This window comes from Pezoporus occidentalis, unplaced genomic scaffold (genome assembly GCF_034315485.1).
Source record: "Pezoporus occidentalis ecotype Australia unplaced genomic scaffold, CSIRO_AGI_Poc_V1 ctg14, whole genome shotgun sequence".
Classification (NCBI taxonomy): Eukaryota; Metazoa; Chordata; class Aves; order Psittaciformes; family Psittacidae; genus Pezoporus; species Pezoporus occidentalis.
The window spans coordinates 5,631,236-5,919,593 of NW_026913209.1; the positions used below are offsets into that span (position 1 = coordinate 5,631,236).

The following is a 288,358-nucleotide window of genomic DNA, read 5'->3' on the forward strand; positions in this document are numbered from 1 at the left end:
GTGGCTTAGATACTAAGTGCGTACGCTGGAGTATTTTTGCCTGCTCTCCTTTCTTTCCCTCTTTGACATCAGTAAGAAGTTTTATTTATACACTGCTACAAGATATTACATCTACTGTGGAAAATTACTGACAACTGCTTTGTCAGTGGCGCTTATGTCCAAGTAAATCTGCTTCCTTTTACAACATTTCTGATCATCTGGATAATAATATTGCAGGTGCTGCTCAGATTTCTGCTGGCTGCAAGATATTAATATTGTTTCAATTAGTCTGGTTGCTGTAACAGCAGATTTCTAAAAATTGCAGTGATGGTGGCTTGGAGGCATGCAGTGTGAGCAAGGACACCTCTTGTTCCCCATCCAGATCCCAGGCTGTGACTCCAAACCCTGTGCCTGCTTGGAGCAGAGCTAGTTTAGCCCCACCCTCTGAGAAGTCCAGCCTTTATTTATATGAAATCTGTGGTCCAACTGGCTTCAGATGGCGTGTGTATGTGCGTGTGCCTGCCTTCTGAGTGTGTGAGACGAGCTGGGATCATGAGCCAGGGTTGTTCCAAGTGGTTTTAATCAGCAGCCCATTAGAGGAGAACGGAAAACTTCCAACAGGATAAGAACCGAGTAAGTAAACGTAACTTTGAACTTGCAATCTGGACAGAGCAAATGCAAACTAAAATCTTCATAGTCTGTCAGTTTTCAGATAAATGATCACTTTTAGAGAGAAAGCGGTGTATGCCGACAGGAAGGAGGCAATTTAAAAGGACTGGAATGAAGGAAACTGTAAAAACAAAGTGGGAATTGAGAATGCAAGAGAGAAAAAAAAACAGCAAACGATTGTTCACAAAGTTGGTACACTCTCATACTCTTTTCAGCTGTGGACAGGATGTGTTTAGCTTTAACCTCTTGCTTTCTTGGATGCTATCGTGTGGCTGTGTAGTTCCTCCTGCAACGTGGGTGAAGATTCCTGCTCCTCACCTGTCTGCCAACAGGTCTGTTCTCCCGACAGCGCGGTGTGGAAGAGCTGGCTGTGGCTCCTTGCAGAACACCCCATGGCACGCTGCTCTTCGCTGCTGCTGACTTCTTGTTTTTTTCACAGGTTGTTCCTGTACCCCCATGGGACAGAATTTCCTGAGCCTCTGCTCCTCTGGAACCTGTAACTTCATGCCAGGCACCACGAAAGCGCTCAGCAGCAGAAATGGGCAAGACTCTTGCTAGTTTTGGGTAAAGTCTGCCTTTGATAAGTCGCAGCTACTTGGATTGCATCTGCAATGTGGCAAAGGGCGAAGTGAGGGCAGCGAAGAGGCCATGGTTTGTGGGCAAGTCCCCAGGTGCCGCAGGCTTTGTCGCCCTCGTCCCTTCCTTCTGGCCTTAGTGGTGGCCATCTGTCTGTTCTGCCAGACCCTGTCTCCTCTCATGACCAGCAGCATCCTTTCGACAGTTGTTAATGGGATCACACCCAACAAACTGACCAAATCACAGCAGGGAAGATACAAGGAGGTCTCCCCAAGCAACATTTACTGCTTCCTCCCTAGCACTAACTCACAGACAGTGAAAAAGGTAAGTCAGCTGGAGCATAGCGCTGAGCAATAATTAGCAAAGCAATGGATAGCGAGTCTGGCAGGATCATCTGAGTCCATCATCTAAAATTAGCCTAAGCTTGGAAGTCTGAGATCTGTATACAAACAAATGGGTGATATAATGACAGCAGCATATGCGCAAGCACATCGCTATTACCAGCTCCTTGGTCTGGTGTCATTAACACAGAAATCTTGAAATCTTCTACTGAAATATGGCATTGCTCTGTGACTCCCGGGGGATTGCAGTTTGCTGCACAGACCATATTTTATTTTGGCTTTAGGTATTGGTTCAGAGGCTTTACAGTACAGGCATGTAAATCAGGAGTCAGTGGGGTTTCATGAGAGTGACTGGGGCTGTTAGCTAGCACCAGGACTGCAGCTGCCCTGTGTTAAAGTTATCTCCTGGTCTGTTTTGAACTTCACTGGGATTCTCCTGAGAAGCTGCACTTGAGAAGTAGAAAAGACACTTTTCACATTTTCAAATCTCACTATTTACTTTGGAATCTTTGTCCCACAAATTTAACTTCGTCCTTAGGTTACCTGACCTCATGTTTATTTTATACAGGGTTCCTAGAATGAGTGTTAAAAGCCAACAAATGTAGACACTGTTATTTTAGTTGGAAAATGTGGTCTGTTAAATGGTCCAGACTGAGGTAGTTATTTTTACTCTGGAATCTGTGATCAGCACTAGCACAAATGTTTCGGGTTTTCTTCAATCCTGTAAGGAGCTGCTAATAGTGCAGGAGATAGCACACTGTGAAATTATCATTATACTGTCATTTTATATACAACTGTATGAGGACTGTAAACATTAATCTGATAACTTCACAGGTTATGGACAGCATCCACACGAAGCAGTTAAAATTTAAAAATATATTAGAAGACTGCTTCTTTGATAAGACAGGGTTCACAGCCTGGAAAGTCAGTAATATTGATTTTAGGAGACCAGTTGTAAAGTGCACCTTCTGCAAAGTCAAAAAGAGATATGTGAAATAACTATGGCATGAACTTTTTAAGCTTAAATCTTAAAAAATGGATTTTTTTTTCTAGCAAAGGTCAGAGAGATTTATCTTAGAGTTGCAGAAATCTACTCAATGCTGCATTTGTCATAATTTTACATTTTAATGACCTTTTAGTACACTAGGTACCAAGATTTGGATTTGTTCAACAATGTGACATGAAGAATTACAATTTAAAGGGCAGTAAGCACAGCTGACAGATGCAGGTCCTATTGTGTTACAGCTTTTGACACTTAGAGCCCATTTCTTTTTACTTGTTGCTATTGTAACAGCAAAGAACATTTCACATCTTTCCTTGGGCTACCTAAAGACTGTAAGAACTTGTGAAATAATAGCAAGTGTGCTGTTTGGCTGAAAGTATTTGTAATTTCTTCTTTCCCAATTTTCATGAGAAAAAATATGGATTAACACAGAACTTGGCATGCTCTCTGTTTGAAATGAGAAGGAAACTCCTGTTTTTACAACATGCAGTACTTTCTGCCCTCCAGCATACATGGTGGGATGTGACTATCACACGCACATGCTGAACCTATATTACAGATGTCAATGCATATGTTAACCCTTTATAGGTGTGTTTTCCAGGGCTGTGCTGCTCTAACACATTCCTCTTCAAGTTCTGAAGACCACCCATAGCTGGCTCCTTGTTTGTCTTGAAAGTTTCCCCTAGAGCATGATGTACAAAATGTCTTGCACATGTTGGGATGTTACTCTAAGTTTCCAGAGGATACTCTGCTGGTTGTGTGGGCTGAATAGTAGTCTCAGGGGACAGAAAAGACAAGTATCGCCGACAATCTCCACCGCTTTGCTTTGAAAGTGTGCTCTTGAGCTGTGTGTTTTCGCCCACTGCTCATTCAAATAGCTGAACTGTTGTTACCTTGCTTGATTGTATTGGGTACCTGATAACATCTAAGACAGATGTCATGGTCGAAACTTTACACTGCTTTATTTTACTGCCACGTGCCCAGCCACAGTAGCTAGTTTGGAAAACAAGTTTTCATTAAAGCTCTGGTTTAAATCTTTGTGTATGAACCTGGAAAAATACTTTTAAATATGGTCCAAATTATTCACATTTTTAAATAACTACTTATTCTGTAAATAGTCCAGCAAGCAAACTTGTTTTAACAGAAAAAATCATTTATGCAGTTAAACAGTGACTTAAAGCAAGCACTGCAGTGGGTCTTCTGAAATCAAAGTTCATGAATAATTTTAAGGAAAAGAAGACCCTGCTGGAGATAATATTCTTTAGATAACACTTGGTGTTTCTGGGTTCTGAGCCACAGTATCTGTCACACTGCAGAATGTCTTCTGACTGGGTAGGGGCAGGTTTAATTCTTACTTCCTTCAGAGAAACAGTCAGTATTGTGTTGAGCATGCTGCGAGGCTTTGGTTATGATATTGTTATTGCATGAGCAAAATCCCCTTCCAAAGTCTGATATTTTCTCTATAGCAGCTTTTATGAGCCATTGGGGAAGCAGAGGGAGAAATCTGAGGAAAAGTACAGCTTTGCCATTGCATCTCTGATCTCAAAATTCGTCTCATTTCGGTAAGGAAAGTTCCAGACAAATGTGGAAAAAGTATGGGGCTGGAAATTACCAGTTTGGTCTGTAAGTGTGTCTTTATATCCAAGATGCCCTGGGATGGAGCCATTGCAAGCCGTCTTTTTGAAATTGCAAAAATTGCAGATTTCATTCATAGCCTGGAAAACCTGACAGCTCATAGTACTTCTCTCAGGTACCACACATTACAGGAGTTTTAAAAGCTGCTGGAAAGCCAGTCCTGTAGCCTTGTTTTCATGTGAACAGAGGTCAACATTTTCTAGTATAAAATGAAATATTAACACCTGTAGCATGAAAAATAGAAGGCTTATTTTTGAATCTCCGACATTAAAGGCATTAGAGGGTGATATCACATCCAGCAGCAGGCTGTCTTCAGGTTCAGCCAGGCACGCTCACCTCCTGTATGATGAAATATTTGCAGACACATATAGTGAGCAGAAGAGCTGGTGCATCAAATTGAAATAGGTGTCAACAAAAAAGCTCCTTGAAAACCTTGCGTGTAGATTTGCCTAGCAGGGTATTGTGCCAAAAATACTTTTGGTACCAGCCAGATGTAAAAACATTCCATTCAAGTAATCTAGCTCTACTTCTCAGCCAGCTCTGAGGAGTAAATTAGCTGGTTACACTGTGTTTCCACTCTCTGAATTAATTCAACCAGAGCCAGCTTAGATGTCTCTGCCCAGCAGTGCATTTTGCCCAGGTAGAAGTAGGACCTCTGCTATGGGGAGAAAGAAGTAAGACAGTATTGCTCATGTGGTAGGCACTGTTTCAGCATACTAGCTTTCTAACCATAGGCAATGTATAAAAAAAAATCAGATTTTTAAATTTTAAGATGGGTCCTGAGAGAGATTATACCATGGATACTCACAAGGGCCTTGCTTCACATCCCCTGACTAAGGCCACTGAGAAAAGGAAAATAAACAGGACATGCAGCTGATTATATGAGAATTCAATGGGTGGGTGAGGCTGGCATCTTCATACATAAAATGTCACACGTATGGTGAAAGAAAGCAATCTTCACTTTCAAGACCCTCAAGCTGCCACTTATGTTTGGTATAAAAGATGTATCTCAAGAGGAGCTATAATGAGGTGAGCACACAGGAAAAATGAGAAAAGGTTTTTTTACAGCTTCCTTCTGAACAAATAGGATAGGATACCATTTACTGGGAGTGGACAGTATGGAAGATGCAAGATAATGACAGCTTGATGTGGCCATATCTCAGATATGCTATGTAGAAAAACGAAAAGAAGAAAAAGAGAGGGAGAAACATCATGCTTTAGTCCTAAACAAGACTTGGAGGAAGATGCAGCTGAACATCTTGCACAGGTTACAGGTCCAGGTACCTATATTTTGTAAATTGGGAGGGAAATTACTAAAAAGATGAGAAATTGTTACTAGGCAATTAGAACGCTGACCAGCCAGAGTGGAATTATCCTCTCTTTACTTGAGTGCTCCACTGTATCTTGTCAGACCCAGAAAGTTGGACTTCATAGTCAGTAGAAATAACCGCCTCTAATGCTAAATTCATCATGACTTGTATGCAGACATTTAAACCAAATGTGATTAACTTCACCCTCTAAACATATATGTTTGGAGTTTTTTTCTTTGATTTTTTTTTTTGATGAAATATGACTGTTTCAGTCAGTATAAGCAGGGAATGAAGGGGGCAAGAGAAGGCTGTCATGGAAGAAGGCACGGGGAAAGGAGGTGGTGTGGGAGGCAGAGTAGGGAACTATGACTGCAAGTAATCATAGAATCATAGAATAGTATCCTCAGAAGGCACAGAAGAGATTGTGCACAGAGGGGTCTGGACTTGTGCAGGGGAAGAGAAAGGGAGATGGGAATGGAAGTGGAAAGAAAAGAAGACAAAGCTAATGGGAACTTTTGAAATGTAAATATGTGAAAAAGGAGAAATGAAGCTGGATGATAGAATGACAAAGGGTGATTTTTGCTATTATGCAGAAATGCAGTGTGGTGAGAGTTCTGAATAGAAAAGAGTACTTCATGCATAATAACGTCTGATACATTTTTGAAGTAAATTAAATCTTTAAAGATTATTTATTTTATAGAATACAGTAGGGGAATGAGAACTCTTTTCTTACAAAACAAAGAACTTTGATAGTATGAAACCTTTGCTAATAGAAAGCAATTGTCAGATGGTATGGTATCAGCAACTGGTTTCCTTGGAATGAAACCCTACAAAAGCAAGACTTTTTTTTCTTACTTTTCAATGTAAAATGCAAAAGGCTCTGAGGAAACAGCTATTTTTATGAAGCAGATAGCTAAAGATGTTTTGGTGATAAAGGGCAGGGTTATTGTGGTAGCAGTCAGGAAAGAGGGACAGGGTGGAGACTTTCTGCAGGAAGGGAACTTTGAGAAGGATGCTTCGGCAGCAAATGGGAAATGAAGGCAGAATCTCACTCATGCACTTCATTGGAGCCCTTTCCTCAGAAGTGCCTGTTTTGATAAGATGGTAGGATTGGCTCATTGTCTGTTCTCAAGGCAGTCGGTACCATCAACTGCATGCAGTCATAAAGCAAAGGCATTTTGATAAAATAGCTCTGTACTTCCAGCTCAGAGTGCTGGTGATGACTATGCAAATAGTCTAGTTTTGCTCTTGGATTTATGAAGACGTCAGAAACCAGCCATCAGAGTAGTGCCAATAATCTAGTTGCTTGCTCTGTATTTATTCAGCAAACAATTGGAAGCAAAATTACATTCCAACCATCTAATTCTACAACCCGGTTCTTTCTGATTAGGAAATCTAACAGAACATAAAGCCAACATACTTAAATATCCTCCTGAAAGTGAAACGGGAAATAAACTTCTCTGTTACTTCTTGATACATGAGCTATGTGCACTTCAAATATAACGGTAGTATGAACAACTTACTATTTCTATGAACTTTTATGCAAACATGAAAAAGAATTTAAAAGTCACATCTGGAATTAATAAAGGCCTGCACAGTCCTGCAGATGAATGACTTCAGGCATTAGAACCACATGCTAAGGTTTTATTTTTGATTTTATTAATGCTGTTTAATATCAGTGCAGTATTTTCTAGGAGTCCCACTCATGGGTTTTCTGTAATGTTATGCTAGGTGGTATTTAGCAGTGAAGGTAGGTCCACACTTCCTCTGCTGGCTTAAATGGGAATTAGACAGTTCGCTGCCTGTGAACATTGCTGGTAGTGCCAAAGTTGTTTATATAAGGCTGGTTCTCTTTCATGGAATTGTTGTTTCACTCCCATTTCATGCAAAGGCCTTTTGGTTTGCACAGTGTCTCCTCCACCTGTTTTGCAGCAGCCCAGTACCTGCAGAAACCAGTGGGGTTAAAATAAACTGCAGTCAAGTTATTTGAAGCAGTTGGACAAGACTCTGACAGTCTTGGATAGCTTGGAGTAAAAGAGTGGCTGCCTGTAATCAACACAGGGACTAATGCCACCAGAACTGGGTGGCTGAAAAGATGATTCATAGTTTTTGAGTTCTTTCCTGAGAGGAGCTTAGGCAGACAGGAGTTGGGCCATTATGTTAGGAAAAAGCATTTTGTTTCTGCAGTTGAAGTGATGGTCAATGAAATTCTATGGCAACAATTCAAACTGTATATTTGTTTCCTTGCCAGGCAGAGACAATGCATCAATATTTATGGAATTATGCAGTCTTCTTGGAATCTGAAAAAAAAAAATTAAAAAAAATCCAAGGAACTGTTTTTCTCTCCTCAACTTGAAATATCTTTGCTATTTTCTTCTTGGCCAAACCAGCAACAGTAATAATATATTATCAGATTCAGTTACTGACAAAATTTTGGATTTTTAACAACCCAGAAATTCTCTACAATAGAGGAAAGCTTCAAGACTAAAACAATCTATTAGGTCTTTATACATTCATGACTTCAATAAAATAAAATGAAGTTTCAAGGAAAATGTCAAAACATTTTCTCTTTAACAGAGAACTTTGCAGCTATGTGGAACTTGCAGGCAGACAGAACTAAGAATTGCAACTCAGATAACAGAAGTCTATTTTCAGTCAGACAAGGATGGTTACGTAATTCTTGAGCATTCATATTATGTAAACTGGACTGTTTATCTCATTTGTTAAGATCTCAGAGGAATAGAAGTTTAATACTTTTTTAATTCATAATAAATTTTATGGAGCTAAATTTGTTTTCTTTTGCGTTTTTCATGTTCTTTCATAAACTGAAAACAAAATCATAGACTTCATTTTAATGCATTTTTAGCACTTTTCTGCCCATTGTGGTTTGTTTAGACCAGTTGTTAAGGCTGTGGGTCATCTGTAACAGCCTACTGCACTAAAATGAGGTCAGTGACTCAGAAACCTCAGCTAAGTGCAGTGGTTTTCAAGCTGTAAAAGCAGGTATGTCATGTCAAAACTGACACAGGCCTCATCCTAAATCACATGGGAAATCTTAGCTTTGCTGTAAAGCCTCATTAATGTCTGTGTAGACAGCCATACTATTGTCTAGGTAAGAGACATGGGCCACAGATGCTCTTGACTGATCCCTTTCACGTAAGATGTATTGAACCTGTAATAAACTGACCTCCTAACAAATAGCCTGGAAAAACTGGGGAAGAGCTAAAAAATGGTTGGGATATGAAAACATTGGACCATTCAACAATTATTCTCTAATATCCAAAATTTTATGGAGTCAGTTTTTTGGTCTAAGCCTGCTGCCCATTAAAGTTGCAGGAATGCCAAAAAAGTCAGAACCATAAAACATGGAAATATGTGACCAGCTTATTTTCATCTACTGCACTCTGCTTCTTTTATACCAGCTCTCTGCCCAGACTGCATTTTTATGATTGAGAAACATTTTATAAAAACCAGAAGACTCTTTTTAAGTGTATAAACATGACTGCCATTGCTATAACATTGGAAATTCTGAAAAACATCCAGTACTAACTAGATCAGCATGGCCAGTGATGTAAGGCATTTTATAGAGAGCTTTGGAAAAATATATGGAATCACTTGCTATAAGCATGCAGTTGGGCAGAATTATTTTAACTTCTATGTAGCTAATGGGTAGTTTAGAAGAAAAGAAGAAAATGTAAGGTGTTACAGTGCACTGGTTTGGCAAGAAAACAGAGGACACATTGCATCTTGTAACCTGGACTGCAAATAGCTCTGAAAGGGCAGAGGAAATAAATTTGGCAACACTACGCATGGATCTCAAGCAAACACCGTAAAAGGTGTTGAGCTACTTCATATTATTTAATAGTACCGGATTAGACATCAGGTCAAGCTGTTAAATTTAGGACCACAGTGTCCTAGAGATCTCTTCGTGGCTTTTGGGGAAGCTGTGGATAAAAGCATCTCGGGTCCAGCGCCTGGGTGGCGGGAGGGGAGGCTGGGGATGCAGGCCAGCATGTCCCCAGCCAGGCCTGCCCAGTCCCTCCCAGCCTTGAATCGGGATGCTTTGGGCACCAGCAGCCTGGGGGATTTTATGTGTCTCTGGACTGTGTGTTCTAAGCAGCTAGCCTGTGCTTGTCCTGCAAGGGCCACTGCAATCACCCACGAAAGGTGCCCGGAAGGAGCCAGCTGCTGTGTGGGCCACATGGAGCCGCCCGGGGCCTTTTGTGTTTTGTGGAAGTGACCCAGGTTACTGCTGCTGCTTGAACTGCTGTGGTTTTTGTGCTGCTATCAATGCTCTCTTGAATATTTGCTATGACCAAACTCGAGTGCTGTAAACATCTCTGCTGGTCCCCGGGGAGCTGGTGGAAATGCATCAGTGCTCACATGGAGGCGGGAGGGTGCACTCTGCTCCCTGGCAGATCCTGCTGCAGACAGGCTGATCCCAGGGGTCCTTGGGATGCCCCAAGGCCGCCTGGCTCCTGTCCCCTGTGCCTTAGCAGCCAAGCAGAAGGAGCGACATGGGTGCTGCTCAGCGCCAAGCCTGGCCAGCACCCTGGGTCTTGGTGGCCAGGCTGGGGTGAGCCCTGCGAGAGCCGTCTTTGGAGTATTGCCCACACTGGAAAATAGTCATTCCTGGGTGCTTGAGACAGAAGCTCTTAACGTCGGTTGAAGCAAAGCACTTAAGGTGTAACACTGCAGGAGGCTTTGCTTTCACAAAGAAAGCTGTATTTTTGTAGCACGATACAAGTGTGATATCTGTTAGTGAGGAGGGGTGGAGGCAAAGCATTACCAAGTCCAAGGCTGGACCCTCACAGCAGGCAGCAAAGCACCCCCAGCCACACCAGGAGGGATGGGAGCAGGATGAGCCGCAGCTGCAGGTTAAAACCAAACAGCAATGTGTCCTGGGCTGCAGCCCCTCTGTGCGCCTCGCATGTCCTCAGTTCACCCCACAACGCTGCCCCTTGCAGCACGTGGGATGCAAAACTGGATATGCATGCAAAATAAAGTGAGAGGTGTCCCGATCCTCTGAGCTTCTTCCGCAAGGCAAGTGAATAGAAAGTGGGAAGTGGCTGGCCGGACTGCCTGGAGGAGGAGCAAGAGGGAGCACAGGAGCGGGGCTGGGGCAAGGGCTGGATTTGGGAACAGGGACGGAGGACAGGAAATAGAGAGGAAAGGCTGCCAGCGGCTGCTGGCACTGCAGGAGAGCAGGAAAGAGAGAAGAGGAGAGGAGGGAGGTGCAAAGGCAGAAGTGGAAAGAATGGCAGGTGTTGTGGTCGAGAAGGGTGATCTGAGACACTTGCTGCCCAATTAATGTGTTTTAAAAACGCTGGTATGCCAGTGAGGACATCTGACAGAGTAACTAATGCAGTTCCTGTGACTTCACCCTGTGTTATTTGTGCTGCTTCCGGCCAGCATGTGATCAGCCTTGAATATCCCAGTGTCTAAAGTAGCTTGGGTTGCACATTTAGCAAATACTCGTGGAAGGCTCTGACAGTGTCATACTGATATTTTTCAGGGTCCCCTCAATGATGCTGACCCTTTCCAAAGGGCATATCAGCTCTGGAGCAACAGCAAATGTGGCGTCAGAGGCTCAGGGCTCTGAAATACTTCGTGCTCCTCACTGCCACAGAGGAGCTCACACATCAGCCAAACGTAACTTAAAACTGCATCTTGTACTTGGGGAACAGACTGCTGAGAGGAGTGAACTTATCATGAGATAAAATGTATTTATTTTACAGGCCTGGTCCTGTAAACAACTGGACGCATCTTGAATGACATACATTTATATCAAAACATCTGTCTTGTCAGTGGGGTGTACTGGGCACAAACTAGTGGTGTGTTGTTTGTGTAGCACTTTGTATGTCCAGTGATAAGCTTACTAAAATTAGAAGTTATGGAATATCATAGTTTTTAAAGGACATATTGCTAACTACTGGTAGGTTGAAATTCATGAACTTGCCAAGAACTAATTTCATGTCCTGAAGTTAATCGCTTAAATGCTACCATGTTTCAATGCTAAATCCAAAAAAAAAAAATTCACCGAAGGAAAATCTTGTCTGTTAATGGTGTTTTTATTGCAAAATAACAACTAGGCTATTCCAGATATTAGTAACCTGTCTCCACATGGCACATCCTATTTTTATGCCGTATTTTGTTGGGTTTGCAAGGATTTGGTAGCAGGGAGGGGCTACAGTGGTGGCTTGTGCAAGAAGCTGCTAGAGGCTTCCCCTGCGTCCAACAGAGCCAGTGCTAGCTGGCTTCAGGATGGACCTGCTGGGCCAAGGCTGAGCCCATCAGTGATGGTGGTAGCGCCTCTGGGATAACACAGATAAGAAGGGGGGGAAAAAACTCGTGAGACTTCAGCTGGAGAGAGGAGTAAGAATATGTGAGGGAAACATTAGAAAATTTAGGAGGAAAGTTGAACCCGAGAAGAAGGGAGGGGTTAGGGGGAAAGTGTTTTAAGATTTGGAGATTTTTTTGTCGTTACCCTACTCTGACTTGACTTGGAATAAATTAATCTCCCCAAGTTGAGTCTGTGTTGCCCATGACAGTAACTAATGAGTGATCTGTCCTTATCTTGACCCAAGAGCCTTTTGTTGTATTTTCTCTCCCCTGTCCACCTGAGGAGGAGAGTGATAGCGCAGCTTTGGTGGACACCTGGTGTCCAGCCAGGGTCAACCTACCACATTTATGTAAGACACAAGTTATTCCCCTTTCCTAGGGACCTGATGACAGTGGCCCACTAATTTGCTCTTTTCAGAACTTAGTATCAAGCTCACACTATCTCTGTGTGTTTGGGGTGGCTCTTTTTCCACTTTTTCTTGTAAGAAGCTCATATTCCAGGCTATTATACAGAGTAAGGGTTTCCTCTAGATGCCATTGTTCTTAGGCACTGTGTGGAAAGACAGTGAATGTGAGACAATCCCAATTTGGGATTCATTTGAGACCTCTCCATTTGCACCTATATACCAGTCTCTCTGCCAGTCCTCCTGGAGGATGTATTGTTTTGGACTAATAAGGCAATAAGGTACTGACAAGGTTACTTTTATTTTTCCATAGGCACAGCAATCTACAGTACTGTTTAGGATTATCCTCTGCATGCTTTTACCTCAGTACTCAATCATGCTGCACAGCAGAACTCAGAACCATGCATTTAGCATCTGCATAGGACCCATGTTCCTTGGAACACTTTACATGGGACCCACCAAGTCTTCTTTGCTAGGTGACCCACAGATCAGCCTGAGGCCACAGTCAAAGTTGGCTGGCAAGTACTGTTACTAGCTTACCAGAGCCACCCAGATTTCAGCCAAAGGTTTTTCTGTGAAGGGAAGATTAGGGTTTGAAGATCTTCTGTTGTTACCCTGAGCTTTCAAGCCCTTGAAATATTGGTCTAAAATGAGGTAGAAAAAAAATGGAGAGGCATACAAAATGTAATTTGTGGTCAGAAGTCCCTGATATAAAGAGAATTCTTTATTACAGTAGAAATAGTTCCTGGATTGTCACAGTAAATTACTAGTTTCTTTTTGTGAAAAGTATAACAACTGTGTATTATACTGCTGAGGAGTGTCCTGTCTTACAGCCACTGTCTTTGCATTGTATTTGCTGTAGATCGACACTGCCATTCTCCAGTACTTTGGAAGCCATAGGAGAAGAGCAGTTCTGTATGCACCTCCTGCCCACCGTGAAACCGACCGTCAGCTCTGTCAGCGCATCCTGGCAAAACATGGATACACAGTCACAGTCCTTGAAAACAGGAGGCTGATGAGAGAACCCAGGCATGAGGGCCCTTATCACAGTAAGAATAATTTGACTTAGTTAATTCGTTAGTTACTAAATGTTGGCTATTGATCCAGCATTCTTCCATAGAAACTCTCAATGTGAGTCAACATAGAAGCCAAATTCTAGCCCTTCTCAGTTGTGCAGCTAATTTTCCACAATTAGATGGTTCTTCCATTAGATACATCCTTCTGAAAAAAAAAAAAAAAAGAAATGCAGCAGAGTGATTCATCATAGTCTTGACAAATCAGATCCGTTTGGTTCCTGATGACTTCTCACATCAACTTCATCAGTGTAACTGAGAGATTTTCAATAGAACATTTAATAACAAAACAAATACCTGCTACATTTGGTTCCTTCTCATTTTCTCTCTTAAAGAAAAGCTGTATGCATTGAAGTATGCTTTTTCCATTGGTATTGTTTTGATTGTTCTGTAAGCTTGTTAAAGAGCATGATACAGAAGAACATTTTGCACTTGCTGCAGAAGCTGGGTTAAATTACAGTTGGTTCTTTGTTCCTTTTAAAATCTGAACCACAGTTAAAGCAGGCTACTGAAGAAGTTTGATCTCTTGCACAGGGAACTGCAGCTTTGTTGTGTAGAGTTCCACTGTGATTGGTAGAGGAGCCTTGAGCATCAGTTGTATATACACTGACCATGTTTAAATGCTCTTGATCACCTTAGGAGGTATGAAGTGAAACTCTGATCTCAGTTTGGTCTTCTATTGGAAGTCAATTTTGTAACTGGAAGGCTTTGAAAAAAATACGTAGGTCACCATTCTGTCAGTAGAAAAATGGTGTGGTTGATTATTTCTCAAGCTAAAGGGAGTGCTGCTTACATCATTCAGGCTTGTAATACATTCCTGGGGTTACTAGAGAGATCAGTTTTGCTTTGTGCTTTAACCAACCAGAGTAGTTTGACAGATAAAACCATAATTACTTAGCATGCTTGAGGCTGCTGAAAATTTCCACCACTAATTTCAAGTTCCTTTAAGAAACTTTCTTGAAAATGAGGTTCATATATTCTTCTTGGCAGGCTGTACCAGGACATAGTAGATTATCTTCACCTCACTCTTTTATTTTAATCTGGTTTCACAGGCACCTTTCAGCCATTCCTTTCCATCTCAGTGACAAAATACATCATGTCTGCAGGCTTTGCTAATGTCAGGTGGGCTGCAGAGGAAAGATGGCATCTCTGGGGACCATGTGCAACATGTCTGTGAAATACTTCTGTTTTCAATGGCCAAGGAAGTGGGTATGGCAAACTCAGCTGTGACCTGGAAAAAAATATAAATGACTGTGCTGGATATTGCTACAGTGATCTGTTCAGGATGAAGTTCTCCAGTACAGGTTTTTACACTCCAAATACTGCCTCTGCAGAAATCCACTTATCTGTGGGCATTTATATTTTGCAGGCTAGCACCAGTATTTCCTGTAGTACTTTTCCAGTAAAAGAAAAAAATAATATAAAGGTTTTTAAGTATTTTTCAGGAACATCCTGCAGCTTCCAGCAGATGCTGAAATACGTAAAAAAGACAAATGCTTGCCAGTTGAATTTAAAGAGCAAGACTCTACTAATTCTGCTTCATGGCAACGTAAATCTGCCTTTAATTGTGCCATGTGTTATGTAACTGCCTTGCTTTAAACTTGTGTTTTAAAAACAAGTAAGTAAAAGAGCATGACTGCATACCAAACCAATGATCTTTTCTTAGAACTAAATGCTAGGCTCAAAGTCATTTTTCTTTGCCAGTAGATGATGGGGTTTACTGTTCTGGATGGGACAGTACTCTTTATTTTGGAGAAGGGTATTTTGAGCTATTCTGTGTCATAATATTTTTCTAATAGGATTATTAAAGAATATGTTCCTTGAAGCCTCTATTAAAAAGATATACATAACTGACTGAGAAGCATAGATCATGAGTGATATGAAAAACCTAAAACCAGTGTCATTCCTTCTTACTTGGTGTTATTTAGGAGCTCTATCCCGTGCTTTTATGTTTCTGCAGTCTGTCTTACTCACGTATCTTTCAAAGTTCACTCTAATTTTGAAAGGATTTTTTGTTTAGAATGGCTGAGAGCCAAGAGTCTAGCTGAAGTCATATATGGAAAAAAATTCACCACAAAACATTCCTAACTTTTTTGTGCTGGTCCGCAATTAATTCTGGGGCCAGTTCTGTCCCCATTTGAAATCCAAATGTGACAGCTCTGGACACCCACATTCCAAAGAGATCCTCCACACCTGGGCTGCAGCACTGTTTTTTTTTGCTGTCAGAGAGAAACATCAAGAGAATAGTTTTCTCCAGTGGAAATTTTTCAGCTCTTGCAGACCAGCCACAACATTTTGGGTTTTGGTAAATGGAAAATAGTTGTCTAAAAAGGAAGGGCATACATTATATTTCTTTTTCATGGTGAAGAGACTGTGGTTTATGGGTTTCCTATGAAAAATCCATACAGATACATTCTGCAGTAAAACATAAATTATACAATCCCCTAATTTTTCACTGAAAAATAGCTTTGTCAGTAAATTCTTCAGCAGCTTTGCTTGAACAAAAAGTAGCTATGCTTTCACCATTCCTTAGCAATTAAACCCACATGGAGGGAAAAGCCCATGAACTGATGATATCTCTGCCTGCTCTGCTCTGAGCTCTTTAGTATTCCTTCTAGTGGCAGCCCAGTATGAGACAGGTTTGCTGTAAGGTTTAACACATCTCTTAGTCTGCTGCTGGGATGGAGGTAGAGTGGTGGAACTGTGTTAGTAGCAGAGGATGGCATAGTCATGTTTTGCAGAGAGATGCCTCTTTGGACATGCAGCTGCTGCTGGTGTAGATCTGTTTCAGCACGGTCAGTATCTCCGGTATCTGTGATAAGTCCATCATGAAGCAAGCAGTTCAACTGAAGTTGTATAACAGCTGATGAGAAAGATATCTAGTTGTACTGGCTAGCATATCTGTAACTGGTACACTTGTTTGTTTCCCAGTTAGGCAGAAGGTGTGCTTGGTGTACTGTTCCTTCCTCCCTCTTCCTTTTTAAAAGTGTGAGACTCCACTCACAGAGGCATAGCCTCTGCGACAAGTTCTGCCTTTACTGCAGCTTTGGAGGGTGTTGAAAATGGTATCATAGCCCCATGGACAGTAAAAAAAGCATCAGAAGAAGGAGTGAGAAAGCCCCACATCGCCAAGCTTTCTCCTGGAAGGTTTGCCATGCTGAGCCACACAAGTGTGCTTCCCTCCCTCAGCCTGGCACAAAGCTGTGCTGCTCTGTCAGAGGTCAGTGGGATGAGCTGCCTGGCTTCAGAGCACCCTTATGTCCTCCCAGAGTTGCAAACACCAGTGAAGGACTTGCCAAATATTTTCCAGAGTCTCCTGCTGCCTTCTCTGTCCTTCCAGTTGAGAAGCTCTTGTATGTGGGGCTACAGTAAAGTTTAACAGGATCTGCGGGTACCTATGGCTCTGTGACACCCTGCCAACATCTTTATAACATTTTTTAACAGGAATGTTTTATATCAGAAATTTGTTGCACTCAATGCACTTCTGCCCTCCAAAAATAATATTCTGTAGTTACTGTCTGCTTCCCGAACCTTTCATGAATTCCATACTTTCCCCAAGATGACATCCACTAAGACAGGGCTTCCAGTACCTAAAGGATCTACAAGAAAGCTGGAGAGAGACTTTTTACAAGGGCATGCAGGGACAGGACAAGGAGGAATGGCTTTAAACTAAAAGAGGGTAGATTCAGATTAAACATTAATAGAAGTCCTTTACTGTGAGGGTGGTGAGGCCCTGGCACAGGTTGCCAGAGAAGCTGTGGCTGCTCCATCCCTGGCAGTGTTCAAGGCCAGGTTGGATGGGGCTTTGAGCAACCTGGTCTAATTGAAGGTGTTCCTGCCTGTGGCAGGGGGTTTGGAATTAGATGATCCTTAAGATCCCTTCCAGCCCAAACATTTCTATGGTAAATAAAACTACTTATTAAACTACTTATTTCTGGAGCTATCAGTTTTCCTGTCCTTTGCTCAATGTTCGTGTCTCATTAGCCAATGGTGACCCTCCCTTAGTAGGCATTTCCTTCATTTCTCAATTCTTCACCTTTACTAATAGTTACACAAATCTCAGAAAAATGCAGGCTATGAAAAACATATGCAGTTATATGCTACAAATCTGACCATTCTGCAATAGCATGCAAAATCCTGTTGTTACCACTAGCTTTTAGTATGGAAAATATTCTGCATAAGCTTAACGATAGCCAGTCATTTTAGCCATGGGAAAAAGCACATCAATTCAGGCTGCTGCCAAACTGTGTGCAGCATAACATTATATGCTCCCTGCTGCCTTAATTTTTGATAATTTGGTGGAAGTTCTTTGCAATTGCAGTGAGTGACTTAAAAAAAAGAAAAGGAATCATAAACCATTTTCATAATATTGATTTTACATGATCATTCCTTATTCTTAGAATACTACAGTTAGATACTTAAACTTTCCTATGGCTTCTGTTTGTGGTTTGAGTGACATCCACTGAAGGTGAAATTTTAGTCATGCCTTTAGAAAGATTGTTACAGCACATATATTGATTCGAGGTTGTTTTTTTTGTGTGTGTGATTTATTGTTCCATAAGTACTGAACCCATCTTAGCTTTGGTCGATATTTACCTTTTGGCAATAAGTCTTTATATTTATTTCCCCTGAAATCCATGCTAGCTTCATGTCCTGTTCTCACCTGAGATTGTTAAGTGGAGATCATACACTATATATCTCCTTAAATTTACATATATTGAAAAAAATATTAGATCTGAGGTTATTTTCTCTTTGCTGACTTCATCCATATGCACGGAATTCTGTTCTCTTTTCTGCCATTTTAAGAGCACGCTGTGTTAAACTACTTGGCTGTGTAAATTAAGCCCTGGTTCCAGCAACTGACTGTGTGGATGATACGGCCTTTTGCAGATGTGGGAGTGGTGCTTGGGTGGAGCTGCTCCAAGAACAGGAAGGGATGTGTAAGACAGACTGTGGGAGCAAATCCAGGCTAATCTTTGCCCTTCTTGTTACATGATGGGTCAAGAGATCTGTATGGCATTTAAGGTGGCATCTCATGGCATTACTTAGGCATTACAGCAAGGAGTGAATAAGCCCTCATTGCTAAAGCAACCTAAACAATATTCAGACAACTCCTTTTGTTGTAAAATGCTGATTTGAGAATTATTGTATTAATAGATATAGCCTCTGCTGCCTCCCTCCTTGGGTCTCTATCAAGTGCTCTGTTGCTTCCTTGCACCCAGCAGTTCTACCTTATAAGAGCTGCTGCTTGGATAATGTCAGTGTAAACCTGTAGGAGCCAGCAGAGGTGTTCACAGATGTGGAGTGATGCTAGCTGCAGGTTTCTGTCTCTGGATGGTGCATGACTGAAGAAGCAGTTGGGGACAGATGAAAGGAAATTCTGCTGTGATTCTCCCAAAAAGCAATTTTCCAAATCAGTCATTGTCAGTTTTGCATTTTGGTTTGTTGGATATCTTTTGGAAAACTTGCTTTTAAAAGAAAATCTACATTTTCCAATGGAAAAAAAATGTGTCTCTTCACTTTCATTCACAGTAGTAGTAGGAGCAGAGGAGTGTTGCCACACCAGAGTCTGAGATGGAGAAATTAGGATAAAAATTATATGAGTTACTGTCAGAACTAGGATGAAATGCATGCTTCTTGCTGAATCTCTTTATATTATTCTTTCAGTACATTTAGTATGTTGTATCACCTCTAGTATTCATCACTATTCGTGCTTTTGGCCAGAGGCTAAATCAGCAAAGCAATCAGTTTAATTGCTGACATCTGAGCAGCAAGGTGGGAGCTTGCAGAAGTGCTACTTCACAAGTGCAACCAGTAATAGTTTCCCTGGGCCTGCTAATTAGTCTAGAGAATAAGCTACAACCATGGGTTTTGGAGGCCCCCGGGGCCATGTCTGGTGACTATCATTCACTTTTCATTTTCCAAAACATACTATAGCAGCAAAAGTAGTGAGAATGAGAGTAAGTGGTAGAGACAGGAGGACACAGTGATGCTCATTCTTCAATGAATGTGAATGGGGGAACAGAGGTACTTGTTAATGTCAATTATTAAAAAAGTCTGCTGCCAAGGAAAAAAAGAACAACTGTAGGCATGTTTTTCATGCCTACAGTGAATAGCACATGAAGCGCTCAACAACAACATTCTGTTAGATATCAGGAAAGCTGTTTTAGGGGAAAGGCTGCTGAAGTAATGGAATGGGTACCCTGGAGCAGTGGAGCATTCAGTCTTAGATGTCCTGAAATACTAGGTAAAGGGATTTTGTTGGGTGTAGTGTGTCCCCTTGTGAAGTAACAAGATAGACTCACAGACTTCTTGAAGTATATGACTAGCCTTGAGAGAATAAGGCAGACAAACTGAAGAGGGAAAACAGTGATTTCTAAAGCAGATGGAGAGATTTCAGGTATGAATCAGCTGTGGTGTCTCAGGGTTCTAACTGAAGAAGGAGCAATATATAGTTTACAGCATCTTCTTAAAATGCAAAATATTCTCAAAAGCCAAATCTCTGAGAATATTTTCCTCACAGGAAAGGAACATAAAATCAGTGGTGCTTAGACTACAGCCAGCTGAAGTCTGAGGTGGTAGAAAGCAAATAACATACTTAGAAATAGGGATGGTTTTCATGGTATGGCATGCAACAATCAGTACTAAAAGAACCAAATCTCCTCCCTTTGTTAGATGTTTTCTATGGAGTTTGAAATACATTAACAGGAGTAGACTGCATTAGTTCTAACTTTTATTTCATTTTTTTAATTATTTTTAATTGTTCAGAGTACAGTTAGAAAACCCTGCTTGCTATTTGTTACAGCCTCAGACAAGTTTCCATGAAATCCAACTAACTTTAGCAAATAATTATGAAGACTAAAGCCCTCAAGGAAAACTGCTGGTGTGTTCTATAAACATCTGGTTGCCATTTTCAATTACAAGGACCAACCCACTGAAGGAAGCAGTTTAGTTTTTTTGGAACAGAAATGGGACACTGGGGTTTTTGTTCTTTTTCATAGTGGAGAGTAAAGGAAATGTCAGGAATAGAGAGGTCACTAGATGCTCAGCTTTTATAAATACAAAAGTCTCTGAGAAAATTAAAGTAAATTGAAATCAGGTTCTGAAAGTGTAAACAACCCTGTGGAGATAAGGTTAAATAAGCAGGACTGGAGATCCTAGCATGCCAGCAAAAGCACAAGATCATTCTATCATAAGTAAGTCATTTAAAATATTGTGCAAAATAATAATAGTGAGGCTAGCCACAGAAATATCTTGTGGGTTACCGTACAAATACATGTATATCTTCAAACCCAGCAGATGTAACTTCTCTTCCAAAAGAAGTGGCACAAATGTATAGCTGCAGTATACAAAGCTGGTTGGTTTCCTAATACAAAATATGTGATATGTGAATCCTGGGCACGATTTTGACAAGTAAAAAATGCATTTGAGAAGCATTCTTTTTGTATGTTGTTAAGCAAGGAGCTTCCTAAACAAGCTAAATAGTTAGAAATGCAATCCTCAGAAGGTACTGATTTACAAGCATACTTAATGTTTAAGTTTGTTCTGCTTCCTCAAAATGGAAGTTCATATAGTTTCAGGAAGAAAATGTATACCAGAAATATATACACTGTCTTGATCACTTTCTAAATTTGCTTTTAGCAATTAAGCCTGGCTGTTTGCCAGCTAGCTGAAAGTGAATGCCTAATCTTGTGCCACAGACATCATCGGTTTCAGTACAAGACAGCTCAGTTTCCGACACAGCCAAATAAATACTGCTCTCTAATGTGATGATGTGGTTTCTTGTTAGAAAATCTAAATGCACCATATATTTTGCTGAACAATATGTATTCTCCCTCCTAATTATTAGCAGAACATATTCATGTTTTCTAGCTGAAGAGCACACATATTATCTCTTTGTGTCACTAAAATAAACCCTCTGTAGAACTGTACTAAAAACCCTGTTTCAAATGTACTCTTTTCCTTGAGAAAGGCAAATTTTTCCCTTTTTCATAACAAAGAATCCTTATAGGGCATTTAACTTTGTCAAATTAAAACCAAAATATAATATTTAGTCATAAAGTTACCAAACATAACTTTCTTTGAATGTTTTTAGTCATATGAACACAACATAGAGTCAGTGGAGAGTGTTATTTATTAGGCTCATTTAGAACTTACAATAATTAAAATATTACACACTTGATTGCACAGTGAGCTAAAATTAAAACTTTGCTGGAATAAATTATGTCATCTTAACAGAATCTGAAAAACACCAGTGTCCAGGCAGATACACACATCAGCCTAAGGAATGCAACAATGTATGAGTCCTCTGAAATCAGATAAATACAAGGGATTAAGGTGTAAGTATACAAGCTTTATAATACACTAGTAACATGCAAATCCTGTAAAAGAGTTTGAGGCAATGTTTTGTAACTGTGGCCTATGGATAAGAATGTAACAGCGCATAAATTGTTTATTCAAGTATTTTTAAAATGCTCCCCTTTAAGAAATAAATCCCCGCTCTGACAGGGTTCAGAGACTCTGGTTTATAAGTATGTATGTATGTTCCTAAGTGTCAGATGATTGTCTACTCATATAGGTACTGAGAGAATGACAGTAAGCCTAACCAGAAGCCTGCAGCAGTCCTGCCAGAACACTCTCTCTAAGGGATTGTTTCATTACTGCTGCCCAGCATTCTGGCTGCTGGAAGCTGTGTACCCTTTTTGATGCACTCACTGGCCCTGAGCCCTGGTCAGCTGTGAGGAGCGTGTTGTCTTTCATCACTGTGCTCCCATTTTAGGTAGAGGCACTATATACCACTGAAACAAAAACTTATTTTCTTTTTGACTTTAGCTACCATGCCTTCTATTGGTTCTGATAGCAAAAAGCTTATACACTGTGTGGGCATTCATTGTAATTTGCAGCCAGCCCACTCCATTCCTAGGTTCAGATTCCAACTTTCTCCAGCTGCAGCCACTTTCAGCTGACAGCTCTTTTGAATGCTACATCCCCAAAATGCCCCAGACTTCAAAACTGCAGTAGCCACCCATGGGTTAGAATGTGTTTCTGAAAATTTCATGCACCATATTGTTGTTACACTGGCTGGTTTACACCAAATAGGAAACTTTCTTTCATGAGAGGAATGGTTATTTTACCCTTCTGATGTTCATTGTTCTACCTCAAAGTTGACTTTTCAATGTAATAGTGAATATTCTTTTATTTGTCTCCTGAGGTCTTCCATTTGGAGGTAATCTGAGTTTGCACAGATGCTGAAGAGAAAGGAAGCTTCTCTGACATACTCAGAAATCAAAACTATTCCGCAGTTTCAAGTTGGTCATGAGAGCTTTCAGATTTCTAAAAAAAAACCCATATTTCTTACAGTAACTGTACTAAAAGTGACACCTACTCTTTGATTAGAAAGAAAAAACACCCCACATATAATCAATTTCTATCATTTTTTGGAAGATGTGTTTCCTTACAAAACAATGTCCATTTTTCACAACAGAAGGGCAAAATACAGCAAGGATTTGTATTAAAAAGTAACAAAGGAATAGGATTTGAGCAACCTTAACTGGTAGCAAGGTTAAAAAATACAGTTTTAACATATTTCCTCACTGGTGCCTCACGTAACTAAAATATATTCAGACTTCGATAGAGGGAAGGACAAAAGAGCTGAGTGGTATGCATTTTGGAAAGTTTGAAACAAATGATTCAAGGCATAAAGTGTTCCTATAACAAGCTCATTGTTGTAATGACTTTGTTTGACATGTGGGGCAATGCTTTCCAAAATAAATATTTAGCTATAAAAAGGAGTTTAATTTTTAATTTGTAGGAACTGTTAAAAGTGTGTATGTTCATAGAATGTACTGAGTTTTCTACACTGTGTAGATGGAAGATGAATCTGGCAGAACCACAGTTAATTTAGATCTGTCAGAATACAGCTCAGTTGATCAGTTTTGAAACAGGACTTTTAGTGTGAAATGGTACATTGCTGTTTGCTACAAGTTTGCTACAAGTTTGTTTTTTTTTTTTAAGAGATAAAACAGAAAACCTGTCAGCATACCAGGCTGATAATCAAAATAAGAACAAGACCTAGCTAGTTTTGACCAAATCAAGAGATATTTATCTGTCCAAAAGTGAATTGGGTATTAAGTTTTTTTTCCCCATCTTGCTTCAGCAACTCTATCAAAGTTCTCACTCCAGCTTTCACAGCCATAGTGAGGCTCAGTTTCACTGGAGTCTGCCTAGAAGTCAGCCTTCAACAAAAAATAATTGAGGCAATGTTCTGTAAAGAGTAAGCTGAAGACAAGGACATTAAGTACAAAAAAATTCGCACATGCTCACCCTATATTCATTTTGAAATGAAGTGCTCTGGCTTTAGGAAAATGGTTAGAGGACCTTTGGAGAAAGCTCTAAAGATGGAAAGAAAGAAGTATTCCAGAAAGTATAAGTTCAGAAGGTACCTGTAGACTAGTTAGTTTACCTTCTTAGTGACAGGATGATATGTGAGGTAGGAGAAAACAGCAGGTTTCTTTTCTGCCCATCTCCATGACACATCTCATTTGCATCCCAGATGTGGTACACACATTTTGCAAATCTAACCATATGGGTTGTCTCTTGACCTTCAAAAGTGAAAGGTCTGTCCCTATGTTTCTTTAAAACATTTGAAGAGATAATTTTAACATATACTTCAGAGTCCATGTTCCATGGACTACTATACTATACATAGTAGTCATGATGTATCACCTGCTCTCACTATCCCATGGCATTACCAGGTGAGTAGAATTGAAAGGCAGCATAGGGTGATACACAGAAAACAGTATGTGGGGTACAGCTGGATATCTCCCTTACATTAGCCATGACTTAATTACTGCATCACTGTCTTCTGTGGGTTTTGTCTAACTCATAAATAAAATGGGTCAATTCCCTAGTCCTGAGGACAAGTGATGCAGTATGGCTCAAGTCCATGTATCTAAACTGACTGAGGGTGGCCTGCTCTTTGCTGAGTTTTAGGAACCGTCACTGGCTTGAGCTGACTCCTGGGGCATTGCATGGCCACCCACGGAGAAGAAAACAAACACAGTGGATGATTCCAGGCTAGTGGTTGAGCCTGTTTAATTTAGCCATTGCCTCTATTCCCAAGCTTCTGCCTTTCAGTGTCCTGATTGTTTCCTGCCTCCTCAGTATTAAGGAATCTGACACATTAATTAGGGTTGGTGTGGGATAACCAAGTGCTGTAAATACAGTGATCAAGGACTGCCATTTGGACTTAAAAAGATCTGTCTTTATTTCTTGAGGAGGTGATCAAACTCCATAATTTTAACATTGTAATTATTATCCTTATTCACTGTAATTAGAATGAGACAGGACATTAAGATAAACCCATCTGCTCTGTAGCTGCTCATCCTGAAGCTCCTATATCCATAGAAGGGAAGAAGCTGTTTTCTCAACTCTAGCACAGTTTCTACCTTTAAAGTCAATGACGAATCCTCATTAGTGCCATCATTCAGAGGACTTCTCAGCTCATGTGCCTCATGTGCTGCTGCAGAGAGTGAGAGTGTTAGAAAGTCTGGGGTGAAGCACAGGATGAAAAATATATTCAAGCTGTCAGTTTGGTTTCCTTGGCAGAACTCTTCCTCTACAGGTGCCACTTTCCCACTGAATCTTCTTTCCAGCCTCCAGCTCGTTCCATTTGTTGCATATGCCTTTCTATAAACACCTAGACTCTTCCTCGTAAGGGTAGCAGGATCAGCAGGCTTTTTTATAGTCTGGTGGGGAAGATGCCTCAGTTCTTCTTGGTTTTATTGTAGCTCCTATGAACATCCTCATCCAAGTTAGAAACTGTCAAATCTGGCAGTCTCACAGAGGTGATGCTGGTGCAGCCCTGTGCCCTGCCTTCCAGTCAGCAGTGAGGCTGGGTGTGTGCTCACAGCCAGCACACACACCCCCCTGGTACAGCACATACACACATACACAAGGGTGGCTGCACAGATCAACACACTCAGCATTCACACAGACAGCACCCATGGTCTCATCCACTCACCATGTGTGTTTGTACACCTGCTTCAGCTGCTGCCCCATCATGGATGCACAGGTCTCTGAGCCCTGGTCCCCTTCCAGGGGCTGCACTTTGGGTCCCAGAAACACACATACACATCTACATGTGCAAGAGAGCCCTGCTGCCTGGAATGAGTTGGCAATGGAGTTTGATGAGAAGACAGGACAGACTGCCCTAACAGGACATGGCCACCCAAGAGTAGCAGCCAGCCCACTGCTTAGAGATAGCAAGCCCTTCTTATGCCTTTATTCCTTCTTTTTCTATGCTTGTTCCTCTTCAAACCATCCCGATAACCTTCTTTTTCCCACTATTGGCTCCTCTGCAAAACAGCCTATGTAAGTAAATTGGGAAATTCTTCAACTGTGCCCCATGTAATGGGTCCCAAACCCTTAGGCAATGGTCTTCCCCTCCTTCCCATGTCCACAGGGTGCTTTGGGGCCCTGCTTCACTCATCATGGTGGGCACTGGGGCTGAGTTTCCCCTGATCCAGCTCAGAGGGACCAGGGCAGGGGGTTTTGTCTTTCTGACAGAGTTACTGGACTTCCCCCACCCAGTATTTTGCCTTTGTGCTCCTTTGTGTGTCTGTGTACACATGTGTAAGAGAAGAGTGTTTTATGGGCAGATCCCTGTCCTTCTGTGTCCCTGGGACAAGCTGGAGGAGGGTGCTGTTTGGGTTCCTCCATCTGCTGCAGTTCCTCTGGGCTCCCCTGGACATGTCTGTAGATGAGCTTTTTATCACAGAACAAGTGATCACAGCATTCCTACTCTGCTTATTCAGTGACAAAGACATGGGTCTGAAAACTGTAACCCATGTTCGTTTGGATTCTCACAGCAAAATACCAGAGCTTTAGGCCTAAATTCCTTTCCTTTTCTTTATCTTCCTCCTCCACACTCACTCCCCCTATTAAGAATAATTGGAATGTTAGTAAAAGTTTCTGTAATAGAATTTTTGAATTCTGGTGATTTTACATCAATTGACTATTGGGTTTTCATTTTACATCTGTGTCCAGCCAAGAGCAATTTTTCCTGTTCCCAGTGTGTTCTTCATTGTTGTGTGTGTTTGTTTCCCTTCCTTTACCATTGTGCTGTGTCAGTGACGGAGGAACCTACCTCACACGTTTAAACTGCTGCTTTTCTTTATGTTACCTGAAGTTTAAATAAAATAACTTTATAATAAGCAGTAGGAGATATTGAAGAACATTGTGAATATCAGACCAGAGCAGGCATATATGCACACAGGCAGCTCACGGTTAGGTACTCAGCTGTGACATGCATTCTTTTCAACTTTGATTTGGCTCACTCGCTCATGATAGAATCACAGAATAGTTAGGGTTAGAAAGGACTGTAAGGTCATCTAGTTCCAACCCCCCTGCCATGGGCAGGGATGCCTCACATTAGACCATACTATCCAATGCTCTGTCCAGCCTGGCCTTGAACACTGCCAGGGATGGAGCATTTGCCACTTCTTCGTGAAAACCATTCCAATGCCTCACCACCCTCACAGTAAAGAATTTCTTCTTTATATCCAATCTAAACTTCCCCTGTTTAAGTTTGAACCCGTTACCCCTTGTTCTATCACTACAGTCCCTAATGAAGAGTCCCTCCCCAGCACCCCTATAGCCGCCTTTCAGATACTGGAAGGCTGCTATGAGGTCTCCACGCAGCCTTCTCTTCTCCAGGCTGAACAGCCCCAACTTTCTCAGCCTGTCTTCATACAGGAGGTGCTCGTGGCCCTCCTCTGGACTTGTTCGAACAGTTCCGTGTCCTTTTTATATTGAGGACACCAGAACTGCACACAATACTCCAGGTGAGGTCTCACAAGAGCAGAGTACAGGGGTAGGATCACCTCCTTCGACCTGCTGGTCACACTCCTTTTGATGCAGCCCAGGATACAGTTGGCTTTCTGGGCTGCAAGCACACACTGAAGCCGGCTCATGTTCGTTTTCTCATTGACCAACGCCTCCAAGTCTTTCTCCACAGGGCTGCTCTGAATCTCTTCTGTACCCAATATGTAGCTGTGCCTGGGATTGCCCCAATACATCCTTCTACTTCATGACTGCACGCTGCTTTTTCATGTGATTTTCCTCTGGGTTTGCAGAACAGGGATGTAGTGTTTCTTCCTGTGTATATTCTCAAGACTTATCAGTTAGAATAATTTGGACCATGTAGGAGGGAGGACTGTCCAAAGGCAATTGTGTCACAGAGTCTTCTTCCTTGGCACAGAGCAGGACAGAGCTATTCTTCTCATAATGTATTATCTACCTGAAAGGAGGATGGAGCGAGTGAGAAACATATCTAGCAGCTTTGATTATGGTGGCCTACCTTGTGTATAAAATGCAAATAAAGTAAGAATTCTGGCATTTCTTAGCAACTAGGGATGTAAACCTTTTGAGCTTGCATACAAGTAGAGCATACCTGTATTGGATTACTAGATGCTTTTGGTTTCACTGAGGTTAGCTATGCAGAAAGTGCCCATGTGTGGAGAGCATACCAGTTTAATCTGAATATTCATCTGAAGCACAGTGTGTAAGCAGAGAAATGGAATAACAGGCTTGAGTGTTTTAATTGCCCTGATGTGTTTGCCATTGAGTCAGAACTACATATTTTCATTTTGTTTGCTGTTGAACTCTACTGTAGCTCAGAATGTATTTTGACAACATATTTTCATAGCTTGAGTTGACAGATTATCCCATGATAAAAACTGTAGATTGTTAGAGTTGCAATCTATAATAAAATTCTGTGGAGAGCTACTCTTAGCCTGACACAGACTCTACCCAATAAAGTAAGAAACGTCTAACACACCTGTCTGTACTCTTTTCCCCATGTCAGACTAATATAATTTTTGAATGTACTTTATTTACTTTTGTTTCCACTTTTCTGCTCATTCTTTGGTTGCACAGAAAAAACACATGGATATATTTAATAATACTGCAAATTTTGTGCACTACCTTTGTTGCCTTACCAACAGTTATCTGCACATTGAAAAACACCACTTTAAACCATTTGCTGCAGGTCTGCAAATTCTTTTGTGGTTGCCTTTTATAGTACCATAGTTTACTGATAGAAGAAAGGATTGTTAATCTATTGCATGACTCAATGTGATATAAAAGATGAAAGGATTGTCTCCTTTCTTCTCAATTCTTGTATTTAAGCCTGCAATAGATTTCTTTTGTTTTTTTTAGAGAAAGTAATCTGCCTTGAATTGTCAGTTACTCCATCAAGAAAGGTGGTAACTGGTTGACTTGGTAGGTAGTTCCAAGGCAGTTCTGGAGTCTGAGAACAGGTGGAAAAAGGAAAACATCTTGCCAAATTTTAGAAGAGCTCTGGGAGAAGCAGGTAGCTCTTGGCTTGTGACCCTCATTTATTTTTGTACACTTAAAATCCTGCTTTGGATTGACAAGAAAAGCAGGCTTGCAGCCTGGACCTTCCTGGTATAAAGAAATCGTAATAAAAGAGCCTTTTTTTTTCAAACAACAGTGGAAGCATAATGCCTCCTCATATGGAGTTAGACCTAACATCTCCCCACAGTATTTGCAGAATGGATGCAGAGCAGTCAAGCATTAGGTGAGGCACTGTGATAGGACTTCAAAAGGCTGCTTCAGTCCCCAAATCCTGAACTCAGATGTGACTTGGCATTAATTCTTGAGCACAGGGCAGTGTTTTGTGTTACGCTGTAGAGACAGATGAGCTGTTCTTGGAATTAGACTGGTTCCACTTGATTCACACCAGCTTCTCCTCCACAGAGAATGCTTCTCTTGGCACTTCAGATCCTCTTAGTTAGGAGTTAGCTAAGCCAAATGAAATTCTGATCCTCCTCAAGGAGCATGAATAGTGACTGTCCTCAAGATTTCTGCAGCCTTTCCCTGGCAGCCATACAGCAACTGTACAAAGTATTCTGTGAATGAATCGACTGCGTCCAACAATGTCAGCCTCATACATAGGGTGGGGTTGGGTTTTTTTACACTTATAATGCTACACTGCAGTTAATGTGCCAAAAGATTTCAGTCTAATTTGTCTAGTTAAACAGGTGTGATTGGAGTGGACTGTGAATACAGTCAGTTTCAAGAAGTAGCATGGAGTTGTGTTAAACAGTGAAAGAGTTGAACATGGGCAGGTGAACAGTGGCTTTCCAGAGTAGTTCAGAAAATATCAGAAACCTTCCCATCTTTTCCTACACTATCTTCACTCAGTAGGGTGATCATTTCTTCGCTGTTGTCACGGTGAGTTCAAACTGGTGATAGCTCATGACTATCAAGAGCCATGCCAAATGAAAAATTTAAATCCTTCCAATTACTTCTTTAGGGGAAAATTCCTGCATACCAAGTTATGAGACATACCTTTAGGGAAAGCTCTACAAATGAAACAGTGATATCAAAAACTTGTAAAAGGCCGTATCATTAGCAAAGAGAAAGCATTCAGTCCAACAAGTGGCGTTCTGATCTCTGCACAAGTGAGACAACCGAGCTGCTGTAACCAGAAATAGTCTTCAAAGGATATTTTTCCCTGGGGTGTTATCAGTGAAGCTCAGATCTTCAGAGGTGTAGAATTCCCACATCCCCAGACCCCTTCACACAGCCTGCCTGATGCTGCAGCGCTCTGAGATGCTGAGGGACATAAAATCCAACCCAGAGTCCAGAGCCAGGCAGTGAGGAAGTAGTTCTGTCTTTCAGATATCTGGTAGTTCTTCCACTGTAAACTACTGACTTACAAACCATTGGCTCCTATAAACTGGCTACATTGCAGGGATGGAGCCTGCTCTGTAAAACATATTAATCTGTGTTGTTTAAAGTTGGATTTACTACTGGAAGGCTACTTCCATAACTACATGCCTCCTTATCAAACTTGGTTCAGTCTGTGCTCACTTCACTACCCTGCAGGAGCAGAGGATTTGGGTGTTTTTGTCCCTGTAGGCTATGATTCATGAAGATAAAACTTATGTTCATTGTATTTATGTTTATTTTACACATTGGGTTTACAACATGCTAAAAGTGTATTTGAATACAGTTTAATGTGTCAGTATCTAAATAATACCTTATTCTGAAAATCTCTTCACATCCATGCAGCTCAGAGGTGCCTGGAAATATATTTCAAACAGAGCTGAGGGGAATTTCTTTTAAAAAAGGTCATGTACAAATCTCAGGATCTCCTCTGCAGGAGTTCTATAGCTTCCTGAAAGTGATGTATTCCAGTAAGTCATCCTTGTGATCAGAAAGTTTGTATAATCTTTGATGTTTACTTCATATCCTGCCTCCGGTAATTAAAAAGGACAAATGATTTGGGATGGGTAAAAATTTGTTCTATGGTGTTGTGGTTTAACCCCAGGCAGTAGCTAAGTACCTCACTTGCTCACTTCCCCCGATGGGATGGGGGAGAGAATCAGAAGGATAAAAGTGAGAAAAGTTGTGGGTTGAGATAAAGACAGTTTAATAGGTAAACCAAAAGCTGCATGTGCAAGCAAAGCAAAACAAGGAATTCATTCACCACTTCTCATGGTTAGGCAGGTTTTCAGCTGTCTCCAAGGCAGTAGGGCTCCATCCCTGTTACTTGGGAAGAGAAATGCCATCACTCTGAACCTCTCCTCCTTTCTTCTTCTTCCCCAAGGTTTACATGCTGTGCATGACACCGTATGTTGTGGGATATCCTTTGAGTCAGTTGGGGTCAGCTGTCCTGGCTGTGACCCCTCCCATACTCTTGCCTACCCCAGCCTGCTCACTGCAGGCCACAGTGAGCCACAGAGGAGGTGTTGATGCTGTGGAAGCACTGCTCAGCAATAGCTAAAACATTATAAACACAGGTTAGGAAGAGGATTAACTCCATCCCAGTAAGACCCACCACAAGGCCTTCCAAAATCCACCTTCTTCTTGCAACCCTCTGTTGAAACTGTATTTTCCAGAACTGGGAAATGGTGTTACTGGTGCCGTATGACCAAGACCAACTGCACCAGAAGGATTATCCCTGTTCTTTGTATGCAATGCTCACAAACAGGTTGGTTACAATTCCTAATGTCCACAGGTTGATGATGATTATAATGAAATAGTCCCTGTTACTTAGAATTGTGCAGGGAATTGACATAGAATAATGTCAAACTGCAATTCTAAAGGGGAAGATTCCACTCTTTCAGCACAAATAAATCTTTGCCAACAACTCAAAAGTAATATAGATTTGTGTGTGTGTGTGTGTGTGTGTGTGTGTGTGTGTTAAGAGTATTATAATGTTATTTTTATGAATCTAGTCCTTTTCTGTAGTAGTGCTCTCTGGACAATTGTCATCTGATTTCTCCTGAATTATGGCACTTTTAACTTGTTCTGAATTTCCTCAGGTTGAATTTGGACCATTTATCAAAATTATTTTGAATTCTGCTTAGGTCTTCTGAAGTGCTTATACTCCCCATCAACTTGGTATCATTTGCTATTTAGAAGTGCATTTAACTGTTCCATCATTAAATTTGTTACTGAAAATTTTGATTAAAACTCAGTATACAGTGGGGTATCCTCTGAGGTTCTGCTCCAAAAAACATCCACTTTGATCTTGTAGACTTCATTTTTTCATATAGTTGTACACTCATCTTGTAAGTATGTTACCTGGAAAGTGTACAAAGACTTACCAAAGTAAAACTCTTTCATTGCTACTATTTCCTTTGTTCACTAAATCAGTTACTCTGTCAGAAGAAATTAGACTAGGTTTACAGATATGTTCTTGACAAAGAAACGTTGGCTGTTTCTTGTCATCTTCTTATCCTCCAGTGCTTATAAATTAATTAATTCTAGTGTGATGGTGCAAGAAAGTGCAAAATTTCAAATCGATTGGAAATTAAAAAAAAAATAAAGCTGACCAGCCTTTTTATTTCACAGAATGAATGAAGTACATCAAATGAGCATAAAAGATGGACACTGTATTTTATTTTCAAAGTTCTTTCAGGTCAAAATTCAGATTGGAAACCTTAACACTGTAAAATGAAATTTCAAGCTGTGTGTTCGAGATGAAGCTTACTCATTTGGTTAAATGAAATACTATTATTCTGTGTATACACGTAAGAACTTGAAACCTCCATGGGGTTGTATGCATATAACAGTTTTCCTGCAAAATCCAACCTCCAATGCTCATGGGGAGGCCATAATAATTTCATAGGTTGGAATAAGATCACTTCATTTAAGAAACCACCTTCAGGAATTCTTGAAGTTCATCTCTAAAATATATGTGCTGCAAGCTTAAACCCCCACTAAATCCTACGGTTCTCAGCACGTCATGCCCAGGAGGTAACTGGGAGTGAGCCGGAAGGGCTGGGAGACTGCAGGGTTGGAGGAGGTATTTTGTTTCTGTTCACTTTGATCTATTATATCAGAATACAAAAACTCTCTGCAGAATATTTTTATTGAAAGAGTTAAATGTTTTTATTGGTCTCTGCTTTGCTATTTCCACTGCTGCTAAAAACATGTTTGTTTTTCTCCATCATTTATTATCTTCTAAGTGATTTTTCCACATCAACTGTTCTAATTATTCCAAGTGACAAGTCAGAGTCAAAGCAAATGAAAACAGTGGTATCTTGTTGAAAATTGAAAGTTGTATATTCTATCAGTTGTCTGTTAAAACATATTGCCCTCTGAATTCAACAGCATGTACTTTGACGCATTGAGAATAAGACTTATTAAAGGTAGCCACAGCTGATTGGAATCAAAGTATGCTGAACTACTGATTCTTAGATTAGCAACTCAGGTTGATGTTCTTAGGTAAATCTAAGATATACATCTCCGGTACAGGAGTACTTTTTAAGATGGGACTGCAAAATGGATGAGAGGTGGGGGGAAAGAGCTGGCAAAAAATATAGATTAATAAAAGCATCATGATCCCAGCATAAGCTGTATTCCTATTAAACTCACTTCACCTGCATAAAATATAATTCTACAGATGAACATTCCTTGTGTAGGCAAGGCCATAATTAACAGGCTGAGATAAAAAATCTTGTTTTGAAAAGATGCTTAGAAGGGGGATGCGCATACAGTTGTAATTCTCATCTTAAGTTACCACTCTTGTGCTTGTACAAATGCAAAAGTAATACAAAGCAGTAGAGACTATCTTCATGAGGTGGGATTTCACATGACTTAACTGGTTGTCTGCTCCCACATGCTGAGCTCCACTGGTTTGTTGAATAAAGCAAACAAGATTTCCTTAACTGTAAATAAAGCCCTTTACATGGAAAAAGCTTCATGTAAATTGCTAGTAGTTAAATTTTTCAGGTGTGAAATATCCATTTTAACCTTCCACTTCAAAAGTCCTGTTAAAGCCTGCTTCTGGTTTGAAGTCTGCAGTAAACAACAGTGTGTACACTGATGATGGACATTCTTCTTTAAACATTCATCATTAAACACAGAATCACAGAATCGTTAGGGTTGGAAAGGACCTTAAGATCATCTAGTTCCACCCCCCCTACCATGGGCAGGGACTCCTCACACTAAACCATCTCACCCAAGGCTCTGTCCAACCTGGCCTTGAACACCACCAGGGATGGAGCATTCACAACCTCCCTGGGCAACCCATTCCAGTGCCTCACCACCCTTACAGTAAAGACTTCTTCCTGATATCCAATCTAAACTTCCCCTGTTTGAGTTTTAACCCATTACCCCTTGTCCTATTGCTACAGTCCCTAATGAATAGTCCATCCCCAGCATCCCTATAGCCCCCGTTCAGATGCTGGAACATCTCTAAAAACATTTTGAAACATGAGTTTTTCCATGCAGATGACTTGTGTTATTACTGTCAATTTTGTTCTTTTATCTTTTATTCTGGAGTGTTTTAGCTCACATGTTGTATCTTGCTTTACTTTAGAAATAATTTCTGTAAAGGAGATCTTCTATGTTAAAATACAGTGCCCAAAAGCTTGGGATCCTTTTCCTGGGCCATTTGGTGTTACTGGAATACTGATAGCACCAGCACTTTTTCGCTGAAATACAGTTTTGTAATCATTACATTTGCAGAAGGGGGACAGACTCATGGTCTCATGGTCATAGATGTTTATTTTCCACAAAAAGTTAAACTGTGAGAAGAATGAAACAGGCAGTTTCTAGGCTGTACCTATTCAAAGAGAAGTCTGTTCCAGAACTAAGTAACTGTTGTAACACATGCTTCTTCCATTTTTGTTTTCCAAGAACATTTTTTTTTTCAGGTGTAGTTGCTAAGGAATGTGTTGAAACATTTAAACAAGTCATTCTGCTCTGACAGCCTGAATATAAAAGACAGCACTAGGTGTACACTGGTTTTCTAATAGGAAGTTTCCTGTTTTCTATAAATAGGCATGTTTCAGTTCTGATTGTTCTGTTCTGAAATAATTGGCTAGATGTCTAATTACTCTCAATAGAAAACATAACTAATGGCAGGCATTCAACCCCTCCTGAAAATTATTGCTCCCAGCAGTTAACTGTTCTACTTCATTGGCACTGGCTCAGAAACATGCTGGGTCTGAGGGCCCTTTTTCCTTTTCTTCTCTTTGGTGCATATGTATCGATCACTCTGCTGTGTCCTAAAGGCAAATATATGATACACAGTGCAGCAGATATTTTGGAGTCAGAGATCAAATTCATCCCTGGCCAGGATGTTTAACAATAAACAGGGGAAGGAAATGAACTGCTTCTGAGAAATGGAGTTCCCTCCAATTTCCTTTTGGTTTGCTCACAGCTAGGTTTTGTGCTTTATATGTAATTATAATGATTTATTCAAATGTGCTTACTAGTCAAAGGCCCATCTTGCTTATCTGATAATTACATAGCTGGTGAGGCCATTGAATAGGTAACACTGCCAGTCTTTTGCACTGAAAAGAAGTCTTTCCTTGTATGTTTCTTTAATGTTTCATTTATTTTCTATCTATCTGTGCCTTTTTATCTACCTGCAGTTTGTTTGTTTGATTTTTTTTTCTTTTTCTTTCACAAAGGAACATGTAGTGAATCTATCTTGCTTAAATTTTACATGACTTAATTCTTTTTGTACTATAATACTGGTTCTCATAATGTAAAATGGAAGAATTCTTTATGGCAATGGATACAGCATAACTGAAAATTCATCTTTTCAGCTTTGTCACACTGCTTATAAACTTGAAGGTGATAGTTTCATAGTCCTGGACCCATTCTGCACAATCAATTCATTACTGTACTTAAGGTAATTTGAGTGTGTTAAATCTCCTTAGGTGAAATCTTCATCCTGCTTGGCATTTGTGATTGTGATTGGATAGCAAAAAATTTTGGAGAGGGAAATCAGCCAAAATAAATATCTCTGTGGGCCACCAGTGGGACCAAATTTAGAGGGTAATCTAATAGAATTAGGAAGCTATCACAGATGGATAGCACAAAATGGAATAAAATGCATGTAATCCTTCCAGCCTTGGGAAAAAGAAGCAACCAACCAGTCACTGAAACAGATGTCGTGCAGAGACCTTTGACCAAATGCTATACCCCACCTTGGATGCTGTACAGCTTCTCTCACTGCCCTTTCTGTTTGGAAGTTCTATATTTCTGTCATCTTGTCACTGAAATGGTTTACCCTTTACTGAACACATTCATGGTGTCCTCAACAGATATAGTGATTCGGTTAATCTTTTGAGAGATGACGCTACCTCCAACTAGTTCAGATTACGAAGGCCATATATACAGAAGAAAAAAATTAATCACTTGAGGGAGCTGACCAAGCTCCTTTGAAGCTACACTGGCATTTCTACACATCACATGCTGTGATATGGGCAGACTCCAAGGCCTATTTTTATCTTGTAATCCATAATGATATCTTAATTGGTGAAATGTAGTTTTGACTCTTTGTCAGCCAGCTGTCTCTGACTCCAGTGTTGCTTGTTTCCTGCTAATAGAACTCCATGGTCTCACAGGCTAGTTTTGCTCCAGAAAGGAAGCACCAAAACTAGCTCAGAAGCTAGCTGCTTGCTAAGTGTGACTTAATCCCCACTTGTACACCAGTTCCATATGTTGGAAAACTGTTGTCTAATATTTAAGAAGCCACTACAGAAAAATTCAGGCTAGAAAATCCTGCTGTTTGCAATAGCATGACTAGTATTGCTTCCTGTAAAATTTACTTCCCAATAACGAAAGACCTCAGAAGATCACACTGCAGGTAAAAAACTGTGGTAGTATGTCTTTTTTCCTTCTGCCACCTGTAGGTGTTCATGTACTCAGCATTGCAACGGTTGGCTATTTCTCAGGATTTGGATCTAAGTATTTTTTGTTCAAATGGGAATTGATGATATTTACTTTCTCAATATGCTTCTTTTCTTTCCTGGTAGGTGGCATCAGCCCTTGGGATCTTTTGATTTGCTTATCTTCCAGAAAAAATGATGGTACTGGCTGCTTTCAAATAGAAGACTTGCATCATCTAGAGCTATTCCAGAAGGTATGCGATTATCATGTTATTTTTTGTAGAAATGAGAGGGCAGGGCTAGCTCAGATTTTCAGCACTCACAAAAAGAGAAGCATCTAGTACTTGTTTTATATTGCAGCAGCATGACTTAACACCAATAGAAAAATTTTTTCAAGCTTTTTGTCTACTGAGGAATAGTTGTTAGATACCAACATTTCATTCTTCTTTATATCACACCCAGTGATCACAAACAACTTCTCATTCGGACATAGTATGTTACTTTGATTGTAAATGTTTCAGTGTAATACTGAAAATTGTTACAACGGAGCATCAAGTTTTTCTTTTCTTTGGCTTGAACCTTTTTTGTTGTTGGCCACTCTCAAGTAGCATGTCAGACAGAAAAAGCTTCTACAGAAGTCATGGGAAATTTAAGCAATTTACCCCGCTGGAAAAGAGAATTTAGAAATGGGAAGAAACAGCTAGCAAATGCATGAAATATTTCAGAATAATGGCATAGGCAGAAGATAAAGCTAAATTAATTTAGGCTTCGCATCCTGTATCACTACTGAGTTTCAGCTAATGTAATTGCTCCTTTCTAAACATCATTTAGGCATTTCTCCAAATAATGACAGTGCTTCTAAGATTGATAATGTGTGAGCTGGACCACTGCCCTCCTCCAGGGCCTTCATGGCAGTTCCTTGCTCTGCCCTGCAATCTGCTTATTCACAGTCCAAAGCATCAGTGCCAATATTTCTCGCTATTTTCAGGATTGGTTTGTTGGTTTGTTTTGTTTTTGTTTTTTTATTTTTTACTTGAGCATGTTGTGGGCACAGTTTAGGTTACTTAGACATGCAGATGTCTAATTAAGTACCTGACTTGTTCGTAAAAAATATGAGATTTGAACTGAGGTCTTTGTTTGAAAAAATGTGACCAGACTATGGGTACAGTTTGGCTTATATTTCACATGCATACACAGATAATGGCAAGACCCAAAAGTATAAACTCTGTCTTGAGGGACTGAAGAGATAGAACTGCTTTTATAAGGTATCATCTAGTTCATGTATGAAGCTCATAAGGATATAAAAAAACACCTGTGTCCGCAGCAGACCTAGAATCATATACACTGGGGTTCCCTGGGACAGGATGTCTTATCTAAGTGCATCCAAAGGGAAATTTTCATCATGGTTCCAGTTTGCTAGGAATGTACATGCGTTAGGTTCACATCCCAGATCATAAAACAACCCAGGCTTCTGCACACTGCTTCTTGCTCATTATACCTATAATAGCACATCTGAGCCTCTAATACTGTGCACTACAATAATCCTTACAGCACTCTCAAACGTCCAGAAGTTTCACACATGGATAACTGAGGCACAAGGTGATCAAAGGAATTATCCAAGTTCTCTCAGAAGTGTGCAGCACAGCAGGGACTTAATCCAGATGGCCCATATCACTGAATAACTTTAAATATTGGGCTTACTTGCTGCTGGTATGTCCATACCACAGTGCAACACAGTCCTTTGTTTCAGAGCCTGGATGTGGTTTAGCTGTGTTAGCTTACCACTATTTCCAAGCACAGCAATTCAAGTGGCATAGGCTATTTCCCTGCAGGGAGAGACAGTGATTGATAACTGGCAGAGAACAGAGAAGCTGCAGAAACTGAAAAGGGGCCAGGAAGGGGTGAAAACTCAGCAGCCAGGAGGAGAGCCATACGTCTAAAATTGTGTTTTATTATAGCCATGGAGGAAGAGCCCATCCTTGACTGCATTATCCTGTGTTGCATGGATGGCACTGTAATTCCCTTTTCACACTGACAGAAGTTTTGCGCATGAGGTGTCTCTGATAAATTAAATGCAAACCCATTGAAGGCTCTAGGCAAAAGAACACTTTTCTGAAAGGGATCATCAAAGCTTTTCTTTGTACTTATAGGTAAACCTGCTTCCAGAAATCCAGCATTTCCTTTGCAGAAAAGAGGGATTATGCCAGATAACAAAAGCCTTTTCAGGTAACCTTATTTCTTCAAATTTGCATATCTGATGATGCTCTTTTAATAGTTGTCACAGAAGTATCTGAAATAAAATTGTCAGGTTTACAATTCTTTTTATTTTTAGGCATAGGGAACTAAACGCATAGGGGGAAAAATGAAACAAGAATGATAATACATTTCAGATACCACTTAAATACAGATTACTGTTACTCAGTATTTTTTTTCAGGTGAAGGTATTGCATTATTTGGCTATTGCATACTGCAGAAATAATTTGGCTATAAATGTGTTATTTTTGGACTGTTTTGTGTTACTGTAGCATGTTGATGTTTACACTTCAAAGACCCAGGTTCAGTGTAACATATTTATTCAGCTTTACAAAAATGTTGTGGCATGGAGAAAGAGTAGGAGTCAGAGTTTGGTTCCAATCCAGACACAATTTACTGATAAAAAGCCTTTTTGTATTAAAATCATTAACTAGAAAAGTTTAAAGGTTATGGGCGAGTTGCCAGAGAATTCTAATTTACTGTGGGTGAAATTCAGCTTTGAATAGAAACTGGAAAAAAACGTTGTGCATCATATTTGGTCTATTTAAACTACAGAGGGACAAGTTATGACCTCAGTTATACTACTAAATATCCAGCATCAATGCTATTTTGGATTTATGATCTAACTTCACTACATAAATATTGCTGATAAGAAATTTAATCCTTTTTCTTTCTTAATCCAGTAACAATGAAGCCCACACCATTAGTATTTAGCCTTGTTTGCAGACAAATATACAAGATAGATCTGTCTTATCCTCCTTTCACCTTTTATATATAATTTATATTTAGCACTTAAGGAAAGGATTAATTACACCTCATTTAATCATTTAGAAGTTAAGTATCTTCTGCAGCAGTGTTCTAGTCTTCCCCTTAAATCAGTAGAGAGGGGCACCTACAAGCACTACTTCATTTTGTCCTAAATTATGTGTTTATAACAGGTGTGTTGAGTTACCCCTGCAGGTACTTACTACCCACTTACCTCTCAGCACTGACTGTAAATGGAATCTATGCAAGTAGCTTAGATTAAATATTTGACATTAGGATGCTTGACTAAAGTCGGCTTAGGTGGTTCCTATCCTAAGCATACTATAGTTTCCCTTTTAACTTTTGTACAGTTTCATTTAAAGGTTGATCAATACTTAAAACCTATGTGAAATGTTTCCCTTAACTGTATCTTAAGGGTCAGTTTAAATGAGCATTTCCATTTTCCAAGTGCAGTACATTGTCAAAACCTATCATAAGGAACATGCAGTATAACAAACATCTATCCAGGTCACAGAGTCACAGGATCAACAGAATGGTTTGGGTTGGAAAGGACCTTAAAGATCATTTAGTTCCAACTCCCTCCCATGGAACAACCTTCCAATAGATCAGGTTGCTCAAAGTCCTTTATCATGAAGTCATATTACACCAGGTAAGTGATATATTTTGTTTTGGCTGAGTTTTAAGTATGTAGTTAGTGATGCCTAGTGTGTTGGTTTCCTTGCACTGGAAAGTGGATTAGAAAGTATTCTGGTATAATGCCAGTTTAAGAAAAAAGGCTGAACAGGTTTCTGAAACTTTAAAGGGCTTCAGTAATTGGTACATCCTACTCAAGTTGTAACAGGCTGCCTCTAAAAAACATTGGTTTGCCCCTCCTAATCTAATTTACTATGAATGAAATTCACCCACAGAAGCTGAAATTAGAATCAGAAGGGTAAATCATTTGAGTTCACGTTACGAGGACAAAAAGTTAAAGCAAGTTTCTAGAGCCAAGGTTTCAGACACTTTGCTCTCCTTTTGTTCATCTTATAAAAGCCAGCTTTTTCCACTTCTTTCTTTTGCTTGCACCCTCTGACAAACCTTTCCTTCCAACAACAGCAAAACTGACAATTGTTAGGATTTTTTGATCCTCCATTTCAAAATTATTCATGAACATTTTTCATCAGTATTTCCTTCACAGAGGAGTTTGTTTCCTTTCAAACTGATCATTTACTTTCACTCTGGTGTGTTTGATTCAACGGTGCTTCTCTGCAATTCCTGTTGAAGTGAATCAGTTGTTTTGTTATTACTGTGTTTGTCATTTCGTCAGACCCCTGAGCAATTTCCTGTAAAAGTGAAAACACAAAGTTGCTGCTTTAAGAATTATGTGATCTCATTAAAGACACACCAAGTCACAGAAAGAAGTATCAGGCAGCAAGGCTGAGAGGATGGGATTACTGGATTTAGTGTGGGTATGACAATATTGGTATTGATAAGAGGTGGGTAAGGGTAAAGGATATTAAAAAAAAACCAAAAAGTTATCATGATTCCTGTTGTGGAATTCTTAAGCTGCTAGGTTTTGTATTTAAGAGAGTGTGCCCCTTCCCATACCCCTTTTGTATCAATATAGGAAAGAAAATGAGGTGTAGAAAATATCAGGTCAGTGCTTGTTTCTTTGCTTTGTCTTTTTAATGGAAAATCTTTCTGTCAGTCTGAACATTCATGTTGGTGTTACCTGTATTGGGGGGCTGGGAAATTATGCATATACCAGTGATGACTGCTTTTTAGGAGACAGGAGAGAAGCTGGAAAGAGAAAAAAGTTAGGAAAATAGGACTGGAAGAAGAGTTTAGAGCAGCAAAAAAGTGAAAAATGTGTGATGTGTGTGAATAAACTGGATTGAGTAAGAGGAGTTGCCAGAAGATGGCACATGTGGAAGTGGGTTTGTGAGGAATACTAATGGTAATGGATCTTAAATTTCAACATGGAAGACACTGGTAAGTGCTTACTGCTCAGTCTTAGAAGTTGGGTTTCACACCTGCTTTTGCAGGGCAGGTGGCCCAGTTTTTATTCAGGTGTATGATATCTGCTCGCTATATGGGATTTGAGCCATGAGGAGGTTCTGGTATGACTATTGAAAGACTAAGGCAGGCTCCTGGCATTTATTGCTCAGTTCAGCAAAGGCTGCAGCTGTTGCAGTGACATGTAAATGAAATCCTGCAAACAACCCAGACATAGAAAGCTCTCTGAGACTGAAGAATGACTGTCAAAGGGATTTCAGGTGTTCATACTTGGTATGCCACCGCAGGTGAGGTGAGAACTGGGCTTGCCTGACTCCTAGGACTACTCTCAGCTGAGAGATGGAGAGGATTTAGGTCCATAATGTGATCAGAAATACCCAGTATCACTTTAGGGCACAGGAAAGGCATCCTGGTGTATGCAAAACAAATACTGCCTATGACAGGTTTTGTCTGGGAAAGTAGTGGAAATGCTTATAGCATTGCTTCCTTGATTTTCTTGTTGCGTGGGCAATCCAGATTAGTCTGTCTTTCCACATAAGTGTTTGTCTTGTTTCACCACTTCCAGGGCCCAGCCTGTGCCATGCATAGCTGTTTACCATACGGATCACCAATTTTTTTTTAAAGTAATACTTCTGTTGTACACCTTCCTTTTGTGTTTCTTTTTATTAGTCACTAGTCCAAAGACTTTAAGAGTGTCTACCAGCCTTGCATGCTCCCTGCAGGGCTGGCAAACATCACTAATCACACAGAAGGTCTTGGATAGGCATGACCCTAATAAATCTAGGTGGAAGAACCAAGATAGTCCACCTGTGGCTGTGCTCTCACTATGTGATATGTTTACTGTCTGGTACTAGCCCTGTGCCGGCTTTTCTCTCCCCAGCCTAACAATTCTGCTCTGCCTGTTCCCAGCATCCTTGCTTACTCTGCAGTCAGTGGGAAGGGTGATGAAGCAAAGGGAGGAAGCAAGGTCCAATGGAGCTACCTATGTAAGAAAGAAATTATAGTTTAAATTTATTTTCTGTTGCAATAACTCAACATCTCTGTGACAGGAATGTAGTTCTTTATAGAGGGATGCATTTCTTTTGCCATCTGGCTGTTACAAATGTCTGTGCACCACTGTGATCAGTTCTGGGCCTATTACCTTTCTAAGTTACTAACAGCCTCAAGAATGGCCAATAAAATCAGCATCTGATTCTTTTGAGTTATTTTGATTATATACTATGTGGAGATTGACCTTTATTTTACCACAAGGTGAGATATTGGCTAGGACAAAGCCATACTTCTGTAATAACAACAAATATGAGGAGTCTTAAAAGAATTATAGCAGATTAAATTAATTACTTGGCCTATACTAGTCTATATTCTACCCTGTTACTAGTACAGAATTATAGCTGTGGCTCTAATCATGTAACAGCCAACATTTTCACTGAGTTGCTTTATCTAGAGCTCCATAACTTATCTGTAAATTTAAGTTCTAGTATGAACCTCTGTCTTTTGACTGTGAGGATGCTTTAGGAATGAAGAAGGAAACACTATATTTAATAAATACTTTTCCCATGTACCTGCTAAAATAGAAAAGCAAAAAAACATGCTAAGTGATTAATCTAAACTGAAGCTGTATTTGCTAATGTTTTTAAAGGGGAAAATAAACAACACATACATTTTAAAATTACATGCTGTCATTTTGTCTTTTTAACTCTGAAACTACACAGGTGTTTTTTAGCATGATTTCACCCCACAGTATAAATTCCTTTCCCTCTAGATCCACTTTACTGTAATGTTTTAGCTTTTTTTAATACTAAATATATTTTAAATAGTTTAAATTTCCAGAAATGACTAACAATTTGAAATTTCTCCATTCTAAATATGCAGAGTGGGTTGCTTTGAGATTAACTGTACTACAGAGGGAGGGGCTGCTGCATTTTTTGAATATGAAAACCTTTTAAGGACAGCTAGATCGATAGTCAGTAGTGGGTGGTGTATTAAACCTGCAGCAATGTGCATGTTGCAAATGCAACTTATAACACATTAAAACCATCACAGGAATGTTAAGTATCAAGCAAGTACTCATATTCCTGTGAAGTCAATGGAAATTTTTCAAGGACTTCACTGGGGGCCGGGATTGCCCTTGTCTTCCTAGCTTCCTTCAAATACACAGCATCTGCTTTGCGTTTCACAGCCACCCCTTTCTAAATGCATGGGCTATAAAACTGAGTGTTAAAGGTTCTCTCTCTTTCTTTAGCAACCTCAAGGCATAATGTGAAAGCCAGAGGAGAGTACTAGTCTTTGTTTCAGAGTCTTTTCTTCCAATAGGTCAAAGGATTACAGGAAGCAATTAATGGAATAGGTCTGCTTTCTGTGACAAGCCTCAAGGCATGTATGGCAATAGTTCATCTGAAATTATCCATCCTCCAAAATCAACACTGAAAAATGAAAACCATGCACTTTTAATGCAGCTGACAGAAGGTGGCTATAAATGACTGAGCAAAAGGTACTGGATAGTATGCTTTATTTTGATCAAAATTCCATAGGCCTGGAGATGCCTAAGAGTCTATGAAAGATTTTTAAGCATCTCCTGATGTAAAGCAATCTTTGCAGCTGCTTAACACACCTTTCCAACCTACAAATGCTGGAAAATTGCCCAGTTGTAAATACTAGAAAAGGACCAGGTTGTAGCAATGCAGCTTGCCAGGTCTGTATCAGAAATCAGCTCTTTGTGCTCCAGCAGCCCACACTGATCAGGCAGATGGATGGTCTCAGCACAGGGTGCAATATGAAGTTCCTCAAACTTGCTGAGATGGCTTGTCAGAGAGCAAACTTGTAAGGCTGACACAGAGGACCTGTTTCAGTCCTTCTTGAACACTGTGCTGCAGAAACTGCTAAGAAATGACATGAAGTGATTATTATTCTCCTTCTTTCCTCTGTGGGAGAATTCAAGCTACTGCTAGAGAAAGACTACCACTATGAGAACCCAGGAAGAGGTTCAGATGGCTTCTGTGCAGATGAAAAGTCTCCTGTTTTTCAGGAGATTAATGTGCTGATTTCAGGGTTAATATACTTTCATGTTCTAAAGTAATGTTTTTCCCACTAAAAAGACAAGCAATTTAATGAAGACTGCAAGAACAAGTGTGCTAAGCTTACACTGTCCTATATAAAAGTAATGAACAATGTGCTGGGCTCAGAACAAAGCACAGCACCTTAGTTGCGTTTGATCCTGTCTCAAGCTTTGGGCTTCATTAAGTAACCAGGAGCTCCCAAGGTAATTCAATCACTCTTGAAACATTCTAACAGATCTGACAGTTGATGGGCAGTCTAGAAGCAAAATGACCTTTTTCTGATAGACAATAGTTTTAACTGTTTCTTGCTCCATGTTTGAAGTCCATAAAATATAGCCTATTTGATCTTGAACAAAGTAAAATAAAATTAACAAATAAAATGTTATCATAACCCTCCTTGTAACATCAAAGGATACTATAAAGGGAAGAATAAAGAAGAGGACGCATTCTCATTCATATTCTGTTTCCTTTTCTTTCAGTTGAGTGTTACTAACTTAGTTTAACCAGTAGGGTCTTCTGCTGAATTCTTTACCTTTGCAATCACCAGATGTTCATGTTAACATAAGTGTTCCATTTACCAGCAGTCCACATGGCTGCAGCAGTGTCAACACTGACCTGGCTCTCCTCCAGGAAGTCTTAATTTGCCCAAATGTACTTCTAGTTGTTGGTAAGCCTTTTGCTCAGCCACATGTTGTAACTCTTAAATCAGCTATTCTTTATTGTGTATGTGTTTAGTCTCATGTTACACTTCAGAACTCTGAGCCAAAGTCAAGTAAATAACTTGGGAGCTGGAGATGGGGGGAGAGGGAGCAAGAAGTCATAGCTGTGTAAAATACTTGAAAGGCCTCATTAGATGCCAGTGTAGCTGCTGCATTAGATATCAGTTTTCACTGTCAACTGATTGTTTGACTCTGTGGTACTTTGAGAGATCGCAGTTGACAGAACAATATCTACCACCAGTTCATGTGACAAAGACGTGCTTATTTTGTTTTTTGAACTAGAGGTGTTGACTTGCTTTGGTGGACCTTATACCTCCTTTTTTACACATGGCCCCCAGATGTTCCTATGTCTAAGATCTGTGTTTTACCCATTGCTGTGGTTAGAGGGCTAATGTGTGAATTCAGCTGAGAGCTTGTAGCGGCTTCCTTACCCATCAAAATGGTGTCATAGAGAACACCCTATGCAGAGGGAAAGTGGTGGTGTTTGTCGGTGTTTTCAATGGTATCATTTCAGATGTCAGCATAAGAAACCTTCAAGCCAGAATTCTGAGGAAGTGAACTTTTCTTCTTTTTTTTACCTTAAGTGAAAGCAGGTATCCAGCTTTAGGTCTTTTGCTTTACTCTGGATTACCTCAAGTGACTGCAGCAGAAGGTACTTGTGGCAAAGCCTGTAGCTTGTCCTCATAAAAAAAACAGCATTTCAATTACTGCACAGCCACTTTGAAAGAAAAATATTCTTTTCTAATTTATGTCTTCTTTCTCTTTTGATCTTTAGAGTCTGCAACAAAAATTACTGATGTTAGGATTTGGATTTTTGAAAGAGAGGATGTAATCTGGACGTGCCAGTGGGATGCTGGGACTCTTTCTAACTTGATTTCCCAAGCTGCCTGACACATATCAACTGCTGAGCCTGCCTCACCTCTTCTGTTATAAAATGCTGATGTTATTTGTGTACTTCAAAAGGCTGGTTAATTAACAACAGCTTGTAGAGTGATTTCAAGATGGAAATACATGGCAATTACTGCAAACAGTGAAGGCAGTGCAGGCCTGTTTTTATTGATGATAACGTTGATTAACAAATTTACAGCTCTGTCGTGGTTTAAACCCGGTCAGGTAACTCGTTCGCTCACTTCCCCCCCTTTTCTTGCCCTCCCCCTGCTCTCGGAGGGACGGAGAGGAGAATCAAAAAGAATGCAACTCCCACGGGTTGAGATAAGAACAGTTTAGTAACTAAGGTATAACACAAATCACTACTGCTACCACCAATGATAATAATGATAAAGGAAATAACAAGGGAAGAGAATACATCATCTCACCACCAGCCGACCGATAACTCGCCCCCCCAGCCCAACCAAGCTCTGACCGATACCTCCTCCAACCCTGCAGACTCCCAGCCCTTCCGGCTAACTCCCAGTTACATCCTGGGCATGACGTGCTGTGGTATGGAATACCTCTTTGGTCAGTTTGGGTCAGGTGTCCTGTCTCTGCTTCCTCCTGGCTTCCCCTCCTCCCTGGCAGAGCATGAGGCTCACAAAGTCCTTGGCCAAACCAAAACATCGCTTGTTATCAGCTCCGTTCCCGAGCTGAAAGTCAAAACATTGCACTGCACCAGCTACCAAGAAGGGGAAAAATGACTGCTACTGCTGAACCCAGGACATTATCCACCCCTTATTCCATACCATTCACGTCATGCTCAGATCCCACATTTTCAATATACCATCACTCTTATCTCAGTGCACTCTTATCTTAGTGCATGGACCAGTCCCTATAAAGCTGCTGAGTCCATCTGGTCCATGATGTCAGGCTCCATCTCTTGTAACAGCCTTCCAGAGCAGGAGAGACTGTGTGCAGTGTTCACACTCGTGAATAACCTGGGCAATAGTGTCCATTGCTAAGTCCACCCCTCGATCATGAGTCCATATCTATGTTGCATCTTTGCTCTGATGGCCTGAAGTGCCATGGGCCCACCAGGCTTAAAATAATTCACTGTCCCCTTAAGCAGTTTCTGCAGCTTGTTGCTGGGGACTCCATACAGCTGCCTTCCATCTCCGACGCTTCCAAAGCACTGGAGGGGCCCAGTGGACTAGATACTTGCCCATACTGTCCCACACACCCTGCCACTCATGACTGTCCAGCCTTGGAGAAAACCTCTTGGTCCCCCCATATCGTCGTCTAACCCCAGACAAGACCCAAACCTGACTCTGCTTAACTTTTGAGATCAGACAAAATGGTTGTGGGTAGAACACAGCCTGTGTGTGTGCCAACATGCTGATCCCCATCACGATCAGCAGGCAGGTCCCAAGGACACCCAAAGGCCATTCAAAACCTTCAGAACTCTCACACGATGCTGCTGTACTGGTCACTGGGGCTGGTGTAGCTGCTGTGCTTGTCACTGGGGCTGGTGCAGCTGCTGTGCTTGCCGGCTCTCCCACCGCCAGCTTCTCTTTTCCTGAGTCCAGCTCTTCCTCCTCTGCCTTGCTGGGAAATGCTGCGTGGTCTCCTGCATCCTCCTGGGGCTCGGCGGGCGGCTTCCGGGGAATGCTCTCGGCCGTCGCGGGGCTGGGCTCTGCCGCGGGGCTCGGCTCCTCCGCCGCCTTCTCCCGCTGCTCGGCAGCCCCTTCCTTCTGTTCCTCGACCGCCCCGACCTCCTCCACCTGCAGCCGTCCCCTCGCGGCCTCCGGCCCCGCTCCCGCCGCCGCTTGGTCCCCGGGGCCGCTCTCCCGGGCCGGTTCGGCTGCCGCCGGCTCCCGGGGCCGCTCCCCCTCGGCTCCCCGCAGCCTCACGAAGATGGAGAGCAGGGTGAGGGCCAGGGCGGTGAAGAGCAGCCGGACGGCCAGGTACAAGTCCACGGCCACGTCCGTCCCGCCCTGCTGCTGGAGCCCACCCGTGTTACAAGCCATTGCCATAAAGCACAGTGAGACAAGAACCTTAGCCCAAGCCCCATACTTGATAAACACTATCACAGCAAATACCGGCTCTACGTAAGTTACAACGGTCTGAAGCTGTGAGATCAAGCGAAACAACTCTGAGACCCAATAAATCGTCATTGTGATGAGTGACTATTAATCCGGTCAGATCTGTCGTTATCTCAACCCTTCGTGCCCCACGTTGGGCGCCAAAAAGAACTGTCGTGGTTTAAACCCGGTCAGGTAACTCGTTCGCTCACTTCCCCCCCTTTTCTTGCCCTCCCCCTGCTCTCGGAGGGACGGAGAGGAGAATCAAAAAGAATGCAACTCCCACGGGTTGAGATAAGAACAGTTTAGTAACTAAGGTATAACACAAATCACTACTGCTACCACCAATGATAATAATGATAAAGGAAATAACAAGGGAAGAGAATACATCATCTCACCACCAGCCGACCGATAACTCGCCCCCCCAGCCCAACCAAGCTCTGACCGATACCTCCTCCAACCCTGCAGACTCCCAGCCCTTCCGGCTAACTCCCAGTTACATCCTGGGCATGACGTGCTGTGGTATGGAATACCTCTTTGGTCAGTTTGGGTCAGGTGTCCTGTCTCTGCTTCCTCCTGGCTTCCCCTCCTCCCTGGCAGAGCATGAGGCTCACAAAGTCCTTGGCCAAACCAAAACATCGCTTGTTATCAGCTCCGTTCCCGAGCTGAAAGTCAAAACATTGCACTGCACCAGCTACCAAGAAGGGGAAAAATGACTGCTACTGCTGAACCCAGGACAAGCTCTAATAACACTGTTACTGCTTTTGAGTACAAGAGCAGGTGAAAAGTTGCCATGAGAACTGATTCAGCTGAGTGTGCTGCAGCTCAGCACTACTAACTTCTCTATTATAATGATAATTGCATTCATTGATTACTGGGTGTAGATTTACCAAAGTGAAGGACTGGCACTCCCTGTTAACTCTGTCTGATGCTGTACATGCTGTGTGTCATTTCAAGGGAGCAAGCACCTCATGACAGTCTCGCTCACCCTCCACCTCCTTCCAGCCACCTTGCAATTCGCTCTCTCCAAGGTGGATGCTAACGCCAAATCAACAGAGCCATGTAAGGCACCATGCAAACATGATGCTCTATATAGCATGAGGAATAATTTACCAGCATCACCCCAATTTTAATTCTTCATGCTAATCACCAACACACTGAATTTGTTTAACCTTCTCGTCTTTAAGAGATCGCAGGTTCCCTTTTTTTCTTTAATATTGAGGCATTTTACAGTGACTTAGGCCAGTACTGAGGATCTTCTACCGAGTAGTTTCTGAATTTTATTACACTTCTGTTTTCATCTGCCCCTACCCATTTTTTTTTAATTTGTTATATCCAGCTCCAGTAAATGGTCCACTTGGTAGTGACAAATGAATTAATGTCTAAGTAATCTTTCCTATTTCTCTAGAACAGCTAAACCTCTCATTTAAGAGGGATAAATATAGGTACAAATCGCACCTCATTATTTTCAAATTCTGTCTTGTGACTTAATGCCATATTGGTTACTTGTTGCCTTAGCAACACCATTAAAACGATATTTTAAAAAGGAAAAGACAGTCTATTTTCTCTTAAGTAATGAGCTGAACAGCCCTTCTCTGCTGCCCTGTTCTTATTTTCAGTGAAACATTTGCTTTCTTTGAAATAAGAAAATTATGTTTTGCACATTTCCCTTTTCTCGACAAAGCAACTGCTGAAGAATGTGCACCTTTGATGTAATTTGGCTTTCAGATGATCAGCTGAGAAGAACTGTCATTCTTTTCCTTTGCATGGTTCTGTTAATGTCATCATGTAGGTGTGGCCTGATGTAAAAGGTGCATATGTTACAGGGAGCGTGGTCTGGAAGCACAGTTCTACCTCCTCTCAGTTGTGTGCTGTGTGGTACAACCTGCCTCTCTCTCTCGTCTGCCCTCATAAGCAGCATTGGCAGGGCATAACTTGGAGTGCTTTCCTGGGCTTCACTGCGTTTTATGTGACTTTGCTCCTACTCATGGTCAACAGATCAATATCTTGTGACTGAAGATCTAAGCCATGAAATTTGAAATCCAGAGTCTTGCAGTGCTGGGCTTTTCCCAGGATGTGCTGGGCACTGCAGGATATGTTACAGTACCAAGATACAGGGGAGCAGGGCTTGGCTCCATAACATCATAGAGAGCTGAGCACTGTGTCTTGCCTTTTTACCAATGTGAGGATAAATCAGAAAAAGAGCTCTGAAGTCACCTTTGCACTGTGGAAGGCCTTTATGCGTTTAATAATTCCCTTTTTTTCTGAACACGAAAGCTGTGTGATTAAAATTTACACTCTGGAAATTATTTGCAGCTGCAACTAACTAACTTAGTTTTCTGGCACAGTCGGTATAAAAACACCCTTTCAGAGAACAGTTCAGTATTTCTCTTAGTGCTCCAAGAACTGGTCTCTCTCTCCATTGCCTAAACACAAAGCCTACGAATACTATTTTGCTAATATCAGCACTTCAGTTAGGAAACTGAAATGATGCTGTGGGATCATTGCAGATTGGTGTGGTGAAATGCTGTTGTCTCTTTGCAGAGTGAAAATTGCCATAGTGGAAGGCTGTTGTGTGTCTTCATAAAGCAGATACGGGGAAAAAAGCACTTGATTTATCAGATCTGCTCCCTGTGCATATTCAGAAGGAAGTCTGTTAAATAAAAGACTTAATGGGACTTTTACTGGTTTATTCCTGGGATCACTGCACAGCCAAGTAGGCAGAAAGTAGCCTGTTCTGTCTCTGTACTAGCCACAAACAGCTAGTCACTTAAAGTCCAGATTGGCTATAATGCATAACTCAACACAAAGATGCCAGTGAGAGTATAATCTGAACATGAGGTGTTATATTAATGAGTGCCTGGTCTTTATTAGTAAAGCATTTAATCCTGCTAAACGGTGCATGTAAGGCAGAGGACCAGATTAATTTTAGATCCCAGTTGAGCTTGGAAGGCTGAACTGAGCTGGTCTGATGAACAGCTGATAAACATGGACAATCACAATGTCGTTTTAACAGGATCAGTATGAAAATGAATAGTTATTTTCCTTGAATGGCTGCTCACATCTTATCATCAACAATACAACTTCAGTTTTATTTTTTGTTTTATGTACCACAGTCTAGAGTGCACGCTTTGAAAGAGAAGCTATACGAATAAATTCGTAACATTAGCGCGATGCAGTATGTCATTAAAAAGATAAGTAACAAGGTTTGGGAATAATGTGAACAGCTTGACTCTTCCCTGACTATTACTTAAGAACTTGAAATGTGAGGTGTGTTAGAGTTAATGAAAACCATGCTACCTGAAATAATGACATAAGGGCTCTTTTTATCAGCACAGTAAAAGCAGAAAATACATACCACCCATTGCCTGATCTCACATCACAATATTTTGATTGCTATTAATAGTAACATGCCTCAGTAATCTTGAGGAATCTGGTACTTCATTCCTGCTCCCACTGCATTTGGTGGCAGAACTAAACCTTCCATAGATTTCAGCAGGTACAAAATGCAGCCTTTAAACAGTGAACTTGGAAACAAGGATGTGGTTATTTACTGAGCTGTCTGTGTGATCACAGTGGTAAAGCCCCTTGGTCCTTAGTCAAATTTCTTATCCCCATTATTGTAATTAGACCTACTTGAGAAACAAAGTTTTGGTATTTATATTCAGAAATTAAGAATTTCTGTGTGGAAGAAGGGGGAAGGGAACAGTTTTTGTATGCAGCACTCATGCACTCACATATAACGTGGGAGTTTCAGCTAAGCCTCTGGGCTAGCAGCTGGAAGGGTGTACTTGGTAGGTGTAAAGCTCTCTTCTAGCAGATCTAAAGGGATTATATTCTCAACATTTCTTACATTACAGTTTTGGCTGATGCTGGTACCTCCTCTCTACCTATTGTGTTCACACATTTTATCCTTCACAGTAGGAGTTGACTGCTGCTTTCAATGCTCTGCTGACTTTCTTTCTCATCTCCTCCATGCTTTTTCAGACCTGCAGCTCCCAGTTGTCACCCCAGAGTGTTTCGGCCAGCCTGGGATGTCATGGGCCAGCACCGCAAGCAACGTGTCCCAGGGGAGCAAAAGCACTGACAAGATACATGGTTCTCATCCAAGGTACTAATAGAAGCAGAGCAGGGGGGCACAGCTATAAGCTAATGATACCCCACCTGCAGAAACCATGAGTGCTGTGTCCTGCAGTTGTCTGGGAGTCAGGGACGCAGAATGTAGCAATAGAGGAGACCACAGCAGGCGGATGTATTGCATAGCCTATACTTGCATAATGTTTGTTTCTGTACTAGCCAAGCTTGCACGTTTTGTGTGTTAACAGCTAAGTGTGAAGGGCATTGAAACAGGCTAGGCAGATAAATACAGACTCAGAGACACCCCTGAATGTTTAGGTCTCATGGTGGCTGAGCTGTTTCCCGCTCCCATTCTTGCCTTGCCCCCATGACAGACATACAAATGTAGTCCTTTGCACAGAGACCCTTTCAATGAAGTACCAAGATGTTACTGGTTGGAGAACTGGCTGTCCATGTGCGGTTTCCTATGTTACAGTATCTCTCAAATTTTATGCTCTGAGAACCTACCATTCTGCCGAGGGGAGAGAAAGGTCTCTTTAAGATGATTATTATTAAACTTCCTTAACAGAAGATTACACAGAAATGGGAAAGGAGACCTGTCTTTTACCAGGAATCAGTCTCAGAGATCCATAATTTCTATAGTCATCTCCTCATTGCATTTGCTTTGCGTAGACTAATACTTGAAGATTTTAACAGTCAGAATAATAACCACATTTGTGAATAGGCCTAAATATAGCTCAGATTTCCTCCAGTAACAAGCATAGCTGATTCCTTTTGTGTGGACTATGGGAGCTTGTAGACCAGTATCTGGAGAGCCACGTCGCTTCCAAGACACAGTTAGCTTTCACAATTGTTTTATGATTAGCTGATTTATTATGGGGTTATTCCTTGGTGTCATAGTCTTTCATAATATTTGGAATCATAGTTTGTGGCTTTCATTAGGGAAAACATGTAGTACTGCATATTTCTGTCTCTTTATTACATTGAAGATAGTGCTAACAATAGTGCAATCTTTCTGTAGTTTTCTTTCTTTTTCTTTTTTCTTTTTTTTTCTGAATTTGCTGTAAATCAGTTTTAAACCTGTTTTAAATGCACTTCTGTTGTTTAAGCTGCTTGGATTTCTTTAATGTTTTTACCTTCACTCTGAATGTCCCAGGTTGTCTTGCAACAATTCCAATACGCCCGCAATGCATTTATCCCTATATACTCTCAAATGTAACTCCCTCCTAACATAGTTATTTTCTATGTATGGAAAATAGGATTTAAAAATACTAAAAGCAATACAAAGACTTGATGTAATGATTTGTTTCAGCCTGCTTGGTTTTATCTGCTGTATTGCTTAACTTGGAGGAAAAAAGGTTAATTTCCTATTTCTGATAATTTCACTATTTCATCGAATTCTTATAGTTCATTTTCCTCATTTGCAAAAGCACTTCATTAATGCTGTGCATTTTTATTACTTTCCAGGAATCATGTGTCAGGTTCACCCTACCACAAGGACATCCTTAAAGCTCAAGACCTTTCTGTCATCATCAAAGCATATGTGCTTGTGACATCTTTAACACCTCTGAGAGCATTCATTCATTCAACCACCACTGTCTGGCATCCACCCAAGAAGAAGCATTTTTCTGTAAAGGTAAAACATTTCATTTCCCATTTTTTCCAACTTTCAGGCAAATTACTGAGACAGAAAACCAGATAATACCTTTATTTTCTTTTACTCCCTCTTTATTTGCAGTCCACAGCTGATAGTGAATATTCTACTTGTATGCAGCTTTCATTTCTCAGAGTGAGCAGGGTTTGCTTCATGAAGAGCTGGGAAGGGCAGGGAAGAGTTTCCTGGGCAGTGGGGGCATGGTATTTGCTTGCCTCAGACCCCATTTTTATTGGTGACATTTGACAGCAGTTGCAAGGCTGGAGTTTTCTCTAAAGCACAGCAGTGGGGGTCCTGTCATGCAGTAACATTTTTTTCCCGGATATTGACAGTGTTGTAAAAAAGGAAAGTAAATATTTTAAGTAGTTTGTTTGGATTTTCTTTTTTAGGTGTAGTAAAACAGAATGAAGGAGGGTCAGGGTACTTCTAAATAAGGGGAAGGAAGTATTCAATGGAGAGGGTAGGCCTCCTGTGGTCTCAGTTTTATGAAGAAGGATGTTTCACATGGATTAACTCTGGACATCTTCACGTGCCTGGAGAGACACCCTCTCTCTCCACATCTAGTTTGCTCAGCAGTTCTATGGATTTCCAAGCATGCCTTCCCATTCCTTTGGTCCTTTAGCAAGAACTGTGCTTGCAACACAGCAATTCTTGAAGGAGCTATGGTTATGCAGCTGCTCCTTTCCTTTTGAAGGAATAAGGTCACAAAGTGGCAGTGATTTCTTGATGTTGCATAGATCAGCTCCTTCAGCAGCCACCTGAGGATGGGTGCACCTTGCCTGTGTAGCCCTCTTTGGGGTAGGAGCAGGTCTAGGCTTTGGATCAGTGTGAGTGTTGAGGTGTCACAGTCAGGACTCTCGATGGTGCCAGCCATTTGGTATGTTCTACAATTTTAGCTCTCTCAAAGTTAAGTGCCTAGTGTAAGCTCATTATCTAATTCTAGTTATTGGAGAAGAAGACATTCCTAGTGAGCAAATCATCCCACCCCATTTAGACACTAATTTTGGAATGAAATGAGTTTCCTGCTAAGAGTGACTGCTTCCTTTTGTGGGTTATGACATTCTTAGAGAACATACCAAATTCTAGATTGCCAAAATGAGGTGAGATGAACTTACTTCTTTTTCTTCCCCCCCTCAGAATCTATGGAAGCCCATGGAGATAGTCATTTATTTTCTTAAGATTAATGGTCACTCACTTTCAAAACTTGGAGTTCAGTTTTGTTTTATGTTTATTAAAATGGCACAATGTCCAGCAGCTTCACCATTGCTGCTGAAGAAGGGACTACTTTAAAGGCTAGTAGTCATTAGTAACTGTGATATGACTCTGTGAAATAATCCCCACTGAGTGAAGTCTGCTGAATGGGGCACCAGCCACCATTTATAGAGCACTTTGGCAGCTGAAGCAGCAATAAAAGTGATAGATAGAAAGAGCAGCACATCTGCAGGAGTTCCAATCTGGTTACTGCTGCTGTGGTGTTATATATTCCACAGCTTTACGCAGACTTGTCAAAATGGCAAGAAATAAACAAAAAGTAGGCACCACAGAAAGCACATTTGGAGTGATGTATAGATTGAAATGAAGATTAACAAAATGATGGAAAGTGGGGTGCATAAGGCTGTCTCTCAGCATGAACAGTGTGCCCTGTAAAGAACATGGGAGGAGTCAGGGAATCTTCTGGAGAAGTGGGACACTGAGAATTCATGGAGTGGCCAGGAAGCACTACTGGGAAAATCATAAAGAAGCCTCTGTGCTTGGTGCAGAGGCATCAGGCAGACCATCAGTCAGCAAACAGTACTTGAAAGAAGGCTTGATTTCAACCACTGATGTCCTTTGGGATGAGATTACATCAAGTTTCTCATCAACTTCATGTAGCTGTCACTTGTTGCCAGTGGCATTTACAGTGCCAGCAGGGTGATCTCCTCTCCCACAGTAGCCAGTGGAGATACGTACTTTTGTACCAGCTGAGGAACCTGGTCCTAAAAAACTCAAACTACTAAGAGCTTTCAGTTTCTGCCAGCAATATTGTGCAGGAAGGAAAACTGTTTGTTATGTTGTCAAGCTCCAACCTGTCAATAGTCAGTAAAGACAGAAAGTGTCTCTAAAGACCTGTTCTTCCACTGACTGACAGAATACCCATTGATGTCACTGGGGACTGAACACGCCTATAAAGGAGACTTTGGTCTGGAAAGATTTGCTAGTGTTCAACATGTTTTTCCCCAAAAGCAGCTGACTGTATTCTTCTTTTTAAATGAACATATGAGAATAATTTTAATCTGCTGCATTGCAATCATGGATGTGCTGCTTTCAGTAATATTGCACAATAATTTGGGACCTCCTCAGTGTATATAGGTTTCTAGTCAGCAAATTTTCTTACCGGTATAATTAAACTATAAGAAACTCATCCCCAGTTGTGGTTAACTTGGTTATAACATGACTATCACAAACTTATTATATTAAGTTTAAGTTTAATTTGATCCCATATATACAACAATCCTTTAGAGTTGCTAGAAATAACCAGAATGTGGTATATATGAAAGAGAAACTTTTAAGAAGACTGGAGATGGGGTACCAGATGATTTCAAATTATTAAGAGAAGCTGTGTAAAGAAAAAACAGGAGTTTAATGAATTAAATAACATTGCCTTCTCCGCTGCTTCCCTGTTAGTAAATTATTGTAAATGGTTTTTACAACTCGTATTTACTTGTCCTAATCATAGTGGCAAGGCTTCAGAATGACGCCTTCAATAAGCATTGGCCAAATGGCAGTTCAGGAAGAGTTCAAGTGTGTTTTGCTCACCAGCTGCCAGGTTTTCTCTGGATTATACATATTTTAGTATCTCAGTTCAGAAAGCAAAAAAAAAGGAATATTCTGAGCTGGCATGAGGATTTTGTGTGTAGTCAAGGGGTAGCAAAAATGCATCTCTAGATTTATGCCCTGGATGAAAAGATGCAAGAGGTACAGGGGAGAGAATGGCTTTCTGCCACATGAATGTTTTGAAGTGAGACTTGCGTAATAGCCTTATTTCCTTGAGGAAATTTGGAAACCCTTTATTTAGACCATCTGTGCTTTGAGAAATTAATAATGAAATGGAAGCTTTCTATTTTGCATAAGGTACCATTAAAGGGTGGGTCTCTGTCAACATATGCAATAATTCCATTTGTATTAATCGGCATTATGCATGTCTATTGAGCAGAAGACTGACCCTGCAATAATTTTCTGTTTTATAGAAGCTGGTGTGCAAAACAGTCATTTATGGTTAAGTATCTCAAGGTTTAACGCACTGTGAAGTGTTCCTTTTGCCCTGCTATTAACCTTTCACAACCTGGTCCCAGTTCTTAATGAAGAGACGCACTTTTGTCACCTCGGAAGGTTCTGTGCTGTTGGCCACTACCCACAGCCCCTGCTCTGTTTCACTGTCCCCTTACTCATCCAAAATAGTCAGGTACCTCCTGGATTTGAATTCTTTGACTGCTGCTCTTGCACGATCCTCGATATGCTCAGCTGAAACTGTGCTTTTAAGTGATTTTCCAGCTGTGCAGTGAAGTAAACTTAATTTATTAAAGCAGTTTGCTGTTAAGCTTGCTGTGATATAAGTCACTATAACTACCGCTGAAATTCTCTCACTGTGTATTAAGCATTTGGAAACTTGAGTAAAGAGAAATATATTTTTTTACTTAACATATATGCAAATAAAACGGACCCTCACCTATCCAGGCAATACGTCTTTTACTATGTTGTGCAGTTCTGGCTGAGAGCCGAACACTGTGACAATTCAGTTGCAGTATTGCCCTCAAGTGGCCAGTTTTGATACTACTTCAAGTAATAGCCACGGACATCAGGATGCAAACGTAGGGTCATAGAATCAGCTAGGTTGAAAAAGACATGCCGATAAAGAGCAAAATGCTTAGAAACAGCAGAAAGGCTCAGGATTTTTTCCCTTTATTTTCTCTTTGAATTGCATATGCTTGCCCTGCTACTTAGCAGGAGCAAATAAAGAAAATTGGCATCAACTCTTAATCCATTAAATTACAAGGTTATTTAGGAATAAAATTAAATTTGTTCTTTAAATTCTGTAAGAACTTAGCATACACATTTCACTTTTGTTGCAAGTAGCAAGAATCGATACTACAATGCTCGTCTCCTGAGCATAACGAAAATACTATCTCTGCTTTCTGCCTTTACAGTGTCTAGAGCTCTATCATTTCTCGTTTCACTGACATAAGAACAAAAGTCTGTCTGGACTGGGGGAGATCAAAGACATGCTTAGTCTAGCATTCTGTTTCTGGCAAAAGCTGGGCAAGAAAGCATCATGAATCTGTGTAACAGGACAAGCATAAAGTGTGAGTCCCTAGGCAGACTAGAGATATTTCTGGTAACCCACAAGGTTAGGAAGACAAAACTGGAAGTAGAATATATATATTTATGTTTAATAAGCTACAGTGGACTTTTATGCCATGCAATTCTTTAGTAGAATTTTTAACCCATTAATGCTTTTGTTATTCCCAATATCTTGCAGCCATGAGATGCCACAGATCATGTGTTGCTCAAGAAAGAATATTTGTTTTAAAATTTGACCTGATTACTTAATTTCATATCCTTAAATCTTTTCTTAAGAGAAAATAATGAATAATCCTTACTTCTTGACCTTTCCCATGTCCATGCCAATCTGTCATGCAGTGCCTAAATCAAGGTGAAATTCTTCCTAGCATTCTTTTCTGGTCTTGTCACTACGAACATCCGAGTTTAGATAGTAAGAGCTCTAGGCTGATTATTTTTTATAATGTGGATATGTCATAAGGAAGTCTTTACACTATTACTACCTAGGCCCTTAGCTCTCTGCTTTTCTCCTGGTCCATATATCCTCTTGCTCTGGCTGTACAATCCAGCCAGCTCTGTAAACACACCCATCTGTGGATCCCAGCTTTCTCAGACCCACCTCCCATTATCCTGATTCTTCTCATCTTTCCCTTTTTGCTTTCTAGCTTCCCTTAATGAAGCTAATACACTTTTGCTTCTCACAGAGAGCTGGGAAGTGCTGTTAGTAAATCACCTTTACTTTCCCACTAAGTCAATTCTGGGTTGGGAAACCATTCTTCAGCCATAGTCAAAGGACCTAATTTAGTGGTTGCTGAAGCTTATTAGGTGGCTTTTTGTCTTTAGGCTTAGTCTTACTAGCAAGGATCTTTAGAGAAAATCTTTCTCAGATGGCCTTTTTTCCTCCATGTAAGTTATAAGTGTTGAGGGATGAAGTTGTATTTTTTTTTGTTCTGAACTATTAAATGACATATCTGTAAAAAATCTTTTGTAAAGGAAAAAAACATACATAAGTGGGAAAATTACTGTGTGAAATAGCTGAATAATACTGTGGTTTGTCCTTTCATCAAGTGCCATGATAGAGCTGCAGAGAAATGGCATATCGTAACAATAAGTCAGGGGTGGAATAAACAATTACCTAAAGCTAACACTATAAACTTGTGATAAATTACTGCACTGTTTTCTCTGTAATGTATTCTAGAGTCATTGTTTTGATTATGGGTATGTTTTTCTCCCATTATATGACTTACAAGTTTTTCTATATGCTGTAATTGGTGGAGAGTTCTGCCTGTGCTAGCAGGCAATACGGGAAATGGCTTCATTGCAAAGTATGCTTTTTCCAACCTTCTATGTGGAATCATTCGGTATTCTTGCAGACATCCTTGTTATTTAGATAACTCTGTATGTAAAGTTAAAGAGATTCTTATTTGTGTGTTAAAGAGTATTTTTGCATCCATGGATCACTATTTATAACCAAAAGTATTTGGACTTCATGAAGAAAATTCATCAAATATAGATCCAGTAAGAAGAATTAATGTACAAAAATGAACTGAGAGTACAGAACCTATATTGAAAGTTAGCACAGATTGATTAAATTGATTCAAGTGAAAACATCCTCAGCTATTTTCAAGGAGAGGCAATTACCTTAGGTCTTTTGAGGCTCTGCTGACCCAGATTAGGAGAGCAACACCTCTGATGCATAGAGGAGAATCTGTAGAGGACATTCTTTGTTCCTTCAAAAAGCGTAATTTCTTTAAAGCAAAGGTTATGCTTTGGCTCCTCAGACATAAACCTTGCTTTCAGATATGATCCTGGTAACTTCATGTTCCATGTAGTTTTGAAGGCTACAACTGGAAACCAGCAAAGTCCTTTGAAAATCTAGTCATACAAATCCTGTAAAGTCTGATGTATCAAAGCCCAAAATGTAAGCCTCAAAATTACACTGAATTACTTGTTAGCCCCAATTGTCTCTTATCTTCTGTCTCCTTGCCCCTTCGGTAAGTTCAGAGCTCACCTACACCTCCAAAGGTGAGATACAGTTGCAGGTAAAATTGATGGATTCACAGTATTTAAGCAAAACCAGCATAGAAGTGGCTAATTAATGATATGCAATTAGCTGGCAATGAGAAATAATGATACACTTACTATCAATTTCAGTAGCAGAACAGGTAAACCACTATACCAGACACTTAAAAAGTGTTAATAAACATTCCACATTTCTAAACATCTTTTATAAATACCCTCTGAAACACCCACCCGCTTACCTACATTTACCCAGACCCTCTCTCACAGGCAGCACAGGTTACAAACATCCCCAACTCTCCTGGATGCAGTTTCCATTCTTGTGTGCACCTCTCCTTGGATAAGCGGGGGTTCCAACTCTGTGTGTGCCATTTCATGTGTACCCACATAGGACCTGTGCCCATCCCTTACACTAGTATTCCCTGCAGTGTAGGCAGAAGCTGTGATACTACTGGGCTGACTTCTGGCAGTGCCTGATCAGGTTTTCACTGCTACTGTTTCCACCCTAAAGTCCCCCCCTGCAAGTTTTCATGCTGCTTTTATATAATTTCTGAAGCTGACTCCTCTCTTGTTTCAAATGTCACTTTATAAATTCCTGGTTACTGTTTAACCTTCCTGATGATCACCTTCCTCTTTGTCATGATAAGATTGGGTCAAACATCCTCCCTGTCATGGTTTAAACCCAGCCAGACAGCTCGTTCGCTCACTTCCCCTCCTTCTTGCCCTCCCCCTACTCCCAGAGGGATGGAGAGGAGAATCTAAAAGAATGCAGCTCCCACGGGTTGAGATAAGAACAGTTTAGTAACTAAGGTATAACACAAATCACTACTGCTACCACCAATAAGAATAATGATAAAGGAAATAACAAGGGAAGAGAATACAACACCTCACCACCAGCCAACCGATAACTCACCCCCCCCCCCCAGCCTGACCAAGCACCGACCAATACCTCCTCCAACCCTGCAGTCCTCCCCTTCCGGGTAACTCTCAGTTACATCCTGGGCATGACGTGCTGTGGTATGGAATACCTCTTTGGTCAGTTTGGGTCAGGTGTCCTGGCTTTGCTTCCTCCCGGCCTCCTCTTCTCCCTGACAGAGCATGAAGCTCACAAAGTCCTTGGCCAAACCAAAACATCAGTGTTATCAGCTCTGTTCCCAGGCCGAAAGTCAAAACACAACGCTGCACCAGCTACCAAGAAGGGGAAAAATGACTGCTACTGCTGAACCCAGGACGCTCCCAGGCACACAGGTTTTGTTGTCCATGGGCAGGCTGTGTGAACACTCCTGCGGCATATTTCCTACCTGTCATCAGTGTCTCATTTAGATTCCCTGTACAACCACTGGAGGAACAGAGTAGTTTTAAATTGCAATTAATGTCACCCTTTTGAGGTGTCTGGCTTAGGATGGCATAAATCATGCTCTTCAAGTGTCTGTGTTCTGCACAGAGGTATATAAAGAACCTAGACATTTAGCTCTCTGTCGTGGTTTAAGCCCAGGCCGTAAATCAGAACCATGCAGCCCTCTTGCTCACTCCCCTCCTTTCTTCCCTTGCCCCCGCTCCCGGAGGGACGGGAAGGAGAAGGGAAAGAATGTAACTCCCACGGGTTGAGGTAAGAACAGCCCAGTAACTAAGGTATAACACAAACCACTGCTGCTACCACCAATAATAATGCTAAGGGAAATAACAACAGAAGGGAATACAATACCACCTGTCGATACCCAGCCCGACCAAGCAGGGAACCAGCCCTTCTGGGTAACTCCCAGTTACATCCTGGGCATGAAGTGCTGTGGTATGGAATACCTCTTTGGCTAGTTTGGGTCAGGTGTCCTGTCTCTGCTTCCTCACGGCTTCCCTTCCTCCCTGGCAGACCATGAGACTCAGAAAGTCCTTGGTCAGAGCAAACATTACTGAGCAGTAACTAAAAACATTGGTGTTATCAGCGCTGTTCCCAGGCTGAAAGTCAAAAACACAGCGCTGCACCAGCTACTAAGAAGGAGAAAAATGACTGCTACAGCTGAACCCAGGGCATTCTCATATACGTATAAGCAATGTAGTCTTATGTGGTGGGATTCCTCCATGGATTTTGACACCTGGGTGAATTGTCTTCATGTGAGTTGTGCCTGCAACAGTGAACAGAAAGCTAATCAATGCAGTCAGTGAAGGTAGTTTTTTTTTAAAGTGCCTTTCCTAACGTTAGTTGAAGAAAATATTTCTTGTCTCATCAGGAGGCAAGAATATGCTAGGACTGAGATAGAAGGTAATCTCAGAAAGATCCCTACAGTTTGGTTTTATACTCTTTCTCAGGGCAATCCCCAGTTTGCTGCTCCAGCATCTCTCCTAAGAAATTCATTTGCAGAAAAATTGCCAGAGGAAAATTCTCTCAAGGGAGTTACTACAGTCACTACAGCATTCAGCCCTGCAGGTGCCATGCTCTTCCACTCTTCTTGAGTCTTCATGACTCTGTGCATGAAGCTTTCAAATCAGAATTCTTTTTCCAATTAAATTGCATTTTTTTTTCAGTGTGTCAGGCCTTACACTGGTGGTTCAGTGTATTTTTGAGGAGCCAAAGAGATCCATGTTTCTGAGATCATAAACCTTACTTTAATGACTGCAGACTGTAGAAGGTGGATGCCAAAGCAGGTAGAGAAAAAGCATTGTAAAATTAACATTGATTAGTGGCTTATCCTAAAGCAGAAGTAGTTATCAGTGAGCAAAAGGTCAGTGAGTTAAAATTAATCTCAAGAATATTCCTAGTTCAGTCTGCCTTTACAGAAAATGTGTGCTCGACCCATGTAACTTGGCTGCATTTACACGCTTCTTTCAGGAATTACATAAATACGTGGAATGTACCTCCAACTATATGCATTCAGCATGTGGATGAACATCTTTCAGCTCCTGAGAAGTCCTGCAATTCTGTATACAATGGTGTCATTGTACATAATATATGTGCATATCAACATTAAGTTTTACAGCCTACTAAAATTTAATCCCTCTGTTTAAAAATTTGCCAACCAGAGGTCAGCTTTCTCCCAGACTGACTTCCTGTGACTGCCAACAGTTTTTCCAATTCTGTCTTCCTTCTACCATTCAATGCTGCTTTTAATCATGATCGATCAATGAGATTTATCCAATGAGATTGCATCTTGCTGGATAGGTAGTCTGTTTCTTCTGAAGGTGAGAGAACTAGTGTCAATAGTGATAATCTGAAGAAATCTTCAGTTCAGTGACTTTTGTATACTGCAGTTGAACATAGATATTTATATAACTTTGTTGGGCACGCTCAGAAGAACCGGAGGTTGTTGCAGGCTTTCAGACTTTGTCACCCCTAATCCATATAGTTTACATTTTCCCCACCAGTTGCTGAGAATCCTGTTGGATCTGTAGCAGTCAAAACTAATTGAACTTGTTTAAATAGCATTTTTTTCATGAATTGGAATTTAACCTGAAGTGTTCATCTCTTTTCTCCACTGGTCCTGAACCAGCCTGACTAAATATTTATTTTCAGTCATTAGCTTAGAATAAACATTGTCCTAAAACCTGATATCCCCTAATGAGAACCTGTTGAGCAATGTTTCTTTTCTAGTCTGGCTAAGGAGGGCTGTAGCTAAAAGACAGTTCCTTGGTGAAGCCAGTTTTATTTTAATGCCTGTTGTGTTGGAAACAGTTGGCTATTATGGCCAACAGCTCACTAGGGGTGCAAACAGGGCAAATCAGCCTGTCTAGTTCTTGCTAGAAAATATATGCATTGCCTATCCTTTTTGTTCAGGTGCTTAAGAATTTATTTACAGTGAGGAGAAAATGAATAATGGGGCTTTTTCTGTCCCTCTTGCCCTTCCTTCCAATAATCCCCATTTCTCCTTATAAAATTCTGTAACTTTTTGTGTTCCACATTTTTTCACTTAGCCCCTCAATGCCTACTGCACATCTAGGAAAACAGAGAAAAGGTGCAAGCCAGTTTAACAGGAATATGTATGGTATACAGGATCTGGCAGAGATGCTGAAAATAGTTGTTAAAGACAGCTGAAGAACCACCATGTAGTTCCCCCTTGGTGAAATGAGTCTTCATTTTATTTTTTTAATGTCAAATGAACAGTTTAATTAACTGTTTTTTGCCTGAAACAGGAACTGAAATGAGACAGTTTAACTTGGAGATTAATCTAAATCAGAAGTGATTTGGAAAGCATGTAGCTTTTTGTTCTTAATTGTTATACTGCTCTATGGGAGAAACTCAGCTTTGATGATCTTAGACTTTGAGAAACACAGACTCCCTTTCAGCCTGTTGTGCCAGGCAAATGAAGCATGACCTGAGGATTTGGATAATCTCTTTATAAATAGCAGTTCCGGGGCACTTTTGCCCTAGAGACTCATGGAATAGCAGTACATGTGGAAAACTTTCTATGGTATAAAAATACAGTGTGATGTCATTCAAGATTTCCACATCATGTGAATATCCAAAGGGCAGAGTTGGGGCTACATGTGCAACCTTCACTTTGCATCTTCCTGGCAATCCGAGGTTTAATTTTATGACTTTAGTCATGTATACTGTTGTAATTTTTTTCCTATTAGCATTTCAAATAGTTTTATCAGAAAGAGGGGAAAAAGTCCCAGGCACTGCAAACCTTCAGTCCAGGTATGTGCATGGGGGACTTTAATTCAGTAAAGCTTGGAAAGGGAACCACTTGTTAGGATGAAAACAGAGGTGATAAGAACAGGAAAACAGGCAGACCAACTTCCTACCGTCCAGTTATTTACCAGTACAACAGTATGAAGTTACTGGAACTGAAGAGAGCAGAAAGCAAAGGAGGATCACTGTTAGTGCATATTTGAGCATTTCCTGTGGCTGGCTGTAGGCAATAATACAGGATTTTTTGAAAAGGAAAAAGTACTTATTACATTTAACTGCAATATGCTGCTTGAAGAAACTGAAAACTGTTTATCCATGCCAGTGCAGACCAGTGTGCTTGGCAGTATTCGTGTTCACAAGGGGAGGCTCCAGCACTGTCTAGAAAATTCTGTGGACTAGACCGCACAGAAGTATAGTGTAAGATCTGGTGTCAGCATAGCAAATACATCATAACACATCACCAGTAACTACCTGTGTATCCCTGAGATCTATACTGGGTCCATTCATGTTCAATATTCATGTTAAATATTTGGATGATGGGGCAGAGTGTACCCTCTAATGACACAAAGCTAGGAGGAATGGCTGGTACATCAGAGAGTCATGCTGCCATCCAGAGTGACCTCACCAGGCTGGAGAAATGGTCCAACAGGAACCTCATGAAGTTTAACAAGCGGGAGCGTAAAGTTCAGTACCTGAGAAGGAACAGCCCCAGGCACCGGTACCTGCTGGAGACCAATATTCTGGAGAGCAGCTATGTGGAAAAGGGCTTAGGGGTCCTGGTGGACACCAGGTTGGCCAGCAGTCTGTCCCTGTGGCATACCTGGAGTACTGTGTCCAGTTCTGGACTCTCCAGTGCAAAAGTGATGTGCAGAGAGCCCAGAGGAGAGCCACTAAGATGATTAAGGTACTGGAACATTTCTTACATGAGGAAAGGCTGGAGAAGTTTCACAGGTCCTCAGGGAGGTCTCGCCAATATTTATGAAGGGAGGCCGTAAAGAAGGGCACAAACTAAAACAGATGAGATGCCTTCTGAACATCAGGAAATGCTTTTTCACTCTGAGAGTAACTGAGCACTGGCACAGGTTGCCCAGAGAGGTTGTGGAGTCTTCATCCTTGGACATATTCAAAAGATGTCTGGACGCAGTCCTGGGCAAAGTGCTGTAGATGACCCTGCTTAATCAGGGGGAAGGTCAAAATGACCTCCAGAGGGCCCTTCTGACCTCAATCCTTCTGTGGTTCTGTAATTCTGTCATCATGCTTTAGAGCCAAAATACCACATTAAACCTTGTGGACTTGCTAAAGGCAAGGCTTGGTTAACTCATCTACTGTGGCTTCTTGTTCATGACTGTAGTAGTCAAAGGCAGCTGGAGAGATGACAACCATATCAGACTCCAGTGGGGTGTCTACTGAAGCTGCATGCTTCCACCATGTTATCCCAGTGGAACATGTGTAAGTACGTGATAGAAAATATACAATGACATTTCTAAGTCCATTAAGTAGGGAAATTATTGGAAATAATCAGATATTTTTCTTTTCTGAATGTCAATACAGAACATATTCAATGTGTATTTTTTGTGCTTTATCTTTGGAGATGGTACTTTTTACTATAAAAATGTATCTTTTTCATAATATAGTACCAACCAAATTATCTAATAGTTTTACATACTTGATACACTAATTGTGTTATGTGCTATGTAATAACTATAATGGAAATATGATTTAAAGGCAGCCCCTTTTTTAGCACAAAGGGCTCTGATGCAACAAAACCTGGCAGTGTCCCACTCTTCACTGGAGCTCTGTGTTGCTCCTGTCATTTTCTTAAGTCTTATCTGAAGTGGTGAGGTGGGTGAATTCCCATAAGTGATGAAAACAGCTGAGGACAGTGTTGTGCAGGCCAGTGATTATGCCACTGGGAAGATTCACAAGTCCAGAAACCTCAGGATGTGCAAGAGTTCAGTCAAAACACAGGCTGCGGTGACTGGTTTTGTTCAACATCTTTCTTCTGTATTCTATTTAAAGCTTGTTAACCTGGAGTAAGGGTTTGTAGTCAAGGTCAAGTGGGATAGCCCTTGGCACGGTATGTTAACAGGAAAAAATGCTTTTGCTTTGAGTGTGCTATTACCTGCTGCTGAAGAAATAAGTGTCTGTGGTTTCCGTTGCCTAGAACCAGTGAGAGCAAAAGGTTTTTTCAAAGTCAGCTTAGTCTGTGAGCAAAATCTGAGTCTGTGAGTATTTTTTAAAACCATTAATACAGAGTTTCTTTGTGATATGCTTATTTTTATACAAGGAGTCATTCTGTATTAGTATGCAGTGTGGAGCTTTTCATGCCACTCTACTCTTCAAATGAATAAGATCTGACGCTGACATTCTAAAGCAATTTTTACTTCTACTAGCCTTTCAATGCATGATTTACTGTAAATGTTCAAAAATACATGTAATCTTTTTTATAGCTGCAAAAGTTTTTCGAGATGTTCTTCAGAAGCAGTTCTCCCCAACAAGCCTTCAACAACATGAAGGAAGCTATAAGCAAACTTCTACTTATGACTGAGGTCTTCAGTGAATCGTCTGCCTCAGGACCAAATTCTTTCAATCAGTAAGTGACTTGCAGCGGTCATTGGTATGCTATTGTCAAAATATCTCCTTAGAACAGAATAAAAATTGTAAAGGACTCTTAAAATGAGATACTCACCTCTATTTCATACTTCCTTTTAAAGTGACAACATGCTGCATATAGGAGTAAAACTCTTCGCAACATCCACAGTGCTTAGACTTTGTGAAAGGTTATGATGGATACTTAGGACCAGATACTGTGTCCTGATTAAGTGTTTCAGGCAGCACAAATGAACAGCAATCTCTCACAATTGGGCTAGTTCTAACATATATAAAGCTGTATTTCCCTTCAATGAGCTTTTTGTCTTCTGTCAAATATTTAATGTTAGAGTAGTCCAGACGGTTCAGAGCTGGCTGTGGGCTGGCAAGCTGAACAAGAGACACTGTAGGATCCTTTATGAAATATACAGCTGTAAATATACCTAGTCAGCAACAGTCACATTTGTGTGGGTTTTAAATCATTGTAATAATTTCTATTACAGTGTTAAAGTTCTTACACATAAATCAACTTTATGTAATATTTGTATTAATTAAAATTAATATTTGTTATATACATATATGTTATGTCACATTCCTGACATTTTAGCGATAAATGTGAAATAAGTCACTATTAATTAAATTTATATAGTTTATAAAGCTGTTTGAGAACCCAGGTGTTTTAGTAGCAATAATATAAAGCTCATTATTTGACTTATGCAAGTTGGAAATAAAGCTTACATTGTGAGTGGAGAGGGCAGCAAGGAGGGAAGCAGTGTAACAGGGATGGAGCTAGTTTGACAGTGGCCCAGTATTTTTTGCCAATGGGATGGATATCTCTGGTTTGTGTAGACCAAGACTTGCTTAGAGCTCCTGGCCCATGCCTTCAAACAACCCTGTAGCTGCCGCCAGTTCTTTGGCTTCAGTGAGTCAGAGAGTTTCACCAGCTATTGCCCTCCAGATGTCTTCAGAACTTTTGCAGGAGCTAATTCTCATCAAAAGGCATTTTCTCCTCCCGTGTATTTCACCTCCCTCACTGCTTTAAAAGTCAACCGTATGTAAATACACTTTAATATAGCACTGTTTTCATTGGCTCACAGTCTGACTCCATCTATCTTTAATACTGCTGTCTTTTCTTAGAAATCTTATTTAGTCTGTATTACATGCTGTCTCTTGACCTGTGTGTGTATGTTCTTGTGTGTGCTCTCTGGACCTGTGTGTGTTTGTCGTAGCATATATAGGGCCATGGTTTAGTGGTGGACTTGGCAGTGTTAAGTTACCATTTGAACTTAATGATCTGAAAGGTTTATTCCAGCTTAAATGATTATATGAGTCTCAATTTTATGAGTACCTATTTCATTGAATCTGATTCCCATTACATTGTATTTCAGATGCAGCCAATGTTTTCAAATGCTAACCTTTGACATTGGATTTGGCACCTCCATATACCCAGTTGTTCTCAAGGTGAGAAAATTACACAAGTTATTTCTTGACCCAAAAAACTTACATCAAAAAGAACCAGCAGGGAACCCTCTTTGATAGGTACCCTCAAATTTCTGAGAAATGTACAAATACATCAGTATTAATTTTGCCTAAAAGTGGGGTTCCTGTGATGAAGTTTGACACTCCACTAAAGCTTCCACTTTAGCTTTAAAAGACTATCACCCCAACTATCAGTGAAACAAAATCCACAGGAAGCATTGCATGAAGGTAGAGTCAAGTATAAACTGTGCCAGAACAGACACGAAGGGAGAAAGTTAAAATACCACAACTGGCTTTTAATAAAAATTGAATTGAACTGTACTTCTCCAGCTCATGACCTGCTTTTACCTCCACCATGCTGCCTTCTTTCTGCATGGTCCTCAGGGCCCTCAAAACCAGAGAAATATGACCTGGGCACAAACTCCCTGTGCCCGTTTTGTACCACTCCTACCTCAGAACAGCTGGGGTGGAAACAATAGTTGTACTGCTTTCCAGCTGCTTCTCATTGCCCCTGTATATACACACAAATATGTATAGACCTAGGTGCATAAAATCTTTGTTCATATTTATGATACACAAAGAAAAAAAACCAGTCAATATCCTAGGAAATTACAAGAGAACATTTTAAAAATGTATCCTCAATAAAAATCTGTTGAGGTTTCTAGTAACAAGAGTGCAGTCAGTCTCTCCATCCTTCACAAAAACAAAGATCCTTGAAACACAATGAAAAGATGCATATATGAAAGAAAATTTGCACAAGTTAAAAAAAAATCCATGAAGACAATATCCTTAATTAGTCTGACAAGACCTGTTTAGCTAGTATAAGAAACGTGACGTGTTATTAACTGTTTACCAGGCTGTAAAAAAAATTCTGCCAGGAGTTGCTTAAAAAACTAAACATAACACATAATGTTTACCTGCCTGTATAGCAGTCTCAACCATCAGCTATAATCCATGAATGTACAGTCAATCAGTTGAACAGTTTCTTATGAAAACACAAATTACTCTAAAAAATCCCAGTTGATAATTACTATGATTTTTGACTTTGAATAATATCTTTTGGAAGCCATATCATGCACACAGCCCATGCAGCTTGAAGTTACATGGTTTTATGTTTTTATGTTAAAATACTAATTTATTTGTATTTTATGAACATGAGTTTATTCATTGTGTTTATGTATTGTTGTAAAACTTATACTTTCATCTTTCACAAGTCCTAAATACCAGAGTTGTGCAAGAGTTGTCAGTATAAACTGACATTTTTATTTTTAATTAAATTTCAAATCAAGCACATGAAAAAAACCTTTCACGTGAGTATGCAATATTACACTCTATCCACTGGAGGTCAGCAAACATTGTGGTGTGTAGTTCTGATGGAAAATGTGGTACAGAATTTTAGATTATAATCCTGTCTGTTTTATTAATATTATGACCTGCTTTTTAAATAAATAATTACAGTTTGGTATATGTGGTTATGAGAAGACTGGACTTGATGTTCAGACTGTAAATTCTTACCTTGTTTTCCAACAGGTGCATGAAAACTTTGACTTTCAAGATGAGGATGAATCAAAAATTCAGGACCAAACTTTGAAAGAATTGCTTTTTGAAGATACTTTTAATTTTCTCCTGTCTAACGAATCCTCGACAACCAGTTTCATAGAAGCTTTACAAAAAATATATGCATCAGCTGTGAGTAAGGTAGTTCATTCCACCTTTTGCTTACTATTAACTATTTGAAAATATTTAATTCTAGACTGTATGCCTGTCTGAAATTTTGGTGCAAACTTATAGAATGAAGTATTTATTTAATCAAATGCAGGATTTATTTAATCAAAACCTGTTACTGAACTTTGGGGAATAAAACAGTAATTATATTGAACAAACACATTTTGTTTTAATAAAAAATTGTCTCTCAAATGATATCATTCCCCAACGTACAGTATTTTAAGGATAGATTTTAACCTTTAACAAAGTAATTTCTCCACCATTTTTAGATGGTCTTTTTAAATGCACGGGTTTGTGTCTTTTCGTAATCTGAGAAATGACTAACTCAGACAAGATTCATGAGCATCAGAATTCACTTATTTTCTACTACTCTGTGTCTTCCTCTGAATGAAAGTTCCAGTTACCTTTTTTTTTTTTGCGTTTATAAGATCTGCATAAAGTTTACATTACGATTTCTAACAAGTGGGGATCTCCTGTAGTAGCATTTATTTCAGTCTGGTCACTTTTAAGGATGCATTTCTGAGGAACCACCTGCTTGCAAGACTCACAAGGACGAAATTAGCCATGCAACTTCTGCCTCTCAGACAGGTGCGGCTAAAACAGGATCATGGGTGCTAAATTAACGGCAGGATAAAGTAGGAAGCTGCAGACACGGGCACATATATGATATGATAACCTAAATCTACATTCCATAGGAGACCAGACCACATTTCAGTGTCTACTTCATTGTCTATACTTTATGCAGTCTCTTCTCATGGTAGTTTCTAAGGGTACTTTTCTACACAAAGCTAATGCACAGTCTGCTTTACTCCATACCAAGAAATGGGAAGAGCTATCAAAGAGCTGCCTTGACATGACTTTGGATGAGGTTAGGGCAGGTTGAGAGCTGCTATAGCCTGTTCCTTTGATCACCAAAAAGATTGGGGTCTAAAGAAAGCATGTTGCTTTCCATGTGATTTGACCAGAATATGCTGCCCTTTCCTTCATAGGATGGAACTTACCACAGAGAAGATGAGCAATGTTTGTCTTTAGAAGAGATAAATTCAATGATAACTTTCATAAAGGAGCTGAAGAGTCTTGGACAATTTGAGCTGGTAAAATGACAGGGTTTTGTTGTATTGGATATGTATTTTTTTGTAAATCTCTTAATATTTCTCTTTCATTGCCATTCTTTGCTGTCTCTGGCACATATATTAGGCTGGATGGATAGGAAAGGATATAGAAGTTATACTGATTTTATTTTGGAGGATTTTTGGAATTTAAATTAAAATAAATAAAACTGATAATTTGACTTCAGGATTCCTTGGAAAGGACAGCTAAAGCAGAAACAGAGACCAGAAAATAGAATGAAAGGAAAAGGATGAGCATTATGTAAATTACTAATGAGCTGGTAAGAAAATAGAATGGTAATGCAGCAAAGTGGTTGTGAGTGGAAGAACTGGAGACAATACAGCACTGAAATCGTGACCAGAGAATAGATATAGATGAAAGAGTGACAAAAAAAAAAAAAGTGTAATATATCATCTTCTTCACACTTCAAGAGAGTTTCATTTTGGTGAAGAATAGAGGTAGAGGAGTAACTGTCAGTGTCTCTGAATAGGTATGGCAATTAATGGGGGAAATGAGTATTAGGGAAATAATAATCTGCAACTGGATCTATCATTCAGAAAGTCTGCATAATATCAGGATTTCTTCTAGACCTCCTGGATGAGTATCAGGGTTGGAGACAGTCTGGACAGGCAAAGGAGTAAGACCTCCATGTCAGTACTAGCAATCCTGATTTGCAAGGCTGAGCAAGACAATTACTTTCTACACATGTGGAGAGAGCATTAATGCATAATATATTAATATCCGCATACTCTATACACTGTCATCTGATGATTTCTCTCTTCTTTGCATTTTACAAATATAATATGTAGTCTCTAATCAGTGTCTCTCTTCTCAGCTTTTCCCTTCTGCTGCACCCCAGATTCAAACTTTACTGCGTGACCTCTATCACATGGTGGACCCAATGAGACAACTTGGTTCAGTCCTGACTGTGCATTGGTTGCTTTCCAGTTTACTTGAACAATTCCAGTCCATGACTAAAGAGGCACAAATGAATCCTTCAGAATGGTAAGATAGCTATAATATGAAATGTTGAGGGTAGTTTCTCAAATTATATTAACTGCAACAGATCCAGTGAGCATCATAAAACTTAATACTTCAGTAGATGTAGTGGATTTACAACACTTGAGATGAAGGTCCATCATCCCATTGTGCAGCAATGTCAGCCCTTCTGGCATTAGAGATGTAGTTAGGTTTTTACATAGGACAGGTTTTTTTCTTTGGTTCTGTTTCTAGGACATGTATGTCATACTTCTTTACTAACTACAATTGTATCTGATTTTGCAAACAACGGCTTGGGAGCAGAGGCTCATTAGACAATGTGTATGCTTCATTCCAGTAAGTCTAAAGTTAAATGTGTAAATGACATTATTTTGTATGTTTTGCTTGGAGAACACCATAGTGACTACATAAGGCATCTGTAAGATTTCTTAAATTTTAATTTTGATCCTCATTAAATTGGGTGTGGCTTTCGGCAAGTCAGTAGTCAGCTGTATCTTTGTTTGCTTAGCTATAAAGTGGAGCTTATACATTACCACCATGCTGGGTAACTGTTTATTGGTGTTTTGAACATACATAGTTCCATGAATGTGCTAAGTATTATTGTTGCTACTGCCAGCCACTCCATGAAAACTAACTCAAAGATGCAGCTGTTTGCATTCATGTGTAAGCCCTTGCCCTTTTGCCAAAATATTTAGGTTTGCATATCAAAGCATACCAGCCTTTAGCAGCTTTCTGTTCTAATCTAAGCAGTGCCACTCTCTCACTTTGAGCAAGGCCCTGGGCCTCTTTTGTTTTTCTTCAAGCTGAACACTATTGTGTATGTATAAATATGTAGAAATACCATGACCTTTCCCCAGCGCATAGGCCAATCTGCTTCTTTGCACTGTATTTTTCTGCAATGGCTAAGCTAATAATGCCATTCTGTCCATTCAGTGTGTAAAAGAACACTTGTTTTGACATTGCAAAATCATAATCTTCCACTCCTATAGCTACATGCATGTGATGGTGAAGCATATGTCAGATATGCATGTAATTATACTTAATTACAAGAAAGAGCTTAGTAGAGTTTACTCCCCAAATAGTTCAGGTAAGCATTCTCTCCAAGCTTTGATTCATCTTTTTTTGAGATTCCCAGATTTGATGAGTTTTCATATCAGAACAATTTTCCTGAATTTCTTCAGTTAGGGTCAGGTTGTTTTGTTGATGCATTTAACAGTTCCTATTTCTCTGACTATGCAAAATTGTTATTTCCATTTACAAAATTCAGTGATTTTTCACAGCTGACTGTCCAACCAGACAAGATACTTATGGGAAAAATAATGACTTCTGACTTTGGTCTTGTGCAGTTATTCTGTTCACTGATCATGAGTACACAGGGTGAAGAAAGAATTTAAAGGTCTAGTTTTCTTAACCCGTTTCATCTACATGGCTAGTATTGAAATCTTAAGTGGTATTAGTGATCTCTCTGAATTCCTTTCACAGGAGAAGCAAGAAGAACTCTAGAAACTCATCTCAAACTATAATGAAATGGTTACATCCTAGGTGAGAATGACCATCTCAGATGTATTGGTATGACATAAAAAGTTCTTTAAATATGAGGGAGTGGTACTACCTAATGTGCACTAAGATCAGTTTTCTGCATTGTTTGTGGACTGTTTTTCAACTTTGCACAGTTTCAACTTGTGATATGACTAAGATCATTACTGTCTTTTAGAATAGGGCCTATGAAGTATTGCAGCAAGTATGTTTGGACAGCAGGGTAGCATGGTAGGATCAGATTACTGAGAAAAGCTAACCCCTCTGTATTTGCAGAAGACAGAAGCCTAAGCACGTCAATAAAGTTGCAAATGCTTCAATGAAATCAACTGATATATTTGGGAAAGTGTTACTAGCCTCTTGTGTGTGGGGCCAAAATAGAAGCAGCAGCCTGGAAATTGAATTTGGGTTGGAAATACTTTCTTGGAGTTTAACGACGTCATGCTCTCGGGCAGTTTGAGAAACAAACATGGTTTGGCCTGTGGGGCAAACAACAGCAAGGAAGTCTGGATAAGATCTGCAATGGGAGAAATGAGAGACAGAGAAGGAGGAAAGTTGGGATTAAGTGCAAGGAAATCAATCCCATTCTTCAGTCTGCTCTTTTGTATTTCTTTGGAAGATCAGCACAAGATACTTCATTTGGTGAACTGTATGCCTAATGGAAACTCTGTAACTGAGGCCATGCAAACACTACAAAACAGAGAGCTCACATTGCTGGTTAATCAAATTGAAAAAAATTGCTAGTGATCATGTCTCACAAAATTACCTCCTGTGGCTTCTCATTTTCAAGAGACCTAGAAAACATTATCTAAAGAAATAAAATTCATAACTCTGCTGAATACTGAAATATCAATTTTTTTCTTTATGACCTATTAAGAATTGCACCATCCACAAGTAACACATGCACTGGAGACCACAAAAGTGACTACATTTTTTCCTTTTTTATCTACCTTTTGAAAAATCCCTGTGTAGATTCACAGGCATGTTGTCACCTAGGGTACCGGACATACAGTCATTAGTTTCATTAGCTCTAATAGGCAATGTGTATCTCTCTGCTTGATAGCTCCTCCAAGATAATAAATAAGAGGCCACTCATAAAGGTGAAGGTTCTTTCTTGGGTAACAGTGTATGAAGAAAAGGACTCTGCAGAGTCCAGGATCTCAGCCACTGCTTGCCTGAAGAAGAGCTTTTGTAACGGCATCGTCCCTCAGTCTGCTGACTACAAGGAGGTTGGACAAAGGAGTACTTGATGGTGATGATGATTAAAAAGCCCAGTTTTCAGCAGAGATAAATCATAGAACCATTTAGATTGGAAAAGACCTTTAAGATACTGAGTCCAGCAGTTAACCTAGCACTGCCAAGTCCACCACAAAACCATGGCCGTAAGTGCCACATCTACTCATCTTTTAAATATCTCCAGGGATGGTGACTCAACCACTTCCCTGAGCAGCCTGTTCCAGTGCTTGACAACCCTTTTGGTAAATATTTTTTTCTTAATACCCAATCTAAATTTCCCCTGGTGCAACTTGAGACTGTTTCCTCTTGTACTATCACTTGTTACCTGGGAGAAGAGACCAGCACCCACCTTGCTACAACTTCCCTTCAGGTATCTGTAGAGAGTGATGTCTCCTCTGAGCCTCCTTTTCTCCAGGTTAAAAAACCCCAGTTCCCTCAGCTGCTTCTCATAAAACTTGCTCTCCAGACCCTTCACCAGCTTCACTGCTCTTCTTTGAATATGCTTCAGCGCCTCAATGTCTTTCTTGTAGTGAGAGTCACTGAGCACAGGGTTTGAGGTGTGGCCTTACCTGCAGGGGGACAAGTTTCCTAGTCTTGCTGGCCACACTGTAATGTAAGTGTCTTTCTGTAAATATAGTAATCTGAGTATCTAGCTGTAATAACACTTCTAAATATTACAGTTCAATACCCTGCTGTAATTAGATAGAGCAGTTATATGGCTCTTAATGTTGCCTGATAATAATTGCAATCTCCTTACAAGTTGATACGTACAGGTCGTGCGATTTTCCCAATGACTGGAGAAAGGCTAATATAACCCCCATTTTCAAGAAAGGGAAAATGGATGACCCAGGGAACTACAGACCAGTCAGTCTCATCTCTCTGCCTGTCAAAATCTTGGAGCAGATTCTCCTGGAAGGCATGCTAAGGCACATGAAAAACAACAAGGTGCTTGGTGACAGCCAGCATGGCTTCACTAAGGGGAAATCCTGCCTGACCAGTTTGGTGGCCTTCTATGATGGGGCTACAGAACTGATGGACAGGGGTAGAGCAGTTGATGTCATCTACCTGGACTTGTGCAAAGCGTTCGACACTGTCCCACACGACATCCTTGTCTCTAAATTGGAGAGACATCAATTTGATGGATGGACCACTCGGTGGATAAAGAACTGGCTGGATGGCCGCATGCAAACAGATGTGGACAATGGCTCAATGTCCAGCTGGAGACCAGTAATGAGTGATATCCCTCAGGGATCAGTGTTGGGACCGGTCTTGTTCAACATCTTCGTCGCTGACATGGACAGTGGGATTGAGTGCGCCCTCAGCAAGTTTGCCGATGACACCAAGCTGTGTGGTTCAGTTGATACCCTGGAGGGAAGGAATGCCATCCAGAGGGACCTTGACACGCTTGTGAGGTGGGCTGATGCCAACCTCATGACGTTTAACCATGCCAAGTGCAAGGTCCTACACCTGGGTCGGAGCAATCCCAGGCAGAGCTACAGGTTGGGCAGAGAAGAGATTCAGAGCAGCCCTGCAGAGAAGGACTTGGGGGTGTTGGTCGATGAGAAAATGAACATGAGCCGGCTTCAGTGTATCCTGGGCTGCAATCAAAAGAAGTGTGACCAGCAGGTCGAAGGAGGTGATCCTGCCCCTCTATTCTGCTCTCATGAGACCTCACCTGGAGTGTTGTGTGCAGTTCTGGTGTCCTCAACATAAAAAGGACATGGAACTGTCAGAACATGTCCAGAGGAGGGCCACGAGGGTGATCAGGGGACTGGAGCACCTCCCATATGAAGACAGGCTAAGAAAGTTTGGGCTGTTCAGGCTGGAGAAGAGAAGGCTGCATGGAGACCTCATAGCAGCCTTCCAGTATCTGAAGGGGGCCTGTAGGGATGCTGGGGAGGGACTCTTTATTAGGGACTGTAGTGATAGGACAAGGGGTAATGCGTTAAAACTCAAAGAGGGGAAGTTTAGATTGGATATAAGGAAGAAGTTCTTTACTGTGAGTGGTGAGGCACTGGAACAGGTTGCCCAAACAGGTGTTAAATGCTCCACCCCTGGCGGTGTTCAAGGCCAGGTTGGACAGAGCCTTGGGTGGCATGGTTTAGTGTGAGGAGTCCCTGCCCATGGCAGGGGGGTTGGAACTAGATGGTCTTAAGGTCCTTTCTAACCCTAACTATTCCATGTTTCTGTGATTACTTTGGGATGCAGGACCTTGCAATGTGGTACGCACTGCTGCAGTCCTGAGATGTCCTCTGGCTAAACCAAAGTCTGGCATTTCATAGAATTAAGACATCTTGTTTTCACCTTAAAAGAGGGTTTGGGACTGGGCAAGCAAAAAGGAACAGCAGGGAGAAAACATATTTGACAGGTTTTAGCCATTACCCCCTTGGCAAGCAGAAAGAGGGGTGTAAAATGGCTTGTAACTTGAAAAAATACCCTCTTTAATAGCTTGTTAATTTTCTCCTTTGAAGTAGGTTATGAATGTGCATGAAATTAGGGTGGTGTCTAGATTCTGTAAGTTCAAAATTACATTTTCATGCACACACAGAGACACAGAGACACAGCTGCTTCTTTCCTTATTGAGATAATGCAGAAATCTCTGTTTTATTATTGGACAGTTTACCTTTTACCATGGTTGACCTCACTTTTGCTTTCAGCAGCTCCTGTTGAAACATTAGTGATGGCTGATTACAGAACAATATTGCCATCTCTTTCCTTGGCACAGTGACTTTCAAAATGCAAAATGTATGGGCAGTGGTATCCAGGAAGAAGCTGCTTTATGAGAACTTCTACACACTGAGAGGAAAACATGTGGAATCTTGAAGAAATACTAATGAACCTCTGAAAAGGTCTTATCAGCCAGAGGTCCAGTAGATGGATTGGAAAGAAGCCATTTTTTTTTTCACTGAGGAATTATATTTATACACTGGATGCTGATCATGTGATTTGTTTTGAATTAGTAAACAAATTAAAACACATAGATGTTCAATTATATGAATTCATGCTAACGTCGGTACAGGTATTCACCTTGACACAGGCCTTCCCTTCTGTTTAGTTCTTTTTGAACAAAGTTGAACTTTAAACTCAAATATATAAAAACCACCCCCATTCCAAACGTTATACAAACAGTTAAGAGATATGGCTTGGGTTATTTTATTCTTGGCTATATCTACTCTTTCTCCCCCTAGAAATTTGTGTTTTGTAATTTATTTCTGGTTTTCTTTTTTCATGTGATATGCTACCATTTATTATGGAATGTGTGTTTTCTATCATTCGGGTAATATAGCTAATGCTGAGAAATGACTCCAGGAGGTTCATCTTTCCATTGAGAATGTTAAAATATCATGGGACCTGGGATGCCATATAGAAATTTTTGAAAAATGTTCTATGGTTTATGTTAATTGTATTCATATAGAAGTATGTTTGCTATTGGCAGGAGTTCTCAAGAAAATGCAAGTCCTAAGCAGAATGTTCCTTCTGATTTCAGGAAGAATCATGATGGTAAGGGATCAGAGTAAGGTCTGTTATATATGGTATGTTCTTCCTATTTGTGCTACTTCTGATGATGTATTTGATTTAGATTACATTGTGTTGCATTTTAGATGAAAGTTCTTGGCTTACTACATATAGAAGACCAGTTTCTTCCTTACTGGTGTAAATTACTCTGCTGAGCCTATGAGCAATGTTCAAGTCTAAAATGGAGAAAAGAATAAAAGAAATAAAAAGTGTGAAAGTGCACTGTATTTTTTGTTATTAACACAATGAGAGTTCCTTCTCTGATAGGATTTTGAATCAGGCTCAGAGCAGAAAATTATTAATTGTTTCTGCTTCTATTTCAGCATTGCATTATTCCAGTAAGACTAAAGAAAGACAATGCAGTTATGGTAAGTCAGGGTCTTTCTAGACCACTAAGGGGGAAGAAGAGTGATTACTTGAACAAACTTCTTGGGGGAGGGGTTTCTGCATGAAAGGGGTGAGTGCAATGCCTGTGGGCTGTTATATATATATATATATAAAAAAAAAAGGATTCTTAAGTAGCAAGAATGTTTATGAAACACTCAATAATTGCACTATTATGTTAAATAAGCCTCAAGCATAAAATTAAACATTGTTATGTGTGCATGTTAATGTGAGTATTCCATCATTCATTGATCCCTTGCCTCACTTCAATAGACTTTTGCCCCCTTATTTCCAAGAATTTTAGCATGCATTTTTTTGTTGTGGCATGATCTTTAAACTTGTATGGAGTTTAATATCAGCCTTGTATAAGGTCAGTTTTCAGCTCAGTGGTGGAGTTTTAAAGAGCTGCTTAAGAGATGAAGACTTTTTCTAAAATACCTGCTTGTAGGAATATTTAAAGGGTATTTAAGGATGCTTAAAGCTTAAAAGTGTATTTGTCTTTGGTGGGAGCAATGTGTTCTTCTGCCTTCCTCACTGACACATGATCTGAGCGGTTGCTTTATAAATGCAAAACAACTGCTCTGTGGCAGAAAGACTTTTCTACCCATTGAGCCCTATTTCACCTCTGTTGCTCATCTCATGGTGCCTCCAGGAATTCCTCAGTGTCAGTCAGAGGCTGGAAATGCTCCTGGACAGGCTGACTGTCCTCACCATTCCAATTCCATGATATTTTGTTTTGAAAATGCCTCAATTAGTTTTATTTAGAAAATTCCTCCTATTTTTTAAGCTAGTAGTGAGACAACCTTTCTAGGAAAGGCATAGAGGATCTGGAGAACTCTTTATACTCACCTATAGAATTTTTTAAAACACCTTTTGTGTCAATTTATGAACCTCCATTCCCCTACAAGTCTAACCTTAATTCTGCTTTTCCACTGGAATAGCTTCCTTTACATTTTAATCCCTGCAAGAGAGTGCTGAAATTGCCCTGTTGCACTTCTCAAGGCAGATATTTCAAGGTAGAAAAGGCCCTCATAGAACTGCTTGCATCATTTATGCCCCTTCTAAGCTGTATTTTAAACCACAGGATTTTTTGGATGTTAAAGAGTTTCTTGGCTGGCAAGTACTGGCTGAAGTACTCAGCTTTAAACCTGTATTAGAGAATATATGTGAAAAGCAATTTTTGAATGTATAATTATGCTGTAAATCTGAATCCAATAGGTTGGATTAAAATATTTGTCATAAGTGGGTAGCTAGCAAATAATTATTCTCATGAGTCATTTGGCAAAGACTACAAAATAAAGGATACATTTGAGCAAATAGGATTTGATTGTGGAGGTTTCATACACAGGGAAGGAGCTGGAATTTGTTGATTTAGGAATTTTAATAAAACTTTCTTCCAGCTGTACTGCAAATGACCCCATGGGTCTAGATATCTCCATGTGACTTGTTCTCATGAGCATTAGGAATATGTCTAAGTTATTTTGATTATTATTGGCAATTGAACAGGTACATAAACCCTGTACGCAGGCTGGTACCTAAGTAGGTTATGAATTTTGGCCTGACTCTTCAAGTTTCAGTTAACCAACTGGAGCCAAGATCTCCCAGACTTAATCCTTGCATTTTCAAAGGCTTACTAAGACTTTGAGTTTTGTGACTTTGGCTGGAGTCATTGGGCTCTGAATTATTAAAATCCCTCCAAGCTCTAAAAGCTTCTATGAAATGCCAATAGAAAATCCATTAAGAACTTGCAGCAGGATTATCAGTATCAGAATGACCAGGCATTAAAAATCTTGTCACTGTATATGTTATCAATCTGCCAGAAGCTGCGTGTTACTTAAAAATGTTCATACATTTCACAGTTTTTTCTTTGATGCCTTCTTGGAACAGATAAAGATACCCTATCTCATATCAGGCAGATCTTCACCAGTCCACAGCTGGACCTGAATCCTCAATTTAACCCAAAGATCAAAGAATACTATGCAGAAGTCCCATTTGACATGATGACGGTGAAGATAGGAGCAGAACCTTCTAACTGTCAATGCAAAGTACATCTTGACGAGAAGAAAGGGCCAAGGTATGAGCAACAAAATATGAGTGTAAACAATAAAAGTGTCCTTAACCTTGGAAATACATCAAAATATTACAGAATTGTTTTATGTTTCTTTCATGAGCTTCATTGCCCTTCTCTAGACACACTCCGGCACCTCAGTGTCTTTCTTGTAGTGAGTGGCCCAGAACTTAACACGCTATTCAAGACACAGCCTCACCAGTACTGAGTGCAGGGGGCAGTCACTTCCCTAGTCCTGTTGGCCACACTACTTCTGGTACAAGACAGGACGTTATTGGCCTTTTTGGCCAACTGGGCACAAGCTGGCTCACATTCAGCTGGCTATCGACCAACACCCCCTGTCCTTTTCCAGCAGGCAGCTTTCTAGCCACTCTTCCCTAAGCCTATAGCATTGCATGGGGTTGTTGTGACCCAAGTGCAGGTTCTGGAACTGAGCCTTTTTGAAATTCATACAGTTGGCCTTGTCCCATTGATCCATCCTGTCCAGATCCCTCTCTAGGGCCTTTCTACCCTTAAGCAGATCAACACACCTGCCCAACTTGATGTCATCTACTAACTTACTGAGGGTGCACTCGACCCACTCATCCAAATCATTGGTAAAGATATTAAACAGAGCTGGCCCCAGTACTGAGCCCTGGGGAACACCACTTATGACTGGCATCAAGTGGATTTAACTCCATTCACCACCAGTCTTGGAGCCTGGCCATCCAGCCAGATTTTTACCCAACAAAGAGTACACCCATCTAATCCGTGTGCAGACAGTTTCTCCAGGAGAATGCTCTAGGAAAGAATCAAAGGCTTTACTAAAGTCCAGATAAACAACTTCAGTAGCCTTTCCCTCTTCTACTAAGTGGGTCATCTTGTCATCAGCAATAGTGCCAATTTATCTGATCTTTTAGAACAGTATAAAGCTAGAAGACAGGATAGAGAGCAAAGTCATCACTAAACATCAGGTTTGAGCACTGAAACACAATCATCCGTGATGTTTAATTGCTACTCTGATCCCTGGCACAGTTTTGTCTTTCCCAAACATCTCTCTCACAGACAGCATGTGCCAAGGACAATCCCAATAGGTATTTTGGGCATGACTTGGTTTTGGATGTTGGGAGGGACAAAGAGGGTTTATTTATCTGGGTCAGGTAACTCAGAACTAGACAACTGTCCTATTTACATACTAGCCATTAGTGAGTGGATGAAAGGGAGAGAAGGGACAATAATGCACTTGGGAGGAAGAATCCTTAACCATTACAGAGCTAGCTTTGCTTCATGGCATGAAGGGCTTATGCAATGCACTGTGTTTTGACTGACTATGAAGCAGATGCTTTGACCTAGAATGTCTGCTATTAACCAGACTGGATGGTTGTTACTGACCTAATGCCTAATATGCTTTCTGTATTTTCTAAAGGAAATGAGTCTTGATTTATCAATTCAAAAGAAGCTCCCATAAAATTCTTCCACCCAGCTTTAGTGTTTTAATGTTAACTGCCTTGGCAGTCAACATGGATACATGTGAAAAAAAACTTACTTCCTTGTAGAAGGAAAATAGAATAGCAATATGTCATTTACATTGAAAAGTAAATATGCAGGTTCTGTGTCTTTCAGCATTTCTTATTTTCCTTCATTCACAGATTCCATGTCAGAATTGTTGAACTTGACATCATTACCACTAAGTTTCACTATTGGTGTTTAGTTTTCCTGAAAGAAATGTAAATTGTGACAAATCTTATTTTACACTGTTTTTTGTTAAAAATCATATGTATTTTGAAAGAAAAAGAAAATGTTAGAAATAGAAACCTCAAGGAGCAAGTAAATTTTCTCTGCCATATAAAAAACAGTGTAAATCTTTGTATCTTTAGTGTTCTACTCCTTTCCTGTTTTGTCTTCCAGCATTGCTAACTACCCCCTTGGCCTTGGATTGAACAAAGTCATTGTTCTTGTAACAGATGATTCGCAGCCCAGCCCTCAGGTTGTGAGCAGCTACAAAATCACAATATATCGAGAGGACCGCCCTAGTCTGCCTTTGTTTGATGACTACATGATGTGTGGGTTTGTGCAGGTATTGACTCTATATTTTTTTGCTGTGCAAATTAATAGTGAATTTAACTGGTTTCTGTTCATCCAGTGGGATACATTAGCGTACATGGGCCAAAGTTGGTGTAGAGTAAGTTTCGGTGACATTAAAATCTGACTTCTAAATGCTATAAATTTATGAAATACAGCATTTACATAACATTCTGTATATAAAAAGTAAATCCGGCGTAAATACCTTATTAGTTACTATGTATTTGAGAGCTCCAGATTAATTAATCCTTACTTTGGTCAGCAAACCTTACTCATCAGAGAGCTGTTGTTTGCTTGTGAGAAAACAGTCCCCCTGTACCTTGCAGTGGGCAGAGTGCAGTTTTCTTAACTATCTATCTATGGCATTGGAGCCATCGAAATCCTTTTACCGGGAAAGTTATTTATTATGACAGTGTATTTATCAGTGTTCAAGACAAATGCTGCTAGATAATTTATGAATGAAATGTGTTTATTCTAGAAGACCAAAAAACAGTGGAAAAAAACCATTGATGATTCCTTAGGAAGGGATGGTTGTTGCTTACATCACATTTATCCAAATATAAGTTTGGGAATGCAAATAAATGACTCCTAACAAATAACAGTCCTTAGGAAACAGTGGGACTCTTGGATGAAAAAATGGGAGCCGAGTCTGAATTAGACACAGAATTGGAAGAAAGATAATGACAGAAAGGAACAGTGAAGCTTTCTGTTCATGAAACTATGGTGTCATTTTTTGTAAGACAGAAAACCTGGGACACACTGAAGCAGTGCTGTTTATATTACAGAGTTTGAGCACTAAACTTTGGTACTTGATATGGTGGGCAAAGATAAGCCAGTTGATTCAAAGAGGGAAGTGACATGGTAAATCATAATCAAAGGCTTTTGTCTATGGAATTTTAGGCAGATTAAAAGGTTTGGTGAATTAAGAGGCAGATTAAATGTGCTCCTATTATTAGAGCATCAGGATGAATATATTTCATCACAATTAATTCTGCAACCAGGAAGCGGATTTTTAAAACCATAGTGTTGAAACTGTCATTCATGTTCATGTCAAATGTCTAATTTACCTTCTTTGTGAGGATCTTTGTGTATCAATACATCCTTCTTGTAAACTTTATGTCCCTACTCTGTTTTCTTTCTGTAAACTACAAAAGAGGTTGGGAGACCAGGGCAGGAGAAGGCAGAGCATTTTATGTGTTGGGACAGCTCAAGAGGCATTTTTTTTCTTTAGGAGAAATAAGAACTGGGGCTTTAAAACAGGAGCCAAAGAGATTATAAATGTTGATAGGAAATTGTATGTTGACAATAATTATCTCAACCTGCAAATCAGAACTGTCAGATAAAATGCATGTAGTAGTCATGGCCTACTGACTGCTGATCCGCATATCTGATTATGGTGCTGTCTAGCTATTCTCTTACACTAATCTTACAAAAGGTCAAGGACTGTCTTCTTGCTCTTTGTACTGGTTCAGCACTAGATGTAGTAGTTGCTACAGTAAAACAAAAATAAACAAATTAATACCTAAGATTTCATTTCAGGTATTTCAATTAGTATGAAAAGGAGAGCAACAATAGGTTGAGCTGGAGCTACATTACTAGGAGAACACAGTGCCTGGAAAGATGTGAGGAAAGTTCCTCTTGTTGCCTCATTTGGAGCATGTGTCTGGGCGTAGGAACAGGAATTCAACCTCATACATATCCTCCCACACTAGAGTTTACACTGTTAATGTTTTATGATAGTATTTATGAGACTGAGTATGAATCTTTTGAAGCACTGCAAAGGCAAGGAGATCTAGAATGATAAAAATGAAAAGTGTTTTAGAAGTTTCTTTTGGTTGAGCTTAGTTTTCTGCCCATATGTGAATAACTGCTCCCTACTTAATATAATTGTTCAGAGCAAGGGAGGACTTCAGGAGTTTAGAGTAAAAATGAGATGAAAAGCATTCTTGTGGTATCTAATGAGGGCTGTGAAGATACAGTATGAGATTCTAAAACTTTTTTTTTAGATATATAAAGGCAAACTTATCAGAGTGCATTTAAAAAAACAAACAAAGGCTGGAGCTAGAGATAGCAATGGCATTCTAGCACATTCAAAAGCCTGCGTTTCCCCCACCCCCCCTTTTCCCTACTTGCTAGAACAGAATTTTGCTCATTATGATGTTTTTTATCAATACAAAACTCATGTCTTAAATACTTAAATAGCATCATTACATTCTGGTTTTCATACCAAAGAACATTATGCACTTTTGCAGGGTCAGTTAATACACCCTGATCAATAGCATGAAAGCTTATTCTCTTAACAACAAGACACCTGTTTTAGGAGCTAAAGGATAAATACAGCATGAACTGATTGAGTCTGCTTTGGGCACTTGACTAGGCACAACTGGGATCACACATGGGGAGAGAAAGGTCACTGACAGTGGTGTGGTCTTTCTCACAGAAGGCTTCAGTTAAAATTCTAATCGAGTGACTTTTTTCCTGACTTTCTTTCATGTTTAATCCCATTAGGATATTCAGGTTTCACTGCAAGATGATATTATAAGGAAGGTTACAATAAAAAGACAGAGTGCGGGATGTTGTTTCCAGTCTTCTAACAGTTCTCATGCAGTTGAATAATCCTGGATTAATTTCAAGGCTATGGAGTTAAGTAGTGTGTCATTCCAAACCTTGCAGCTTCTAAAAGGGGAAAAAATATTGTCTTCTCAGCTTTTTGATATCAGTTATAATATCCTCATTACAATCAAATTAGTAGGCATCACCTGTGTAGGCATCAAAAATTAGTAGGCATCAACTGTGGTGTAACCTTAGCACCTTCAGCAGCTTTGGCTGCTTTTTATTGTGTGTTCTGTATTTTGACAGTATTGCTTGGGCTGCAAATGGAGAGGTTATTGGTTTGTGCTTTAACTTGATTTTGCACAGTTGTTGACAATATTCAAATTAAATGTCCTTGAAAGAAGTGCATTTCATTATCACCTGTGAAGCTGTGATACCAAGATAGGCAGAACACAAAGCAAGCAGAAAAAACAATGGGCTCTTAAGACTGGGGTATCAGGACTGGGGTATCAGGATTACCATCACGTGAAAGATCCCAGACTATGTACACACTGTCATAAAGGAAAAAATATTTTATTAATCCTTGCACTGCCCATTATCTTAAAAATGCAAACATTTATCTATGTCTCACTTGAAATGTGTGGATGCTACCTCTTTGATTGTTAATCTTTGCAATCATGGAAAGCAACTGTGCTTAGAGAACCTTGTTTGGCACTATGAACTTTTGTACCCATACTGTCCTTGCTGCCACATGTTTTATGGTGTTTTTTTGTTGGAGTTTTGGTGTATTTTTTGTTGTTTTTTTTGTTTCTTTTTTGCTTTAGTAATAGAGTCATTTATTTGCTTTTGCACTTGCAATATGAGTGATGAGCTAGTATGAGCTAATATTATACTTTATAGCCATATCATTATCTTTGTGCATTTGCACAAAATGTGAAAAGGCTCTTTCCAGAATAATGCAGTGCAGTGGGCTGATGCTTTGGCTGTTCTACAGGTTTCTCGGCTCTGAGAGAACAGACTTACAGGAGAACAGCTTTAAAAACTTCCTTAATTTTTTTAGGACACCTTATTCTTAAGTCCTATTCTTCCTTATGTTTTTATTAACTGTTTCATCGTATTCATTTAATAGATAACATAAGAAGTCCAACAGAGCTGATAATGAGATATGATAATGAGATACTGGTATAGCATTGCTGACTGTGTAATGCAGCTGGCAACAAGATATCAGCAACAAGATGTTGATTTCTTTTTCTGTCTACTAAACTTCCATGGATGAAAAAACAAGATCTAGGCCTAATATCATAACTATATTTAACTTTATCTTAGTCTTTAAAATGTAAAGATAAAAAGCCCTTTAGAAAGGAAGAATTAAAAAAAAAAAAGTAATTTCTTTTGTTATGTAAGATATGAGAATACTTTTTTTTTCAGCTCAAGTTATGAGTTTCCCAAGGAAAATAAAATGTTCTTACTTAATTTTAAACTGTTTACTGTTACAGTTACACCTTTCAGACCAGACAGTACAAGTAAAACTTCTGAATTATAGAAACATGAATTAATACTTTGCCTAGTGCTTTCATGCAGAGATTGCGAAGAACCTTGCAATTATTAAATAATGTCCATAAAATAAAAGGAAATGAGAAAAGCTTAGGAGAGAAACAAAGAATTTGTCCTGTAGTAGGACAGGCTGGAAGCACATTAGTCTCTTCTGTATTTCCCACCCATCTCTTCTATCCTTAGGGCATTGCAGATGCCATGTACAGACTCTCAGGCTTTGCAGGGCTTGTTGTAGCAGCAGCTAATATTTTTGCAAGTTCTGGGTTTGACTTGCTTGAAAACACAGAGAAAGTGCATCTCTGGAACTGAATATACAACCTAATTATATCAGCAACCAGACTGTATCTTATTTGCAAAGTTAGCTCATATCCCTGTCAAAGAATAAAAGAATATCCATGTAGGAGCAATCATGCATTCTTTAGCCTTCTCAGATCTAGAACTGGCAAGAATTTTATTCAGTTGTTTTGAATTTTTCAGAAAGCAACAGAAAATGCCACAAACTCAAAGAAAAAAATAAAAAGTAGGTTGAGTCAAATTGTTGGAGTTCTTATTTTTTATTTTTTTTTAAGCTTTCTGATTATGGAAAAAAAAAAAAGATAAGCATATGCTTTCTTCAAAAGAAGATGTTTTGATTCAAAGAGTGTTACTTGATGAAAGAGATTAAAATTCAAAATTTATATTGGCACAGCTGTTAAGCTAAAGATTTTAGCTATTGTGCAGTGCAGAATACTAACTCTGTTTTCAAGGAGGGAGTGGCTGGGACAGGCAAAAAGCCCACTCATTGTTAGATCTGAAATACTCAACCCTATACTCTAAATTTTCTTCAGAAATACTGGTGACAGCATAATATGACAGTCATGTTTTCCAGGACCAGTGCCAACTTAAGCGTCCCTTTCCTTGCCCTCAGCTATGCATGAATTAGATGGAAAAACATTTTTTTTAAAGGGACTAGTTTCTAGGATAAAGTTCCTAGCTTCTCTGTGTGAGCACGAATGAAGGGGTAGGTGCAGGGGCAGGAGTGAGCAGCTGGGCACAGAATAGTGGCTGTGGATGCTGCTTAAGGCAACTTCTGCTTTCTTCATAAAATAAATTCACATTGAGATTTAAAGCTCCTGAAAGTGAATATATATAGCTGTGCAGGAAGAAACAAGAGACCTGGTTTCAAATGAGGAGGAGCTTCATGCAGAAATTTAGAAGTGAAAACACACAGAAGGTTAGAAGTACACTAGTACTAGAAGCACAGGCATATTATTTAACAGATTAAATATTAAATAGATTAAATAAATTATTAAATAAAGTGTTAACTATTTGGGTTTGCAACCCACTCCCCGGGACAGACAAAACAATGTTCACCTAACCTCGAGGAGCAATTACATAGCAAACTGAATACATTGTTAAATTGGAGGAATTTCAGATGAAAGCCACAAAATTATTAGAGAGCTAGTACAGCGAGACTGCCATTAAAAGGAAGGTGAGGGCTTATATATTCAGTTGCTGTATGTCAGCATGGTTCAATTTATTTCAGGTGAGCAATTTCAAATTACACTGGTGGAGTACCTGTCCTGACAGAAACTTACAGCTAAATTCTCCTCCATTATATATGCTAGACAAAGGTAGTGAGTGAATTCACTTGCGTAAAACTTCTGGTATTGTTCATATTTTTCCTAAATGTTCTTAGTCAAACAACAGCTCAGGAAAATCTAAAAACTATTTGAAAGGTTTTTAGAGTATTTAAAGATCAAGGGACCATGGGATAGTCATAATTCACTGTGAGGATAAAATTAATGAGCACCTAAATGACAGTAAAACTTGGTGCTTCAAAAAGTATAGGTATATGAAGATACAGAAATTAAAGGTGTAAATAATAAATGCATTGAGCTACTTTGCAAGTAGAAAGTCATGTTCTGTTTATATCTCAGAACAAAATATTTTGTAGAATCAGCATATTCTGTTTTGTCAACATCTCTACCACTGGAGGAAAAAGGCTTGCCATGTTTTAATTATAACAAGACTTTCATGATTATTTAAAGCATTGCTTTGTAGATGAATCAGAGGAACAATTAATCATTGTGATGGATCTTCTTTACATGTATGCTGTTCTGTGCTGAACTTCTTTTGGATCTCAGCATCAGAAATGTGGCTGTTAGGATTGATAATCATGATCAGCAGCCAGTATCTGCTACTTTAAGGAAAGGTCTCAAAAACTCAATAGAGCATAAATCTGTCCTTTGGGGTAATTGATGCAACACTGTTGGTTTTTTTCCTAGAAATCAAACACTGACTTCTTTCACCTACACAGTTGACCTCATACATAGTCTGCACTATGATCTGATAATCATGGATTCCCGTAATCACTGTTCAGTCAGATATCTGCCAAGCTCTACTGGGCCATGGAGACAAAATAGGCACAAGGTGGGAAGAACCAACAGAAGAATGAGTTTGGCTCTGCTTCTGCTTAGATATCTCTTTCTCTAAGCATGGAATGCAAATTTGCTTCATAGTTTTGTCCTATAGCTCCATTAGGCTGTGCCTGATTAAGACTATCATCATACTCCAGCATTTTGGGGATGCCACATTCCAGAGCTCAAACTTTGAGTCTCAACTCCACATTGGGTCCAGCTGCTTGGACAAAAGCATGTAGTCTTCTGGCTTACTGCATTTTGCTTACACTCCTGATTTTATATCAATTGTGCTTAGTCTTCTTTATATAGCTAGGTTTCCTGTTTAACATGTGATGGAAGATTAATACCAGATACCTTCCAGGAAATGCCTCCAGTAGTATTAGGCAGAAACTGAAGAGAGAGGATGTTTCCATGCAGTGGCTACATTTGTCATTATTATGATGCTTTGTACAGGGGAAATGGGGTGTGTTACAAAGATCACTGACAGATAACTTGCCACCAGTGCTTTGAGACAATCCATGTGATGCTGATTCAGCAATTCAACAATTTTAAGCCAATAATGATTGAGATTACACCAAAAAAAAAAAACAGTTTTGTTCATGATCTTTAGCCAGAGGAAGTATTAGGTTGCTATAATAATTAGACCCTGAAGAAAGAGAGAATGCTTTAGGCAGCTTTCTGGCTTAGCTTTTCCTCTGCTCCCTTTCCTTGGGCAGCACTCTTAGTTAACAAATTCTTAAACCAGGAATGATCTCTCTCTTCATCACCACTGGATTTACTGACACCAGCCAGTGTTGTCTGTAGCACCTCCTACCTCAGCAAAGGAAAATTTAGTATCTCCTCCCCTTCCTTTCCCTCTTTCATGTGTTTGCAGCTTAGCACAGTCTTATTAGGAACACAACACCATCTTAGACTCAGTTAGTTGACTCCTGACGTGAATGGTTATTTTGCTATTATCCTGCCACACAAAAATGCCGTTAGTCTATCATTACATGAGGAGCAAAACCATAAAAAACCTCAGTGAACTGAGTGATTCCATTCTTTTGTGTATTCAGGCTGTTCTCCCCCTTCATACAATTACTGATGTCATCCCATGAGTGTGCATGGCCCATTAAAGACACAGAAGATAAAGATCAACCTGGAAACTAGCCAAGCAGGAACTCACAGTTGCATGACTGAAATATGACAGCGAGTCAAATTCTGACCCATATGTTTGCAGCTAGTGAGCAAGATCCCACTAGTGGTGGTGGGGGCATATGACTGGACATTTCAGCCTGATAGATGCCTTGCTTCCTAGGATGGGGAGATGCTGAGACAGGTACAGTGCTGTGGATACAGATTCTGTAAAAACAGTGCTATCTCTGAGCCCATAAAGAACTGCTAGTACAGACTGGACCAGACCTATTTTTTTTCTGGTTCCTTGCCTTTAATTACAGGATTGAAATGCGGTTTTAAACAATAGCAATGAACCATTGTGGGTGGCTGTGAAAGGAGAGAGACACCAGTAAATGTTGGGTAGACAGTTCAGCTCTTGAGAGAACATTGTACTCTGGAAAAGCTTATCAGAGAAGCTGGTTTTAAATAATTTTTGTAAGCTAGGGAGTTTTGTTTGTGCTAAGTTATCAGGCAATTATCCCATACAATTAGAATAGATTTTCACTTATGCTCCTTTTTTGCTCTTATTTTGAATGATTTCAGTATAATACAAGCCCAGTAACATCACTGGAATCAATTACATTTTGCTAGGGAACTGGTAGTAGTATTTTCTGCAGAAGATTCCAAGTAGCACAGATATTTTTGTGCCTTTAGGGAAAAGGGAGAGTACATGCTGGAATTGTCTCAGCCTGAGGCCAGCTGAGAGGCTGAGTGCTTGGGGCTGCGTGCTGCTGACCCAGCATGACTAACCACAGAAAGGTTTCTTCCTTCTGACTGCCCCTGCCTGGGGGAGGGCACCACTGGAGCCAGAGCCTGGGCAGGCAGAGGCAGCTCCTACCGTGCAGCCCTGAGTTGGGTGCTCTTGAGGCATACCCTGTGTACGGTATTAATATCACTTCATGAAGGCCCCCGAGATCTTTGGAGAGGAACAGGTAATGTACTTGGTCACCTTCCAGCAGCTGTTGTTTCTTATTGATTCCACAGGGAACCTGTAGAATCAAGCTTAGCCATCTCAGTCACCATGATGGGCCAAGCTTTTGCTTTCAGGCTTTGGTTGCCGACATTAACTGTGATCAATTAGGGAGGCAGGATGTAGCCAATTATTATTCCCTGCTTCCATTTCCAACTGTGCAATATCAGGATATAAGAATTAGCCACCCAGCAAAGTGCAAAGCCTTATAAGTCTTTGGATGAGCCAAAGTATGAGAAGTGCAAAGTATGAGTTAATCTGTTCTCATTTATGAGCTCCAGGAAGTGCAATGACATGTTTAAAGGTGTAAATATAGAAGGGGGTGGAGAGGAAGAAAAGTTCATCTGAAGTTTCTAAAGCCTTGCTGAAATATTTAGCTTATGTTGTATGTAAATAGCTGTCAGTGTTTGCATTCTGTCAGTGTACCTGATTCATGGCAAGAAAGCTCATTAATTTGAAATAAGTTGTACTGTATGACAGCAAATGAAGTGTTACAACCATGGCCAGTTTATAAGTCACTGACAAATCAGTACATGCATATGGGCAAAGTATTTGCCACAGATATGTTGCACATGAATCTGTTTTGGTTTATAAATGGCCATTGCAGTTTGTACTGGCGCAAAAGTTACTGTTCTAAGGTTAAACTTCAGTAGCTTTGTGTGACACACCAGGTCTCCGTGGTGCCCCAGTTGCATTTTTTTGTGAATGGTAGAGCTGGTTAAATTGCTGACAATGACAGTAGAGGGCTGTGGAGCTACTTGTGCCGACTGTGAGTGAGCTGGTGCAAAACAAACACAGGGAACAAAGTGCCATTGCTGCCTGGCACCCAGCGCAGTCCAGCTCCATGCTGACGTGGTGTGTCATGGTTTCTATTACCTGAGCTTACTCTGCCTGCAAGAGGTTTTGTCATTCTCATAGACACATCATGACGGGTGCATGGTAAAGCTGTCTAGAGACAAGCTGAGGTCAAACAAAAGTTGTATGTTGCTTAGTTCACAGTTGTGCAAGTAAGCCTCGGATCTTCAGTTCTGAGACTCTCCAATCAGACTGTCATTTGGATTTAGTCACAGCTTCTGTCCCCATTTTTGTCATGTGTAAAAGAAGAGAAAAATACCCTTAATTCAAGACCTTTGAACAGGGAAAAGACTCCCATTGGCTTCCATGTACTTTCCATCTGACCTAACTAGACTTATTTTGTTAACATGTATTGTCAAAAATGAGTATACAGAAAAGAAAGTATGCCTACTATCACATCTCCAGAAATAATAATAGCTGTGTTTTGAACATCTCAGCTTTTGATTTTAGTGGAAATTTTGGTGACATTTTGCCATTAGAAAGCTGTATTGTGGAGTAGAAGGTATAGCTTGTTATGATGGTACAAGGGGAAGACTAATGAGTCATAGTTATGACTCCCCAACTCTTCATGGTAATTTGTCTGGTCTTTTAATGATAATCTTATAATTCTGATTTGGTAAAATAAAAGCAGAAAGGGTAGTTCTGCAAGTCAACCATATGGTACAATAGAACAATGGAGATTGAAGTGATTTATTGCTGCATTGCATAAAGGCTATCACCTCTTCCAGCTATATGCTCACAATGCATATTTGAAATTCAAATCATTCTCCCTGTGCATTATGTTGGTAAAGAGGATGTGACATGACTGAAATCCTATTGTGGGTTTCATGATCTGGCATAGAGGTTTGACCATTTTTGTTTTATAGTGAAAGAGCCAAAGATGCTGTGGCACCAAGAGTGAGTAACTTACTCAGGCTGCTATACTGAACCTGGGAAATGGAATAATCCCATGCCTCTGGGTATGCGAAACAAAATTGAGACCTGAAGGTGTTATGGCAAAGTCCTCGCACTCTGGGCCTGTCCCAGATAAAGTGGAAAATTTGGTCACCCTTATTTATAAGGTTGAGAAATGGTGTGCTTCGTGGACTGGAAAATTACAGAAAATATAGAGGCTAATTCATGTCTCTCTCTAACATCAGTCAGAAGTAGTTGCACCTAGATGACAGAGCAATAGATATTTTGTAGTTTCATCTATGAAAACCTGGAGAAAGTCAGAAAACAACTTCCTTTCTCAAAGTTCAAAAGGCAAATAAGGAAATCAGTGTTCTTGATTATTTTACTTTGTTTCTCAGTAGTTTCTTCTGGTAGAATGCTCTTAATTGAGATCCAAAACAGAAAGTTGTCTAACTTCTTAGCTAGTTAGTCAGATTCTTTTCTGTATACAGATATAAATACATGAAATGGTTTTTACTGTTTTAAGGAGTGCTAATATTGGCTGATGTTGGCCTAAGTAAGACACTGAAAGCTTATTGCATGACTAATCACAGTTTAATTGTTCTGATTTTGTGTTTATTTAACAACTTGATAAAGAGCAGTAAAATGAATCATCGAGAAGTATTTACTATGCAAGATGAGTCTAACACCTGAAAGCTGAAGGACAAGCTTCTGTCAAAGTCAGGAAGACAATCACCCACTGGTCTTGTTCCTTTTTGAATCAAGGTAGATATAAAACACAACCACCAATATAAAATAAAAAAGAGGCTCAGATTTTATGCACTTTGCTTTGAATCTTCACTAAGAAAAGCAGGTTCACAGTATATATCCATGGCTTTTTCTGTAGCTGTAAAACTGTATCCTACAGAGAACTGTTATTCTCTCTACAGTTTGTGTTTCATAGCTTAAATCCAGGGCATTTGCTATTGACATTTCAATTACTTTATTATTTTCAGTACCCCTCATACACTGCTCTCAAATTCATCAGAAAATGTGAAATAGCCTGTTGAATTTTCCCCTTGATGATACCACAATGGATGTGAAAGAAGAGCCTTCAGCCTGAGGCTTCCTAAGTGTTAACAGATCATGAAAATTGGCAACAACTGTTGTGCCGAGTATCATAATCTGTAAAAGGAGGGCCAGTAATTCCACACTGATGAGAAGAGAGTGCTTGGTGTTTGAGCTGTGGTCACATTTACCTTTCAAGTCGTTTGGGCCTCCATGACACACTTTGTGGGAGAAGAAAGCTAATGCAGCTGCCTTTGAAAATCAGTCAGTATGACCCAGCCCCTCAGGGAGGCAGGCAAAGGCAGATATGTACTGAGACACACAATCCTTGCTGATTAACAGTGAAAGCTGGTAAAGTTACTCTCTAAGCCTGTCTGGCCCATCAGCTCCAGAAATGTAATTTAGATGATTATCTGCATGCCCATTAAACCTTGTGACCCATCACTAGTCTGTTTGAAGTTTGCCTGCTTAAACTTGCTAATAGCAAGAATAGAAGGATTAACTCAGAGGTCATGAAATAAGAGAGCAGCAAAGAAGATGACAAAAGAGCAGAGGAAAACTTCCTACTGCATGTATTTGGTAAGGGGAAAGAACTACAGTACCATGATAATCTCAGCAGATACTGTTACTTTACCAAGCAAACATTCTGGAATTCAGGCCATTAAATACTTTATTTGTGTATGGGCTTTCAATATATTTTGTTTATCTTACAAATAAAATGTGCTACCCACATGATGAATGTTGTCAAGTTAAGTGTTTACAGAACATGATGCAACACATCGTAAAAGAGCATGGAACTGATGTGTAAGTGTTTCTGATTTTGCTCAGGGTTACTGTATGTAGATACAAACAAGGAAGCACTTAATTTAAATAAGTCACATCACAGTAGTCACAGTCAGGTCAGAATGAAGGCCAGCCTTGTTCCCTTTAGGGTAAGAACCTCCAGCCATTACAGGTGCTTGTGAATTTAAAGATTATCAATTAAAAGTTTACCCAGTGAATCTGGTTTTTTAGTTAGTCAAATTTAAACACATTTAAACATTTACAATGATCTTCATAAATTAGTCATAGGATATTGCAATAAAAATGGTGACTGGTTAAAATTAAGTTTGTAGAAAAAAGGTGGGATTCATTGCAGAAAACAGAATGGAGCACCTGAGTACCTCAGTAAGGGTATCCCAGGCATCTGACTAGTTACTGGAAGAAAATGACCTTGAACTTTAAATGTCTTTACCTACTTTTGCATTTAGTACCATCCTTGGAGTGAATCCTTGCCCTCTAGCTAGACACAGTCAACCTATTTGCTGAAAAACATTGCTTGGGGGCATATTTCACTCCATTGCAAAGAAATTGCAATAGTTTTAGTATATTTATTTATTTATGTGGTTTTCATTGATATAGTTATAATTAATAAATACAGTTCTGTTTCCCATTTTCTTATGTTGATTCAAGCATATTTTCCAGCTGGAGTCTCTATACATCTCAGACTCCTTTCATTTACATGCACAGCTCTGTATGAAAGAGACAACAATATGCTAATGGAGAAAAAAATAGAACAGTATTCAATACTGGGCCAGTTCATTTTAGAACATGAGACATTTAAGAGTTTTTTTCAGTGTTTTTAGTACTTCTTTTTTTTTTTATGGCTAATACTGGAAACTCAGATGCTTGCTACTCTGAAACTTATGGCTGTATTTGTAACAAAATGCATCAATTTTAAAATTTCACTGTAAGCATTACACTGAAGTTGCCTTGCACCTTAAAGTATTCAGCATTATTGTCACCCTTAGTTGGAATTTTCAGTCTGAAACTGTGAGCCTTCATGTGTTGAACCCACTGATAGTGGTTCTCACCTTGAAAAATAGATTTTTCCAGAAGATTTAGGAAGGAAACAGACTTGTGTTGCTGATCCTGAGTCTTCCATTCAGTGGCATGTGCTCAGCTGGTTGCAACCAGACTACTTCAGAGGACAGAAGTTATTCATAAATCTCATTCCATCGGTGTTGTCTGAAAAATAAAGTAGATGCCAGTATCTGCTGGGAAGCCTTGTAGAAAACAGATCAAAGGCTTCTGGAGTTTATTTAAGAAAGACCAGTTGTGAGTGGCTTAATGTCTGAGCATGGCATGAAAAGTGAAACAGCCATGACAGTGAGCCACTGTACACACGAGTCCTCTGGGCTTCAGTAAAGAATGTGAGTAATATGTGGTACAGGTGGGCTGATGTGTCACCCTGTCATTATGTTATTCCTTTGCTGCTAAATGAGTGTTGCCCTCTCTGTCTAACCTTCTAAAAAAAGGGGAAAATTCTTCTCAAAGAGACTGCAGAATAGACCATTCTTTACTGCCTGCTGAAGATCTGCTGTCATTTGATTTGAAGAGTCTGTGAATCTATGTAATTCACTTAACCTGTGGCCAGTGTTTTGGCTACACATTTTTAGTTTTGAGAGTTTCTCAAAATTAATCACACCCTTCAGTGTATTCCTGTTCCAGATGTGAGAAATTGGCTTATTTTTCATTAGAATCATCTGTTCTGTATATGCCTACCCCTCCTATGTCCTGCAGGATGCTTTGGTTTATAAAATGCTTGGAGACAGCTGCAACATCCCTCAAGTCTTACCAGTGATAGTTTGAAATACAAATAATGCCTATGTTTTCCTCTGGAGCCATGTGCTAGAGATTTCTTTTCTATTCATTTTTGTCCCATTATTTTCTTCTTCCTTCAGACATTCCTCAGTGTTACTGTATTTTCAGCATGGATAGCAAGTGTAAGAGAAAAAGAAGAACAACAAAGAAATAAACATTTAGAAAAAAACCCAAAGGTTTTAAAATTTTAAAGAAGTGGCTATCCTGGTATCTTAAGGTGGGCTTACTTCTTAGCTCCCTGTTTGTTGACCTCAATGGGATACAAAGGCACAAGCTCTTTTCTGGCTGTACCATGCTGTGCTGGTAGAAGAGTCTAGGACTGCTTCCAATCACTTAGACCTCTTAGCCTGAGTTCTTCCAAGGAAAGGAAGTGCTTCAGTGGGAAAGGTCCCAACTTTTGCTTCTTCAGCAATGAAAGCACTTTAGAAAAAAGATCAAGGAACCTACTAGGAGCTGCCATGTGAAAAGTATCTGAAAAGGAAGGGAACAGGGATCAATTGCCTCGATAAGCACTTCCTGTCTCATCAGAAACTCAGTATTGCAACTCACCCCAAGCTGCTGATCTCGAAGAGACTAGGACTGTTCACGCTTGCCAGTTCTGTGTAAGTGCATACGCTGAATATAGTTTTTACACCTTAATGCACCCAAGTGGCACCTAGATATTTATTTTTCAGTACCTGTACCAAATTGTGAATGTTTTTCACCTTATAGGTTAAGGTAATTCCCATGACCTTTTGTTGCTATATGATATCCTTCTGATATCTGTCTTCATTGAGCTATACCTTTTCTGGTCCAACAGCCTTATAGTCTAATATTTTTTATGGTATTAAGATGAGGAGGAAAATGAAAGAAAAAAAGGGATCGGAAAAAAAATTGCTTGAGGATTTTTCTCCTTTGAATTAAAATAAAAACATTCCTAAGTAAAATTATTATTATGCACTTTGCCATACTAGCATTATCAAGACGTGCAGGGCTTGACAGAAAGGTTGCACAATTTTTGTGTGGTGGTCACTGCTGATTTTTTTTTTTTTTTGAGACAGATGTTTGACACTTCAGAGTTTTATTGTGAGTGAGAGGATGTATGTGAGGGAAATTGGTCATGGTGTTACCAAAAACCTCTAAGATCTGCCAAGTAAATTCTAGGCAAAAGGGAACGCTAATAGAATGCAGGAGCTGAACAACAATATGGTGACAGCAAAAAGACCAGAGAATACTTGAGGAGAGCTCTAATCCCCATGGCTTAAGGAGGTTTCAGAGGGAGAACTTGAAGATTTAGTGTATTCTTCTGCTAAGAGCTGTGTGCGCTTAACTTCACACACTGCAGACATTTCCACTGAAATCAGTGGGATAACTTGTTCTGAATAATACCATATGTCTCCATCTTTGCAGGCCCAAAGTCTTAAGCAGAATTTATTAAGTCTGGGATGTGTATAATTGTATCCATGTTCACATTTGTCCTAAAACAGGACAGTCAGTACTTATTTATTCCTAAACCAAAACCATATTTGTAGTGCCTATCAAGGCTCGTGACTTTTTTCTTCTAATTCATTTTACTCTTTTTCACGATGACATGCTTTGATATTTTTGAAATGCACCCTGATCTTTAAATAGGAAAAAATAAATGCTCTATTCAAATTTTATGTGAATTATTACATTAGAAATTTGGAGAAGGAGGTTCTTTGATTACCCAGAGCCGTTGATAAATATCAGAGTTCCTTACATACGTATGGGCCTGGATCCTCTCTTCTGAACTAGTTTTACACTGGCATTTCCTGAAGTCTTTACAGATTGATGGAACATAATTATCTGCTAGAATGATCAGAACTACAAAGAAAGAATATATAATATTTTGTTTTGTTTTGCTGTCTTTCTGTCTATATGTCCATCAGTAATATTTGGTTGCTTTGTTTGGCAAATATTTGTGAAAAATGCCTGTTAGGTCCACCGCTGATGTTCCTTTCACAATGAAAAATATTCTAATCTTCATTAGCTGGTAAAGTAATAAAGTTTGAGCAAATGTTTTGGGAGAAAACAGGTCAAAGACGTGTCATTTAAGAAAGTACCTCTAGTGGATTTACAGTGTGTCTTTCCTCAATTCCATCAGCTCAGTGTCTTGGAACATTAGGACAAGTAGTCAATTTGTATGTTTTGCACTGGAGAGACTGAATTTTAATCTTGTAAGCACCATAGCTGGGTTGAGACCTCAGCTGATGAATATCTTTTCCACTCATTAATGAACAGAGTAACAAAATACTCAACTAGCTGTAGTTATCTTGTATGTACCTTTAAAACTCCTCCCTAAAAATATTTTACCAGCAGTAGTAAAATCAAATGCTTTCGAGTATTCTGTAGCTGTTTCACTCAAGACAAAGTATAGTCAACGAAAGCTCTACCTGGCCAAATGATGTTTGAAGCAATTTTATTTGTAATAGTAAAATTATGTAAAATATTACATGGTGCATATTACGAATTTTATGTCAAATATGTCAAATGTGATTTTATGTTCTTCCTTTTGTAAGTTAATCAAAACAGAGCTATCATTTAATAGAAATCTGAAGATACTAATTTTTGTTATCAAATCAACCACTCCTCTTACTGTTCTGCTTTGTTTGCAATTACTTTTGTTTTTTCCCTATGCCAAACTTTTGCCCTCTTTGCACTGCATAAGTTGCCAAGCCTAACTTAGGAGTAAACATAACACCTGGAATCCTCTAGCTGATTGTGCAATGAGAGCAAAGGCTAAACTGAGATCTACATGAGGATCTGGAAACCCCACAATAGAATTTGAGAAAACATATGCAGCAAGAATTCTGTATTTGTAGTTGATCTTAGGAAAACATCAAAACAAGTGCAGATACATGATGCAGGACTGTCTTTTAATCTTTGCATTAAAATCTTAGGACATGAGTTTTCCATTCCTTAAAGGGTGTGGAACAATTTCGAGGAGGTGGGTTTTGTTTGTTGGTTTGGTTTTTTTTTTGATGCTAAAATTCAAATCTTATGGCTGAAAACTTCAAATCTAAATGAAAGCTATAGGCAGGGCTGGCCATGGGCAGAGTCCCTGCCTACAGACGTACCAGGTAGATCTCTGTAGTATGCATACTATATACCACTAAACAAATGGCAGGAACATATGACGAAGAATTTATTTGTGTTTCAGTAACCTTAAGATCAAATACTGTAGATGGGTTATAGTGACTGAAGGAAAGTACTACAGTAGTCTCTACAAGTAGCAAATTCATTGAACAGAATAGCCAGGCGAGAAAGACATCTACAGCAGTAGATCTCAGTCCCTGGCAGGTGCACTTAACACTGGTATTTCTGTATTTTGTTTCTGCTATTCAAAGTTTCTTGCCTGTGATAATGCCTGCCACTTCTGCACCCTATTCATTTGTGCACTCACTCTTCCACTGTTATATTTTGACTGCCACAGCCGGTTGGAGAAATTAAAGCTCATGTTTAGAGCAAAACTAACAAAATACAATTAATAGCAGTGCAAAATTATGGTACTTGGTTCCTTCTGCCTGGGACTTAAATTTCATGGTATGTAAGGACATAGTCTCTGAATCCTTGCCTGGACAGATACATTAGTTGTCCAGTTCACTAGACTGTGCAGGAAGTACTCGAACAGAGGGAGCTGTTCTGCTTCCTCACACCTGAGCCCAGGAAGAGCTTCTTCACAGTTTGTTTGACAGGGTGCTAATAGCATATTGCCCCAGGCCCACTCTCTCCTGATAACGATAGAGAAAACATACCATAAGGTTTTAGAAATAAGCAACTCCCAATATTGCTTCCTCTCACATACAGAGTGTTGTAACACCAACAAGGCAATGCTACCCACCAAAAGAATCTCTAAGAGGAAAACATAAAACATGTCCATATTGAAGGCATCAGCTAAACAGCAAACAGAGCATTGTAGATGACAGTGGGAGAAACTTAAATTATGTATTGCTATTAGCAATTTTTGCTGTAGGCAGGATAAAATGCCCCTTTTTGTTTGGAAAGAGTTTGTGCTGGGGGCTTAGAAGGCACCTGGCTCGCAAAACCGCAACCCTCTTCAGTTCCTTTGCAAAATGCACTTTTGCATGTATCGATTTCAATTCTGCACTCAGCTTTGGCCACGCATTTCAAGATGGTTTCAGCACATGACTAGGATGCATTTTCAAAACCATTAATAAGCATCAAGGAGTCTTTTGGAAACATGTGTGATGCTTAGCACATATTCCAAACAACAGGAAGGCAAATTCAGACTGTGCGACATGGGGCCCTGAAAATTCCAGTAGAGAAGTTGACACTAAACTTCATGAAATTCTTGCGTGTCAAAGAAGGGAAAGTGTTGGGAGGGTGGCACCGCAGGAGGGGCTTAGCACAATTCTTTTTTTTTATTTTACTTATAATCACACATTTCTTTTCAGATATATTGCGTGTTTAATGTTGACATTAAGAAGCAGCTTAGTGAGTAATAAACTTTATTTTTTTTCCTTAGGCTGTTTTATATTTTTTTTATATTTTATTGTTCAAATGAGGACTGACCTTGCATTCAGCTGTACCAGTCTGGCATAACCCTAGGGAAGTAACTGAAGCTATTGTAACTGAGTACAGACTGTAGTTTTGTGCATTTTGCAAAGCATCTGGAAACTTTGATGGATCAGAGCCAAAACCATAACTCATTGTTATTGCTCTGATTATGTGATGATTTTATGACATATAATATCCCATTTTCTTAACAGCAGTCTTTTAAATGCAAGCCTCTGGGAACTGATATATTTCTGTATCCAGCTTTCATTTGCTGCTAGCTTGGTCAAGGGTGTTAAGTTGAAGACCAGGTAAAATGTATTTGTTAGACTTGGAATTTAGTGTTTTAATATGACGAACTTTTAACACATTACATAAGCAGTCCAAGCATTCAAGTCAGCTTCCAAAACAGGACTGAAGCCATCATAACACACCTGACCTTAAATCAGAAAACGTCACAGAGGACCAAACCATTCATTCATGGCCTGAAAGGCAGAGATACTCCCCTTAATAATTTGCCTAGGAACTTCAGAATTCCCATTTGAAGTGGGCACATCAGAAAAATGCAATAAACCAAGCTGAATAACTTTTTTTTTATACCTTTGGATGTCTTTAGGAGTATAAAGAAACTTAATTTTCTGCTTTGAATGTTTCAGTGTTAACCCTCTGTCTGAGACAGGATCTTTGTTTTTATTTGATAGGTATTTTTTTGGTACTTGGATTTTCAGAAATAGTGCCCCAAATTTCTTAATTGAATTATTGTATTCAATGAAATAGCCTATTAAAATGAACAGGGACTAAAGCAACATAAGGGTTCAATGGAAGGCATAGAAGACTTTTATTACCACCTTGGCAAGTTCTACAATAAAAAATAAGTAATACCTTTGGAAATTAGTTGATGCGTATGATAATTAAGTTCAGAAATACTGATTGTCAGTTCATGCTTTCAGTTTTTCTACCCCTACTTCAGCTTTCAGATGTCCAAAGAGACTTTTTTTTGAAGGCTGGTTCAGCAGATTGGAAGTTGAGCAAATTGGTATTTTTTTAATTAAATAAACCTTCAACCCAAAATTTCCTTCTGCTTCCTCCAGTCTTACCCCCCCCCCCAAAAAAAAAGAATAGCAGCTCCCAGCTTTGTCTTCTGCCTCCAACCCAGTGCTTTGCTATCTCTTTCATTTGAAATAACCTTCTTCAGAAGGAAAATTTTTCACAGTGAGAACAACAAGCCACTGGAATAATCTCTCCAATACTGGACACTTTTAAAATTCAGCTTGACTCAATTCTGGGTCATCTTGTCTAGACCATGCTTTTGCCAGGAAAGGTTGGACCAGGTGATCACTGAGGTCCTGGTATTTCACAATTCTATGGTTCTATTATTATATGTAATTTATTGCATATGGAGGCTTCGAGGCTTCGAGAAAGAATGTCAGACAAAAATGGATTTCTGAGAAGGTTCTGCAGCTTATTCATTCTGAAACAGGTTCAAATCTTTCACTAGGACACCTTTGATTAGAGGTGTGTTAACCAAACGGCGGGATCCACTAGCTCTCTGCTGTATCACTTTCAGTTTCTGCTGGTCAGGAGTTTGGCATTGACTCCTCAGCAGAGGTACAGTCACTTCTTATATAAATGCTTGTAGACTATTTTGAAACAAGATTGACCAGGTTTGCTAGACTGCAGTATCTGGAATTTAAAATACTTAGGACACTCAAAAAGTGATTCATCACATCTCTGTCTGCTTTGAGGCTCCTGAAGTCTGTTCCAACCTAAGTTACTCCCTGAGTTTGTGGGTCTAGAGTCCATGAAACTTAGCTGAGTGCAGAGGCTGTTGAGAATACCTTAGCTACCTGCATCACTCCACAGTTGAGTGAAGGACACTGGGCACTTTTCAGCCAGAATCCATCCCGTAATATATTTGTTTTTCTGTTACTCCTGTGAACTCAGCTTTTCTCACCTCCTTTTTATGTGTACCCCATGGAGCACAGCAGGGAGTTCTTCCACTTCATCTAGCAGCATTTCACCTGTCTTTGAAGGTCTGAGTTGACTGTAGCACTTCCACTTTAATAAATACCACAAATAATACTTTGTGCCTGACGGCTGGCAATCAGATGTGCAAGTGGATATAACCAATTAGCAGGGACCCTAGTTCTAGCTGGGGGTTGGACTTGTATGTATCCTACACATGACTGCAGCTAGGTTTCAACTTTTAGACCTTTGGCACTGCCAGGCAGGAGCATTGTCTGCTGAGCCAGACTGCAACTCCCCATTCACCAAGCTAGGATATGTGCAAAGTTTGTCTTAATGTGAAGCTAAATATGAGACAAGATACACTCAGGCAGCAGAGGGAGAACATTGACTAATTTTTTTTCTGTTCTTATACTTTTTATTTAATATACTTATTTACAGTTTTGTAAACCACTGCTTATTTCCATCACATTCAAATAAAAAACTCATCTTGTTCTCTGTGATTGCTCTGACATTTTGAAGGAGAGAGTTCATTAAGGTCCAGAGGATACCATATACATCTTTATGTTACATTTAATCAAAAATTCTACTCAGAAGAATTTGACTCTCAGTCATATTCATGTAAAAGTAACTGGGATTAGTAATCAGTAACTTATATGAATTCATATTTTTAATTTTTTTAATTGAAATGAGCATAAATAATCTGGACTTTCTGTTATCATGTGTTCTGTTAAATGTCCTTTTTGGTTTACAATTCTGGATAAACTTTTTTCTGAATCCTTCTTGTGCTTGAAGGAAATCTCATTCATGCCAGTGTCTCTCTTTTATTGCACTGTTTTCAATTAACTTTATAGTTGCAGATCTATAGAGAATTCCTTTTTGCCCTGCAAATTAATTCCTTTCTAATAATGGTTAGTTATAGATCCGTCTATGAAACAAAGGAAGGTCCTATAAAGAACTAATAAATGGGAAACAGATATTTGGCAAAGAACTTTATTGCTCGTTCCTTTCACCCATCACTGTTTCTAAGCGTTTCACATAGGTTATGTAGCTTCTCCCAGACATTTTAGCTACGTTTGCAGAATGCCCTTCACTGGAAGACTCTAAGTGAGATTAGTTAAGCTGCTGGTAAATTTGTATGGGAGGATGAACTACATGACCTCGTGTGTTTCTTTGCTCATGTTTTTCTTCCCTGCTTTGCGTGTCTAACACACCTCAAACACTTTGTTGTGGTGCATTTAGTTTAGCCTAAACTGAAAATAAAATAGGATTGTTGATGGTTTGCTCTATCCCTGTTTCACATATCTGATCTTAAGGACTTCTCTTCCTATTCAGTTTTAAAACAGTGAGACGAGAGAAGTATAATTTAGAGATATCTTATTGACAGAAATTTTGCTGACAAATACTTTGCTCTGTAAAGACAAAGGATTTTAAACCAGGATGTTCCTTGCCAACTGGGCAATTTGGGGAGCAATTATTTGTAGTCAATATGGGTTGGGATGGATGCCGTCATTAAAACAATGAGACGTTCCCCTTCTTTTTGATTGAGTAAACATTCTGTTATGGAACTATGTAATCATACATATGGACATTAGGGAAATGAAGGCAAAATGAAGAGAAAAAGGAAGTCAACTGAAGACAAACTCATGATACAGATTTTAACTCAAAATGAAGCTGAGCTCAAGAATAAAGGCTTCATTTATGATTGCTGAAGAATTATGAGGTTGTTGGAGGTCAACAGAACTGTGGTGTTAAGATCTACATGAATAAAAACAAAGAAAGCAATTACTTTAATCCATTGTACAAAGCAAGCTATTATGTCTACCTAGTTTAAATTAATGAATTGTGATGTAGTAGAGAAAAAGATATTTTCAGACAATATATTTTACTTGCTAGCAAAGTGATCTCCAACTATATATTGCTGCTCTAATACTTTTCCAGAAATTCAGACTAACTAATAATCATTACATTTTCCAGACACCTTTTTCTATATTGAGTTCATAATGCCAAATTGAGAAGATAGACAGAAGTATTTTGCTTGAAATGATCTTTTTTATCTGAAGATAATTGCTATGCACAAGTAAGAGAAGCTATATATTGTCACAAGTGGCAAAGTTCTAATATAACTTCTTTTTTTATAGCATAGTCATAGGAAGTATTTAACACCTTTTCTGCATTTCTGGTCATTTGTGCACAATGGTAGCAAATTATTAATATATTTCCTGTTCAGATAAAATCTTTCCTCTGATATTGGCAGTAATTCCAAAGGAAGATACATTTGCTGAACAAAACATGTTTTAGCCGCAAGGCTTCTCTAACAGTTCCATAGTTAGAGTCCCATGGAATGGCCAGTGTCCAAGGACACAAAAAGAGGTAAAACATCTGTTTCAAAGTAAATATGGAAAACTACATTGGGAAACATTTAAGTCTATTAACATCAGCTGTGTCACATATGTTAAACTTATACTAAGCTCTAGTGTGTCAAACAAAGCTAGAGTACGTAAAGCTCTGTTCTTTTGAAACAACAGAACAGTAATAAGACAGAAGTGAAACAGTAAAAAGCAGCTGCAAAAAGAGGACTTGTGAGTGCAGGCAAATACTGAAATGGTGACTTTTTAAAGTGTTAATGATGCTACATTCTTCATCTTGGAAACATATAGGTACCAGAAGAGCTGAAAGTATCTTATCAAGATGCTTGTTAATTTACTAAAAGCAGAATCTATCTGGTCATTTCTGAAGATGAAATTTGAACACTTGTGCATCATTAAGCAGGAGTATGTTAGGCTGCCTTTTTTCCTCTTGTAACACTTTGCTACAGGTTTTACCCACATACACTCCACTCTGCCATGCTGATGGCTTAATCCAGTAAAAGAAGGGTTAAGGCTTCCTTATTTGTAATAAGAAAAAGAAGAAACAGTCTCCATTATTGAGACTGTTTAGCCACCAAAAATATTGATTTTAATGATAAAAAATTATTGTGTATCCTATTTCAAGCCTAGATAAGACTTCAAGAATAACTACAGAAACCTAAAACTGTCAAGTCAGTTCTTTTGTGTGGGGAGATCCTACTGAGAAAAACGATGGAATGCCAAAACAGCAATAGGCTTTATTATGCAACTTTGATCCAGATAGATTAAGTGCAGTAGCAATGTCCTTAGTCAAGGGACATCTTCAGAGATGTCTTTCAGGCAGAAACCCAGAAAAGCAGAGTCAATACATCACCCACACCTTCCCTAATAACTCTTCCCACCAGGGCTCAGGTTGGGAAAGAAACTCTTTATTCCCTGTTCGACAGTGTTTGAATGCCCGACAGGCTAAATTAAGGTGAGGCATTATAGACCAGGCTGTGTCTGAAAGGCTCATTAATAAAAACAGAGACCTCTGTGAGAAAGAGCAGTGTTTCAGAAAAAGAAAATGGAGTGTTGTAGTTGTTTTGTTCTACTTCAATAACTCTGTATTTTCTGGCTGTTTTCAGCAAAGAACAGATGGAAAACTGAGTCATGGATTAAAGGCATACCACGCTCAATAGGAATTTAGTTCTTTTCTAGTTTACAATAAATTAAATTAATAATTGTCATCTTTAGACAGGAGCCCAGAAAAAGATGTAAATCCACTGAAAAAGAAATGCCAACAAATATCATCTCTTTAGAATGCATTTTGTTGTTCCCTTTGAAAGCAAGATATTGAAAGTAGTAGAGTTTTCTGTTTAGCCTCAAAGCTGTTTTTCATTATTTTGGCTTATTGCCTGCTATTAACTGTATCCAAAACCCATTCGAAGCTCATATGTTCTTTGACTGCTTCTGCTACAGATTGTGAAATAAATTGCTGTATGTTGTGGCCCATTAAGTTTTATATTTGGTTTGCTGTAGAAAAAAACATTAATAGCATCTTCTGCTGCCTACTCTTTTGACATCAGGAAAGATGAGGGCAGAAGTGTGGATTCCCTCTGTGCTTTGTAGAAGGTTTAAAAGAAATTTGTTTAACCATGAGTTGCCAGAGAGCTGACATAGCACCTGAAGAGCTACCGTGTGCATTTCTAAAGGGTGCTCTGGGAACTGGTGTGTTATGTTGACCCTCTGTACCAAATATTTTGCTCAGTCTCTACTTTCTGCAAAAATGAAAATATGGCAAGTGGATGGAAGGAAAAGCCTTCTGTGACCCAACTGGTTTTGTCAATGTGGTTGGGAGCCATCTTACCTGAATTCTGTTTTCAACAATGTAGAGCTCTACAGCTGGGCTTGTTCCTTTGGATGACTTTATAATCATCTGGGAAAAATTGACAGGTTTAAGGCACAGTTCAGCTGATCTGTTTTGAATATCTATTTTAGTTGTCTGAATGGCTTACCTATAAAGATGTAGTGTCTGTGTTTCAGCTGTTAATATTTGATCAGGTGAAACTTATCCTGTGTAACTTGCATCCTGAGCAGTCCTGATAAAATGTGTATGACAACTCATGCATGCAAAATTACATAAGTCTTGTGTTCACGGGAGGTAGGGAATGTAATGCAAGCTGCTTTAGCAGGATGTCGGTTGAATCCACTAGCACATAAGATACATGGAGCTCAAACCTGCTGTTATAACTGTGGTTCCACTTTGTGACTACTGAGTATCTAAAGATGGATATGATGTTCAGAAGTTCAAGACTTGTGGAGTGCTGGATATTCTGTGGACATACATTTCAGGAGAATGAAAGCATATGCTCCAAACTGATTTGACCTGTGTCAGGTCTGACTCTTTACCCACTGAAAATTCCTAAAGCTTTTACCGGTAAAGGGTCAAGTCATTATAGAGGTAATGTGATTTTTGCATAAAGGCTTGTTTTGGAAAAGGAAGTGAAAGAAGAGAAAAGAGGGGAAAAAAAAAAAAAAAAAAGAAGGCTGGTGATGAAGGAAATTGAACACTGAAACTACTTTCCCCATAATAATTTTATCTGGAAGTATAAATTTGTGGGTTTCTTCTATTTTTTCTTTATATGCCTTGAGGCTTTGCCCTTCATCCAGGGTTTTATCATCTGTTAGGAATGCACTTTATAATTTAAATAAACAATAGAGAAATAAACCCACTAGTGATAAGCCTGAAGGCTCTGTCTTTAGTTTCTATGAAATAAAAATTCAAAGTGTTCACCCCTCATCTTATGAAGCTATAAAGCTCTGCTCCAGTCACATAGTTTTGTGACTTTTCCCTACCTTTAGGTGTGAAGCATATTATTACTTTTTTTCTTTCAATAAAAAGCTGATCTGTAAATGCTATGCTTTGCTTTTATTATTTTGTGCTAGAATGATATGAACAGCATAGCAAATTAACACACAGTAGAGAGGCTCAAAAATGCTGGGTTATTTTTTTTCTTTTCCTTCTTTCTTGTTCTTAAGTCCAAGCATGACTGTCTAGGCTCCTTCAGAAGTGTTTCTTAACCTATAAATACCAAGCTTGAAAGGAGGTAAGAACCATCTGGAAAAGTCTTCTTCCTGGAGAGAAAAAAGAAATGGATGGTCTCTAAGTCTTAGGGGTAGGTGTCCATCAAGATGGAAAGAGCATATAATGCACTTAATTTTGGATATGATTTTGACCCTCTCACTTGCTGAGCAAGTGCTGGACTTAAAGAAGCTTGGAAGCTTTGCAGTGGTAAGGACATGGATTAATTCCATTCCTCTTGGTAGGAGCATTGTCTTTGATTTAACTCTTTATGGGAGTACTAGGGGATACTTGCAGTAAGTCCCCTCTGTGGCGATTGATCACTGTTCCAGTGCCCCCAGAAGGCTATTAACTTTGGCATGATCCAAATAAATTTCTGGAACTGCTACTCTTCGTTCTTTGACTAAAAATGGCTTCAGCTGCTGGATACAGGGATATGGGACAAAGCACCAGTTTACATGCCAAGTTATGAATGATACGATACTTATGCGTCAATAGCTAGTCTCTGTCATAAAATGTTACTGTGAAAAAATTTAAGACAACTTTGTATTTTACAGTCACTCTCAATATGTCCATATTTATCTCAGTTACCTATTTCCATAGTGTGTTTGAAGGTCCCCTGAACAAGACAGAGAGAGGTGTTCATCCCTATCCATATCTGAGTATCTGTCTCAGATGTCTAAGCTAAAGTATTAGTCCCTCAGGATCCTCAGTTAAATGAATGAAGAAAGGCTTCAGGGGCTGAGCTGGATAACCTAACCCATTAGAGAAAACAGCTCTTCTTGAAGCCAATAGCAGCCCTATTCTTCCCTGCTCAAGGATCAGAGATCACAGTGACTTTTAAAACCAGAAATATAATCTAGGTGATGATGAGCTTTTCTTGTCATCATCTCCACCTTTCAACAATTTTTGCAAACTGTCTTGCATGTTCAGAAAAGACCTGCAAGTTTCCTGGCTATTGCCTGTGGATAGGGGCTCTTCCAGTAAAGATAATACAGAAAGAAAGCTCTGTGCCTGTAACGCCAGCAATTGTGGGAATTGAAGAAGTTGTTCCTTTGCAATGATGATTATTTTTTTCTAAATTCAGCAAAGTCCCAATATGAGTGCTCAACCTTAAACATGCAAACCTAAAGCAGGAAGATGTGAAGTATGCATGTACTTAGAGTAAGATGTTACCTTGTGTGCTTGCTCCATCTCCTGCCACAGAACTGGCATTTTTTATCACATCTCATCTTCCATCCTGCTAAGGGAATCACATCTGCTAAACTATAGAAATACCGTTATTTAGTTTATCATCTTTCTAAGAAAGAGAATGTTGCCTGAAACAAGCAGTTGTAGGGAGTAAAAAAAACCCAAAGATCCTACCCATCTGTTATCTGCACAGCTATCATACATAACTTTCCATACACATGCTGTTGATTATTTTACTGGGCTATGTTATATGATGGAGAGAGATTTTTTTGTTGGTTGTAGAGACTGATTGCTAGGCCCTTTGCTGTAATTGCAGATATGTTTGCAATAGATTTTTTCTTAATTTGTGTTTTTGTAATGGTTCGTGCTATTGCTAGTCTCCAGTAAATTGCATTTTGTGTTGTACTAAACAACTCAGACAACTACTATGAAATATTTGTAAAGGTTGCTCTGCAGGTGAAGCTTCAATATCCATTCTGCTAATGAAGCAGGCAGAAGCTGCTGTAAATGAATACATATGCTGAGTTCTGTACTGGTAAAACTGTCTTGTCTTTATAGACTGACAGCTAGAGTTAATTGTAAACTCCAAGTTTACCACTAACTGAACTCCTATCAATCAGTACATGAAGGATTTGAATTTGCATCTCCTACAGCATCACTACTCATTAGGCTCTTGGAGATTAGGGCCTAATAGCTGTGTTTTCTACTGGGCTGTCTGGCATATACATTCCCAGAATATTTACTAATCAGCCTACACTGACAGAATTAGAGGAATACCTACTTCTAACTTGAATCTCAGCACTGTCAGGTCTCAGGTGGTTGTGTGCATGTCAAGCTACAGCAGATGTGCCCTATGCCCTGTAGTGCTCAGGGCACACTTGGCTTGCAGAACTTGCCTTCTGAGAAGAGGATGAAGGAGTTGGTCATTTTTAACCCAGAATGAAGAAGGTTTCAGGGAAAGTTAATAGCAGCCTTCCTAAGAGGAGGTTGCCAAGAAGAGGGAGCCAGGCTCTTCATGAAAGGTGCATGGCAGAACAAAAGTCGATGGTCATGAACTGAAACAGGACAGTTTCTGTCTGGGCACATGTAAGGGAACATTTCTCACTTTGAGGGCAGTCAAGTGATGCAGATTGCAGAAGGGGGTTGTGCAAGTTCCATCCTTTGAGGTTTTCAAGACCAGAATAGACAAAGCAACCTGAGCGACCTGGTCTGATCTCATAGCTGAGTCTGCATGGAACAAGAGGTTAGAGACCTCCTGAGGTTCTTTCCAATTGAAATGATTTTGTGACTCTGTGATTCTGTGAACTGTATGAAAGAACACTTTTTTGAGAGATATAAAATAAATCAGATGTGCTCTTTGACTGTGGCAAATCACTATGATGTGAACAATTCAAACCTACGTGTTAGTTTATATTAATAGTTTGAAGTGCCTTCCCATTTTGAAATTCTATCACTTGATGTCTGAACTAATATAATTTACAGGATATGAAGACTGTTGCAACTGTAACATATAAACCACAAATGAACATACCACAGTCTCAAGGTAACCCATTTCTCGCTTTATAAACCAGAAATACTTGTGGGAGTATCCTAATGTTCCAGACAGACTGTGCAAACATATCTCTGGTCTTAGTTGACAGATGTGGAGCAAAAGTATGTGGTCAGACAACCCCTTAAACACTGCACATGTGGATATGGCAAACAGCAAGTTATTCTAGTTAAAATCACTATAAAGTTCTGATCAGCATCCTTCCACTCCATTTGTCAGTTTTCTGACAGTACATCATGATTTGACATTGTATTTTTTTTTATACCATTATTGACTGTGTGAGAAAAGCTTCAGCTTATACTTCAGAAAGGAAGGACAAGCAGATCTGAAGAGTTGCTCTGTTGGAAAAAAAAACCTTATATATGTGGGCTGTATCTGGTAAGGTACAAAAATTAGTATTTAGGAAACTTAAACCTTGCATTATCTCCTGGCATTATCTCCTGGCATCACTATCAAGCATTGTGAAAAGATGAAGACTGCTCTTGAAGCTCACAGTATTTGCTGATGAAAGGTACTCATTAGGCTTGTGGACCTTTGAGATAATTTCACTCAACAGCTGACTCTGAGGTCAATCAGAAGACAGGAAAAAAATACCTTGGGAAGTGTCCAACTTCTTGTGAAAACTGGTCATGAACAGCACACTGCCAGTGGACCACCAGCACTCATAAATAACAATAGCACAGCTTTCGTTTGGCGTTAATTCAGAGCTAACTTCACAACTCCAGTCAGTTACTGGAGGCTCAGAAATGCAGAAGAGGACTGAGACAGCTTTTTTTGCTTTACAAAAAATGCCTTACAGAACATCCAAGCCTCATTTACGTGAAGCTTTCCTCTTGCACTTTTGCACTTCTTTGAAGTCATCAAACATGAATACTTTTCTAGAAGTATCCTCCCCTGATTCAGTCAGGCAGAAGTGATGGAAAAAGGGTATTAGCAGCTGAAGGGTAAAGATTGGTATGGTGGAATCAACACAGCAAAATTACTCCAGTTCTGTGTATTTCTGTAAAAAAAAAAAGAGTGTAAGGTTTATATATACTCTACTGTTATCAAGTGATTAAAAGGCTGTAGAAAGGATATGGAAGGTGGGAATTAACAAGAAGTAAAAGCAAGATGACAGCATCCTTGCACTAACATGTAATTTAACCTTTGTTAAATTACTCTCCTGTGTCTAATACAGATTACAGTATACAGTATATAATGGCATCTAATGTATGTTATATCATAATACACTGTAATCTAGTATTTTCTGGACTGGATCCTTTCCATTATCTCAGTTCTTCTATCTATAGTACATCATTTAAGTCTGATTTGAATTGGAAATGTTTTAGTTTTCTGCAGCAGCTAAGTCTGCCTATGCTAGGATCTCAGAGTAAATTCTGGAAGCCTTTTGCCACATGGAAGAAACCTTATGCTGGAGGGAATATGGGCTCTGTGTTTGGTTCAAAATTTGTAGGGGGCTTTGCTGAGTTACTACTGGGCAAACAGTAAAATTCCTCTTGTAAGATATCCAGTGTCTTACTGAGTAAGAGTGGGAAGATGAAAAATAACTGGTTAACTACTAGGAGTATTGGCAGGCCAAGAGCAACCCATCAGGTAAACTGTTCATCTGTCTGGGAAAAAATACTGAAACTATAAGATAATATTCAATCTATGGTTTTAGAGCTGCCTAGGGGGCACTGCCTGTAATCATATAATCCTATAAGTCAGAAAAACAATGTGAGTTATAACGTGGGAGAGTTTGCTGTGGGATGTGAATGTACCCATACCTACTTTGGAGAAGGAAAAACTCCGCATTTTCAGAAACCTGAATCTACAGCAATTCATTTTTCTAGTGGACACAAGAAAGTTAAACTGAAAACACCTCATAAGCTACCTCAAAATACGTACTAAAGGTGTAGGAGTCCTTAGGTCTGTACAGAGTTATTTCTTTGAAGTGATGAATCTTGGCAAGTGTAGGTTGGGTCACCACCTGGGCCTGGAACATTTCCCAGATCCAAATGTAGCCTCTGTCCTTGCAAGAAGAACTGTAGCTAGCATGTTTCTGACATTTGGAGGGGAACAATCTGAGTCACTTTGATTCAGTTATGTTTGTAGTGCTGCACTCGCTGCTTTATCTGCCTCCCCATCGCTCCTCAGACCTGAAGTGAATCACAGAAATCTTCTAGAGGTCTGTCTACTAGGGAAAGTAAATTGCTGTATAAAACTATTTGTCTAGGTCAGAGGAACTTAGGTGATTAATAAACTGTAATTAACTGTCTTAATACATTGTTGAGGGCCCCTAAATTTTGACTTTTAAGCTTTTTTTTTCTGCTCTCCTCCATCTCTGTGCTAATGTGATCTCAGTATTGACCAAAGCAAAGCATCAACTCAGCATCGCTTATCATGCCTTGTGCAGTAGAATAAGCATCGTCACTAAGCACATTATTTAGTTTTCAGAAGCAATTAGCTGTTTTTTGTAAGGCGGGCCTTGTTCAACTAGTGGCTCCTTCATTACTTTAGCTGAATGAAAAGGACATGCAATAGTAAATTACTGTGAGCAGGCTGTTGGAGAAAGCAGGACGAATTCTAACTTCAATCTGCTTGTTTGGCACTAACTGCATGCAATCTGTTTCTGTCCATGTGTGAAAGCTGCCTGCATGCAGTCTGCTGTTCAGTAAGCCATCAAGCTGTAAGGAAGCTGCATTCTCAGTCTGCTATGCACCAGAAGGCAAACCTTTAATCACTATCTTTTGAAAAAGATCATGATTAATAAAAATCCGTGAAATTCACTTCTTTGTTTATAGCAGAAAGTGTGTTGCAAATTCATTAGGGTCAATTCTGACCCCATTATGGTTTAGAAAATAAATTACTACATGGCCAGATTTGTAGGTGTTCTAGGAAAACAAATTTGCCTGTCTTACTCCTGTCTCCCAGCTGTGTATATTAAATGAGTATCTGGGGATATGTAAAATTTAGTGCTGGACATAGCTATTAGATAGCAAGTAAAGTATTCTAACTCAAAGGCTCTTTTGAATGAAATATGTATTGATTTTCAAAGGCAAATCGGTCCTTCATTATTTCATTCTTTTCATGCTAAGCCACAGTGTGGTAAAAGGGAAGTATAAATGATAACCAGATACTGTCTATAAATTCATTCATCTTTTCTGTTTTGATGCAGTCTTCATTCTCTGCATTGTCCAAGAAACTTTAGTCTTGAATGATTTTGATTGATTTCCTTTTAAGTATTGTATTTTTACTGAAGCTTTTAACTGAATGGGAAGAAAGGAGGAAAAAAACCCACCATTTCTTAAATCTTTACATTTCTCTCACTCACACATATAGAGTAAAAGTCATAGTTTTCCCTTCTGCACTACCATATGCTTACAAAGCGCCTTCTGAATGTAAGTAGCTCAGATTTGAGTTATGGGTGGTGCGGAATGGAGACCTATCCATGCACTTTCCTTGTGTCCTGAATATTTGCACAAGGACTTTCTCTAGTGTCCTTTACACATTCTTAGTTTTAGCCCTCACATTTCTTTGTGCATGCACCAAGGCTCTAACCTTTACATGAGTGATAGATTTTTAATAAAATATTTGCTGGTTACAGTTAGAACAATTTGTGTAAACGCTTTCTTTCTAAAAATATACCCTCTCAAGATCTTCGAACCTGTCTCTTGACTAACTAAACAAATATCCTAATGTCTTAATAAGAGAAGGGTCTGATATTTGGCCTGGAAAAGCTTCAGAGATGGACTCTTAGCAGAGCAAGGACCTTCATCAAAGGCCACTTCAAAACCAGAGTCAAATACAGAAGGGTCAGGCTGCTGCTTGTGGGGCTGCCAGTTATGACTTGCCTTCCACTGAGCTGCTGGGAAAGCACAAGGTGTTGGAGATCATCCCTGCCCAGAATGGGGACCTTGCAAACAGCACATATCTATTTCACATGCCTCTTTTCTCCTTGGCACCTTTCACATGAGGAGCAGTAGTTGCCTAGGTGGCCTTCCACAACATGGACATCCCCAGGCACAGGCCTGGCCCAATGGCACACCCCTATGTCCCTCTGACCATCTATAGCTGGCTGATATTTTTCAGTTCAGACTGGGTATTGAGCGTACAAGCCACTTGTACCACTTTCACTGAAGAGAAAGCTTGCAGCTTTTTGAAGAGCATGGTCAGCTCTTGGCAGTTGACTTGAATGACTTGGGTGTTCAGCACAACTGCTGTCAGGATCTGGCCCTGTGTGTTCCCTGGGACACCATTAAAGACAGCCAACAACAAAGGACATGGCTGCATGGAGCTGGTCGTGTGTTTGGCCTCTTCAAACGTGCATCAGTGCAGACTGTAAATATGCAAAGGGAAACACCTCCTGTTGTCCACCGGATACAAGCGTGCTTTCTATTTACAGTGGAGCCTCCACACATATGTAGGCTCTGTCCTTACATGAAAGGCAGGAACTTGCTGGGGTGTTTTGGCATTGTCTGGGAAAACTGTTTTAGAAGTCTTCTATTTAGTGTTTCTGAGCCTTTATTAGTGGCTTCCTCAATGTTCCCCAGACCATGCGTGGCTCTCATGTGTATTCCAAAGCCTAGTATGCCACTGTATAAAATAGCATGTGCACCAAGTCCTTAAACAAAACCCATCTGAATTCACTCTGCAGCCAACATAACAGAAATAAATTAATAAATTTTCAGGCTTTTTTTTTAAATTAATATATTTAGTCCATTTATTTATTATTAGCTTTGGTAACAAAGCTCTTGAAATCTTGTTGTCAGTCCACCCATGGCTTACATACCTTTTCAATCCTTTGGGCCAGTTTAAGCTCAATTTAGACAAAGAAAGGAAATCCCAATGTTCCAATTATTTATTTTAATTTTCTTTTAGAAAAATAAAAAGAATCAAAATCAGTGCTCTTATTGAACTGGACTTGTGGAACTTAGTTCATTTACATTTGGCTATCACCACCTTACTATTCATCATGAATATTTTGCTGAAAAAAGAAAAGTATCACATTCCTTTTCTCATGTTCAGGGGATGTGCAGGCCAATCCAGGGAAATTGGTTGGGAAGAGAGATTTAAGCATCTTAAGGCCTATGGAAATACACCATGTCCAAGCAGTGTAACTAGTCTCCTTATGCATTGCATAGAGAATGTTAGTGAGGTAAATCTTGCAGAGAAAGTTTTAGGACTTTTATTAAGTTGGACATCCGATACAACTTGGGGAAGAAAGCCCACACCAAATATCCTGTACAACCCTTTTTAAAATTTGAATTAGGAGAGTGCAGCTTGTAAAAATAAGATTCTACATGAATCAGCACAGTGATTAAGGAGCCAAATATATTGCCCTGCAAAAAATCATATGGAAAGGAATGTGTCTTAAGTGTACCTTTCTCTGGGAGTTACCCATCCAGTCTTGGGTACAAGGGAGACTGTCCTCCACTTTGAACTGCCTCATGCTCTCTCAGGGAGCCAAATGCCCACTTCAGTTGGTCTTTCTCACACAACAGTTAACAGTGAGCCTGATCGTGCTTCCTCTATCCAGTTTCACCCTCCATTCAGTTTCACACATCTAGCCTGTGGATGGGGCAGCTCCTAGTCTCTTTACAAGACAGTATTTGACTGTATGTACTAAGCAAATGCAAACAGCTTCTTTGGGAGAGGTCGAGAGAACACTGCCCAGAATAGCCTATAGCCCCCCCTATTGGAGGGAAGACACTGGGAGCTTGAACTGAAATCTTTCCTGCAAATCATTTAAAAGAAGGACTTTAAACTGTTTTATATCACAGGGAAATGTTCTACCAGGGAAATACCTTTGTGTATTGCATACTCCCAGTAGGATGTTCTGAGAACACCTATCAGATCAAGCACTGTTGGCAAAGGGATTTCTGAACAACTGTGAAAGTTACAAGGGCTGACTAACGTAGCTCTACTGACCTATGGGTGATTTTGCCTACGCTCACTAGACAAAGCTTAGGCCCTTAGGAGAATGGTAGCAAGGGTTTTGAAATGGTATAGTACGGGTGTGAGTAGTGTTTGATGGAGCTCCCAAGTCATCTGCAAGCCAATACAGAAACTAAGAAGTCGAGATGTGAACTGGACCCAATCATCCTAAATCTCTCTTCGGAATCTTAATCTCAGTATGCCCCAAACCATAAGTATAGTTAATAGGTGTTCTGGCAAGGTCTACAGGATTTTGTGTTAAAAATGAGAAAGAAATACTTTTGCCACAGTACTCAAACACTGAGTTCAAGTCTACAAGCCTTACTTATTAGAATCATAGGATCATAGAATGGTTTGGGTTGGAAAGGACCTTAAGATCATCTAGTTCCAACCCCCCTGCCATGGGCAGGGCACCTCACACTAAACCATGTCACCCAAGGCTCTGTCCAGCCTGGTCTTGAACACCGCCAGGGATGGAGCATTCACAACTTCCCTGGGCAACCCATTCCAGTGCCTCACCACCCTTAGAGTAAAGAACTTGTTCCTTATATCCAATCTAAACTTCCCCTGTTTACGTTTGAACCTGTTACCCCTTGTCCTGTCACTACAGTCTCTAATGAAGAGTCCATCCCCAGCATCCTTAAGGCCTCCTTCAGATACTGGAAGGCTGCTATGAGGTCTCCATGCAGCCTTCTCTTCTCCAAGCTGAACAGCCCCAACTTTCTCAGCTTGTCTTCATACAGGAGGCGCTCCAGGCCCCTGATCATCCTCGTGGCCCTTCTCTGGACTTGTTCCAACAGTTCCATGTCCTTTTTATGTTGAGGACACCAGAACTGCACACAATACTCCAAGGGAGGTCTCACAAGAGCAGAGTAGAGGGGCAGGATCACCTCCTTCGACCTGCTCGTCATGCTCCTTTTGATACAGCCCAGCACACAGTTGGCTTTCTGGGCTGCAAATGCACACTGAAGCTGGCTCATGTTCATTTTCTCATCGACCAACACCCCCAAGTCCTTCTCCACAGGGCTGCTCTGAATCTCTTCTTTGCCCAACCTGTAGCTCTGCCTGGGATTGCTCCGACCCAGGTGTAGGACCTTGCACTTGGCATGGTTAAACTTCATAAGGTTGGCATCAGCCCACCTCACAAGCGTGTCAAGGTCCCTCTGGATGGCATTCCTTCCCTCCAGCTTATCAACCGAAACACACAGCTTGGTGTCGTCAGCAAACTTGCTGAGGGCACACTCAATCCCACTGTCCATGTCACCAACAAAGATGTTGAACAAGACCGGTCCCAACACCGATCCCTGAGGGACACCACCCGTTACTGGTCTCCAGCTGGACATTGAGCCATTGACCACAGCTCTTTGCATGCGGCCATCCAGACAGTTCTTTATCCACTGAGTGGTCCATCTATCAAATTGTTGTCTCTCCAAGAAGCTTTTATTGTGAAAAGCAGCTTTAACAGTACCTTCAGTAGATGTATACCTGACTGGACCGCGTCCTTGGCTAACAGGTATTTTCAATGCATTGCATTCATAGTCAGAGTATTTCAATTTCAGAATTAATGAATGAACCGTAATGCTTTCCAATTCATTCTTTTGCTCTTACTTTTTAATACTTTTTGACTTTAGTGATAGTAGGATGCTGAGAAGTTCTGCTATGTTCATCATGACTGTAATATAAAGGTTTTAATCTAAAATAAAAGAAACAAGGCTAGAGCTCAGTCACCTCTTGCACATAGGTAGAGCATAGATCTCTCTGATGTGTGAACTGTGAATGCCATATACCCTGAGCATGGGGGGGTAGAAGAGAGTACTCCTTAAAAATAGCCACAAGGCTGTGGGATTTCCCAGCTAATGTAGTACGTTTATATACCCTATTACCAGGGAAAAGTCAGGGCCACATCAGCATTTTATGGAGATGGAACCGTAAATACCTAATAATTCCTTTGGTTATCACATAAAATATTTACTTCTTGCACTGTCAAAGTACTTGGTTTTCTCATGCTATTCCTTATTTTCAGATAGTGAACTTGACAGAATTCAGGTCAATTCACATTCAGAGCTTGCACTGGGAAAAGATGGGGGGAAGGAGAAGGACTAAGTGGAAATCCAAAACTGATGCAGCTCTTAAAGTGTCCAGGTCAACATTATCACCTTACTTTTTAAACCAAAAACCCACCAGTACCTAAAATAGCAAAATGCTTTTCTTTATCTGCTGTTCCTTTTTGCTGTTTTATCTTCGAGGGAGGAAGAAACACTAAATTCTTTTAATTCCTTTTTTTCTTGCATTGTGTTTTTATTTTATAAAGCACACAAGCTTGGAATCATCATTGTTCTTGCTTGGGAAAAAAATCATTAATTGTAAAGCATGTTTGCTAAGAAAGTGGTTGAAAAACCCATGTAGATGTTAGCTTCAAATATGGGGGGGGGGGGGGGGGGGTTGGGGAGAAGAAGAAAGAAACAAAAAAATAAACAAAACTAAAATTATCTCTAGGTACAGTTTGAAATATTGTCCAAAACTTATCTTTACAATATTTTATTTCTAATGAAGCTGGATTTCACATTCAACTACTTTGCTTCAAGTAATTCTGCCACATCTCTGAGCTGTTCAGAATCGTCATTCACAAGTCTCTGCTACAGTGAGTCAGACTTTTTAGTCCTCATGAATATTTTTGTCTATGGTTCACAAATGCAGAATTTTGAACTATTGACTATTTAGGAACAGGAAGGCAAGTACAGAGTGAGTCCAAGGGACATTGTATTATTAAACATGATGTGAAACACGATTGAATCCGAATCCTCCATAGATTGAAAAGATTCTTTTATATTCTCCGCACACATAAATAGTGGTATGAAACTTGTAATAGTTTATAGGTAGTGCTTATTTCTCAAAACAGTTTCTTAGCTCTCTGTGAGGTTAGCATTCTCAGTGCAGGGGAAACCACTTTGCATCTCCTCTAGTATCAAGATGAAATTTATTTGTCTGTATAATCTGTATGTGCTTTGAGGTATTGTCTTTGTAGAGAGGCACCTCCTGGGATTTTCAAAAGCTCCTTAGCAGGCAGTAAAGATATTGTGTAGATATGATGTTCCTCCATCAGTGGTTAAAATGTGACAAATTTTCTAGATAGAAGTTTGTGACTGAGAGAGAAAAGTCCTGCAATTCACTGTATGCTTGTATTCTTAAGACAAAAGAATTATAGTAACAACATGAATAGTACTAGTAAGAACTTGAAAGCAATTTAGACTGATGGCTGTACTTTGTACACATTTCAAACTGTTCTCTGATGTCTTCCCCTCTTCCCCATGCCTTGACAATATGGCCAGTATCTTAGCTTTTCATATCATTCCCAGTCTCCTACTGATGTCTGTGCACTGTGTGTTCCAACACTGTGAGTGCCGAGACTCCTTTTCTAAAGTGTTTTTATGGCCCCTACCAGATCTGTGTGGAACTGAGCATTTCATAGTCTTTTAATGTGTTTTTTTTTTTTGTGACAGTGCCTTTGGGGTCATTGGGGAAATATTATCCCATTTTGCAGATGGAACACATTAAGTTCCTTACAAAACACAGTGGTGACAATTTCTTTCCTTTAAAACATAGATGCAACACACGGACACATTACTCCACCATTTCAACCCATTAATCCTATATTCTCTGTTTAAATGATTTGTGTGTCTTTTGATGTAAGGCAATGTCTTTGTCTATGTCTTAGTGCTCAATGAATAATAATAATCGTTTCCTAGCCAAATGCAGGAGTGAACTAAAATTTCTTGGGAGACTGCCTTGCTCCTTGTTAGAGTTTTCTAGACCTATTTTGTAAACCCACAAGTTTCAGCTCAGTCTAGTTAATTTGGGTGCTGAACTGAACCAGCCTGAACCCCTGAATCTTTGGAGGTTCATCTATCACTGCAGCTGGACAGAGGGAGATGGTTGAATAGAATTCAATATGCCAACTGTTCCTTCATTTATTACTGCCATATTAATAAAGTTGATAGGGTGGAACTAATCCATCTGCTCATAATTTATTCCCTAGCAATAAGATACAATTTCACTATTTCATGAGCTCACACTTTGATTAATTTTATTAGAATTCCTTCCATAGCATCATTTTTAATCACTTTTCATCCAGTTTTGGTAATGTTTAAAATACTAGAAAAAGATGGACTTAAAGAGACATGAAAGGATTTAATGAGAAACTTGGGTCAGCTTAAATAGAAACAGATCAAATAAAGTTAAGCCTACAAAGGCCAACAGGAAAGCTTTCAAAATTACCTCCGTCACAGGAAAATTTGTTCTGTCATGTCTAAAATGTGAACAGTCAAAAGAAGTAAGGCAGTCCTGGCAGCAGCATAAGATGAGGCGGGGTTGTAGTGCCTTAAGGGAGGTGACTGGGTGACCTGCTGGTCTGATGCGCAACACTGGTTGAAGGACAGCAGGGGCACAGCTCAATGGATGAGGTCTCCTGCCTTCTTTGTTGAGAACTAGTGAGTGAGGTTTACCTCATCTACTAGTTCCCAGACACCTGGGGCTCTGGATGTTAAAACTATGCAGGATTTTGGCTATATGTTGGTTGTGTGTAATGCTAAAATGAATTTCTGTGAGTTTAGTTATGTTTCCCCTGCTGCTTAGTTTAAAAAATTCTGATATGTCGATCCTTTATTAGTCTGGTAGGGGTAGCCTTCAGTGATTTGGGCTGGGTGCTATTTCAGACATGAATAGCAAAGGAGAAATTACCTGGTTTTTGAAGTGTTGAGCCACCATTCCCATTGATTGCTGGGGAATTTAATACAAAAAAAAAACCAAAACAAACAGACTTTTACTGAGAAAGCTGAGTACAGATCTTTGATACAGGCCTCCTGGGTAGGAGTTTCCACAACATTCATTTCATTAACATAAATCTACATCCACTGAAGGTAATAGTTTTGGCATCAGCTTTGAGTAACAGTTTTGAGTTGTTCTGGAAAAATTCTGAAAACCCTACCTTCCTATTTTAAAGTGTCTTTTTGAGCTGACGGGTAGCAGCAGCCATAGATGATAAAAGTCTTTATTTTTGTTATGTCGCGCACTGTCACTGTTGCAGCACCAACCATTCAAACAAACGCAGACGGACAATTTGTCCCTATTCTATGTGACTTCTCCCAGGAAAGTCATGGACTTCTTATCTTCCCTCCTTTTAACTGCTTCCAGTTTACTTGAAGCTTATGGGGTTGATCTGTTGGCAGTTACTGCAATTTCAGAGTAATTATTCTTTCATTAGGGTGGAGGTGGTAAAAAGGTACAACAACAGTTAAAAATCCATTAATAGTTAAGTTAGATCTCTTAATCTAACGCATAACTGCGACTACAATGGTATTATCTATATGACATTCAAGCCATGATAATAGCTGCATGAGTGTGGATCTTCTTTATAAACGCATTGGTTATGTCTCTTACTCTATCACACATATCTGCATGATCTTAAACGAGGCATTTTTCTGAAATATTTATATACACTTAATGAATCTATGTTTTTTTATATGTATCCATATGCATAAGTACCTAACTGACAGGAAATAAGTGCGGTTATGGAAAGCTGAGTTAACAAACAAAATTCTCACTAAATTGGGTACCTAAACTATAAATAAATTAAATAACATATGCATTAATACCTCCAAATTAATAATTTGAGAGAACTGTAAAGCAGCAGGCTCAGACATCTGTGCGATCTCTTAAAGGCTAAAATTTTATGAAGAATTAAGTTCACTATAGTGTGGTCTGAACAGAAACAATTTTTTTTCCACACAGCAGATGGAAATGTTCACTCTAACTGTCAGCTAATGCTGACTGAAAGCTCTCTAGATGTACAGAGCAAAGTTTTATTCCTCTTTTATTTGCTGGCGTCCAGAAAATCTTCCGCAAGGATAAAAGAAAGTTTACTAGTAAAATGCCAAACCAGTCTTAGAAATGTCAGTTCTAACTGTGCCCTGAAGTACATAATGCAGGGGAATTTTTCTTTTGATTCTAGTCCAGACATCTCAAGGGGCTTTTTATGTCTGTCTTCTAAAAGTGAAGGTTCACAGGAAGAAGAGACAGAGAGCAAGAGCTATCATTTAAGTTTACATGTCTGGCTCTCATCTTTGCCATGAGTGATCCTTTGTAAACATACTTAAGATCAGAAGATGTTTCATCTTTGGGCAAGGCAAAAACAATATCACTGCAGCACCTGAAGAAAACTCTAAAAAGATCTTCAGGCAGCTAGAAAAGCCCTTAATGTGCCATGCATTGGTGGAGCTGCAGTAAATCTGTAGCTGCCATAGATTCATTTTGTGCATTATATTAAATATGTCAATAATGATGATAAAGTATTGGTCTCCTACAAAAGGAAAGATGAAGCAAATGAAGCTTGTTCAGTGATTCACAATCTCTCATGGCCATATAGTTTTAGATGTGAATTGCACATTAAACACATGCAGTGTCCTTTAAAATTCATGGTTTGCATACTGCAAAAACACAACGGAGTCAAAGGGAGTTGGTGATGTAGTTTGACCTGCATATTGATTTTGATTAGTAATAAACTAGACACATTAAACTGTTGTTAATAATATCATTCAGGGAATCAATTAAAATCAATTTTTGTTTGTTTAAACACATACCCTGAGCAGAGGTATGAACAAGAAAATCCCTGTTTAGTTATTTTATGGCACTATGTTGAGAGTGGTGGCAGCACATTTGGGAATTTCAGGCTTTCTTGTGAAGTCCTGTGCAAATTGTTTTACTTTCTAATGTTAAGGTTAGTTGGAGTAATACTGTCAAATAGCTGTACAGTGTGTTCAGACCCAGAGGCTCCAAGACAGCATCACAGTTTAACACGAAAAGATACTGTGCTGTTCATTTTGTCATAATAGTCAAATATTCCCTAGTTATAGAGCATTAAGCAGAGAACGGGACAACTGTACCAAGGAACCCACACATATCTAACACGTATCTGAATTTTTATGCATAAAAGTGACCTTCACCCTTCAAAGTCAGTGGGAAGATTTTTATTTTTATTTTTTTCTCCCACCATGGAATTTAATGAGATCAGAATAATTGTGAGACAACTATTTCACTTTGGGCTTGATTGCATATTCAAGACTTATCACTATTTACTGAATTTCAGGGTGGATTCGTATCTCCATCTGTGTAAGTGGTACATAGCCTACTAAACTAAGTTTCACCTTGATAATATTCCAACATTATTGTTAGTTACTCATTGGTCCAATTTAGTTTTAGCATCCTAGATGTAGCATATTTTCATGGAAACAGTGAATGATATCACATGGCGGTTGCCAAATTAATATATTTTCAGAAAATAATAATAGAAATCAGCACACTTTGGTGAAGGAGGTAAGTACCAATGAAATACTTTTTTTTTTCTTTTTGGAGAAATGACATCTTCTTCTAGGTTTCAAGAATGCTTCTACTCGAAATGAAAACACTCCAGTCAAAGAGTGTTTCCGTTTGTGTAGTTAGTTTGTAAATAATTAGTAGTTCTAAGCATGTGCAGTTCTTTAAAAGGGAACTTTTGAATTATTGAACATTATTATGACTAATATTCCATTTGACCAGAAAGGGCCGCAACTTCCATTTACAAAACATTTTACTAGCTCACATATTTTCCCCTTGAAATTTTTTTTTCTTTCTCTTTTCCTTTATGCATCTCTATCTCCTGACACTCATGTGGAACATTTTATCACAGAAATGTATTCCATATGACTGCAAATATGTGTACAAAATTACTGAGGTCAAATAGGTAAAGCTTGTGCACTAACTATAGACAACATGACATTAGATGAATATTATATATGTTTGACTTAATAAATTTTCTTGTACCTTTAGCAAATGTAGTATCTTATACATTTACTGTAGATTGTGATAATTTATTACAAAACCATTGTCTGAATGGAAAAAAGATTCAAAATTTCATATTGAAAATATATCTGTAAAATCAAAGGATTAATGAAATATATATATTATAAATATAACTTCTTTTCTCTTTAAATGTACTTGAAGAGGATTTCAAAGTCATATGGCTGGGTGCAGTACTGTCATTTTCACATATTTCCTTTTAATTCAGGACTGTGGTTCTCGAATTCGTCCAGAGGAGTCCTGTGGCTTGCAGCCTCTGTCTCGTGAATACCTCTCAGCAATTTCACAGACAATGTTTAAGACATGTGAAGCTGGAGACACAAAAGGTTTGCAGTTAATCCTGTTTCTTCTGAAAATTAATTCTTGCACCTCATCAAAGTAAAACTAGAAGCAATGTTTCCTCTTTTCTGTGGACATGCACTAACCTACATACAGTAAATTTAGCTAATTACTTGTAACAGGTACAGATTTTAAAAATCAAGTTAATTAGTTTGTTCACAATTAGGTAGATAACTAATCAGTTACCTACCACTGCTTGTATTATTATCATGTAGCCTTTAAAATGCGCTATGATGTCCAACAAAATCATTTAAAATAAAAATGCTTTATTCTAAATGGAAGGGATTATCTACTAAAAATAAAAATTAGCTTTACAAAAAGAATACAACATTGTGATCCATTTGAATTTTATATTTCCACTTCTATACAGGAAACTCAAAAATAGTCAAAAGGTAAAATATGTGGTTTTGCACATATTGATACCTTAAAAACAAGATGGACAAAACAAACATTATATAGTACCCAATCCAATCAAGATATCTCATTGGTTTAGTGAGACCCCAGCTTACAACAGATTGTCATGTTTAGGTCACAGCTGCATGAACGTTTATGCAAGTGTACTTTAACAAATCTGAGTATTCCACAGGACTACTCAGGTATGCAGTTTTATAGCTTAAGTTGTTGCTGGATTAGACAATAATAAATTGTATTTAATTCTTTGTTAGACAAATGAAAAACAGCCCCACACTCCTGAATGGTCTGCTAAACTCTATTTTTTATCTTGCCATAGATAGGAACAGCTCCTCACAGCAATAAATTTGCACAATCTCACAGAATAAGCAATACAAAGTAAAAGGGATATGGGAACTGCCTGAATGCATCACTTCATGTGAAACAGATGCATATATTAATTTTGTGTTATATGAACAGAATGCACAAAGGAGAAATTGTTGTGTATTATAATCACGAAGCAAATTGTCAATAATAAGAAGCACAACCCATCTTATGCTACTATATCAGGACATAAAGTTTCTGACTAGAAAACCCTAACCAAATCCACAACAGAGTCCTTCTTGGGCAGATAAACTATTTCTCCTGATACATAACATGTTTCTTTTGAATAATGCATCTAGCTAAGTAAAGCTGAATATAAAATATTCTTTTGCAGCCTTATTGTGAATAATATGGACAATTAAAATGGAAACAAACTTCAGGAGAAGTAGTCTCAAAGGGCGAGTATATTAAACAGGGAAGAATAATTTGTGCTTATAAAGCAAAGATTGCCAAGAGGTATCTAATGAGCCTAGAACTGGGGTTTGCAGTATCTGGTAACAAGTGGCTGTATAGTTTTAATGTACTTCACAACTTCCAACTGGAACTGGAAAGCATGGGGTTTTTGTGGAAAATCATTCCAAATTTGTAACAGCCAAGTGAGATCCCAATCCTGGCAGTGAGCATTTTCCTAACACATGTGGGAGCAATTGTAAATTCTCAGCTAAAGCAGCAACATCTCTTTTACTTAAATAAATGTTCAGAGAAGCCAAGCAATGTCATTTCCTCTCAGAAGAAAGCTCAAAACTTCTGCAGAAGTAAGGCAGTGTCATATACTGATCTTATGCCAGGGAACAGGTTAGTTGTATAGGGGTGCTGAGCTATTACCACTGCAAAATGTAGCTGTGCTGGCAAAAACTTGTATTTGTGCCCACAGAGGCTGAGGCACAGCAGCAGAGATAGAGATGAAGCTCTGCTTCCTCTGACATTAATGGTAAGATTAATGGTAAGACAGCAGTCTGCTTTGCAGTTCAGTACAACCAGGATTTCAAGCCTCATTTCTAGTCCTTTGATGCAGCACATAGACAGTAGTTCAGGGAACTGGCTTCCTCCTGTCTTAGTCACCATGGCACTATTGTTTTCAGGAAGCTCAGTATCTTGTCAAATATGCACTTAATTTACACCATATCTCTCTCTCTTTTTGACTATTCCACATGGGAAAGTTCTCTCCATCTTGTTCAGATGATGGAATGAAATTATGATTCTTGTAGCTATTAAAAACCTTTTTCCTTCAGAAAATTCCCTTTGATTCAACGGAACTTGAGTCAGGTTATCACAGGAACATTAGCTCTCTGTTCAGTATTGCTGTATTATCAATAATACGTAAGTCAGGAAGCATCAACTGTGTGTTTGGCTCCTCAGAGAGAGATAATTGGTAGATACCACAAGAACCCCAAGCTGTACTAAACCCCTGCAGGTGAATCATGCTGCTGCACTCTGGAAATCTGTTTTGCAGGTAATTACAAAATATGGTAAGAGATCACAGATTCACTTTGCTGCTGTGACATGCGTGTTTTAGTTGTATCCCACTTTCCACACTTACTGCATATCCAGTTTAACATAATTCTGCGTGAGCTCTCTCTTTGTGTTCAACAGCTATCTGGATTGGGGTCCAGCAGAGACATAAACTGATATTCAAGCGAGTGTCTCCTTTAGTTACAAGGAGTAAATTTCAATTTGAACATACGACTGTAGGCCTAAGGCCATTTACTCTGTAGCAACAAAATTGTCCTTTAAATGTAATTTCAGTTTTGTTTTTCATGAGGGCAGCTAAAAGCTAAAGAAAAAGAAATCTACAGCACATTCATGGAGAAAACATTTTTCAAAGTCTTAGTGTGCCAAATAGACATCAAATATAAAATTAAACTAGTCATAAATCATGAAACTATCTTTAGCATTAGTTTTGGTTGAGTATTTAAAATCTGAGTTGTCAGTTTAGAATATAATTTTTCCTTTTATATGAATAATTGTTTAGCACTATTGGAAAACTTTGATTTTGCTCTTGAAAGCATAAGATGTGTATTAGTGGCTATGTCAGTGGGAAAGGTTGAATAAAAACAAAAGAGGCTGAAAGGAGAAACAAAACTATCTTTATTGGTTAAAACTTTTAACTTTGGACTAATATATTTTAAAACAAGATAAACAGTCCAATAAATTATTTTAAGAGTATATTTCTTTTCATGCCTTTTTAAGAGAGCGTTTTTTGGAAGTACTGGCAATATTTAATCTCATATGTTGAGGAGAAGATTTATACATGAGATGATAAATTGCTCTGATGAGCCAAAAATCCAGTTTACTTTCACTCTTCCTGTGGAAAACTCACATTTACAGGTTTCCATAAAATTTTGCTTTTATCTGTGTTTAATTTGTGAATAAACTAACAGCAGCTCTCTCCTGCTCTCTTTCACTGAATTGTAAGTAAACTTTCCCTGGCCTGGTAGGGGCAATTACCAGAGCACCACAAAATTGATTGAAGTGGTTCTGAAAGCCACTTTGCATGCTGCTGCCTGATATAAATGGAGGAGAAGAAGGTTATAATTTCAATAGAAAATAAGCTTAATTTCCAAACTGATATTGTTTGCAATATTTCTTCTTCTTTTATATATGAGATTCATTTCATCTTTCAACACAATCTTATTTTTAAAGGTTAAGAATACATTGACTAACTGTTGTGAAGTTACTATAGGAAAAGTTCATAATGATTGGATAAAAAATGCATAAATTTACACACAATTAAAAAAAATCTATATAAATATAAAACCTGCAACTATTCTGTTAGCAGTAAATGTCAGTGCTTCCTATAAACTTGAGTTTATCTCCATATATACTTGTTCTATATTTTTTTTTACATTTCCCACTAACCTTTAGCGTATGCCAAAAACTGGCATATTTTTTTCTTAGTGTACCTAGAGAGCTATTCAATATAAACCAAAGTATTTGAAAGTTGTTTTTCAAAAGGCACTTATCATTTTCAGTTGCCAAAGTTGAAACTTTTATTGTTCAAATGTTTCAGCTTCTCAATATTCATTTTATATAGTTGTACTTTTCTAGTCTATTACCTAAAACCAGATCAGCTCATAAATGTATGGATGTTAAGAAAATTCAGTAAAATGAGGGATCTCAGATGTTGTAGACATTGCCAGAACTTTTATGTATTTGGCTTAAAAGAAAAATTACAATGTCAGGGAAAGAACTGCCCAGTTTTCATATAATTTTAAATATAAACCACTGCTGAAAACAACATTCAGCTCATTTCTGAAGAACTTTACAGTAGTCTGAGTCCAGACCTTAAACCAACCAACTATTCTGTCCATGCTCTGATACTGAAAAGGCACAAAACAGTAAAAGATACTTGCATACTATTACTGTTTGTCCTGAGGCCTTGCACTTTTCAGTCTCTTCATACGACTGCTATGGAGCTGGGAATGACCCTTTAGTCACGAGTTGCAAAGGAGGCGCAGAGGGAGCTAAGGGCAAGATCCACAAGTGGAGATAGAAATCTTACAGGATCAAAGCGTGCCTTATCCCAGTGGTGGCCAGGAGGCCACAACCTCTTCTCCCACAAAAAAATTGCTAGGTTACAGTGGTGTTATTTTCCTGTCCTAATGAATTCTGAAGTTTGAAGTGGTCCTCAGCTGGTAAGAACATTGGGGAACATTGTCCTTAAGGACAAACAACTAGGTGATTAGAACACAGGCAATGCAAGTTTGACACTCCTCTGGGCAAGGAGCTCTGGGCAGCTCCATCTCCCTTACCTACCGTCATGGTCCTGAGAGTCCCTCCTTCCGCTTCTTCAATGTTGAACTGGGCTGTTTGCCTGGCAGCAGCCTTCAGGAAGCACGCACACCTGTGAGAACCAGGGGAGCTGGTTTATGTTCACTGCCACACAGGGTAGTGAAGTCAGTGTTTAGGTTCAGTCTGCCGTTATTTGCTCCATGTTGTCTGCATGTGTAGCTGAGAGTGGGGTGAGCATGTTCTGCATAGAACAAAAGCTACACAGCAGATAAGGCTGGTTATACTCCCATATAGAAGCATAGAATAGTTAGGGTCGGAAAGGACCTAAGATCATGTAGTTCCAACCCCCCTTCCATGAGCAGGGACACCTCACACTAAACCATCTCACCCAAGGCTCTGTCCAACCTGGTCTTGAACACCGCCAGGGATGGAGCATTCACAACTTCCTTGGGCAACCCATTCCAGTGCCTCACCACCCTTAGAGTAAAGAATTTCTTCCTTATATCCAATCTAAACTTCCCCTGTTTAAGTTTTAACCCGTTACCTCTTGTCCTGTCACTACAGTCTCTACTGAAGAGTCCCTCCCCAGCACCCTTTTAGGCCCCCTTCAGATATTAGAAGGCTGCTATGAGGTCTCCATGCAGCCTTCTCTTCTCCAGGCTGAACAGCCCCAACTTTCTCAGCTTGTCTTAATATGGGAGGTGCTCCAGTCCCCTGATCATCCTTGTGGCCCTTCTCTGGACTTGTTCCAACAGTTCCATGTCCTTTTTATGTTGAGGACACCAGAACTGCACACAATACTCCAAGTGAGATCTCACAAGAGCAGAGTAGAGGGGCAGGATCACCTCCTTTGACCTGCTGGTCACACTCCTTTTGATGCAGCCCAGGATACGGTTGGCTTTCTGGGCCGCAAGTGCACACTGAAGCCGGCTCATGTTCATTTTCTCATCAACCAACACCCCCAAGTCCTTCTCTGTAGGGCTGCTCTGAATCTCTTCTCTGCCCAACCTGTAGCTGTGCCTGGTATTGCTCCGACCCAGGTGTAGGACCTTGCACTTGGCATGGTTAAACTTCATGAGGTTGGCATCAGCCCACCTCACAAGCGTGTCAAGGTCCCTCTGGATGGCATTCCTTCCCTCCGGCGTATCAACTGAACCACACAGCTTGGTGTCATCTGCAAACTTGCTGAGGGCTCACTCAATCCCACTGTCCATGTCAGCGACAAAGATGTTGAACAAGACCGGTCCCAACACCGATCCCTGAGGGACACCACTCGTTACTGGTCTCCAGCTGGACATTGAGCCATTGACCACAACTCTTTGTGTGTGGCCATCCCGCCAGTTCTTTATCCACTGAGTGGTCCATCCATCAAATTGATGTCTCTCCAATTCAGAGACAAGGATGTCGTGTGGGACAGTGTTGAACGCTTTGCACAAGTCCAGGTAGATGACATCAACTGTTCTACCCCTGTCCCTCAGTTCTGTAGTCCCATCATAGAAGGCCACCAAACTGGTCAGGCAGGATTTCCCCTTAGTGAAGCCATGCTGGCTGTCACCAAGCACCTTGTTGATTTTCATGTGCCTTAGCATGCCTTCCAGGAGAATCTGCTCCAAGATTTTGCCAGGCAGAGTGGTGAGACTGACTGGTCTGTAATTCCCTAAGTCATCCATTTTTCCCCTCTTGAAAATGGGGGTTATATTTCCCTTTTTCCAGTTGTTGTGAACTTCACCTGACTGCCATGATTTTTCAGATATGCTGGACAGTGGCTTAGCAACTTCATTTGCCAGCTCCTTCTGGACCCATGGATGGATTTCATCAGGTCCCATGGACTTGTGCACAAATATCTGAAATATATATATGGAATATATATATATATGGGTTATTTTCCTGTAGCATTGTGGGATATATTCTGCCCTTAGGTGTGCCAGTTCTTGATGTTTTTATTTAGATGGACTTCTTTATCTGCTGAGACAACTCACTCTACCACCTACCAAAACATACTCACATGGGGCTTGTGCTTGCCACAAACGCAGGCTTGCCTCCCTGGAAGTTCCCTTGCTCCCAGATTAGCCGCTGACTCCCCCAAGGCCACTAGGATCCGCAGGGTTGCTTCACTCTGCTTCCCACTCTGTCCCAGACTTGATAAGGCACAAGTTGATAGGCACTTATAGCCTAGGTTTTTTGCTGTGGCTTCTTGTGTAGCAGCAATGTATCACACACAGCAAAGCTCACCCATTTGCCTGGGGAGCTGCTGTCTGGTAGCAGTGATGGTCACAAACTCTAAGGCCAGGACTACTCTGCAAACGTTTGCTTTTAGAGCTGTTTGATGAGCTGCAGTGAGAAACTTGGCTGTGCTAGGGAGGCCTAATAGCATTGACACAGGGACTCTGCAGTCTTCCTTGTGTAATGCCTTTAATCAGAGTGAAAGCAGGTTTTGCTGACAGAGCTACATAGGCGCCTGGAGATATTGTTAGGAAGGTGCACTTGTATGTGCTAGAAAAAAGTGTTCCTTGTGTTGATTTGAAAATAAAAGGCAACTCAAAAGTTTTCTGTCTTCCTTCAGAAGTTAAATCCCTCAGACTTCCAGTAGGATTTTGTAAATTAATAGCTTTAGAAAACTAACATAACAAAACCAGTCAAATCAAGAGATGCCTAAACCCCACTGACTTCTGGTAATTCCACTTTATGCTCTGTCCTGGGTTCAGCAGTAGCAGTCATTTCTCTCCTCCTTGGTAGCTGGTGCAGTGCTGTGTTTTGACTTTCAGCCTGGGAACAGAGCTGATAGCGATGTTTTGGTTTGGCCAAGGACTTTGTGAGCCTCATGCTCTGCCAGGGAGGAGGGGAAGCCAGGAGGAAGCAGAGACAGGACACCTGACCCAAACTGACCAAAGAGGTATTCCATACCACAGCACGTCATGCCCAGGATGTAACGGGGAGTGAGCCGGAAGGGCTGGGAGTCTGCAGGGTTGGAGGAGGCATCGGTCGGAGCTTGGTTGGGCTGGGGGGGGCGGGTTATCGGTCAGCTGGTGATGAGGTGTTGTATTCTCTTCCCTTGTTATTTCCTTTATCATTATTATTATTGGTGGTAGCAGTAGTGTTGTGTGTTATACCTTAGTTACTAAACTGTTCTTATCTCAACCTGTGGGAGTTGCATTCTTTCGATTCTCCTCTCCGTCCCTCCAGGAGTAGGGGGAGGGCAAGAAGGAGGGGAGTGAGTGAACAAGTTGCCTGACTGGGTTTAAACCACGACATGCTCCTAATCTGAAAAGTGATTTTTGAAAATAGGAAAATCAGGCTCTAATAAATCACATAGGTTATTCACCTGACCTTACTTTCACCTTCTGAAATGTATATGTGTAGTCTGGGACAGTCCCCTGAATTCTCACAAATCAAAGAAATCAGTATTTTTGAGGGAACGTCATTGTCTCTCTTGTTTCATTTTTCTCTCAAGGGGCTATCAAAGTCTAGCTTCAACCAACAACCCAACTTTTAGATGTTTAATTGTAGATGAGAATGAATCTTGTCTTTAGGGCCTTCTGAATATGGATATTTTCTTTTTTGCCTTCAGTCTCCTCAACCCCTTTCCCTTTCTCATACCCCTTCTGTGGAGAAAGGACAAGCTGCTACGAGAAAGGCAACATGAACTGAGAAATGAACCCACGAGTAACTGTCAAATTTGAGCCTTCGCAGCTCTTTCAGGGAAAGGGAAACCTCCCACACTAGCTAAATGAACAGGGCATAACACAGAGGAAGGAAAGTCTCTTCAAAGGGTCGGGGGCATTTAATTTAGGGAAAACTCCCATGACAACATACTCAAAAATATCTTGCTTGCTGTATAATAAAGCCATTCACAAAAATGCAGAGGAGGTGTTGACATCCTGTTTCTGTTTTCCAGGGCAGTGGATTGTCCCTTGCCTCAGCTGCTCTGACAACAGGACCTGTGACTGGAGAGAAATAACGTGGCAGCCCCATGGTTGCCAATATGGTGTGCTAGCGAAGCCTGAGCTCCAGCGCTGCGTGGAGGGCAGAAGGGTATGTGACAGATTTTACATTTTAATTTGGTATTATTTAGTGTCCAGAAGCTTTAAAACCACTGTTATGATTGATGTGTAAGAAAATCCCTTTTTATTATAAATGGAAAATGGTACTGATGGAAAATCCACAGGATCAAAAAACAACCATTATCTATAGTTAAGACTCTTATGCAGACACAGTTTTCTGCCACCATTTCGCATAGGACCTTAGGTCACACCAGTGGAGCTTCAAGACCTAAGGTGTACACGGTTACCGGTTAGACCTGTAGTGAGTATGTAAGGACTGTAAATGGAGGATGGCTTTGCACTGTTGTCACAGTTTGTGTCACACTTGACGTGCAAGTTGGGTTTCTTCTGCTGCATACCTAATGCATGGCATTGCTTGTGCACACTAATCTTACCAAGTCTTCTTGCACATTCTTTTCTTGTAGTGAAGCTTCTAAGGTGATTGCTTGGAAATACAAGGTCTCCTTAATAAGCATGCTATGACTGTAAAACTGTTGAAACAGAACTCTGATCTGAGGCTCAGGTACCTTACTGAGGATACAAGTATCCAGAAAGTAAGTAATTAATTATTATAAAGATTTTTATAACTTATTGTCTAGGTAAGAAAATGGTATCTAAAAGTGGCATTTTTATAAAATCTGAGAGCATGTCCATATAGACAAATGCAAAAATAAGTCTTCAATTAACATATCCTCCTTCTTTTCTGGTAAATTCTTTTCTTGCACAAAGTCCTGCATTGCCATTTGGTTTTATTTCTGCCTGTGGTTTTCTCCATTACCATAGAGCTGTGGGCTTCTCCTAACATATTTTTCTAAAAAAAAAATAGGTTTATATGACAGAGGAGATGCTTGATCTGCTCCTTGTGTACAAAGCAACCACTTATGGATTGACCACAGCAACAAATATAGAAGAATTTGATAGCTTTGCTTTGGTTTTAATTTCCCTAGATGTCAGGCTGCTTCAATAGGCAATCACCCTTTGGTCAGGCAATTGAAGGATAGCAGAAGAGCAATACACCACTGTAGAAGCAGATTGGCAGTGTGTTGCAGGGAGGATTTTGCTGACATTCCCACTTCCTGAGTCTGACCGCTCACGCTCACCAGTGTGAAAACCAGAACAGTGTTTTTAAGGGTCCATTGAAACTAAGTATATTAAATGCATGTTTGTAAGCTTAATTTCTTGATTCAGATTCCAATTTCTAAGGTCACTGATCTAGTCTAGTGTCAGATGAGATCCAGATCCTATGTGACCTATATTAACAGAAAAATCTTCTTAAAACTTATTGCACTTGTTTTCCTTTCTCCATCTTTTGCAAAATCTTCCATCATTTTCTGATGTTCTGGTTTTGGCTGGGATAGAGTTAAATTTCTTCCTAGAACTTTCTAACCTTCCTAAACTTTCTAAACTTCACTGCTCTGTAGAAATCTGATGAATTTCTCCGGTTACCTTTGCACAGATGTCCATTTAACTCAATTATTCTTTTAAAGTCATCGCTCTAAAGCATGTTTCTCTTTTGGTATATTTTCCCTACATCTTTCCCTCTGGTGTAATTTCAGTTATCGTTTTGCAGTGGTTTTAACTTTGTGTGGCAGTTTTCAATGGGATTTTTGCTTCTGTCACCAAATAAATGTAGAGCCTGGAGCAACAACCTCATGTCAGTAGAGCTTAAGAACTAAGAGAGAATTTGTTTATGCCTAAGTCAGATGAGTAAAAATGGTCCTCTGCTTGGGTGATAAGGTCCTGATTCTGCCTGTGATTAAGGCAAACTTTAGAATTACTTTACACAGCCTAAGCTATGTAGTAGAGAAAGTATTTTCAGGTGCTCACTGAAAGACTTTTGCCTGTCAGTTGTTTTGAATGTATGATATATGTTTAAGCAAACTGGTCTTTGATAAGGGAGCTGTTGAGTGGACATCAAGATATAATTCTTGTGAACAAATAAATTTTTATTACACAAGAGATTTTGTTAACCATCTAGAAATATTTATATTTCTTAATTTGTGATATTAGTTTCTAACCATTGTATACCTTGTCTTTAAGCCCTACGGAGATCACTGATTTCTCAAACTAATAACATCACAGTTTCCATGATAAAACAAGCAGAAAGTTTCAATGTAAACGAATTGCAAAAAAAAACCCACTCACAAATTCTCAACTGAAGTGAAGAAGACTGAGATGATCTAGAATGAATGCTGTTTTACTTATATTGTCATTTGCTAAAGTTAGCTGAGAGCAACAGAACTCTCCCATGTGTCCACTTCCCAAAATGGGCTCAACTAACCTGTGAGCTTCTGTATTCTGGGTTTGTTTAGTATGGCACCATATTTTGAATATTCAACTTGTGTAACTGGTCTCTGGAGTTCAAAATTCTTTACAAAGGAGACATCTATATGATCTACGTCTGAATTCTTGCTCAAAGTCTATTCTGAATGAAGACAGTAAAACCTCCACATAATTGCCAATCCTTCCTCAGAAAAGCAGAAACATATATGTCTGTAGTATCTTTGAGTCAAATGACATCATACATTCCATCAGAACACTAACAGCCTTCTATGATGACTGAATTTCACTAGTGAGTACCTTCATAAAAAAATCAGGGTCCTGCAAGATTTCACCAGGAATCACAGGTAAAGCAAGTAGTGATATTTGAAATTCACTAGGCTGAAGTCTCTGTGGTTTTGTCCTGGAAAAAAAAAAAAATAATTTAGCTTCAGGATTTTGGTCTTACAGTTAAAAACATCATGGTAAGATATTATAAGCAACATAAGTATCTGTGATTATTTTATTTTAAATAGCAGGTGTTAATCTGTATGTCACTGTCAAATTCCGACTATGATAACAGCAGGCAGCTTTCTTGTGCTTCCTTATTAGATTTTTATTAAAATAGAAAAGGAAAGAAAAAAAGAGGCAAAAAGAAAAAAAAAACCAGCTTGCTTGAGCCTGCTTGTCTTTCTGCTTTCAAAGAAATGCAGTACATGTAGGATCAACTGTATCTTTAAGTTCAGTCTTTCTGTTTTTCTCATGTTACAACAGTAAAACGTAGCATTCAAATATGTCTGTTGCTCATTAATTTCTTCTATGCATTTGTCAAATTTTCTTAAATATGCTTATGGTCATAGAATCATAGAATAGTTAGGGTTGGAAAGGACCTTAAGATTATCTAGTTCCAACCCCACTGCCATGGGCAGGGACACCTCCCACTAGACCATGCCACCCAAGGACACCCAACAGAGCACTTCTTTCCTATCTGCATCATAAATAAGACCACAAAAATGCTGTCTAATTTGTTTTCTAGCTCCAGGCTGCTTTCAAGTCTAATATTAAAATTTATATGTTTTTCAGATCTTATCTCCAAAATTATCATCCTCTTTATAACAGAAATTCGTTTTCCCTGGCTATGACTTCCAATTGATTTCACATCATCATTAACTGCTATTTTAGTTTGTGTGCATATAAAACTGCGTTTGAGCTAAGTTGTTTCTGTGTGTTGTGGTTTAACCATCGGGCAGCCAAACACCATTCAGCCATTCACTCATTCCACCCCAGTGGGATGTGGGAGAGAATCAGAAAAATAATAAAATTCCTTTTTAAAATTGAGATAAAGAACTCAGCACCATGCCAGCTGCTAGGAAGTAAATTAATTCTGTCCCAGCTGAAACCAGGACACTATTTCACAAAAACATAAGACCACCTGTAGTGAAATAGTAACACCCAGATTGGTGGAGACATGACAAAGGATATACATCCATGAAAGCAGTTTATGAGGCCCTACTTTGCTTTATGATGTGTTGTCAAGACTAGTCAGTCATATGTTTGCATTTTAGACACAGCAAACAGGAAAATTGTCAAGTATTGAGGCTAAGGTGATTCTGGCTAAGTAGATTTTCATTTTCTACTGCTGGTATCTGGTCTTTTCCATTTTTAACTAAGGGTAATGAGATGCATGCTGTGTTGTTCTTAGGGAACTCCATGTGTATGTCCTAATTGAATTAAAGAAATTGGCAATCATAATAAAAATATCTGTATTATATTGTCTCAGCAAAATCCTCTGTAATTGTGGTTAATGAGTTTTTGCTGTAATATTTATGTAATTCTATTAAGATATAATAATTTTTTTATATAAGAACTTTAAAAATTGGGTCAGGAAAAAGGGGTTCTAGCAGGTAATTATTTATCTAATTAGCAGCGTATAGAAAGCTGGCTTCAATAGCAGGGAGAATATATATTTTGCTTATCACTGAGAAATACTACTCAGAGTTTAGTCTTATAATAAAGTACCATTGAGTCATGTGTAATTAAGAACAGGAAATATGAAAAGGCAATATTTGCTGAAGTACTTAAAATTCAGCTGTTAAAACAGGAATTTTAACTTCTAATTTCTTAATAATATTTTAGGGTTAAGTAGTGTTTTGGACTTACAGGTGTTTAAATTTCCTAAGTGTGGTTAATTTATAATGATAGGTCTGGTTAAGAAGTGAATTCCACTATGCTTACACAATCTTTTAAAGCCTTTAAGCTATAATGGAATTTTTCACACAAAACATTTGCAACACTGAAAACGTCTGTCTGTGTGCAAGTGTTGTTCTTTGGTAAAATTATAACTTGATGTATGTCTGATGCTTTAGTCATCCTGCAGACAAATGCCCCATCAACCTGAGCAGTACATGACTAAGCTTTGTGCCAGACGGTAAAGAGAATGAGATATGACATATTCAACACACCCGAGTCATTATTTTGCTCATTATTGTTACACAGCTAAATGCAGAATCTTCTCTAGAGCCCTTTGTTCAAAACATATTAAATACCACATGGCACACACAGCTACAGGAAGTTTATGCAACCATATAGAAATAAATGTGGCCATAGCTACCACACATTCAATTACACTGAATAATTATTCTAATTTATTGAAGCTCTTGGGTTAGTTGAAGGATCTAAGTTTTCTTCCTGAGGCTAATCACCACTTATTTTAGCCTTTGAGTCTTCCAAGCATTTTCTGAAAATGAAGCTGACTTGTAGAAGACGGACTTTGATAGATACTTTGGTAGATGCTTTCTTATGTCCTAAACAACAAAATGTGCTTGGTCAGTTCTACAGAAGGGCAGTTTGAAAAGCAGGGGGGATTACCTACAAATATCCTCTTTTCCACCTCATTTTTTTAGGGGGAAGAAAAAGAAGGATTTGTTTATTTTTCCAAGAATTGCATGTCTGTCTTACGGCATTTTTCAACAAATAGAAAGAAGCAGACTGCTGGATGTAGTCAAGGTCTTAAGGAATGGATGATCTGAGTGTGCAGACTTGCTGGTGATGTACCATCTTGGGGTGCATTGGATTACAAGTAATGCACACCTACCTTTCTACCTTCTTTAGACCTGTGACAGAGAATTCCCTCAAAATCCCAGACTCCAGAATGTGATTGGTGATACTCTCCTATGACAACTGAAAACAGACTTCAGAACTCTCCATCAGAGCTAGAGGGCAGAGACCATAGGTTTCACATACTGCAGTCCTAGTTTTAATTTGACGTATCTTTCAACAGTGCTGTTATTTCACTGTGAAAGGCATAGCTGGAATTAAATGGATTTGCTTGATTCCAGTGATACAGTCCCAGTATGGCTTAAACCTATTTGAACAAAGACTTACTGACTGAAATCTAACATGGCTGCAACAATTGACTGACATCTTTGAGCGTGACCTACAATTTTGATATGGATTTCTGTGCAATCACAAGTCCACTTTGCCTCATTTCTCTCTTCCCCACTTACTTGTCTTGAGTATTCTCTTATCAGGGCTGTTCCTGTGTGTTCAGGTTAATTTCCCTAGTGAAATAATCTGTATTCCTCACCAATGTGATGTTGCCATCTATCACATTCCTGACTCATCCTGCTCAGCCGCACCTACTTCTAGGAATAAGTATACATTCTCAGATGGACACTCAGGCACTCAAATGATAATAGCTGTCTGATCTAGTTTCCTGACCTCCTGCTTTACCTCCTCATAACAAGCTCACTTTAAGAGTGAAAATGAAGATGTTCTGAGACTCAGAGCTTACTCCTTCAAAGATGGGCTGTGTGAGGTCTCATCAGTCTTGTGATAATACTTGAAGAAGTATGTGTGGGCCCTAACAGTTATCTGTTTCCTGCAGTTATACTGACTGCTCTAAAGGAACCTGCTCTGACTCCTTTCACCCCCTTCATGTTCTCAGAATATCAGGACAACAACAATAGGACTATTCTAAGCCCCACCTGATATTTTCATGATGCCCAGCATCATGGCACCTACAGTCTAGATCTGCCACTTTAGGATGTGATCATAGCTAAGTTGTCTCTCCTGGAACTGTTTTTCTAAATGGTTGCACATAGTGACTTCTCATCTGCAGACCTGACCATCTAGGTATCCCAGGGCAGACTTGAAAACTCATTCATAGATCCATTGCTTATGTGTTTGGGCTGTGCAGATGCAGAAATTATAAAGCCCTACAGCACCAAAGTATTTAATAGTGTAAATTGAGTGTGTGTTGAAAGAGGGTTGTTTTGCTCTAATTTAAACATAATGAGAAAAATGGGAAAGAGACTGATGAATCAATCTCAGTCTTTGATGCTCTGCAATGTCTGAGACTTTGAAAATATTGAGTGTGACGCTTCATACTTAAATTGCTAGAGAATGCACAGTGTTGGCAAAACAAAACATCTGTGCATCATGTTCATTGGTCTTGGCCGTGATTCTTCTTTTTTCCCATGAAGGGTATCCTGTTATTTGAAATCTGTAGTAGATGAGATTAGACCAAATACAGTTAGAAGGAGAAAAGTATCTATCAGAATCTTAGTCATGGTAGAATGAAGAGTGAGATAAAAATGCCACATCTGCCAAATCAGTGCAATTAATAGCTGAAATGCTCCTTTGCAAAATCCTTATGTGCAATGATGATAACAAAATGGTATCATATGTTACTACAAGTCGAAGGGAAACAATTGAGCATGTTCTACCAACTGCTTTATGTGTATGAACTAGTAGAGCCTGTTTGTTATTCTGCTAATGCTGTGTTGTGTTATTACAGCAATGTTCTCACCCACATATTGCAAGTTAATGATATCCTTGCCTGCTAATATCTGAGAACTGCTTTTAAAATAGGTATACATTTAGATAATACAGTGATGGAATTACAAAATGGAGATTAAAAAGACATGGATATAGACAGACTGGAGAGATTAAGAGATTTTGCAAGTTAAAATAATTGTTTAAAACCTCAAGTTAACCTACTTTATAATTAGAACATATCATAACCGTGGACTATCTTCTTAATTGTAAACAATTGTGTGCATGTTCACATCTGTCAGAGAGGGAAAGAGTGAATATCCAACCAGTCCTTCCAAGGGTCCAAGGATCTCTGGCTTCTGTGAGTCATGTTGCGCTCGGTTTAAAAAGGTTTCATCTGAAATAACGGGAAAGATCTGGAAATCCCCTTGCGTGTAAGAGAAGTGCTTGTGCAACACAAGCATGAACAGCAGCTGTTTAAGAATTTACTTTGTGAAGCAGCTTTGATAGGTCCAGGACAGGAGGTAAAAGAACCTCTATGTGCCCAGTGCTTGTTTTAATTTGTTTGCTTTTCTGCAGCCCACAATGAGCAAGGCTTGGGAAGTTCAAGCCATTGTCATGCTGTCCTGGGTTCAGCAGTAGCACTCATTTTTCCCCTTCTTGGTAGCTGGTGCAGTGCAGTGTTTTGACTTTCAGCTTGGGAACAGAGCTGATAGTGATGTTTAGGTTTGGCCAAGGACTTTGTGAGCCTCATGCTCTGCCAGGGAGGAGGGGAGGCCAGGAGGAAGCAGAGACAGGACACCTGACCCAAACTGACCAAAGAGGTATTCCATACCACAGCACGTCATGCCCAGGAGGTAACTGGGAGTGAGCCGGAAGGGCTGGGAGACTGCAGGGTTGGAGGAGGTATCGGTCGGAGCTTGGTCGGGCTGGGGGGGGGCGAGTTATCGGTCGGCTGGTGGTGAGATGATGTATTCTCTTCCCTTGTTATTTCCTTTATCATTATTATCATTGGTGGTAGCAGTAGTGATTTGTGTTATACCTTAGTTACTAAACTGTTCTTATCTCAACCCGTGGGAGTTGCATTCTTTTCGATTCTCCTCTCCGTCCCTCCGAGAGCAGGGGGAGGGCAAGAAAAGGGGGGGAAGTGAGCGAACGAATTACCTGACTGGGTTTAAACCACGACAGTTCTTTTTGGCGCCCAACGTGGGGCACGAAGGGTTGAGATAAGAACAGATCTGACTGGATTGATAGTCACTCGTCACAATGCTGATTTATTGGCTCTCAAGGTTGTTCCTCTTGATCTCACAGTTTCAGTATATGATATCTTACGTCCATCCGGTACTTGCTGTATTAGTGTTTTTCAAGTGTGGGGCTTGGGCTAAGGTTTTTATCCCATTGTACTTTATGGTAATGACTTGTAATACAATAGAATCATTGATCATGAAACTGATCTGGCTTATGTTCCCAGTGTGGTCACCACCTTTATACTTTGGGAGGTATATGATGGAGGTGCTTAGCAATTACACATCTTTTTTCTCCTTCTCAGGTGCTCAACCTGGGAAGGAGACATCCTTTTACCCTCCTAGTCGTCCCCCCAGACCATTTACATTTGAGAGTTTTGAATTTTTTGAATGGCCTTTTAATGCTGTTGAGACTTGTTTGCTGATGGTGATGGGAATCACCATGCTAACACGCATACAGAGTGTGTTTTACCCACTACTGATTTCAAGAGTTAAGCAGATTCAGGTTTGGGTCTTGTCTGGGGTCAAACGACGATGTAGGAGGACCGAGAGATTTTCCCTGAGGCTGGACAGCCATGAGTGGCAGGGTGTGTGGGATAGTATGGGCAAGTATCTAGGTCAGTGGGCCCCTCCAGTACTTTGGAATTTCACTACCGAACAACTGCAAAATCCAGAAGAATTAGTAAAACACTTAAATGAGGTGTGTGGTCATTCTGGCCATACCAGAGATGGACAAATCACGGCAACGTGCTGGGGCTTGGCCTATGCTTACAGGGCCTTGTTCAACACTATCCAGCACCTTCAAAAGGAAAAGAATGTCGGCGGATCTGAGGGCAAAGCAACAGTCGCTACTCAAACTTTGGCTGCAATGAACAGCACAGCTGTCCCAGTGGCAAGTACAGCAGCTGCTCAAACTTCAACTGCAACAGACAGCGCGGTTACCCCAGCTCCAAGCACAGTAGCTACACCACCCCCAGTAACAAGTACAGTTGCTACTCAAACCACAGTGATAATCACTGCAGCCAAACCAGAGGACCAATTCGTACCAATATCAGTTGCCCCTGTACGCAAGCGAACAAGCAAAAAGGAGGCAAAAAGGGTGAAGCGAGATGAAGAACCAATGAATTCACCACCCGGTCCAGAATCTGATCAGGAGTCATCATCACATGACGAAGAAGAAGAAGAAGAGGTAACTTCTCGACCTCGGACCTCAACCGAGCTGCGGAATATGCGAAAAGATTTTACCCGTCAACCAGGGGAGCACATCATCACCTGGTTACTCCGATGCTGGGACAATGGGGCTGATGGTCACGAACTAGAAGGTACAGAAGCCAAGCAGCTGGGATCACTTGCTAGAGAAGGGGGAATTGATAAAGCAATTGCAAGAGAGAAAAAGTCCCTCAGCCTTTGGAGGAGGCTCTTGGCAGCTGTGAAAGAAAGGTTTCCGTACAAGGACGATGTTACGAGTCGTTCGGCCAAGTGGAATACTATAGACAAAGGCATCCAGTCTCTGAGGGAATCGGCCATCGTAGAGATGATCTATCACATCAAGCCGAATAACGGGGATACACCTATAGATCCAGATGAAGTTGAATGTACACGACCCATGTGGCGAAAACTTACACGGAATGCACCGTCATCATATGCCCATTCATTGGCAACAGTGACCTGGAATGACATAGTACCACTAACAGTGGATGAAATGGTTCATAAACTCCGAGAGTTCGAAGACAGTCTCACCCCTTCTATCATCTCAGCTGTGAAAAAACTGTCCCAGGACATCGAACAATTGAAGGACAATCTATCTGATTTATCCGGCTCCTCATGTGTACCAACACACGTCTCAGCTATTAACAAAAGGCGTCCTATTGTTCAAGAGAGGAGATACAGGAGGTATACGCCACGGGGTACCCTATGGTTTTACCTGCTGGATCACGGAGAAGACATGACAAAGTGGGATGGAAAACCTACTTCAGCTTTGGAGGAACGGGTGAGTGAACTGAAGAGGGGAGCAAGGGCCAAGACTGATCGTCCCATGAGAGCTACGGCTTCAGTCTCTGGTGATCAGTTTCCCAGATGGAGTGGAAGAGCTGATTTTACTCCAGCTCCTGTGATAACGAAGAATAATCCCTTTCAACACGACTTAGGTGTCCAATGCTGTGACGACTGTTAGAGGGGCCCTGCCTCCAGCCAGGTGGAGGTAGGGGACAATCGGATTTACTGGACTGTGTGGATCAGATGGCCTGGCACATCAGTCCCGCAGAAGTATAAGGCTCTAGTAGATACCGGTGCACAGTGTACCCTGATGCCATCAAGCTGTCAAGGGGTGGAACCCATCTATATTTCTGGAGTAACAGGAGGATCCCAAGAGTTGACTGTGCTGGAGGCTGAAATCAGCCTGACTGGGAGGGAATGGCAAAAGCACCCTATTGTGACTGGTCCAGAGGCTCCATGCATTCTCGGCATAGACTACCTCAAGAGAGGGTACTTCAAAGACCCAAAAGGGTACCGGTGGGCTTTTGGTATTGCTGCTTTGGAGACTGAGGAAATTGAGCAGCTGTCCACCTTGCCTGGTCTCTCAGAAGATCCCTCTGCTGTGGGGTTGCTGAAAGTTGAAGAACAACAAGTGCCAATTGCGACCACAACAGTGCACCGGCGGCAATATCGCACCAACCGAGACTCCCTGATTCCCATCCATCAGCTGATCCGTAGACTGGAGAGTCAGGGGGTGATCAGCAGGACCCGCTCACCCTTCAATAGCCCCATATGGCCAGTGCGAAAGTCTAATGGAGAATGGAGACTAACAGTAGACTATCGTGGCCTGAATGAAGTCACACCACCATTGAGTGCTGCCGTACCGGACATGCTAGAACTTCAGTATGAACTAGAGTCAAAGGCAGCAAAGTGGTATGCCACGATTGATATTGCCAATGCATTTTTCTCAATCCCTTTGGCAGCAGAGTGCAGGCCACAGTTTGCTTTTACTTGGAGGGGTGTCCAGTTCACTTGGAACCGACTGCCCCAGGGGTGGAAACACAGCCCTACCATTTGCCATGGACTGATCCAGAATGCGCTGGAACAGGGGCAAGCTCCAGAACACCTGCAATACATTGATGACATTATTGTGTGGGGCGATACAGCGGAAGAAGTCTTTGAGAAAGGGAGGAAAATAATCCAAATCCTGCTGAAAGCCGGTTTTGCCATAAAACGGAGTAAGGTCAAGGGACCTGCGCAGGAGATTCAATTTTTGGGAATAAAATGGCAAGATGGACGTAGACAGATCCCCACAGATGTGATCAACAAGATAACAGCAATGTCTCCACCAACTAATAAGAAAGAAACGCAAGCTTTCTTGGGTGCAGTGGGGTTCTGGAGAATGCACATCCCAAATTACAGTTCGATTGTAAGCCCCCTCTATCATGTGACCCGGAAGAAGAATGATTTTAAATGGGGCCCTGAGCAGCAACAAGCCTTTGAGCAAATTAAACGCGAGATAGTTCATGCAGTAGCCCTTGGACCAGTCCGGACCGGACCAGATGTAAAAAATGTATTGTACACTGCAGCTGGGGAGAACGGTCCTACCTGGAGCCTCTGGCAGAAAGCTCCAGGGGAGACTCGAGGTCGACCCCTCGGCTTTTGGAGTCGGGGATATAAAGGATCTGAGGCCAGCTATACCCCAACTGAGAAAGAGATACTGGCAGCCTATGAAGGGGTTCGAGCTGCTTCGGAAGTGATTGGCACTGAAGCACAGCTCCTTCTGGCACCCCGGCTGCCCGTGCTGGGCTGGATGTTCAAAGGCAGGGTCTCCTCTACACATCATGCAACCGATGCTACATGGAGTAAATGGGCTGCACTAATTACACAACGAACTCGAATAGGAAATCCCAGTCGTCCAGGCATTCTAGAAGTCATCATGGACTGGCCAGAGGGCAAAGATTTCGGAATGTCACCAGAGGAGGAGGTGATGCGCGCTGAAGAGGCCCCACCATATAATAAACTGTCAGAAAGTGAAAAGCAGTATGCCTTGTTTACTGATGGCTCTTGCCGTATTGTGGGAAAGCATCGGAGATGGAAGGCAGCTGTATGGAGTCCTGGACGACAAGTTGCAGAAACTGCTGAAGGAGAGGGTGAATCGAGTCAGTTTGCCGAGGTGAAAGCCATCCAGCTGGCCCTGGACATTGCTGAACGAGAAAAGTGGCCAGTACTTTATCTCTATACTGACTCATGGATGGTGGCAAATGCCCTGTGGGGGTGGTTGAAGCAGTGGAAGCAGAGCAACTGGCAACGCAGAGGTAAACCCATCTGGGCTGCTGCACTGTGGAAAGATATTGCTGCCAGGGTGCAGAACCTGGTGGTGAAGGTACGTCATGTAGATGCCCATGTACCCAAGAGTCGGGCCACTGAGGAACACCAGAACAACCAACAAGTGGATAAAGCGGCTAAGATTGAAGTGGCTCAGATGGACTTAGATTGGCAACGTAAAGGTGAATTATTTTAAGCCTGGTGGGCCCATGGCACTTCAGGCCATCAGAGCAGAGATGCAACACAGAGATGGACTCATGATCGAGGAGTGGACTTAGCAATGGACACTATTGCCCAGGTTATTCACGAGTGTGAACACTGCACACAGTCTCTCCTGCTCTGGAAGACTGTTACAAGAGATGGAGCCTGACATCATGGACCAGATGGATTCAGCAGCTTTATAGCTACTGGTCCATGCACTTAGATAAGAGTGATGGTATATTGAAAATGTGGGATCTGAGCATGACGTGAATGGTATGGAATAAGGGGTGGATAATGTCCTGGGTTCAGCAGTAGCACTCATTTTTCCCCTTCTTGGTAGCTGGTGCAGTGCAGTGTTTTGACTTTCAGCTTGGGAACAGAGCTGATAGTGATGTTTAGGTTTGGCCAAGGACTTTGTGAGCCTCATGCTCTGCCAGGGAGGAGGGGAGGCCAGGAGGAAGCAGAGACAGGACACCTGACCCAAACTGACCAAAGAGGTATTCCATACCACAGCACGTCATGCCCAGGAGGTAACTGGGAGTGAGCCGGAAGGGCTGGGAGACTGCAGGGTTGGAGGAGGTATCGGTCGGAGCTTGGTCGGGCTGGGGGGGGGCGAGTTATCGGTCGGCTGGTGGTGAGATGATGTATTCTCTTCCCTTGTTATTTCCTTTATCATTATTATCATTGGTGGTAGCAGTAGTGATTTGTGTTATACCTTAGTTACTAAACTGTTCTTATCTCAACCCGTGGGAGTTGCATTCTTTTCGATTCTCCTCTCCGTCCCTCCGAGAGCAGGGGGAGGGCAAGAAAAGGGGGGGAAGTGAGCGAACGAATTACCTGACTGGGTTTAAACCACGACACATGCCATTCTTGACCCTGCCACCAGATTGGAGTATGTTCATCTGAAACTGCTTCTGTTCTGTGGGAACCATCATTGATATACTGTAGTGGCTTATTTTTAATCAGAATAGGTTTATACTGGGAACTGGAATCAGTTCCTAAAACTGACATTCCTGAAGGTAATAGATAAATAGAGAGGTATTAGATAAGAGGAGTCCAAGATGCTTTCACCACATAAAATCTCTAAGAGAAGCTTTGGAAATGTACTCTTAAACACGTAATCTTGTGCAGTCTGAATTTTATTTGCATAACTAAATATTCAAGGTGGAAGTGGTAAAGCATCAAGTCCCAAATCAAATTAAGATACCAAACAATAAAACCCATCTTACAAGGTGCCAACTACTCTGAGTGCCAGAAGTAGGAGAAGTTGCATACTGCTGTGCAGAAAACAGGGCTGTTACTGTGTTATGGCTCTATGGGGTTTCTGACTCCCAGTTTTATATTTATGCTCCTCTGTGTGGATTTCTGGTTGAGGTGATAGTGGTAATAGCTGATTACACACACAGTTTCATTGGCAAACCACAGTGAACCTGGCTTCTCTTCCCCTTTGGATTCTTGACATTGCTTAAATATTCTCTTCAGCAGGAGGAAATGCTAGTTCTAGCCACTAAATATAGGAAAATTACATTAAAAAATCCCATACGCTAAGTTCTGCGGTCTCCACATACAGAGATGTTTGATTTCTCAGGGGAGTCTACAGAATGAGTAGGAGCAAGCCCCAATCTGACTTGTTCATTCACTTGCAGGTTCAGAGCTGCCCAGTGAAAACTGCTATACTTGAAGTACTTCTGTCTTTTTGACAGCACTTCTAACTCCCTTCAGGCCACAATGCTTCCTGGTGGTCACATCATACATGCCAGGACTCTGTTCATGTCTTCCACCAAAATAACCCTCTTCCTCCACCCCCTCTGAAATTGCAGAAAGGCCATCTCTCTACAAAAAAAGTCAACAGCTCTGTGTGTGTGTGTGTGTGTTTGTGTGTGTGTACGTGTTACTTTGGTGTAAATTCTGGTGAATCACATTTATGGAATACATTTTAATGAAGACATGCTGTGTAGGAACAAACCACATAAAAAAACTGGATGAAAGAAAGCAGGAAGCTGCAAGCAACCACAAGAGGCTCTATACTAGCAGCTGAAAGTAAACTTAAGCAATAGAAGTTATCAAGTATGAAAAATGCAGGGCTGTGCAGCTATAGCCATCCATAACCTGTACTTTTCACCTTTTGAAATGTAATTTTTTGTTAATCAGATCACACAGTTTTTGCTAAAGGGGAACTTTAATATTGAGATGTCACGGCTGAAGAGCTGGCAGCTCACAGTGATATTTCTTGAACCTTATGAGAAGGGTTTAAAAGACCTTCAGATTATCTGTGTTCTTTTCTTAGCTTTTGGGTTTTGGAGTGTATAACTTCTAAGTAAGTCCTATCCTTTTCCATCCAAAGATTCTCTTTATAGGTGACTCAACTAACAGAGGGATGATGTACTATCTTATAGAAAGAGTGAATAAGACTCTTCAGGAATGGCAAAAGACTCATGATGTTAAATGTTATCATAATATCAACAAGGGGAAAACATTCATCAGTTACTCCTACTACCCCCAGTTTTGGATAAGCTCAAACCAGAGACCAACTTTTGAAAAAGCCCTACAACAACTGCTGCAGAGGTACCGTACAAACTCTATTGCCAGCTTGCTTGTATTCTCATTCTAGTCACAAATGTGTTTAACAGATTTTACAATTAAAGTCAGTAAACAATTAAACATAACGTGTGCAGGCTGTATTGTGTGGTTGAAAAATAGTAGAAAATGACATCAGGCCTCTGATCCGGATGCCAGATACAGTTCATTGAAATGCAATGCAATGCAGTTAAAATGTTTGCCATCTGTTTTAAGGCAACGTGTTGTTTTTCCTTTCTGGGTTTCAGATCACGTCCCCTGGAGAACACAGACCAGACTGTATTAGTTGTAGGTGGTGTTCAGTGGCTTAATTCCAATCATCTGCAAATTATCCAAAAGGTGTTGAGCAGGTAATGCTATGTACTTGGTATTATTCCAAGTCTTGATATAATAAATTACAAAAACCAACTTAACAAACCACTTCATTTGTTTTCTCATGTGTGTGCACTTAAATGACTTTGAAAAACTCAGTGAAAAAGACACTAAAATGCAGTGTATTTTGATGTTTCTGTTAAGTAAAATCTGTGAACTTCTTTTTAATTTGCCAAACAGGGAAAATCTGTCAAATATCCTGGTAATTATCAAATCCATAGGGATGGGCTTTCACCTACCAGTGGATGGAATACATTCTCTATCACAGGTAAGCTACAGTACATTTAGAGTGCATTTTAGTGGAAGACTTGTCATTTCAGCAATAATTTTACTGTCTGGTCAAAATATGTTACAACCTCTGCTGAGCAAGCTTTAAATGGATCAAAGAAAGATTAATGTTTGTATTTTCTCATACTGCTTGCTAATATGGATTCAAACCAATTTGCCGTTATTTCACGGATTCCACCGCTGTTTGAACAGCCATGCTCAGTCAGCCATCCCAAGAACCAGAAGAAGCTCCAATATTATAAGATGCTGAAGATGAGGAATTGAGCCGGGGATAGGCAGATTTCTCCTCATACCACATTGAGAATAGGCCCTCCTCAGGCTTCCTTCGTTGTTACTACTGGATCAGATTCACTGGTCTGGCTGCATTGCACAGCTATCCATAAATCCATTTTAACCAGCCTGTGAAACCAGAACATTACAGAGCAGTTGGAATGTAGTGGTGAATCTAGTCTGTTATTTGTATGTCAATGGGGTGTTACAGTCAGTTTAAATCATATCCAAGACTCTCAGAGTAACAGATGGGCCCATTTCAATGCGCTGTGTAACTCATTCAATTCAATATTTTTATTTACAATTTGAAGGGTGGCTCTCCACTGAACCGTCCATAGAAAATATGTGGATGACACAGGGATGGGAAGAGCTGGAGGGCAAAAAGAAGTAAATGGTGCTTACTAGAGCTGTGCGTAATGTTCCAGCTATTCACAGGTGTTGAAAAGAGAAAATTATTTGCTTTCGTAGTTTAAGTACAGCACTCCTATCGCACTGGGGACTGGTGCCCACATCTTTTTTGCAACCGTAACACACTGTTGTAGGACCTACTGCTACTCTCACCCTTCCTTTTGCTATGGAGACTGCCCTGTCATATTTTCCCCATTCTTTCTGTCTAAGTTAGTATTATCTGCCTTGTCTCTACTGAATGTCTTATTGCTTCCAACCATTTCCTTAATTTATCTGGGTGATCAAATTAGGATGCATTAGGGAAATTGTTGGCATCAACATGAAGAAATGTCGTGGCTTCTCCCATGGCTTTCAGCAGAGTTCACTCCTAGGAAGAAGCAGCAGAACTTTGATCAAAGGAAGGTGAGGTAACGATAGAAGGAGTATTATGGTTTCGCAGGTTTACCTTTTTCTGTTTCTTATCCAGTAAATTTATGAAACTCCAGAAATCAACTACATTGACCAGCGTAACTTATGTTCTCTTCCCTTTCAATACTGGAATCACATGCCAAATTATCCATGTGGTTTTGGTGCTCTGGACTTCTGGATTATGCCAGCTACTCTCAAAGCTCTTCTGCCTGCAATGTCAAATCCACCACTTTGCCAAATTTATGGCTAACATTTTTGTATTCCTGGCCTTCCTGCATCATCTTTAGAAATAACAATCTGTTCTTCGGTGTAACCATTTCTAAGATGCCCATGGCCCTATACTCATTTTTAAGAAACAGTCTCAATGAGTTTGATTTGATTAATTTTAATTTACAGGAACAATTTCACCATTCACTACAGACAACTTTATAATAGGATTTTTTTTTTTATTTTTTTACACCTCACATTAGCTAAGTACATATTAAAACCAGTTATGCAATAATTATGAACAGCATTAAAATCTTCATATGAAAGAAGCTTCACAACTGCTGAAAAGTAATTATAATTCCTGCAAAAATCTACAACAGCCTTGGAGTAATAGCTGTTTTCAAGAGTGAATATATAGTAATTCATGTCTGGAGTATAACATAAAAAGGACATGGAGCTGTTGGAGAAAGTCTAGAGGAGGCCATGAGGATGATCAGGGGACTGGAGCACCTCCTGTATGAAGACAGGCTTTGAAAATTGAGTCTGTTCAGCTGGGAGAAGAGAAGGCTGTGTGGAGACCACATAGCAGCCTTCCAGTATCTGAAGGGGGCCTACAAGGATGCTGGAGAGGGACTCTTCATCGCTGTAGTGACAAGACAAGGGGTAATTGGTCTAAACTTATACAGGGCAGATTTTGGTTAGATATAAGAAAGAAGTTCTTTACTGTGAGAGTGGTGAGGCATTGGAACAGGCTGCCCAAGGACATTGCAAGCGCTCCATCCCTGGCAATGTTCAAGGCCAGGTTAGACAGAGCCTTGAGTGACCTGGTCTAATGTGAGGTGTCCCTGCCCATGGCAGGGGGGGTTGGAACTTGATGACCTTAAGGTCCTTTCCAACCCTAACTGTTCTATGATCCTATGATTCTATACTTGCTTTACTGAAAATGCAGTCTTGCTATTCACTTCCATGGCAGAATAAAGTTACTTTTAAACAGTCCTTCTGACAAGACACTACAATATTTTGTCTGGAATGCAGGCACAAATACAAAACCTGTGGAATGAAAACTTGGTTATTCTGGATACAGCAAAAAATTTTGGCTATGAAGTTGTTGACACCTTCGTCATCACCATGGGACGTTACAAAGAATTCCTGCAAGGGAAGTGCGGCTGCCATTTCCATGAGGTAATAGTTTACACCTATATCATTCCCAGATATTTAAGAGAGATTTTAACTGCCAGGTGCTTAGAAACAAAACTGTACACAATGAGGTTTGAATCTGTAAATCAAAGTTAGGCCTGAATTTAAACCTCAGGGATAGCAGTTTGTACAGCAGCACTTGTCCCTTGCTGCTCAGAGTTCAACGACACCCAGGGACAGGCTGAACTGCTGTAGTGGTGATTCCTTGAAATAAAATCAGGCATGCTCTTGTGCAAAGGATGTTGCATGGTTTCCAGGTTGTTGTATTATTTGCTGTGTGTTTTGTATTGATACTGCTTGTGTACGGACCCAGTTTATCTTTTTGCCACACCTCTGTCACACACTTCTTCACTGAGCAGCTCAGCAGACTCCCATCAAACCATAGGTACATCTAAAATGGAGTTTAAAATTGAAAGACCAGTCTTACTGCTGTAGATCTGTTTTCATATGTCTGAGAAAGATTTATCTGGGATAGTTATAGTGGTTGAGTATACAAATAGAAGTGTAAATGTCACTTGTTGTTGCTCAGACCCATAGTTCTCCTTTCTTCTTTGTCTGAAATCTACAGAAATTCTGTCTTCTGTTTTATAATTACTCAGCTGGTGAAACAAAGACATCAAAAATATATGAGTAGGGCAATTGAGAATATATTATTTTGTTCATTTGAAATTCTGGCAAGGAATGCTCACAATATATTACAAATGACAGGAGTCCATGGATTAAATCAAAAATGAATAAGCCAACACATTATTATACCTAGGCACAAAATCAGCCAAGAGGCTGCCAAACCAGTGAAAGCAAAGAGTTTGAAAAACCAAGATATTTAAAGTTTTACTGGTTTCCTTTAAGATGTATTTTGAGTGTGTGTTATGTCTTTTTATAGTGAATGCTCTTCCCCATCAGCAAAAGAAGGATCTGTTTCAGTTTGGAATTTCTTGTACCTTATGTATATATAGCAAATGAAGAAGTGCACCTCTGGCTTACTGTAGGTGACCCTGAATTAAAACAGGGTATAAATGTTGAGTAGCAAGTGATCAGATACCCTCTACCATTAGGCTGATAGTAATTTTTCCATATGATAGTTGAACTACCATAAGAACTGCCACCGACACCACCAGATTTTCCTACAGCTTCCAACCAAGCTCTTCCTCATATCCATGACACCAGTTTGTTGGTGTAAATGGCCAGTTCCCAGTTTCCTGGTATGAGCAGGAAATCCACCTGCTCATCTGCTGAGAATCCAAACACATCATTGATTCCCCAGAAAAGATCCATGAATCTTACATTACGTCCTTTGGAAACCTGAAAAAGCTTTGAGGAATAAAGGAGGCTCATATCTTTCCAGGTACTTAACTCCTGATTCACAGTAAAAATATTTCTTCAGTGAAAACTGGAATCATGCACTCAGACATTGTCAGTAGTCCCCTGCCTCAATTCATTGCTGGATATAAGGACAGAGAAGCCTTCTGCTAACTCTTTAGTTAAAGTCATGTTTCACAGAGTGGGAGATTGCCTGTGAAGCTACAAGGATCTTCATTTTTATTAATCGAATATGGGTTGTCTTTTTTACAAAAGACTAGGAAACTACCACAATTTATTCTGTTAAAACCTGTCTAGGGCAATAAAACTTGAACTGTTGTATCTTTCAGGAAGATTGCATTTCCTCTGAGTGATCAAACTAGGCATGGCAGGTGCAAGTTCTTTCATAGAATGAAATATAGAATGAGAAGAAATTGTTACCAAAAAGCTTGAAAGGAAAAAAGGATACAACAAAGGATGCCTCTTTGACATCAAGTTTTAATGAATTTATGGTGTTCCACAGTCAGCTGGGGGCTTTGAGCCTGTAAGAAGCTACTACTTAGAAGAAATCTCAGGATTTTGGTTAATGACTAAAAATGACACAAGCAAGTTGATGTGTCATTTAGAAGACAGAACTCCATAAGTTATGTCTTATGGAGAAAATTAGAGCTATCAAAATTGCATAAATATTAAAAAGACTATCACCAACACAAGTGAAAGGCTAGCATTTTTCCAGCATGAATTTAGAATTTGTTTTCCATCAAAACAAATTAATTCAAGTAAGAGATACCACCAAATGTTTTCTTAATCTCTCAAGAGAAGGATAAAATCCTTTTGCTTATTTTGCCAAGTCATGCCTATTTTTGTGTAAGCCTCACTCTTGGCCAAGCCTGTTCCCAGGACCTGGACTTGGGCAGGGTTAGCACAGAAGCTCCATAGAGCTTCACAGATACAAAGGTGGGCCATGAGACCAAGACTGAAGTGGAAGCACCAATTTTTGCTGTGAAGAAAGGTCAGGACAACTATGATATATTTTCCATAAAAAGCCAAAAAAAGCAAAAATATAAAAAAAAGGTTTCCTTCATCAGGCACCCACAGTATACACTGGAAAACAAAATATACTGTGGCTAATTAAACTTAGGAGTATTTTAAACAAAACAAACTGAAATTCAGTGGTGATGATAGTAAAATTCAAGCATAGGCTCCAGTGTGTCCTTGTGGTGTCTGCTGGCCAAGGACTAGCATAACAATCCTGGCTATTTTCTCTCAGCCGCAGCAGTCACCTTTACATAAAGCAGAATAAAAAAAGTTAATAACTATAAGGCTTCGCTTTTTCTCCTTAAGTATCACAGAGAGATAATATCAGAAGCAAAATACCAGGCAACAATGTATTTCCAAAAGAGAGTGCGGGGACAGTGAGCTGCCATTGGTTGGGACTGGGCTCCAGTGTGAGGCTCACTGGGACTAAGCACAGCTGTGGGAGCATTATCAGACCCATCTGACCTTATGTGCTGTGTGTCAGCCTCACAGCTGGTTTCCACCTCAGGCTCCTCAGCAGCTCACATGTTTTCAGCCTATTGCCGTGGCCTCTGTCCTGCTTTGGGACCAAACACAGCAGGCGTGGTTAACCAATCCTTTAATCTACACTGCTCAGTACATGAGAGAGGCACGAACACAGCTCAGTTCAAATGGAGCTGGAAAAGAGGAGCAAGTCACCGAGCAGATATTTATGCAATGGTTAAATAGTCCTGTGGAGTAAATGCCTCCTTCCGTTTTACTCAGACAGCTATGTTGACCCTTTTTTGCCTAGAACCCAGATGTTGATGTCTTCATGGGTCATTGCTGGTGCTCCCCATTTCCACAGAGCTTTCAAGTGAAACAGGGAGCTTCAAAGTAAAATATTTCAGTTGCTTTGTATGGAACTGGGTGGAAAACAGCAGGGCGTGATCAGTCATCAGCATTTTTCATGCACTCCTCCATCATTTAGTATGAGCTCATGTGCAGATTTGTCCTTGCTTCCCTGCCAGAGGAATCTCAACCGAGAGTATGTGTTTCTGGGGAGGATCAGGGGAGAATTTGGCTCCCAGAGCTGTTAATGAGGCTTGAGAGGTCATTGTGCCTGAAAGAAGCATAGATGTGCTTGAGAGAATCCATCAGCCACCAAAAAACCAGAATTGATCCTTGAGGAAAGCAGAAAGAAAGTCCTTGAATGCTTTTGATACCTCATTAGTTTTAACAGTTTTGTCATCAGTTTATTTCTGCATCCTGGCAAGTGGAGTTTCATCAGGTGCTAAAGCAGTTTGCACTAGGAAAATGGAATTTTGCCTTCGAGGACAGAGCCAAGAACACTGTAAAACCAGCACTTTTCATGTTTTAGGAAACCAGATGAAATAGATTAACTCTACTGCTTTGTACTTTCACTTTCTTTCTCTTAAAAAAGTTATTCCTAAGCTCGCAGAATGCAGCACCCCTCTTTAAATGCCATCTGAGCTAAAGCACAGCCATGTGGGAATGGAGGGCTGGCCATCCTGTGCAGTCAGAAAACAGGAATTGAAATGCATTCAGCTGTTCTCATTTAATTCTCACTAGCTGGCCAAACAGAAAACTACTTCTGCCGACTGTCCTGAGAAATTGAGTTCCCACCAACCCACTTCAGAGGGCCTTGGGTCACCCTGATAGCATAGAAATACACAGCTCTTTAGACCCTACGATCTTCACTCAGATTACCAAGGGATTATATCAATCTAGGACAAAAGATCTTTCATATGTCTGTCACTTTCTGCCCAAACATCCTTCTCGGTCTATGCACACATGCAAACCTGACTTTTTAATTACCTCATTCTTCACAAATGCTTATGGAGAAGTACATTGGCCAGCAATTGTAAAGACCTTTATGGAACCTATATTTCGATTCAAATTTATTTCCTAATTTAATGGCAATGAATTCATGGTCACAGTATAAAAACTAGCAACCTTGAGATTTTGGTATCTCAATCACTGCCTGGCTGCTGGATGAATATTAGATTACATTCCTGGGAGATTATGCCTAACAGGAATGCAGTTTGGGTGATTGGTTCAAGGTGGCATCGTTCTGAAGTAGTTGTAAAATCTAAGGCACTAATTTAGAAAAATGAACCTGCAGTAATTGCATGAAAACAAATAACAGCGCTTGGCTTACCTGTGTCAAATTGATCAGAGGATATATTAATTTTCTATGTGGATAATTTTTGGTCTTTTTTAGTTCAGCCAGCTCCCTCATAGCCTTTTTGCCCAGTCATTCAAGCCTTTGAACATGTTAATCCTTCACATTTAATTTTGTTCGAATTGTTTCATTAATTATGAGCTTCATTACATATGAACATTGGTTTCGATTGTTCAGTAACCCTAAATATACATGATCTTTTTAAAAAGTTAATATGCTTCTGCATAAAAATGTGCATTAATAAATAAAATCTGCTTTTTCAAATGTCTGCTGTGATTGATCAAGTCAGAAAATTGATGGGCATAAGAGCTACCAAGTCAACATGCTATTTTGAAAATAGCTTAACCACTTGGCCCCTTTTCTGCTTTCTCTGCATTTGCCAATGCCAGGGTCAGGGTCCTTTGTCCTGCATCTGTGCTAGGTCCTGAAGTTTTGTCTCTCTTGATGTTGCTTCATTATTCATCAATGACTGTGTTTTCACTGAGATGAGACCTTCAGCATTTCACAGGAGATCACCCCCCAGTCATTAGCCTACTGACAACCCTACCTTTCACTTTCTCTCTCATTAGTCCCACAGCTGTTTGTTTATACCATACAGATTGAACATGATAAACCCCAAAATATATGCATATTTGGGAGACAAGGAGGAGCATTCTTCTGTAGTAAGTCACTGAACCACATTGTGGTTATGTGAGGGTGATTCCCTGGGGAAAAGGATGTTAAACCGCACTGTAACTCCCTTCTTGGAGAAACATGACACGAGTGTTTTCATCTTAACATGGAGCTGGGCTGGGTTTGCAGCAAGATCTGAGAGTGACACATTCTCACAGGAATCACAGCTGAAACACAGCATGTGTTCCTCAGGTGCTTGGGATCAGAGCAGGATTTAAACCTTCCTCAAGTCGGGTGTCTTAAGTTTATTTTTTTCCCATGGTAAATACACGGACAAGTTATCTCTGAATTTTGTTGTTCAGATAAATTTTCCCTAATGAAGAGAACGGTCTAGTATATAAAGGCATTACGGAATCAACCAATTGAGTATAATGGGCCTATACATTTAGATTTCAAGGCTCAAGTGAATAAAATTTTGCACTTTAGTTAGTATGTAACATAAAAAGCTGGCCCACTAAAATACTGTTTGTGAGCAAATTGCAACGCAAGGTAAGAGTGTCAGGATCTGCTTTGTGGAGAACTGTCTGAGCATTTCTGTGCACACAGCTGTGTATCTATCCTTCTAGGTGCAGGCAGAAAGCACTCACATATGTCACTTCTTTTGCAGGTGGTGAAATCCAATCCCTCTGAAGAAAGTCCACACATAACAATGACGTTATCAAGGCACTACACACTGGGGAAATATTTCGGCAGTCAAAGCAAGCCATCACAACTGCAGGACTATGCAACAAATTCACAGTCCCCATATCATGTCCGAGGTCCAATAAATCAAGTTTATTCTGAAATCCTTCTCAGCAGGCTCTGTGCGAGTAGGAGGGAGATTGTCAGCACATAGCCTCTGCTGAATATAGTACTGGGACTCGAGATGTGCCACTACATAAGTGATAGTAGTGAAAGACCATGGTGAATTTCTGACATGCTTCTTTGATTGGCTGTACAGACACCAACAGTTTGGGACACATGGCATTTTCCCTAAAACTTTATGAAATCAAGGTATGCCTGGCAACTCTGTGGTGTCAAAATGGAAGATGGAGGTTTGCAAAGGAGAGAAGAGGGGAAGTTACTTGAACTGTTGCCAAAGGCTAGAACAGCTGCAACTCAAGCAACTGTGTATTAATGACAGTAAAGAGAAAGAAATATATACACTTGAACTATTTGGAAAGGACTGCTTTAGCTTTTCAGCACTATCTAGTTTTCTATTTATAGAGACACTGTAATATTTGAATGTATTTGGAAACTGGCTACATTCCATTTTAAAGAGTTTTATTTTATGTGGATGAGTTCCCCTTCGATGTCAAAACTTTTCTGTTTAGACACTTGGTTTATACAATTTGAAAATGCCTATTAGCCTTTTACTGAGGATGACAAGTTTTGAACTCCAGTGTTTTTAGTGAAAACACACCCCTTCTTTGTATCTTAGGTGGAATAGATGTCTACTCTATTTTTTGCATGTTCTAAAGCTAATCTAGAGATAGATTACTTAGACTCGAGACTGATTACAATTGTCTTGATATAACATGTAAATATAGTGAATATGTTAACATAACCCTTACTTATGGTGTCACTTTAGGAGAGTGGCCATATGCAGGAATACTGCTTAGATATGTGCTTCAGTGTCTACCTTGGCTAGTAAGCCAAGCAAGTATTCTCCCAGCATGGAAGTGCCATTTCTTTAATGATTTATTATAAAACACTGCCAATGTGTGAAGCCAGAACAACAAACGGAAGCACACATAAGAAGTTCAGGATATGGTTTTTAATCTGTCATGAGGAATGCATGATATGATGGGAGCATGATGTACTGCCTTGTGTCTCATGCATAGCAGGGACAAGACCTTTTCTGAATGCCAGTTTCATGCTGTAGCCCAGCTACATCACTCATGTTTGCAGACCTACTCTGGGTGAAACCCCAAGGAAAGGTTTTACCACTGCAGGGGGGAGCTGTCTGCTGATCTGCCACAACATTGGCAGCACAGTCATTCACAGTTGTGTTGCCCTGATGGGAAACCAAGTATGATCGAGGCTTAGCAGCTGGGTGATGAGTTAATGGCACCCATAAGACTGTTCTGCCTTCAAATTATCCAGTTAATATCCAGTATCTTTATGAATCCAGTCATGGAGCAGGGAATCAAGACACCTCTTTCTCCCATCATACACTAGAGAGGGGAGTCAGAACCAGGTAAGTACAAGTCTAATGAAGGATCCACCAAGCTCTGAGGCATGCTTCCTCCTTTACAATTTTACATATACTCCTCCACTAGCTTCTGCTGTCTTTGGGAAAGGAAGCTGCAAGCAATGTCAGTGAACAAACAAATAAGCACAGAACTAATCACCATTTTACAGGCCTTAGTAGCCCACAGTGTATAGTCCTGCTCCTATATAGAAGTAGGGCTAGAAATTCATGACACCATATTTGGGATTTGCCAAAGATCCTTACACTCACCACAGTCTGTATCCCTAGCTATAGTTTTGTACATTCTTGCTTCAGATAATATATGTGAAGATATAATGGGAAATTGTCATGCAATATGGAGTTTGGCTTCCCTAGATGATACAAAGATCCTCCAAAAGAGGATTTGACATATCTAACTTAGGAGACTTTCTTCTATACTGACAAAGCTCCTAATTCTACTTCTGTTAAGGTTTTTTTGTGTAGCTCGTTTAAATCCACATGCTGTTATTATTATTGTTCTGTACACAGTTGTTTTTAAAGCATAAACTGGGGGTTTATGTTTTTGGTTTTTTTTTATCAAAGCCTATTTCTGAAACATCAGCTATAATGATGAAAAGGAACAAGCTGACTTTGTTATACTGCAGCTGATATCAGCAAATGTGCAAATCATCACTTCTGTTTTCACCACAATATGGTTTATATGTGCTGTACACCCAGATGTCTTAATGTTTTCCAAATCTTAATGTTTTCCAAATCTTAATGTTTTCCAATTGTATCAAGTGGATAGTTCCTGTGTGTTTTCTATTTTTTACATGTCTATGTACATATATATGTCTGTAAAAAGCCATTGGCAAATTGATCTTTATTTAAAGGAGTTCTTTGGATGAGTTTTTCCAACACTATATATGATCCATGTAATATTAGGAATAAACAAAGGGAAAACTAAAACAGGCAGACTAAAACAGGTGCCAATGTACATTTTTCATTATTTAACTTGTTTAAAATACATCTAGCATTTGTAGGTATGCAAAAAAGGAGAGCTGAGATCGAAGTGGAAGCATTGCTTGCTAATACACATTAAAATTCACAGATTAAGACAATAAAAAAATTTACCATGTTTGAATTCCAGTGAATGTGTTGCTATCAATGGTTTACTCTAGATTTATCACGTCTGCTGTGACATTTTGCCTGAATAACCATTAAAGTGTTCCTGCTATTTTAAGACTGATTGATAATGCAGAATTTTTCACTCCATATATTTACCTTAGCCCCATTACTTACCATAAAAATAGCAAAGGACCTAATTGTCAAGATGAGTTCCACCTCCTAATACAGGCATGAATGGCCCTGGAACTGGTACTAGGATTGAAATAATCAAGTTGGGGAACAAGTACACCAGGAAGTGGTGTTCCCTGATCGATATCTGCCCAGTAACGCACAGAGTTTGGCCTGTAACCAGAGTATTCTTTCAGCTACAAGTAGAGAGACTGAAAGTGTGCTGGAAATACATAGATAGATAGATAGATAGATAGATAGATAGATAGATAGATAGATAGATAGATAGATAATTCCAACATGCACAGCATCGATCTCAGCTATTATTATTGTTGCATTCCTTTAAACTTCAGCTGAAGCTACAGTATGATGTGCCAGTGTCCAATGAGTTATAACTCCTTATCTCCACGTAACTGCATAGGTGTTGAACAGTGATTTGGGTTTGAGCCTTGCAGGACAGATGGCCCCCATGATCAAGTTCATCTCAGTGAGTGTCTTTGGAATAACTGGCTGTAATAAAACATATTTTCCTATTTGTAGGAAAATGCCTTGACAAGTCAGCTCTGTCATTGGAGACCGTATATTTCAAATATAGCAAGCTGCTGAAAGAATGGACTACAAATACCAATTTACACTTAGTATTAATTTGAAAATGTTAATCTTTAGAATAATCACTTTCACACTGTTAAATATAAGGCCTTTGTTTTTCTGTTCTGTGACATATTAAAGGGACATCAAAGTCAATTTATTTGCTTGGTGGGTGGGGTAGTGGGGCATCCAATTACCTCAAGGTTGAAATAACCACTTGTAGTTGCTTCTGCTACTATGCTGAGCCAAAGAGAATGCTTTGAAGATGCAAATATGTGTGATATTAAGTTGACTGCAGTCCAGGGATCTTTCAGATTACTTTTTAGAGTAAAGCAATTTTTTAGAGGCGCAGTGAGCTATTTGGCACAGAGTCAAACTGCTAAACAAGCCTCTGTAGGCTCACATCAAAAATATAATCTTACCTTTTTGTTTGCCTTCTAGCCTTGCAGCTGGCTTGTTTTACCTCACTGTTATGACTATCTGTACCTGCTCTACTCCACATCAGCCTTTCTTTCAGCTGACACAAGAAGTTTTAGTTTCATAGTTGAAGCAGCTCTTGAAAATCTGAGAGACGATGGTTGCAAGTTCAGGCTGACTCTTCAAAATACCAGTGCTATTATCTTGATGTTTTTGTCAGTTTAACAGCAAAGATTTACCAAATGCAGCAAGGGTAGAGCAAGCCTCTTTTTCAGGGCAGTGATTTTCTCTGATGAATTTTAAACAGCTGTGGTAAGTGCTTAGTTTGCACCAGCACTTAGTTCTTCTTGTAGCTTGCCTTTGCCAAGTCAAAATCCATCTTTCAAGATCCACTGCCATCTTTACCTGTGTAAATCCTAAAAAAAAAATCCTCAGAACAGTCAATGTATAAGGCAGGCATACCAATGTATTGATGCTGGTGCAGTATTTATTGGTACCTTCACGATACCCACTGAAGAGAAAAACCCTAACTACACAGTAAAAACATTTTAGCCTTGCCAGCCTGTGGTTTGGTGGTGCTAAACAACGTTACCTGTGTCAGTCTAGGCCAGTACCTAGAATCAAGTGTTCAGAAATCTACCCAAGTCTTTAACTTAAATGGGCAGGATGGACCCACAGGGTCACAACAAGGGCTTCTGCAGCACTGGTTTCTATTCAAATGGACTTGAACCTTTTCTAGGTTCATTCATCTGGCTACTTGGCCAGCTCCTTGGCAGCTGTGGGCAGCCCTTCCATGTTCAACAGCCTTGGCAAGGTACACTATTAAGCAGCCCTGAACTGAAGATAAAGAGTATGTTTAACTGAAATCTGAACTGAGGTCTTTGTGAAACACAGCACCTACTCAGCATCCCCTCGATTTCCTCTAGAACTGAGCTGCTGTAATGAGAAGCAGAATTCAGTCCCTTTCAGCTGACTCTCAGGTAATGAGGTCTTTTTTCTCCACTGCTTGTTTGCATGAAATAAAGGGAGGGATTTTCTCTGCATGCTCCTGCGAAACACAGTGAGATGAGTTGTGTTTTCATGCAGTCACTGCAGTAGGCACTCCCTCACACACCTCATTACAGGGACAAAATTCCCATGGCAGGTGGTGTTTTCAGTATTACATCTCGAGCTGGGTCAGGCAATGCAGTGTCTGCCTGCACCACCTGTCCTGGTGCTGCTCTCAGGATGATGGACAGGTTCTGAGTGAATACTGCAGAACTAAAACCCTTAAGTAAGGAATCAAAATGCCTCAGACACATTTTGGTGAAGTCAGACCAGTTACAAACAGCTCACTGCAGATCAAGTGTGAGAAACTAAAGTCGGACTTTGAAATCAGTAAATGCCATGGAATATTGCCAAGGTTTGGAGACCAGATCTGTGTTTGGCAGTTTCTCACTCGCCATGTTCTGAAAATGTTTTTTTATCTTTCTTTTTTTTTTTTTTTTCCCACTTACCATTATCAACTTCCATATTTCTGTTATGATTCTCTGGGATTAAGGAGCTGCCCTGCCTGATAATGACTGTGCAGCCTCCCCAGATGGTAGTCAAATTTTCTTATACATCAGAGGAGTTTTATTATTTCTGCAGGTTTTTTGTTTTTCCTTTACTTCCACATGCCAGCTCTAAAGATTTTGTATATTTACAGTTAATCATCAATGGCTTTAGTTATAATAGCTTTAATGCTTTAGTTACAATAGCTTTAATGACTCCAACATATTCAAAGAAACCTGATAATCCCTATTTAAACTAATAGAAAAACAATCCTTAAAAACTTGACCTTGTAAACAATTAGACAACGCAACACCCAGCATGATCTAGCCCACAACTGGCTTCCTTTAAAATAGAGAATCAGTCACATCTTCATGTGTAATAATGTGACGTCTCTTACTGAAGTTTTTACTAGAGTCATTACAATTTGAACATGATTGTGTGGACTGATAGGCAGGTTGGTTTTTAAATCTCAGGGCCTTTGTTGAGCTCTCTTGACAACAAATGGTATCTATCAGCTACTGTAAAATCCTGTTTCAACATCCTTTTTGTATTGTGTCCTGCCCTGTTATTAGAAAATATATACATAGAAGGGGATTTTCTGCTGGTGGTAAAAGGTTAAATCATAACAGGTCCTACTGCTCCACCAGTTGCTGGTCCTAAATTCCACATTGCGTCATTTCTTGTAGTAACAAGGAGTTAGGGTCTAGTAACCCTGTAATGCTGGCTGCCTGCATGGCTCCCCTGCCTCTAGAACATTTCAGTACTGAAGCCCTCTTGGAGCCATCAAAATAACACACCTTCAGCTATGAAATGCATAGAACAGAGCCTGCAGACTTAAAACATGCCTGCTGGGTTAAATTCAGCCTGGAAGTCAAGGATGACATCTTCTAGAGACTATTTTCAGGCACCAGAACCTGGATTCCTCCTTAACTCTAGATATTTAACTGAGGCATTTTAATTGTGACTAGACTTCTCTGTACTCATCACAGAAAGACCAAGATCTAAATTATTCTCTAGAGGTGTCTATTACTTCTACAATATTGCTTACCATACAGGGAACATAAAGTAACTCTCAGAATTGTGAGATAGGTGCCTAAAGTTTTGAGACATGCATGTCAGCTCAAGAGAGGAGTGGCTGTGGGATTCACTGTGCAGGTAGAAGATGCTTTTGCATCTCCTCTTTGCTCATTTAAACCTGGAACTTGGTCACAAGCCCATGGCCACCCCCACCAGAACATGCTCCCCAGCGTGGCCTAGGGTGGTGTATTCTCAGCATCTGCTCAATTGTACAACACTGCACTGAGTCAGAGGGAAGCCAGCCCTGTAGGTAACCTGGTGAGCAAAATGGTAATATGGGATATGCAGGTTCACGACCCTTCATTTGGAAAAATGAACAAATCTCTGTCTATTGCATTACAAGGGGACTAGGTAAATCTCTCTCTTACCATGAGAAAAGCCAAGTTGACAGACGTTTAACTCCAGAAGGTTCCTTTTCGGGTTTAGTGGTAGGTACCTGGTTGGTATCTGATTGCTCCAGCTTCTAGCACTTACACCTGTACTAGAATTGAATGGTAAGCCTAAGTAATTTAGGAGATGGTGACTACTAAGAAGTAAAGCATCTTGTAGGTATTAAAAACCTGAGCCAAACACCTTGCTCACATACATCATTTTGGCTCTGTGAAGGATTTATTGCACTGATCATCTCTTCACAGAAACACAAACACACCGCAGCACTACTGCCCTGTTACTTTGTGTTTTATAGCTGTTCATGTAATTGCTAACTCACTTCATTCAAAACAATACAGGCCAGAAGAGACCTCTGTGAATCAGAGTGTAAACTAAACTGAGCAGTTTCAGAGGGTTTGGTGTGGGCAGCTGTTAAATAGCAGCTATGCCAGGAGGTGAATGGTAGCATCCCTGAAGACATGAAGGGGGCAAATAGTGAGCTGGAGGCAGGATGGAGCTGACAATCTCTCCACAAGTTAGCTGCAGACAGAAACAGCATCCTTCCCCTCTGAAGTCCTGCTGATGGACTTGTGCTGCAGCTCCCGGGGTTTGAATGCCTGGCTTCAAAGCATTATTCTTTAATATGAATAAATACCCAATACGAATACAAGTCTGTAAATAAGACAAAAAGTTTCAAAATCAGGAAAATCTAAATGTTAGGTAACTATATCTAACTGTGCCTAGATAGTCCTGAGAGACTATAATGAGTCTATAAAACATATAAAACAAGTTAACACCTGCTCCTCACACTTTTGTTAATTAAGATTCAGTAGAGATGTAAGTCATTTCAATGAATGATCTGCCACTCCACAGGAGCCAGTCTGGAGTGGAGGCTGTCTCAACAACGCCGCAGTTACCACACGTTGTATCTGGCTTACCATCTTCAGTGCTGCTCTAGCCCAGGCAGTTGGGTTTTTTCCTAGGGTCTGAGGGACAGACTGTCAACCCATTAGTTATTATTTGTCCCTCAGGCTAACAGTTTTTCTAGTTTGGACTGATACCCTACAGAAAACCCGTGTTTTGACTGTGGAAATGTCAATTCAGGTGTGCTGACCTTCCTGTAAGGTATCAACACCAAAACTACAGTAACACCATTGCAACACTATGGAGCGCAGTCCTACCACTACTAGGAGAGAGTTGGTACAGTAGCACAACCCAATCTTGCACAAGCAAAGTGACAGAACTGTACACCAGCCAAGGGCAGCACTTGCACTTCTACCAAGACTTTTCTTGCTCCCTGCCGTGGGCTTGCTTCAGTTTCTTCCATTTGGGAACATAAGACCTAGCCTTGCTCTCTGCACCATAACCAGGCATCTGCTTCCTGAGGCTTGGGGAAGCTGGGATGATCCTGCCCCTTACTATTGTCCCAGACACACATTTCCTGGGATGTTTGTAAGTGAAAATACCACACTGACTGTTACCTGGTTCAAGGTTGTCCTTGACTTTGCTGGGCAAAGGCTTTCTACACAGAGTATAGAAGATCTGGGTAAGGAAAACTAATGGAGAGAAAAGTCCTTTGGAGAATTTTTTTGACAGTAATTCAGTGCAGACAAGTTGCTGAAGTGAAAAGCATGGCTAATGTCCAAGTGGCAGCACACTTCGATATAAACTGAAAGAAAAATCAAGGGTTGATTTACAAGGGCTCTGGTAAAACTTCTATGACACAACACTGGCAGTTTTCTCCTATTTGTGTCTTAAAATCTTTCACCAAGCACTATTGAGAACCTAGCCTTTTGGGGGGTTGTTTGTTTGTTTGTTTGTTTCAGATGGAATATTTGCAGGTTTTTTTCTCACCACACAATAATATTGATGGTAATGCAAGCTATGCTCAATAGGCAGAAATCTAAGATCCAGTTGTACCTTGTTCATGCATGATATCTTATTGCTTTTGAAGGAAAAGAAGATGCCCAGCATAAGTACTCAGTATCTTTCCAGGTTATTCTTCACAGATGTAGACAACTATGAAAGTGTCTAAGCAAATGGTCTTCACAGCCACACATTCAACTGCTATTAGTGGACCTGCTCCCTGGATCCAGAAATATTTTATGGCCTAGTCTAAGAATGCAGATCAATCTAGTCAAGAATGCAGATAATACTGTTTGGTATTATTTTCTTGCACATAGTTCCAACATGTGGACCTGCTACCTGAGTCCTTCTCCTCATGTATAGACTCCTTCCTCCAACTGTTCACATTTTTATTTGAAAGAATCCCCCAAAAGGGCTTCCAGAGGGCCAGAAAATGACAAACCTCAGAAACCCAAAGTTCTTCAGATTTGCTCATGTTTTACTTGGATGCACACACTGTGCTGTGTGAGCATGACTGCATGCAACCAGTTCACGGGCTTTTATGGCCCACACTGACAAGTCCTGCAAACAAATAGTTCCCGTTCTATTACAGAAGCAGTCCCAGTTTCTTCTTCTCCTACCTTTCATTGAATATTCCTTTGTAAAATCTTTCAGACTTTTTTCCACTTCCTTTCTTCTTGTGAGGTTGCACACTTTCCATCTCCTCATGCCCCTGTCTGTGAACAGTTGATTGACTTCATTTTGCAATCTCCACACATCACCTTACCCTGCCAACTAGCATTCAGTTCTCAGCTGGTGAAACTTCGCTGTCCATCAGCTTTCTTTTGGTTGACAAGTGGTGAAGGCTTTGTGACCAGCTGGTGTGCTGTCATGCTATAGCCACATTCATAAGGATGACAGGCTACCTTGCCAGCAAAGCCAACAGACAAGTTGCATGGTTTGTTTCCTCAGAAGTTCAGAGACAGCTGTACAGCCAACTCATAACAACCTTCACATCTCAGCAAGCTGCTGGACCCAGCATGCCTTCCCTGAGCTAAGACTCCTTGTGTTGATAACTGGGGTCCACTGCGTGACTAAAATCTCTTCAAAATAAAATTTGTGAGAAGATGAAAATTAAAGTAAGGTGGGAATGAATTTCAGTTTTCCGTGTTCCCTTACAACAGCCACTTCCTCGTCTCCCTTGTTTTGTTTGCCTGTAAGTCAATTTCATCAAATCTCTGTTTTCATAGAAATATGTCCTACCTACCCTTTAATCTTCCATCACATGCGCCTGTTTAGGTGAAATTACACAGTGTATTTACACAGGCATCTCTTCCTTTTTAACTGGTCCTAATATAATGACAGTGTACTAAAGGAAGGAAAGTTTTGTCTTGTTGAGGTGAAGACCCCTGATTTAAATAGGTGGAGCTGTACTCCTGTAACATAGCAGATTCATGACTTTGGTGAATAAAGTGCACCAACTCTCACACTCACACGTGTGTAAGTGGTCTCAGGAGTCATATTGTAAAGCAGTCTACCTTGTAACACATCACCTCAGCATACAGCTTTAAGTGTCTTAAAGCTTACTTCTATAAAAAAGTTGTTTCCATAGCTCCTGGCCACTTTCTGAAACTCACAGATTCTGAAGCTAGGGAGTAGTTTTACATCTGATTATTTTTTTAAAAAACAGTTTGCTTATTTTTGTAGGGCAGGTAAATTTAAAGTCAATATACAGCCCCTCTGCAGCCACAAATACCACAATGAAACTTTGTCCTCTGATATTGCTGTAGGGATCTGATCCACTAGGCACTTACTGTTGAGTTTATATGACGTAAATTTCATCTGATATACTTTGATTCAGCAGACATTTATTTTTCTGCTTTACTTATACTGTACAGATAGTGCCATTTATTTCTTGAGAGTAGTCACAGATATAAAATAGAAACCATGCGGAATATTTGCAAGCTCTGTTTTTTTTATAACCAGATCTGAGAATATGCTCCTCTCCATTTTGAATACATATGATTCAGTTAATATTTTGTATTTAGGCTTCCCTGCTGCATCAGGCTTTGCCATTGACAGTTTTTATAACGGTACACGTCATTTTTATTGGTAAAGATAATTTACCCTCTGTTGTTCAAATTCAGTTAATATTTTTGTTTTGACTTTGTCAGTATATTTTTACCTCTCTATTTCTACATTTACCAGAAGAAGGGCATTAATGGAGACATGATTTTTGGCATTGCTAACAGCAGCATTTTCAACCTCAAATGTAAAAATAAAAACAATACATCAGTGCTTCAAAACCATGATAATATAACAGTTGTGACAGCTACAATAAAACAAAATACATTGAGCTCTTTCATATATTTTTGCACCTGAATCACACACTCAAACTTCCTCTACAATCATAAAAACTTTTAATGACATGTGTCTATTAAGTTGTACTTCAAAACATAAGCCAGGTATCACCAAGTGAATCTGCAAATCTTTCCAGTTGAATCCCCTATGTTATTGGCCAGCATACTGTGACGTCCTGGATAGCCTCAGGGCTAGAGAGACAAGAAGTGCACAGAGATACTGGAATTGCATGCTAGGCAGGTCACTTTTCTGATAATAAAAATAGAAATCCCTTATTGCCTTCCTCCCCTTTGCTCCAACAGATATTGAAGAGCTATAACAAGCGTTGGAAAACACAAGATGAGGTGCAGACAGCAGCAGTCATTTCCAGAAAACAGGCTCACTTTCCTTTCTTTTTTTGATTTTGGACCAGGCCTGTAGTGTATCATTGTGGTGTTTGTCCAGGAATGAATGGACTCTCCTGGGACCCTTGCAGATAACACTCCGCAGGGTGCAGCTGAAGAGGGTGTATGTTCCATTCAAACACAGATAAGAGGAATTCCATTACCCAAACATATTTCTTAATCACTTCTGTAAAAATAGCCATAAAGAAAATCAGAAATGAAGCACCTGTTGGGCTCTCACACATGGAAATACAAGCACAGCTGGGGCAGAGTGATGAGATGGAGTAAATTCTACTGCAGCTGCTGAGGATACTCAGGAAATAAAATAGATTAATATTTACACAAATGAGAAATTAAAGGACTTGATGGACCTGCCTGCTGTCCTTCACTGCCTGAAGGGCAGAAAAATTCTGAACTATAAGATAATTGAATTTTCTGAGCAATAACAAGGGTTGAAAGTGTTTGCTGTGACCATATTGAAACTGTATAAATGTGCCTAATTTCTAGGCAGAGAAATTAACCTGGTGTTAAGGTTGTAAATAAATTGTTCATTCAAGAGGGAAACTTAATACTGTGTATGCAATTAAAATGAGATATTTATGGCACCATGGCACTTAATTTTACAGCTGTGTTTGTGAGGTCCTTTGCACTTCATCTGGAGATTCTTTCACATTGTGAAAAGCTCCTCACAAAGTGCAGGAGCTGCAACCGGCAAGAGATTTCTGCCCTGTCTCTTCAGGATGGGCAAGGAAAGGCAGAGGGGGTGACAAATTTCCCAGATCCACTGTCGGGGTCAGGAATAACTGCTGCACTTCAAAGGGGCTGAGACTCTTCCTTCAGAGGTGTTTATGGAGTCCTGACATCACCCAGACTCTCCAAGGCAACACTGGACCACGTGCCTCCTTCTTGCCTCTCCTAGCAATGACTATCTGTAGTGCCTCCTGCACGGGGATGGTGTAGAGGGTGCCTTGCCCTACTCTCCAGGATGACACCCAAGGCACGTTTACTATTGCCTTTGCCATGCTAAGGGATACTCCCCTCTGCTCACATGAGTAGGGAAATTGTAGATGATCAGGCTGCACACTGACCCCATTTTCACTGGCGGCCACTGAAGATTCCCACAGCAGTTGAACCCCTCAAACATCTCAAAAGACAAGAGTTGAAGTAAGTTTTAAAATAAAGACAATAAGAAACTACCTGTGGGAAAGGCATAAAAAAACCCCAAAACCATCCCCAAACAACCCAAACTATTCCCTTTTATACCCACAGGCCTTAACTTTCTCATTATTTCTGTCTTTGCTATTACAAGGTTGTTGAGATGTCAAACCCCAGCTACTTTGGTAACTGGCCAGTTTAGCAGAGTTCAATTAGTTGGGGACAGACTGAACCCTGTAGACTTTGGCATCTTGCCTGTGGCTACACACATTTTAAACCACAACCACCCTGCCTTATGCAACAGGGGATAAATATCACAGCTGCAGGGATATAGCACAGGTAAGATTTCCAAAGCTGAAAGACTGAAAAGACTGTCTGTGACAAGAGTGCTGAGAGGTTTAAGTGGGTTCAAATACATCAGTGCCAGGCCCAGCCAAAAAAAAAAATACACATTAGAAGGAGAAGAGGGGATCACTAAGGAGAGGAAATAGAGGGTGGCTCAGGAAGCAGGTAACTTGTAACACTGATTTAGCAAGATTAAGTAGGCTCAAGGAAGGATTTTATGTTTATCATCTAATCCAATCAAAATTTTGGAAGTCATGTAAAACCTTCTAGTTCAACGCAACCTGTAACCATTTGACATTAAAATGAATCTTTACAAAGAGACAGATTACACTCTTACTAGAGTTTCTTGCACCTTGATTTTGAAAATCTGCTGTGCTTATTATCCGTGAAGAGATTTAATTTTACATGGACCGGTTACATTCTGGCCCAGAATGTAACTGTATGATTTTTTAAATTTTATTTTATTTTTATTGGTAAAACGTGCTAAGTGGGAATGGTGAAAGATGTGAAGCAAGGAGTGTGGAGGGTCTAAAGGAAAAATGCTGAGACAGAAAAGATGAGGTTAATGTACTGAAATGGGTAAGATCATTGAAATTGGGAGAAAGAGTGGGTAATGAATGGAGTTTTGTGATTTTTTAAATGTTGTCTTATAACTTGAAAAATTAGGCCATTCATTCTTTCCTCTCACCACCACATTGCAGTAGAAAGTGACCGCATGCAACCTGTGATTCCAACACAATACCATTCACTCCCATTTCTTCCTAAGCTTTACCCTTTTGAAACTGGCCTTGTAGGTAAATTCCCACACACATACAAGTAGTTTGATTACTTGACCAAATGCTTTATGGACTAGGCACACATCTGTGCCTTGATGAGAATATAATAAAATGAGTGCCAGCATTGCATTACGACAGTTACAGTGTAGATTCTTTTGTTTCCATTATTATCCTCATTCAAAGGTTAAGTACCTCATTAGAAATGGAAAAACTAGGTCCTAATCATGGGTTTCATGGTCATCTGCCACCTGACACCAGCAAATGAAATCTGTCTCTCAAACCCAGTTCTCTCGTCACAGGATGGCAAGGATTCTGTACACATGAAACATGTCACTATGATGAGATATAACGAAATTATTGTTATAAGAGATGTGTGTGAGGTGTTAAGGCAAATTAGCAAATTAGCAGTTGGGGCAGGAATATGAACAGAGTTGCCCCTAGGGGAACAGCTCCCCCTCCTTCCTCTACCTGTTGTATACCTAAAGTACAGCAAACTCCTTGTGAGCATGCTGCTTCTGTGCACACAACCTATGTGCATGTATGCACATACGTGTTCACACAGAAAGAGTATCTCATCCTGCTTATCTCAGGAACTTCTGCATAAAGCTTCCACTTAGAGAAGCAAAATAGTAGTTTAAACCCTCAGAGGAGTCTGATTTAAAATCTAAATTAGAAATACTTCTAGACTTCCCCTCTCCACTAAGGTGACTTGGGTTTTTCCATACACGTGAGTTACTGTTTTCATCAAACTGTGTAATTACCTCCTAGAAGCTCTGCCACAACAGCCAGCAGCACCAACCCTCCTCTCATCTCATACACTTTATCTACAAAAGAAAAAAGCTTAAATAATGCTGCTTTAAGTATAAAAAAGGAGCAAATTTTCTGTCAATGAAAGGTTTCATTTTGCATAATATCTCCTAGAGCATTTCTTGTCCTCCTCAAAACAACCAGGGAAATTAATTGGTGGCATAAAGGTGCACTGTTATCAAATACAATTTTACTACTCATTTTAATTTTTAGTAGTAATTACGATGTGGGTGAAATCAGAATTAAAATTTTTTGTTCCACATTCTTCACACCCCTCTTAGTTATGCTTTGAAGCCTTATCAGCATTCCCTTGAAACCTTTTATTTAATCCTGGTATGCCAAAATTGATATGTAAAAACTCCAGAGTAAGTCTAGAAAATACCTACTTTTATACTGTCCATATCAGAGAACAGAATTTGCCTGCAATATTTTAGAAGAAACCTGTATCTACCCCCAGGATCCCCCAAAACACAAGCAGATCTCAAGCACTCATAAATATTGCTTGATCCAGGACACTGTTTCCAAATTTGTGACCACACGGAACAACAGACTCCAAAATCAAACTGAGTTCCCTCTTCCTAAGCCCTAGCTTCCTGGCAGCACATCACCAACAGACATAGATTGCCAGGAGATCTGCTCAGCAGTTGATTCAGCACCTGTCTGGAGTTACAGGCTTCAGAAAACTTATTTGGAGGCCACACTAGATTTCTTCTGGATTTTTTGGTAAGGATGGAAGGAATTGTGAGAAGCTGCCTTTTCCTTGCCTTTCAGGTCCTACTTTGCCATTTTCTATATATCCATGCACATAACAAATGCAGTTCTGTGTACTGTGTTGTGCAGCTATTATAAAGATAATATTAAGGGGTAGCTCTGGAATCACCACGTGTTTGTGAGGTCTGTTTGTGAGTTCTCCATCTGCCATCATGTCATTACTAGATGCACTTTAATTGCTGTCCCAGTCACTTGTGAACTCAGCATGCCAGATCTAAATTAGCAGCAGATGTGTGCATTTTCAGGCTATAAGTACCAAAATGCAAAATAGCACTGATAGCAAAAATAGTGTAAAACCTCTGGACAAAATGCAGAGGGACTCAAGGAACTATTTATGGGAGAGGGGGCATCTCTGTTTTCCTCCTAACTTCCCTCTACTACTAGCCTGACCTTATTGAGGGCCTGAGACTTACCTGTTGAGACATCATCTTTTAGAAATGCTGCAATGTAAGGAGGCATTGTACCAAGAGTGTAAGGACCCCTGGCCTAAAGGTTGGGGTCTCACTGCACTGCTCTCCTCATATCCCTTCTTGCTAAGGGTACAGAGCTCTCACAGCCCTCATAGTGCAACAGCTCTGCTTGGATGCCACTATTTTGCTGATACTGTTCCAGTTTCTTCACTGCAAAGACTCATTACATCTGTGATTCCCAGGGCTGCGGGATGACACTGTGCAGCCAGACACTGAAGTGAATTGAAAGCGCACTACAGAATTTGTGCTTGGTCACCAAACATGATAGATTTCATAACTGAAGGGATAATCTGATTTAGAGAATATGGGAGATTTTCCTGTTTGGATGGCAGGTTTACTTCTGCTCAGTATTTTAAGATAATGGGATAATGCCCATGTTGGTTAGTAGTAGAGCCCATATGTATCGGTGGGATAATTAAGTCTGTAGTGTTGTTTTTATGCCTGTGCTGGGCATCAGAAGCTCCAGGAGAGCAAAGAAAATGTAAAGGAAGCTTTCAAAAGTGGCAACTTGTATAGGAGAATTTAACTTTGTATGTATTTGCACCTACTAAATAAGATGGCAGACCTTGGTTATGGTGAGAGCACTGGCCACTAACTTTTCAGAGATAATTGGTCTATCTGTGAAGCATACTATTTTTCAAGTGATCTGCTTATTCCCACAGATTCTGTACAACAGAGCATTTTTCCTTATCTAACAGTAAATCATATGTGTGTATATATATATATATGGAACTGATTCTGTCCAGACCACATTAATCATCATTAAATAACTTACTGCTTACTTACTGCTAAATCAGTAAATTAGTAAATGCCCATTCAAGAAACACCAGTAAGCTTAGACACATTTCCTTCCTTTTTTTTCTTGTAACAACAGTTTATTGTCTTCTTTTTAATGTAGAATATTATGGGCATTTTATTATGAATAGCCAGAGATAGCCCCACCTTGGCCAGGGAAAGTTATATGAGCAGTACATCTAATTTATCTTCCCTGATTTACAGTAAATTTTGATCTCTGTGGCTTGGCACTTGACCTTGGCTTGGATTCTGGTTCATTGTCTCTGCATCACACCTTGGTTCTGTCTTTCATGGACTGAATGGTCTTCCAGCACAGAGGGCTGTGAAGCATCAGTGAATTAGAATTACAGACTTTAAAAACATTTGGCAAATTTCAATCCATTTTAGTAGATCAGCAAGATATTTCCAAATTGTGCTCCTTTGTAGGTCTGCAAAGTGCAAAACTTGCAAAGTAATTTGTTTGCCCTTCCATTTCTGATAGCCAACCAACCTATATGCAGTCACATAGCTCTGGTCTAATAGGAATACTCCTGTATGTGCTGCTTCTGCCTGGAGAGAAGAGTATTGCTGGATGAAACAAAGAGAGGTGGTGTAAATGGCAGGCAGGAAGCTGAGAGGCAGGAGAAGGGCAAGGGCAACCAGGATCTGGTGGGCAACCAGGCTGCAACAGCCAGAGAGGAGATGCAGGGGCTGTGTGTAATGGGGGAGTGGTTGTAAGAGAAAGAAGTGGGAAGAGACGCAGATGGGGGCTAGGACACAGATATATAATAATTCAAACTTCTTTAAATCAGATGGTCGTGAGAAAATGTGGTTTGCTTCCAGTCACTGCTAACTATTGAATTGGATGACCTCAAGAAGTCCCTTACAGTTTATACTGGGATATTTTTTTTAGTATCAGATCTCCAAATTGCAACTGTTTAACCTTATACAAGTGTATAGGATCAAAGAGTTTTCCTAAAAACTTAGCGATTTCTGTACCTAAAACGTGTAGACAAAATCAGATCACAGCATATGGAAACTCAACAGAGAACTAATTTATTTATGGTATCATATATAAAATATGCTACAAATACGACCAGATTTTTTGAATTGATATTTTTCTAATTTAAATCTTACATTGCTATTACATATAAGATTCTGCAGGTTCTAGAAAAAAATAAATAACATAAGAATTTAGGACTGAAAGCTCCATACTAATTAAAATTTAACGACCAACAATACAAAAATCCTAAACAAGCAAGCAAACAAACAAACCCCCAAATCACAGTGACCCCTGTTAAATAAAAGAACTGGCAGGAAAACGAACCATTTCAGAGTGGTTGATAAATGCATATAGCAGATAAAGAAGCACATAAGAAATACACAGCTGCTAGACCAGGGCTTTGAATTAACTTTGGTAGGTGGAGCCAGGAAGCAGCAGTGAGGATAAAATGAACCATTTGTCCTGAAATAATTAGATAATTCTCTGACACAGCCCACACAGTTTTGGCTGGTCCAGGACTGTTTCACAGCCCATTCCCTGTGTTCCTATGTCGTCCTCCATCCATTTCCGTCACTCTGAACTAAGTTCCTCTGCAACCACAAGCAGATGCTCTCCAGACTAAAATTCGAAACAGAGAAGCCAAGCCATATCCAAAGGTTTAAATAGTTCATGGGGTCATGTGGCATCTAGCCAGAACTGGCGATGCTTTTGGAGACCCTTTTAAGAGCAGGCAAATGAGCGCAGAGTAGGAAGGAGACATAATTTGCCTAAATGTACCACAGCCTGTTCTCTTAAAATATCTCAGCACATCCAAGGGGAAAAAGTGATGGGGAACATCACATTTACGTGGTTATTTCTCAATATGTTGTACTCTTAAAAATGTACATCTATTATTTGAAATGATTTGTTGTGCTCTTCACTTGGAGATGTTGTCAGTCAACAACAGCTATTTAGCTGATTTACAACTGTGTCAAATCAAAGTCTTTACAGTGCTGCCGTCTCATCCAGATTATGTTTAGTGCAGGTGTTTCACTTACACAGAAGGAAGCAGCAATATAGCATGATCAAATTGGACTTTAAAGTCCAGAGTGCCACCACCAGCTCTTCACCGGGTGCTAGCTGACTCATTGGCTGTTAATGTGTAAAATGAGTAACTAACTATTATTGAGGCAGTAGCAGTAGCTGATAAGAGCGTCTCACTGAAGTTAACAGGAGTGGACAAATTTTGTCCTAATGGCTACTGATGCTGACTGTGGAGCCAGGCAGTTAATACTGCTAAAGCACTAGAAAATTTGAATTAAAAGTGTAGTGGATGTTATGATTAACGTCAGCATTTTGTGCCTTCTCTTCGGCAGAAATGTGATGAAATCACTGCAGACGTACCGGTTCCCCCTCCTGCAGCCCCGCTCTGTCTCGCCGGCCATCCGCCAGCGCCCTTCGCAGCCGCTCGCAGCGTTTCCCCGAGGGGAGGGGCAGCCCGGCAGCGGGGCTGGCGAGCAGCGGCACCGGGCCTGGCGGGCCACAGCGGTGCGGTGCGGAGCCGCTGAGGTCCTCCGCGCCCCGCCCCGCCCCGGCCCGCCCCGGTCTCGGGCGGCCAATGCGCGTTCGGGGGAGGCAGAGCCGGGGACAACATCGAACCCAACTTTCTCACCTTGAAGGGCATCACGAGCTCCCAATGCTTTCCCTCCAGCTGCCCTCCCCTCCAGCCCGTTCTCTCTGTCAGGGCCCTCCGACGGCCCGGGCTTCCCCCGACGGCTGCAGCCTGCCCCCCGTGGAGAAGTGCTCCGAGTAGGGGTACTCCACCGGCAACGGTCCTGCTCGGTCCCTGCTGCCCGGGGAGCCGGCGGCGGGCAGCGGCAGCGCAGCGGGGCTCGATGCGGCGGTCATGGGGCGAGGGGCAGATATCGGAGCGCGGCTGCTCCTGGCAGCGATGCTGATCTCCCTCTGCCCTGCCGCCGCCGGCGGCACCTGGATGTGAGTAGCTGGGCGCGGGATGGGGTGGCTGCGCGGAGCCCGTCCGTCCCTTCGGGGCCCGAAGCTGACGAGGGGGCTGCTTCTGCAGGTGGCTGGGCATCGCCGCCGCCGGCGGGCAGGAGAAGCCGGGCTGCGCCAGCCCGCCGCTGAGCCTCCGACAGCAGGAGCTGTGCAAGCAGAAGCCGGAGCTGGTGCCCGCCATCCGGGAGGGAGCGCGCCTGGGCCTCCAGGAGTGCCGCAGCCAGTTCCGACACGAGCGCTGGGACTGCCGTCCACCACCCAACGCCCGCCGAGGACCCGCCGCCACCGCTGCCGCCTTCGGGCACCAGCTCAGCAGCGGTGAGTGTCTGCCCTGTCGAGGCCGCGGGGCCGCAGGTGCCGGCGGGGACCGGGCTCCGGCGGGGCGGACGCAGGGACCGGGCGTGGTAGTGAGAGGTTACCGCATCCTCCCCGGGAACCTGACACAGGTACACGAAGCGCAGGGAGCAGACACAGCCTACCATCGCATTTCCAAAATCGTTGTTCCTCATTGCAATTTTGCTTAATAGGTCCGAGGATGACAGCGCCTTTAACTAGATCTACTTAACTGTGTTGAAATGTTATTCTTAGACTGATGTCGGCTTTATCCCCTTATGTCATAATTACTCAATGAGTGGGGTAATGACACATAGTATTTCGAAAAAGTCACTTCATTGCAGGTAAAAATCTGCTCACAGCGCTGTATGCAATGTGAATTACTTTAAAATGTGCTCAATTAGGTGGTATTGCTCAGCATAGCAAGACCAGAGCTGCTCGAAAGCACTGGAGCTAATGATGGAATTGCTGAAACTTAGACTGAAATTGGGACACTTTGTATCAGGTGGCAGGTCTTGATCCTGCAAGTTTGTTTTGAGCACTCTGCTTGATGATTTTGGTGCAGGCATTGATGTGAACTGAACTATTTTACTACTTCATTTTGAATTTGTACAGTCTTCACTTTATGCTGCAACAGTGGAAAAAATCAAACATTAACTACAAAAATGTAAAATGTGCAATAAAAAATGATGCATACTCCAAAAAATAAGTAAATAAAAAAAATAAACAAAACAACAACCAAAAAAAAAAGCAGGGAGCAGTTTACCCTACTGCATGTAGTCATACATGCTGTATGTCAGTCCTTATGTCCAGTGGGAAAGACTATTCCTGCAGACCCATAAATAAGCAGTACTACTAACCCACAAAGTGTCACTAGTATGTCCTGTTGAAGCATTTTATGAGGTTGCCAGCACCACCGATTAATATGAACAGGAGAAACAAAGAGGAACTTTTCTGCCTGTGAGCAGAAACTTGGGAGACTGGAAATAGCGCATTGTTTTTACAGCAGTGAAAATCAGTACAGTGAAATTTCAGTTACATTTAATGGCCAGTCATTGATTTTCAGGTTGCTTAGACAGTATACATCTTGCTTAACACGTTTACAGAGCTGTGCTACAGTATCTCAGAAGTCTCAGAGCTTAAGAGGCCCAGGCAGGTCCCTCCATGATTCTTCTGAGATATAGCCTAACAGTTAAAGGTTTTTTAAACTGCTGTCTTTCCCATGGAAAAGCACATGGCCTAATTATCCTTGTGCCATTCTGATTTCTGTCTTGTTTAAGGTTTTTAGTGCTGTTTGCAACCTTTATAAATTAGAACCTCGATATTTACTAAACTTAGCATGAGGTAAGTTCTGGCCCTATACCAAAGTAACCTGGGATTGTGACAGCTTCAAGCTCCTCCTCTGAGGTCTGAACTAACTTTTTCTTCTTCAAATGAATGTGAATAGTGAAAAGCAGTTTGGAGAGTAATGGGGTTGGGGGTATGGTTCGTTTGGGGGTTGATATTTTTTTATTATCATTATTAAAAGCAAATTGGCTTGAAATTTTCTGTGGTGAATAAAGTTCCAAACCAGATTTAGAGAGGAGTTACCAAAAATTGCATGGTGCAAGCAGCCAGAAACAGCATCATTAATAGCACGGTCATGCTAAGAGGCCTTAAAGTCTTTTTTGGATGTGAATATCCACTGCTTTAAAGAAGTTAACTCTACAGACCAAGCTGTGATGGCTTTAAACTTGTAACTGTTCCCTTTTAATAACAGTCTGGCTTGTAAAATGGCTTTCTAGAGCTCTGCTATGGAGGTAATCAAAGGGAGCGATGAAGTAACATGCCCGCACGTTGGTTTGTAGGCACGAAGGAGACCGCGTTCATATCAGCAGTGACATCGGCGGGCCTCGTGCATTCGGTGACGCGGTCGTGCAGCGCAGGAAACGTGACTGAGTGTTCCTGTGACACGAGCCTGCGGCACGGCGGCTCGGCCATCGAGGGCTGGCACTGGGGCGGCTGCTCCGACGACATCCACTATGGAATGTCATTCAGCAGAAAGTTCCTGGACATGCCCATCAAAAACATAACGGGCAGGAGCGGGCTGGTGGCGATGAACCTGCACAACAACGAGGCTGGGAGGCAGGTATGTGTCACTGTTCAGAAATGGCAGCAATTCCTTTTTCACCTTCATTGACAAAATGGCATCAATCAAAAAAAACTTGTCCCTGACTCCAGGTACAAATGGGGCCAGTGGCAAGAACAGCACTAAAGTCACCAATGCAAACATGTACAAAGTTGGAATCAGAGCTGGTTTTAACCAGATAACTAAACTCCACAAGTTAAAATTAAATCCACGAAGTAAGAACCGCATCCAGAGTGCTAATCAGAGTTATCTTAAGTAGATATTTGATATTCTGTAACAAACTTGAAATGTTATCAGCATAATACATTAGGAGCTTTGTCACTGATTATTCCATTATTATCATGGCCTGCATTTTTAATTCAGTATTTAATTTAATACTGAATGAGCAGGCAGACTGGACATGAGGCATCATTACCCATCCACAGTCTCGGGACTGTGCCTGAGAGTAGAAGTCTAAAACCATTCAGAAGAAATCAAGAGTTAACCTTTTCTTTTAAAAGGTTGGATGGAAATGACATCTCTGTTTTAAAAAAGCCCATTGGTTAGGGCACTTATCAGAGAAGTGAGAGGAGACTGGCTTCAGATAGCTCTTCTTCAGCTCAAAGGACTTCAAAACCATGCTTCCAGAGGAAATGTGTATGTATGTGTGTGACACTGGGTTCTTCTGTCCTGGTTTGCAAACAGCAATGAATGGGAGCAGAAACAGCCAGTATATGAGTCTGTAAACTGGTGCCTGGGGCTTACATCTGAAATAGCAGAGACTTGGATGCTGGTTCTTGCTTTAAAACCACTTTCTCTGCTTTACCTTGGAGTTTTTAACTTCATGTTTAATGGGTCTCTCTGGCCCCATTATACTTTAAATCTGTTCTGCTCAGTGACACAGCTGTAATGAAAGAAAAGACACCCTCTGGTTTTGACTACATATATTGATGGACTCCATTGTAACTCAGTAATTTCCTGTAGCCAAAAGCAGCATCAGTGGGTTTTACTGAAAATAACTGCTCTATCTGCCATAGATGGGGAAGAACCATGGTGATATTGTTGCAAAGTATTCTAATTTAAACTAATTTTTACAGTTTATAAGGTTATATATGTTATTTAATATAATTAAGTTGGAAAACCAGAAAATCTGTCAGGGACATAGGCCTTTTTTAAGACTGAAATACAAGAAGCAAACTTTGAACCTAAGTAAACTGAGAACAGTTACTGTGAGTCTAATTTGATGTCAGTAAGCTAAATCATTTCCAAGGAAAGGTGGTTGATATTGTGTTCTAGAGAATGTTGATAAGAGGCAGAAGATTAAGCAGTTATTCTTTAGGGAAAGAGCAAAGGGTAATTAATCACATTTGTAGAGAGAGTTAGGCTGTGTGGAGACCTCATAGAACTCTTCCAATATCTGAAGGGGGCCTACAGGGATACCGGAGAGGGACTTTTCATCAGGGACTGTAGCGACAGGACAAGGGGGAATGGGTTTAAACTTAAACAGGGGAAGTTCAGGTTAGATATAAGGAAGAAGTTCTTTACTGTGAGGGTGGTGAGGCACTGGAATGGGTTGTCCAAAGAAGTGGCAGTGTTCAAGACCAGGTTGGAGGGAGCCTTGGGCAGCACGGTCTAGTTTGAGGCATCCCTGCCCATGGCAGGGGTGTTGGAACTTGATGATCTCAAAGTCTTTTCCAACCATAACTAGTCTATGATTCTATAGTTAACCCAGCACCTCCTGCAAGCCTGAAAGGCCAGAAGACACTTATTTCACTGATTTTGCTTCAATGGTGTATTTGTTGCTCGTTACCTTGGAAGAAAATACACAGAGTATTTAGTCAGCTTCCATGCATAAATATTTTGTAACTTAATGGCAAACTGTAGGATAAAGCAAATATTTTTGACTGCTGTCCAGAGTGAAAGAGAATGTTTATTGTTGGTACTTGGAATTTCTAACAGCAATATCAGCTGAAGTAAGTTTAGAGAACTCTTCTGTATCTCCAAAATCCTTAACTAGGAGATATTGGAAAATGCTGACCTTCACGTTTGAGAGCTTACAAGAAGGATGTTTTGCAATATATTTTGGTACGTTATGACCTTTTGTAATAAATACTATCATGTTCCTGGTTCTGTGTCTTGCAAGAGCAGTCTTCCATGCAAAATACTTCCCTGTTTGTTTGGAGTTACTAATGGAACTAGTATGTGCAGAATTCTCTTGCTACTTTCCCATTTCTGTACAAAATGCTATTTCTACATCTCTTAGTTAAATCCAAAATATATACACTTTGAAACAGTAAGAATCCTTTTACTGAGTTATCCACTGTTTAGGATGCTAACCTGAACCTCAGAAGGTTCCAGTTTCAGTTGTTATTCTGCCACAAGATAAATGTTCATCTTTTAGCACTGCAATGTTCAGTGTACTTTGATGTGCATATGTGAGTTGTGCAACCCTGCTCCTTACATAAAGGTATAAAGGTGAGTCAGGCACTATGGTTTGACTTTTATTGTAGTAGTATTTTTTTACTGATGGAAGAATTCTGCTTAGTTTTCCAGTTGTGGAAACCTATTTGATCTGCAGGGCTTGTGTTCTCACACTGACATAGATTGGTTCATCAGAGAGTTTTACTTATGGGTTGGTAACAGACCTACCAGCGGTCTGCAACCATTTCTTAAGTGCTGTACCTCCAGCAGGACATGTGCTTGTCTTCATGAATAGTCCTATTAGTTCTGCCAGTGGGTTAAATTAGGCTGTTTCATTATAGGCATTGGCTCCCATTGCAAAACAAGTACTATCAATCAGCCCCTGTCTCACAGCTGAGTACACTGCCTACAAACAGAGAGCTTGGCTTGAAGATACTAAGCATTAATTGGCATTAAGGGGTATACAAACTGTAATCCTAGTGACCCTCCTTCACCGCAGACCACTCTCAGTTCCACACTGGTCATTTCTCACAAGCAGTCAGTTTCAGGATCCACCCGAGAGAACCGAAAACCTGTCCCATCTTGCACAGGACACATCTATCCACCACGTTTCTGTGAGTAACAGTACTCCTTTGAAATTCTCTATGAAATTCTATTCCTTAGGGAGAATCCTCTCACAATTTCATAAATAACTGAAAAGATTTATCATGTCAATCTAAAGGTGTGACACTGAGCACTGTTTGTGGAGTCAGTCTGGAAGTCACACTCCCAGTAATTCTGTGCATCCCAGTAACTGTGCATCGCTGTAACTGCACTGCTGAGACACAGGTGTGTGCTCAGCCATGTCCCACCAGAAGGCTGCCTTGACTCTGTAGGCACCATCTTAGGTTTGCTTGCAAGAAAACAGTAAGAGAAGATTCCTAGTACCTGAATTTTGCTAGATGTTCAACTATAGGGGTTTGTTCATTAAAGCTTTCATGGCAGCCTGAGATCCAGTGGCATGTTTTTTCATCAGTCAAAGCAAGATGTCAGCTCCCTGTGCTGGCAGTAGAGGCAACCCAAAATATGTTGGAGTCCAATCAGAAAACTTGCCTATCCTAGCAGCCGGGAAGCAGCAGGCTGGGGTCATGCACAATTCTGATGACACCACAAATCATTCTGAAACAGTGCATCAAAGCAGTCATCTGATCACCCATCACTGCTAATATATGCTGTGTTTTTAATGATATATTTTGATATCAACCTGAGACTCCAACATCCGTTTCTGCTCCTGTTTATAAACTGCTGGACTACTTGCCTACATGGAAGTAACTCACCCTTAGCACCTAGCAGGCATGTCCAGGGCTTCCCAGACAATTTGTGGATCGTTCTGCCTCATCCATATTTTACTATGCGTGATTCTATCAGACTTGGAATTACACTTCTTTTCTCAAACCAAACTGTATATTCTTCCCCTGTTGTTTCTTCCCTAATTAGAACCATCATACTGCAGTGAAAGCAAGGATTATAACTGTAATCTTATAAATCCTATAGTACAATGTGATTTCAGATGAAGAGATTCTAGTTAGTTGCCTTTGTATAAATAAGTAATTGTTAGAAATTGGAAAATACTATTAAATCCCTTCTGGTTTTAGATCATGTGTAAAATTTATGGTTAGGTATCATGTTTGTCTTTTCCTTGACATTTTATTAGATTATCTGTGTTCTAACAAAGACTTTCTATCCTTGGATCTCAAATTCTTGTCTGCCTCAGTCACTGTCAGTCTTAGTGACATATTCTGACTACCCAGTGATTTCCTTATTGATAGATTTGTGAGATTATTGATAGATACTTGAGATACAAGCACAAGGTCAAGTCTGTCCATTAAACAGTAACTAACCTGGGAAAGAGAGAAGATAGGTATCTAAAAGAATTACTGCCAGTTGATTCGCCACTGAAAAAATCTGTGTGTGCTCTGAGGTGAGGGTCTGCTTTTTTTCAATGTTCTTATGTTTCTTCCAGGATAGGGAAAAATCTCCAATCCCAAAGGCAATCTACAGCATCTGGAAATATCATCTCCTGTACTGGTGTATCACTTCACCAGGCTGAGTTTGCAAAGGCTAGTGGCTGTTCTAGGTCAGGGCATACACCTGTTCTTTGTTGATAATGGTTCTTTGAGTACCTTGTTTGCCTTCTGTAGTAACCTCTACCAACAAATAGGTCCTATTCACTCACCAAAGAAAGATGTGACTCTAAGCACTTTGGTCATGTGCGGTTTTAATAACGTTTGTAGAGTTATATGCAAATACCAACTTGGGCTTGTGTCAATATCTTTGGGGCAGAACATGTCAGGAGGCCTTGACTACCACTGAAATCAATGGATTTGACCACATTGGACTCATCCCAAACTTCAGAGACCACATTCCCAGTGATGAAAAGTGACAGTTTAACACACAAGGTAGAAACTGCTCATTTTATGTGCTCCATGCCCTGACTAGCTCTGAAACTTTTGCATTTGTGCTGCCTGAGCTACAAATAAGCAGCCTGGCTTGAGTTTATTTCTGGTCCTAAATAAGGTCAGTAGAACTCAGTAGGATTTCAGGGTTCTGATCTCACTGCAGAATCAAGACTTAGGAACAGGCAAATGAAACTACTTTCTCAGGGGAAAACAGAGGAAGGTCTTAGGTAGATTCGTCTTCTGCTCTTTTCCTTCCCTAAGACAGTTTGTCAAAGACAGAGATTGACCTCAGTTAATATTTGTGGGGACTGTGGGGTAATGAAGGTTTAGGGTGAAGTTTAATAAACATCATGAAGTTGGAGGGGAAGGGGTGGTGTCTTCCCCATTTTGTGGGAAATACTTGCTCCTCCACAGAAGAATAATTTTAATCTGCATTGGCCTTTCTGCATGAAGAGTTTCAAGATAGAATTATTATAAGTTAATTTAAAATTCACACTTTCTATTACATTTCCCAATTGCCTCAATTGTGGAGATTAAATATGGGTTGGGGGGATGGGGAGAGTTGGAAATGTTAGTAAAATGGAAGATGATAACACAGGCTTTCCACACCGTTAACCAATGGCTCATTTGAGTCTATAGGATGGCTCCAGAGAGTATGTTAATGGAAAGGTAAAACAAAGCGAAAATTATGATACCTTGTCCTTGTGCTGTATCTGTGCAAGCAACAGTTTTTCTGTGTTCTTTTACAAACTCTAATGTGAGATGTGTCACAAGCCTAATTGAATAATGTTATGACTATTAGATATCCTATAAGGAAGTATACTGATTGTCTGCTGACTGTTTGAGTTGCAGTTCCAGATAAAGAAAGTTACTGCTTGTTTACAGATTCCAGTTCTTTGAGGCTGGGTCTTCTATAAACTGAGCCAAAATTCTTCTGTGTAGCAAAAGCTCAACACAAGCTGCAGATTCCCGGTTACTGTTCAGTCCAGTGTTTACTTTTGCTTGGGCATAGAAAAATAGCCCATGTCAGGGTATTTTAATGTTGGTAATAACCGTGGATATCTTGCTAAAACACTGGAAGTTATGAAAGTAGTATGAATGAATAATAGTATTATGATACTATGATATTATGACTACTATTGTCTACTTATGATATTATGACTACTATTATGATAGTAGTATGAATATCAAATGGTGTTAAATACAGCTATTATTCAACTGGAAACACTAGAAACCCATGATAGTACTAGTATGCTTATATTACAAGATCAGGACTTCATCCTGTAAGCGAGAAGCATCTGAGATTTACTCCAGAATACCGAGTTCAGGACACCTCTGCCGCACTATAGTGGCTCCTTTGACACACTTCCTATGGAGCTCAGAGATGTGGGCATTCTCCTGCTATTCCAACACAGGTCTGCCCTGAGGAGCCTGCAGCCTGTATGCTGCACTGCTTTGGATGCTGAGCCACACTGGTTACACACTTGTGCAACCTCAAGACATTCCCCTGACCTTAGTTGCATACTGTGCTGTGAATGTTTAGTGATCTTGATTGTAGCTTCAAGGCACCCTTAAGAGATGGCATAGAAGTGCCAGTAAATGTTTTCCAACATAGGAACAGTGCTGTTACCTGCCCTATCCCTGCACCCCCTCCTACTATTCCCTGTAAGGGCTGTTTGCATTCCAGCAGTGGGAGGAGTGACACAGGATGTGTCGCTTCAGGTATTTTGGAGCCTCCAGAATGAAAAGCCAGCCAGAAATACAAGCTTTTCTTATTATGATTTGGTATTGCTATGTAATTGCCATTGCAAAGTGCAAATGTAGATCACTTCTGAAGACCAGGCTTCTCATAGTGGGGGTTTGGAGTTGGAAACCTGATTTCTAACATGTATCCTCCTGTGCTCTGGCTTCTCCACTACTGAAATGGCAATGGCAGCTGTAATACTTTGAGACCTCTGTGTTACTGATGTCAGGCAGTATTCCTAATGAACAAAGGACCACATCCAAATGTTGTTCTCTGCTTTGCTTTCAGGCTGTAGCGAAGCTGATGTCAGTGGATTGCCGTTGTCATGGTGTTTCTGGGTCCTGTGCTGTGAAAACTTGTTGGAAAACAATGTCCTCCTTTGAAAAGATTGGCCGTTTTTTAAAGGATAAGTATGAAAACAGCATACAAATATCAGACAGACTGAAAAAAAAGCTACGCAGGAAAGAGAAAAGCCAACGAAAAATACCAATTGGGAAAGAAGACCTGCTGTATGTGAACAAATCACCCAACTATTGTGTTGAAGACCAAAAACTGGGGATCCCTGGAACTCAGGGAAGGGAATGTAACCGCACCTCAGAGGGACCTGACGGCTGCAACCTCCTCTGCTGTGGGCGCGGGTACAACACCCATGTTGTCAGGCATGTGGAGAGGTGTGAGTGCAAGTTTGTGTGGTGCTGCTACGTGCGCTGCCGGAGATGTGAGACCATGACCGATGTACACACCTGCAAATAAGTACAGAGTACACACCAACCATCCTGCACTGCTTGGTACACACAGCTGCCACACGGGCAGTAATTACTCTTGCCATGTGGAATTGCAGGAGGATCAGCCTCAGGGGGAATGGGTATTATCAAACAACGGGTAGCCCAAGCATTTGGTGTATGCAGAGCAACAAAGCGAACAGCAGCCTGCACACAGGTACAGCTAAAACAACAAAAAAGGACTCCTGATGACACATTTGAACATGTAACTCCATAAACAGGGACAGACACTGAACTTTCCAAGTTTTTAATAGCCACTATGTCCTGAAGATCCATGTAGTCAGTAGGGACAGTGGAGAAAACTCAAGACCTCATTAGTCAGAAACTGAAGAGTAGGAGGGTGTGTAAGATACATGTGTACGTCAGATATGAACATTAGATATAATCCTTATGTCTGTATTTTTAAAACTGGGGCTAGATGGACCCACTAGATGGTTCATTTCTGCAGGCTTTAGAGAGAAAAAGCAAAGATAGGGCAAATGTTCTGCTGTTGACCATAAAACCTTTGCTTTGCAACTGTTCAGAAAGCTGTCTTCTGCATAATATGCAGGAAACCATCTGGCATTGGGAAACATGCATGACTGCCAAGAGCCAGGCACTGCCTGGGTAGAGGAGGAGGGTCCACCGGTGTGGGGCAAGCTGCGTCCAGAGTAGACAGGCTGGAGCAGAGCTTGAGGAACATTGATGGTGTGCCTTGGGATTTTTCATAGGTTGTCTTTCAAACGGACAAAGGACAGGTCTGAGGAGGGCCAGAAATGCAGTTTGGTATTTAAAGGAAATAAAATCCTTTGCAGGCATTTCCTCAGTATCTGAACACACCATTTGCAAGTCAGTTGGTCGATGCCCACTGTTGGACTGTATGCAACAACCTGCCATGTTCAACCATCTCACTGGTGGTTCGCCGTCATCTTCATAAATAACCATGTGAGATTCAGCCCAAAGAAATCTGCCATAAAGTGGAATAGTTTTCTAAGCATTACTTTCTGTTATAGGGCTCAATGCTAGAGCTTCTTGTTAGTCTGGCACCCTAAGTAAGTTCAATGCACAATGTATTTCACGGATTGACTCACACCACTAAAATACTTAAACTGTCATTGATAACATTTTCTCCACTTCCATATGTTGTCTCAACTTCATTTTACAGCTGTGAAAGGTTGTTTATGTTTATACAGTGATTTAATGCCAGGTTTAAAAAGCACCATGTGAAAGGGTTTCTGTTGTTTAAATGTGCAAAGACCTATTTTTGATAAGACAAGAAAGTTTATATTTTGTAAATATTTAAATTATGCAAGTTATGTAAAAGGTTTCCAAAACTAATGTGATAAGACTACAGCCTTTGACATTTGTTGGTTAGATATTTGTTACTATTATAGTAGCCTTTAAGTGATTTTTAATTGCATGTGCAAGGGGGAAATTAGTCAGCAAATTACGAAAATGTTCTCTTTTCTTACCATCAGGGTGGTTATAATTATTGTAGTTAATGCACACTGATGAGAAACACTTACTATGACTTTCTAAATGATCAGTTAATACTCTGTATACTGTTTTTATTCATTTAAATCCATTTTACAAACAGTGAAATCCCAACTCTAGTGGTAAGTGCAGAACTCCCACTGACATCAGGGGGACTTGCAAGGGTCTACAGTCCCTGAGCTTTTTCTACACTAACAGTTCTTAGAAAGAAATCATCTCAGACGTCTTAGTTGAGGCTTTCAAAGTTGCTTTGGGGAATTAATTTCCTAATTGTCAATTATTTTCCTATGAAAGATGGTGACCAGATTCCCTGTCACTCTTTAATGGATGTGTAGGTCAGGAAGAAGCAAACAAAATCTTCAGCGTTGTGATAACTTCATTGCCTTATGTGGAGTGCCTTAGGAATATCAGGTCAGCAACCAAAAGTTCTTTATTTGCTCATTCTCTTTGGACCTTTCTGCCACCACATTTGGCCAGTCTGTCTCCATTGACCTAGCCTGATAGATAATTATGCTGAAGACACAAAACCTGCTCTCTGTGAGAAGGGTGCTCAGTGTGCCAGTTGTTGTCACAGGAAGATTTAACACCCTCCCTGTGAAAACTTAGATGGGGAGGACACACCCTGGCAGAAGACCTTGAAGAAATTTATGAGCGGAGGCTGTTCCCATCTCCCATCAATGAAAATAAGCCCAGAGGCTGTGCCACAGCTCCTCTTGGCAGTATGGATGGGACATGTTCCTGGTCACTAGTCATATGGAGGTGTTGTAGAGACCACCTTTCACTCTTTCTGAATCTGCCTTACATCAAATTGCTGGCAGAGGTAAGTGCCTCCCTGCCCTATGTGAGACTGCTCCTAGAAGTACGTCCATTGCGTTCAGCGTGGAGGTCTCCACCATTTTGTTGTACGGAGCTCCAGCAGGAACCAGCCACTAGGAGTTAAGTGTGGAGACCAAGATCTTCTCTTGAACCTGCCTCAATGTGTATCTCAATACAACCTTAGGTTTTACCAGATCTAAAGGTTCTCCCATGCCTCACCTGTAAAGTAAGGAAAATTGCCAGTGAACTTCTTAGTATGCCTTAACTTCTGGCAGGGTAAGAAATGGGGAGAAAATGGTCCTGGACTCCTGGGCCTAAGGTCAGCTTCAGGGATTCGCCCAGAAGGAAAAACTCAGCAGGCTGTTTCTGTGGGTTTGAAGGGGAGACACGGGAGCTGCGAAGCAGCCAATGAAGTCAGGATGTCCCTTGCCTACTTGGCTATCCAGTTTTTTGGTGCTGCATTATTTTTGAGATGTCATCTACTTAAAAAAAGAAAATCTTTTTGTTCATGAATGTTGTAAATAAAAGACTTTTTTCCTGGTTTGTGGGGGGAAGAGTTTATTTTTTTAAAGGATGACAAAAGACAATGAAGAGAAGTGGCAACCCACCAAGTTTATGAAAGCTACTATGACTGAGGAACAAGGTAATGGGTTAGACCTTCACTGGCAGCAGCAGGAGGAGCTGAAGAAAGCTATTTCATGGGAGGTGGCATTACCCTTTCTGCACTGAAGGCAGAGCACTGGTGAGAGCAAATGCATGTGGTGTGAGAGGGTGGTGGTAGCTCTTCTGCTGCACTAATGTCAAGGGTTTGCAGGGGGAAGAAGAAGCAAAGCTGAGTGCACTGGGGAGACTGGAGCATGAGCCCCTCTCTTTACCTGTCACAGCTGAAATTGATGCTTGCTCTAAGTCACATCCATACATACTAGTTCTGGATAGGCAGCATCTGTAAAAGCAATTCTGGATGGGATCAGGATATGAACATATTTTTGTAGTAGCATCACAAGGATAAAGAAATTAGCTGATGTCTATTGCAGTATTTATTCCACTCTGGAAAAGCTTTCCTTGGGTGAGAAAGAGATGGAGAACCATCTGTAAGACAGCATGCGTCTGCTTTCAAAAAGGAGCCTACATATGACATACGTGGTTCAGCTACTTTCGTGGGCATATGGCACTAGGATGAATTTCAATCAGTTTAATAGGGTGGATCTTTTTTCACCCTTTTAAAACAGCCTTATAATACTCTTGTATAGCTTTGCAATAAAACATCCTTTCTGTTTAAACATAGCCATGTGTGTGCTTATTTGAGCAAGTGAGACTAGAAAAAAATGGAAAGAAATCCACAGTTTGAGTGGGAGAGAGGTCTTGTCCCAGTCCCGTGCCCTCACACTGCCCTTTTATGCACAAAGCAGCAGTTTGTGAAAAGTAGCAAACCTATGAAAAATGCCACAAGTTTACTTTTTGAAGAAAGGATAATTGTAACCTCTTCTGAAAGTGAAAATGATGTATGTTATTTTGAAAACAGAAATATATGTGCACTGGCTGCATTTTTTAAGAGCAAAGCTGTGTTGTTGACCGAAGTGCTGACATACTGAGAGGAGTTACTGCAGAAATACAGCTGGTCAGTTTATCAACATGCCAGTTTATCTGTGCATGCATCAGCCCCTGAAGAACACCATTTTGTCCCTGCCTGTTGGAGATCCCTTGTCAAAGGATGTGTACTAAACGGATGTGTAGCCTCCAGTACTGTCAAAATGCCTCAGTGCTGGGCAGCACTTTTTGATGAATGACAACTATGTGAAACGTATGTGTAAGGTAAACAGCAACAATTAGCACTGGTCACTCAGAGGAAATGATGTTAAAAGGATATCCCTGGCTGAGGTTTCTGACAGAGCTGAGGCGCCTGATTTCAGTGAAGGATGAGGTTTCACAAGACAAAAATCTTGACTTTAGGGCAGTTCCTCGTAGGTCAAAACCATCAAGGCTGAGTTACGTACAGTGCTGAACCTACGCCAACTCATACTGCCCCAAAGTTATTAAAAACATATAAAAGGATCATCTCACTGTGGCAGTGTCATGCCAAATGAGGCACTGTTTGTCTCAGCCCTCTAACTTATGGTAGCTATCACACAGGGTGGAATATCAGCAAGTATTAAAATGGAAAAAACGTTATTATTTGCTCTAGATGGCCTGTCAAAAATGCTAACTGTGAATCCTCTCCTGACGGGGTCCCATCTCTGCTGCCAGGTGACCTGGAATGCCCGGATCCAGCTGCAATAGTAATGGTGAATGAGGTATCATGTCTTTATTTTTCCTTTCATGCAAGCATTTGCAATAGCAGTTTTTAGGAATTTACACACTTTCACAATTTTTACCGTTAGTGGATCAGCACAGGCACAGGCAGACAATAGCTAACAGTACCTCACTGAGAATCAGGGCTTCACACCCATACGTCCAATGAGCATTCCCAAGGAGGGCGGCAGTATTAGCAGTATTCTGACTATAAATGGGAAGCTGGGAAGAAATGACTTGCTCAAAGGCACTTGCAAAAGCAGTGGCAGACCTAGGCTGAAATAAAATTATAACAGCCAGGTCTCCTGATGGTCAGCCTAGTGCTTTGGCTACCTGGTCACCTGCATTTGTTTCTCAGCACATAGATTTGAAAACTGTGATTGACTAGTTAGGACAATCCAAGTCGTGACTACTGGGCAAGTCCTGCTGTGGAGCCCATCAGAGTTTTTCAAGGACAGGCAAAGACTAAAATAATCAGTTGACTACAGTTCAATTTCCTAAACATGGGATCCTGTTGTCTCTATTTCTGGGAGTCAAACATGCTTTTTTTACCACACACACCAATGATAAATTCATCCTGAAGGGTATATACTGCCTGTGAACTCCACATTAATGCTGCAGGTAATTACTGCTAAAATACCCGTGCCCATCCCAGAGTCTGCTGTTACACTGAATTGACAATTGTGTAATTCCACAGGCAGGTCTGTTAAATAACTAATGGTTTACTCAGTGGAGAATCAATTGGGAATTAATCCTCTATGGCTGCTGTATTGACTCTGTACCAGTGCTAAAAGTACAATGGCAGATAGGAACACGAGACCGCAACTTTTTTCCCAGCTAGCAAATAACACTGACTGGTGATCCCTCTGGCTGAGGCTGGAATTTGGATGACAGGGCTGACTGTAAATGGATGACCTTCAGTGGAGGTGAGCTATCACTTCGTTTGCACAGCAAAGAGATGTAACAAATAAAGTGTCTAGGAGAGTTAAGGCAGACACACACATGGAGTTCAGATGCACTAACTGAACTGAAGAAAGAGAGGGTCAGTACAACATAGGGCCACATGCCTTGTGAATCCTTCTGCTGAACCTGAGCCTGTGGGTGTGAGTACAGTTCATCACAGGCTAGAAGATGAGAACCCATCTCAGGGTTTGGCCATTTCATTTTCCTCTCAGCCTGGCTGTTTATGACTAAGCAGTGTAATTTTAAATGAGATGCTCTTTTTCCTTGCTACTTCAGGGAAATCCTGTTGGTTTTTTTTTCTTTTTTTCTTTTATTTTTTATCTTTATGTGTGCATCAGGCAGGATGAGCAATTAAAATGCTGAAATTTCTGATTGGGTAAGATTTCTACAGTCATTTTCCCCTAAGCCCTGACAATCTGCGTTTGTGGAACAGAGTGAAACCCATTTCACAAGCATTTGTTTTCTATAGGAAAAACCTTGACACTCTACTAGAGGTTAAAACCAGACTGCAGTGTTACTTATGTGGATGATGATTTATTCCCTGTGCTGAAAGGTACATTGCGCCTCGTGTCATTAGCACAAAAGCAGCTAACAGCTGAAACAATGTCCCATTCTTTCGCATGGACCAATCTGCCCTATAATCTAAGAAATTAATTTGACACTCTATTGTGTCTCAGTATGTACTAAATAATATTTTGATGTTAAACATAATGAGGCTTTGGAGGACCTATATATCATTAGGAGAATCAGTGTGCAGAGGAACACACAGCAAGATACTATTCAATTCCAGTTTCAGATGGGCTATTTGGGTTTTTAAATACAATTCTGGCTAGTCATTGCTGATTATGCCACTGGGACAAACCCAGAACTTACCTGAAACTTAGAGACATAAGTAAGTGCTTAAGTTCTATACTTGCTTATTCTGGAGCTCTAGACAGCAGTGTCAGGCTGGCGGAGCGTGGGATGAGGCTCTCTACCCCCTGCCCTGAGAGCACAGGATTGACAGCAATCCTGACAGGACTGGTTTAACAACATGGTTCACAGACACACTCCTCAAACTAATAGATTTGGCTCAGTTTGGAGCAGCAAACTGGCAATGGCAATAAGAACTCAGGGAGGTGACCAGGGGTAGAAACTCTGAGCTGTTTGTGCTGCCAGGGCCATACTATTATCCAACTATGGTTTCACACTTCATGTGCATTGAAAACTCCAGGTTTTCAACATAAACCAACAAAACCAGAACCCAAGCAGCATGAATGGACACTGTTTGACAGAAGTTCTGAAAACAAAGCAGCTAGTGAAATAAACCCATTTTAGTGATTTCCATGCAAGAGAACCAGGCAGAACCCAACTTTTGGGATTATTCAATACTACAATCACCTCCTGTAGAAGTTTTATGATTCCTCAAAATGTGCTAACATAGGAGCCTTCTCAGGAAAATAAGCAGGCCACGTACAAAAGGAAAGATTGATACTGCAGGGCAGGCACCTTTTCCGTTGATCAGTGATTTTATGGCAGTACAACTGAAAGTAATATCTTTAAAAAGCCCTCCTTGCTTCTGGTCACTGAGGACTAAACTGCAATAAGGAAAGATAGAACAGTATTCTGCTAACACTGTATTTGGGATAATACAAGTTTAAGCACTTCAGTAACCATGTTGGGTTATTTGGGTTCAGTGGGTTTTGTTTTGCTTTTTTATTAGCTGATTGTCCGATAATTGCAATACTAAGAAATCACTCTGAACCTCTTGCATTGTAGTGCAAGATCAACAAGAGGAACAGAATTAACCAGCTACTTTGGGCTCCTCCAGCGATCAGAAAATTCCCAGAGGATGGAGAGATTTCTGTGCATTTTACACAGCAGACAATGTAGCTGGACTATTACAGTGCTCTATACTGATCCCTACCTCTCTCCATATATAATCTAAAGCCCTGAAAGTTTTCATTTGTACATACTTTAAAGGATAACAAACATACAATGTTCATTTTATCTACTAATACACTACAAAACTTAACACAAGGTGTAGTTATATACACTGTATGTTAGGGCTAAGATATAAAAGCCAGAGATCAAGATATTATCCACCAAGTTTTCCAATGGGAAGGATGATTCAGCTGCCAACATCTGGAAACATGAGGCTGTGCTGATAAAGACAATGCTGAAATATTTAAGGCTGAGAAAGATAATTAGTCAGAGAGGATTGCTGTGGGATTTGATAGGAAAAAACATTTACAGACTACATTCCACAGAAGACAGCACTCCCTTCCACTGCCATCCATCAAGCTCAATGGGGAGACATGATTCTTTCTCATCTGGGAGTGCCTTTTTTCATGTCAGTGAGGTTGTAGCCATATCCTGCTACAGACACCACCCTAAGGAAGGAATAGAACTTTTTGAGGGAATGGGTGGTTACACATTATAGCTACTTAAAAGGGATATATGCAAGATTAAAGGCACTGTGTTGCATATTCGAGAAAGGAAAAGGGCAGAAAGAAGGCAAAAAACACCTGAGGAAAATCATCAATTTTTAACTTGAAAAAAAAAGTGATCCATCAGCAAAGAAGATTTGGATGGTACATGAGACAACCTATCTAGATGAGTAGTTAAGCACAGGAAGAGATATTTGAGGAACCTGGTTTAACCTGAGACTGTGAGGGACACATTAGGTCTTGTTTGTAAGGCTGAAAGTGCTGACTACAGGAGCAGCAAGGAGGAACTGAAAGTGGGTTTAAGCTAATACTAAGATAATGAGAATGTAATGAAACATCTCAAGTAGAGCACATTCTCATTTGCTATAGTTCACTTTTTCCCCTCCAAGGAGGTAGCAGCAGGAGATGGCTGAGACAAGATACTTGTGCTCTTTTGGCACATTGCTCAGAGGGCGAGAAGCAGAGTCCCTCATGTCCCTAGTTCAGCCTCAGGAACCACTGACACCTCATAGTAGCACTGGAACAGGCTGAGAGCTGTTCACGTACCTTCCTACTTTGGCTTCAAAGTTCCCATCCAGTCTTCCAGGTTTCTTATTCAATTTTCTTAGCCAGGCCCCTTGTATTAAGCTACAGAATAGCCTTAGCCTGGCCTTACAGACATAATGCTAAGCTGGATTTCATCAATAAAAAGTCCCATGCTTGGTATCCACCTTAGCTGTGACCCATCAGTTGAGGGAGGAAATAAAGCCCTTCCTACCCTTAACACAGGTTAAGTCAGTCAACACTTAATGGTGGCAGTATTATTTTATTTCCCCTCCTGAAGCTATCCACCTGGCCTCTATTTATTAATACACTCATTCCTGAAAAACAGACTGCAGAAAATCCAAACAGTTTAGGAGACATTACATACACATCAAGCATTTAGTAGCCACACCAACATTAGAGGGAATTAAGTGCCGCAGTAAGATATCTGGAAAGCAAAACATGCTGAGAAAAAAGGAAGCCTTTTGCAAACTAGCAGTTGGTAAACTAAAGCTGTAAAAGGCTCTGCTGTTTCCAGAGGAACACAAAATACAAAGTTTGATCATGAAAGATACTAGAAAAGATGCAGAGGGTATGAGGTAGAGGCTTCCGTCACCTTCTTTCTTAAAACTCCTTTTATCTATATAAAGCAACACTAGTGGAGCAATCGAGAGCTGTGGTTTACAATGAAATTGTTTTCAGGTGGCTTGCATCCCAGCTAGGTGCTCCTTGGTGAAAATGAAGTTATACCCTTCTTGTGCCTTTCCCCCATTCTCACAACCACGTTTTTTGAGGTAAGCATCCCCCCGTCTTTATCTTTCATTCTCTCATTGCTCTGTTCTCAACAATCCTGCAGGACACTGCAAATGCTCTCATCGTCTTGCATGGGAAAATACACATCCTGGAACCTTGTCACACATGGGTACTTCCACATAAAGCTAACTACAAAATGCCTTCCATCTTTTCAACTGACTGCTTCCTAGGACCAGCTGTGGGAGAGATCAAGGAAGTCTGAAGAGTCAAATTAAATGCAGATAATCAGCAAGTCTCACTTCTGAAGAGTAAAGTTTACTTCAGCAGGGGGATATTGTGACTAGCCTGCTCAAGGCATAAGAGAAGAGTTGGCATGACCGAATGCTGTGGCAAGTCAACAGATCATGATGATGAACTGGAGCAAGAAGAGCACATTGCATGCCCACTTCAGTGGCAGTTTTTTATTTTACTTGGAAAGTCTTATTAAATGTGACATGATAAAGCTGTGAGGACATGGGTTTGAGAATAAGAGGAAGATTTCCATCAAAAACAACAAAAAAAAAAACAAAAACAAAAAAAACCCACAAGAATCAAATTATCTAAGAAGTCATGAAAATAATCCTACCAATTTATTGCTTAAAAATCTGTGTAAGTTTTGTGACTGTATACCTGTCACCTTCCAAGGGGGTGATAGGCATAATATATTTATTTTACACTGGAGAAAAAAAAAAAAAGGCACAAATTTAAAAGCTACAAGGGCTAAAAGAGGTCTGCCTTTAGTCTTATTCCCTCTCCATTTAATTTTGCAGAGGAAATGCAAAACTTTTGATGAAAGATGAAATGTTCACTGGCACACAAAACTGGAAGAATGAAGGCAAGAACAGTCCACAGAAACTGGTAATGCAGACAAATGTGGGTTTTTCTCCCTTAAGTCTCTGCCAAGTAACTTCAAAATCTTGATACTATTCTGGATAGCAGCATAACCAATACTGGCATATACACCAAGCAAAACTGTATTTCTGTGACAATTCCAGGACTTGCACTGTTTTCCATAATAGCCTAACATTATGAAATAGAAGTTATTTTCCAATTGATAACAAGAGGGGTTTACTGACAAAAGCAGATACATTGTTTTGACATGTCCACCTACACAAAAAACATCTGAGATTTAACAAAAGGAGTTTCACTGTATAAGGTGCAGTTTATTGCTGTTCTACATTAAATTTGAGGGAAAACCACACTATTTAACAAGCTAAACATACAGAACTCTGAATCCAGTATTATTCAGGTATAACAGGTCATTTACTTGACTCACAAAGTAATTCCCAATATTGCTTGAAATTTTTAGTGCACAGCATTGTCTTGGAAGACCATCAACAACAACAGTATTTTGAAAGTCACTGGTCAACTTACACTGTAGGTTCCTCAAAAAATCTTTTGTGCCTTTTGCCCCACAGTACTAGCTAGAAATTTGTGTAGATTAAACCAGAACTTACGACATAATGCTCCAAGAGAGTACACCTAATTCTCTGCCAGCCCCTATTTCGTAACCGACACCATCAGTTGCATCACACTAACTGAGTTTCAGGAAAAGTTCAAGCTGGCCCTACTTAAAACACAAATTTCCAAAGCAAGCAGTATTCCCTCACAGCTGTGGTACAAGCTAAAGAATAAGGCCACTTCAACTTGGTCCGTATTTTCCATTAAAGAAAAGAACAAAAAGGATGAAGGAAACATTGCCAGTTAAGTTGAAATGTCATACAACCCAAGACACAATGCTTTCTCAAACATCTCACTGTAAGAACAAATTGCCTCAGATCACATTAAGTGTAACATAGATGGTGAAGAGGCACATAATTGCATACCCTGAAACAACACCTACTAGAAGCAAACATTTTCAAGTAAAGTACAGATCCTTCCAAGCTGCTATCATGACCACTATTTACATATTTACTTCTGTTCTTCCCCTAATAAAAATATTTTAAATGTGCTTCTCAAGGCATATCTGTGTTACACTATCATGTATTCTTCCTTTGCTGATTATTCAGGTTTTGACAGGGGTCTATAAAATAAGTTTCTGGAGCGCTTGGTATTAGAATAACCAAACAGCTTTAATAGAAAGCGATGCTGCCATTAAAAAGGCAGAGGATAAAAAAAAAAATAAAGCTCTTTATTAACTTATCACTAAAATCTACAATATTCCACAAAGCTTATATACTCACAGCAACATTGTTAAGAGGACAGTACAGCATTTGGCAGGATCTGTTTATTATCTGCATATGCCATTTTAGCCAGTTGATTTACAAGATATTATTTACCACAGGAAAACTAAATACTGTGCTTTTAAGAAACCTGCATAGAAATGATTTGATGTTTCTTTTATTTTGGACATATTTACAAAAAAGAGTTCTATGTGTGTTAGCAATAAATAATCCAAATAGTCAAAATGTCAGTGCTCATGCACACACCGACAAGATGGTTGCATGCTTTAAAAATATTATTTACAGTACAGTCTCCTTCATAGCCCTCTCCCTAATAGTAGCAGAAAGTGCATTTTCTTCCAGATTCTCTCCCCCTTCCTTTGTTTTCATTCAGTCTTGCTTCTGAGGGATACAGCCTTCCATCTCAACAACTTCTGGCCAGCCTTCATATTTATTTGTGTCCTTGTTGTTCTTTATATGCTATAAATAGAAAACATCAATCTACCATTAATGTAAACTCATTTATTCTTCTGCTTTAATTTACAGTTTTAAAAGACATTTTATTTACTTATTGTCAAGCCATGGACAAAAAGAAGACATCTCTATTAGACTCTTGCGCTTTGCATCAAATATAACAATCTCTCAGTATTCACCACTTCATGTAACTTGCTCAGCCGGGTGTATACTAAAAACAGTGAAGCCATACCGGGAAAACATGTCCTAGATTTATTATGGATGTTTATTTAGGAAGAGAAACAAGCAAGGAAAGGACCACCTGCATTGAAACATGAAACACTAGGGAAAAAATAAATACGGATATAAATGTACAAGGCATTCAAAAAAATAGTTTTTAAAGAACATTATCTAACTTTGAATGTTTGCCTTTTTTGAAAGTTAGGGGTTTATTTTTCCACCACGCAACCATCTGCAGTCAGGTAACACACTGCTGCCTCCAAGAGTTTGCCACTGCTCCTGCACTAGTTCCCACTCCCTTGTAAAGCTGGCAAGAAAATGTGCCTTCCTTACTCTCCCAGTGCAAAGTTATCTTACCAGTAATTAAAGAGAACAATGGCACATCTTCAGCTGTAACAGCTGAAGTGTGGAAACACATTCTATTTCATAAATTTCACTCTGGCAGCACTAATTTTTGACAGAAGAGCAAAGCAAACAGGTGCGAACACCAACACTTTAACTCCCACTTAATCTGTTGGAGGTCTACCATTGTTAGTGCATCTAAAACACAAGCATTAGGCAGTAAGTTTTGAATTCTTCAATTTAATTGGATTCATTAAAGAGATAAAATGATCTAGTTATTGGGATAATAAGATTGACTCTGTATAACATTTTTTTCTTATTTGTGAATCACCAAAGAATCTATGTACATTTAAAAGGAGGAGGCTAGTCAAAGAATAAATTTGAAAATAATCCAGTGTGTCACTAGCGCAATATTAGACACCCATCCTGAAAAAAATGCAGGGTATTTATAAAACATGCTAAAACTTTATTAACATAAGCTGTTAAATTCTGGTAAGTTGAATCACAGACCTGTTCAAATGGACTTTTAGTCTTAATTCCTTTTCCACCACAGAAGACCCAGTTGTCTCTAAACCCAAGGTTAGCAATAGACGTGCTTCCTAATTCAGCAATTAGTTTTCGTGCTTCATCATTAAGCCTTGAACAGAATAGAGAAGTTCATTAGATGAATAAAATATATTCCCTTAGAGCTTTTGTTGTTCTATGGACCATTCAGCTTTAATCCAATTAAATATAGTTTAAATCAGTCAATATTGAGCAAGATTTATCTTTCAAAATCAGATAACTCTAGCTCTGAAATCACCTGATCTAATGAGCACTGCCCCCAATATTATAATCTCAAGGAAACAGCATACAAACCTACCAGTAACCAACATAAGCCAGGAACACTCTTGTGAGAAATTATACATACCTCTCAAGTCATGTTAGCAATTCTCCAAGCAACTAAAAAAAAAGTCAGCCTTTAAAGTAAACACTGTTTGCAGGCTCAAGCTGAAGTCTAGATAAAGTAAAAGTTATTTTAGATCAGAAGAATGACCTAAATATGTGAAAGAAGTTCTTGTCTGCTTGAGCCAATTAATTCAAAATTCAGCATGCCGCCCCACAACACAACACAGTTCAGTGCCTGTAGGTCTGGGCTGGATAATTTTAGTATGGAAGAGAAAATGATTCTGTAGGATTATAAATTATCATTCCAAAACCTCCAAACAAGTGCTCTTTATTTCTTCCTTTCAGTTACTATATTTGCCTGATTATTAAACAACACACACAACATCTGATTATTACTAGTGAGATAGTTGTATTAGTCAGCTAAAATTATGAAATTAAGTAATTTGGAGGTAATTTGCACAGCTCATATGCCAAGTTTCTAGAGCATGTGGACAGTTTATATATATACATCTAAAAAACACCCCAACCCCAAAACTTTTAAAAACGTTGGTTCTTCACAATTTAAATTGTTTTCAAGAACTAGCATTTATGTTTACTATCAAAAGCCAGAAGCACAGTTTTGGCTAGTTATGTAACATCCCTACTACACAGTAGTTCCTGGATGTCAGCACAAATGGGACAAATTCACCTTCTTGCTTAGCTGATATTATGTCTACATGCAAGCTTTCAAAAACATCAGCTGTGATAGATTACTGAAACATACTAACTGTATTTATCAAAAAAAAAGGAAAAAGAAAAATGTAACAAAACAAGTTAATGGAATGACAGACAGAAGATCCAGCCTTGGCATAAAGAAACATTACTTTCTTCTCCTTTTAGCAGTGAACATACAGACAACACTGCACCCTGCAGAGTCAGAACTTTGTCATTGGCAAGATGCTTCTATATAAAAATACAGATGAGTTGTGGATAACAAATTGAACCAAAAGATTAAAAAAAAAAAAAAAAGAAATACAGAACACATTAAAAAAAGGTTAAATATTATTAAAACAATGGAGGAGTAGTGGGGGAAAGAAAAAAGCCTTAATTTTTACTGTGAAAAGCAATTCTTTGGACAGGATGACTTAAGTGAGAAGTAGATTACAATAAAAATTCTACAGTAATTTTTATCATCTATTAAAACTGACCAAGGGAAGGTTGGAAGACAATGCTTAAAGAGAACCAAAACCTCTTAGGCTATGTCTACGTTAATAAATTAAACAGCTTTAGGGTGGAACAGTACAAACACTGAGGCCAAAATGTATAAGGTACACACATAGTAACCTCTCAGACTTCAAAAGAAAGGATACAGGCAAGGACTATTGGGAATGGTTTCTGCACCCAAATAACCACTGAGCTCAGTCTTGGGAGTCAATGTGATAGAAGTACTGGATGGAACAGACCAGTTTCCACCAGATTATGTCCTCAAAATCTTGTTTCTCTATCTCAACATATCTGAATTTACTAGCATGAGACAGGATGAGATATCACCAATAGAAGACTCAGCGCATACCCAAAAGACATACATACCCTTGGCAGCATACATTCAAAAAAAAGAGGTGGAGACAAATTCTAGGAGATCAGCTAGAAACCTACAGGGTCTTCAGAAACCAGGGAGGATAAGGGAGTGATTTAAATGTACAGTGCCTAACATAAATATATTCTTCACAGCTATAAGTAAGCAGTATGTTATTCTGACCGTATGCCCCACATTGTATTGTTGCATTAAGAACTTTTCTCAGAGGAGCAAAACACAGTTACATATACTGATATAGCGCTTGCTGACTATTAACCTCTGTCCTTTTCAGATTTTCAAATGATTGTGGCATTTCCACTCAAGGGTCTGGTTTAGTATCTAATTTATTGTTTCCTCTGCTGTTGGGATCACAAAAGTATACACCTAACAGTCCTTTATGTAAATACTATTGCACCTGGTTAGTTTTTAATTTGATCCTTGTTGTCCCCAAATCACATCAGCATTATAAAACTAATAAACTGAAAGCATAGTTTCAAACCCATCATCCTGGAAGATGGTCTAGTGGGAGGTGCCCCCACCCATGGTTGGAGGGTTGGAACTAGATGATCTTAAGGTCCTTTCCAACCCTAACCATTCTATGATTCTAACAAAACTTTATCAAGTGATTATATGATAAAGAATACTTTTTCAGCATAAAATGGCATTTAAAAGTTTAAGTGATATTTACTCTATAAACCAGTGACATACTTGGTTGCACCATCATCATATGTTCCCATTAACACTATTGTTCCATCCTGGATAGACTTCAGAAATTCAATGAATGGAGCCACATCTGAAGAGAGAACACAAAACTGCTTAACAACAAGCAACCATTCAATATTTAAACACCTGCAATGTCTTCCTTAAAAGACTATTTGGAGAATATTCGTAAATGTACTTAGAAATTTATAAGAGAGAAAGTGGGAGAAAGATAAAATGCATCAGAGAACTCCATTTTGTACAAAGAGTTTCATCCATATTGTGTACAGACATAACAACTAGTGGGAACCACTTGGGAGAACAAGTGTGTTTGATTAACCATAACATTCCCTCTGACCTCAACTATTTGTGTTTCTTTAAAGTTTCATTCTCCTCACAATTACAAAGGTAGAGGTGAAGGACTCCATCAAGCTATCACCTTAACCCACCACAGCAAATGGAGCCTGGGGGGAGTAGGAAGGAGAGAAGTTTAAAAAAAAAAAAAAACAAACCCAGAAGAGACATTTGCCTCTCTCTAACCAGCTCAGGTAACTGCACTTACCTCCTCCCCACATGTCAAAGAATTTAGTGTCCAACGTTTCTCCTGTTTTACCTGGAGAAAAAGAAATAATGTCATTAAATATAGCTAAAATTATTTTAAAAGACAACATGCCAAACTCCTCTTAATGACTTGGAGAAACAGCTGCAGAAGGCACCATGTAACTCAATTATACAGAACTCTTTTATTAAGATTGCTCTTTAAAGAGCATAATAATCCCTGAGAAGGCGCAGGAAGACATAAGAGGAAACGAGAGAAGATGCAAACTTCTAATTTTGCTTCAAGTGGGACACAAAAAGCCCCCAGTCTCTAAAACCAATGAAGAGAATTTGCTTCATACAGTGGCCTTTTTTCAAGTTTTTTTTTGGAAATAGCATAACTACAGGTTGCCTTTAGTGCCACATAGAAAGTAAGAAAGATTAAAATTACACTGCATGTTTTGCCATAGGCTGGAAATTCCTAGTTGATTTAAACATCCAAAACAAAAGTGGACAATATTGTAATCTTACAGTAGTTTTTTTTGTTTGTTTTTTTTTTTTACTATGCTGTTCACAAAGGCAGTAATTGACAGAAGACAGTTTAATACATACACTCAAAGTTTGGAAGACTGAGAGAAAGACTGGCAGCTATGTAACATGAAGGTAGTTATTTTTATTTTGAACAGACTGAGACAATTCAGAAAGGCAAAATAGGATTAGGCAAATATTGTTCAAGTCATGCTTTAGATGATGTAAACCTGAGCACGATCCAGAAATAACATGAATTTATAGTGCAGTGAAATGTCAAAGTGCTATCTCAGTGCTGTAAGAAATTGCTTCCTACACAGGAAGGACAAAGCTGCCAGGACTGACGTTCAGCTCAGCTTTCAAGGTGGCACGCAGGTAAAGTTGTGTGGTTTTAATGAAAGAGAAGAATCCTGAACACAATTATATAACATGATGTTCCTGAAGAACAAGACCTACATGCGTGGACTAATCAAATATACTGATTTCAAGCTAGGGAAAAAATGAGCTGGTCTTTCCAGTTAGTAACAGAATTGTTAAATCAGTTTCACTGCAAAGAAAGCAACAGAAGAATTTAGTCTACAGTTTTATTAGTGTTGGCAATACACAAAGTCAAAAGTAGCTGCATGCATGCATCTTGTGTCTTTTTCCCTTTTATAAGTGCATTAGGAATTTATCTGACGTACCACTGAGACAGCAAAAATAGTCACCACAGCACTCCACATTACTAAAATGTGCTGTTTTTCTAAAAAGAAAAAAGGTACAAGTGCCAAAACCTGACATTCTTTCAGTATGAATATGCTGACTACTTCCTTTTCTCCTCCTGCTTGACCTTCACCATCCCTTAATATTTCACCTCAATGAAAACAATATGCTCACCTAAAATGTCACTTACCATTGACCAAGGCCACATTTATTCCTCTGCCAACATTATTTTTCACTCCACTCATTAAACTGAAACAAAAAAATTATTTTTAGTAGGGCAATTTTGTGATGTGAAATACTTCTGATTTCTAAATTGGACCAATCAGACTGTAGGAGATGAGTAGTTGAAAAAACACATGTTCACACAAATGAAGCCAAGTCTCCTTGAACTGTGTGCTCTCATGGCACCCCTGAATTGAAAATAACAGATTAGATATCCCCAGTTGTATCCATTTCATTTGATTGCTTAATCATCTTGGTTTCAAACTATGTGTGTATATTAAATGTGTCACAATAAATAAAGTGCTAATTATGTATTTTAAAAGCTTCCTTGCAGTTAAAGAGCCTGAAATAAATAATAACTTCAGCTTAGCACAGACACATAACCAACAATTTAACCTTTTCTGTAAGCACATGATGAACAAGAATTAAGTTTCACAAGAAAGCTAACCTAACAGAGGCATTTAGAATCAATACTGCAGCGTTACAAAAAGAAACAATAAAGTCAAAGGAGTTAGCTACTTATACCTGTAATAGGAAACCTAAATCCAAGAAAACTATATAATACACCGATGGGACTTCAAGCTAAAGTTGAGTATCATCTTGGAGTACAGTCACACATCCCCAAAAAACTGTCACAGTCTGTAACAGCAGTTACTTGGCCAAACTGAGAGTTGCAAAGAAGCTGGAAAGAAGAGATGCAGTGTGAAATGGAAGCTCTTCAGAGCTGCAAAGGGCTAATGGGAACATCAAGACTGTTAGCTAGGATGTTGTACTGCCTTAGGCCATGGTGGGTATACCACTTCAGTGAAAGAAAGCTTCTAGACCCCCTCATCCCTTTCACTGGTACTGTGCAAAGATCTCCATTCTGCCTCCAGGCCAGAATTAATATTTTGAAACTAGGAGAAAGAGTAAATATAGGAGAGTTGAAGCAATTACATAAAATTAAGTCCTATGCCAAGATTCAAAAAAGCACCTCAGTGCAAGCACACAGGTGCACACCTAATTAATGACACATACACACTTGAACTCCATCCTTATAAGGATTTCTTTAAACCTCCCTCTCTGGCTCTCAGAAGGAGCTGCAGATGTGTGCAACCCTGTTATGTCCAGAACTTTTTTCACAGTTGTTCTGCAACCATACGATTTTCAGGCAATGTATGAACATCCATTCTAAGCAATGTTTCGGAAGGACCACGTCCTTACCCACAAAACTGCAACACCAGCCTTCTTATGCTAGCTTATTAGTGATAGGCTAGAAACAAGAAATGGTCTATCACAGAAATATGACAAAAATCTTCATCTCTGACATTATCTTTTGCACCCATGATGAAGACTGAAGCCAAAAATGTAGAGGAATGTTAAATTCAATAGACAACTATCAGGAAAAGACTCAGTTATTAGCTAGTTCAGATGCCATGAAAGACTACAGGTTAATGGTAACTCTTGGCACAGCAACTTAGGTTTTAAAGAACTAGTAATAAGAGATGAAAGAGTCCACAATTCTCCTTTTAGTCCTCAAAGTCATACCATCTGCCAAAAATTCTGATTAAAACTCTAATTTGTAACTTCTGAAACAAAAGACTTAATTTTCTGCTGAAATGCAGAATTCAGTTCTAGTTAGTAGGGAATTCCAGAAGTACTTTAGCCACTGGAGCATCATTTCTTCTCTGATCACATGATTTTCACATTGTATCTCAGTATCCATTCTGAACAATAAAGACATGGCAAATAAAGAATGAAAATATAAATGAAAAAAGGCAGTGAAGTCCTGAATGCATTCCTTTGCTCGTATAAAATTTAGTGGACATTTAACTTGCCAAAAAGAATTAAGAACTTCCTTTTAATTACAAAATTCTCTGGAAGTAAATACCAGTCAAAAAATACCTAGTACTGGGGTGACTAAATGCTGAAAATTTACACATATGTAACAAAAGTTGTAATGGATTTCAGTCAACAAAAAAACTGCAAATATCAATATAAGTATTACAAGTTATTAAAGGAACGTAGTGCAAAATTGTCCCTGCTTCCTTGACATGGAATCACGAAGAATACAAAGTAATCAGAAGAAAAAAAAAAAAAAGGCATTTTTCAGGAGTGACTTCACAAAATATCACTCAAAAAAGAGCTACTGAAGAGGAAGCAAGTTGTTTCAGAGCTCTGAGATGCTACCTTATACACATGAGATAGCTTGTGCATCAAGACAAACACAGCAAGCTGTAATGTGACAGTTTTCTCACAGGGGGGCAGCCGTTCATCAGTTCTAGAATTCTTCCAACAATTTACAATCAAGTTATGGAAGGTTTTGAAAGACAAATTCATTGTCTTGCAAGCACAGTAATGAAATTAAATTTAATCAAATTTTCTGGTGAACATTTAATAGGCAAGTTCTATGAAGGAATTCAGAAAGATTTTTGCCAAGGGTTACTGGATTTAAGACTCCTATAACTGTGCACTAAGGTGCACACTAGTATTAAAAGAATGGATTTCTTGCCAGCAACAACTTTCTTTTCATCACTTTCTCCAGTGGAACATCCAGTAGAGGTTTTTTTCTTTTTTTTTTTTTTTTGACAGGAACAACAAATCTCTTCTTAGTTAACCAGTGAGACACTTGGAAAAAACAACGACGACCAAACAACTTTCATCTGCATAGATACTAATCGTCCTAGCAACCAGAATGAGAAAGTAGCAACCTTTATAACACCACCAAGAATACCATGCAGCGAGACTGAATAAGGCTGTCCAAGGTTATGAAGAAAATCAATGATAAGAATGGGAAGCAGAACCTAGCAGCTTTTAGCTAGCATGTGCAAAAAGTGAGCTCATGCTCACCTTACGTGTGCTCTCCAACTACACTGTGATGCTCCGTTGCAAACTTACCTCTGCACCAAGCTTGAGCTATATCAGCTTTACAGAGAATAGCCTGAAATCTGAAGGGTGCTCATGTTTCTACTAGTAACAAAGCAAAGTGAAACAGCTGCATGTGTGTAGTTGCAGGGAAAGTAGCTATTTCGACCTCACTACATCTTAACTGCTAGAGTCAGTGATACAAATAGTCTTGTCTAAGATCATGTAAGACTAATCTTACAGAATTACTTTACAGAGTAAAGTGATGGAAAATCTGAACCAATACTTTACATTCTTTTATAGATTAATTATGCTATTTACTCTATTACATGGGGTTATATTCACAGTGAAGTTGCCATTTGCTCTAGAATTCATTAGCACCAACTGCAGTATGTGCAATCTGAACCTCTCTGTATTAACATAGCAAAGTCCCAGAAACAGCTGAACTGGAGTAGTTTAAATGCAAATGCAAGGCAAAGGCTCCTAAGTGTGATTGATGGTAAAACAAAAAATCTCCTTCTGACAATGCTAACATCCCGTCTTTTCTGACATGTGCCATGCAAAACTGAGAGGATAGACTATGTTACCACAAAGCTACACACTCTGAGTGACAACGAGCAGGAACAACCTAAGTGCAAAGAAACAAAGCATCTAAAAATAAATATTAATATTCCTATTTTGGGGATTAATGAAAAGTATTCAGTTAAATTCTCTATGCACAGTATTATAATACTGTGTTAACAGTTATTAGAAATACACGATTTAAACTCAAAAATTAAACTGTGTTTCAAGCAGTTTCTTTCATTTCAAAATTAAGATTATTACACTTTGTTACCATCACCACAACTAAGTAACTACTAATCATTAAAATATTATTTTTCCCTTTTGAAATGATTCTTTAAAACAAGGTGGAAAATATGTTCTAATACTGATACTATGATACTATGAAACGATACTGTTTAAAAGATGACTTGCAAAAGACAATGCCATTGCAGTTTTAGTTGACAACAGTTACAAATATCAAGAGTAACCCAATAAAAAAATAATCACTCACTGAAATGTTTTGAACAAGAGCCTGTTACCTGGAGGCAAGTTTGCATCTGACTCAAAGTCTAATTAATTCTTAAGTCTGTAAACCTGAAATAGTGTAAGCTACCTTGATTGTATTAAAGTAGCTTACATCTCTGCATTTACTGCAGAGTATTAAGCATGCTTCAGAAATTAATTTATAACACAATATAATTTTTTCATGTGGTCAAACTGTTGGCAACACAAAGAATCATTTAAATTACTGATTTTGTGGGCAAAGTGATCCAAGACAGTATTTGAGATACCTATAGACAATACGCAAAAATACTTACACGTTATCTTCTACACAAATTTTAGGTCCAACTACATTCGCTGCTCCACTTGCCATTTTGAATGCAAAATGTTTTTCAGGACAAGCTTTAGAGATCCCACATTTGTATCTTGGAGGTTTTGTAGCTTTGAAAATGAAATAAAACAGGGTTTTAGAGACAATATCACAGGTAGGCTAACGGAAAAATATCAGTGTTCTGAAGAAATTCAAGGAAAAGAGCAAAGAAGCTATATCTTATCTGCAGTTTCACAGAAGCTTAAAATAATATAGGCTCCTGCAGTACATCCTTACCCTGCTTCTTGTTCTCATAGTGCTGCTTGCTCTGGCACGTAATTAAAAGCCATGAAACAAAACTACAAGTGAAATGCTGGCAAAAAAACCCCAGACTTCAACAGAAATTTAGGAAAATCAGGGAAAGAGAAAAATTAGTTCTTGATTGCACTTAAAGTATAATTAAGACTTTCTTAACTATGAAAATTCAATCTTTCTGTTATTAGCAAAAGCAAGTCACAGTGGTAACACATGCATATGAATACTCACAACGCACAGCTGCATCCAATGCTGATCTAGCTAAAGTACAAAAAAAAAGTTACAAGATATTATTACTAAAATGTCATTTGCTATAAAATATCCTATAAATTAAAACCTTTTTGTAGCCCTACAAAAATAGGTTGGTTGACATGAAATATGAAATACATCTGAACATTATGTTCCAATATAAAACATTAAGCTTTACATGGCAGAAACACAAAAGTGATCAGGAAACACATTTAGAAGCACTGCCTTAATTTATGGCTCTCCAATTAACACAAAGATCCATGGAGATGCAAAGCCAGCAGGGATTCCTGGAGGTGTGGGTACTAGAGTGAAATGAATTCCTTTCTTACAGCTTCACCAGGATAGGGTTCCTTTCACCTGACACTAGAAGCCTGCAGTTCAGGTCCCTCTGAACCCAACCATTCATGACTCCCCTTCTTGGGACAGAAAGGGTCGCAAGCAACCGCAACCACATCATGGACTTACGTATAATACATCTGTCATACTTAACGACACCTGTGTCTTTCCAACAATTATTCAAGATGCCTCCTGGGGACTGGTTCAGATGTGAGCTCACAGTGGGGTTAGATAACAAACACCTATATCATGTACCTGAAACTAGTGTTTTCTAATGAAAAACCCCTTAAAGCTGATTGAAAAAAGACTCTGAATTTTAAGGCACTTCAGCAGCTAATCCTTTTTTGTGTAGGACCTGGGCACATCTGAAATGTTCTGATTAGTGCACATGGCAAGCAAAAAAGCCCATGCAAAACAAATTGTGAATTGTCTGAGCAGCAGAAAGGCAGATTGGAAACTTCTACAAGCATCACTTAAGTTGCCTAGTTTACAACTCCAGATTAAGACTGTAAGTAGCAGTAAACAGAAAATGCAGACAAAATTATGCATATTTGGCCAGCAAAAGAATCAAACTGATTAAGAGTAGGTTAAATATTTCATACAGAAAGAAACTTAATACACACATTCTATATGTATAATACAGATATAAAAAACAACAAGTACACACAATAAGAACACATAACTTTTAACTGGGAGAGCCTAAAAGAAGCTTAAAGCAATCTGAATATGATATTCTTGACTTTGGCTCAACTGAATATTTATGAATGTTCAGAGAAAACGAAGTCATCACTTTACTTACCAAATATGTGTCCTAAGTTTGCATCCATTTTTATTTCAAACACTTGAGATATGACATAAAACGTCAGTAAAAATATTGCTACGACTACTACCAACTTTGCAGCACCTATTCAGAAGCAGAGAAAGTTTCAGAACGTTATTTGCAAATGGTAACATTAAGTCTACCAAAATTAATGACATGAGAAATGTGTATGAGATTACACATAGGGGAACTCAGGAACAGGATGACCATTTGTGACTCATTAAACAGAAGTAATCTGTAAGAGAATGGACGTTGTAACATAGGAAGCAACTGAACCAGTCCATCAGGTTACTATACCAAATATATACACCCTTCCCTCAGCTTCCTCCAGCTTCATGCTTGTTTGACACTACAGTATGCCACCTCAGCCCAGCAGCCAGGAGAAACCAAGGATCTTTCTGTGGATATCCATCTTGACAGGATGAACTAAGCCGATTTAACTGTCTACTGGTCAAAGGGGAAATTTCCATCTCCCTCCCATTTCACTGCCCTGTTCTTAACTATGTGTACCTGTTTCCTCCCTGTTCACAACGACTCCTCTTTTTTCTGCCTCCCCTCAAACCGAGCTTCCTCTATTTTAACGCATGGCCAAGATTGAGTGATTATGGATCTCTTCATGCACTGCAGCTTGGGTGCTTTGGTCAGTCAGGTCTGAGCACTACATTAAAAAAGCCAAACCACACCCCCCCAACAACCAAACATACACCAAAATAGCCTCCTCACCTCCTTTTCATCAAATTAAAATTACTGACCTTCAAAAAAAAGAGCTTGAAGACTCGAAAGAAGTATTATCAAAAGTAATAAAAAGCCCTCCCCTTCCTTCTTTAATATGTTGAAGCTTCAGGTAGGTTGAAGTTTTACATGCCTAATTTTCACCAGTGCTGAGTGGTCAAACTGCCTCCTAGGAGAAGAGCTGGAATCATACAACCACAGTAATTTATATCTGAAACTTGGGTCTATGTGGTACTGCCATGAGGACCACCATTTTTTAGCATAATTTAATAGATTTTTTTCAGAATCTACTCTCAGTTTATTGTAAAATACTGACTGAGAGTAGAAATTAGGTAAGGAGGCATCTGATCGACATCCTGCCTCCCTGCCTCACCCCAGTATGTCCAGCTGCTTTGGAAGAAGCAATTCTAAATCATACTTCTGTTTCTCAGATTGCCAGCTAAATAAATCCTTCAGAAAAAAAAAACTTCTGAACTCCAGCAGATCTCAGATGGCTGATGTGATGGGCTGTTCAGAAAACCTTGAAATAGACCAATTACTCAGCCTTCAGAAGGATAAGAGATGTTAATCCTTCTAAAAGCCTAAATAAAGATATGGGGATGAAAAAGAAAAGCAACATGAAGAGATACAATTTTTTTTCTTTGTTTGTAGTTCAACCTTCCTCTCCCACTTTCCCTTTTCATGCGTGCAAGCACATACGTACTAAGAAAGCACAGGTGCAAACTCAACTGAAAAATGTCAAGCTGGAACTTCAGAGATTATTGCAATTGAAGGGAAGTGAACCACATGTAAGCACTAGAGAAAACGTATGATCTGAACATACGTTAAGTGAAGAAAAGGTTTTCAAAGCAACACTGCTGAAAAAGATGGTACCAGACTTTGGAATGTGTCACATAGCAAGTGGCACTTGGAAAGCATGGTATTTCAGTAGACAGTAGGCGACATGAACAAGAACTCAATCTGAGCACTAACCATCTCCTCCCCTCTATATCCGGAGGCTTTCAACTGAACTGCAAGCCCTCCCTCCTAAGAGAGAGGTAAGAAATCTCCCAGAAAATTCTTTTAGCACTTGAACCAAACCCAGCCTGCCTGCCACAGGTTAAACATTCTCTAGAAACTGCTGTTATCTTTATTGTCTGTGGGTTTTAGCAAAAAACTGAGAGAGAAGAAAAAAGGAGGCTTGGAAAAGTAATTTTCCAGGTGATTTAGCTATCTTCTAAAAATCGATGCATTTTCCAGGTCTTTATCAGATCTACTTTAGCAGGTTGCTCCCAGTTATACATACTGTAGTGATGAAAATTAGGACTAATTTCATGCATTAAGAAGGTTAATGTGCAGCTCTCTTGGAAAAGAACGTATCATTCTCTCCTAGAAGTGCCAACAGTTGCTTCTTCTGCAACATAACACTACAATTCCTGATAAAATGCAATGCATTAGAAACTCAAAACTGTTCAATTGCCACACAAGCTATTCTACTGCAAGGAAATGTCTAAAATAGTACTTTCTTGTAGTGTTATATCGGAAAAGATCTTATTTTTACAACCACTACACCTTCTGTCAAGTTCAGTCTGTTTTGCTACCCTGTACTACAGTAAACTACCTCTATGAAAAGGCTTTTATAGCTTTCAGTCTCCCAGTAATCATTTAGGAAGTTTCAGACACTATAACAGTGCATAGCATTTTTGGTTGGGGTGTGAGGCAGTTGAGAAATTGCTTAAGACATCAACTGGCCATTTCCTTATTCTTTTAACACCTTACAGCATTAGCAGGCAGGCATATCAAGTTATGGCACCTTAAACAGTCCCTACAGATCAGCTGAAGTATTTTAACCATATGCTTCCGCTTAGACCATCCCAAATGCCAAAATGAACTTCATTAAACATCAGGTAAATTGAACAGCAATGCCTGTATGCCAGTTAAAATTATTTTAAACCTCTATTGTTACTACTTGTTAATGCTGTATATAGAGACTTATTTCATAAATGGCAGAAGTCTGCTTTTACCAAGCGTGCTTACCTGCTATTCTCATGTTTAGTCTTCAGCCAGCTAATGACACTATTGCATTAAAAACAGCCACCTGGGGGAAAAGCACATCATTGTAATGACAGCTAAATGAGTACTTTCATGATGAGTTACCAGTAAAAAAAAAACCACCCTACAGATTTCCTAGCCAATAACCCTAATTGTCCTGAATACCTAATTCTTAATGCTTACAGTAAAGGGAAGAAGATTTAAGATGGATTTCTGATGCATTACTTTCATGTGTTATTCCACTAAAAATACGTCCCAAAAAAACATAAATTTAATTTCATCAAATCTACTACAAATTCTGTTGAGCTTTCAACCTTCAGTCTGTGAAACAAGTGTTTGTCAGTGCTGTATCTAAGCAGCCTTTGATTTCCTAAAGTTATGTGGTAAAAGTCAACAACTCTATCTGCATTGCTTCAAAGTCCTAGCAACTTTCAGATGCAAGTTGTTATTTGGCAACATAACAAAGCAAACTGTGCTTTGAAGAGAAAGATTTAAGCATTTTAGCCTTTAGGATAGTGTATAAATTGCATTTAGTGGAACTGAAAAAAGGTTATACTAATATTTTAATCTATGCACTACAGAAACATAGTAACACACTTGTTACTCACAGCAGCATTCAGAAGATTTATGTTGGTCAGTAGTGACAGAGGTAGCAACCCTAGAACTATTTCAGAATAAACTGAAAATCACTGCCTATGAGCAAATATCACATAACATCCAAAAGTTTCCTCTTCAGAGGTTTACCACCATGTAAAGTCAGAAGGGGCCACAACCTACACAGGCTCTGCTCAAAGGCAACCACCTTCTCTTCAAGCCTCCCCTTGTCCCTGGCCTGCACCAAATCCCTTAATCTCTGCCTGCAGGGACACAGCAGATGCTGGCTCTGCACCCTGGTCATGTTCAGCCACAGTGGACCCATGCTGCAGTGAGCCTGGACATATCCAGGCTAAAGCTTCCCCCCACTCCCGATTCAAGAAGCACAAGAGCAGACGGCCATGTACAGCAACACAGAACTCACAGCATTGACATGGTATCTATGCAGATCAGGACCCTTCTTCTGGATTAAAAAAAAAAAAAAGATAAAAAATAAAAATAAAAAGGAATTCTGAATTAGCATTTTGCTGCATAACTACTTACGTCTAATATGGCAAAAGAAAAAAAATTACTGGCATTCAGGGATCTTGCTGGATCATCTATATGAAGGCCAAATTTGAAAACATGTAATAAACTACCATCCTAACTCAAGTAGCCATCCCACACCCCCACCACAAAAGGTACAGCATCCCTAACACACTGCAGTCCTATGCCACGGTTTCAAAAACTGTCAAAAATATTATCTTGAGAAATTATTTTAAAACTACTGTTACCACAAGACCAGAAATGCAAATCATTTAGAGAAGATCACTGAACACCCCACAAGGTAATCATAGCCTATTCTAGGGAGGAAAAATTGGTACTACACAACCTTTTGCCCTCACTTAACTCAGTATTTTCAAGTTCGGTGATTTGCATCCAGATCCTTTTTGCCAATACAGACACTGTGCTCTGCTGCTACAGTTTCCAAGAAAATGGTTAGTAGAGAAATAAACAGGAAAAAACAAATATAAGTATAGAAATACTTCTACTTGCTAAGAATTTGAAAATAAGTATCAAAGTTTGAAAAGCAAACCTGTGTTTTTGAATGCCAAGACTGTACTACAAGGGAAATCTCATAGCACAGTATGGAAATAATATATCCATTATATTTATAGCCACATATAATATATCCATACATAATACCTTCTTTCAGTGAGCAACTAGTATTTTTCTGTCTTGTAAAAAGGCAGAAAGATTCTGGCAGGGCAGATAAAGCCATTTTATTTCAAAGTCTGTGAAGAGAATTATTCTAAGCTCCTTTCTCTCCTCTCCCTACCCCCAGAAATACATCAACATTAAAATAAACACTGCCTTAGTCTGAACAACCATGAGCTTGTTTTAAAGCAGCACTAAAAAGAGTTTCTTTTTTGTTTTACTATAAAAAAACCACATATTTCAAAGCATCAAATGAAGGATATGTAGCAAAACAAAAAGCATAAAGTGAAACCATCACATGATTCAGCCTTGACTGCAAGAATGCTTTTATCCCAACACTCACCATCAGTGGGCTCAGCGACTATTTGTTGCAACTAACAAATACACAAGATGCATTATTAAGTGTTAAATATTTTTGATTTAGAAAAAGTAAAAATGAGTATGTTATGCCTCAACTTCAAGGAATTTTAAAAGCGATTTAGAGATTCTTTTCCTAAATTACAACATACCAAGAAATTGTGTGTTTTGATCATCCAGAGAATAAAAACAGGAATCCTACAGCACAGAAACTTTGAAGAGTATTATCTAACTGCAGGAGAATAATTCATGAACAGCAAGTCCTTCTCTAATACTGCATTATTTTATAATTTTTTTGGGGGGGGAGTTTTGTTTTTTTTTTATTCAAGACATAACAGGAACAAAAAAGGACAGTCCATAACAAAAAAGGACAGTCCATGAACCCTTATGACTGCTTATAGACCATTACTCCATGTCCTTAGTATTAAACCTCATAACTAGAGCTACAGAAGTGATATAAAAATGGATTTAGAATTTCTAATAGTGTGTATTTTAGGATCATTTAAAAACAAAGTTCACAATGGCCCCCAACTGAGCTTACTCAGATACACAAAACTAGTAGCAACAACATTCCTTTGACTGCTGTGAAATACCAAATAGTAGAAAACAAAGAACACTAGAACAGTTTAGGCTGGAAGGGACCTTAATATCATCCACTTCCAACCCCCCCTGCCACAGGCAGGGACCCCTTCCACTGAACCAGGATGCTGAAAGCCTTGTCTAACCTGGCCTTGAACACTGCTAGGGACAGGACAACCATAGCTTCTTTGGGCAACCTGTGCCAGTACATCTCCACCCTCACAGCGAAGAACTTCCTCCTAATATCAAATCTAAATCTACTCTATTTCAGTTTAAGGCCATTACCCCTCATCTCACGCCTACATGACATCTTGTCAAATGTCCCTCTCCACATTTCTTGTAGACCTCCTTTAGGTATGGAAAGCTGCTCAAAGGTCTCCCTGGAGCCTTCTCCAGGCCGAACAACCCCAGGTCTCACAGCCTGTCTTTGTAAAAAAGAAGGGAAACTGATGTAGCAAGTTCTCTCTGAATCAGCAGAACATGATGGACTGAACGACAGAGGTAAAAGAAAACCAGCAGTCAGGCAGGAAGCTGGTGCTGCCATACTGGCGAGTTCTTTTTCAGCCCAGCGCATGGGTTGCTCAATCCTTCAACAGTAGGAGTGAAAAGGTAGACAGTTCTCTGAACCAGAGAAGACAAGATGTTACAGGTTATAAATAATTTCTGAATGCTGGCATGTCACTGTCCAGTTCCCTGCATGGAACTGCACATCTATCCATGCAGAAAAAAGAATTATTTATTCTGGATGCGAACAACTAAGGAGGGGATATGTGGAAAGACAGTTGGGAGCTGTGGTTACTGGTTGTTTTTGTTCTACTCCACCCATCCTTGTGCACTGTACTTTGTCCCAAGGCCAGGGCAATTTCCAGATGCTGCAAATTTCCACTGCCAAAGCCATTCCAAGCAACCCCCATGAGAGCCCAAAATGCTATACACAGGGCAACACAAAAGTAGAAGAAAAACAGAAAACAGCAGCTTAAAATAAAAAAAAAAGGGAAGAGAGTAAACAGCTTCCCCCCATCTCTGCTCAACTTAATAACTTGTGTGGGGATAACAAACTCAACACAAATCTGAGGAATTTAGTATACAAGTCCACACAGCTACTGCACATTTAACCAGTAAAGCAGCAGATGCTTTTAAAAGTGACCCGTCTCGCAAGAGAACCGTGTCAGGTACTTCACACAGGGACCTTATAACTTCATTTAGAAAAAAATATGAGCCTATAATTCTGCCAAGCAAATCATCATCATGTTTTATTAGATAATATAATGTTTCCAGCACACCAAGATTGAGTTCTTTCCAAGTCTGTGTATAAGATGTGATGGGTCATCAAGCAAGTTCTCCCATAATCAAGGTGCAAGACAAAATTGTATTGAGGTGTGTAATCAACAAAATACACACAAACAGTTCTTACTAGTGTTGCCATACTGACAACCCTGAATGAAGTCAGATTTCATGATTTTGGGCATGTATCCCTTGCGCACAGCCTCAGCCCTACTTACCGAGCACGAAAGCTTTGGCCGCTTGAAATCTATTTCTGTTCGTAAGGCTTTTGCAAATATGAATGTAATGCTTTTATGGATAATAATGAAACATGCAGATCAGTTTACTTAATTCCCAGGACAATGGTGTTTCCATGAGCAATTTGATAACGTGTGTAGGTTATATTTATGAAATGAGCACACAAAAACAAGCATAGATGAGAGGCAACAACTTAGAAGGTTGTGATATTTTTGAATTCTGACTATAGCTGATTAGAAAAAGGTCCCAAAATGAACAATGTTTAATAAACCAGAAAGTAATACACTTCAGAATGGACATCAAGTGCAGCAAAACAGGCAGCAAGAATGAAAAAAAAGGATCCAAGAGATTAGAGCAACTCTCTAATATTGGGGTCAACATTGAGGTGCTGCTGCAAAAGTGTAACTGCTCACTGTGAACTGTACCAACAGCACTGCAGTGTGTGAAACAAAAAGCAACTATTCTGCTCTGCCTAAACAAACAAAAAATACTCTATGGGCTATCTAGACTTTTGACAGAGACCCATATGTAGTGTTTTCTAAATCTATTTTTAGAGCATAATCCCCAAATGGAAGAATCTAGATAACAATTACATGACCTAAATAAAACAACTAAGGGCTAAAAGAATTTGGTTTGCTTTGCAAAGAACTGTAAAAGCAAAAAGAGGAGTAGGGAATGGACACCTTTGCCTCTTACCTCCAAGGTGTAATTTAAACATATTTTTATGCTGAGATGGACTGGATGCTGCTTATCTACTTGTAGCTATAATGTTAAAGAACAATTTTCCAGCTACAAGGACAAACAAGGAACACAAAAGGTGGCTGTACATCATCATAAAAGTCAAAAAAAATACAAGAAATGGTTTTTTTTAACCTAGGTAGTCTACAGGATAAGCATGTCACCTTCAGTATTAACCCCATATTTTTACACTACTATATGCACATCTGTACCCAGATTTGTCACACTACATCTGTATCAGCCTGAGATGCCACGAATTAAATTTGGAGGGAAATTTTTCCTCCTAAACAGGATTTAAATGTTTGTATACTTTCAAAAATGGTCAAATAATGTTATACCTAGTTTTATCTACATGTATGGTTAATATGAATAGCATACAAAGTACACTATACTAGAATCAGATAAGCATTCAAAATTACTTAGTACAAAAGAAGAGGTGAAAAAAAATGCTTGAGCTTTTATTTTTATTTCTGAGTCATGAGTAGATTAGGACAGCGTTCATTTTTTGCAGCACAAACTGCCTTCCTCAGTGATTAGCAGATGCTTTTTCCTGGGAAGAAAAACAAAAGACACTTCACCTTTTCATACCTGTTAAACCACATTCAGTGAAACAATACGCTATTTGAACCAGACCTGCTAATAGATATTCCAGTCTGTTTTCAAGCAGTTCAGAGGAGTGGTGGTCTTCTCAAAAATTACACAATGAATTAGATGTGCGAGAGACAGCATTAGCTATTCTTATGCGAGCTCTAGTTTTAAACCAGCAGTTGTGCCAATCTCAATTATATGGCATTGTCTCAGCTGTTTGGTCTATCAAAAATCTTTTCAAGTCTAAATCTGAGTAAGAATCTGGGCTTCTAATATGATCATTTTATTCAAATACAAGATGCATTTCCTTACCAAGATGATTGCTTACCCTTCTGGTAGACTAGACAGTTTTTCCACCACGTTTACAAAATCTATTTTATTTGAAACTGGTGAAGGGCACATATAAAAAAGAATAATATCTTCAGAAAAGTAACTGCTGTAGTTCAATTGTACTGCATAGTCATGCACCACTGGTGTCTTCTGATAACACAGACTGCCACCCAATACAGGCACTTCTACATTCATGTGAATTCCTTGTGGTTATGGCAGAACTCCACACAAGCTAAAGGTCTGTGCACACCGAACACCTTAGAGAATCCCGTATGTGTATTTTTTCCACCTTTGAGGCAAATAGTACCATGAATTATAACGATTAACTTCTTACAAAAATGATACCACCTGAATTGTATTCTTCCGTATATTGTGCAAGACTCAGCTTGGTATTCTGACAACACTGAACTAGACCCAAAGTGTTTGCTTGTTCAAATGAGACATTATTCTACTTCTATTAACTGCAAATGAAACCCACATAAATTCAGCAAATGAAACCAAAATTAAAACCAGGTTAATTCAGCTACCACTGCATGTCCTATGTTGCAAATGCTGCTGTGTAGTTTCACTCCTATGAAAGGAAACCTACACAAGAAGCATCATTATGGCTGAGTGTTTTGATACCTGCTGTGCATAATAAACTTTCCCAAGTCACCTGTCAGATCACTGACCATGCAGGCTTTTGCTGGTGGCATTAATCCAGTACTTTCACCTTAGGCAACACACAAAGTAGTCAGCCTCAACCACAGAAAAATTTTCCTGAATCCTGGGAAGCCTGAAATAGAAGCACTAAGGCATTCTTCCCACTGAGAATGAAACCCAATCCACATTTCTTTTGCAATTGAAAAAGAAAAAAACCCACACACCAAATGAAGTACCTAATCCATACTTTGAAGACTCTTCCCAAATATTTACCCATAAAATTTACTGGTCCATATATTTAAAAACAGGATTTTACTGTCCCTACAATCCACACAATGTGATGAAGTAAACTGTACCACTGGTGCTGACATTCCTATTGAAGAGAATCTTTAACCCTGCATTTTACAGGGTTGGATAAAATCACGTAGAGAAATTCAGTTTGTAAAATCCTCAAGGACAACCTGCTGAACTTCATTCACCTACCTCTTTTACAACATCATCACAGGGAAGTACATAAACCTCACAACGGGTTTAAGATAGTGAAATTTAACATTTTCTTCTGTCAAATGATGAACAAGCTATCACGGAATTGAAGCACCAATGCAATTTCTACCTGTTCAAAAGTTCAAGCCGATTTGTTTTGTCTTGTATTTTTTTTTTTTTTTTAAGAAAAAAATTACCACCTTGACTTCCTAGGACAGCAAAGTCTGTTCAGTCTTTCCACAACAGGGAGGAGTACATAAAGCTTTGCAATGTGTTTATCTGCAAGATCACCAGGTCTCACTTGAAACAAGGTATTGTGAAAATCCAGTAAACATTGCAAATGTGCAACAGCTCTCACATCTTTGTATCAATACAGAAATACCAAGCTTGTTATCACAATAATGCATCACTACCATGGATTGTATCCTGCCCCATACAGTAATTCTCAATAGAACTACCATAAAAAGAGGTTATGGGTCTGAAAAACAAGTAACATACAAGTAATTACTATGAGTTGATATAAACACACACGACCACCGCAGAAATTTACCTGAGGCTATGGTTACAGTCCTGCAGTTCACACTGGGGCCCATTTTAAATAATGTTATCAAGTAAGCAGAACAGGAAAGCAGCATTATAAATACTTTGCCTATAGGTCCAAGTTTACTGCAGGAATACCAATCTGCTTCTCTGCACTATTCACCCCAAGCACAGCCAGACTCTACATAGCAGCTGTAAGATGTCAGAAATAAGATCATCACCCTATGAGTGAGATTCATTTTCTGCACAGACCCCCACATGGACCTCATCAGAGCTGCACACCGAGACCACAGACACAGCGAGGCACAGAACTCCTGTACACTTTGCAAAGCAGAAAGGATCAAGGGTACTGATAATAGCAAGGGACACCACCACACACTGCTGCCAAAAAAATGCTATGATACTACCAAGCATTTAAGCTTCTTCAACAGAAGTTCAGCATGGTCTGAGGCTGCATGTTGAGGAGGTGTTTTAACCTTTGCTCAGGAGCAGCTGATCTTGGGAAGCTGAGGTGTACCTCTGGGGAAAGTACTGTGGTGACAGCTCAGAGTACTGCTGGTATCTCCTCCTCCTCTTGGTCCATGGGAGACACAAACTCCTGCTCCATCACAGAGCCTCTTCTCATCCATTCAATCTCCTTTGTGAGTCAGTACAGGACAGAAAGAGTGTGCCACCAGCTGAGCGGAGCACCCATGAGAGACATCATCGTGCATCGGCTCTGGGGAGAACTGGCAGCAGCAGCCCAACTGTCCTGGGTTCAGCAGTAGCAGTCATTTTTCCCCTTCTTGGTAGCTGGTGCAGTGCAGTGTTTTGACTTTCAGCTTGGGAACAGAGCTGATAACAAGGATGTTTTGGTTTGGCCAAGGACTTTGTGAGCCTCATGCTCTGCCAGGGAGGAGGGGAAGCCAGGAGGAAGCAGAGACAGGACACCTGACCCAAACTGACCAAAGAGGTATTCCATACCACAGCACGTCATGCCCAGGATGTAACTGGGAGTTAGCCGGAAGGGCTGGGAGACTGCAGGGTTGGAGGAGGTATGGGTCGGTGCTTGGTTGGGCTTGAGGGGGGCAAGTTATCGGTCGGCTGGTGCTGAGGTGTTGTATTCTCTTCCCTTGTTATTTCCTTTATCATTATTATCATTGGTGGTAGCAGTAGTGATTTGTGTTATACCTTAGTTACTAAACTGTTCTTATCTCAACCCGTGGGAGTTGCATTCTTTTCGATTCTCCTCTCCGTCCCTCCGGAAGCAGGGGGAGGGCAAGAAAGGGGGGGAAGTGAGAGAACAAGTTACCTGACTGGGTTTAAACCACGACACCAACACACAGAGGGGCCATGCTATGCCTACTGGACACTGCAGAGTGGGATCAGGTTGCAGAGACGAGAGTGATGTATATGACTAATAACCTCCGCCCTTCATGATGCACTCAGAACCGCAGTGCTACTGTGGTACAGCCAAGTCATAGCTACTGGTCCACATTAGCACTGTACAGGACATCATCTGAAAGCAACAAGGACGAAGATGCTCAAAAGTGGAAAGGAAATCAGTCAGTCACATGATCCTTAACAGCTCTAGAGTGATTCACTTCTTTCTACTGAAGACATAGAGACACAACAAAAATTGCAGTCTCTGCATTGGCTTCTGAACGTGAAGGGATTAGAATAAAAATCTGTAACCTAACTCCTGGCTGTGTTCAGTCTTCCAGAAGCCAGTACCAAACACAAGCCATATGTGAGAAAATTAATTTCACAGAAAAATAAAATCACGGGCAGTGTATTTTTTATGTGTATATACTTAGTATACTTGAATGTTTAGTTAACAATTGGTACACACCCCACTAACTAAAATCCAACACAGCCCCCTGCTATCCTTTGAGGTTTTAAAATCCAACAATTATCATAGGTGGGAAAAAATACGTGGGACAGCAAGTTACTGGATGTCAACACCGATGGATAAATTTGCCACATTAAGTACACAAACTAATTTGAGGAACAGCATCCCTCAGTAACAGAAGGGTGCTTACCACAGTGAGCTTACTACTGAGACACAGCTGACATGAAGACACTGATGTGCAACCACTGTGTATCACAACTCCTGATACCATGCCTCTCTGGATCATGCTGTTTTAAGAGAAATCTGCTGATTATTACAGACGTTCCAGTAATAAACTTCTGCCTGAACCAACTCAAGTGCAGTTTCAAAATCACTGAGGTGTCACTGATGTCCAGCTGATCAGCAAGCAAACAAACAGCCATGGCAATTCCCTCAATCACCTCTCCACATACTTTCAAGAATATCTGGGCTTATCCAAAAGCAGAAATAAGTGTCTGGGAGCAAGTCAGCAGCTTTCTACCTTATACCAGCTTAATTTTTTGTGAAATGATAACTAACTGGTGATAGCAAAACAGATCAAGAAAATAAGTCTTTGCTACTAGGAGATAGTTACTTTTTCCTCAGATAAAACTAGAGAGGGTGGGAGAAGGGAAGTCAGCCAGTCACAAGAAGAAAGCAAGTCTTGCGAATAGAGGGGAGACTAAGTGCGATACATTTTGATGTTAATTAAGATTTTAACTGGACACTCATGAGAACTACCATGCTTTTGTACATATGAACACATTGCACCATTTTCTGCCATTAAAACTGGCTCAATAGCAAAGTAGGGCTTACTCCATCAGCTCCCTCTGTCCTTATAAGTCTATCAGAGCTTCCCCCTCAACCACAAAGTTTCTTCCATATCCTCTTGGCACCGAGCTCCAAAGATGAAAAAAAATATATAAAAAAATAATAAGTTGTAGCTCTGCCTGAAAGTGAAGATACAAACTATTTTTGTATCACAGAAATATGGTACTGTATATGGGGAGCAAAAATAACTGAAGAATTCCAGAAGAGTAACTTTTAAGAAAAGAAAAAGAAAAAATCCTAAAGTCCTCTTGTGACACATATAGCATTAAGAAAAGCATGAGGAGGTTGTGCTTGGCATCTATTCATAGGTTACAGATGTGTTAACATAGAATCATAGAATCGTTAGGGTTGGAAAGGACCTTAAGATCATCTAGTTCCAACCCCCTGCCATGGGCAGGGACACCTTACGCTAAATCATACCACCCAAGGCCTCATCCAACCTGGCCTTGAACACTGCCAGGGATGGAGCATTCACAACCTCCCTGGGCAATATGAATTGAAAATTCTGGTGCTAAATGGGGTTTCAAGCAGCAATACCAGTTTAAAGTTATTCCTCATCACCACTCTTCTCTGTTCTCAAGTCACTGGGCCTCAGGCCTGGCCAGTTCTAGGAAGCATGGAAATTTATGAGATAGGTGAGCTCATGTGCCAGGCTGCTCCAGCCCACTCACCATTTCTTCAGCCCAGGCCACATGATTTTGCTCACCAAAGAAAGTTAACCCAGTACAAGAGAATTAATATAATTTCTGACAGATTAGCAGACAACTTTTAGGAGCGTTGGGAGGCAAAGCACAGCAGCACCATGCTGTTAAGATTTGTTCAGTCATCTCATGAATTCCCACTGTAGGACACTTAAGACTTCTTGCACTACTGCAGATTGCATTTTTCCTAAACCAGTCCTGAGAATTTATGAACAGGGTTTTAGATCAATGTGAGAATTCCCAGAGGGATCCTTCTAAACTGTAAAACAATTACAATAACTCCATGCAGTTGACAGCAAAATGACTGTCACAGGGTAGTGCAGCTGGCCACTGGCAGAGAAAACATGCAGGTTTACTATAATTATGCCTTACGTCCTAGACTTTCTCATCAGATTTTAGTGAATAAAATCAAAACTGAACATATGCATCACTTACATTAGGGTTCACAGCGACTCCGATCGCCTATATAAGTGGTAAGACTTGCAGCCCTTACACTCACATGTTAACCCTTCAACTTTGCTTGGACTCCAGGTTTTAAAACCAGAACCTAAATTCTATTTGAATACCAACTTCTCCCAGAACAATTTAAATCTTAATGAACAAGCTCTTTGTGCTGCAGATTCATCTTATGGACATCTAATGTTTAAGCTACAAACCAATCAGTAAGTAAACTGGTATTTTCATAGATTACATAGTACTGATCTACCTTATCTTACAGGAAAAAAAGCACAAAAAACCAAAAAACAACACCTTCTTTCGTGCATAGTGTTCTAACATTCCAAACAAAACTGGAAACTAAATATTCAGGAGCTCACTTTTAAATGTTAGCTTGCCAAAGTGCCACTAAATTTTCAAGCTCTATATTATCATTTTTTTTTTAGAACACTAAGAATTCTCAATAAATGTGGATGGTCACACTCAAAGAATTGTTATAAATAAGTCGATGTCCAAGTGGAGATCAGTGATGAGTAGCGTTCCTCAGCGGCTGGTACTAACATCCCTTTAACATCTTTGTAAGCAACATGGACAGTGGGATGGAGTGCACCCTCAGCAAGGCTGCCTACCACACCAGGCTGTGCAGTATGCTTAACATGCTGGATGGAAAGGATGCCATCCAGAGGGACCTGGCCAGGCCTGAGATGTGGGTCAAAGCCAACTTCATTAAGTTCAACAAGGCCAAGCACAAGGTCCTGCACCTGTGTCAGGGCAATCCTAAGCACAAACACAGGCAGACTGAGAGCAGCCCTGAGGAGAAGGATTTGGGGGTGTTGTTTGATGAGAAGCTCAAGATGAGCCAGCAGTGTGCGCCTGCAGCCCAGAAACCAAATGTACGCTGGGCTGCATCAAAAACAGTGTAACCAGCAGGTCAAAGGAGGTTACTCTCCCGAGAACCCACCTGCAGTACTGCATTCAGCTGTGGCACCCCCAACAGAAGAGGGACGTGGGCCTGCTTGAGCAAGTTCACAGGAGGCCACAGAGGTGCTCAGGGAGCTGGCCAGACAGAGAGTTAGGCTTGTTCAGTCTGTAGAAGGCTCAGGGAGACCTTAGAGAAGCCTTTCAGTACATAAAGGGAGACTACAAGAAAGTTGAAGGACTTGTTACAAGGACATGTAGCACAAGGTTGGAATGGCTTTAAACTGAGAAAGGGTAGATTTGGATTAGACATAAGGAAAAAATTATTTACTGTAAGGGTGGTGAGGCACTGGCACAGACTGCCCAGAGAAGCTGTGGCTGCCCCATCCCTGGCAGTGGGCACGGTTAGTTTGGACGGAGCTTGGAGCAACCTGGTCTAGTGGAAGGAAGGTGTCCCTGCAGGTTAGAACTAGATGATGATTAAGGTCCCTTCCAACCCAAACCATTCCATGATTTTATGTAGAGCCCATGTGCCCTGAAGCACTCAGGCTGCACCTGGAGAGGCTAGGCAGCAGCTTGAGGGTACCCTGAGTTGACTTGTAACTATTTGCACTCTTACATGGTGAAATGGTCAGGACTGCTAGAAAGAGGAAGCAATGGCCTGCTCCATCCCGAAATGATTAGATATTATTAGAGAACAATGCCAAGTTATTAGCTTGTGAAGAGCCTACCTGAAGGCTTAAAGCAAGTTACAAAACCTGTTCTGCCACACAGACAACTATGCAAACCAACAGACAAATAGATTTCTTCATAGTTAAAAGAATCCCCGGGGGGGGGGGGAATATGTGCTAATGAAGACATTCATACCTTGACTACCTTTTCAGTCTTAACCCCCACTCCCAAAAAAGCCCAACAAACAAACAAAGGAGCACACAGACACAGAACTGGTTTAGACAGTCCTAAGCCAGCCATTTCTAAGTTGGATTTGTTTGTTGTTCATTCCCCCCCCCCCCCTTCCCTAAGTAACTCTCCTGTTAGTATTAACTAAATACTTTTAAAAAAGAGGACCAGTTAGCTGCCTTCACCAGCAAAGAATCACCATGGCATCTAAGCCTGTGAGCATTACGGGACACACAGAATACTACAAAGCATACCTGGTACAGGCAGAAATCTTTACAGAAGTCTGGAGTTATGCTATTACATTACCATTTAACTTCTTTAAAAAGTGAAAAAATGGAAGAATAAATTGACTAAGTTATACAGCTCTTCAGCAGCTCATACAAAAACATTAGATACAGTATCACTTACCTACAAAAGAAAAAATATAGAATTATTATATTTTTCCCCTTCAGGAACTCAGAAGCTAGAAACTAAAGGGACACAGACTGCTTCGAAAAGTATACCCCTGCAAACCTGGATGCACAGCACATTTCTCCTTCCTGCTCAGTTCACGACCGCTCTCTGTAACGGTGTTATTTCGGGTTTTTAAGTCGAGGCTTATAACCCGCGACCCGGCACCCAACGGACTAAGCGAAGAGATCAAACCCACTTAAGAGCAGCACGATGCATTCTGCAGAGCTAAGGCTTTGACTCGGCACCCAGTGGCTGCCCACACTTCACTCACTCAACCGGACCGAGGCGTTCAGCTCCGCCGAACCGGAACCACACGATGCCCCCCCTCCGCCGCCTCCAGGGCACCGGCAGCACCGGGACTGGAACGGGAACAGCTGCTGACGCCGTATCTCCGCCTGGCCGTGAGCCCCGCCGACGGAGAGGAGGGAAGGAACGGAGAGGAGGGAAGGAACGGAGAGGAGGGGATGAGAAGGAAGACCCCCTCCCGGCTCCCTGCCCCGAGGAGTGCCGGAGGACAGGGGTGCCACCCGGCTCTGACCCGCGCCCGGTGCTCCGGCCCACCTCACCCCTCATGGCGGCGGCTCCGGGCGGGAAGGGCCGGGGGAAGGGTGAGACTGCCCGCAGAAGCTGCAGGGCCGGCAGCGGAGGCAAGGGCGTGGGGCCGGAGCCAGCGCCAGCCTGGCCGGGGCTGCCCCATGGAGGGGAGCAATGCGCGCCCGCGTGGCAGGAACCCCGACAGGAAGGGCCGGTGCCGCGCCCCCCCCCCCCAACCCGGGAAGGATGCGAGCCCCTACCTGGGCTGTACGGCCGCGCCGCGCCGTGCCGTGCCGTGCCGTGCCGTGCCGCGCCGTGCCGCGCCGCGCCGTGCCGCGCAGGCTGCCCGGGCCGCCCGCCGGCCACAGAGCAGGAAGCGGAGCTGAGCCGGCTCACAAGCAGAGAAAGGCGCGGAGGCGGCACACCCGCCCCCTACCGGTGGCGGACCGGGGTGACTCCACCCCTCAGCTCTGAGCGCGTGCGTGGGTAACGTCCGGGGGGCGGATGCTGCAACAGCCCCGCACGTGTGCGCATCGCCGGCCGGCGTCCCGAGTGCGCGGCTGAGGGTGCCGTAGGTGCCCTAAAGTCAGCCTGGTGCCCCGGGGCGGTGGGTTGTGTGACATGTTCACGCTTGATTTCGTTCATATTTTATACAAATCTCCCCAACACACCAGGAGTTACCTGTTACCCAAAGGAAAAGGTATTTTCTGCTTAAGAAAACAACCAACCAACCAACCAACCCCAAAACCCCACCAACAAAAAAAAAAAAAAAAACCAAACAAAACCTCTTAAACCTCCCCATCTTTTTGATGAGTAGGACAGAACTGATGTGTTATCATGTAAGAAGAAAAGGTAATCTCTTCTTTATCCTTGGCTGTGCTCTGCCACTGCTTTGTCTTTTCCCCTTTTTTTCTCCATTTTTTTATTATTTAATTATTTGATTATTTATTAAGTTATTTATTTTTATTGGCACTGGTATGCCTCTAGCCCCGCAAGAAGCTGGCTTAGGTAGGGAGACAGGCTGGAAGGACAATGTTTTTTTGTGTGTAAGATCTCTGCTGGTGGTACTCCCTTGGCTGAGCTATCGCTGGGGTGTGTATGGGAAGTGCTGGGACGGCAGATTCAGTCCATTCCACTATTGTCACACCACAAAGAGCATTCTCCCCAAAACAGCGTGGCACTTCTGTTAGCAGAGAACAAAGCCACAGCTAAAATACAGGACATATTGCACATCATCAAAGTCAGGTAGACAAAGGGAAGTTTCCATGTCTTATTTTTACCACATCTGGTCAACAGATCTTTCTTTTAATGGGTTTAAAATAGTATACTTTAATGCCAGCTGTTGCTTGGTATCGGATAGTTATTTGAACATTAGTCAAGTAATTTCTTTAGTAAATTCTCACAACACATTGATGTTTCAGACATACTGTAATCTCAAAATGAACAAAGAAATAACCAGTAGCATTGCTCAAGAAAAGAATGGCTCTGTAGCTTTTCATTCTAAGTGGTAATATAGCTTAGCTTGACAATAATTTCAGTGCTTAATATACGAAATTTCACCATGTTCCCCTGATTACTTATTAGGTGATACTGTCTACATAACAAACTAATAAGGTCAGTATGCGAAAGGAGGCTGGCTCCTTTGATAAACAACTGTTTTCAATAGAAATATTTTGAAGATATTACAGAAATAGCAGTATCAAAAAAGAAATATTACCTGCACAATAGCCAGCATTTCAGAATACATCTGTATCAAAGTCAAAAAAATAACTAAGACCTGAGAATGGCTGTGATTAAATCCTTTGATTATTTACCTTTCTGAAAGGGTGCCACAATACGTGCCAGGTGGAGAGTTACAGTTCTCTGCAAATGAGGTATCTGGCAGGAGCCCAAAAAAAGAGGGAGTATGCCACCATCCCCAGTGTCTCAGGGAGCCTCCAAGTTCTTCTTTTCCCTTTTTTTCCTAATTTTCCTTATAACTTTCCCTTTCTCAAATTTCCTGTTTTTTTGTAATTTGCCTTATAATGCCATGGCTATGGCCACTAAGTAGAAGTCTTCCATAAGAAGTACAAATTATACCTACAGGAGTTTATTTTGCTTCTTATTATTGTCTGTGGTGAACTGGCCATTTTTGCTTCTGTAGATTAAGAAATTCAGTATGAAACAGAAGGTGTTTCATAAGCACATACACTCTAAATGTTTTATCATGACATAATGTTTTCTAAATTTACAATAGTAAAATCTAAAATGCTTATATTTATTAAATCAATAAAACAATGAATTACCTTGAGTTTATCATTAAACTGTTAAACTCTAAGAAAAACACATACTGTTAATTCTTTATATTTCAAACATCAGAAACGAAAGTATCTTAATAATTCGGGTATATTGGGCCTGAACAAAGATGACCTTGTTGGCCTCACATCTTTGACAAGTTTCTGAACTTTCTTATCTTTCTTATAGCTACTAATTTTTACTAAATGAAATTATAGTACTGCACTACGTTTTTTGTTGGGTTCTTTTTTGTTTTTGTTTTTGTTTTTTAATTGATAATGAAAACATCTCCTTCATGTAATTACTGGAAAACTAAATGTAATGCATACCTTATTTAGCATCCTAAGGCTGATGGGGATAAATGAGAACAAAGTAAAATACAAAAGCAAACCTTTTCAGGTGATTTATCTTTAGGCTGTTGATTATTACCTTTGGCAATGGATGTTCTACTAATAGTCATCAGTCTTGATTATCAGTTCTGGCATCAAAGCAATTCCTGATGTCTTTTAAAAGGACTTTTTTTCCTGTATGCCTAAATTTCATGTTTGTGTACTATGAACTAATACTTCTGCCCTAGCAGGTCTTTCCATGGTGTTGTGAATGAGCCAGCCTCAGACTGGTGGCAGAGACCCAGCTCTCCAACAGCTGGAGTATCTGTGGCATACAAGGTTTTCTTCTCAACACAGAAGCACAATCATAGGAAACAGTTCTCATCTTTGCATTTGGTAGGACTCTGGTTACAGTGCTGTGTTAAGTAAGATGCCAACCCTAGACCATCTTTTAATTATTATACAGAAAAAAAATGGAAAGAAGAGAGGAAAGTTACTTAGAGAATGCTGCAGGCAGTTTGCCTTGGAGCAATTGGAAAATGTGGTTTTCACCAAGTTGTGAGTCGTGTAACTATAAATAGAATCGAACATGTACAAGCACAACATGAAGCCCACTCCTCTCTCCTCTCCTTCCTCTTACAAACACATGAGAACATGCATGAAAGAATCTTCCTTAAATGACATTTTATTAGCTTTCTGGCTGGTGTTATCAAGTTTTATGTCGTCAGTATGGATGCATGCCTGAAACAGAATGTATCATTTAGTGTTTGCCTTATGATGTGGTAGATATATATACTAGATACCTTCTCATTTTGGTGACTTCACCTGTTGCTATCAGAAGTTTATTTGCAAGCAGCCAAAATATCAGGTCGCTGATATAAGAAGTCTGAGTAACAATATACAGAAAGGATGGGTAGGAAGTAATTAAAAAAATCCAAGTCCAGGGGATGGATTTGAGCACCTCCAGACCTTTCTTGTCACTGATGCACTGAATCTGATCAATGTTTCACAGATATCTCTTTTTTTTCTTTAATATCAAAATAAGCTCATTTTTCTTTCTTTCTTTTGGCTTATTTTTATTTCAAGGTAAGTGCATATGATTATAAAAGGAAATCTGTATGTAAGTGAGCAAAATTCCACTGGAGTCATTATAATTGCAATTGCTAAAATAATGTCACATTTTGAGCACAAGGTTTCTTGTTTCATTTTCTTCACTGTGAGTGCATCTAGTACTGTTTAACTCATAGACTGGCAGTACTAGTGATCAGAGTCTTCTGTAATGTATGCAGGATATGTTAGAGGAAGCTTTCTTATCTTCTTTGTTAAAGTTCCTTAAATGCTACAAGGGCTGTTCCTTGTATATGATGTTTTATTAATTTCCCTATGATTATTTTTTCTTTAATAAAATCAGGCAATTTGATGCCAATGAGGGGAGGATATTCTGTCATTTAGACAGAATTGGAAGGTGATAGTTTTGCCATATGGGACTCATAAATATTTGTCTTAGCATCTGGTACATAGATATTAATGCAGATGCAGTGAAATGTTGGAAATATTGCTGGCTAGAGTTCTTATAAGCAATGTGTAATGAGCTAGAGACCCACACTAAATCTGCTCACCATGATGAAGATCAAAATGTCAATTTTTTTGCAAAACCTCTAATTTGTGGATGTGGATATCTTAGAGTAATAATTTATGATGTTACTGAATCTAAGCAGTCTCCCAAATTGCTTTAGAAGTCCTAAAAATCATTGTTCCAGTTTTAGATGAGGAGGATCTGAGAAACACTTGCAGCTGAGATTCAGGTCAAGAACAAGCATCACCAACTGGAAACTGTAGATGCCCTGAGACAGACGCGCTACAGATAGTATTGTTCACGAGTTGCAGCTGCATGAGAGCTCTTCTCTTTCGCACGATGAAGCTCCTCCAACTACAGCTCTTCCTCACAGGAAGCATATAGAGCTTGCTTCCAAGTTTATTAATGTTTCATTTCAACAAGATATAGTTCCTGACCCATAAACTCGCAACTAGCTCACACCTTTACCAAGGCAGAGCTCCATGCATCCCTGCTGCTCTTTCACAAAAAAGGGCAATTCCTCCCCTCCCTTATAACCTGTCCTTGCTAAATTGCCCATATCCATCCATTAAACAGCCCCCTTGTGTGAGCTATCCCCTGAAGTCACTGTGATCCCAATGAGATACTATAGCCCTGTAATGAATGCTCTGTAGAGTATCAGACCTCTAATTTCTCCTGTTGGTTCTCCATCCTATGGACATTAATGTACAGGCACTTCAGATGGGCAGGCACCCAGCTGTACTTATTTCGCAGAACATGTATGAGAACTATCCCCTTAATAATAAACTGGCATATATGTCATATTTAGTGCCATGGTGACATTTCCTTATTGATGTTTGTTTGCTTAAGTTGACCTCTTTCACCTGTTCTGCTGATTACACATCAACCTGCACCACTCCCTTACTAGATTGTAGGTCCTTATCTCCCTTGTCATTTCTAGCTTAGAGGTCTCCTTACCAGACTGGCCAGCCATTTGATAAAGTTGCTTTTGCCCTACTTTTTCAGGTGGATCCTGTTTCTTCTGAGCAGCTGTTGACCCCTAAATAGGGTCCTATAAACATAAAACTCAAATACTTGCCATTGATGCCAGCTGCATGATGCCAGCTGGTGATCTGCAGTATCTGTCCACTTCTCTGCAAGCCCTTTCTTTCCTTTCTCTGGCAGGATCAAGCAGAAAGCCCTTATGCCATTATATATGGACCCTTATGTCCTTGACACTCCCCACCAGAGCCACATAGTTGTGCCTAATATGCTCACAGCTTCCCCTGACAATATCATTGCTGATTTTACGGAAAAGCATCAGAGGACAATAGTCTAAGACCTCACAAGTCAACAGTCTTCCTTCAGTATCTGAGAGACAAGTCCCAACAAGAAGGAAATGCCCTTTGCCAACAGGTGAGATAAGCTGACAGGGGCCTCCTTCACAACAACAGGGAGTCTGCTCCTGCCATCCCCCTAGTGCCAATCTCCCCTGGTGCCACTGCTTTGCTGGATTGAGCTCCTGACCTCTCAGCCGCTACTGGAGCACTTGGTCTAATTTGTAGGTTGCTAGAAGTCACAAGCCTCCAGCTTTCATTTTTGTTTCTTTCCTCCCACTTGTGTAACTGCATGAGCCATGTGCTCTGTTTTTCATAACACAAACTCAAATGAGGGAGGAAGTGATGGACAGTCTCTCCCTGCCCACCCATACCTTAGTGCTTAATCAAGATAATAACTCTTCCTGTCTTACCAACATATAAACCATTGTCAATAGTTGTCATGTCTGGGCTTTTCTAGTGGAAAGGAAAGAATCCCATCTTGTGAGAAAACTCTCAGGTGATGGGGCAAAAAGACAGGGCAGCTCAGCAAATATCTACTGGGTAGAGCCTGTACTCAGTTATATGATAAAAAAACATTAAATCCTATATGCACAGAAATAGAAAGCAGTCTGTAATATTAAGGATTCTGACAGCTCACACAGTTGGCACCAGCATGGAATGACCAGACTCCATCCTTTAAAGCCTCAGTGATGAGTAAGATAAAAAGTGGAGAGACATTGGTGATCACCCCATCCTTACTGCCATGCTTGGCTAGACCACAGAAAATAAATCACATCCTTAGCTGTAAATTGATAGGCACAACCCTGAGGAGGGTATTCTAGTTCTAACCACAGTGTTACAGAACTGGTAGCTGAGGCATCTGACTGACTTTGAAAGTGAAAAAGAGAACTTGGACACCAAACACACTTTGTGTGAAGCAAATCCAAATACAGCTGGTTTTAGGCCAAAGGGATTTAGCTAGAGACCAGACTAAGCTACATCATTGCCCTGCTAGCACAAGCAGCTCAGCTCTAACGAAAGGATCCCTGGCAAATGTGGAAACTCCAGGAGCAGACACCTGGTGATAAAGCAGAGTTTATGGCTCACCAGCCATAAGATCACAGTGTAAAAATGATCTCTTCTGAGATTAAAATAATGAAGCTGTGGCAGTTCATATACTGAGGTTATGAGGTTACTTTGCAGCTGTGGGGAAAAGAACCAGAACTGTGAGAACTTCTGGAATGATTTGGAAAGTGTTAGCTCCTCAGTTAATCTGTGTGCCCTCTGATACTGTCCAGTTGCCATCTTCACACTGGTATTATGCCTCTGTGGGTCTCACTGCTATTGCTGAGAGTCTCAAAGTAGCACAGTAATATTCACAGTGAAATGCAAGCAGACTCTTGGTTTTGCCTGCCGCTGACCAATTGCTCTCTCAAAAGCTCTTCACACTCTAGCTTGGACAGAGGTTCAGCCTTGCTGAGTGATAAAAACAAGTGCAGTGAGGAATTTCTGTTCATCTGGTCACAGGCATGGTGGCTTTCTGAGTTTGGCAGTTTAGGAGGAAGAAAATATTTCTCATTGATTGCTTCCTCCTACCACAGAGTTGACAAGGTCACTGAAACTCAGATGTCTCTGAAAGAGGCTTGTCCAAGTAGTATGATATGAGAAGCAGTTGATTTTAACAGTAGTCTCATTAAGCAAGATGCCTTGTCAGAACTGACACCTCCTGTTTGCAGCAAGACACTCATTGCTTGTACATCAGCACTTTTACCACTTACTCGTGCTGTTGGGTTCAATAGCATACAAGCCTAATCACACAGATTTTCTGACAAAAGAACAATATGGCTTGCAGTGGCTTTTAAAAACATAGATTCCTATATTCCTATATTCCAACTACAGACAGATTTTAATTCAAATAATGACCCTGGGAGAATACTTGCTCTGTTTCATGGTAATGTGCTGTACAAACAGCGTAGGAAAGAAAGAGCTCTTGAGATACAGGAAGATGCAGTTTGTAAGTAATTCAAGTCAGGCACCCTGTGGTGCTGGAGTGTTTCCTACTCTGCTTTTGCAGTTTGTTAGGCTTGTGTTTAAATCTCAGCTTAAATACTAGCTTGTGGAATTTCCAGACAGCACAATCTCCTAGATTCTACCCCCTGCCCCTAAAAATGCAGAGGGGCCCACCTTCCCAAGGAAAGTCAGCTTCTTCAAGAGAGCATGGACTTCCTTCTTCTCCAGGTCCACACAGCTGGCCATGCACTGTCTTTCAAACCTATATCTCTGTAGGAAATTTTGCTAGTTCTAAAGGATGTGAGACTGTACATGTGCCTGTCGGAGGAAGTGCACAGAATGGTTTGCACTTCTTAAATAAAGTAATAACAGCCCTTCCTAGCAACAATCCCCAAACATAAAACAGCAATTTTGTTTTTTACCATTTGCATTTCCTGAATGTGTTTATTTTTCTTTTTCAGTTGTTTGGGGTTTATTTGTAGGTTTTGTTGGGTTGGTTTGTTTGCTTTTCCTTTTTTGTCTTTTTTAATTTGAACAATATAACTTGTCAGAAAGAAAATCTAACACTTGTTCAGAATATAATCTAGGCAAGACTTGAATTCTCAACTTTTATTACTTGCAACCAGTCTTTTATCTTGCAAATGGAAACAGCATGAAATGAAAGGAAAATACTGGAGGAGTGAGAGTCTGTTATGCTGTTGCACAGTTAGTTTCTAGACAGGACATATTGAAGCTAAAGTCACTTGATTTACACTAGACAGAAGTGTTACTGTAACAGATTTGTGTTACAAAGCATCCTTTCAATGTACTTTCCTACTTGAAGTACTGTATTTGTGTTAGAAATTCACCGAAGATGCTTCTCCCAGTATACTGGTTTAAATTATTCCTAAATCATTTCCTTTTACAGTATGCCAAAACTGTTACTGGTTGATCAGCTAAGTCACACATAGTTGTCATAGAATATTAAGAAGAAAATGAAAAGGACCTTTAGTGGTTACCTAATCCATCTATTTCCCATCAGAAACGTGAACCTTTTGTTTCAACTGTTGCTATATATTTATGTTATCTCCATCTGATGATGGAGAATGTAGTTTCCATTAGGGATCCAATCCGTACTATTACCTACTTATGTTATGATCCTAATGTCTAACCTAAACCTCCCTTGCTGTAGTGCAAGTTCATTTCTTCCTTTCATCTACAGTGAAGAGAGAGAACCATGTATCTTCTTTGCCTCTGATATTAGCCTTTTATATGTTTAAAGACTATGTTTTTTCTTGTATTTTTTTTCAGCCTTCCATAAACAAGATAGTCACACTTCCTCTAATCCTTGCTCATGGATCACGTTTTCCAGACTTTCAGTCTCCTCTGGATTACAGTTTATTTGAGACATGGTGGCCAAACCTCAACAAAACTCTCCTGTTTAGGTATTACCAACACAAAATCATCTATGGCACACAGTACTCTAGATCTTTTTTTTTTTGCATTTTTGTCACAGCAGTCGTGTTGACTGATATTCATGTTTGTCTATAACCCCTTCATCTTATTCTGTGGAACTGCTACCCTGCTGAGAGTTTCCAGTTCTGTGTTTACACAGCTGTTTTTTTTTACTCTAAATTGTAGCCTGTCTTTTTACACCATTTCTGCTATGTGTTCAGTTCTTCTTGAAGCTAATCATATTCTCTAAAGTCCTGTCCTTGGTTCACCTGTAACAGTCATTTTTCTCTTTCTTTAGTAGCTGGTGCAGTGCTCTGTTTTGGCTTTAGTGTGAGAACAATGCTGATAACACTGATGTTTTCAGTTGTTGCCTGATAGCACTTGCCCTGATCAAGGGCTTTTCAGTCTCATGCTCTGCCATTGAGGAGCACAAGAAACTGGGAGGAAGCAGAGAGAGGACACCTGACCCAAACTAGCCAAAGAGGTATCCCATACCACAGCACATCATGCCCAGTATATAAACTGGGGGGAGTTACACAGAAGGCCCAGACTGCTGCTGGGATTGGGCTGGCTATTGGTTGGCATGTGGTGAGTATTATTGTGCATCACTTGTGTTTATTGTTTTCTTTTATTCCTTTCCCTTTTTAGTTTTATATTCTCTCCCCTTGTTATTTCCTTTATCATTATTATTACTGATGGTAGCAGTAGTTTTATATTATGCTTTTGTTATTGGACTGTTCTTATTTCAACCATGGGGTTTACATTCTTGTGTTTCCCATCCCCATCCCTGGAGAAGGGGGCGGTGAGCAGTTGGCTGTGTGGGTCTGAGTTACTGGCTGGGCTTAAACCATGACAGGTCCTCACAGGCTTCTGCAAATTGGAAGTGTCTGCTTATTTAAAAATTAAATACTCCATTATCTGGAATGTTAATGTACTAGAACTAACACAGACCCCACTGGGGGTAGCACAGCGCAAAGGGATTTTGGCATTATCCAGCTTGAGTGCAGGGTTTTTCTGTCAGTGTTACACCCATATTGTAGCAGGTTTTCTCTAAAGCCTGCATGCCAAGATTGCTCCTGAAAATCTCATGAAAGGCAGAGTCCACAGCCCCACTCCTATCAATGTATATGACATGCACTGCATTTCTCCTATCCAGGTGGCCTGTTACCTTGGTTAAGCATGATAGGCTTTAGCGTGATAGGGCCTCTGATGATTACCTGAGGAAAGATCTTTGGTCTTTATGGTGTTTGAAGTAACATTTCTTCTTCATTAATAGAATTTTCATTGCTTTCCCAGCAATTAGGCAGTATTTGCCCACCTAACCACAAAACATATTTATAGTCACAAAATGAATGTCATTTACATATGACCGTTTTTAAATTGAAACAATCAGAAAATCCTGCACTTTTTGAAGCTGCTTTTGGGGGATTAGGTTTTATTTCTTGTAGCACTATTACAAACTGTCTAAATAAACAGAAACTGCTTACAGAAACGTATACCAGGATTTTCATAGGAAATCTTCCCTTCCTTTGTTTAAGATTAATCTGATATTAATGTGTATCTTTTATCAGAGGCAGGGCTCTAGTTAAATTAATTGCAAGGGCTGCTCTGAACTTAAGAGCACTTACGGGCATACAAGAAATGTAGCAGTAGAGAGCAATTGATTATCTTCTGGTATCAGTGTGCTTCACTCGATAAAGTTTCTCCAGCTGAGGCCTGAATGATAGAGCTGGAACTTAGATTTCAGCCAGAGGGAGGGGTTCCTGGAGTAAAACCTCAGAACCAAATGCCATTGAATGTTCAGAGTGCTTTTCTCATTAATCTTATCCTATCAAAACATGTGGGAGTTGGGGGGGGGGAATCCATAAAATAGCTTTATCTACCTCCAACAGAGAACAATCTGGCTAGAAAAATTCTGATGAAACATTTTCTCATCAGGATATGCTGTTCATTGAAATCAAAATGTTCCACAAGAGAATTTCCATTTTTGACCAATTTCCAATGGAATCCAGGCAGGTTTCCAAGACAACTGAGCCTGACAGCTTCCCTGTCTGCCTTCTCAACAGCTCTTCTGGCTGGTTCTAGGGGATCTTGGGCTTACAGACTCCTTTGCTTGGGGGGCTGACAGGACACTGAGAGCTGGGAAGGAAGGACCCTCCAGTTTGTGGCTTCTTGGCAATCCTGATTCCCCAGACATACAGGGGTGAGGCTGACAGGCTTCCCCAGAGCTGAGGCACCATGCCATGAAAAGACTCAACACTCCTTGGTTTCATTCCAAAGTCTGAAATATTAAAATCTTCTACTGGAAAAAAAAAGCCTGAATTTCTTCATGCTGGTGCAATCAGCCTGTATTCCTGATCAGAGCCTAATACTGCAGGAGAGTGCATATCTAGTTTTACAAGGCATTGTAGAAAATTGCACAGATACTAATGGGGCTCTGGCAGGCTGACTGCACATAGGCATATGAACATAAGGCAGTACTACTGCCCATGGTGATGTGGTTACATACTACTGTTATTACTAACACTTTTCTTCACAGTACTTAACAACTGATTAGTTCTTCCAATATATCCTTGAAGTACTAATAAGTAATATTCCATTCTAGGGGAAAAAAAAAAAATTACATAGAAATGTTAATGGCTTGCTCAGAACCACAAAACATATCAAAATAATCTGGTTTACTATTGGACAGTCCTGCATATTCTGTTATGAGTCTTAGTTAACATAAAATGTGCCTTAGGTGATCATCCAGTTCTGCCCTCAACCAATGAAAACAGCACCTGCCTGTTCTTTTCATGTTTCACTTTTCACTTTTCATATGCTAATATCACAATCAAGGGACTTACATCCCTTACAGATCAGTTTACAGAGGGAGTGTGTGACTGTTTCTTACCCACTTCCATGTGATGGCATTGCCTCTGTCTCAGACTTAGCCTAACATGGCAGTACATGACCTATGTACTGATTTGCTGTTGGCTTGGGTATCTACAGGAAAAGGACTGTAGAAAACAGCTAAGGAAATAGTAATGACTTAAAAGCCACACCCTGATTTTTCCAAAATGGCTACTTACCATTCATATTATTCAGGGTTGGTTGTCATTCCCTCACTATTATGTTTTGGGAAAAGCTCCAATATCCTTTTCATGAGGCATAATGCCAAATATAGAAAAATATATGATTAGATTTACTACATGTAATGAAAACTACTGACAATCAACTAAACTGCAGTAATGCATGACCTGCCAAATAATAGAGCCTCAGTACAGAAAGAGGTTTGAAAACTTGATGACTGGGCCAACAGAAACCTCACAAAGTTGTAAGAGGGGAGGTTCAAAGTTCTGCACCTGAAGCAGGATAACCCCATGTACAGAGAATTAACTGGCTGAGTAGCAGCACTGATGAAAAGGGCTAGTGGCAGGTTTCACAGTGGCTGCTAAGTTGAATATGAGCCACTAACACTATGATGGGGTAGGACAATGTACTATACAAAGCCTGAGGGATTTTGTTCAGCCTTAACAGAAGGTCAAGAGGGCAATCCAATTGCTGTTTGAAGCAGTCTAATGAGGGAGGGTTTGAAGATAGCAGAGATATTCTCCTCAGAATTGCACAGCAAGTGAGAAAGAGTCCACGTTGAAAACCTGCAGCAAGGAAGATTTCAACCAGATGGACAAACACAAAGTCTACAGTGGGAGAGATTAAGCACAGTGGGAAAGATTGACAACTTCCTGTTGTGGCTGTGGAATCTCCATCCTTAGAAATACTAAAAGCCTGGTTAGAGAAGGGCCTGAGGATCTTAATCTGTGTATCCACAGAAGGAGTGAATCTGCTCACTTTGAAGTCAGTGAGAGTAAAAGTGGGGCCCCAGTATTTTGGAAAGAAAATCAAGAAATAAGATCATCCTTAATGCTTTGCACATTAGGTTGAAACAGGTGATCTAGAGCAGACCTTTCCAATCTAAATTATTCTGTGCTTCTATAACTGTGTTGTCAGGGTGAATAGGGCAAACTGCATACTGAGCTCTATCAGGAGGACACTGGTCAGTAGGTCAGTGGGAGATCTTATTCTCCTTATTCAGCACCGGTGAGTCTGTCTCTGGGATGCTTTGTGCAGTTTAAGGGTTACCAATTGATGAAGGATGTCAAGAACTGGATAGGACCCACAACACAATCAAGGGCTTGAGATGCTTGACTCATAAACCATAGTTTATCGGCTAGCTGGCTAGGCTTAATTTATCCTGTAAGTTGGAGCTTATGGGATTTAAGCTTGCTCACTCCAGATAAGAGGAATCTCAGGGGTGATCTGATAGCAGCCTACACCTGCTTGAAGAAGTGTTGCAAAGACAATGGATCTGAACTCTTAGTAGTGACAGATAGCTTGAGAAGGAGTGACAGCCACAAAATGCCAGTTGGGAGGTTCTATTTGGGTGTTAGGAATAACTTTATTTCTAGGAAAATGGCTCAACAGACAAACTGGTCACCCAGAGAGACACTGAAGTCCCTGTCCTTGCAGGTTTGGCAGTCCTGAGTAGCAAAAATCTAGCTGGCCTGGTCTAATGTTGGCTATAGTCCTGCTTTGAGTGGGATGATGGACCAGTCCACCTCCGTAAGTCCCTTCTAGTCAACATTTGTATGATTCTATTAAAATTATATTTTCTAAAATTCTATTTGCTTAACATTAAACACAATTGTCTAGCTTAAAACAAGACCTCTGGAAGTTTCTTTATTGCAAATAAATAGGATATTGGGCCACACTGTGAACAAACCCTATTATGTTGTACTCATGATTTTTCCTAACCCTTTTTCCCCAAAATATATAGTATTAGCTACTGTTAAATACAGAGCTAAATGGACTGTTACACTGACATATCTATTAAGGAAAATACCAGTTCCAATTTCCTAAAGGAAAGTATAATGGCTCTTTCCACATTTGTAGAATGTAAACCTTTGCTGAAGGTAATAAAAACTCTGTCTTGCAGTCAAGAGGTAGCTGGTAGTCGCAGCATGTTCAGATACTGCTTCAGAGAGAGCATGAAATCCGGGAGCTATGCAACATCCATGGAATTTTACCTATTGATTTCAGTGGAGCCAGATTTCAAGCAGATTGTCTTAATCTGCCCACTTATGAGACAGTGGTAATTTACCAGTCATTGGCCTGAAATTGAGAAGTATGTGTATTTTAGAAAATAATGTAAGCAAAAAGGTGTGCCTTGTATAAGGATTAATATGTGTTGGCAAAGATTAGGCATTGGATGGGTTCACCTTTGACTACTTACTTATTTGATTACTCTTTGCATGTAATAAATGAGTTTTTAAATATCCTTAATTTTGCTATCATGCCCAATATTCTGCCATGTGATCAATATGGGGAAAATCCTGGCTCCTTTAAATTCATGGCAAACTTCCCACTGCCTTTATTGGCCAACACCTTGTGTGGACAACACTATGTGAGGCACATGAAATTATGTGAAATGAAATTAAAATTTTAATTAAATTAATGATATAAAATTTTAACAAATGTGAGCAAGAGTTTCTGGCAGAGTTATATTGAGGACCAAATTATCTGTTATGTAGTGATTAAACTTTATCTCCCAGTTAGTCAAACACTCAGTCATGTTACAGGATAAGAGCTACTATGCCATAGATGGAAAACACAGAGCAACTGGGCAGCAGATGAAAGGCTAGTGTCTGAGCCTATCTCAAAGCTCAGGCTCTTCATTCTATCTATCTGTTGTAGCATTCTTATGTTAACCCACACTCAAGTTTTATGCTTTAAGGATGATCTTATTCCTTGATTTTCTTTCCAAAATACTGGGGCCCCACTTTTACTGACTTCAAAGTGAGCAGATTCACTCCCTCTGTGGGTACACTTTCATCTACTGTATTGCAACATTTTGCATTTAATGGGCTATTTTTAAATGAAATCCCATATTTTTAGTTATACAAAACCTCTGGTTGGTTTTGACTCAATCTGATATTTATGTATCTTTGGGCTCCTGCTACTATTTCTCTTGGCTTGCTTTGGCAGTTCTCATTTCTCTGTATGTTGCAGTGCTTGGGAACTCCATTGCTCTTGGATAGGATTTTTAAGTATAGTCTAACACTTTCCCAGGAGACAAAAAAGAAATATTGGATGCAAGAGTGAGAGGAACAGCTAATTTCCTCAAGTCTTTGCTTTGATCCAATAAGTAATCAGCCAGTCAGAAAAACACAACTGAAAAGGCGTTTCATAGCCGTAAAGTTGAGTTCAGTCTGGCACAGGGTGAAGAGCCCCACCCAGAGAAGTTAGAGGTACCAGTATAATATTAGTTACATGTATGCTTATTATTTCTGACATGGGTTGTCAGTCCAGTATATTCACTCAGACTTTTTAATCACAGTTTAGCTTATCATAGAATCACAGAATGGTTTGGGTTGGAAGAGACCTTAAAGATCATCTAGTTCCAGTTCCCCTGCCATGGGCTGGGACACCTTCCACTAAACCAGGTTGCTCAAAGCCCTGTCCAATCTGGCCTTAAACACTTTCCAAATAGTTTTAAAGCTCTCTGAAATAATGTAAGAACCTAAATCAGTTTATTTGTAATGTACATGGTCATCACCCCCCAGTTACACTGTGGTGTGGCATTATGACTGAACTTGCATGATGGCCACACTGGAAAACTAACCTGCAGCACTGCTCTGCCAGGCGTGCAACTCTTACTTTACCCATTTTAGTTGTAGGCTGCTGCTTTTGCAAATCACCTTCTGAACTACTGTTTTTTTGCCACTTGTCAAGGATTCCTGTGTCTGAGTGTCTTCACGTCCACAAATCCATGACATACAGCCACCTCTTATGTGCTTACTTGTGCTATAGGATATATGAACAACATGACAGGTTTATAGCATATGAGTCCCACTGTGCAACTGATTTGTACACGCACTGGAAGTTAGACATATTTTGAAAACTGATTTTGCAGCAGATGCATTGAAGTTTAATCTGCATGTGCACCATAGGTCTGATGCATCTGGGACATGAGGCTGCATGCACATACAAATATGTATGAGCTGTGTTAGTCTGAAGAAAGTTTACAGGGATAGATTAGGCATAATTGAAAAGATGACAGTCTTTGAGTTCATTGGAGGCACTGGCAGAATGAGATTCTGTACAACACATGCTTGTAGCATCACTGCTTTCAGACAACACAAATCATTTCACAGAATCACAGAATCCCAAGGGTTGGAAGGGACCTCAAAAGATCATCTAGTCCAACCCTCCTGCAAGAGCAGGGTAACCTAGAGTACATCATACAGGAACTTGTCCAGGCGGGCCTTGAATATCTCCAATGTAGGAGACTCCACAACCCCCCTGGGCAACCTGTTCCAGTGATCCGTCACTCTCACAGTAAAGAAATTTTTCCTGATGTTCACATGGAACCTCCTATGCTCCAGTTTACACCCATTGCCCCTTGTCCTATCACTGGACATCACTGAAAAAAACCTAGCTCCATCATCCTGACACTCACCCTTTACATATTTGTAAGCATTGATGAGGTCACCCCTCAATCTCCTCTTCTCCAAACTATAAAGACCCAGCTCCCTCAGTCTTTCCTCATAAGGGAGATGTTCCACTCCCTTAATCATCTTTGTGGCTCTGCACTGGACTCTGCACTGGACTCTCTCCAGCAGGTCTCTGTCCTTCTTGAACTGAGGGGCCCAGAACTGGACACAATATTCCAGATGCAGCCTCACCAAGGCAGAGTAGAGGGGGAGGAGAACCTCTCTTGACCTACTAACCACACCCTTTCTAATGCACCCTAGGATGCCACTGGCCTTCTTGGCCACAAGGGCACAGTGTTGGCTCATGGTCATCCTCCTATCCACCAGGACCCCCAGGTCCCTTTCCCCTTCACTACTGTCCACCAGGTCAGCCCCCAACCTGTACTGGTACATGGGGTTGTTCTTCCCCAGATGCAAGACTCTACACTTGCCCTTGTTGAATTTCATCAAGTTTCTCCCTGCCCAACTCTCCAGCCTGTCCAGGTCTCGCTGAACGGCAACACAGCCTTCTGGTGTGTCAGCTACTTCTCCCAGTTTAGTATCATCAGCAAACCTGCTGAGGGTGCATTCAGTTCCCTCATCCAGGTCGTTGATGAAAATATTAAACAGCACTGGTCCCAGCACCGACCCCTGAGGGACTCCACTAGTCACAGACCTCCAGCTAGATTCTGACCCATTGACCACAACTCTCTGCCTTCTGCCTTCCAACCAGTTCTTGATCCACCTCACTACCTGATCATCAAGCCCACACTTCCTTAGCTTATCTATGAGGATGATGTGGGAGACAGCATCAAATGCGTTACTGAAATCAAGAAAAAACACATCTACCGCTCTACCATCATCCAGCCACCTAGTTACTTGCTCATAGAAGGCTATAACTTTGGTCAAACCTGACTTCCCCTTGGTAAAACCATGTTGGCTGTTCTTAATGACCCCCTCATCCTTGATATGTCTAGAGATGGTGTCAAGAATAAGTTGTTCCATCACCTTTCCAGGGACGGAGGTAAGGCTGACCACTCTATAATTACCCGGGTCCTCCTTCTTGCCCTTCTTATAGACTGGCGTGACATTTGCCATCCTCCAATCCTCAGGCACCTCTCCTGTTTCCCACGACTTACCAAAGATGATGGAGAGTGGCCCAGCAATGACCTCTGCCAGCTCCCTCAGCACCTGTGGGTGTATTCCATCTGGACCCATCTTTAGCAGGGCAAATTTTGGCCTTTTCAAGCAATTGCTAGGGGAAATCCCGTGGGCAAGGCTGCTTGAAGGTAAAGGGGCCCAAGATAGTTGTTTGACATTCAAGGATTGCTTTTTCCGTGCTCAAGATCGGAGCATCCTGACACGTAGGAAGTCAAGGAAGAGGGCCAGGAGACCTGCGTGGCTAAATAGGGAATTGCTGGGTATGCTCAAGTGGAAGAGGAGAGTTTACAGGTCATGGAAGGAGGGGCTGGCCACTTGGGAGGAATATAAGGCTGCTGCTAGAGGATGTAGGAAGGCAGCTAGGAGGACTAAGGCCTCCTTAGAATTAAACCTGGTGAGAAGGGTCAAGGACAGCAAAAAGAGCTTTTTCAAATACATGGCAGACAAAACTAACACCAGAGGCAATGTAGGCCCACTGATGAACGGGATGGGTGCCCTGGTGACAGAAGATACAGAGATGGCAGAGTTACTGAATGCCTTCTTTGTCTCTGTCTACTCTGGTTCAGGCAGTCCTGAAGAGCCCTGTACCCCTGAGACCTTAGATGAAGTCAGGTCAACGGAGCGGTTTGCCTTAGTCGATGAGGAATGGGTTAGAGACCAGTTGAGCAATCTGGACATCCATAAATCCATGGGTCCAGATGGGATGCACCCGCAGGTGCTGAGGGAACTGGCGGAAGTCATTGCTAGACCACTCTCCATCATCTTTACCAAGTCTTGGGAAACGGGAGAGGTGCCTGAGGACTGGAGGAAAGCAAATGTCACTCCAGTCTTCAAAAAGGGCAAGAAGGAGGACCCGGGTAACTATAGACCTGTCAGCCTCACCTCCATCCCTGGGAAAGTGATGGAACACCTTATCCTTGGTGCCATCTTAAGGCATATCAAGGATAAGAGGGTTATGAGGGGCAGTCAACATGGCTTCACCAGGGGGAAATCATGTTTGACCAATCTCTTAGCCTTTTATGAGGAAATAACACGGTGGATGGATGATGGCAGAGCGGTGGATGTGGTCTACCTTGACTTCAGCAAAGCATTTGACGCAGTCTCCCACAGCATCCTCACAGCTAAATTGAGGAAGTGTGGACTGGATGATCAGGTAGTGAGGTGGACTGCGAACTGGCTGAAGGAGAGAAGCCAGAGAGTTGTAGTCTATGGGGCTGAGTCTAGTTGGAGGCCTGTAACTAGCGGAGTGCCTCAATGGTCAGTGCTGGGACCAGTATTATTTAATATATTCATCAATGATTTAGATGAGGGAATTGAGTGTACTATCAGCAAGTTTGCTGATGACACTAAGCTGGGAGGAGTGGCTGACACGCCAGAAGGCTGTGCTGCCATCCAGCGAGACCTGGACAGGCTGGAGAGTTGGGCAGGGAATAACTTGATGAAATATAACAAGGGAAAGTGTAGAGTCCTGCATCTGGGCAGGAACAACCCCAGGTTCCAGTATAGGTTGGGAAACAACCTGTTAGAGAGCAGTGTAGGGGAGAGGGACCTGGGGGTCCTAGTGGATGACAGGATGACCATGAGCCAACACTGTGCCCTTGTGGCTAAGACGGCCAATGGTATCCTGGGGTGTATTAGAAGGGGGGTGGTTAGTTGGTTGAGAGAGGTCCTCCTTCCCCTCTACTCTGCCCTGGTGAGACCCCATCTGGAATATTGTGTCCAGTTCTGGGCCCCTCAGTTCAAGAAGGACAGGGAGCTGCTGGAGAGAGTCGAGCGCAGGGCAACAAAGATGATTAAGGGAGTGGAGCATCTCCCTTATGAGGAAAGACTGAGGGAGCTGGGTCTCTATAGTTTGGAGAAGAGGAGACTGAGGGGTGACCTTATAAGTGTCTATAAATATATAAAGGGGGAGTGTCATGAGGATGGAGCCAGGCTCTACTCAGTGGCAAACAATGATAGGACAAGGGGTAATGGGTACAAACTGGAACACAAGAGGTTCCACTTAAACTTGAGAAGAAACTTCTTCTCAGTGAGGGTGACAGAACCCTGGAACAGGCTGCCCAGGGAGGTTGTGGAGTCTCCTTCCCTGGAGACATTCAAAACCCGCCTGGACACATTCCTGTGTAACATTATTTAGGTGTTCCTACTCCGGCAGGCGGATTGGACTAGATGATCTTTCGAGGTCCCTTCCAATCTCTAGCATACTGTGATACTGTGATATTTATAGATGTCCAGATTACTTAACTGATCCCTAACCCAATCCTCATCCACCAAAGCAAACTCCTCCTTTATCCTGACTCCTTCTGGGGCTATAGGAATCTGGGTCCCTTGGGGAGAGTCTGCAGGAGTAAAGACAGAGGCAAAGAAGGCATTCAGCACCTCTGCCTTCTTTATATCCTCTGTCTCCAGGGCATCCATCTCTTTCAGCAGTGGGCCTATATTGCCTCTTGTGTTAGTTTTATCCGCTATGTATTTGAAGAAGCCCTTTCTATTGTCCTTAACCCGACTTGCAAGATTAACTTAAGACAAGGAGGCCTTAGCTGTCCTAATTGCCTCCCTACATTCTATAACAACTGTCCTATATTCCTCCCAAGTGGCCAGCCCCTCCTTCCATAATCCATAGATTCTCTTTTTCCACATGAGTTTGCCCAGCAGTTCCTTGTTTAACCATGCTGGTCTCCTGGCTCCCCTACTTGACTTCCTACCCATTGGGATACTCTGAACCTGAGCTTGGAAGAAGTGGTCCTTGAAATGCTGACCAACTATCTTGAGCCCCTTTACCACCTAGTACCCTTTGCCATGAGACTTCCCTTAGCAATTGATTAAAGAGGCCAAAGTTGGCCCTTCGGAAATCCAGAATTGTGGCCTTGCTAAGTATTCTATTCCTCCCACACAGGCTCCTAAACCCCACCATCTCATGGTCACTGCAGCCAAGGCTGCCATTGACCATCACCGCTTCAACCAGACCCTCCTTGTTGGTGAGTACCAGATCCAGCAGCGCTCCTCTCCTAGTTGGTTTGTCCACCATTTGCATTAAGAAGTTATCAGCAGTGCACTGGAGGAACCTCCTAGACTGTGAATGATTGGCTGTGTAAGTCTTCCAGCAAATATCGGGGTAGTTAAAATCCCCCATAAGGACCAAGGCATGTAGTCGTGAGGCTGCTTTCAGTTGCCTGTAGAAAGCCTCATCAACTCCTTCGTCCTGATCAGGAGGTCTATAATAGACCCCCACAACTGTGCCACCTGTACCAGCCTGTCCCTTAATTTGTACCCACAGACTTTCCACTTGCTCCTCATTTGCCCCTGGACAGAACTCAATACATTGTAGTCTCTCTCTCACATAAAGAGCAACTCCACCACCTCGCTTTGCTGACCTATCTTTCCTAAAAAGGACATAGCCATCCATGACCACATTCCAGTCATGTGAGCTGTCCCACCGTGTCTGTAATTGCCACCAGATCATAACCTTTAGACCACACACAGACTTCTAACTGCTCCTGTTTATTCCCCATGCTGTGTGCATTGGTGTACAGGCATTTCAGGGAGCGAGCAGAGCACACTAGTGGCACCCTTGGGAGGCGGGAGGCCTTCTGGTCTTCATTAATACTAGAACAATGCCCCACTAGTTCAAACCCAGCTACAACCCCATTACACTCTGAATCTAACCTAAAGCTTTGTGAGTGAGCCCTGGTACCTTTTTTCCCCTTTGTTTAGACAGGGTCAAAACAACTATCCTTTCCCTCAAATGAAACACTAGATTGAGAGTCCTCCCTAGTCCGCCATCCTTCAAGCCCTAGCATGTTTCTCTTGGGCTTGTCCCTATCTCCCCTTCCCCCTTCATATCTAGTTTAAAGCCCTGTCAATAAGCCCTGCTAACTCCTGCCCCAAAAACCTTTTCCCCCTCTGGGACTGGTGTATCCCACCTGCCACCAGCAAACCAGGCGTCTCATATAGCAGCCCATGATTGAAAAACCTAAACCCCTGCCTTTGGCACCAGTCCCGTAGCCATACATTAATCTGCAGACTCTTCCTATTTATCTCTTCACCCTTGCTTGTAACAGGTATGGAGGCAAACACCACCTGTGCTCCAGACCCTCTAACCAGCTGTCCCAGGGCCCTGAAGTCTCTCTTCATTGCCCTTGCCTTCCTTGTAATAATTTCATCCTGCCAACCTGAAAAACCAGCAGCGGATAGTAGTCAGAGGGCTGCACCAGATCAGAGTTTCCTTTTAACATCTCTAATCTGAGCCCCAGGTAGGCAGCAGACTTCCCTGTGGGATGGATCTGGTTGACAAATGGGCTCTTCTGTTCCCCTCAGAAGGGAGTCACCCACCACAATTACTCTTCTTTTCTTCTTAGTTGAGGAAGTTCTAAGGCATGGGGGTGAGTGACAAGCCCTAGGTGACTCACTAGATAGATCTACCCCTCCATCTCCATTTACCTGGCCCTGTAGTTCCAAGACCTCACACCTGTTATTCAAGGGCAACTGGGAGGGAGAAAGGGATTGCGAGGGTTTTCGCTTACCTCTCCAAGGAGGGACCTCCCTCCATACCTCCTTGTCCCTTAAGTTCACTCCTTCTATCTGATGGTAGGAGGGAAGGGGATCTATCACTTGTTCAACCACTTCCCTCCGCCCTTGCCTTAGGGTGTGGCTCCACCAACCTATTTCACTTTCACACTCTCTGATGGCTCTCAACCTTTCTACCTCCTCCCTCAGTTCAGCCACCTGCCTGAGCAGATCATTTATTCGCTCACACCGCACACAAGCGGTGTCACTGGCTCTCTCCAGTACAAGTGCCAGGCTCAGGCATTTACTGCAGCCAGAGACCCGCATGGTTGCATGTCTGCAGGAAGGCTCGGTCTGGGTACCCACGTTATTCCCAACTACAGGTTTTGATCGAGTGGTGACCATGATCTATCTGGTCGATCGGTCCGTCTACGTCTCTCTGCACAAGCAAGCATTCCTTCCTCCTCCTGCGCTCCAGGCAAGTCCTCTCGATCAGGTAGTCACCCCGCGCAAACTGCCTCGCTGTGCTACCTGGGCAGGTTTTTGGCTCTCCTTGCGTGAGCTGAGCTGCTGGCTCCTGGGCAAGTCCTGTCAAGGACTTGAGGCTCCCTCCTCGTGGCTCTTGTCGCTCTGAGGTGAGACTCCTGGAGGCTGATCTCGCCTCACTCTGCTCCGGTGCTGCAGGCGTCCTCTCTCAAGCTACTCACCCCAGGACTTTCCCCAAGGCTGCTAGGTAGTTTGAAATCAGAGGGCCAGGGTGCTTACAGCTAAGGAAGAAAACAAGAAGTATTCTCATCTCAGCCTCGTACCTTGGTAAAGCCTATGTAAAACTTCATGATTATTGATTTGGAATTAATGGGTGTGCATAAATTATTACTTCCATTAAGGCCTGTGGTGGTACACCATGACCTCAGCTGGCTGGCCAAGATGGACATCTGCCAGGTGACCAGAATTGAAAAGGTGTGGTGCATGAGCAGGCACCACTGTGTCTGTCTGCCTTACATACTTGATGGTAAGCGTGTAGGAAACTTTCTTGGAAGTAGAACTGTGTTTCCTGTTAGGACATGGTGCTATCCTTTTACCCTAATGCTTTGAGAACTCTCTCATGCAATACACAGCAAGGAGCAAAAGGTAAAAATATCAGGTACCAACTCAAGAAACAAAACCCCCAAAATCAGGCTTCATTGCTGAAAGAAGACAGACAGCTATTGCTGCAATAGTTGCTAAAAACTAGAAGTAATCTTGCTTTCTCCATATACCAGAAAACCACCAAACTTACCCAAAGAGCTTCCTGAGGCTGAGCAGGCGGCACATACACATACATGGTACAGCACATTTCCACTGTAGTCCCTTCCATTGTGTATAGGCTCTAGTTCTGAATAAGCTGAGTAATAGTAGAAAGTCTTATCACAAACTAATATAGTCACTGCTTCTTACTTCTCCCTTTTTACTGCCACAGACCTGGGAGTTCAGTAGGAGCACTCACAACCACAGCTATACTCAAGAGATCACTCTCTCTTGCGAAACATAGCTATTGCAACATCCATAAACAGGATATTGGTTTTCCTATTAGCTCATAAAGCAAACTATGCAGCAAAATCAAATCAATTTGACTCTAACACAGCGGCTCAAGGTATGAGTCTGTACAGGTTTTTCCTCATTGTTTTGCCAAAGTATGTCAGCCGTGTTGTAGAGCTTGTAAACTGTTCTGATCCCAAGTCCAGGCTGAACTGAAACTCAGCTCTGGTGAATTTTGTGATGTAAATGCAGACATTGTGTGAGGTAACTGCATCCATTTTCATTTTAAAAATACAGATTAAAAAATAAGTTCAAATGTTACAGTAGCTTCCCAGGCTAAGGCCTCGAGAAAAGAAAGATCTAACTATTCTTTTTTAATTATTTCTTGAAGAATTGAATATTAATATGGTGGTAACAGGTTACAGCATTTAACACTGTAGCCTTGACATTTCTTATTAATGTTGAACTGCTGGTACTTGTGTATTTCACAAGCACCTCTGAAAATGAAAACTGGCTTTGAGAACACAGGTTGGATACTCATATATGAGGAAATGGGTTAAAAGAAATATTATGAAGTTGTCACATGTTTTTGTTTTATTTTAGTTCCAGAACAAGATCTGAGAATTTTCTGATATTTACTTGAATTCATAAAAGTTTTCCTATGTGGACAAAGGCCTGTAAAGTCACTGGAAGAAGTGCATTTAATTCACAAACTGGTGTCTGTGGTGGTTTGTTGGATTTTTTTTTTTTCAGGATTGTATTTAAAACAATCCTTGTAAAGTATGCTATTTTTAAAACAGAGTGGTCAAAATCAAGCAAACAGGTGACAAGGTAGAGAACTTCACAAAGGTAACAGCACTGTGCACCTTTGTACCCAACCTTAGTATAACTTCTTTTGCAATGATACGTTTACAGTGGGAAATATCTGAGTCATTTTGCTTTTGAGAGAGAAAAGTTGGTCTTAATTTAAGTCTATGCAGGAATTTTACCTGGACAAGTAGATGAAATGTAGCAAATTAAAAATTATTTCTTTGATTCTTATGTTAAAGTATTGTGGGTTTGTTTTTTTTTTCACATGAAACAAGAAATTTAATAAATCTAGTAAGTTGACTAAGCACCTGCAGAGCTTTTTTATTGTGTATTTATTTTGTATTTTATTGTGTATTCACAATGCACTTCTTTATCCTTATTTTGCTCCATCACATGGGAGCGTCTAAATTTTTATTGTAAGTAAGTCCTAGTAAAACTTCATTTGAACAAGGAATACTCCAAGTATTGGCAAAGACTGCTTCTCAGAGACACACTACACAAGTCCATCTCTAGTTATTTCTGAAGACAGAAGCTTATCTTCTCTGCAGCATATTCAATCACTTGAATTTTCACAGTAAGGGCAGAAATACCAATTTAATGACTGAGTAAACTGGCTGTCATCATCTTGAATGAAAACTCAAAAGAATAAAAAATAGTTGAACAAAATACCAATCACAAATAATGATAGAATTACATACTTGGTATTGTCATATTTAAGCAACAGAAGAGGGTTCCTAGGTTCTAGGTCTACATACCTAGATTATACTAAGCAATTTAAATTCTGCCTAATTCTTTCTTAAAAAATAATACACGCAAAATATCAAACCTTTAAAATGTGTCACATCAACAGGCCAGAGTTGAAGACCTATTCTCACCCCAGGTCAACTATTCCTGAAACAAGCCTCAAGAAACTAGCTTTGTGCCTGTTGACTGTGGTGTGAGTAACTTTTCTATGTGCTGGTAAGTCATTTAGCATGTTCACCTCAGTTCTTTTTCCATTTGAAAGAAAAAGGGAAGGAAACTTTGGTGTTTCGCAGAACATTTCACACACGTACAGAGCTCAAGTGATTTAGTGATGAAAGCTGTATAAGAACAGATATGTGGCCATAAGTTAGACTTAGGGGAGAGCTTCAGTCTCTCAAGCAGTACACACAGACATTCACTGCTTTCTGCTCCTGTGAGTGTGGCTCAGGCCTGTCCCAAACGACAATCTGTAAAAAGCAGTAAATATTTCATTCTTTTGTCCTCTGGCAGTGCTTTCAGTTCTTCTATTGAAAATGCCAGCACAGGTGCCAGTTAGTGCCAGTAGCAGTGATGATTTTGAGATGCGTCTTGGGAGCTGGATGAAATCCATCGAACTTATTTTGAAGCACTTACTTCAGCAGACTATTACAATGTCTTTCAGTCACCATAAGCCTTACTCAATTCAGATGAGCAACAGATTCAGAAAACGAAGAGGAGTTTATCTGCACTTTTGAAATAGCATTACCATGTCTATTCCCGTTTCTATATGTAGTCATATTTTCTTAGCACTGTTTCTGAGCCATAGTGACTTTTGACAGCTTGTTGCTTAATTTGATTCTCCAAGAAGAGACACAAAACTGGATGGCAGATGAGATGCTTTTATTAGATACACTCATGCCCATCAATGTGCAGGGACTGACTGGGCACTCATTTCTGCTTTGCCTTTGCCCTTCCAGCGTGTTCACTGATAAAGGCTACAGCCATAGAGCAGCTCTCTGCGAGTCACTGCTTAGTTTGTCCATCTCCCCATTGCTCTTTGAATGAGCCTGTGTGTTCCTCCATATGCAGACACCACAGAATGGTTTAGCTTGGAAGATGGAATCCTTATGAAGCAAATAGAATTTAACCTTCTTGTACAAGTGTTGGAAGATCATCAGAGAAGAGAAAAGAGAAGAGAAGAGAAGAGAAGAGAAGAGAAGAGAAGAGAAGAGAAGAGAAGAGAAGAGAAGAGAAGAGAAGAGAAGAGAAGAGAAGAGAAGAGAAGAGAAGAGAAGAGAAGAGAAGAGAGGAGAGGAGAGGAGAGGAGAGGAGAAGAGAGGAGAGGAGAGGAGAGGAGAGGAGAGGAGAGGAGAGGAGAGGAGAGAGGAGAGGGAGAGGAGAGGAGAGGAGAGGAGAGGAGAGGAGAGGAGAGGAGAGGGAGGGAAGGGAAGGGAAGGGAAGGGAAGGTCGAGAGGAGGAGAGGAGAGGAGACGAGAAGAGAAAGGAAGAAAGAAGAGAAGAGAAGAGAAGAGAAGAGAAGAGAAGAGAAGAGAAGAGAAGAGAAGAGAAGAGAAGAGAAGAGAAGAGAAGAGAAGAGAAGAGAGAGAGAAGAGAAGAGAAGAGAAGAGAAGAGAAGAGAAGAGAAGAGAAGAGAAGAGAAGAGAAGAGAAGAGAAGAGAAGAGAAGAGAAGAGAAGAGAAGAGAAGAGAAGAGAAGAGAAGAGAAAAGAGTGGCATTTTTTCTCAAGACTGTTTCAGGACCAAGAATAGGTTGTCCTATATCCTTGGAAAAGGATCATTATGCAAAATAACAACAAACAGAGGTGTGGTATGATTATCTGTGGGATGCCTGTACTTACAAGGTACTCTTCCATGTGTAGGATATGAGGTTTAATCAGCCCCATGACACCTCTCGAAATCATAAGTGTGTTCCAAAACCTTCTCTAATCAATGTATGGAGAGAGGCACTTACACTTGGCTTGGTTAAATCACTCTTTAAAGAAATTTCTTACCATTTGCTGTTAAAAATTGGGTACTTCAATTAGGAGCCTAAAATAACTGAGATGAACTGTGCAAATGGCTACCCAAATTTTGCAACATCCAAGAAAAATATTTGCACTGTTATATTTGAAAAGAACATTTTTTCTTTCTATTCTGTATCCTGTAGTTGCAGAAGGGGTACTACAAGGGGTGCTCCATTCTCCACTGCTGGAACAGAGCTGACCCCTTCCCCAAGAGATTACAAATACTGGGACTGTATTTCACAGGCAGAGCATAAGGGGATGTCTTCTAACACCATTTGACCTTCTTGAATATCTACAGAAAAAATAAAACCCTGATCTTGATCTTTATTACTGCTCCTTAATTGATTTCAAAACCAAACAGCATTTCAGGCAGAGCATTTCTAAATGTTAATTCCATTTCTTTAGCAATAAGTTATTTAGCATGCAGCATCAGGGCTTACAACATTCACTACCTGAGGTGTGCTAATAATTACTCAGAAATAGATTTATTTGTTTGAGAAAAGCCTTTACTGTTGAAGTTGTCTTGATAGGAATGTCAACAAAAGCCACAGGCTTCCAAAGGGTGGACTGAATATTTGCTTGGGGATTTTTGTATATCAGCATCAAGAAGTTCTGCATAATTCAATTTCTAATTAAATCACTTATCTCTGTTATAGCTGCTTGGCTAATTACTCTGGAAAATTAATTTTATTTACTTGACTGGCTTTTAAAAATGATTACTTCTGTGTTGCTGCAATTTAAGGTTAATTAGTTATTGGGAAGCTGAGGTGTCTTTGTGATCTAATGACTATGAGAAAAGAGAAATTTTCGTGCTAGCAAATTTTATTTTTATTGCCTTGATTTCTACATTTACCATGAGATAAATGCAAGCTTGGCACACCAGACTTTGAAACTTTTTAGGTAACTTATGTTAGTTTATGTGGTGTGCCAGATTCATCTGTCAACTCTCAGTCAAAACCAGGATGTCTGTCATTGGTTTTAGTTATCACAATGCAAAATTTTGACTACATAGAGCATAAGGGTTTCATCTAGGTGCTGTTAATAGAAGACAGATTGGTGGAGCTGAGGTCATTCAGGAGAAGGAGGAGGAGTATGTCACTGTCAACAGTGAAGCTGACAGAGGCCTAAGTTTCACCCTAGCTCTAGGCCATGACCTCAGCTAGAGACAAATGAATGGGCTTTTAAGGGTGTGTTGTAGACTGAAGAAAAACTCAAAATAAATGAATAATCTATTTTTCTTTCTTTCCTCTTCCTCAAAACAAAGATATGGATCTTGGCACATGTTTGAAAATAAAGAGAGCATTAACAAAGAAACACGCTGCCAACCACTTTTGGTTCTAGATAGAGTAGCCAACAACTCCACCATTTTTGGCTCACTGCTGAGGATGAAGGGAACAGCAGAATTATATAAAAATACTGCTTTGCCAAGAATATTTTGAGACCTGTTATGTTAGAACATTATGGTTTCATGAGTTACCAGTCCCAAAGGAAATCCAAAGCAAAGGTTGGTTGTGCAAAATTTCACTGTCTCCTACAGAATGAAGCCTTTTAGTGTGACACAACCGGTGGGAAGAGAGATGCAAGCATATCATCAGAACAATAATTGTGCAGGTGCACGTAGATATTATCCCTTGCATCACATTGTGAGGACAGAAGCTTAGCAAGACCCTGTGCCCTTCACTACCACATCCTTACAGGAAGAGCTCCTTCAGCCTCTTGTGCTGTCCCTCCTGAATCATGCATGGCTGCTAGTATTAGCAGTTAAGATTATAAAGCATTTTTAATGGTAATTTTTTTTTTTTTCAGTATCTTACTGTTTAAATTTTAGATGCTCGGAGCCAGAGTTGAATTTGTTGAGAAACATGGCTAAATGAGAGAAGACTCAGACACAGAAGTTCATTAGAGTTGGGAAGCACCATTTGCAATGCTTGCCAAGGCTTGACTGTGTTCAGTATCTCCAAATATTCTCAGCTTTGCAAGCAAAGCATGACTTTTTCTGTAATGCTGTAAAATAGAACAGTGTTGAGTGCAAATTCATTGTGGGCATTTGGAAGCTAGGAAGGAATTAGAAGTTTATTAGTCTGAAAGGCAGAAGAGCAGCAGACAAAAGAAATTGGAAGGAAAGAGGCTGTAGTAACTAGCATATGTATCTTATTATCAGAAAACAACCTCCAAACTTACAACTCTTCTCTTCCTAGCATAACATGGTCTGCTTTTCCAGAAGTTCAAGTGATTAAGTGGGCACTGTGAAAGTTAAATGCTAAAATTTAGGTTCAAAATTGGTGCATTAAAACAGATAAAAGATTTTAAATTCAGATGTTTAGAACCTAAAGAATGACAGAACTGAGGATCTCTGTGTAATTTTAATTTGCTCCTTCAATGCACAGACATTGTGATTGTCTTTAATAATGAGAAAATGTACTGACATTTTTCAGTAGCTTCTCATCTCATCTGGTGATTTGGATTAAAAGGAAATCTCATTTTCTTTACAGAGATTTCAGGAGTTCTGTTAATGGAATAAGTTAAGTGGTTCAAAACCATTATTATAGTTATTTTCACAATGTGACTTACATTAGATGGTATCATTATTCTCATTCTATAGGCAGAAACAGAGAAATGAAAGACAAACTTATCAATACAAAATATATGCTAATTTCTGTTGTTAAAAAAAAGAAAATAAAATCATGGTCTTAAATTCTTAAAGAATGAGGCTCACTTATTGTCCAAGGCAGCAGGTTAAACATGAAAAAAGACTGTCAAGGATCACAGAAGCAGTTTGTAGCTGAAGGAAGGTTAGGATTCAGTCCCTTGAAAGCACTCGGCTATCTAGTCTTAAGATCATCACTTGCCACCCTGTTTTTCCCTGGCTTACCCACTGCATGTCTACTTATGTCTTTAAAGAAAGCTTTTACCCTTACAAGCTCAAAATTTTTCCCAGTGCAATAACCATTCCCTTTGTGAAGCTGGAATGTCTTTTCATTAACTTACAATTAAATATGACATCATAACACTTGCGCAGATGGAAGAACAAACTTACATGAAGAGTTCAAACTGGGACATATTACAGGCTTGTGAATGCTCAGCTTTATTATCTTTATTTTTTCAATGTTTGTCTTAGGAAGGAGGAAGCTAATTTCAAACATGTTTCTGGGAGGACATGATCATCAGAATGCTGACGTACTGAAGTTCAGTGTTAGCAATAAAGCAATCAGCCATCCAAATAATCTTACAGTAGCTATTGTGTACTCAGCTGCTCTAATGAGTAGTAAGAGAAGGGATAATTACAAATTTCAAAGCATAGTGTGTTTTTTATAAAAAATGTTTCAGGACGATATACTGTAAATTCATTCTTTTGCACTGTGTGTTAATTACCTGTCATCTTTGAGATGGCTGAGTCTGATCCAGCTTATACTGAAAACTGTAAGAATCTTTCCACTGACTTCAGCAAGCACAGCAGCATCTCTGTCTGGCTCTAAGGTCTGTTGGCGTTTTGACTTAAACTATGCAGATTAGCTCTTGCAGTTTTGTGTTACTGTTATTAGCTCTTTTCTCCTAATTACAGTGGTTTCACAGAGCTTAATCATTCTTTCATTTGTCTATTTGGAATGATGCTTTGTGGTCATTGTACCATCATGTATTTTTAAATATATGTCATGAAGTATCTGAATGTGAGGAAAAAAATGCAGAATTCTGAAGAGAATATCACTACATCACTGCAGCTTTTCAAGAAGATTGTTTGCGTTCTGGTTACAGCTGTACAAAGAGAAAGCCAGAAAGAGAGCAAAATGGAAGACTTGTAACTACCAAGCCCCTAACATACCCAGAGTACAATGAAAATAGAACAACAACACCTCCTGCTGGAAAAATGCCAAGAGTGAGTTGGACCAAGTCCAAGGTTTCTGGAAAATATGTGAAAATAAAGTTATCACTTAGATAAACAATTCTGTAAGGCCCCCAGACCCACCTGTTTCTCACACATTTCTACTGCATGGTATCAGGGCCATTTCAGCTGTGTTTGGTATGCTCTCCTCTGAACACATGCAGAGGAAGCCTTGCATGAATGTGCAGTGACATGTGTATAATGCATCCTAGGGCTCCCACGTGTAAGCAGGGCACTCAGATCCCTACAAACTTGTATATTCTTCATGCGCATGACTGGGGATGACACTTCACATCACCTTCTCTTGTAAATCCTATGTTTTCCTGTTGATTGTTTGTTGTAAAATGGCGAACTCTATCAGTTACTGCAATAATTTGGTGTGCTTTTCAATGCTTTTTATACCATCACTGTGTTTTTGCCAGGATTGCGAGATTTCTAACAATGTGACTGAATGCTACTGCTCTGACTGAGGTTCCCAGACCCTGGGCAGCACTGAGAAATGAGTACTTTGTATTTCTACTTTGCATACGCAGTGAGTCGGTTGCAGTTAAGATAGTCCATGTTTGACAGAATATGGTGGTTGGCAAATAGACACCAACCCAGCTGCTCTCTTACTTGCATCCTCATCAAGACAGGAGAAAATAAGGTGTAAAAGCTCATGAGTAAAGATAAAGACGGGGAGATCATCTGCCAGTCATCATCACAGGCATAACAGGCTTCACTTGGAGAAGAGTAATTTAAATTTTTGCCAATAATAGAAAAAAAACCCTAAGAGTAGGATAGTGAGATACAAAGACAAAACTAAACCACCTTCTCCCCCACCCCAGACCTTCTTCCCAGGTTCAGTTTCAGTCCTTTGTTCCCAACTCTCTACCTCTTCTGCCTCCTTTTCCCTTGGTGGCACAGGGAGATGGAGAATGAGGGGCTGTGGTCAGTTCATAACAGCTCCTCTCTGCCTCTTCCTCGTCACACTTTCCTCCAGCTCCAACAAGGGCCTTTCCCACTGGGTACAGTCCTTCAGGAACAGACTTCTCTATTGTGAGTCCCTCATGGGCCACAGCTTCTACCAGGAAACCTGCATCTGCATGGGCTCTGCATGAGCTGCAAGTTCCCTCAGGATACAGCCTACTGCGGTGTGGGGTTTCCCCATGGGCTTCAGGTGGGTATCTGCTCCACCATGATGTCCCATGGGCTGCAGGGGAACAGCCTGCTTTTATCCATGGGCTGCAGGGGGATCTCTGCTCTGGCACCTGGAACACCTCCTTCCTTTCTTCCTTCTCTGATTTTGATGTCTCCAGGGTGTTTTTTCTCACATCTCATTCCTCTCTCTCACAGCTGCTATGCAGGTCTTTAAGCTTTGCTTAAATAGGTTTTCACAGAGGTGCCACCAACTTGGCTGGCAGGCTCAGCTGTGTCCAGTGGTGGGTCTATTTTGCATCTGGCTGGAGCTATCTCTGTCAAACACAGGGGCAGACCCTGGTGTCTTTTCACAGGGGCCATCCTTACAGCCCCTCCACTGCCAACAGCAGGGCATTGACACCCAGTACAGCTGCTCTGTAAGTGTGCAGTTATTGAAACTTGTTCAGGCTGCACCAAGTTGCAACACACATACAGCTCAATGCTGCAATTGACCTGCAGATGCATTTGCCCCACCCATAGTGAGTCAGTGTGCAGAATAGGTGTAGCCTAGCCATCCTCATGGGTCGTTGCTTCCCAGAAGACTGGTCCTGCCCTTTCTTCCTATGTTTGCAGCCACATAGCTCTCTCACTCTAGCACACCTTACACCGCAAGTTTGTTGATTCATTTTGTTAATCCAAAGAAAAACTGCTCCCTTTTCATTCACAGAGTTAGTTTTCCGACAAGCTTGTTTCCTGATAGATGGTAAGCATCTAAGTTCAGCTGTAAGGTTTAACTGTGTGTGAACAGCCGTGATGGGCACTCTTCATAGTGTGCATGCACGTTTTTATTCCCAGAAATCCCAGATGAAAATACGTGCCTTTTGAATGTAGAGTGGGATGGGGATACGTGATTTGAGAGTTGCAAATCCCCATGCCAGAGTCTGTTACTAACTTGGAAGAAAATGAACAAGTTTGCAGGATGCCCTATCCAGACACAAAGCAACTAAAACCAGGCAAAGGACTTTATAGTAGGTAAGGAAACCAAAAATGTCCAGCTGAAGGTCCGGAGAAGGATGAGAATGAACAAATGTATGGAACAGAAGGGAAATAATTTGCTTAATAGACAAGGCTATTCAGTCAGGACTGTTCCCCTGGGATACGATATGATAGATGGCTATAAAATCATGAGTGTCATAGTGAATATGAATAGGGAATAACTTCACTGTTTTGTTGAACCACATATTGTTAGCAACTAGGGGACTATGCCTTGTTGCTATGCTTTTATATCAGAGTCAGCATACTAGGCTGGACGGACACTTAATCTGAAGCAGTACAAACACATTCTTAATGACAGCCTATAGTTTTAAGTTAAGCACGATAAACAGTATTCTTTATTGAACATTGGACAAATGATCATTAGTTAATATGCTGTGACCTTTTTCATTGCTCACTTCCTCATCAAGCACTGCACGTAAACACGGACATTAGCTTTGACCCCAGCCAAGGTGATAATACCAATATATTCCACAAGTTGAACATTTACAGGGGAGGAGAGAGCACCCCAGATAATGCTGCATGTTTCTTACTCATGGGGGTCCAGCAGCTTTATCCAGACAAGCAGGAAGCCTGGACTTTAAATGGAGGTACTGCCTGAGGACTGGAAGTGAGGAGCAATTGGGGACAAAAAGCTACAGAAGAAAAATCTCAGTAGATTCTTTGCATCAGTCTTGGGAAAACTCCCATTACCTGTGCATCCATCACAGCACAGAGGTCAGATGAGGTAGAAGGGTTTGAAATAGGCTTACCAAAAGTATTTAGACTAACTAGAAGATCGGAACCTTAGTAAGTCACCAGGATCAGATAATATTCACCCAAGAGTTCGGAAGGAAATGAGACATAAAATTGCAAAACTGTTGGTCATCTACAGCAAGTGTTAGAGGAGGGAACCTGGGAGCTGCTGAGCAGTGAGTCTGCTTCATGGGAAAATGGTAAGAAAGGTCTATAATAAAGAAAGGGATCACTGACTACATGAATAAACAGTCTATTGAAAAAGTGTCAGCATGGCTGGGGTGAAGGGTGTCCTGTCTCCCTGGCCTGCTGATGTTCTGTAACACGGACAAAAGGGATAGTACATTTGAATTTCCAAAAGCCTTTGAACAGATTATATGTCAAAAATTACAAAAAAAACCCCAAACCAAACCAAAACCAAAAACCAAAATAAAACCAAATCAAAACAAAACCAAAGCCCATAAAATCCCCAAAACTGAAAAAACCTCCAAACCCAAACTACAAACTTACACTGCCACAGGGTTGTGGGAAATCACCTTTTATTGACTGGAGGATGGATAAAAGATGGGAAATAAAGATTAGTGCTTCCAGGGTGGAGAAACATCAGCAGTGGAGTTCTGCAGGGGCTGGCGTTAGGACCAGATGTACTTAGCATCCTCACCAGTAATCTGGAAAGGGATACACAGTGAAATCCTGAAGTTTTAAGGTGATACCAAGCTCTTGAAATAGGCAGTGATGAACTCCAGAAGTTTACAAAACTGGTGGACAAAAAAGGCATCAAATTAATCACTCTACCTAAATGAAAAACAGTGCTTCTAGAGAAAAATCTGAAGTGTGCCTACATGCAGAATTCAGAATTGGCAGTTTCAGCTCAGGAAAGTGATCTTGGAAACATCACAGTGGGTTTACTAAAATCATTGGCCTTGTGTTCAGCAGCAGTATACAAAAAAACCCAGCAAGATACAGATTGTCTTCAGGAAAGGTGCTGAGAATAAGACAGGGAACATAATTCTGCCACTATGTAAAACCTTCATCTTGTGAACTTAAAATTTCTGGGTCCTCAAGAAAAGCGCATTGGAGTTGGACAAGGTACAGAGAAAGGCAACTAAAATTACTGAGGGGATGTCATGGCAGCTTTATTAGGAAAGATTAAAAAAACTGAAGCTATTCCATAGGGAAAAGTCAAGTAAAAATAATATGTAAAGAAAAACTTGTCATAGTGAACATATACAAAAGCCACTGCTTTATTTTCTTCAAACCCGTTTCAAAAAAAAAAAAAAAAAGGAGGAAAAATAATGAATTTTCTTGCACTAATTTCTTACTCCCTCACATAAAAATGTCCTACTTCCATTCCTTCCCTTACAATCAGCTTATTAAGCATTAACCACAATACGAGTCGTGCAATAGACTGCTATTGAAAACGAATACAAAAATACAGAAGTACAATAAACACAAGGGCATGGCAGCATTAATAAATACTACATTTGTCTCTGTAAACCCCTCAGCCAATGAAATGGATTATTTTTATTTTATTCTGTGCTCTGCACACTAGTGATCAAATAATATGAGGCTAAATTTCAAGTTTTCACAGTTCTCTTCATCTTGGAAACCTACAAAAGGTTTTACTGTCCTCCCACTCTGCTCACCGATCCTCCAACTGAATGCAAATAAAATCTGCTCTCCTCCATCACCAGCTCCCTTCCTCCCACCAGAACATATAAAGAACAAAGCAAGAGTTGCTTTCTTGACTTCTCACTCTGTTGATGAGCATGCTTGAAACCTACCATCTCACTCCCCTCTCCCATTCACAAACATAGAGAAAAGAAAGGAATAATGCATTATTTCTTTCTGGTACTCATAAGCCAAAGCAAGTCAAAGCTTTTCTTCTCACACTCTCTTCACCCACTTATCCTGGTTTGCCTGCTGTCTTCTTATTAATCCCAACAGGATAGCACAGTTATCTTTAGTTGCTTTGTTACCTTTAGGTGTCTCTATGTTTTCTTATCCTCCTGTAATCTTCATCTATTCAGGGCTCATTCATCCTCTTACCTTAGTTGTGGACTCCCACACGTATCTCCCACCTGCACCTAAAGTCCTGGTTGTTCTGTTCACTTTGACTTCCTCTTGAAGCTGTGATACTGCCTACTGTTGCCTGTTACCCACATCACCTATCCTGAGTGGGGATGCAGCAATATATTCCACAAGCACAGCTCAGGAGTATCCATCCCTTGCTGCTCAGGCAAACATAGTGCTAGTAAAATGGTAAACTGAATAGTGAATATTTGTGTCATCCATATTGAGTGAACCGAGTAAGAGCAAGTGACTGGAAAATCAAAAGGTCCCACAGTCCCTGGGCTCAGAAGCTTTAGAGCACTTCTCTGGATTATGTTTCTTCAGTTGTACAGAAGCAGAAAAGCACTGATCTCAGACCATCCTCAGCTCAGAGAAATACCCTAACCAAAGGTATCTGTCAAGTGGAACAGAAGCTACAGCTAGCCTTGATTTCCTGGGAGCGTAACTTCTTATATAAGACATTTCATTTGCCCTAAAACTAATTATTCCATTTGAATGGGAAAAAAAAAAAAAAAAAGACAGTATTCCAGGTTAGCTAAACTGATATTTTTGAAAAGTTTACATTCTGCCACTGAGTGGGATAAGCAGTTAGTCATAGAGCTTTCACCTAATAGATAGCTCTCTTAGCTTAAACAGCTAAGAGAGTCATAGTAATAAATGTTGTGAAACTTAGGCTTTCTCCTATAATAATGCAAGAACTAGCCCAGGTGTCCTAGGTTGTGTCTTGAGCAGTGTACTAAAAGGATACAATGGTTTATGTATGCCATTAGGAAACTGAACTTCTACAGGAGCAGAAATGCAGATGATGTGTAGTGGCATCCTTAGGAAATTGCAATGCTGTAGCAGAAGGCTGTAAATGTACTGCAGTGGTAGTATTTTAAAGACAAGATGCTTACAAAAATACCACCAGAGTTAAAAACTTTGCTGAAGTTTTGATTTGGTATACTTTTTGACAAGTATTTGTCATTTATGCCGGACTCAAAATGTCAGAAGGACAAGAAAAGACATGAAAGAGGGCAATAACAACTAAAATCAAGTGACTTGAGTCCTGGGTGCTGTCTTGACAGTCACAAAATTGCATCTCAAATAATTCATGCTTCTTCATGGCTATCCAGTGCATCAGAATGTGGAAAAGCAACTGCAAATACAGGAGTACAGAGAATTACTGGTCAAAACAAAAATAAAACTTACTTCTAGTTTTAGACAAGCCGTAGAAATGTTGAGTTAGATAAAGAATTTAGAGTGTTAGATTTTGGTCTAACATTTTATTATATGACATACAGTTACTATATGATGGCTTGACTTCACAAACAAACATTTGGGAAAGGCTTTACCCACACTTACTAGAAGCGCGATGATGACTAAAAAGGACAATGTGAGATAGGCAAATCTGGTTGCAAAAAGCACAGCAAAAGGTCTCCTTGGGTGGTATAGGCGGGGCACGATACTTTCTACATTGTCTTTTCTCCTCGAGACTAATTCTGCATGTGTTCTCAAAGGAGACAACAGCGTTATGTATGGTGTGTCTCCAAGTCTCCCGATTGGAGGCCAAGGTGGACCACTGATGGTAGTCAAAATGGCCAAGGCTGAGGTATTGTTTCAGGGAGTCCTTATATCTCCTGTTTGTGGCAACCAGTAGTGGGTTCACCGTAAAACACAATCTGAGAGAGGCGGTGATCCTTCATCCTAGAGACGTGCCCTGCCCAGCACAGCTACAATTTCAGCAATATGGCCTCGATGCTGGTGATCTCTGCCGGTTCAAGAACAGTAACATTTGACACATAGTCAGTCCAACAGATGATTAGAATTGTATGGAGGCAGTGCTGATGAAAACGTTCGAGGATTTGCAGGTGTTGACGGTAGATAAACGATGATTCAGACACATACAAAAGAGTAGACAGTACAATGGCTCTATAGACACTAATCTTTGTACTTTTCTTCAGGTGTTTATTGCACCAGACTCTTTTATGGAGTTTTCCAAAGGCTCTATATGCCTTTGTTATTCTGTTATCTATCTCTTTGTTGATCATGGCATCCGAGGAAATAATGCTTGACAGATAGCTGAACTGCTGACAAAACTTAAGCACTGACTCGCCAATGGTAATGTGGGGATGATGATAATCTTGTTGTGGTGCAGGTTGGTGGGAACTACTGTCTTCTTCAAGCTGACTTCAAGCCCAAAAAGCTCAGCCACCTCCGCAAATCGAGATGTGAAAAGCTGCAGAGCTGCTTCTGTGTGGGTAACAAGGGTGGCATCATCAGCAAAAAGCAGTTCACGGACAAGATGATTTAGGGTCTTAGTGTGGGCCTTCAGTCACCTTAGATTGAACAGGCTCTCATCCGTACAATATCGAATATAAATGCCGTTCTGTTCGTCGAGGTCTACCGTAGCCCTTTGGAGCATCATGCTGGAGAAGATTGTGAATAAAGTTGGTGTGAGAACGCAACCTTGTTTCACACCACTGGTTATTGGGAAGGGCTCAGAAAGTGCATCGCCATATCTGACTTGGCCACACTGATCCTCATGTAACAGAATAATCATTTTGAGGAACTTGGGAGGACAACCTAATCGCTCCAAGATCAGCCACAGGCCTTTTCTGCTCACAGTGTCAAAGGCTTTAGTGAGGTCAACGAAAGTTACATAGAGCCCCTGATTCTGTTCTCTACACTTCTCTCACAGTTGTCTGGGAACAAATACCATGTCTGTGGTACTTGTATTTGCTCTGAAACCACACTGACTTTCAGGTAGAAATTCTTCTGCAATTGTGGGTACTAATCTGTTCGATAGTATTCTTGCAAGAATTTTTGCAGCAATGGAGGGCAGAGTTATACCTCGGTAGCTTGAGCAGTCTGACTTTACACCTTTTTTCTTATACAGGGTGATGATTGCGTCACGAAAACCTGATGGTAATTTGCCTTGTTCCCAACAGTGCACAACTAGCTCGTGAAATTTAGCATGAAGTGCTTGGCCTCCGTGCTTCCAGATTTCCGGTGGTAATCCATCTACCCCAGCTGCCTTGCCAGTTTTCACCTGCTGTATAGCCTTAAGAGTCTCTCCCATGGTAGGGGCCAAATCCAATTCATTTTTCACCAGATGTTGTACAATGTGCTGTATTCCTTCACCTTGGACTACACAGTTAGCACTAAAGAGTGTTTGAAAATGTTCAGACCAACAATTCAGGATGGAGATTTTATCTGTAAGAAGTGTTTGGCCATCTGCAGTAAGTAAGAGGCTTTGAACCTGAAATGTGGGTCCATACACTGCCTTCAGAGCCTCATAGAATCCTCTGTGGTCATCCAGATCTGCACATAATTGAGTCTTTTCTGCTAGGTTGAGCTACCACTTGTTCTGGATGTCTCGAAGTTTCTGTTGGAGTTTGCTACATGCAAGACGAAAGGCTGCTTTTCTTACATGGCAAAGTGGCTGAGCGAGGTGTGCTTGATGGGCAGATCTCTTCTTTGTCAGCAATTGATGGACCTTCTGATTGTTATCATCAAACCAGTCTTTGTTTTTCTTTAAGGAGAACTGAAAGGATTCTACGGAGGACTGCAGGATGCTATTTTTAATATGTTGCCAAAGCACTTCAGGAGAAGAGTCTGTAAGATGGTCTTCAAGATGGTCTTCCACCATATACACACTTACATTACGTTACATTGATACATATTTATATATGAATTTTATAAGAATTAGGAAGATGATTAGAAACTCAGATGTCATCTCTAGAAGTCTGACAACACTCACAGTTCTCTGTTAGAGGGTAGCCTGATAGGAAGTCAGAGGAAGACAGAGGAAGTCTGGATAGCCAAGAGTGAAACCCAAATATTAGATAGATAAATATAAAGTGATTTCTCACTTTGAGAGAATTTATAATGGATGCATCAAAGTCTCTTAAGGACCTGGAAAAGTGTTGGGTTATAACAGAGGCCTCTAGTTCTTACAAGGAGCTTGGCACCTTGAACTGGTGTTTACCACCTCCAGGTGTGAAGCAAGCTGTTCAACACCTTGAAGTCTGAGGTTTTACTTAGAGTTGCAAATAAAGCTTCAATTAATGTGCATTAGATTCACAAGCTTGATAAAGAAACAGGGTAATTATCATCTGCCTGCTTAGATACTGCTGACTTCTTACAGTGCTGAAGAGCTCCTATATTCTGAAAGAGAAAATTTGTTGGTTTAAGTTAAACACATTTAATGTATGGTTTATAATTCATAAAATCTAGAGGGAATACAGAATTTGCCTATAAATTAGCTTTTAAATAAAAATTGAAGCAACATAGCAAACCAATTTTTCATTTAATAAGAATGATCTCCATAGAGGAAAAGATGTTTTGGCAGGTGTGCAAGGAATTAAACAGATTATGGAAAGACACTGGCAAAGCTAAGGACAAAGTATAATCAGGTTACAAAATCCATTCTATTTTCTTTATCTGTTCCCCAAAGCATAGTATTATATCCATTACCATTCAAATGTGTCCAAGGCCTACTTTTTTCAGACTACCTCTTTTTAAACTCATTTCTGCACCAGCTTTACAAATCTGAGAGATCCCTACACAGTCAAAAAAAAAGGGAGGTGCATCCCTCATGCCTCTGCGAATCCATTTCTGGGAAGCATCTGCAGTCATTTTATTACAAAAGAGGGTCTTTTTCAGAACTGTTGCTAACTGATGCAAGATGTATGAGACAGTCAAGAATAAAGCGTGCTTGTTGGCACTCTTAATTTTAAGAGAGCCTTATCTTGGAAGTCTGTAAAGGACCTGTGTGTCCTGTAATATAGACCACAGTCTTTAAGGTTCTGGTAAATTTTATATTGGCAACTTGTGTCTAAATTAAGAATCAAACTCTAATCAGTCTCTTCCTAAGATTTATTTCATAATATACATATCTAGTTGAGAGAGAGCATGTGGAGTTTTTGTAGACTCTGTTTCATTTAGCTTGTTAACAGAAGTGTCTGTTACATCTCAGGTTCTCTCTTTTGGGTTGGATTCAACACCACTGTGCACTATGCCCTGGTGATTTTTCTCATGTCTGAAATGAATATAAATTGAATTGCTTAGTGGCTAACTGCATTGGTATGAATAACTGCCATTGCTCAGAAAAAGGGCAATTTAAATGTACTGCATGCACCTGGGTAGATATGACAGGGCTGCCTTCCTTTTGGTCTTGTCAGAGGATCTCTTTGTCAGTCTGTCGCACTGGGCTGCACAAAGCTGTTTCATTCATTCCAGCCCCAGCAAGCGAGGTAGGCTCAGTGACCTCAGCAAAGTAGGCAAATGCATTATTCTTCCCAATAGTTGAAGAAGATTAAATATGTTATTTCATCCTCATACTGGGTCATAAACCAATCAATTTCATGGCAGCAGCAAATCTGCTTACTAAAGTGTCATCTTCCATAACCTGCTTGGAAATCTGAGGCTGAGCATCCCCTCTTTTCAACAGGGATCTCCCATGGATCTGCTACCTCCACATGCCTGGACCCAGTAAGTGCCTGCTCTTCTTTTCCCTCCTGTCTCATGTGCTCAGCCCAGCTCAGGCAATACCATGGCACTCACCAGGGAAAAGGTGAGACAGTGCAGTGCTGCCCTCCACTCTTTGCTCTCCCTCAGTGCTTGGGAAGCCTCCTGCTACTGTGGCTGCCCTCCCCATGACATGCAAAAGCAGACATGGGACATGGGTAGGGTGGAGGAAGCAGCAGTACTGCTGCAGTACCTGTGTACTGCAGGGGCTGTGGAGCTTCCTTGATCTCTACACTATGAACCAATCAGAGCAAATGGGGCCATGTAAGGGCCATTTTGTCACTGTTGCTTCAACAGCATAATTTGTTCTGCAATTATCTACTTCCCTCTTCTCAAAGCCAGTCCTGCCCATGAAAAACCTGATGTTTACTTAGGTCCTTGTTATCAAAACATGAGCTGTGTGTATTATTCATCTTCCTGGCACATCAGTGGATTTTTTTAATCTGTCCTCAGTGAGAGTATGTTCCAGATATGAGAGTGAAAAAAGAAGCTGAGTTATGTGTCCACTGAAATCAAAAGTAACATTTGGAACATTTCTAAGGCTTCAAATTTCTTTTTTTTTCCTTCCCATATTTTTTATCCTAAGTAGGCTGTGTGAAAGAATTCTTCACTAGACCATCTTGATTGATGTGATTGCTGGAGCAGGAACTGACAGTGGACAGAGCTCTTGACGTCAGTAATGAAAGTACCTTGCTGAGAACTGTAAATATTATTGAAGTTAGAATATAGTGTACTTAGATTCTGTGTTATCTTTTTGTAATCCTATAGAAAGTTGATCTGTTAATATTCAGCAGAGGTACTTTATTACAAGCAATAGACATTCCGTTACAAGTCAATACTAACTCCACAGGGAGATGCAGATGTATCACACACATACAGATAGGTTAGTTTCTTGTATGTCAGTGGTGTCAAGCCAACTCTTGAGAATTTAGCTGTAGTGTATTAATAAAAATAGAGGGTACTTTTGTGTAGTAACTGCTTTTCCCCTATCTAAAGTGCTCCATAAGTCAATTTCATGAGCTAATGGATGGTAATGGATCAATAGCAATAGCGTGAGAAAATGCCCCTGTAGCACACAGAAGCCATCAGATAAGCTGATTAATGCTCCATCAGTCATCTGGTACAAAAGAAATAGTCATTCTGAAAGAACACCAATACATGATCTCTTTGGAAAATAAACACTCAAAGATGACTTTTTTTTTTATTTTTCCACAAATGCTGGAATGTTCCCTAAAAGCATTTATGAAGCAGTCAGATGCATTGTCCACACATAATGCTAGAAAAAGCAGCTCTCCAGCCATAACTGTTCTTCAGCCATAATCCTGAGAAACACAGAAAGTATTTCATGTTTTCCATGTCTCTCTGGTGTAATAAGTGAAACACCCTTACTGGAGTTACCTAGAGGGTAATAAGTTTGCTTATTGTTTGGGAGTGCATGAACAGGGCCATTCTGTCCTTTGCTTTAGGAGGCACTCACTACACTGATGAACTAAAACCAGGAGTTTAGAGAAGAGCACAAAGAAAGATATGAGCAACTTTTTTTGCCAGTAAATGTCATTATCTCATGCTATTCTGAAGCAGCTTTAGACTTCCAGACCCAGAAATGAGGGCAGGATTCAAAGCCTCACTAAGCTTATAAATCAAAACTAAGCCAAGTTTCACCCTGAAATCTGAGAAAGCCAAATGCCTCCCTAACCAGTTTTAATGGAAAGTGCATTATCACTGGTGATCACTGAATGCTTTGAGGAAAACCTTTATTACCTGAGGAAAGCTTAGGAAGAGTTGAACAGTTAGCATATGTGAATAGTGAATTACACAGTCCTACTAGTGTGGGTTCCTTCCATTCCTGATTTGTTTTTCCTTTTGCCCTCAGCTGGCTGTCAGTGGTTAGTGAAGTTTCTGGGTCCAAGGCTATTTTCAGGCAGACCCATTTCCGGCTGCCTTGAGGATGCTCATGGCTTGGTGCTGTCACCCTGTAGCTGCAGTATTGCTGGAAGCAATCATGGTGTTTCTGCCTTATCGCTTAGCTGTCCATGGCACACTGCCTCTCTGCTCAGTCGCCTAAGTATAAAGACTCTTTTATCTACCCCAGTAGCTCTAGTGGCAGTGCTCTCCCGATTTCTGCTGTCAAAAAAGACCTTGCCTCTCCAAGCAATTACTCCACCTGTGTAAGGCAGGATGGTGGTCCACAGCTAAGATGCTTTCTGTTCTGCAGAGTCCAGACAAAGGAGAGAATGAGTCCTCAGACCAAAGCCCGGGTTTCAGCCCTGTGAGAGCATTTGAGAAACGTTTGAGCACCAGGGATATCTTTCTGCTTGAGAAGACATTTCAAATCTTGCCCTGGCCTGCATCCCTGCATAAGGTGGTGTGTTCACTTGGGTCTTTTGAAGACTTGCCATTTTTTGTCATCCTTCTCTTCTTTTTCTGCTCTTACCTCCTGGATGCTGTTGCAACCTCAACTTCTTGCCATCAAGAGCAGTATCAGCTGCAGTCCATGTCTGTCTCTGGGAGATCCACTGTTGCTGTATGCGGTGAGGGGGAAGTGAGAGAAGGCAGCTATGGCTGGAATCTCTGTCACCCACCCATGTCTGCCAGAGGCAGCAGCAGCAGTGCAGTGGCAGCTCATTTGTAGCCTCTGGAGGAGGCACTTGTCTCTTCAAGTGTCATTCATACTTGAATAACTCTCCCATTTTCTCTAAGGAAGAGACCAGATACAGGTGTTCCATATACCGCATTTGACTACAGCTTGACAGTTAGACTGCACTGGGTCAGACAAGAGGACTCACTAGCTTTACACCCAAAATTCAAAGGATTTCTGGTCAAACCCCATGTCACTTGTCCTGGCCTGAAATCATGCAGAAGCTGTCTGCTCAATTCATTCTCTCCTGGGTGTCCTTTGTAGATGAGAGTTCTCTCCATCTGTGAGTTTAGCCTTCAGGGCTAATGATTTTTTTGTCATTTTCAGTCTTGGGTAATTCTCATGAGTGGCACTTTTACAATTATCACAAATCTGCTCTTTTCTGCAGCGGAATCAGTTGATTCACAGAGCAATAAACAGCATGGAACTGGTCATCAGGATACTCCTACAGATGCTGCAATGGAGACCTATGTCATGAGGTCCATTATCTCCCATGGAACACCAGAGTTAATCACACATTTTATGCCTACAAAAATACGAAGTATAAGAAGATGCTGTGAACTAATTAAGTCTTGAGCATGATGCAAAATTATGCTCACAGAATAAAAAAATTACCAGAAATTGATGTCAGTGTGCCTTTGGGTGTTCTCACTGCAGAAGATTGCAAGGAATTAGTATTTTACTAACTTTTTTCGCTTTATAAAAGTTCTGTCCCATTAAAAAAATCCCTCAAGGGCATGGCCTACTAAACCACATTATCTCATGCAGGCTGAAGTATTATCTGTACAATAACAATCCTGTCATTGGAATGCAAGACACCACATTATTTTTAGCAGATTAGCATCTAAAATCATTCGACCACAAGCCAAGGATCCCTTCCGAGAAAATCATGAGCTTGATTGTGCATTTATTACCTGCTAAAATGTTCTCATTTGCCTTCCCTTTGCAAAATTTGGCTCTCAGTACTCAAAGAGATTCAATTTCAGAAAAGATATTTTCACAGTAATAAATCTATGAATTGCGTCAAAGGGCACAAGTTGGAGGGGAATACAGGGCTGTATCCAGACAAAACTGTCTCTAGGACAGACAGACAGACAGGACCTATTACATATTTGATCTTGGGGGAGTTGTGGAAAAGTCAGCATGAAATGAACCCACTGCTGTAATGTATTGCAAACTCATTTAAGCAGCTAGTACAGACTGGATGCTCCAGTCTGTCCTTCCTGGGCAGAAAGCAAAGGGGGCTGTATGGAGGGCACAGCTGGAAACACCTGAAGCTCTGAGCAATTGCCCTCTCAGTGCATGTATGTGAATGGGTATGCAAAGGCAAGGACGCATCTTTCTAAATACATATTTCTGAAATGGAAATAAATAATAGTCTCTGCCATGAGACTAGTGGTGGCGAAACTGTGAGCTAATCTATCTGGCTTCTTAGGGTGACACGTTCCAGACAAAGCACCTCTGTGTCTTGTAGGCAGAGACCTGGGAATGTGGCTGCCTTGCAGGGAGGAAGAGATGAGCATAGCTTCACCTTTTTTGTTTCTTCCCAGGGAAGAGCACTGGCTCATGCATTTTCCAGAAGGAACAGACTGGCTGCTCCAAACACTACCCAGGGCAAAGCCATGTCTAATGCTGCAAATCAGGCCAGACTGGTTTTGGAAACCTGCTTTTCCAGAGTGGTCTGGCTGACATACTAATTATTCCCTATTCTTGGCAATTGCTTGCTCTGACTGAATGTCCTTTTGAAAACTGTTGACAAGATCTACACACCAACCAGAAGAGCCTGGCCTGCAGGCAGCCTGGTCTACATACACAAAGTGTTCTTTGCTGAAGTTCAGTGTGGACAAAAACCTAGCAAATATTACAAGGAATAATTGAGATCGACAGCACTGCAGCTACCAGTTCATATCACAGATATCCACAGAGAGGCAAACCCCACAAAATCCACAGATATTTTAATTGATTATTGTCAAGAGGTTGATCCCTGGATTTGTTTAAATCAAATGCTGTAGTACTTCATGGCTGGTCTTTCCCTTTCATTAGCAAATGTTCTTAGGCTGTCACTTTTTTGCAGTCCCCAGTCTGAATTAAAAATAACTCCTTATGGAAGGAAAAGCAGGCACAGCTGTACTGCCATTATATTCAGCGGCAATGCAGGAATCCTGGGAGAAGAATAGGTTTTGAAATGGAAGGCACAGGACTGTTCTTTCCTTGTTTCTGTGGCTGATTTTCTGCTTATTTCCACAAATGAGACAATTGTTTGGGTTATTTTCCTTTTAGCAAATTGTCCACACAGTATTAGCCATGAATAGATTTTATTTTTAAAGTGTCTCTTTAAATTCAGAGTGTGTTTCAGTGTCTCATCTGCTTCTTTGTGCTCGTAGTTCAAGGATGCTTCTGAAATCCATTACAGGATGTTCACCTTCTTGCATTTTGCTTGCGAGTGCTAATGATATACCTTCTCAGTACTATATTAGTCAGCAGGGAAGAAGAAAAAGATGAATGATTATTGAACTTTGCAGTAACACTCTACTTAAAAAATCACTACTACAGGGCAAAACATCACCTCCAGTGGTTACAAATTGCACCAAAGGAGAAAACTGTAGGCTGAACAAGGTTTTGCAAAGTGCTTGTAATGGATTTGTTGGGCCCCCACCTACTGTTGGGTAGCATAATTCTCTGAGGATCACCCTAGGATGCAAACTGTTTGCCCTTTCCTCTCTAACACCCATCCTGCTAGCATGGAAAGCAAAAGGGTGGTACTATGCAGCATAAGGCTACTTCAAGAGTGGCTTTCAATTGTAAGGCTGCAATTCCTCAACATATGCTGCTTCCACAAAGCTGCCTAATACCTCCTGCTCCCACAGAACAATTTCTGTATATATATATATAGGCAAAAGAACATGAAATGGAGACATTATTTCTTCTTAGTTGTAGTGTTTCCCTTTGCCTTCTGGTTCCAAAATAAAGTTTCTTTCTAGAAATTAAAGCCAAATGCTGGGGAAGCTGGAGTCCTCTTTCATCCTGATAAGTAGTTCAGTGTGTGAACGTTTGTGAACCAGGATAACACAGTTATAGCAGCTGAGAAGAAAGATCTGTGCCTGGAGAATCACGCACATTTGACTTGGGCTCCCCTGCAGTGCAAATAAGCTGAATTTTGCCATCCCAGAGTGAATTGACCATTTCTTCTACAAACAAGGTGCACAAGGTCAGAGGGTGGGATGGGATAGCTGAGGGAAGAGTCCAAGGAAGCTGGGCTTGCAGTCCCTACAACACCTGGGAGGTAGGAAGGGACAGAGGGGTGATTACAGTGGGTGTCAGAGCCACTTGTTCTGCAACCACAACCAGCTCACAACCCCTGCCCTCCCACTGACGGCACCAAGAGCAGTAGATGACCTGGCTTTCCTCAGCTCTTGCCCAGGGCAGGTGGCTCCCAGGCTGTGACACTCCTTTGTTCTCCCCTTACTCCCCAGCAGTCCTGCCCCATATCCAACTGCCTGTTCACCCCTGCCTTGAAGCAGTCTCAAAATAGGGTGGAACAGAGGTGACCAACCCAATACCAGTGCTTATTTTCTGAGGACAAATGTAATTACAAAATAAAAGTGATGTAAGTTTTTGTAATATTTGATAGGAGGTGCAGCTTAGTGTAGAAAAAAAGACATAAAAATGCACACTAAAAATAAACCCTTTTAGTATGTAACGAGCTTTTATTCAGCACTGACAGGATAATCTCCAATCCTAGAAGGAAAACTTTGCACACACTTTTCTGTTTCCAGGAGCACTATCATTACTATTATTCCTTCATCTATAAAGTGAACTCATGACTCTGCATAATCAGTCTCCCTCCTGTATGAAGCAGGATCAAACCTGAATTGCACATACCATTACTCCTGAAGGGCAGTTTCCAGGGCTACATTTTGATTAGGGTGACATGTTTTGTCTTTAATGGTTCAAGCACACTAGTGAGTTTCTGAACCGTAATAACTTGCCGCATGTCAGCCGAGGCAGGTGATTGCCACAGTGCTTGCTCCTTCCCTGGCATTTGCCAGGGAAAATATTTTTTCTCTTATTAGCCTATCCTGAAGCCTGAGCTGAGACATTTTATCACATCTGCAGTGAGGACCTCCAGTCAATTACCAGTAGCTTGTTAAACTGCAGGCGAAATAATCTTGTCTCTCAGTGTGGAGTGCTCACGGCACAGCTGTGACATTGCCCATCATATCATCCTCAAGAGAGCCTGGTTAATGGGAAAGGGGAAAGTTCATCTTCCTTGCCTTCTGTTTCTTAAAAATGCATGGTAAATGAACCTCAAGTTAATTACATAGGTTTGCTGTCTGTAGGAGGAAAGATAGTTCTGTATGTTAATGATGAATTCACAGGTCATTTTGTATGTATGTTTTGACTATAAAATAGCATTGGGATTTTCTGATTCTGGCTCTTTCTTCCAGTGGTGCAGATACTGCAGTAATTTGGAATTGCAGCTTTCCTGTGTCATTTAACCTTGCTCCAGCTTGTTTATTTATACAGAAAACGGAGAAAGTAATGTTTGTCTTTACCAGAAGGCTGTGAGGAAGCTTTTATTAAATAATGGCTACAAAAAGCTCTGGGAACTTTGGCTAGAAGAAATAACATAAACTGTTCATGTGCTCACATCATCTGAGGGTTTGTTTTTTAATGTTAGCATATTGGAGTAGAAATTCTAGGATCATGCAGTCTTTCCAAGGAGACAACCAGTTATTTTTCTTTTGATGACAAGTATTGATTTGCTATCCAAAATAAAGTTTATTTTCTTCACATTTTCATTAATCCCACAAGCCAAAAAAGCACCACATCTGTAAATTAACAAGGTAGGAAAAGATTGACATATATCTTTTTCCCCTAAGGAATTTATACAATTTAGAGTGGCCTATTGCACAAGTTTGAAAAGATCAAGAAGAAAAGGTGGGAGTGTTACAGTTGGAAGTGTCGAATATATTCTTCTTGTAGTAAACCAAAGTATATTTCAACTTTCTTATGCTGAAATTCTACAAACACAGGTGATGTCTCTGTTCAGGTGGTGATTCACTGCATGACTCACTGTCTGAAGATGTGGTTGTCTCTTGGAACGGATGTGGGGTGCATATGCTTTTATATGTGCTCTTTGGAGATGTGTGTGCACACATGCAGCACCGGGGTGTGAAAGCTCCCACGCCTGGCAGCTCAGAGCAGGGCATTTCTGCATGTGCTTGGGAGCTTATCTCCCAAGTCTAAAGACTGAAAAGATAAGGTCCAGAGAACCCATTAGAATTACAAGGTAGACACACAATAAGTGTAGATGCCAGATAAGCTTTACAAGTACAGAATAGTAGGTGGTCTCAGTCACTTTATACCAAATTTCATTGTAGGCAGACACCTAAAATCCAGTTCTTAACCAATTGCCATCTAATCCTCAAGATGCTTTAAGAAAACAGGTATTAATGCTTCCAATGTAAAGTATTGCCCAGGTATTTGAAGTTTTTTCTTTGTAAGCTTTGGCATCTACAAAAGCTCAGCAAGCATTCCACATTAAGCCACACAATGATTTATAAAGTGGTATTTCTCAGCTGGGGACTCAGCCCTGCAGGCATTTATATTATAATAAGTAGATCTCTCCCAGTACATGTCTGGAAAGCATGGTGGCAGTGCTGCTTTTCTTCTTTTTTGTGCAGATGTTCAAGGATTAACATTCAAGAGGAAAGAACTTGCATTCTGCCTCTTCTGCTGAAGGAGGTTGGAAGCTGTAAGCCTAAACTCTCAGAAAAGCACCCGAAGTTGCTGTGTGTACACTGGCACATGTTGTACTAGAGATTGTGGGTTCATCAAAGCAGTGGGCACAACAGGTGGGTATTGTGGGAATGAGTCAGTGATGTGATGATTCAGGCACGTGGATGGAGACCTGACCTTTGGTTTGTGCTCTAACTTGTACACAAAACATTAATGAGAGCAGAGACTGTCCTGCTTAACTGTAAAGGTCTGATGGCACCACAAGATCTAGGCCCAGGCTCTTTTATTAGGTGGACATTTTATCTGGCATCACACCCTGCCAGAAATCCCAGGTTGTTCTTGTGTGACAGTAAGACTCACCCAAGAATCATAGAATCATAGAATAGGTAGGGTTGGAAAGGACCTTAAGATCATCTAGTTCCAACCCCCCTGCCATGGGCAGGGACACTTCACACTAAACCATGTCACCCAAGAGCAAGACCATTGACTGATACTCATTTTAGACTAGTGAGAAACAATTTCTGTGCAAAGCAGGACTTTTAGGTTACATGATTTAAGGCTAATCACCATAAATGTGAGTAGGGGATCAACATCAGGCAGAGAAGCCCAGTTACCTAATCATTGCCAGCCAAGCACACCTACTCACTGGGTTACAACAGAGAGTAATCAGCCCCTGCCTGGGAGGCTCTCCCTGGATTGACTGGGGGTATGTCCTGCCTCCAAGGATATGAGATCCATTGTAGTATGCTGGGAAGAACATTTTGGCCATGCAAGAGATTTATTATGGGAGGTTTGGGGGAGGAACCAAAGGTCAGACAAGGGGAGGCATCAAGATCGTTTGAGGAGCAACAAATGTGGAGAAATAGTTCGGAAAGTGGATAAAATGTGTAAACAGGTGGCAGTGTTTAACAATGGCCTGCAACTGATCCCCATGGCAGGTGTGTGCTCTGGGAGGTGTGTGCGTGCACATGTGTGTGTAGGTCAAAGTACCAGCAGCTGGACTGGGGCAGTGTCCCAGTGCCAGAAGCAGGGGAGACTGGGATCTAGGAGCAGCTACTAGTCATGTGCATATATATTCACATATTTTCCAGCAATGGACTTTCATCCTGATGAGCCAGAGATGGGAATAGGATCAGGCCTTTTGTGCTATGCTCACTGAAGTACTGTGTTTCCTGTCTGTGTGGCCAGCCATGTAGATGTGTCTAGGCATATATGCATATGTGTGTGCATGTGTGTGTGGCTACTGGGTGTACTTGCTCAGACTCACTACTGGCTGGATGTGGGGTCATGAAGCTGTGGCAGCCTCACCTCAAGTGGGCTGCTGGCTTTGGCAGATTACAGCAGGTACAGTCCAAACTATGATCTGTGAATCTGAAGACCCACAAGAGAGTATGAATCCCTTCACAGAGAAGAATAATGAAGACACCAACATCTCCTTTCCAGTCATAACTCTAGAAGAAGGCTATAGAAGCTAGGACAGGTTAAAACTCTTCAGTGGTGCCCTGATTAAGGTATTTACATTTCAGAAGGAAATTTAGGATATTTTGTAAGGATTAGCTCGGATGGCTACTTGTTCACTGAGCTCATTTGTCCAGGTGATAGACTGCTCCCTTGCATTGAAGAAATTGATTCAGCCTGAAGGAAGGCCTTACTGCTTGGCTCACATAGTAATAGGGAGTGTTATGATATTCTTTCTACATGCTTCTTTTTATCATGAGAAGTTCAGACTTGTTTACTTGTGCAAAAACAGGAGAGGAAGAGAGGGAGTCATGTGCTGCTCATTTTTTTGAGTGGGAGAACTGGATGTTGCAGAAGCAGAAACTACTCGTTCTCAGGACTGTAAAGAGCATTCCAGCTGATACAAATGTCAAAATACAAAGGTATGAGCAGATAAAAAATAAGGAGAAAACTGAGCGTCAACAAATAAAAGAAAAAGATACCTGTATTTATTGGCTGCTGTTATCTATGATAGTCTGGTCCTGGGGAAAAACCTACTATATATGAAGCAAACAAACGTGTGCTAATGTTCTGTCCCCAAAAAAATCACATGGAATTTTATCACTTCAGTGAAACAATTCACCAAAAGTTCTGTTAAAATGTGCAGGGAAACAAATTGTACTGGATAGTATCTTTGGCTAAAGGTAGTGGGAAATGTTCCACCGAATTCTACCAGAGAAGAACTTCTTAATGAACAAAGCAAACCTTTGTTATAGAAAAGTACAGGTAAAATACTACCGGGAGTAGCTGCCAATCCTTAACATGGCATTCATTGTGCTGTATTGGGTTCAGTAAATAAATGTAGTACAGTTAAAACAACACAGGGGTCCTAAGGATTAGCTGAATTGTATATGGAGTCTTAGAGCAGGGATCCATGGAGGAGACATTTCCTAAAGTTTTGTTAGCTGACCTCTGACTGGACTGCTACAGTCCCCCAAAATACACTGGTCAGACTTTGCTTGCGTGTGCAGTATCGGAGGCTTGTAAAAAAAAATGCAAGATTCAAGTAAGCATTTGCTAATCTTTTCCTGATAAAAGTGGGAGTCTCTGAGGGTAGGAGTGGAATCTCAACTTTCTAGCAAAAGCTATGGAAAGGATTTAAGAATTATACTAGGAGGAGAGCAACACAAATGGTAGCTTGCAGTAGCTAGAGAAATCTTTTTGTTTCACGTCTGGTTTATGTCTGTAGTTCTTTTTGGTTATTAATATAAACTCACTAATAGAAGTTGCTTTGAATGTTTACACAAAAGTTTCATTATGGGAGAGAAAGGTTGACAGGGAAAAACTTTCTCAAAACAAACCTTAAGATTTGTGATTTTCATATGATTTCACATACCATTTTCTTTTAATTCATACAGTTTTTATGGCTTCAGTAATGTAATTTAACTAGAGATACGTGCTGCAAGTCCAGTTCAAGAATTGCATAATGCATGTTCCAAGCTGATTATATTCACTTGTATCTTTTCAAATTGCACCCACTTCAGGTGATAAAATCTAAATACAATGAAAAGCAATATTTCCCCTCAGAGACTGCAATCACTGGTGATTTTGTCTATTCATATGGAGTAGCAGGCTCAGCAAGTGCTGTCCTGAAACCTGCTGAGCACTTCAGAATGCCAAATTGACTCAGCTGCTGCCAAAGCCAGCATTGTGGAGCTGGCAGGTGTTTGGCATGTTACAGGACAAGTAGTGAAGTCACATTTTAGGACTTTTCCGTGTAATTACTTTGCCTCATGGGAACTCTGAATTTTCTTTATTCTTTTTCCTTTCACAGTTGATACAGTCATGTGAGGGTTACACATAAATGGGTCGTTCTCATTTTATGAATACTTATCACCAATAATGTGGTACTTGCAATAATATACATCTGTATATATGGTACATATTGTAGCTGTAATTATCCTGAACTGAATTTAAATTTAAAGGTCTTCTCTGTAATTCCTTCTGCAGGATATATAGAGAAAGAGCTGGTTATTTCATCCTCTAAGGCTAGAGGGAAATGTCATTTAATCAAAGTGCTGAGATTTCTTTTGTACTCCACACTCCAACATGTACCCTTCATGATTTTAAGAGACTAAAAACTTCATAGACATGCTCAGATTCTCAGCTTAGTGTGAGATTTGCTGTAGTAGGTCTATAATATTCAGCAGCATCTTCCATCGCAAAATCACTTTATCACTCCAGTAATACTAGTTATGTTCATAGAATAAACATGAATAATTTTATATAGCTTCTACTAGATGCCTGTCAGGAGGTTTGGATTAAGTAAACTACTCCATCAAAAACTCTACTTTGAAATCAGGGTTTTTTCCATAGGTAACAGTTTTCTTGAATTGTATATGTTGAGATTGTATGTAATAATATGAGATATATTAATAATATATCTCATCCTCTTACCTCTGCTTACAACCCTCAGGAGCCTGTTACTGAGGTTTCTGAGGCTGCTTGGCAGCTGTGATGCAATGAGTCCAATTTTGCCTGTGTGGAAGAGAGCTCTGAACTCAGTTACACCACTGGAGCATCAACATGATGTGCTCTTTCACATTCACACCCGCTGGGAATAAAGCTGAGATTTATAAAAGAACTACAAAGATGGTACTTTTTAAATAAAGTAACTTCTGTTCAAAATAAGAGATCCTACGTTATGAATTTTATATCCCTCTCCTCATTACTGTCAAGATGTTCTGGTGATCTTTGTGTCATATTTTAGTCATCTCAGTTTGGGAGATGTGGGGATAGTATGTTTATAGCAAAAGAGAGTTTTATGTAACCTATGAGGGAGAAATTATGATTATTATCAACAACAGCTCCTAGTGTTGCAGTATAATAATTTTATATTTTTATCTACAGTGACTGAAAGTAGGAGCAGAGGCTTAAAAAGGAATCTTCAAAGCTTGTGCCTTGAAATTGCAGGTGATCATTCAGAAATGACTGAAATCCTAAAGGTCCCTAAACAATCACAGTAGATTCAGAAAGGTCAGAGAAACCAGGCCAATGCACCTGCAGTGTACCAGAACCTGCACAACACCTCCTACAACAAGCACATTTCAAATATTTGCATATAATAAGCCAGAGGCATAAAAATTGCACAGGAACACTGCAGGAGAGACCAACACCATGAGAACACCAGGAAGTTTGTTAGGATCTTAGGAAAGGCTTCACGTTTCTGTCATGTACAGGAACAAACATTCCTCATACAATCTGGTTTAAGGGAATACTTTTTTCCTGGTCTGAAGTCCATGACTGTTTATATTGAAGAAAAGAATATTCCCCAGACACAGCTATTAGTTACTCACAAGTTTCTCTGCAAACTAGTCAATCTTACAAAAAATAATTTAAAACAGAATGTCTGCCATCACCCTTTTATTTATGCTGCCCCCTTGTTGTTTTGTGAAACTTTCCCCAGATTATCAGTGTTTCTTTCTATTTAACAGACAAAAAGCATGAATTGCCTAGATCAAGTCAACAAAGTTCTGAGGGGTCATTTGCTAGAGATGAATGAAAAAATGAGTGAACTTCTGGCTTGGGAAAATCCAAAGATGGTAAAAAGGAACCTATATCTTCATTTCAGCTTATCTGAATTCTGCAGCTATGGAGACATTCAGATAAAAGCTTCCAAGGTCACATGCTTTGGTGACTGCATGTGGAGATAAAAATACAGGACTTGGATTCTGATCAGAGTCCTCTCACTGGGCCTTTGGCAGCTGGCACGCTGAATTCAGGGATAGATTTGAAAGATACCATTTAGGTCTGCGCTCAGCATTTCCTTTGCGTCTATTTAAGTTTGATCCCATCTCTGTTAAACCATTATTCTATTAATCAAACTACCATATTACTACATAGCACAGTTATAAAATAAGCTTATAATCCAAGGATCCAAGGCGTGAAAACTACAGCCAGCTTTCAATAAATGCAGGGATGATGCATATCCTTTCAACATATGAATTATTCATTTACTATAGTGATGTTTGAGAAAGTTAGAAATCAGTACCCATCAGAAGTGCACATATGACATGCTATGATGAACGGGTGTTCAAAACTGCTTTGCTTTCAGTAAAAGATTCTTACAAATCTTCATGAAACACTGACAAGATGATGCCTGAAGCGTTTAGTTTAATAACTGCAGCCTGTGACCGAGAATTGCTGGTGCCATCTAGTGATGTTTGGGTGGAATTGAATTGTAGCTATCTTCACACTGTTACATACATGTTACGGATATATCCTCTAAAAAAAACCCTCTCCTAGACTAGCAATAATTTGAATATTTTTTTCATGAAAATAACTCTGAATTCTGTTGTGCATGGATAATATGTCAGAAATCACATATATATCAGTCATTTACTTCTAGACTGCAGTGTATTCAACTCTGAAGTGCAGACACTGCTGATGGGAAAACCCAGCCTTTCTAAAAGACAAAAACAATGATAAATCCAATTTAAAGCAAATGCAAAACATATTTAAAGTTAGTGAACCTGCCACATTTGAACTATCTAAAATGCAAGCTAGTTATATAGATGCTTGATGACCTGATAAAGCAGGAGACAGCAGACACTTGCAACTTTGAGTCTTGCAGCTCTGGCCCTGCATCTTTTCTGGGTCAGTGATTTTCCCCCACCTCCTTTTCTATCTTTTCAATGTTCTGCTTTGTCTTCATAGACACCTTGAGAAAGGTTTGTTGCTTAAAAAAAATTAACTGAAGAAAAGTCATGACAGAAACTTTCAAGGTCCAAACCATGGATGAAGAATTTACCTTCCACATTCAACCCCATAATAACCCTGAGGTTACAGCCTTGACTGATGACATTCACATGTGGTGTTCAAGGCCTATCTTATAAACATAAAATGGCTTGTTTTGCTGTGTACTTACCTCTCTTTCTCTGGATTTTCTAGTGAATTGCTGAAAATCTTAAATATTGAGAAAAAATCTTTTCTTCCCCCCTCTCCCCCAGGATATGAAAGCTCTTTATTGACCATTTTGGACTGTAGTGTTATCGTGTCTGAATTTAAACCAGGTCATTTCTGAAATATTTATAGTATTACAGTCTTATCTTCAGGCCTTCGTTAGATGTCAATATTCCTTTATTGACTGAGAATAAAGCACATACAAAGTGTGAATTCCTGTCTCAGCAGTGCACGCAGTCCAAGTCCAGAGTACAACTGCACTTAAGTGGGTGTACTAAGCGAATGGAAAACTGGTTTTTGGAAGGCTGATAAAAAAACGCTAAAAGTGGGTCTATCTGGATGGTGGGTGCAGATTTACACTGCCCCTGCTCAGAACTGATGGAGCTCTTGCCTGAATGCCTGGGAGCTGAGCTGAGCTAACATGCCTTTTGCAGGACAGGAGAGGCATCTGGTGGTGTCTGAATGTTTTGTATAACACCCTCTATAAAATCTGTGCCAACTGAACAGTTTTGTGTCTTGGAGAAAGAAAAGAAATATACAAACAAGAGCTTATTTCCACTTTGTATTTAAACTGTATTTTAGACCAATCTGCTTAAATGTGGCAGGGAAGAAGAACTCATTTCATAAATATTGCATGGGAGAGGGGACTGCTTAATATAGAAAACTTACTAGAAAGACCACTGATATCCCCTGGATCACCTAAACCTCACTGATGGGCCAGGGTCCCAGCACTGAAGAAGGCAAACTCTGAGAGAAAGGAATTTTCCACTTTTATACATCTTTCATCTGCCAGATTAACTCATGAGAGAAGTGGAGCCACAGACTGCATCAATGCTCAATATTAACACAAAGCAAGTTGTATTCAGGTTTTTTTGTTTGTTTGGTTGGTTCCTTGGTTGGTTGTTTTTTTTTGTAAGACTTGGCACAACAACATCACCTCCTGTTTTGCCTTTGGAGCTATCTTTGACAGGGATGTGTTTTGTGATTTAGAGTAATTAATCATGTGTCAACCTAACTTTCATCTGCAACATCGCACACTGAGATTAGCTGAGTATTAGATAAATTTCGGCTTGGAGTCCCAAAATATGTAGGAGAAGCATTTCATTACAGTTGCACACAACCTTCTCCTAGAGAAACGGATACGTTATGGTCTAGACAAGTGGCCTGTGTGGTGGGTGGGGAACTGGCTGTACTGACAGGGGGTGGGAAATACCTCCCTTTCAAACTGGTGACCCGTCACTAGTGGGGTCCCCCAGGGATCAATATTGAGCTGAATGCTGTTTAACTTCTTAAGTTATCTGGGTGATAGATCAAGTGTACCCTAAAAAGGTTTGACAACATTACCAAACTGAGTGGACACTTTGGAAGGAAGGCATAACCTCCAGGACAGGCTGGAAGAGAGGGCTAACAAGAACCTGATGAAGTTCAGCAAGCACAAGTGTAAGGTCTTGCACCTGGGAAAACATAATCCAGGTGCACAGGCTGGGATCTACCTATCCAGGGAGCTGGTCTGTAGAGAGGGACCTGGGGGTCCTGGTGGACAGCAAGCTCAATACGAGCAAACAGTGCGATGCTGCAGCAAAGAAAGCCAGCAGGATGCTGGGTTACATCAGCAAGGGCACCACCAGCAGTCTCTGCACAGTGCTTGTCAGGCCACACCTGGAATACTGTGTTCAGGTTTGGTCCCAGCTCTACAAAAGGATGTGGACAGGCTGGAGAGGGTCCAGAGAAGGCCCACAGAGATGATCCAAGGGCTGGGAAGCCTGCCATATGGGGAAAGGCTGAGAGCTGGGTTTGTTCAGCCTAGAGAACAGAAGGCTCAGGAAAGACTTTATTACCATGTTCCAGTATTTAAAAGATGTCTAGAAGGAAGCCAGAGATCCTTTTTACAAAGAGTCACATGGAAAATATGAGGGGTAATGGGTACAAATTATTCCCTGGGAGATTCCAGTCTGACACAGGAGGAAAACTTCACAATGAGAGCAATCAGCCTTTGGAATAATATCCTCATGGAAGTGGTGGATTCCCCAGCATTGTACACTTTTAAGGTTTGTCTGGACAGAGTGCTGGGACACCTTGACTAGTGCTCTTGCCAAGAAAGATGATCTTTGAGGTCCCTTCCAACCTGGTATTCTGTGATTCAGATCATTTGGGAAATCTCCTCTATGACAACAGTAGAAAAAAACCACCAAACTGATGACATTCTAGCATCCCAGACAACCATGACCAAAGAGCTTCTTTTACCTCTGATGTGAAGGGATTGTATTTCTTCCTCTCAGATGTGGTCCTTCTCGTTCCAACGTGTGCAAAAGTATTGCATTTTCCAGCTGATCTTGGAGACCAAGTGGAAATTAAAATGAATTTAATGCCCGAATTGCACAGCCTTGAGGCAGTGCAGCCCGGTAGCAGTATGGATATCAGATGGCTCCAGTCCTATATCATTGTCAAAGGGCCTGCCTTGACCTTTAAAGCTAGCAAAAATCTAGGTCAAGTTTTCAGAAAGGCTGACTGTTCTTTCGTGAGCTTTGAAGTAAGTGAAATATCTCTGATTCACAAGGAGGGGGAAGGAGTGAGGAAGGAGACCATTTCAGGTTCTTTCCTAAAACATGATCAGTAACAAAATATACCTGCAGTTGTAAAAGGCAGTATCATCGGGCTCTGTCACAGCACATTTTACCAAAGAGGATTATGCTTACTGCCAAGTACAACAGAACTGTTAATATTTCTGAAGAAAGGATCCAATGGGATCTTTGGCAGCTGTGGATGGAGAGACCTGGTAACCTCCCTGCTGCTGCAAGCTCCCTCTGGGGAACTTAATCTCCTTATGCAGAGGAAGGCATTGGGACTGCTTCTCCTCCAGCCTTCTGTAGTAAGGGAGGCTCTCCTCTCTCCTTAGCCT

The 288,358-nt window shown here is 40.4% G+C and overlaps 3 protein-coding genes across 4 annotated transcripts; 2 read left to right on the forward strand and 1 right to left on the reverse strand.

Annotated features, from left to right (window-relative positions):
* The first annotated feature begins 428 nt into the window (after positions 1-428).
* Positions 429-160,439, forward strand: CPED1 (cadherin like and PC-esterase domain containing 1). The gene is made up of 24 exons (XM_062609662.1): positions 429-612; positions 1,088-1,548; positions 13,122-13,308; positions 36,645-36,751; positions 38,648-38,723; positions 52,227-52,350; positions 53,784-53,952; positions 67,381-67,523; positions 68,908-68,980; positions 70,529-70,696; positions 71,713-71,817; positions 72,669-72,838; positions 74,315-74,374; positions 79,041-79,105; positions 79,444-79,488; positions 81,392-81,578; positions 83,460-83,628; positions 126,353-126,470; positions 134,885-135,021; positions 150,156-150,376; positions 150,637-150,738; positions 150,941-151,028; positions 153,377-153,523; positions 159,319-160,439. Exons 2-24 carry the CDS (start codon positions 1,297-1,299, stop codon positions 159,544-159,546), a joined length of 3,141 nt encoding a protein of 1,046 aa, XP_062465646.1. The 5' UTR covers positions 429-612; positions 1,088-1,296; the 3' UTR covers positions 159,547-160,439.
* Positions 160,440-178,335: 17,896 nt separating this feature from the next.
* Positions 178,336-191,483, forward strand: WNT16 (Wnt family member 16). The gene is made up of 4 exons (XM_062609650.1): positions 178,336-178,807; positions 178,896-179,146; positions 181,009-181,289; positions 188,160-191,483. Exons 1-4 carry the CDS (start codon positions 178,719-178,721, stop codon positions 188,622-188,624), a joined length of 1,086 nt encoding a protein of 361 aa, XP_062465634.1. The 5' UTR covers positions 178,336-178,718; the 3' UTR covers positions 188,625-191,483.
* An 8,505-nt stretch (positions 191,484-199,988) lies between these two features.
* On the reverse strand, positions 199,989-229,543 carry FAM3C (FAM3 metabolism regulating signaling molecule C). Of its 2 annotated transcripts, none has more exons than XM_062609651.1 (10): positions 229,397-229,543; positions 214,932-214,992; positions 212,163-212,267; positions 211,010-211,039; positions 210,471-210,594; positions 206,234-206,292; positions 204,839-204,889; positions 204,286-204,370; positions 201,645-201,771; positions 199,989-200,579 (listed from the first exon to the last, which is right to left on the reverse strand). In XM_062609651.1, the coding sequence occupies exons 2-10, from the start codon at positions 214,942-214,944 to the stop codon at positions 200,490-200,492; spliced, it is 684 nt and encodes a 227-aa protein (XP_062465635.1). In that variant the 5' UTR covers positions 214,945-214,992; positions 229,397-229,543; the 3' UTR covers positions 199,989-200,489. The 2 variants fall into 2 exon arrangements, with proteins under 2 accessions (XP_062465635.1, XP_062465636.1); XM_062609652.1 differs by lacking the exon at positions 229,397-229,543 and adding an exon at positions 225,181-225,248.
* Between the last annotated feature and the right edge of the window lie 58,815 nt (positions 229,544-288,358).

Coding starts and splice junctions, on each gene's coding strand:
- WNT16 (XM_062609650.1), top strand. CDS start 178,719: ATGGGGCGAGGGGCAGATATCGGAGCGCGGCTGCTCCTGGCAGCGATG. Junction 178,808..178,895: donor GCCGCCGGCGGCACCTGGAT/GTGAGTAGCTGG, acceptor CTGCTTCTGCAG/GTGGCTGGGCATCGCCGCCG. Junction 181,290..188,159: donor ACAACGAGGCTGGGAGGCAG/GTATGTGTCACT, acceptor CTTTGCTTTCAG/GCTGTAGCGAAGCTGATGTC.
- FAM3C (XM_062609651.1), bottom strand. Junction 204,371..204,838: donor CTTTGACATGTGGGGAGGAG/GTAAGTGCAGTT, acceptor TTCTCTCTTCAG/ATGTGGCTCCATTCATTGAA. Junction 201,772..204,285: donor TATGATGATGGTGCAACCAA/GTATGTCACTGG, acceptor ATTCTGTTCAAG/GCTTAATGATGAAGCACGAA.
- CPED1 (XM_062609662.1), top strand. CDS start 1,297: ATGGTTTGTGGGCAAGTCCCCAGGTGCCGCAGGCTTTGTCGCCCTCGT. Junction 36,752..38,647: donor ATCTAGAGCTATTCCAGAAG/GTATGCGATTAT, acceptor TTGTACTTATAG/GTAAACCTGCTTCCAGAAAT. Junction 70,697..71,712: donor ATGCATCAGCTGTGAGTAAG/GTAGTTCATTCC, acceptor TTTCCTTCATAG/GATGGAACTTACCACAGAGA.